Source organism: Pseudophryne corroboree, chromosome 6 (assembly GCF_028390025.1).
Source record: "Pseudophryne corroboree isolate aPseCor3 chromosome 6, aPseCor3.hap2, whole genome shotgun sequence".
NCBI lineage: Eukaryota > Metazoa > Chordata > Amphibia > Anura > Myobatrachidae > Pseudophryne > Pseudophryne corroboree.
The window spans coordinates 822,419,827-822,689,826 of record NC_086449.1 but is presented as its reverse complement, the minus strand read 5'-3'; the positions used below and the strand labels follow the sequence as shown (position 1 = coordinate 822,689,826).

Below are 270,000 nucleotides of genomic sequence, written 5' to 3'. Positions count from 1 at the left end.
GCGTCTCCATACCCTTAATTAGTTTGGTTGCCCGCCTTTGAACCTTTTCTAGCTCCAGGATATCCTTTTTGTAGTAAGGTGCCCAGAATTGTACACAGTATTCAAGGTGTGGCCTCACAAGTGATTTATATAACGGGAGTATAATACTCTCGTCCCTAGCATCAATTCCCCGTTTTATGCATGCTAATATCTTATTAGCCTTCTTTGCTGTAGTCCTACTTTGGGTACTACTGCTTAGTTTGCTATCTATGAGGACACCTAAGTCCTTTTCCAGTACAGAATCCCCTAATTTTACCCCATTTAGTAGGTAGGTGTTATTTTTGTTCTTGTTACCACAGTGCATTACCTTACACTTGTCTGTATTGAAGCGCATTCTCCATTTCGCTATCCAAGCTTCTAATTTAACTAAGTCATTCTGAAGCGACTCAGCATCCCCCTCCACATTTATAACTTTACACAATTTGGTATCATCTGCAAAAATTGACACCATGCTCTCTAGACCTTCTGTTAGGTCGTTAATGAAAATATTGAACAACAGCGGTCCTAATACTGAGCCTTACGGCACACTACTTAGCACTTCAGTCCAACTTGAAAAAGATTCATTAACCACAACGCGCTGCTCCCTATTATCTAACCAGTTTTTGACCCAAGTGCATATTGTGCTTCCTAGCCCTGATTCTAGTAGCTTGTAGATAAGTCTCATGTGTGGTACAGTATCGAACGCTTTGGCAAAATCTAAAAAGATTACATCCACCTCTTTACACTGATCTAGGTTTGCGCTTACTGTTTCATAAAAGCCAAGTAAGTTGGTTTGACAAGATCTGTCCTTCATAAACCCATGTTGATTCCTTTTAATGACCTTATTGACTTCAAGGAACTTCTGAATACTATCTCTTAGAATACCTTCCAATACTTTCCCCACTATAGATGTAAGACTAACTGGTCTATAATTACCTGGTTCAGCTTTACTTCCCTTTTTGAATATAGGCACTACTTCCGCTATACGCCAGTCTTTGGGAACCATACCTGATATTACTGAATCCTTAAAGATCAAAAATAGTGGCTTTGCAAGTTCAGAATGAAGCTCCATTAGAACCCTTGGGTGAATACCATCGGGACCTGGTGACTTATTAATCTTTAAATGTTTTAATCGGTCACAGACTACTTCCTCGCTTAAATAAGTACCTATCAGTGGGATATTCTCATTATTGAGATTATATGTTAGTCCCTGAATTGGGTCCTCTCTAGTAAATACTGTTGAAAAAAACTAATTTAGTGTGTCCGCTATGTCATTATCATTTTTGCTTAAGACTCCCAACTTGTCTTTTAAAGGGCCTATACTCTCCTTCTTTAATCTCTTGCTATTAATGTATTTAAAGATTTTTTGGGGATTCGCTTTGCTTTCCTTTGCTACTAGTTTTTCAGTTTCTACTTTAGGCGCTCTTATTTCCTTTTTGCATATTTTGTTACATTCCTTATAGTGCTGAAATGACTCTGCTTCCCCGTCAGATTTGTATTTTTGAAATGCTCGCCTTTTCTTGCCCATAAGACAATTAATAATAATGTAATAATAGAGAAGAGAGGGATCACCAGGGCACAGTGTACATGGAAGTAGGGGGTGGGGCACAATGTACATTAAGGTAGTGGCCAGTATATGGAGGTAGTGGGCAGTGTCCATTGAAGTAGTGGATGGGTGGCACAGAGTACATGGAGGTAGGCAGCGGGGCACAGTGTACATGGAGGTAGGGTGCGGTGTACATGGTGGTAAGGAACAGTGTATATAGAGGTAGGAGGCACAGTGTACATGGAGGAAGGGTGCAGTGTACATGGAGGTAGGGGGCACAGTGTACATGGAGGCAGGGGGCACAGTGTACATGGAGGTAGGCAGCACAATGTACATTGAGGTAGGAGGCACAGTGTACATGGTGGTAGGATGCAGTATACATGGAGGTAGGGCACTCAGTGTACATGGAGGAAGGAGGCATAGTGTATATGGTGGTAGGGCACAGGGACCAGGTTCCAGACTGCGCACTTGAATTATACATTATATATGTTACCTTATATTGCACAGGTCTGTGTGTATATTCTACAGGACATTGCTGGTATTACTCTGGTATATTATAATGCATGCACTAGTAGTATTTACTATATATATTTATAGGGGCCCTGACTATGCACTCTAACGGTCAGCCAAGCCTGTATGCACTCTAACTGTCAGCCAAGCCTGTATGCACTCTGTCAGCCAAGCCTGTATGCACTCTAATTGTCAGCCAAGCCTGTGTGCACTCTAATTGTCAGCCAAGCCTGTATGCACTCTGTCAGCCAAGCCTGTATGCACTCTGTCAGCCAAGCCTGTATGCACTCTGTCAGCCAAACCTGTATGCACTCTAACGGTCAGCCAAGCCTGTATGCACTCTAACGGTCAGCCAAGCCTGTATGCACTCTGACTGTCAGCCAAGCCTGTATGCACTCTGTCAGCCAAGCCTGTATGCACTCTGTCAGCCAAGCCTGTATGCACTCTAACGGTCAGCCAAGCCTGTATGCACTCTAACGGTCAGCCAAGCCTGTATGCACTCTGACTGTCAGCCAAGCCTGTATGCACTCTGTCAGCCAAGCCTGTATGCACTCTGTCAGCCAAGCCTATATGCACTCTGTCAGCCAAGCCTGTATGCCAAGCCTGTATGCACTCTGTCAGCCAAGCCTGTATGCACTCTGTCAGCCAAGCCTGTATGCACTCTGTCAGCCAAGCCTATATGCACTCTGTCAGCCAAGCCTGTATGCACTCTGTCAGCCAAGCCTGTATGCACTCTGTCAGCTAAGCCTGTATACACTCTGTCAGCCAAGCCTGTATGCACTCTGTCAGCCAAGCCTGTATGCACTCTGTCAGCCAAGCTTGTATGCACTCTAACTGCCAGCCAAGCCTGTATGCACTCTGTCAGCCAAGGCTCTGTAGTGGCTGACCACACCCCCAAGCATTGGCCCATACTACTGTATTTCCCGGCGGGCCCTTTATGCCCCAGTCCGACACTGCCTAAAGGTAGGGGGCACAGTGTACATGGTGGTAAGAGGCACAGTGTACATAGAGGTAGGAGGCACAGTGTACATGGATGTTGGGGGCACAGGGTACATGGATGCACAGTGTACATGGAGGTAGGAGGCACAGTGTACATAGAGGTAAGGGGTAGTGGGATACAGAGTAGTATTGAGGTGACACTGTTAAGTTGCCTCTTCTTCAGGTTTGGATGGATGCAGCCACACAGATCTTCTTCTCCTACGGGCTGGGGCTGGGATCCCTGATTGCTCTGGGAAGTTACAATTCGTTCCACAACAATGTATACAGGTCAGACATTCCCTCTCCCACCTTCTGAGACCCCCCTACATCAATCCCCATGTAGAAAATGAGAAGTGCTCATCTGCTTGTGGGGAAAGTCACCCTCATTATACACCCTGTCCCTTCCCTCGCCCCAACCTTCTCCATTCCCACAGGGATTCCATCATCGTATGCGCCATAAACTCCACCACCAGCATGTTTGCCGGGTTAGTCATCTTCTCCATCGTTGGATTCATGTCTCACATCACCAAGAAGCCCATCCAGGAGCTGGCGGCATCAGGTAAACATGCAGCAGTTCCGTAGGGTCCTAATCCTGACCCCATGTCCTTGGTATCAGCTAAATGAGAGGGAATTTAGGCTTCACCCACCCGTGTCAGTCATGTACCACCTGGGGCTTCCAACGTTCCTGAGCACAAGGATGACATTTGCTGAACTGGAGATATGGAATGTAAGCCTGGCAGCTGTTGACTAGATTGCGGCTGCCAATGTTTAGTTAGAGAGCGGAGGCACCACTGCAACCTACTTAGTACATATTGGAGGTTTCTCCATTTTGAAAGCCTCCAATCACCGAGAAGTGTGGGCAGTTCTTTCATGACAAAGACAGGAGAACAAAGCAGTCCTGAGCCAGTATGGGATATTTGAGGCGCAACAAGGTCCAGAAAGTCCCTGGTTAATTCCTGCTCATCTACCTACACCTCTGACACGTTTCTCTCTCATGAAGTCATTTCCTGTATCCGTTACTCTGCAGGTCCAGGGCTGGCGTTCCTGGCCTATCCACAGGCGGTAACTCAGCTGCCCATGTCTCCTGTCTGGTCCATTCTCTTCTTCTCCATGCTAGTCATGTTGGGTTTGGACAGTCAGGTAAGTAATAACAGGACGGATGTGTGAGTTAGGGTGTGGATGGGGCTCTATTCTCACCACTTTCCCAAACTAGGCCCAGCAGATTCATTCTACTTAAGGATGTCTAGTAGGAGATATAGGCTACAGTCTCAGTGTCCTCTAGTTTTTGTGGATGAAAATTCATTTTCCTGGTTTTGGTGAAATAAATGTCATTGCTGAGCGTAAATTTCCCCAAATCAGTCATTATAGGCCCATGGATAGTTCTCATTACCAGATCTGTTATTCTACTAATCCACCATTTTTCTTTCTTCCTTGTGCCCTTACCTGATGCCTACAGTTTTGCACGGTGGAGGGGTTTATCACCGCGCTGGTGGACGAATACCCGCAACTTCTGAGAAGCAGAAAGAAAATCTTCATTGCTGCTGTCTGCTTCATCTCCTTCATTGTTGGATTTTCTAATATTACCCAGGTACATAGAGGGCATACTGTAGGTAGCACAGTAACATGGCGGTACAGTAGCCTAAACACATTCACATAGGCTAAGGCTATAATCCATAATTCCTCTGTGTTCCAAGGATTATGGTTTGTACAGGTGTTTGTGGGAGTTTATTTCAAGGAGGGTCCTTGAGCTTCCACAGTGGCTGCTCAATACATTGACTCAGCCGAAATAGTAAAACCCTTATTTAGAATTAGAAGACAATTCAGCTTTGAGGGTACAAAATTACACCTGGACCATCCATAGTGGTGTAAATGCAATCTTTGTGCATGCAGAGAAGATACCTCTGGCCATTGCACGTACTGCACAAATACTGGGCGTTTTTAGCAAAGCACACACATGTATCCTCCGCTTTGTGTCCTGTCTCATGGTCCTCTCATTCTGTCTCTCCTTAGGGTGGAATTTATGTCTTCAAGCTGTTTGACTATTACTCCGCCAGTGGGATGTGTCTTCTATTCCTGGTTTTCTTTGAGACTGTATCTATATCATGGTGTTATGGTGAGGGACCCACTTTAGATGTGGAGTCAATGTGTGGTCATGTGCTGGAAGGTTTGGCTCATGTTCTTTGTTGCACCTTGCCTGCAGGAGGCGATAGCGAGTAGTGTTGTCACACCCTCTCTTTCCACATTCCCCCCGTCGCAGGTGTGGACCGTTTCTATCAGGACATTGAAGAGATGATTGGGTACCAGCCCTGCTCGTGGTGGAAACTCTGCTGGGCCTATTTCACCCCATTTGTCTGTTTGGTGAGGAACAGTGTTATTGAGTTACAATGTCTTTCTGCTATAATGTATTATGATATTACTTTATGCCACTTTGATAGAAAACTCAACATAAATCTGGCAGGCTGTAGGGTTTTCAGGGTCTAATCCGGGCTGGGTCCCATGGAAATGACTTCTGCATAACATGCTGGTCATTGGAGCTGTATAGTGCACTGGTTATTGCAATGTGTTGGGTGTTGGGTCATTGAGACAGAGTACCATGCTTGCCATTTGGGTGCAAATAACATACTTTTTAATATGTCATATAAGTTATTGGTCACAACATGCCAAATTACTGGGGGACAACTGCAAACTAACCTGTTCTTCTATAACCCCGCAGGGTGTCTTCATATTCAGTGTAGTAGAGATGACTCCTCTCACACTAGGACGATATGTGTATCCTGCATGGGGGCAAGGCATCGGATGGCTCATGGCGCTGTCGTCTATGGTGCTGATTCCTGGTTACATGTTGTACCTGTTCCTCACCTCCACAGGCAGTGTAAGCCAGGTATGCACATTTCTGTGATGGTTCCCAGTGACTGGATAGGTTGCACGCTCATTGATGTCACTGGCTCCCAATGACTGGATAGGCTGCACTCTGGGTGATGTCACTGGCTCCTAGTGACTGGATAGTCTGCACTCTCAGTGATGTCACTGGCTCCTAGTGACTGGATAGGCTGCACACTCAGTGATGTCATTGGCTCCTAGTGACTGGATAGGCTGCACTCTCAGTGATGTCACTGGCTCCTAGTGACTGGATAGGCTGCACTCTGGGTGATGTCACTGGCTCCTAGTGACTGGATAGTCTGCACTCGCAGTGATGTCACTGGCTCCTAGTGACTGGATAGGCTGCACTCTCAGTGATGTCACTGGCTCCTAGTGACTGGATAGGCTGCACTCTCAGTGATGTCACTGGCTCCTAGTGACTGGATAGGCTGCACTCTCAGTGATGTCACTGGTTTCTAGTGACTGGATAGGCTGCACTCTCAGTGATGTCACTGGCTCCTAGTGACTGGATAGGCTGCACTCTCAGTGATGTCACTGGCTCCTAGTGACTGGGCAGGCTGCACCCTCAGTGATGTCACTGGCTCCTAGTGACTGGGCAGGCTGCACTCAGTGATGTCACTGGCTCCTAGTGAGTGGATAGGCTGCACTGTCAGTGATGTCACTGGCTCCTAGTGACTGTATAGGCTGCACTCTCAGTGAGGTCACTGGCTCCTAGTGACTGTATAGGCTGCACTCTCAGTGAGGTCACTGGCTCCTAGTGACTGGGCAGGCTGCACTCTCAGTGATGTCACTGGCTCCTAGTGAGTGGATAGGCTGCGCTCTCAGTGATGTCACTGGTTACTAGTGACTGGATAGGCTGCGCTCTCAGTGGTGTCACTGGTTACTGGTGACTGGATAGGCTGCACTCTCAGTGATGTCACTGGCTCCAAGTGACTGGATAGGCTACGCTCTCAGAGATGTCACTGGTTCCTAGTGACTGGATAGGCTGCACTCTCAATGATGTCACTGGCTCCTAGTGACTGGGCAGGCTGCACTCAGTGATGTCACTGGCTCCTAGTGAGTGGATAGGCTGCACTGTCAGTGATGTGACTGGCTCCTAGTGACTGTATAGGCTGCACTCTCAGTGAGGTCACTGGCTCCTAGTGACTGTATAGGCTGCACTCTCAGTGATGTCACTGCTCCTAGTGACTGGATAGGCTGCATTCTCAGTGATGTCACTGGCTCCTAGTAACTGGATAGGCTGCACTGGTTTCTAGTGACTGGATAGGCTGCATTCTCAGTGATGTCACTGCTCCTAGTGATTGGATAGGCTGCACTGGTTTCTAGTGACTGGATAGGCTGCACTCTCAGTGATGTCACTGGCTCCTAGTGACTGGATAGGCTGCGCTCTCAGTGATGTCACTGGCTGCTAGTGACTGGATAGGCTGCACTGGTTTCTAGTGACTGGATAGGCTGCACTCTCAGTGATGTCACTGGCTCCTAGGCACGTTATCTTGGACCACAGAGGTGGCAGAGAACTCAGTATGTGTTATGGGGAGATACACATTGCACAACATCCAGTAAAGCAGGGAACACCCATGTATATGTACCTTCTCCACCCCTACACCACATTTAAACAATCTTGCCCCTTAAAATGAAATCTGCTTTGCGCCAATACTTGTTGCATGATTAATGAGCCTAATTGCCACTGAGAGGAATGTTCCCCGGTCACCACAACCTCCCATCAGACACTGCAAGTTTTTACACCCCGGCAGACGCTTCCATTTTGCCTCACATATCCATGCGCTTCCCTGCACAACTGGGTTCAAACAAATCAATTTAATTGAAGTCTGATGTAATTGAACCCTCTTGCTTTGCATTGCTTAGCCTGCAGCCAATGAGAGACCAGTTAGTGATGTGCATGAAACAAACCATCTGATAGCAGAAGGAGGACAGGCCTTGGTGTAAGTCATGCGCAATACTGACGCCATATTGGGACGTCTCTTTGTTACCCAGCGCCTCCGTGACATGACGCAGCCGCAGATGGAGCGAATAATGCAGAAGAACGGACTGCGCCCCAGACTCAGCCTGGATGGGACAACACGGGAGATTCCGGGCGTGTAACCCTCTGCTTGCCTACATGCGGCCGGCCTCTCATCTCCCCCTCTGACAACGCTTCCTGGTAGCTTGCAGATCTGGGCAGGGAAGCCCCACACTTAGTAACATAAACCCGTGTAAGTAGGACGGAACCTGCCTGAGTGCCTTATGGCGTCACCTTGCAAGTAACATCATTTACAAAATAACTTGACAACTGTCTACTGTAATGACTGATAACAGTAATAATAAAAAATATACACCAACGTTGCAGGTCTTGTTTCTGCTCGCTGCATTACAGTGTTCACAGGTGCGCTTACACTGGGGCCCCTAAACATGAGGGGCCCTCCTTGTCCATTAGAGGGTCATGTGGTGGCCCCTGCCTCAGATGTCCTGGATTCTATCAGTGCAGGTTATAGAGGTCACTCTACATTTTCCAGGAGTAGTGGCAGACAGGTGGAGAGAGCTAAAGCACCAGCCAGTCAGCTCCTGACTCCCATGTTACAGGCTGTGTTTGAAAAATGACAGTTAGGAGCTGGTTGGTTGGTATTTTATCTCTCTCCAATCTTTGATATATCTCCCCCTCAGGATTTATGCCCTGGTGTTCCACTGCAACCAGGCACTGTAGGCCGCTGCTATTGGAGGCTTGAAATTCCTGGAACTACACATCCCAGCATGCCCTGACAGAGGTTTAGCATGCTCTAACAGCAAAACTGTGGCAGGGCATGCTGGGATGTATAGTTCCACAGTAGCTGGAGTGCCACAGGTTGCCTAACTCGGCGTTAGAGTAGTATATACACACTGTTGTTTAGGTGCGGGACATTCTCGGTATAGCAATCCAGAATAAATCAGAATAAGAGTCAGGTGTTAGTAATATGAATATAATGATAAAGTAATGAAGACGCACATTGTATTAGCAGAGTGACTGTGTAGTAGCTAGTGCTAGCGCTGCTGCTCGGGCTGTGGAAGACCTGGATGGATTGTGAAGGACAAGCGCAGGGACTGTGCTTAGGGTGCAGCTCTGCTGGCTGGTTGTGTGCACACAGGCAGGTGGTTCAAGCCAGGGAAACCAGCTGTAACCAATAGGCTTCCATTGGCAGCTGTGATGTAGGATCCCAATCATTATACTCCCCTCATATGTCTTCACTATCAGCCGACTTCCTTGGGGTGGGTAGAACGGTATGCGTTCGGCATCCTGGCGGTCATATGACCAATGCCGGAATGCCGACACCACTCAGAAAATTGGCCCCGGAACACAGACAGCCTGAAGGTAAGTAACGGGGTATGGGTTAGGGCCTGGGGCGGGTGTGTGTGTTACCCATATTTGCCACCCCTGAAGGGTTAGCAGAGTGGGGACGGTTAAAACACTTACTCCGTTCGGTGTCCGGCTCTTGCTGGGATGGCGCTGTTGGTCATGTGACTGTCAGCATCCCGATTGCCGGTATTACCTACCGAACCCTGTGTAATTAATATATATATATATATATATCACCACAGTTCTCTCTTATGCAAACTTATGTATGTTTCTTGATGTAATGATTTCTTGTAAATGTCATTGCATGTGTGGGGAAGTTGCTCGGTGAAACAGTTTATTATTGCATACTGACTGGTGTTTACCTCCTTTGAACATTTACCCATTGTGGTCAGGTGTACTATATCTTTATATTTAGTAAGGTGTAGACATGGTGTAAAGGACAGAGTATGATTACTGATTAGTAAAAGAAAACAAATACTGAGCAACATCCCCAAACAGGTAATTTCAACTTTAAACTTGTCATTTATTTTGTACGCTCTGGACATGGCTACTAATAACAAATGCACAGACAAAATTCTTAAAGCTATGTCTGCAAATGCTAGGAGCTTAGGAGACAAAATTCCAGAGCTAATTGCGATAATGACAAGGGATAACCTGGATTTTGTGGCAATTACAGAGTCTTGGTGCAATGAGAATCATGACTGGGACTTTGCTATACCAGGATACAATTTATTTAGGAAAGATAGAATAGGAAGAATAGGAGGAGGGGTAGCAATGTATGTGAAAAAAAGCATAAATGCCACTTTAATACAAAATATTGAAGCCAAAACTGAGGCCCTTTGGGTCACCATAGAAACTGGGAAGAAGGACATTATTTGCATTGGGGTGATCTATAGACCACCAGGCCAGGGGCAGGATTTGGACAGGAACCTATTGTTGGACATCTCTAAAATGGCTTTTAAGGGAGAAGTCATAATCATCGGAGACTTTAATTTACCTGATGTAAATTGGGAGGGGTCTTTTGCAAGTTCAGCTACAAGTGGCAAATTTCTACATTCCTTACAGGGAGCATCTCTCAAGCAATTGGTGAGGGAGCCCACTCGCAAAGACACAATATTAGATCTAATTCTTACAAATGGTGATAGGATATCTGATATATATGTGGGTGAGCACCTGGGATCCAGTGATCATCAAGCAGTATGGTTTAGTATAAAGACAGGATCCAACTCCTGTCACACAAAAACAAAGGTGTTGGATTTTTAGAAATGCTGACTTTGCAAAAATGGGGAGATGTTTAAGTGATTCATTGGCAGACTGGAGGAACTTGGAAGGAGTGCAGGAGAGGTGGAAAAAACTGAAATGTGCAATACTAAGTGCAACAGACCTTTGTATCAAAATGGTTAGGAAAAGCACTAGGAAAAGGAAGCCAGTGTGGTTCACAAAAAAAAGTATCAACTAGTGTGAAAGCAAAAAAGATGGCTTTTAGGAAATACAAACAGACTCAAAATAATAACGACAAAGAGGTGTATCTGGACAGACGGAAGGATGCTAAGAAAGTGATCAGACGTGCAAAGGCAGAAGCTGAGGAGAAAATGGCCAGTCAGTAGATAAAGGGGGCAAAACTTTTTTTAAGTATATAAATGAAAAGAGAAAATCAAATGGAGGAATAATAAGACTTAAGACAGAGAGTGGGCATTTGGTGGAGGGAGACAAGGCAATAGCAGATCACCTAAATAATTATTTTTGCTCAGTATTTACTACAGAAGAAGGGATGGGGCCACAGTTAAGTTGCAAGGACATTCATAAAAATAAGGTAGATGAAAATACATTTACAGAGGAGAAGGTCCTAACAGAACTTTCAAAACTAAAAGTGGATAAATCAATGGGACCAGATGGGATACACCCAAGGATACTCAAAGAGCTAAAAGATGTGCTGGTTACACCTTTAACAGAATTATTTAACCAGTCACTAAATACAGGTGCTATTCCAGAGGACTGGAAAAGAGCAAATGTAGTTCCACTGCACAAAAGTGGAAGCAAGGAAGAAGCAAGTAACTACAGACCAGTAAGCCTTACATCAGTAGTAGGGAAAGTAATGGAAAAACTATTAAAAGAAAGAGTAGTGGAATATCTTAAATCAAACAACTTACAGGATCCAAAACAGCATGGATTTACTGGTGGGAGATCATGCCAAACAAATCTTATTGACTTTTTGACTCTGTGATAAAAATAATAGATCAAGGGGGAGCTGTAGATGTAGCATATCTAGACTTTAGTAAGGCATTTGACACTGTCCCACATCGCAGACTGCTAAATAAACTTGAAAGCCTGGGGGTGGATTATAAATCAGTTAAATGGATAAGAACCTGGTTGCAGGATAGGAAACAGACAGTCGTAGTTAATGGAGTGCAATCTATGGAGGGAAATGTTACCAGTGGAGTACCCCAGGGATCTGTACTTGGTCCAGTTCTCTTTAATATCTTTGTTGGTGACATTGCAGATGGTATTGAAGGGAAGATATGCCTTTTTGCAGATGATACAAAGATATGCAACAGGGTAGACACACCGGGAGGGGTCAAACAAATGATTAATGACCTAGGTAGGCTTGAGAAATGGTCAAGAATGTGGCAACTACAGTTTAATGCTAAAAAATTCAAAATCATGCACTTGGGTCTCAAAAACCCAAAGGCTAAGCATAGTATCAAGGGTACTATAATGGAAACTACTGAGGAGGAAAGAGATTTAGGAGTCACTATTTCAAGTGACTTGAAGGCAGGAAAGCAATGCAACAAAGCAATGAGAAAGGCAAGTCAGATGCTTGGTTGCATAGGGAGAGGAATCAGTAGCAGGAAAAAAGAAGTGATAATGCCACTGTATAGGTCATTGGTACGGCCCCATCTGGAATACTGTGTCCAGTTCTGGAGACCCTATCTCCAGAAGGATATAAATACATTAGAGAGTGTACAAAGAAGGGCAACTAAAATGGTGCATGGCCTACATCACAAAACTTACCCGGAAAGGCTAAAAGATCTTAACATGTATAGTTTGGAGGAGAGAAGGGAAAGGTGGGACATGATAGAAACTTTCAAATATATCAAGGGTCTTAACAAAGTTCAGGAGGGAAACATTCTTCAAAGGAAAAGAAGTATTAGAACTCGAGGGCATACATTGAGACTGGAGGGGGGAAGGTTCAGGGGAAATTTAAGGAAAAATTACTTCACAGAAAGGGTAGTGGATAAGTGGGATAGCCTCCCATCAGAGGTGGTAGAGGCTAAGACTGTAGGGTAATTTAAACATGCTTGGGACAGGCATATGAATATCCTTACAAAGAATTAAGGTTAAAAAAAGGGTTGAGATTGCCTAAAGGATAAAATAAAAAAGGGACAGACTAGATGGGCCAAGTGGTTCTTATCTGCCGTCAAATTCTATGTTTCTATGTTTCTATATATATATGTATCCGTTCAGATGGTCAACAATGTTGGTCGTCACTCATTAGGTCGACACTGACATGGTCGACATGAACAAATGGTCAACACATGAAAATGGTCGACGCATGAAAGGTCGACACATGAATAAGGTCGACATGAGTTTTTCACATTTTCTTTATTTTTTGGAACTTTTTCATACTTTCCGATCCACGTGGACTACGATTGGGTATGGTAACCTGTGCCGAGCGCAACGGTAGCAGAGAGAGGCACCTTGCCTGAAGCATGGCGAGCGAAGCGAGGGGACACGGTGCACTAATTGGGGTTCCCCGTCACTTTACGCAGAAAACGACACAAAAAAAAGTAACCCCCCCTCGTCGACCTTTTCATGTGCCGACAATGTCGACCTAATGAGTGTCGACTTTAACATTATCGACCATTCATACCGGAACCATATATATATATATATATATATATATATATATATATATATACAAAACGAGTTCCGGCACTCTCACAATAATGTAGTCAACTGCTGGGGTGCCCATCAAAGTCCAGTCACAAAAGAGACTGGGCCCATAGTACAATACAGGAAATCCCACCTGTGTGGGAAAAGATAGCACTCTCCAGACTAAGTATTCAATAAAGCCAAAAGTAAATTTAATGCAAAAGGTAGTCTCACAGTTCATATGAGGTCTCAAACGATCTCCAGCAGTGTCCAACGTTTCGGTCCCTGGCGGGGCCTTTTTCAAGGAACAAACAGAGTCAACAGTGACAGCAGTGCAACATCAATTCAGCCTTGCAGGAAAACTGGAGACTACCTTTTGCATTAAATTTACTTTTGGCTTTATTGAATACTTAGTCTGGAGAGTGCTATCTTTTCCCACACAGGTGGGATTTCCTGTATTTTATATATATATATATATATATATATATATATATATAGACTTAACATCCTATCCCTTTAAACTGGGACACTCATGGATCACACAGGTTCTGTGGCTGATTAGAACCAGGTGAAATGTAGGATTAATATCAGCCAACCACAGAACCTGTGTAATCCATGAGCATCCCGGTATAAAGGGATAGTATGGTAAGTCTATCTATAAATGAAACCCCAATCAGTAGGTTTGTGAAACAGGTAAGATAACGTTATCTTTAGTCAGTAATGACACAGTAATTCTGTAAATGAAGGTATTATATGTCCTATCACTCTTCTCCCAGAAATCAGACATTTTTGAGAGCATAAATTAGAGATAGACTTCGTTATTTGCATTTAGTGGAATTACGGCGGTTCTGCTCGGGGGAGAAGACGGTGTGACTGGGTTGATTGCATGTCATCAAGGTGGTGAATCAGCACTAATGCTGCGTGCGTTGGAAGGCAGATAAGCGATGGTATTTATTAGGGGGAACGTTGTGCGCAGCAGATGCAGGCGGCAGATTAATACATTGGTGCAACACGTATTAATGAGAGGCAGTAAATTTGTGGCCGATAAATAATTCATAACGGATTAGGGAATGGGATAAAATGTAATTGTGTGATAATATTGTAAAATTATACCAGTAAATGACACTTCTAGAAAAACAAAAGTTTTACCTACTGTATAGTTAGTTTGGAAGTTGGTCTGTGTACAGGACCAGGATTCCTGGTATTACAGGTCAGTCTGGGGTGGATTGGGCTCTTTCGTTACCCCTTTTTGTTTGTTATATAAAAGAAAAATCCACGCGAAAGAAAAAAATAAGATTTGATATACCTATGGGTAAATCCTTTTCTCTTACGTCCTAGAGGATGCTGGGGTTCCATTTAGTACCATGGGGATGTACCAAAGCTCCCAGTACGGGAGGGAGAGTGCCGATGTCCCTGCAGAACTGCTTGACCAAATTTAAGGTCCTCAGCGGCCAAAGTATCGAACTTGTAGAACTTAGCAAACGTGTTCGACCCTGACCAAGTAGCTGCTCGGCAGAGCTGTAAAGCCGAGACACCCCGGGCAGCCGCCAAGGAAGAACACACCTTACGAGTAGAGTGGGCCTGAACAGATTTTGGAAGCGGCAAGCCTGCCGTAGAATAAGCTTGCTGGATAGTAAGCCTGATCCAGCGAGAAATCCTCTTAGAAGCAGGACACCCAATCTTGTTGGGATCATAAAGGACAAATAGTGCGTCCGACTTCCTATGACGAGAAGTTCTCTTCACATATATCTTCAAAGCCCTCACAACATCCAAGGACTTTGAGGTAATTGAGGTGTCAGTAGCCACTGGCACCACAATAGGTTGGTTGATATGAAAAGCCGACACAACCTTTCTAAGAAATTGCTGACGCATTCTGAGCTCAGGTCTATTCTCATGGAAAATCAAGTAGGGACTCTTGTGCGACAATGCCCCCAATTCTGACACACGTCTTGCAGATGCAAATGCCAATAGTGTGACCGCCTTCCAAGTAAGAAACTTTACGTCCACCTCCTGTAAAGCTTCGAACCAATCCGATTGCAGGAACTGTAGCACCACATTAAGATCCCAAGGTGCCGTAGGAGGCACAAAGGGTGGTTGGATGTGCAGAACTCCTTTCAAGAATGTCGGAACCTCAGGGAGAGCAGCCAATTGTTTCTGGAAAAAAATGGACAAGGCCGAAATCTGGACCTTTATGGAGCCCGAGCGTAAACCCACATCCACACCTGCTTGTAGAAAGAGGAGAAACATCCTAGCTGAAACTCCACCGTAGGAAACTTCTTGGATTCACACCAAGACACATAATTTTTCCAGATTCGATGGTAATGCTTAGACATTACACCCTTCCTAGCTTGAATCAGAGTAGGAATGACTTTGTTCTGAATGCCTTTCCCAGCTAAGATCTGGCGTTCAACCTCCATGCCGTCAAACATAGCCGTGGTAAGTCTTGATAGGTGAATGGCCCCTGTTGTAGAAGGTCCTCATGAAGAGGAAGAGGCCTCGGATCCTCCAGCAGTAATTCCAGAAGATCCGCGTACCAAGCCCTTCTTGGCCAGTCCGGAGCAATGCGGATCGCCTGAATTCTTGTTCTTTTTATTAGTTTGAGAATCCTTGGGATGAGTGGAAGTGGAGGGAACACATACACTGACTGGAACACCCACAGAGTTACCAGGGCGTCCACTGCCACTGCTCGTGGATCCCTTGACCTGGAACAGTACCTCCGAAGCTTCTTGTTCAGGCGAGCGGCCATCATGTCTATCTGAGGTACACCCCATCGGCTTGTTACCTCTGCGAATACCTCCGGGTGGAGGCCTCACTCTCCTGGATGAAGATCGTGTCTGCTGAGGAAGTCCGCTTTCCAGTTGTCTACTCCCGGAATGAAGATTGCCGACAGCGCCACCGTGTGTCTTTCTGCCCAGAGGAGGATTCTTGTTACCTCTGACATTGCAGCTCTGCTCTTCGTTCCACCCTGCCTGTTTATGTAGGACACTGCCATGACATTGTCCAACTGAACCTGAATGGCTTGATCCCGTAGAAGATGTGCCGCTTGTAGAAGGGCGTTGTATATGGCCCTTAGTTCCAGAACGTTTATTGGAAGGATGGATTCCAGACTTGATCACTTTCCTTGGAAGTTTTCCCCTTGGGTGACTGCTCCCCAACCTCTGAGACTTGTATCCGTGGGTTAGAAGGATCCAATTCTGAATCACGAACCTGCGGCCTTCGAGTAGGTGAGAAGTCTGCAGCCACCAAAGGAGTGAAATTCTGGCTTTCGGCGACAGGCGTATCTGCTGGTGCATGTGAAGATGTGATCCGGACCACTTGTCCAGGAGATCCAGCTGGAAGAACCTTGCATGGAATCTTCCATACTGCAGAGCCTCGTAGGAGGCTACCATCTTTCCCAGAAGGCGAATGCACTGATGAACCGATACCCGGGCTAGCTTCATGACATCCCAGACCATTGATTGGATCACCAACGCTTTCTCCATCGGTAGAAACACCCTTTTCTTGGATTCTGCATCCACAGTCCATTGGTGTAGCCAGAGTACTCTGTGTGCTGAGACTGCCATGGAAGTAGCCCTTGCATTAAGCAGGCCAATGTCCTTCATGGCCTCCACCATGAAACCTGCAGAATCCTGTATGTGACGTAAAAACAATTCAATGTCTCACCTATCCATAGTGTCTAATTCCTCCAGTAATGTGCCTGACCACTTTACTATGGCTTTAGAAATCCACGCACAAGCAATAGTGGGCCTTAAAGCCACGCCTGTAGCAGTGTATAGTGATTTGAGCGTAGTCTCAATCTTGCGGTCAGCTGGCTCCTTTAAGCCGGTTGAACCAGGGACCGGTAAAACCACCTTTTTTGACAACCTAGATACAGAAGCGTCTACTATAGGTGGGTTTTCCCACTTCTTCCTGTCCTCTTCAGGGAAAGGGAAAGCAATGAGAATTCTTTTAGGGATCTGGAATTTTTTTCTCTGGGTTTTCCCAGGATTTTTCAAACAAGGAGTTTAACTCCTTAGAAGAAGTGAAGGTAAGGGAGGATTTATTTACGGTAAAATAAGTTTCCTCTTCCTGCTCAGGTACCTTCTCAGAAATATGCAAAACATCCCTAATGGCTTCAATCATTAGTTGCATCCCCTTAGAAAGGGATGCATCCCCCCCTGCATATCCCCATCACCGTCCCCTGTATCAGAGTCGGTATCGGTGTCAGCTTGCATTATCTGGGCAAGTGTACGTTTTTGTGGGTATGTAGGTGGGATTTTAGACGAAGTAGTGGGGGCTGAGTATGCCAAACCCTCCACAGATTTTCTCAAAAACTGCGTCTCTTTTTCAGTATGTGATATCCTAGTGGAAATCTGGGATATCATTCCCTTATAGAATCCATCCATGCCGGTTCTGATTCAGAAGTCTGGGAAAGCACATTGCAGTCCTGAGTACATGGAATAGACTCCTCAGGAAAAGACAAACACTCTGCAGCACAGGACACAGAGTCCTTAGACATGGTACAGTAATGTGGGATTTGCACACTTATACACACACCCAGGAAAATGTCAGACACAGTTTCCCCCAGAGTACCTTCAGAGAGTCACAGAGTATAAGGAGCCAGCCACACTGCGCCTCTGTAGGCTGTTATTATGATAAAAGCCCGGCGCTAACTAGCTAACCTTAATAGGCTAGTTAGTACTATTATCACACTCCCCCCTGTCTTTAACACCCTGGTACCGCAGAGGTATGCTGGAGTTATGTGGAGGGCAGCGCTCCCTGTCAGCGTCTCTTTCTATGTATCTGCAGGGAGAAAATGGCGCTGGTGAGTGCTGGATCCGCTCTGAGAGGAAGCCCCGCCCCCTGTAATGGCGCACGGCTTCCGGCCCTTATTCTTTATACTGGCCTGAGGATTTTGTGTGTTAACAGCGGGATTAGCCCCTGTTAACGATGTGACCAGTGTAGGGTTAACGCGCTGGCTCAGGACACCCCTCCAGCGTCTACATGTGCTACGTTGCTGAGCCTTCCAGGAGTGCAGCCTGTCAGAGCTGCGCTCCAACCCTTGTGCCGCCATTCCCGCCGGCGACCCACTAACCGGGATGCCGGCGCTGTACTCACCACTCTTCTATCTTCTGGCTCTGTTAGGGGGTGGCGGCCATGCTGCTGGAGTGAGCAGTCGCCTCGCGGGCTTGCGATCAGTACACACAGGAGCTCAGTGTCCTGTCAGCGGAGTAGAGAAAAATTAACTCTTCACTAAGTTGGTTCCTACCCCCCCCCCCCTATGTCTCACGAAGCAGGGAGGCTTTTGCCAGCTGCCTTCCTGTAATCTAACTCAGAAAACAATAAAACTAAGAAAACTCCTATGGAGCTCCCCTAGCTGTGACCGGCTCCTCTGGGCACATTTTCTAGAAGAGTTTAATTCAGACCTGGTCGTAGCCGTGCAAAACTACGATCAGGCACCCTGACATGGGGGGGGGGGGGGGTGACGCCCAGCACAGGGCTAGCCCACCCCGCATATCTGGCCCTCCCCCCGCCGCAAATGCACAAAAGCATTGCACGGCGGCGATTTCTTTTGTACCTGAAGAGTAGCTCCCTACCAGCGCAGCGCTACCTGTTGCTCTCCGGGTCGCAGCGGCTGCGTGTGAGGTCACACAGCTGCCGCCACCCGCCCCCTGCACAGTCCAGGCATGCCTGTGTTGCCCGGACTGCGCCCCCAAAACAGCGGCCCAACGCAGGAGTGCCCGGACCGCACCAACAAAACGCCGGCCCCTCCCATCCAGCGAACCTCTTCCTGTCAATCACGCAGAGGCGATCGCTGGGCAGAGATGCCGATTGCATCTCTGGCATGCGCCGGTGCACCGCGGCGCCTGTGCAGTTCAGACCTGATAGCACGCTCGGTGATCAGGTCTGAATTAGCCCCTTAGATTGTAGACGGTTTCTCTTATATAATCTGCAGCACTGATTAATATGACGCCTCCAACCTTTATCAGTAGGTTCAATAATAAAGTTAAGCTTTTGCTTAATATTACAAACGTCCCTGCTTATACCTGCACAGGATTCCTACTGGTTTAGATTGTTGTTTCGGTAAATTCTAGGCCTTTAGTAAATAAAGATATAAGTGAGTTGCATGTCACTAACATTGACTAGATGATGTGTTTGTGGATTCATCTCGTTTATACATCTCATGTGTTACTGCTAAGTCATAGAAAGATTTTTATGGGTGCAGGTTTTGGGTTTTATTTCATGTAATTCGGCAACGTCTTTTGCGGCAGTGCCGACACCAGCAGGAGGAGCCTGTTTCTTCTCCTCGTCTTCCTCAGCCCGGGCTGCGGCAGTAGCACTGCCAAGTAGTTATGTCGGTCTATATTGCTTACCCTATTATCGGAATAAAACCTTTTACCGAAAACCTGCATCATCGATATTCAGCTACCCCGAGAACCGGCTACACCTAAACATCACTGATCCCCACCATTCATCTGGCTTGCTGGGACCAGTGGTGCCTCCCCCATTCAGACTAGAGATTACCAGCATCCGTTATGGAGATTACTACCGTGATAATTAGTGAAAATATGTTATTATCTTCTTTGTGTTATTACTACTGATTTCTGGTCAGACACTTACACTATTCTTCATACTATTTATTATTCGTGTTTCTTACGTTTAAGGACTGTAAGTATTCTCTACTGTACAAGTAACCATCGAACCCCGATGCATCCGATGTTCTTCATTCCTGATTTCAGTGATTGGTGACCTCTGACACGACGGGGGAGGTGTATTAAGCCCCAGAGAGAGATAAAGTGAAGCAGCTGCTCAACCAATCACGTTCTCACTGTCATTTCAGAGTCTGCTAGATAAATTATAGTAGGAAGCGGATTGGTTACTTTGTGCAACTTCTCACCTTTCTCTCTCTGCAAGGTTTGATAAATCTCCCCTACAGTCGTCTTCTACGTCGGATGCTTCCCACAGACACCGGAGACAGAGAAGGTGGTAGAGTCTGTACCCCACATTCTCCAGACTGTAGCTTCTGCAGTGCATACCCGCTTTATCTGCATTAATATGTATGAAAGTAAGAACAATAGTGGGTTCATATAGCTGAAATAACTGAAGTGTTTATACAATAAATACGTTTGGTCAGCATGCAGTTTATGGGGGGGAATTCAATTAGGTGCGAGCTTGGTCCCACACAAGGCAAATTTACTGCACATTACATTACATTCGCAATTCACTTCCAAACTCGCTTTCCTATTGCACAGTAAATTTGCCTGTTTTTGTCCTCGCCCCCCTGAGCAGGTGAAAAGTTGGGGAAAATCTTTATTTTGGACAAACCATAACCCCCCTTCCCCTCAAAAAAAAACCCTCCCCCCATCCCCATGACTTATTAGGCATTTGGAAGTTTTCAATTAGCATAATTGGGCCAATAATGTGTAAAATAAAAAAATGTCCCCAAAATCAACTTTTTTGGTAGTTTATGCACCCAAATTAAATGAAAGTATTTCAATGAGAAGTAATTGCTTTTTAGAAAAGAAAATTTAAATGGAAAGTGGCCTCAAATTATCCCCAAATCACCTTTTTTTTTTTTTAAACTTTTGTTAAATTCCTTTATGATGAAATGCAAATTTTTTCCGTTTACCTTTTTTTTTTTTTTAATGCACAAATCAACCACGTGACACCTTTTAAAAGGTCCAGCACTTTCTTTATGCCCTCTGTCTTCTATATGATTCTGCTAACGAAGTTGTCACTTTTTTGGGTTCTAGGGGGATCATTCCGAGTTGATCGCTCGCTAGCTACTTTTAGCAGCCGTGCAAACACATAGTCGCCGCCCACCGGGGAGTGTGTTTTCACTTTGCAAGTGTGCGAACGCCTGTGCAGCCAAGAGGGACGAAAAAGTTTTTTGCAGTTTCTGAGTAGGTCTGGACTTACTCAGCCCTTGCGATCACTTCAGCCGTTTTGGTCCCGGAATTGACGTCAGACACCCGCCCTGCAAACGCTTGGACATGCCTGCGTTTTTCCAACCACTCCCAGAAAACGGTCAGTTGACACCCATAAACCCTGTCAATCTCCTTGCGATCGGCTGTGCGAATGGATTCTTCATTAAATCCATCGCCCAGCAACGATCCGCTTTGTACCCGTACGATGCACGTGCGCATTGCGGTGCATGCGCAGTAGTGACCTGTTCACTGCGCTGCGAAAAAAAGTCAGCGAGCGATCAACTAAGAATGACCCCCTAGAAAAATTTTCCTGCTTTTTTCCCAGTTTGCTTTTTGGACAAAATTTGCAAGAGTAGTGTGAGCTGTCATCTCAAATTGAATTGTGCGAATATCGGGTTCACGCATGAAGGCGAAGTGTGCGAGTTTAACAACTTTTGCAAAGTCACACCTAATTGAATCCCCCCCAATTGAATCCCCCCCCCAAGCTGTCAAATTAAGCTCATGGTCTTGCAGTCTTCTAGTGAACAGAAATAACATGTGTGAACCGGAGGATACATACACTTAGCTGTGCTTGAAACTAAAAAATGGCTGCCTCATGACCACTGGTCCGGCTTTGCCTTGTGTCTGGCTGAGGTGCTGGACAGTGAACAAGCCCCCCCACAAAAAAACAAAAAGTTGTGTAAATTGTATACATGAAGGAGGCCGCCATTCTGTGGACTGAACCAAATGCAGAGTCCACTGGATGTAGGAGACGGCAGGCAGATGGAACGCCCCCGCTTCGCCAACACAGAGAAACAGACTCAATAAACAGAGGAGACATCATCTCATGTAATTTCTAGATTTCTATAGAACAGATAAAATATTCACTCTCAGTTACAAAATATTACAAGTGTCTGGGTGCCGAGTCACATGTCCACACAGGCCCTGGCCCCACCCACTCTCCAACCCGGCGCTGTTGGTGCAGTCTGGATTTGCAATGGTTAAAGATCCTGTTTTGTACAATGCATGCTCATAGACAGGCAGTGCTCTTACTCACTAGAAAAGGTGCAATCCCTGCTCTTACTCACTAGTGCAATCCCTGCTCTTACTCACTAGAAAAGGTGCAAGTCCTGCTCTTACTCACTAGTGCAATCCCTGCTCTTACTCACTAGAAAAGGTGCAATTCCTGCTCTTACTCACTAGTGCAATCCCTGCTCTTACTCACTAGTGCAATCCCTGCTCTTACTCACTAGAAAAGGTGCAATTCCTGCTCTTACTCACTAGTGCAATCCCTGCTCTTACTCACTAGAAAAGGTGCAAGTCCTGCTCTTACTCACTAGTGCAATCCCTGCTCTTACTCACTAGAAAAGGTGCAATTCCTGCTCTTACTCACTAGTGCAATCCCTGCTCTTACTCACTAGTGCAATCCCTGCTCTTACTCACTAGAAAAGGTGCAATTCCTGCTCTTACTCACTAGTGCAATCCCTGCTCTTACTCACTAGAAAAGGTGCAATTCCTGCTCTTACTCACTAGTGCAATCCCTGCTCTTACTCACTAGTGCAATCCCTGCTCTTACTCACTAGAAAAGGTGCAATTCCTGCTCTTACTCACTAGTGCAATCCCTGCTCTTACTCACTAGTGCAATCCCTGCTCTTACTCACTAGAAAAGGTGCAATTCCTGCTGTTACTCACTAGAAAAGGTGCACTTCCTGCTCTTATTCACTATTGCAATCCCTGCTCTTACTCACTATTGCAATCCCTAAGCAGAGAACTTTCATTGCAAATATTCAGAGCAAATCCTGTTTTTCTTTTTGGAACAAATGAAAAGGTAAAACACTACAGCCCAGATTTTTCATGCCTTGGAGAGTGATAAAGTACCAGCAAATCAGCTCCCAACTGCCATGTTACAGTCTGGGTTTGAAAAACGACAGGAGCTGATTGGCTGATACTTTATCACCATTCAATGTATCACTCTCCAAAGCTTGATAAATCTGGGCCTAAAATACTGTCAGCAGGATTAAGCCCATCTGTAGCTTCGTGCAACTTGTTACTAGGAAACTGATTTGTGCAAGGCAACCTGATGCTCCACAGGCATTGCGGCTCTAGCTGGCAGAATGCTGGGATTTGTAGTGCCACAACAACTGGAGGGTCACAGGTTGGTTCAGTCTAGTGTAGAGGATTACACAGCATGTGCTGGATCCTAGCAACATTTATCACCAACTTGCCGTAGCGGAAAATGTAGTAAGAAGAGGCCTTAAGTGCGGTAAATAATCATGTAAGGCTGATCCGTCAGGTGGAGTCTGGAACAAGCCCGGCTAGAGTAATTACTTCAATAAATAAAAGTAATATATATTATCTCATTGAAATTTTTGTTATGAAATAAATACTTAGCCACAGAATTGCTCCAGTTTTGCATTAACACATTCACCACATTATTGTCTAGTAACATAGGGGGTAATTCAGACCTGATCGCAGCAGCAAATTTGTTAGCAGTTGGGCAAAACCATGTGCACTGCAGGTGGGGCAGATGTAACATGTGCAGAGAGAGTTAGATTTGGGTGGGTAATATTGTTTCTGTGCAGGGTAAAATAAGAATTTACTCACCGGTAATTCTATTTCTCATAGTCCGTAGTGGATGCTGGGGACTCCGTAAGGACCATGGGGATTAGCGGCTCCGCAGGAGACTGGGCACAACTATAAGGAAAGCTTTTAGACTACTGGTGTGCACTGGCTTCTCCCACTAAGACCCTCCTCCAGACCTCAGTTAGGATACTGTGCCCGGAAGAGCTGACACAATAAGGAAGGGATTTGGAATCCCGGGTAAGACTCATACCAGCCACACCAATCACACCGTATAACTCGTGATACTATATCCAGTTAACAGTATGAAACATAACTGAGCCTCTCAACAGATGGCTCATAACAATAACCCTTTAGTTAGGCAATAACTATATACAAGTATTGCAGACAATCCGCACTTGGGATGGGCGCCCAGCATCCACTACGGACTATGAGAAATAGAATTACCGGTGAGTAAATTCTTATTTTCTCTAACGTCCTAAGTGGATGCTGGGGACTCCGTAAGGACCATGGGGATTATACCAAAGCTCCCAAACGGGCGGGAGAGTGCGGATGACTCTGCAGCACCGAATGAGAGAACTCAAGGTCCTCCTCAGCCAGGGTATCAAATTTGTAGAATTTTGCAAACGTGTTTGCCCCTGACCAAGTAGCAGCTCGGCAAAGTTGTAAAGCTGAGACCCCTCGGGCAGCCGCCCAAGATGAGCCCACTTTCCTCGTGGAATGGGCTTTTACGGATTTAGGACGCGGCAGTCCAGCCGCAGAATGTGCAAGCTGAATCGTACTACAGATCCAGCGAGCAATAGTCTGCTTTGAAGCAGGTGCACCCAACTTGTTGGGCGCATACAGGATAAAGAGCGAGTCAGTCTTTCTGACTCCAGCTGTCCTGGAAACATAAATTTTTAGGGCCCTGACCACATCTAACAACTTGGAAGCCTCCAAGTCATTTGTAGCCGCAGGCACCACGATAGGTTGGTTCAGATGAAAAGCTGATACCACTTTGGGGAGAAACTGGGGACGAGTCCTCAATTCAGCCCTATCCATATGGAAAATCAGATAAGGGCTTTTACATGACAAAGCCGCCAATTCTGAAACACGCCTGGCCGAAGCCAAGGCCAACAACATGACCACTTTCCACATGTGATATTTAAAATCCACGGTTTTCAGTGGCTCAAACCAATGTGACTTTAGGAAATCCAACACCACGTTGAGATCCCAAGGTGCCACTTGAGGCACAAAAGGGGGCTGAATATGCAGCACTCCCTTAACAAAAGTCTGAACTTCAGGTAGTGAAGCCAATTCTCTCTGGAAGAAAATTGATAGAGCCGAAATCTGGACCTTAATGGAACCCAATTTAAGGCCCATAGTCACCCCTGACTGTAGGAAGTGCAGGAACCGGCCCAGCTGAAATTCTTCCGTTGGGGCCTTCCTGGCCTCACACCACGCAACATATTTTCGCCATATGCGGTGATAATGGTTTGCGGTTACTTCTTTCCTAGCTTTAATCAGCGTAGGAATGACTTCCTCCGGAATGCCCTTTTCCTTCAGGATCCGGTGTTCAACCGCCATGCCATCAAACGCAGCCGCAGTAAGTCTTGGAACAGACAGGGCCCCTGCTGCAGCAGGTCTTGTCTGAGCGGTAGAGGCCATGGGTCCTCTGACATCATTTCTTGATGTTCAGGGTACCACGCTCTTCTTGGCCAATCCGGAACAATGAGTATAGTTCTTACTCCTCTTCTCCTTATTATCCTCAGTACCTTTGGTATGAGAGGAAGAGGAGGGAACACATAAACCGATCGGTACACCCACGGTGTTACCAGAGCGTCCACAGCTATCGCCTGCGGGTCTCTCGACCTGGCGCAATATTTTTCTAGCTTTTTGTTTAGGCGGGACGTCATCATGTCCACCTGTGGCTTTTCCCACTGGTTTACAATCATTTGAAAGACTTCTGGATGAAGTCCCCACTCTCCCGGGTGGAGGTCGTGCCTGCTGAGGAAGTCTGCTTCCCAGTTGTCCACTCCCGGAATGAACACTGCTGACAGTGCTAACACGTGATTTTCCGCCCATCGGAGAATCCTTGTGGCTTCTGCCATCGCCGTCCTGCTTCTCGTGCCGCCCTGTCGATTTACATGGGCGACCGCCGTGATGTTGTCTGACTGGATCAGTACCGGCTGGTTTTGAAGCAGGGGTTTTGCCTGACTTAGGGCATTGTAAATGGCCCTTAGTTCCAGAATATTTATGTGCAGGGAAGTCTCCTGACTTGACCATAGTCCTTGGAAGTTTCTTCCCTGTGTGACTGCTCCCCAGCCTCGAAGGCTGGCATCCGTGGTCACCAGGACCCAGTCCTGTATGCCGAATCTGCGGCCCTCTAGAAGATGAGCACTCTGCAGCCACCACAGCAGAGACACCCTTGTCCTCGGAGACAGGGTTATCAGACGATGCATCTGAAGATGCGATCCGGACCACTTGTCCAACAGGTCCCACTGAAAGGTTCTTGCATGAAACCTGCCGAATGGAATCGCTTCGTAGGAAGCTACCATTTTTCCCAGGATCCACGTGCAGTGATGCACCGACACCTGTTTTGGTTTTAGGAGGCCTCTGACTAGAGATGACAGCTCCTTGGCCTTTTCCTCCGGGAGAAACACTTTTCTCTGTTCTGTGTCCAGAACCATCCCTAGGAACAGCAGGCGTGTCGTAGGGACCAGCTGTGACTTTGGAATGTTTAGAATCTAGCCGTGCTGTTGTAGCACTTCCCGAGATAGTGCTACTCCGACCAACAACTGCTCTCTGGACCTCGCCTTTATCAGGAGATCGTCCAAGTACGGGATGATTAAAACTCCCTTCTTTCGAAGGAGTATCATCATTTCCGCCATTACCTTGGTAAAGACCCTCGGAGCCGTGGAGAGACCGAACGGCAACGTCTGGAATTGGTAATGACAATCTTGTACCACAAACCTGAGGTACTCCTGGTGAGGATGGTAAATGGGGACATGTAGGTAAGCATCCTTGATGTCCAGCGATACCATGTAATCCCCCTCGTCCAGGCTTGCAATAACCGCCCTGAGCGATTCCATCTTGAACTTGAATTTTTTTATATATGTGTTCAAGGATTTCAAATTTAAAATGGGTCTCACCGAACCGTCCGGTTTCGGTACCACAAACATTGTGGAATAGTAACCCCTTCCTCAGGCATGTCCAAACTGCGGCCCTCCAGCTGTTGTGAAACTACATATCCCAGCATGCCCTGACACAGTTTTGCTGTCAGAGAATGCTAAAGCTGTGTCAGGGCATGCTGGGATGTGTAGTTTCACACCAGCTGGAGGGCCACAGTTTGGACATGCCTGCCCTTCCTTGTTGAAGTAGGGGCACCTTTACTATCACTTGTTGTGAATACAGCTTTTGAATTGCCTGTAACACTGCCTCCCTGCCTGAGGGAGTGGTTGGCAAGGCAGATTTGAGGAAATGGCGGGGGGGGAGACGTCTCGAATTCCAGCTTGTACCCCTGAGATACTACTTGAAGGATCCAGGGATCCACCCGTGAGCGAGCCCACTGATTGCTGAAATTTTTGAGAAGGGCCCCCACCGTACCTGGCTCCGCCTGTGAAGCCCCAGCGTCATGCTGTGGACTTAGAGGAAGCGGGGGAGGACTTTTGCTCTTGGGAACTGGCTGTATGCTGCAGCTTCTTTCCCCTACCTCTGGGCAGAAAGGACGCGCCTTTAACCCGCTTGCCCCTATTGGGCCGAAAGGACTGTACCTGATAATACGGTGCTTTCTTTGGTTGTGAGGGAACATGGGGTAAAAATGTAGACTTCCCAGCTGTTGCTGTGGAAACGAGGTCCGAGAGACCATCCCCGAACAATTCCTCACCCTTATAAGGCAGAACTTCCATGTGTCGTTTGGAATCTGCATCACCTGTCCACTGCCGAGTCCATAACCCTCTCCTGGCAGAAATGGACATTGCACTAATTTTGGATGCCAGCCGGCAAATATCCCTCTGTGCATCCCTCATGTATAAAAGTGCGTCTTTTATATGCTCTACGTTTAGCAAAATAGTGTCCCTGTCTAGGGTATCTATATTTTCTGACAGGGAATCTGACCACGCAGCAGCAGCACTGCACATCCAGGCTGAAGCTATAGCCGGTCTCAATATAACACCTGTGTGTGTATATATAGATTTCAGGATAGCCTCCTGCTTTCTATCAGCAGATTCCTTCAGGGCGGCCGTATCCGGAGACGGTAGTGCCACCTTCTTTGACAAGCGTGTGAGCGCTTTATCCACCCTAGGGGATGTTTCCCAGCGTGACCTATCCTCTGGCGGGAAAGGGTACGCCATTAGTAACCTCTTAGAAATTACCAGCTTTTTATCAGGGGAAGCCCACGCTTCTTCACACACTTCATTTAACTCTTCAGATGGAGGAAAAGCTACTGGTAGTTTTTTCTCTCCAAACATTATACCCTTTTTTGTGGTACCGGGGGTAACATCAGAAATGTGCAACACATTTTTCATTGCCTCAATCATGTAACGTGTGGCCCTACTGGAAGTTACATTAGTCTCCTCGTCGTCGACACTGGAGTCAGTATCCGTGTCGACATCTGTGTCAACCATCTGAGGTAGCGGGCGTTTTAGAGCCCCTGATGGCTTTTGAGACGCCTGGGCAGACACAGGCTGAGAAGCCGGCTGTCCCACATTTGGTATGTCGTCAAACCTTTTATGTAAGGAGTCGACACTATCACGTAATTCCTTCCACAGCACCATCCACTCAGGTGTCGACCCCGCAGGGGGTGACATCACATGTACAGGCATCTGCTCCGCCTCCACATAAGCCTCCTCATCAAACATGTCGACACAGCCGTACCGACACACCGCAAACACACAGGGAATGCTCTGACAGAGGACAGGACCCCACAAAGCCCTTTGGGGAGACAGAGAGAGAGTATGCCAGCACACACCAGAGCGCTATATAACACTGGGATCCCACTATCAATGAGTGTTTTCCCTTATAGCTGCTTTTTTATATATCTTATATATATATATTATCTATACTGCGCCTAAATTTAGTGCCCCCCCCCCCCCTCTCTTTTTTACCCTTCTGTAGCATTCAGACTGCAGGGGAGAGCCAGGGAGCGTCCTTCCAGCGGAGCTGTGAGGGAAAAATGGCGCCAGTGTGCTGAGGGAGAAGCCCCGCCCCCTTTTCGGCGGACTTTCTCCCGCTTTTTCTGGAATACTGGCAGGGGTAATTTTACATCTATATAGCCTCTAGGACTATATATGATGTATATTTTGCCAGCCAAGGTGTCTTATATTGCCCTCAGGGCGCCCCCCCCAGCGCCCTGCACCCATCAGTGACCGAAGTGTGAGGTGTACATGAGGAGCAATGGCGCACAGCTGCAGTGCTGTGCGCTACCTTGGTGAAGACCGAAGTCTTCTGCCGCCGATTTTCCGGACCTCTTCGTTGCTTCTGGCTCTGTAAGGGGGACGGCGGCGCGGCTCCGGGAACGAACACCAAGGTCGGGTCCTGCGGTCGATCCCTCTGGAGCTAATGGTGTCCAGTAGCCTAAGAAGCCCAAACTACCACCAGTTAGGTAGGTTCGCTTCTTCACCCCTTAGTCCCTCGGTGCAGTGAGTCTGTTGCCAGCAGATCTCACTGTAAAATAAAAAACCTAAATATACTTTCTTTCTAGGAGCTCAGGAGAGCCCCTAGTGTGCAACCAGCTCAGCCGGGCACAAGAATCTAACTGAAGTCTGGAGGAGGGTCTTAGTGGGAGGAGCCAGTGCACACCAGTAGTCTAAAAGCTTTCTTTATAGTTGTGCCCAGTCTCCTGCGGAGCCGCTAATCCCCATGGTCCTTACGGAGTCCCCAGCATCCACTTAGGACGTTAGAGAAATACTGGATGCTTCATTTTTACACTGCAATTTCTATTTCAGTTTGAACTCACCCCACCCAAATCTAACTCTCTCTGCACGTTACATCTGCCCCACCTGCAGTACACATGGTTTTGCCCAACTGCTAACAAAGTTGCTGCTGCGATCAAATCTGAATTAGGCCCTTATTTAGGCCTCATTAACAAGAATAATTTTTCTTTTGCACCCAATACCTAATCTAACTCGAGAAAAATGTCAGTGGGAAGAGTGCGGTATAGAGTGGAGTTGATATTCACATGGAGTCGCTCGTAAATCCGAATGGCGAATTTTAGCGCCCACATGTGGCGACTTTTAGCACAGTGCGCATGTGTCGCAGGCTGCATACAAATTGCAGTAAGACTTGCAGGCTATTCCAGATTGTACAAATCTCAGCCGCTTCTCTGCCGCCGATAAACGGGCGTTACAAAATGCGAACGCACGAGAGAGCAGCTTTGTGGGCGCATAGCCAGAGGTGGGTTCTGTTCCCGGCTGCGCATATGCCAAATTAAGATGGATCGCTCGCATCCTAGCATGGGGCCGGCGTTAGTGACTATAGTGTTTACCGCTGCACTCACAGGCGGGGCAATCGGAGAGAATGACTCGGAATATAAAAAACTTACAGTAGCATTATAATTATGCGTGCAGCAGGGTGTTCGGAATTGCGTTCGCATTATGTACAACGCAGAATCAGGCTCCACAGAGATAAGTGCTGGGCTTACAGCGAGAAGATGGATCATTTTCTGACGCGCGTGTCATTACCGTCTATGCAGACATCACACAATGCACGGAATGCGGGCCAGTAACCTCGATGCTGCACGGCTTCCCCTGACATCTCCTTGTGATGCGCTGCTGCAGCCCTGATATAATACGCTATATACGCACTGAGGGGTCTATTCATGAAGCAGTGAAAAGTGTGAAGAAGTGAGCCAGTGGAGAAGTTGCCCATGGCAACCAATCAGCATTGAAGTAACATTTATAATTTGCATACTATACTATTGTAGGGAGCAGCTGATTGGTTGCCATGGGCAACTTCTCCACAGGCTCACTTCTCCACTCTATTCACTGCTTCATGAATAGACCACTTTGTAAAAGGACACTATACCAGTAGGATAAGGACTGAAAACGAGCGTATTACAAACACCTTTCTGTTTCATATCAAACAGATTTGATGATTGCAATTTATGTCATTTGAACGAACTTGTAGCTGTGATATTTGTCACATTTGCAGTGCCAGAGATGAGCGGGTTCCGTTTTACACCGATTTACTTGGGTATTTCGGGTTTTGCTTATTGGCTATCCAAAACGCGTGACATCCGTGATCCAATAAGATGCCGTTTCGAGCCCCAAGTAAAACCGAACCTGCATATCTCATATTAGCAGTATGTGATTATACTGCCCCGATGTGCAACACCGTCTTCAGATGATGGTAGCCAGGCGCCGGGATGTAGGTATCAGAGACATCTGCCGTGGTACCTCCTTCTTACTTAACATTTGCAGATGTCCCCCCAAAGCGGGTGTTTTCAGGGAATATGCTAGCTCCTACATGTACTATTAGCTCCGCAGTATCGTATCGTTATGAAGTGCAGAAGTCTCACTAATGGCTGGGGCGTGGTAATGTGGAATGATCCCCCCCCCCATCCTATATAATAAAAGGCTGGCGCTGCGCCTCACCTCTGTGGTGGGAATTCAAGTGTTGTGTGTGCCGCCAGCCACTAGATAGCACTCGACAGAGCAATTCAAGTGTTGCTCCGCTCGGATGCGCACAGCCGTCGGCGCTGACAATACTGTTATGTTCCGTCATTTTGACGGGCTGGTAACTAGTAGATTAATGTGTGCGCAGGCCTGGATATGTGTATTGGTAAGTCTCGTTCTCATAGTACACAATGAAAGGCTAGAACTGAAGTGCGCACATTCCCCCAGATACAGCCCGGACCCCGAGCTTCCAGCTGCAGGGTCACTGATGGGCGTAGTGCTACGGATTAGGGTCAGCGTACGTGAGGTCCCAGTTCTAGCCCCGTATACAGGGAACGGGACTCTGGCTGCTACACACAGACCTACAATTGTTACTCTGGGTCTGGGATATCCCCAGCACCGAGTAATGCTGATGGCAAATGATTAACCGGAGCAAAATGACTGAACAAACGAATATAGGGAACGGAGTATAGTGTCCTGTATAGGGAACTGAGTATAGTGTCCTATATAGGGAACTGAGTATAGTGTCCTATATAGGGAACTGAGTATAGTGTCCTATATAGGGGACTGTGTATAGTGTCCTATATAGGGGACTGAGTATAGTGTCCTATATAGGGAACTGAGTATAGTGTCCTATATAGGGGACTGTGTATAGTGTCCTATATAGGGAACTGAGTATAGTGTCCTATATAGGGAACTGAGTATAGTGTCCTATATAGGGAACTGTGTATAGTGTCCTATATAGGGGACTGTGTATAGTGTCCTATATAGGGAACTGTGTAGTGTCCTATATAGGGAACTGTGTATAGTGTCCTATATAGGGAACTGTGTATAGTGTCCTATATAGGGGACTGAGTATAGTGTCCTATATAGGGAACTGAGTATAGTGTCCTATATAGGGAACTGTGTATAGTGTCCTATATAGGGAACTGTGTATAGTGTCCTATATAGGGGACAGTGTATAGTGTCCTATATAGGGGACCGTGTATAGTGTCCTATATAGGGGACCGTGTATAGTGTCCTATATAGGGGACCGTGTATAGTGTCCTATACAGGGAACGGTGTATAGTGTCCTATATAGGGGACTGTGTATAGTGTCCTATATAGGGGACTGTGTATAGTGTCCTATATAGGGGACTGTGTATAGTGTCCTATATAGGGAACTGAGTATAGTGTCCTATATAGGGAACTGTGTATAGTGTCCTATATAGGGAACTGTGTATAGTGTCCTATATAGGGAATTGAGTATAGTGTCCTATATAGGGAACTGTGTATAGTGTCCTATATAGGGGACTGTGTATAGTGTCCTATATAGGGAACTGAGTATAGTGTCCTATATAGGGGACTGTGTATAGTGTCCTATATAGGGGACTGTGTATAGTGTCCTATATAGGGGACTGTGTATAGTGTCCTATATAGGGGACTGTGTATAGTGTCCTATATAGGGGACTGTGTATAGTGTCCTATATAGGGAACTGAGTATAGTGTCCTATATAGGGAACTGTGTATAGTGTCCTATATAGGGAACTGTGTATAGTGTCCTATATAGGGAACTGTGTATAGTGTCCTATATAGGGGACTGTGTATAGTGTCCTATATAGGGAACTGAGTATAGTGTCCTATATAGGGAACTGTGTATAGTGTCCTATATAGGGAACTGTGTATAGTGGCCTATATAGGGAACTGTGTATAGTGGCCTATATAGGGAACTGTGTATAGTGTCCTATATAGGGAACTGTGTATAGGGCCCTCATTCCGAGTTGTTCGCTCGCTAGCTGCTTTCAGCAGCTTTGCTCACGCTAAGCCGCCGCCTACTGGGAGTGAATCTTAGCTTAGCAAAATTGCGAGCGAAAGATTAGCAGAATTGTGAATAGAAATTTCTTAGCAGTTTCTGAGTAGCTCCAGACTTACTCGGCATCTGCGATCAGTTCAGTCAGTTTCGTTCCTGGTTTGACGTCACAAACACACCCAGCGTTCGGCCAGACACTCCTCCGTTTCTCCAGCCACTCCCGCGTTTTCCCCAGAAACGGCAGCGTTTTTTCACACACACCCATAAAACGGCCAGTTTCCGCCCAGAAACACCCACTTCCTGTCAATCACATTACGATCACCAGAACGAAGACAAAACCTTGTAATGCCGTGAGTAAAAAACCTAACTGCATAGCAAATTTACTTGGCGCAGTCGCACTGCGGACATTGCGCATGCGCATTAGCCACTAATCGCTCCGTTGCGAAAAAAATAAATAACGAGCGAACAACTCGGAATGACCCCCAGTGTCCTATATAGGGAACTGTGTAGTTTCCTATATAGGGAACTGAGTATAGTGTCCTATATAGGGAACTGAGTATAGTGTCCTATATAGGGAACTGAGTATAGTGTCCTATATAGGGAACTGTGTATAGTGTCCTATATAGGGAACTGTGTATAGTGTCCTATATAGGGAACTGAGTATAGTGTCCTATATAGGGAACTGAGTATAGTGTCCTATATAGGGAACTGAGTATAGTGTCCTATATAGGGAACTGAGTATAGTGTCCTATATAGGGAACTGAGTATAGTGTCCTTTTACACCTGAAATTGATCATTTCAAAGCCAGTGACTATTTGCAAACAAGCCAGCCCTATGTGGAATACTTCTGCCAAGCGTCATATGGTGGCAGTGGTCTTCTGACGAAACGCTTTAACCACTGTTTATATCCCAATCGTCCTGGCTGCCTGGTAAATCCAAGATCCACTAAGAACGTGCAGTGCTCAGGGCTGTGAGTGCGTTATTACATAGCTCTGCAGTGCAGCACTTAGTGTATCACTTACCCATCCTGCAGAGCACCCTACTACTGACAGCTTAAGTTACCCTACAAAGGGTCACAAGAACCCCGATAAAAACTGCATTTGCTGGGACACCTTCCCAATGCAGCCGTGCAATATGTATGTTCCAGGTAACTCACCTTTCCATAGCGCACAGCACGGGGGGAAGGAATACTGCTGGCAGCTCTTGCATGGAAATCCGATCGCTTCTGCTTTGCAGAGAAGGGATATCCATGCAACCCTACTGCAGAGCATCGGTTCATAATAAAGCAGGCATTTCTTGTGCAGAGCATTACCAATCTACATACTCAAGAATGTTAAACCCCAGTTACAAGCACAACCTCCTCTGCAGAACACTGAGAAATGTATGTGATTACAGGCAGTGCTCTCATTTGCTCCAATGTTCCACCTTTTTGTTGAGGGTTGTGTTCCATTGCTCCACTGCCAGGAGAAAGACATACAGTGGGTCAAGAAGTCCCGTCTTCATAGCTCTGAAGTGTTGTGGTCTTCTGTACAAAGTCCAGACCCCTCCCTTACCCAATGCAATTCTGTCCATCGGCAGCAAGGAACGGAGAGTGGAGACCAGTTCTGCAAAGTCCAGGCGTGCATCAGAAGGCAGGAACCGCAGGTAGTGTGGTTGGGAGTAACAGTGTACAGAACTGCTGGTGGGGGGATAGCCCGGGACGTGCTGACCATACAAAGGTTCTCCACAATAAAAATATTGGTTAGAGAGATCAAATCTACTAAAAATTCACAAACTGGACTCTTTGAAGGCATAAAAAGGAGAAGGTAGGTGTGGGAGGAGCCTGTGCAAGGGCGGTGGGAGACTAACTGAGATAAATATGGTTGAGGATGCATCACGTTTATTTAGCATGTGCGGGGAGGGTGAGTGTGCGAGGATGAGTGTGAATGGGCTCGGGACAGGCTCTAGTGTGCAAGGTCAATGTGCAGGGACTGGGAAGTGTGCAAGGTGTGCCAAAGTGTGCAGGCGGATTAGTCCTGGAAGGCAGGAAACAGTCCCAGCGCCTACACCAGACTGCGGGAGCCGCTGGAATACCTGCGTTCTCTAAGTAGTACCCCTGGTGGGCAGTACTGATGGGGGTGGTTATAAGGAGGCGGCGGTGGGGGTAGCGGGGGCTGGTGGACCGTTCCTCCCACGCTGCGCAGGGGAGTAGAGGAGCAGGACCCAGACAAGTAGCGGGTGACAGTCTGGTCGAAGGCGGGCAGTGCCCGGCCGGGTGTGTCCAGCACAATCACCTTGACAATCTGCTGACACTGCAGGAGCCGGTCGGAGCGGGCAGCCTGCAGAGCCTCCCGTTGCCCGTTAGGAGCCGTGCTGCCCGGAGCTCCATTCTCTGGCCCCTGGGGGGCGCTGTGCTGCGACGTCTGAAGCCTGTTGTGAATTGACACCTAGTTTAGAAACAGCCAAAGAAGCATTAAATGTTACAAGACTATCGCCCACATGCTGAACCTGGCTAACCCTGAACCCCCCCCTGGCATCTAAGACCCAACATTCGGGGGAGGGAAAACTACCGGGCAGTACAGTACTGTATAGACATTGGGGAATAATGGATTGTTTAAATGTCCACTTATCAAATATAAATTAACGACCACCTTCACACCCCACAGCCAGTATAGAGAACATAAGAGTGACTATAATGTCATATTCTGCTATTATATCAAGGGATATAAGACCCCAAGACTAGCTATAATAATGGTGGTCTTTAATTATCTGCCATTTTTAATATCATTATTAAACATGAAACGTCTGCATTTCGGGAGCTGATTCCTACCATAAAAATGATTACGTAATGTTTATCTGGATAGGACAGATAAACTTTTCTAGGGTCTTAACAAATATATGATAATAACAGTACATGTCTACCCCGTCATCTGCACAGAGTGGAGGAAGCCAGGAGCATGAAGCCTATCAGTTCACTAGGGGTCTGTAACCTCACTGAGGCACTGAGGCACAGCACTACCTCATAGTGAAACACAGTATGGCATCGTCCGCTGTGTGACGACGACGGCTACAGGTCACTAGGAGTTTGGTACATTGTGGGGGTGATGGGGTGACTGTGTCATCGTGAATCTATGGGAAAAATAACAGACAATTAGCATGATTGCAGTTTGCACTGAGCTGAAGGATGGGCAAGATGGAGCGTTGTGATTGGTCAGCGTCACGGCCCAGGTACGGTCCAGCCCTACTCACCTCCACCACGCTGTCGGTGTCCTTCGCTGGTGACTCGCGCTTACCTTCAAAATATGAGGTGAACTTAGGTGCAGGAGAGAGAAAGAAAGAAAGAAAGAAAGAAAGAAAGAAAGAAAGAAAGAAAGAAAGAAAGAAAGAAAGAAGCGAGAGGTACAGAGAGATAGAGAGAGATGAAGAGAGAGAGAGAGAGAGAGAGAGAGAGAGAGAAGAGAATGGAAGGAGGTGGAGTAAGAAGAAAACGGAGAGAAAAGGGAAAGGTTGAGAATGAGGGACATAAAAAAAGAAAGGAATGTAAAAGAATGAAAGAAGAGAAAGAAGCTGAGAAGCGATAGCAGACAGTGGAGGAGTAATGACCGGGTGACAGATAATCTGCAGGGAGAGACGGGCGGGAGACAAATATCTCCTATTCTTATATTACTCCATGGAGGCGGAGGTGTGTACAGCAGGGAAGGGCGCCATGCTTTCACGCTGACCACAAATCCTGAGATATCAGGCATCGGGCCCAATGTTGATCAGCGATATAGGTCACTTGGTCCAATATCACCCCAAAAGAGTAATTGGGTCCAATAATGTCCCAAAGTATATCTCGTGGGTTATTACCGGGTGAGATTAGTGATCCATTGGTGACCAAACTGGACAATGCTCCTGACGCTTGGGTTGAGTAACGGGATTGTCTAGCTCGTGGCCATTTTAGCAGAGGGTTGCCCATTCCTGGTGTACAAGCCTTCACAGAATGAATACAAGGATCCATATCGTAATATAGAAACAGGAGGAGCAGACGCCCCCTAGCGTAAATTACAAGGATATTACAGGCCACAGAGGGGAGGCTGCAAATTATGAGCTCGGATGTGGAATTATAATGTACTTGTAATTTACGGGATTAAAAATCTGATATTCCTCATAATACACAAGTGCTCCTAATGTATGCTAAAGTCATGACGTAAATTTATATATTAGTGCAAATACATACATTCATATACATATTTGCACTTATGTGTGTGGGAGTATATATATATATATATATATATATATATATTAGAAAAGACAGCGCTCTTTGAAAGATATAACCAACAAAACAAATAGTGGTGCAAGGTCAAAAAAGGGTTAATATTGATTTCCCAGGTAATCAGAAATAATATACCAGCACTCACTTTTAGAGATGAAAAAACTATTATTTATTCTTCATAAAGATTCCATTGCATATAGACCTGACAGCTGGAGCCCGACAGCTGTTTCAACCAACACAGCCCCTGAAGAAAACCACTCTGTGCTGGTTAAAACAGCTGTTGGGCTGCAGCTATCGGTCTATATGTAATGGAATCTTTATGAAGAGTACATAATCGTTTTTTCATCTCTAAAAGTGAGTGCTGGTATTTAATTATCTGGAAAAAGTTAGTGTGTGTGTATATATATATATATATATATATATATATGTATGTGTGTATATATATATATATATATATATATATATATATCAGATTCCAGGGGTGGATGAAACCCGTTTTCAGGTATAACAAAATATTACAGATCACGAATGTGACACACCATAAACATTTTAAAGAAGCTTTTTCATTCTCATGATTGCACTAGGATATAAATGAGACTGGAACTTGTAGCATTTAAACTAAATAAGTACAAAGCTCAATTTAATGAAGATGGATCACTTCCTAATACAAGATACGTTACTTGTATAGTAGATTGCGTTGTAACTGAGTGATCCTAGAATGTCACTTGTGCGTATTATATGAAGAATAATGTAGCACCTGCTGTAAATTATAAGGCTAATAAAGGTCGCAGATGAGTTAAACTGGGAGCAGACTGAGTGCTCGTGCAGTTTTCATGTACAATAATATACGCTAGGGATGACATCACAACTCAGTGTGTATACACAATGACATCAGAAGTCACCACTTATACACGCGTTATGTACAGGAGTATATACAAAGACACTTGTGTATTATAAAGAGACACTTGACTGAAACTATTCCTGAGGGCGTCTACCACCAAGAGGTACAATATTGAGGGCCAGAAGGTGAAGGAGAGAAGGGGTGATCAGGAAGGGTCACGGAGAACTTAGTTCCCAGGTGAGATGGGGGGTTGGAGTGTGAGACAGACCGGGTGTAAGAGAAATCAGGTGAGGGACAGGCAGACAGACACGGGCAGGGATCAGGACAGACGGGGATCCACGCAGGCTGGAGAGTAACCGGATCGGGGAGACTCGGGGATCATGAGGATCGAGGCTGTGACACTGTAGGAATGTGCCACTCACCGATGGGGGACTCCTGCTTGGACTGAGCATCCACCTGAGACCCGTTCGTCTTCACCGGGAAGTTCTTCACTCCATGCTGCTTCTCCAGCTCCCCTGGGAAGAGCGAGAGACATCACCATGAGCGCGCTGGGAAACATGTATCTCTACACAACAATGTGTTCAATAAATATCAAAAAATGCCCTTATTTATCAATGAGTGATCAATTGCACCAGCCAATCAGCTCCTAACTTCCAGGTCACAGGCTGGGCTTGAACAATGACAGGAGCGGATTGGCTGGTGCAATTTATCACTCACAGTGAAATGTATCACTCATTAATAAATAAGGACAACAGTATTTTGTAAGAACTATTTCTATGTCCCCTACAGCTGCAGTCTGAGGAGTGATTTTGCACCACGGCAGCGAGCTGGATCTGTTCCCCCTCTCATCTCATTTGCATACTGCAGCCGCTGGCACTAGTCAGAATTACTATCGTCACAAGGATACAGTAACCGCACCTTCTCCAATCCTTCCCGTTCATGTAAAAATGTAATTTGTGTATATAACAAGACGCGTGAGAGCACTGAACCACCCCACTGAACTCCCCAAACCAGCTGTGATCAGATGGGGTGTGTGCGTGGGCCAGGGTTTTAGCCAGAACTTTGTGGGCCCCATAGCAACATTTTGTAGGACCCCTGCTTCTAGAGAGACACCTCTCTGAGCTGGTCCAGGGGCATAATTAACTATATATTGTAGGCACCAAAACAAAAGTTTGTAATGGCCCCTATGTACTACCCATTGGTGAAAAATGAATAAAACACATGTATTGTAACTGTGACAGGGAAGGTGGGCCCCTCTCAACTCTGGGCCCCATAGCACCTGCACTTCCTGCACCTATGGTAGCTACACCCTGTATATAACACATGTAACAGACAGGGAAGGTGGCCCTCTCAGCTCTGGGCCCCATAGCAGCTGCACTGCCTGCACCTATGGTAGCTACACCCCTGTATATAACATATGTAACTGTGACAGGGAAGGTGGACCCTCTCAGCTCTGGGCCCCATAGCAGCTGCACTGCCTGCACCTATGGTAGCTACACCCCTGTATATAACATATGTAACTGTGACAGGGAAGGTGGCCCCTCTCAGCTCTGGGCCCCATAGCACCTGCACTTCCTGCACCTATGGTAGCTACACCCTGTATATAACACATGTAACTGTGACAGGGAAGGTGGCTCCTCTCAGCTCTGGGCCCCATAGCAGCTGCACTCCCTGCACCTATGGTAGCTACACCCTGTATATAACACATGTAACTGTGGCAGGGAAGGTGGCCCCTCTCAGCTCTGGGCCCCATAGCACCTGCACTTCCTGCACCTATGGTAGCTACACCCTGTATATAACACATGTAACTGTGACAGGGAAGGTGGCTGCACTCCCTGCACCTATGGTAGCTACACCCTGTATATAACACATGTAACTGTGACAGGGAAGGTGGCCCCTCTCAGCTCTGGGCCCCATAGCAGCTGCACTGCCTGCACCTATGGTAGCTACACCCTGTATATAACACATGTAACTGTGACAGGGAAGGTGGCCCCTCTCAGCTCTGGGCCCCATAGCACCTGCACTCCCTGCACCTATGATAGGTACACCCTGTATATAACACATGTAACTGTGACAGGGAAGGTGGCCCCTCTCAGCTCTGGGCCCCATAGCACCTGCACTTCCTGCACCTATGGTAGCTACACCCTGTATATAACACATGTAACTGTGACAGGGAAGGTGGCCCTCTCAGCTCTGGGCCCCATAGCAGCTGCACTGCCTGCACCTATGGTAGCTACACCCCTGTATATAACATATGTAACTGTGACAGGGAAGGTGGCCCCTCTCAGCTCTGGGCCCCATAGCACCTGCACTTCCTGCACCTATGGTAGCTACACCCCGTATATAACACATGTAACTGTGACAGGGAAGGTGGCTCCTCTCAGCTCTGGGCCCCATAGCAGCTGCACTCCCTGCACCTATGGTAGCTACACCCTGTATATAACACATGTAACTGTGACAGGGAAGGTGGCCCCTCTCAGCTCTGGGCCCCATAGCACCTGCACTTCCTGCTCCTATGGTAGCTACACCCTGTATATAACACATGTAACTGTGACAGGGAAGGTGGACCCTCTCAGCTCTGGGCCCCATAGCAGCTGCACTGCCTGCACCTATGGTAGCTACACCCTGTATATAACACATGTAACTGTGACAGGGAAGGTGGCTCCTCTCAGCTCTAGGCCCCATAGCAGCTGCACTTCCTGCACCTATGGTATCTACACCTATGGTGGGGGGTATGGTCTGGATTTTGAACATCGGGTTTAGCCTGCTGGACAACCCTTCTCACCCAAACAGGCTTGTAGTGTAGGGTGCTAACCATGTATGCATTTTGGGGCCGATGAACTCAAGGCAGTCGTAATTACACCCCATATTCACATACATGCAGAATTGCATGCATTTAAGTGATCCAGCGCCCCCAGCTATATCCTTGGTTTCACAGCCGTCCGCTGCGCCAGCCCTATACTAGGTGCAAAAGATCTCTATCAAAATAACAGGCTACGCAGTGTCTGTATTTGCAAACGAAATGCGTTCACCTTACAATCATCCCCTAAATATGTACAGTACAATTCTTAAATGTTGCACATTGGGGCGGCAATACTATTGCGTGAACGTGCTTTTTGTTCGTGTACTGTAATGCGCATATCCGCTCAGCTACTTACATCAGAAGATAAAACAGTTTACGGTTGGCGCCATTTGACCTGCAAATCCAAACGCATCTCATCTTGCCCTTGGTTGAATTTCCCTTAGATATCGTTAACGCGCTTCAAAGTTAAGCTAGTTCCCTGCAAATATCCTTTTATAAATAGTGACATGATAGGTCAGAGCAGTCACATCGCTCTATACCGACCGATAAATAGATTATATCACGGAACATTTCATACGGCAGCTATAGCTAGAAAACAATTTAACAAGAAGCGACGAAACCTATAGCTCCGGCCTTTCTCCAAGCAAAACGCGTCTCTGACAGAGCAGTTTTTTGGGGGGAAGTAAATGTAGCGGACAGATTATTTACAATACAAGGTTGATGAAGCCAGCAGGGGTATTGCTTGAAGAGGCGATGACAAAAAGGTCTATATACTTAGATGCAACAGCGGAGGAGATGGACTGAAGGTGAAATGAGTGGGAGAAGGTGAAATGCGTGGGTGATAGTTCACATGATCTATACACGCTGACTTGTTACACTCTAGAATGTGCCTAAACCAAGACTTGCTCACATTCAATCCGAATCTGTTCCATCTCTGTTACTTCATAGATGGACTCTTTCAGGTCCTCCAGGAATTTCTGCAGTTCCTCAGAGCCCAGGGCACAGAAATGCAAAACTAATTTCTTCTCCGATCCTGAGAGCGGACTGACCAGGGTGATCCCGTGAGGATAATCTGGAGACAGAAGTCAGGAAAGACATCGGATGACAACAGTGTGAAATCATAAAGCAACATCATCTAGAATGAGATGGGTGTGGTTCACCTAACTAGGTCGACCACTATTGGCCGACAGTGACTAGGTCAACACAGTCATTAGGTCGACACAGAAAAGGACGATATGGAAAAAGGTCTACATGAGTTTTTTTTTTTTTTTTGGTATCGCTTTCTTCGTGAAGCGACCGGGAACCCCAATTAGTGCACCATATCCCCTCGCTGCGCTACCGCTGCGCTCGGCACAGGTTACTATTCCCAATCGTAGTCCATGTGGATCGTAAAGTATGCAAGAGTTAAAAAAAATTAAAAAAATTGTGAAAAACCCACGTCGACCTTTTCATGTGTCGACCTTTGCCATGTTGAGCTACTGACCATATCGACCTAAAGCTTGTTGACCAATAGTGGTCGACCTAAAGACTGGATACCAACTTGGATATGGTGGTTACAACACAACGCGTTTCACATCATCACACTGTAATGGGTGGAGCAAAACAGGCCAACATTGTATAAGCCCCAGCAACCAATCACATTTCAGATTTCATTACACACACTTGCCCGATACTGTTAGCCCTCGTTGGAGCCTGCTGCTACTATGGTCATTGGTCAAACTACTCACATTCGTTCTCAAACAGATGGAACTGCATCCCCAGCAGTGCCACCGCCCGGCAGAAGGTGTACGTAGACGATGTTTTCTTTTTCGGGCAAAGCTTTAGTATCTGCACATCCAGAAGGATATAGAAATCGGATGACAGGAGGTCAAAGGTTAAACGCGACAAGGACCCTTGCAGGCTGTATATCTTGCCCACACATGGCGAAAACAGCTTTGTTTTTGAACCAATATTGATAGAAATACTATAATGTAGCACGCATATGATATGGTTATACGTATCAATAAAACTATATATTTTATCAGTTACTTGTATAGTGCAACAATATCCTGCAGCGCTTTACGGAGAGTCAATCACATCAGTCGCTGTCCTGGTGGAGCTTACAATCTATTCTCCCTACTACATGTATGCAAACAGACACACAAGGGTTAATCTTCTTTTCTGTGAGAAGCCAGTTGATCTACTGTAGGCTTTTGGGTTGTGGGGGAGAAACCCAGGCAAACGAAGGGAGAACGTACAGACTACACACATATAGATCCCTGGTTGGGAATCAAACCCAAGAACTCAGTGCTGTGAGCAAGCTAACCACTGCGCCACTGTGCTGCCCAAAATGTAATGAGATGCAGCAGTCACTGGGACTCACCAGTAGAAGGTCGTTGAACAGGAAGACCTCTCGCTGGTGAGCCGCTTGCTTCTGCACCTTATTCACGTCCGTCACCTCAAAGAGACGGCTGCAGCAAACCAGACGTCGGTGAGGAACCGACAGCACCTGCGGGGGCGACAAAGACCCAATTAGCCAAACACAAGATCTGTTCCGTAATGGTTCCGAGTATCATTATACTTGTAATGAGCTAAACGTACACTTTTCATGCCCACGATGGACTTTTCCACCTTTGTGACGTAAGTCACGTGATCTTCGTTCGATTTAAGTTCCTTCTGCTGGATCCGCTCATAGATCCCAACCACCATGTCCCGGGGAATGTCCGCTCCGTCGTCCACCCCTGAGAAGACAAGTAGAGTGGTGAAGTCACGTATGGAGGCCACGCATGGCTGACAAACCCACGTGTGGATCACAAACTCTCCTGCGCTCCCGGGGCTCTGACCTCGCAGGTTGCGGATGAAGTCCTCCAGCATCATCTTGCGGTCGGGCTTGATGCTGGGACTGTACATGTCGGTGTTGAGCAGGATGACGGCGAAGGCCAGGATAAAGATGGTGTCCGGGTTGTGGAACTGCTGCACGATCTCCGGGTTACACATGCAGTAGCGCTGGCTACGGAACCGTGGCGCGGGTCATGCAGGAAAAGAAGCGGGCAGATAATGTCAGCATTCACAGGACGCACTCACAGACAGGGTCACCTGTAACAATGGCCTCACCTGAAGGCCTCAATCAAACGCTCCACCTTCTGCGCCTCTCCCTGCACGCGGATGTGCGCCTGGAACTTGCGCAGAGCCTCGTCCAGCTCCATGTTGGAGAAATCCATTTCGTCCACTACACAGCTACGAGAGACACGGAGAGATGAACACACGCGGAATGCAACACGTTTCATGGGGGGGGGGGGGGATATAGACACACGGGACAGGAGGGGGCGGGAAGGGAAGTTATCAGGACCAAGTTGTGTTTCGTTAGTCATTTTATATTATACAGAGAATCACTTATACCCTACTGATCCATCGGGTTCCATGCCAGGTGTGATGGAGTCTCATACAAGTGGAGACTTTTAGCAAACTGCATTTTGTTGGCGTGTGGCTGGAGTGATTGCCTATCCTGATCCGGGTGTATGCCGATGGGATTGCCGCTTTAAAAATATGGGCATTCTCGCCCCGTATCCCACACCTCTAGCAACTTGGACCCTATTACATTTGCCCCATAGAGTTTAGCTGCTGCAGATGCCTCCTTGTACAACGAGGAGCAGCCCTTCCCTTATTTCATATAAAGGACTAACCTAACACCGCTCCTTTCCATTCCGCATCCTCCGACTGCAGGTATATACTGTACCTGCGGAGGTGACATACCGTATACTTTTCCTGGATTCACTAGCAGTGCTGCAAATGATCAGCTAATAACTGAACTGTCATTTATATATATAATACTTTAGGGGTAGTGTTGTGATCTGTTGTATATTTTATTTACATTTGGGGGATCATTCCGAGTTGATCGCTCGCTAGCAGTTTTTAGCAGCCGTGCAAACGCTATGCCGCTGCCCACTGTATTTTAGCTTAGCAGAAGTGCGAACGGTTGAATCGCAGAGCGCCTTCAAAATATGTTTGTGTAGTTTCAGAGTAGCTCGAAATCTACTCAGCGCTTGCGATCACTTCAGACTATTCAGTTCCGGATTTGACGTCACACACCTGCCCAGCATTCGCCCAGCCACGCCTGCGTTTTCCCTGGCACGCCTGCGTTTTTCCGCACACTCCCTGAAAACGGTCAGTTGCCACCCAGAAACGCCCACTTCATGTCAATCACTCTGCGGCCAGCAGTGCGACTGAAAAGCTTCACTAGACCCTGTGCTAAACTACATTGTTCGTTGTGCCCGTACGTCGCGCCTGTACATCGCGCGTGCGCATTGCGCCGCATACGCATGCGCAGAACTGCCGGTTTTTAGCCTGATCGCTGCGCTGCGAACAAATGCAGCTAGCGATCAACTCGGAATGACCACCTTAGGGAGGCATCCAATTAGTCGCAATAACGCAATCCGTGATTGTGGCTATCCCGAAAAACCAGCTTATCACAGACTTTTTCAGCAAAATAAGGGGTCTTATTACATCTGGGATACATTAAAGTGGGTATAAGTATATATTTGGGTCATTAAGGGGACTTTAAAAAAAAAGTGGAAGCAGACCGATTACTCCCACCTGCAAGCCTAAAAATACCTGTCCCACTTGTAAAGCCCCCCAACATACAGTACCTGTTCCATACCGTGTACTCTAATTTCCAGCACTTTGCATTTTTGACCCCAAAAATGACATCATCATTGGCAAATTAAAAATAATTAAAAACGTCTAAGGGCCTAATTAGTCATTCCGGGGCGGTGTCCCAAGGGTTCCGAACCAAATCCCGACATTTTTAGCTTAAAATAGGGATTTTGCACTACTTATCCCCTGCTCAGAGATGGTAAAGAGAAATCCACGATAAACCCTATGGAGACTTACCGCTGATAACTTATAGTAGGATACCGAATGATCGCATTTGCTACGATATTGCGGTTCATTGGATATCCCCCTAAGTGCAGTAGTATAAAGGACAATTCCATCCTTTAGATAAATCGCCACGTGGTAAAGGTACATCAAGACACTGCTATTGGATTGTGTAGACGTTATATAAAGGGAGTAATATAGGGGGTCATTCCGAGTTGATCGCTCGCTAGCTACTTTTTGCAGCTGTGCAAACGCATAGTCGCCGCCCACGGGGGAGTGTATTTTTGCTTTGCAAGTGTGCGAACGCCTGTGCAGCCGAGCGGGACGAAAAAGTTATTTGCAGTTTCTGAGTAGCTCTGGACTTACTCAGCCCTTGCAATCACTTCAGTCTCTTTGTTCCCGGAATTGACGTCAGACACCCGCCCTGCAAACGCCTGGACACGTCTGCGCTTTTCCAACCACTCCCTGAAAACGGTCAGTTGACACCCACAAACGCCCTCTTTCTGTCAATCACCTTGCGATCGGCTGTGCGAAAGGATTCTTCGTTAAATCCATCGCCCAGCAACGGTGCATACACATGCGCAGTAGTGACCTGATCGCTGCGCAAAACAGCAGCAAGCGATCAACTCGGAATGACCCCCATTATGTGCTGCACAGCTTCCGCGACCTCTACAGGTGCTATAAACGTTCTGCAGTTATATTTATTGAGAACGCCTGTGTCTGTATTAATGAGCCCCAATACAGGTGCGCACACACTGATAAAGCGACGACTGCCTGGCCAGTCGGCGCCTGGAAAAGGATCCGGGAGATGGATTTAATACTAGTCTATATATTGTGCATTTCAAAACATCTTCCTTGGTGTCTGCCATCCGGTCCTCCCTCGTGGTTCGCTGCCCTGGAACGTGTAATGATCAGTGAGACCCGGGCATAAGAGAACTTCATTTCCATCTGTAACAGAGGCCGTTTCCCTCCTTGCTCTATAATGAGATGTGAGCGCGGTGTGTGGCGAGGGGGCACTCCGCATTCTATTGCATTACAATCTCCCGTGTTTTGTAATAATGTCCTCAATTTGTGAAGTGATCTCGGTAAAGCAGCGAGCCAGGGCTGCCAGGGTATAATGTGTGTTGACTAGCAGAATGACCTAGATACAGGGCTCAGGTGAGGATCTGAGAGCCTATTGTACGAGACAGACGAGGGGAACAATACGCTTCAGCTCTACCCACTGTAGGCCATGGTAAGATTACTTATTGCTGGTTTGGCGGCTGTAGGTCTTCAGGTGTTGGGAAGGGGGGGGGGGGGGGGAGGAAGGGGTTCTCACGTGCAATGTATTGCGGATTACTCACTCGAGAACATCCCGGTTGAATTGCTTCTTGCTGTTCCCAAGAAACTCTCCGATCATTTGCCGACTCAGTCCTTTCCTCTGCAGCAGGAAATGAGCCACCCCGATGGGGGTATCTGGGATAAAGCCTCGGGAGATCAGGAATTGGGTGCCCTTGTCAGGATTACTGTGGGGGAGAGAGAGAGAAAGAGGGGGAGATTTATCAAAGCTTGGAGAGAGATAAGGGGAGAGAGATAAAGTGCCAGCCAATCGGCTCCTGTCATTTTTCAAACACAGCCTGTAACAGTTAGAAGCTGATTGGTCGGTACTTTATCTCACTCCACTTTACCTCTCCCCAAGGTTTGCATGGACGTGCAGGAAACAACATTCTCTGGGACTTCCTAATTTAGCACAATGGCTGATTCTGACCTGGGAATAAATCAAAAACGGCAAGTACTGTAACTGGAACCAACCAAGGTGCACTGCAAAAACAAGGGTGGCAAAAACAATTATTATGTTTGTATGCAGGGCAAACGCTGGCTGCTTCTGCATGCAGCACCCAAATGCTGGGCAGCTTTAATCTCACACTGCAATGTAGATCTGAGCTAGGACACGCCCCCTCCCACACCTAACTCTCTGCACGTGTTACATCTGCCCCCCTGCAGTGCAGCATGGTGTTACCCAGGTGCTCAGTTACTGGCTGCTTCTGCATGTAGCCCACACATGCTAGGTAGCTTTATTCTCACACTGCAATGTAGCTCTGAGCTAGGACACACCTCGCCCACACCTAACTCTCTGCACATGTTACATCTGCCCCCCTGCAGTGCAGCATGGTGTTACCCAGGTGCTCAGTTACTGGCTGCTTCTGTATGTAGCCCACACATGCTGGGCAGCTTTATTCTCACACTGCAATGTAGATCTGAGCTAGGACACACCTCTCCCACACCTAACTCTCTGCACATGTTACATCTACCCCCCTGCAGTGCAGCATGGTGTTACCCAGGTGCTCAGTTACTGGCTGCTTCTACATGTAGCCCACACATGCTGGGCAGCTTTATACTCACACTGCAATGAAGATCTGAGCTAGGACATGTCCCTCCCACACCTAACTCTCTGCACATGTTACATCTGCCCCTCTGAGCAACCAAAGTGCACAGTTACTTGCTCTTTTTTTTATTTGCTCCCAACACAGAATCAGGCCCAATGTCACATGGATATGATTCACACCAATGCTTGTAAACATTCATTCGAGATGACCCAACAACCCCTCGGCCCCCTTCTCACACGTTGAACAGGTTGAGTCCGATACGATAGAGTCTCTTCCTCATGGTATCAGTGGAGAGGGTAGGCGAGCGGCAGCTAGCCGGGTTCTCGCAGTAGTACCGTGGAAGGCTGAGGATCATGGCTTGCAACGCCTCCTTAGAAGACACCTCAGACACGGACTTGGCAGAGGTAGATGTGCTACTGCTGCTCATCTGTTCCGAGAGGTCTGCAGGTTCTGTTTCGGTTGCAACGGGCCCCACTAACTCCTTCCCTAGCCCATCACCATTCAGCTCTGGGAAAGAGTTCTGTGCAAGGTGAGCATCAAGAGCCGATCCCTCCTGAGAAGGAAGCTCGGAAGTAATTTCTCCAACAGCCCTATCTTCAACGGGTTTAGGGTTTGGAGTCCCAGCCAGACAGTTGGACATAGAGAGAGAGGTGGACGAGGAGACTGAGATATTGTTATTGTCTATCTGAACAGTGACATCTCGGAAAGCCATCATCAATGTGCTGCTGCTCTTAGGCAGGGTCCCGAGTTGCCCGTCCTCATGTACTCCCTCTTCTAGTTTAGGTGGCTCCAGCTCTGGGTTCTGCTGCAGAAAAGCCTCCCGGATCTGATAAGAGCCGGCTTCCGGGAAGGCACACATGGTCTTCAGGCTCCAAGTGCTGAGAGCGTCGTCAATAGATTTGGCAAGAGACTGTACCTGCTCAGTGAAGGAGTCTTCAAGCTCAGTTAGCGCTCCACTGATGGTGGCTGGGAGAGAAGGAGACCTGACCAAGGGGATTCCCACCAAATTGTAGCTCTCCAGCAGAGCCTTTTCAGCGGAAGGGAAGCTGTCTGGGTTATGTACCCGCACGTTGCGCAGAGAGATGCGCCGGGGGAGGCGGCTTTGCAGCAGCGAGTCTCTGATCTTTTCAAAGTTCTTGCTGAGCTGGTACTGGCGGAACGCTGTTTGGATGGTGCAGGCTGCTCTCCGGGAAACTAGGTGACCTCCGTACTTGTGCTCCAGCATCTCAATCTGTAAAACAAAGAATCAGAGTCACCCTGGTGTGTCCTGATATCCCTCTATAACAAACACAGAAGATACACAAGAAGAGAGAAGTAAAATCTACTTTATGATGTTGTTAACGTCTAATAATTTCAATAGGTGGACAATGAGGGAGCGCATACATTAGTAATGATGGAAACAATGTATTAATATGGTCATGATCAATTCAAAATCTGAATATTGCTTCTTTATGGCACTAGTCAGATTAAACCACTTATACTGACCCAGTTTGGAGGTTGTAGGAGTAATTTATCTCCCCTTATATAACGTAATCATGTTTATATGCACATGTGCAGAAAGTCATACCATGTTTAGTGGTTTTCCCAGTCTGCAGATTACACAGGGTTGGGTACAAAATCCCGACAGTCGGGATCCCAACAGTCAGAAGTATTTTTACCCTACCCCTACTCCTAACCCACACCTAACCTCCTCCTCCCACAGTCTAACCTTAACAGTCCCCTCCTGCAGCCTAAACCTAACCCCCCCCCCCCCCACCCCTCCCACTAGTGTCTAACACTAACTTTAAACCACTATAATTACCTTTGAGATCCATCTGGATTCTGACCTTTGGGATCCCGTTGTCAGTCTTCTGACTGTTGGTATATTGACCGCATCCCCACAAAAGGTTATGTGAGTTTCGTCTTATTAAATAACAATGAATAACATTCTGTCTTCGTGTTCTCAAATAATTAACATGTCAGACTAGTTTATTTTCATAGCACTATATTTTCTGTGGGGAATTGATTGGTTTACAGTAGCTATGAATAAGTTGGGTTGCGATTCCACTGTGTGACCAATCAGGAAGTAACTGAAGACTTCCTAAGAGCGTCAGCGCTTGAGCTAAATCTCTGTGGTGGTGGTGGTGCATTTTGATAGCAAGTGTGGGATATCTTTTGGTGGGATTTCTTAGACAGGACAGGTTGTTTCGATTTACCCTTTCACATAAACTGTGTTTTGCTACTTCAAAACCAATATTTTATGATGTATCATGGTCTAATGTTTTTTTTTCCATTAGGAAATCTTAATATGCACCAATGGTCTACAATAGTGACATGCAACAGACTGCCATCCAAGCCTTCACTTTCAGTCTCCATCTCCTCCCTTCCTTATTGTTTGCTATAGCCTGTGTATTACTTATTGGACATTTAAAGGCCTGCTGTGTTATTATAACTATGTTTGATTAAAAATATTGTCTTCATTTATTACTGAGATGAAGGATAATGAGTGTCCATTTCCAAGGTTAGTGGTCTGCCCAGGCGTCCCCTGAGGTGTATTAGGTTAGTCATCACTGACCCACTTATTGTAGACTGACCTATTTTGAGGCTGAAGCTATAGTGACAACAATGCAGCCTATATAGCCATTGGGGACCTCAGACACCATGTGCCAGGGTGACAACCCTGGCTCCTAGTGAATTGATTGCGGGCATTCTCCGACATTGGCTGTCTGGCTGTAGGGCCGAGGCCTATGGTGGTCATCTCAAAGGGTACTTGAATGAGGCTCTTTTTACCTGGGTGGTCCGTCATTGGCTGAATTTCCGGCATTGTGCTGGAACAATCAGCTTTTAGCGCTGCATACGGTAACAGTCACTTAGCCTATACCAATTTATATGTTGCACAATACATTTTTATTCTGATATACAAAAAAATAGAAAACTATCTCTCAGTCGTCCTCAGATTCTTTGGCACAAATGTGGAATAGAACAGACGCCTCTGAAAACACAGATTGTCACATTTTAGGATTCCAGCGACTGTTTGGAAACGGCTTTAGCGATGATTGAGCTGGCGGAAAGTTCAGGAGGAAAATAAATCTCATTACTGAGGGCAGGAACCGTAACGTTGCAAAAGATTCAGAGAGGCACAAATCCCTTCCCCCCCCCCCCCCTCAAACAAGGCGCAGTGTATCCTGCAGCCCTGGGGCTTTCTGTGTTTATTCAGTTCTTTTTCCAGTAGAAAAAGCAAAACAAGGTCAGAGGAAGGGGCTGGAGCATGGCGCGGCTCTGAAACTCCTGTCAGCTTCTTCGTGATCCTGGTTTAACCCAACTAATGGAGCGGTGACCTTGATTATTCCTTCTTCCGTAGTTGAATTGATCTTATTATGGCCTTGCTTTTTAACTTGGATCATCTTTGAAGAGATCTGATCTTCCCCTGTCCTCTCGCTGATCACCTCCCAGTCCTCGTGTCTCTGGAATCCACCTGTCTTCTCAGTACAACGGCCACTCTATAACCGTGTGTCGTTTCGCAGACCTCAGCAGTGCCCTGATTAGGGTAACGATCATGCAATGAGAACAAACGCACCCTCAGCCATCTCCTTCTAGACCTGTCTATGCCACCACTTTACCCCCCACCCCAAAAGATAGGCTCAAAAGTCTATAGGGTTTCTATGTATCGCTTCCATAGGAAACCGGAAAACCTCATAAAAGCAAACTGGAATTTTGACACAAATTCACAAAAACAAGATTCACCACGTATCAGTATTTCCATAACTAATTTAAAAAAACAAACAGTATCATTTATTTAGCTAAAAAGTCATTCTGTTATAATTGCCCAGTTCTGTTATACTATTATAATTTGATTTTACTCAGCTCAAGCTATTGTACTAAGCATTACTATTATATTCAGCCAAGCTACTGAGTGTGAGCTGTTATACTCAGCCTGAGCTGTCGAGTGTGAGCTGTTATACTCAGCCTGAGCTGTCGAGTGTGAGCTGTTATACTCAGCCTGAGCTGTCGAGTGTGAGCTGTTATACTCAGCCTGAGCTGCAGAGTGTGAGCTGTTATACTCAGCCTGAGCTGCCGAGTGTGAGATGTTATACTCAGCCTGAGCTGTCGAGTGTGAGCTGTTATACTCAGCCTGAGCTGTCGAGTGTGAGCTGTTATACTCAGCCTGAGCTGCCGAGTGTGAGATGTTATACTCAGCCTGAGCTGTCGAGTGTGAGCTGTTATACTCAGCCTGAGCTGCAGAGTGTGAGCTGTTATACTCAGCCTGAGCTGCCGAGTGTGAGCTGTTATACTCAGCCTGTGCTGCCGAGTGTGAGCTGTTATACTCAGCCTAAGCTGCTGAGTGTGAGCTGCTATACTCAGCCTGAGCTGTCGAGTGTGAGCTGTTACACTCAGCCTGAGCTGCCGAATGTGAGCTGTTATACTCAGCCTGAGCTGCCGAGTGTGAGCTGCTATACTCAGCCTGAGCTGCCGAGTGTGAGCTGCTATACTCAGCCTGAGCTGCCAAGTGTGAGCTGTTATACCCACTGTGCGCTGCCGAGTGTGAGCTGTTATACTCAGCCTGAGCTGCAGAGTGTGAGCTGTTATACTCAGCCTGAGCTGCAGAGTGTGAGCTGTTATACTCAGCCTGAGCTGCAGAGTGTGAGCTGTTATACTCAGCCTGAGCTGCCGAGTGTGAGCTGTTATACTCAGCCTGAGCTGTCGAGTGTGAGCTGTTATACTCAGCCTGAGCTGTCGAGTGTGAGCTGTTATACTCAGCCTAAGCTGCTGAGTGTGAGCTGCTATACTCAGCCTGAGCTGCCGAGTGTGAGCTGCTATACTCAGCCTGAGCTGCCAAGTGTGAGCTGTTATACCCACTGTGCGCTGCCGAGTGTGAGCTGTTATACTCAGCCTGAGCTGCCGAGTGTGAGCTGTTATACTCAGCCTGAGCTGCTGAGTGTGAGCTGCTATACTCAGCCTGAGCTGCCAAGTGTGAGCTGTTATACCCACTGTGCGCTGCCGAGTGTGAGCTGTTATACTCAGCCTGAGCTGCCGAGTGTGAGCTGTTATACTTAGCCTGAGCTGCTGAGTGTGAGCTGCTATACTCAGCCTGAGCTGCCAAGTGTGAGCTGTTATACCCACTGTGCGCTGCCGAGTGTGAGCTGTTATACTCAGCCTGAGCTGCCGAGTGTGAGCTGTTATACTCAGCCTGAGCTGCTGAGTGTGAGCTGCTATACTCAGCCTGAGCTGCCGAGTGTGAGCTGCTATACTCAGCTTGAGCTGCCGCTGCTATACTTAGCCTGAGCTGCCGAGTGTGAGCTGTTATACGCAGCCTGAGCTGCCGAGTGTGAGCTGCTATACTCAGCCTGAGCTGCCAAGTGTGAGCTGTTATACCCACTGTGCGCTGCCGAGTGTGAGCTGTTATACTCAGCCTGAGCTGCCGAGTGTGAGCTGTTATACTCAGCCTGAGCTGCTGAGTGTGAGCTGCTATACTCAGCCTGAGCTGCCGAGTGTGAGCTGCTATACTCAGCTTGAGCTGCCGCTGCTATACTCAGCCTGAGCTGCCGAGTGTGAGCTGTTATACGCAGCCTGAGCTGCCGAGTGTGAGCTGTTACACTCAGCCTGAGCTGCCGAATGTGAGCTGTTATACTCAGCCCGAGCTGCCGAGTGTGAGCTGTTATACTCAGCCTGAGCTGCCGAGTGTGAGCTGCTATACTCAGCCTGAGTTGCCGAGTGTGAGCTGTTATACTCAGCCTGAGTTACCGAGTGTGAGCTGTTATACTCAGCCTGAGCTGCTGAGTGTGAGCTGTTATACTCAGCCTGAGCTGCCGAGTGTGAGCTGTTAAACTCAGCCTGAGCTGCCGAGTGTGAGTTGTTATACCCAGTGTGAGCTGACGAGTGTAAGCTGTTATACCCAGTGTGAGCTGCCGAGTGTGAGCTGCTATACCCAGTGTGAGCTGACGAGTGTAAGCTGTTATACCCAGTTTGAGCTGCCGAGTGTGAGCTGCTATACCCAGTGTAAGCTGTTATACCCAGTGTGAGCTGCTATACCCAGTGTGAGCTGACGAGTGTAAGCTGTTATACCCAGTGTGAGCTGCCGAGTGTGAGCTGTTATACCCAGTGTGAGCTGCCGAGTGTGAGCTGTTATACCCAGTGTGAGCTGTTATACCCAGTGTGAGCTGCTATACCCAGTGTGAGCTGACGAGTGTGAGCTGCTATACCCAGTGTAAGCTGTTATACCCAGTGTGAGCTGCTATACCCAGTGTGAGCTGACGAGTGTGAGCTGTTATACCCAGTGTGAGCTGCCGAGTGTGAGCTGCTATACCCAGTGTGAGCTGCCGAGTGTGAGCTGCTATACCCAGTGTGAGCTGACGAGTGTAAGCTGTTATACCCAGTTTGAGCTGCCGAGTGTGAGCTGCTATACCCAGTGTAAGCTGTTATACCCAGTGTGAGCTGCTATACCCAGTGTGAGCTGACGAGTGTGAGCTGTTATACCCAGTGTGAGCTGCCGAGTGTGAGCTGTTATACCCAGTGTGAGCTGTTATACCCAGTGTGAGCTGCCGAGTGTGAGCTGTTATACCCAGTGTGAGCTGCCGAGTGTGAGCTGTTATACCCAGTGTGAGCTGTTATACCCAGTGTGAGCTGCTATACCCAGTGTGAGCTGTTATACCCAGTGTGAGCTGTTATACCCAGTGTGAGCTGACGAGTGTGAGCTGCTATACCCAGTGTAAGCTGTTATACCCAGTGTGAGCTGCTATACCCAGTGTGAGCTGACGAGTGTGAGCTGTTATACCCAGTGTGAGCTGCCGAGTGTGAGCTGCTATACCCAGTGTGAGCTGACGAGTGTGAGCTGTTATACCCAGTGTGAGCTGCCGAGTGTGAGCTGCTATACCCAGTGTGAGCTGACGAGTGTGAGCTGTTATACCCAGTGTGAGCTGCCGAGTGTGAGCTGCTATACCCAGTGTGAGCTGACGAGTGTGAGCTGTTATACCCAGTGTGAGCTGCCGAGTGTGAGCTGCTATACCCAGTGTGAGCTGTTATACACAGTGCAGACTGTTATGATCAGTGTGAGTCGCTGTACTCGGTGCAGGACTTTCTACTCAGTGCAGACACTTACACTTGGGGCCACCCCCATATACTCAGTGTAGGCTCTATTTGGTCAGTGCCGCCCCTTTACGTTAAGTGCGGGTCCTTACACCCAGTTCAGGCCCTTATACTCAGTGCTGTGCCTCATGCTGAGTGCCGCCCCTTATAATCAGTGCGGGCACTTATACTCAGTGCTGTGCCTCATGCTGAGTGCCGCCCCTTATAATCAGTGCCGCCCCTTATACTCAGTGCTGTGCCTCATGCTGAGTGCCGCCCCTTATAGTCAGTGCCGCTCCTTATACACAGCTGATAGTGGCGCTCGTATTTATAGGATACAAAGGGAGGAGATCTGACCTGTCTGTTCTTGAGGTCCAGGGAGATCTCATATTCTGAGCTAGTGCCGTGAGAGCAGGTGGCTGCAGTCTTCCCTCGCTGGACCCGCACCGGAGAGGTGGTATGGTGCAGGCTGGCCTTGGTCAGTGACTCCTCCTCTCCCGGCTGTTTGGCGTTATTACTCCTCTGACTATCGCTGTCCCGGACGTCCCATGCCGTACACAGCAACTTCTTACTGGCGGAGTCGTCGCTGTGAAATAAACGGGATCAGATATCAGCTGAAGCTTCCTGCACAAAGTGCAACATGAACATCATAAGCCCTTGTATAAGAGGGGATTATGCCCCAGTTATATTATAAGCCGGCTTCGTCTGTTCTGACGTCTCCTATAAAAAATAAATTCAGTTAAAAAAAAAATTTAAATAATACCTGTAAGAGAAATCCAATGTCAAAAAAATGGTTCCCCAGTCCACCCGGATTTGGGTGATGAGCATAACAAACATTTCCTAAACACAATGGATACGTTGCACAGTTAGGGGGCGCCCTCTCGTCAGTGATGTATCTGAAGCAGCGGCTGCTACCCCAGGGCGCCGCAACACCCCAAACACCAATAAAGGTGAGAAACAAGAAAGAGATGGCAGCGCCTACTCCTAACCGGGCAAATAACAGACGCTCCAATCCGCAATAAAATATCATTTATTATACTCAATAAGAATCCTAGATCTGATTGTAAAGGCTCATAGCATATATGTAACAATCACAGAAAAACATAATTAAACTAAAAAAAATAACCTGGAAGCCAGGAGAGTAAGGTTCTACTTAATTAAAACTGACTATGCGCTTAGTGCAGGACCCATAACATAACAGAGGGCTATTAATAAGTGGCCTATGTTCTAAGTCCATATTTATATACTCACTTTGCTCAGCAACAACGACACAGTGTGTTTATTTTACGCACATCGGGCCTAATTCTGAGTTGATCGCAGCAGCAAATTTGTTAGCAGTTGGGCAAAACCATGGCCCTCATTCCGAGTTGATCGCTCGCAAGGCGAATTTAGCAGAGTTGCTCACGCTAAGCCTACGCCTACTGGGAGTGTATCTTAGCTTCTTAAAATTGCGACCGATGTATTCGCAATATTGCGATTACAAACTACTTAGCAGTTTCACAGTAGCTTCAGACTTACTCGGCATCTGCGATCAGTTCAGTGCTTGTCGTTCCTGGTTTGACGTCATAAACACACCCAGCGTTCGCCCAGACACTCCCCCGTTTCTCCGGCCACTCCTGCGTTTTTTCCGGAAACGGTAGCGTTTTTATCCACACGCCCCTAAAACGCCGTGTTTCCGCCTAGTAACACCCATTTCCTGTCAATCACACTACGATCGCCGGAGCGAAGAAAAAGCCGTGAGTAAAAATACTATCTTCATTGTAAAATTACTTGGCGCAGTCGCAGTGCGAGTATTGCGCATGCGTACTAAGCGGAAGTTCACTGCGATGCGATGAAAATTACCGAGCGAACGACTCGGAATGAGGGCCCATGTGCACTGCAGGGGGGGCATATATAACATGTGCAGAGAGAGTTAGATTTGGGTGGGGTGTATTCAAACTGAAATCTAAATTGCAGTGTAAAAATAAAGCAGCCAGTATTTACCCTGCACAGAAACAAAATAAACCACCCAAATCTAACTCTCTCTGCAAATGTTATATATGCCCCCCCCCTTAGTGCACATGGTTTTGCCCAATTGCTAACAAACTTGATGCTGCGATAAACTCAGAATTACCCCCATCAATGGAATCAATCAGGAATAACAATAACTCTGATGTCACAATCTTCAAACGCCAGTGTGACAGAGGCCTAACCTGAGGCGCTGGAGACCCTGCTCCTCCCTCTATATAACTCTCAGTCTGTGTCTTCCTGCTGCCTCCATTCCCCTCCTCACATCATGTCACTGCCCCTGTCACATGCAGCCCTGTCCTCACTGACACATCCCTCATCTCCTGATATAGTCTGTGCTGCTGGGGACCCTGCTCCTCCCACTATATAACTCCCAGTCTGTGGCTTCCTGCTGCCTCCATTCCCCTCCTCACATCATGTCACTGCCCCTGTCACATGCAGCCCTGTCCTCACTGACACATCCCTCATCTCCTGATATACTCTGCGCTGCTGGGGACCCTGCTCCTCCCACTATATAACTCTCAGTCTGTGGCTTCCTGCTACCTCCATTTCCCCTCCTCACATCATGTCACATGCAGCCCTGTCCTCACTGACACATCACTCATCTCCTGATATACTCTGTGCTGCTGGGGACCCTGCTCCTTCCACTATATAACTCTCAGTCTGTGGCTTCCTGCTGCCTCCATTCCCCTCCTCACATCATGTCACTGCCCCTGTCACATGCAGCCAGTGGTGCAAGTAGAAAAAATGTCTTACGGGTACTGTGTGCGCGCAAAAAAATGGGTGTGGCCAAATACCACATGGGGCGTGGCCAATGAAAATGGGGGCGTGATACACATATGGGGGAGGGGCAGATACACGTATGACCCCAATAGTGTCAGATACACGTTGCCCCACAGTGCCAGATATACATTGCCCCACAGTGCCAGATACACATTGCCCCACAGTGCCAGATACACAAATGTCCCCAGAGTGCCAGATACACATTGCCCCACAGTGCCAGATACACAAATGTCCCCAGAGTGTCAGATACACATTGCCTCACAGTGCCAGATACACAAATGTCCCCAGAGTGTCAGAAACACATTGCCTCACAGTGCCAGATACACATTGCCCCACAGTGCCAGATACACATTGCCCCACAGTGCCAGATACACATTGCCCCACAGTGCCAGATACACAAATGTCCCCAGAGTGTCAGATACACATTGCCTCACAGTGCCAGATACACAAATGTCCCCAGAGTGTCAGATACACATTGCCTCACAGTGCCAGATACACAAATGTCCCCAGAGTGTCAGATACACATTGCCTCACAGTGCCAGATACACATTGCCCCACAGTGCCAGATACACATTGCCCCACAGTGCCAGATACACATTGCCTCACAGTGCCAGATACACAAATGTCCCCAGAGTGTCAGATACACATTGCCCCACAGTGACAGATATGCCCCCAGTGCCAGATATCCCCCAGTGCCAGGTATATATGCCACCCTGTGCCAGATATGCCCCCAGTGCCAGATATCCCCCAGTGCCAGGTATACATGCCCCCCCAGTGCCAGATATCCCCCAGTGCCAGGTATAACATGCCCCCCCAGTGCCAGATATCCCCCAGTGCCTGGTATACATGCCCTCCTGTGCCAGATATCCCCCAGTGCCAGGTATATATACCCCCCCTGTGCCAGATATGCCCCCAGTGCCAGATATCCCCCAGTGCCAGGTATAACATGCCCCCCCAGTGCCAGGTATAACATGCCCCCCCCCCAGTGCCAGGTAAACATGCCCCCCTCCCCTACTCACCGCTGCCGTCGCCGTCCTGTCTGTCATGTGAGGGAAGGAGAGCGCAGCCTGCGCCTCTCGTTCCCCTCAGTCTCCGGCGGGTGTCTCAGTTTAATTAAGCGCCGATCCGTGAGCCAATCAGAGCTCGCGGGTGCGAGCTCTAATTGGCTCACGGATCGGCGCTGAAGTAAACTGAGACACCCACCGGAGACTGAGGGGAAGGAGAGGCGCAGGCTGCGCTCTCCTTCCCTCACATCAGCGGCGGTGCGGCGGGGACGGCGGGTGTGGCGTGGAGCAGGGGAGGGAGGGAAGGAAGAGGAGCGGCGGCCCGTCGGTGTGGGTACGGCGTACTCACGGCTAAATTCTTACGGGTACGCCGTACCCGCCCACTTGCACCACTGCATGCAGCCCTGTCCTCACTGACACATCCCTCATCTCCTGATATACTCTGTTCTGCTGGGGCCCCTGCTCCTCCCACTATATAACTCTCAGTCTGTGGCTTCCTGCTGCCCCCATTCCCCTCCTCACATCATGTCACTGCCCCTGTCACATGCAGCCCTGTCCTCACTGACACATCACTCATCTCCTGATATACTCTGTGCTGCTGGGGACCCTGCTCCTCCCACTATATAACTCTCAGTCTGTGGCTTCCTGCTGCCTCCATTCCCCTCCTCACATCATGTCACTGCCCCTATCACATGCAGCCCTGTCCTCACTGACACATCACTCCTCTCCTGGTATACTCTGTGCTGCTGGGGACCCTGCTCCTCCCACTATATAACTCCCAGTCTGACTTCCTGCTGCCTCCATTCCCCTCCTCACATCATGTCACTGCCCCTGTCACATGCAGCTCTGTCCTCACTGACACATCCCTCATCTCCTGATATACTCTGTGCTGCTGGGGACCCTGCTCCTCCCACTATATAACTCTCAGTCTGTGGCTTCCTGCTACCTCCATTTCCCCCCTCACATCATGTCACTGCCCCTGTCACATGCAGCCCTGTCCTCACTGACACATCACTCATCTCCTGGTATACTCTGTGCTGCTGGGACACTGCTCCTCCCACTATATAACTCTCAGTCTGTGGCTTCCTGCTGCCTCCATTCCCCTCCTCACATCATGTCACTGCCCCTGTCACATGCAGCTCTGTCCTCACTGACACATCACTCATCTCCTGGTATACTCTGTGCTGCTGGGGACCCTGCTCCTCCCACTATATAACTCTCAGTCTGTGGCTCCCTGCTGCCTCCATTCCTCTCCTCACATCATGTCACTGCCCCTGTCACATGCAGCCCTGTCCTCACTGACACATCACTCATCTCCTGGTATACTCTGTGCTGCTGGGGACCCTGCTCCTCCCACTATATAACTCTCAGTCTGTGGTTTCCTGCTGCCTCCATTCCCCTCCTCACACCATGTCACTGCCCCTGTCACATGCAGCCCTGTCCTCACTGACACATCACTCATCTCCTGGTATACTCTGTGCTGCTGGGGACCCTGCTCCTTCCACTATATAACTCTCAGTCTGTGGCTTCCTGCTGCCTCCATTCCCCTCCTCACTGTCCATGTCACTTTGTGCAGCGCCTGGAAAGGAACCACACTACATACAGAGGGGAGGATTGTGCTCTTAGGACGCAGCTGGCACCCTCTTCCTGCTCCCAGTGCTCCCCCAGGGCACGTTGTGCGACGTGATGTGTGTCGGGGGCAGGGGGTAAAGGGCGTGCTGGGTACAAGGTTCAGAAGTACCCTGCTACCTAAGCAGATGTGTACATATTCCCCCCGGGGATGAACTGCTTACAATTGGGACCTGTAATGTGTTCTGCTACAATGTACCTGTTCCTATATTATAATGGAGGACGGACCAGTACATAATACATAAAAAAGCCCCTATGAGAACGTAATCAGTGCGGTGAATGGCAGCCAGACAACACTTTGCACTGTGATTAGGCTTCCTCCTGAGGGCGCCAGAGAGCACTGGTGGCATTTACAGAGAGGACTTGGACCTGGACCTGGGTCAGCTATGGATGTGTGGGCACTGTCTGAGTTACAGACAGACGTATGGCTATACCGGGGCATTTGGTGGCATGTGAGGCTATATACTGAGGCCTACGGTACAACTGAGGACTTTATGGTGGCATGGAAGACATATGGTGGCATGTGGGATACTAGGAGGTCATACTGAGACATATGGTGGAATTTGAGATACTAGGAGGTCATACTGAGACATATGGTGGAATTTGAGATACTAGGAGGTCATACTGAGACATATGGTGGCATGTAAGATACTAGGAGGTCATACTGAGGAATATGGTGGCATGTAAGATACTAGGAGGTCATACTGAGGCATATGGTGGCATGTAAGATACTAGGAGGTCATACTGAGGCATATGGTGGCATGGGAGATACTAGGAGGTCATACTGAGGCATATAGTGGCATATGAGATACTAGGAGGTCATACTGAGACATATGGTGGCATGTGAGATACTAGGAGGTCATACTGAGGCATTTGTTGACATGTGAGATACTAGGAGGTCATACTGAGGCATATGATGGCATATGAGATACTAGGAGGTCGTACTGAGGCATAAGGTGGCATGTGAGATACTAGGAGGTCATACTGAGGCATATGGTGATGTGAGATACTAGGAGGTCATACTGAGGCATTTGGTGACATGTGAGATACTAGGAGGTCATACTGAGACATATGGTGGCATATGAGATACTCGGAGGTCATACTGAGGCATATGGTGGCATGTGAGATACTAGGAGGTCATACTGAGGCATATGGTGGCATGTAAGATACTAGGAGGTCATACTGAGGCATATGGTGGCATGGGAGATACTAGGAGGTAATACTGAGGCATATGGTGGCATGGGAGATACTAGGAGGTCATACTGAAACATATGGTGACATGTGAGTTACCAGGAGGTCATACTGAGGCATATGGTGGCATGTGAGCTACTAGGAGGTCATACTGAGACATATGACATGTGAGATACCAGGTCATACTGAGGCATATGGTGCCATGGGAGATACTAGGAGGTCATACCGAGGCATATGGTGGCATGGGAGATACCAGGAGGTCATACCGAGGCATATGGTGGCATGGGATATACTAGGAGGTCATACTGAGGCATATGGTGGCATGTGAGATACTAGAAGGTCATGCTGAGGCATATGGTGGCATGTGAGCTACTAGGAGGTCATACTGAGACATGTGACATACTTGGAAGTCATACTGAGGCATATGGTGGCATGGGAGATACTAGGAGGTCATACTGAGGCATATGGTGGCATGGGAGATACTAGGAGGTCATACTGAGGCATATGGTGGCATGGGAGATACTAGGAGGTCATACTGAGGCATATGGTGGCATGTGAGCTACTAGGAGGTCATACTGAGAGATGTGACATGTGAGATACCAGGAGGTCATACTGAGGCATATGGTGGCATGGGAGATACTAGGAGGTCACACTGAGACATGTGACATACTTGGAAGTCATACTGAGGCATATGGTGGCATGGGAGATACTAGGAGGTCATACTGAGGCATATGGTGGCATGTGAGCTACTAGGAGGTCATACTGAGACATGTGAGATACCAGAAGGTCATACTGAGACATGTGAGATACCAGGAGGTCATACTGAGGCATATGGTGGCATGTGAGCTACTAGGAGGTCATACTGAGACATGTGAGATACCAGGAGGTCATACTGAGACATGTGAGATACCAGGAGGTCATACTGAGGCATATGGTGGCATGTGAGCTACTAGGAGGTCATACTGAGGCATATGGTGGCATGGGAGATACTAGGATAGGGGTGGGCAAAATACGGTCCGCGTGCCGGATGCGGCCCGCGAGCTGATCCTGCCCGGCCCGCTACCTCCCATCAGTGTGCAATGACAAGCGGCCCGACTGGCTGAGCTGCTTGTCATTGCACTGCATTACCTCCCAGCCGTGGGCGCCGCTGATGAAGCTTGGTCACGTCGGTACCGCTGGCCGGATTTCCTGTGACATTAGACTCTGTTGGGGATGGAGCCAAAGGTACTCAGCGTGGATGCGTGCGGCGGCGGACAATTTGAATACATACAGCAGCACAGGCATGTCCGCTATTGCTTCCGGCTGCCAGCGCCTGTCACTTTGACAGGTAGCAGTGGCGCCGGCAGCATGAAAAGCATCTCCCCCCTTCCTGCCGGAGCCGCACTCTCCTGCCTGTTACTGCAGGCTGCCGCTGTCAGCACCAGTAACATTTATCACAGGCAGCAGCAGCAGCAGCATGAATAGCGGCTCCCCACTCTCTGCCTCAGCACTGTCCTGCTTGTTGCTGCCGGTGCTTGTCACACTTACAGGCAGCAGCAGCGCCGGAACCATGAAGAGATCTGCAGCCGAAATTTAATTAATATGCGCAGCCCGCCCAGGAAGGGGAGTCCCAAGCTCCGCCTGCCTCTGGGCTGCAACGCGTAGAATTCCAGGTGTGACATGCAGCTGCCTCTACCTGAAGATGAGAGGAGGCACTACTAGTACTTCAAATATCTGGTAAGGGACAGTCTGGGCGGGGAAAGCTCTCCATAGCTTATAGTCTTTATATGAATGTTTAATCCACACTTGGCTTTAGGGTACTTTATTTATTCTAATAAAGCTATTTTTTTAGGCTCCTGCCCTCACTCTTTCACTGTAACTGCCCCCTAAGTGTGCCATCACCCTCCCCGTAGCTCGCCCCTAAACGTCCCTACCCTCACCCTCCCTGTAACTCTCCCCTCAGCATCCCTACCCCCTGTGCGGCCCTCGAGTATTCGCTGAAAAGTGTTAAGTGGCCCCCCAGCTGAAATAATTGCCCACCCCTGTACTAGGAGGTCATACTGAGGGGAATGGTGGCATGTGAGACACTAGGAAATTATACTTTGGCATATGGTGGCACGTGAAAGCATGAGCAGGCAGTTGGGGCCAATATACTGTAACAAGTACTGCTGCTTTTGCCATGTTGCTCTTTATCCTTATAGTAAGTATTCAGTTTTATCCTGCAATAAGTACACATGTATCTGCCATCCTACTTCTATCAGTTATAACGAGTTTTATGGTAAGAACTTACCCTTGTTAAAACTCTTTCTGCGAGGTACACTGGGCTCTACAAGTCTGGACAATGGGGTGTAGAGTAGGATCTTGATCCGAGGCACCAACAAGCTCAAAGCTTTGACTGTTCCCAGAATGCACAGCGCCACCTCCTCTATAACCCCGCCTCCCAGCACAGGAGCTCAGTTTAGTTAACCAGCCCAATGCAGTAGCAGGAAAAGAGACGACAACGGTTAGTAGCCACATACACCACACTCTCACGACAAGAGAAGTGTCAGCGGCTAATGCCATATCAACCCAAAGAAGCTAAGTGCGTCAGGGTGGGCGCCTTGTGGAGCCCAGTGTACCTCGCAGAAAGAGTTTTAACAAGGGTAAGTTCTTACCATAAAACTCGTTTTCTGCTGTGGGGTACACTGGGCTCCACAAGTCTGGACAATGGGGATGTCCTAAAGCAGTTCCTTATGGGAGGGGACGCACTGTAACGGGCACAAGAACCCGGCGTCCAAATGAAGCATCCTGGGAAGCGGCAGTATCTACGGCATAGAACCTTATGAACGTGTTCCCGGAGGACCACGTAGCCGCCTTGCACAATTGGTCAAGGGTCGCACCACGTTGGGCCGCCCAAGAAGGTCCAACAGACCGAGTAGAATGGGCCGTAATGTGAACAGGAGCTGACAGACCAGCCTTCACATAAGCATGCGCAATCACCATTCTAATCCACCTGGCCAGGGTCTGCTTGTGAGCACGCCAGCTACGTTTGTGAAATCCAAACAAAACAAAGAGAGAATCAGACTTTCGAATAGAAGTAGTTCTCTTCACATAGATATGGAGAGCCCATACCACATCCAAAGACCGCTCTTTGGGAGACAAATCAGGAGAAACAAAAGATGGAACCACAATCTCCTGATTAAGGTGGAACGAAGAAACCACCTTAGGTAAATATCCGGGACGAGTCCTAAGAACCGCCCGGTCACGGTGAAAAATCAGATATGGGGAACTACAAGACAAGGCACCCAAATCCTACACTCTTCTAGCAGAGGCAATAGCCAGCAAGAACACCACCTTAAGGGAAAGCCACTTAAGGTCAGCTTGAACCAAGAGGTTCAAATGGAGGCTCCTGCAAAACCACAGGCGGGACATAGGGAGGTTGGATACGCAACACACCCTGAGTGAAAGTATGAACATCAGGTAAAGTCGCAATTTTTCTCTGAAACCACACCGACAAGGCAGAAATATGAACCTTGAGGGAGGCCAGATGCAGGCCTAAATCTAGGCCCTGCTGTAGAAAAGCCAAAAGTTTGGCTGTACTAAACTTGGAAGCGTCATAATGGTTAGATGCGCACCAAACAAAAGTAGGAATGCCAGACCCGATGGTAAATCCGAGCAGAGGCCGGTTTCCGGGCCCGCAACATAGTTTTAATGACCTCTTCAGAAAAACCCTTAGCTCTTGAGACAGAAGCTTCAAGCCACGCCGTCAAAGGCAGCCGGGCTAGGTCCTGGTAGACACAGGGGCCCTGAACGAGGAGGTCTGGGCGTTGTGGAAGTAGAAGTGGACGCTCTGACGATAGGCCTTGCAGGTCTGAGAACCAGTGCCGTCTGGGCCACGCCGGAGCTATGAGAAGCAGATTTCCTTCTTCTTGCTTGAACTTCCGAATTACCCTAGGCAGGAGTGACACCGGAGGGAACACGTACGTCAGCCGAAACCTCCACGGCACTGCCAGCGCATCCACGAATGCTGCTTGAGGATCCCTTGTTCTTGCTCCGAAGACCGGAACCTTGTGATTGTGTCGAGACGCCGTGGAAGACCCCACCTTTCCACGAGGAGTTGAAACACTTCTGGATGGAGGCCCCACTCGCCGGCATGCACGTCCTGACGACTGAGAAAGTCCGCTTCCCAATTCAGGACTCCCGGAATTAATATTGCCGATATTGCCAGTAGATGGCGTTCTGCCCAACGTAGAATCCGTGAGGCTTCCTTCATTGCCAAACGGCTGCGAGTGCCGCCTTGATAATTTATGTAAGCCACTGTGGTGGCGTTGTCCGACTGTACTTGAACAGGACGGTTCTGAATCAAATGCTGGGCTAGGTTCAACGCATTGAAGACCGCCCGCAATTCCAGAATGTTGATCGAGAGGAGAGATTCCTCCTTGGTCCACCGACCCTGCAAGGAGTGCTGCTCCAGCACCGTGCCCCAACCTCTTACACTGGCATCTGTCGTCAACAGGACCCAGTTGGATATCCAGAAGGGACGGCCTCTGCACAATTGTCGGTCCAGGAGCCACCAGAGCAGCGACAGACGGACCTCCGGAATCAAAGAGATCATGTGAGACCTGATCCGGTGAGGCAGGCCGTCCCACTTGGCTAGAATCAGCTTCTGGAGGGGGCGAGAATGGAATTGAGCATACTCCACCATGTCGAATGCTGACACCATGAGGCCCAGCACCTGCAGTGCCGAATGTATCGACACTTGCGGACGAGAAAGGAAGCAACAAATCCTGTCCTGAAGTTTCAGGACTTTCTCCTGAGACAAGAACAACCTCAGGTTGTGAGTGTCCAACAGCTCTCCCAGATGCACCATGCTCTGAGCAGGGACCAGGGTGGATTTCTTCCAGTTGATGAGCCACCCATGGTCTTGTAGAAACCGGACCGTCATATCCAGATGACGCAGGAGAAGATCTGGGGAATTTGCCAGGATTAACAAGTCGTCCAGATACGGCAGTATCCTGACCCCTTGACGGCGGAGTACCACCGTCATCACCGCCATAACTTTGGTGAAGACTCGCGGAGCCGTTGTTAAACCAAAAGGTAACGCCCAAAACTGGTAATGGAGGTTGCCAATAGTGAACCTCAGGTATTGTTGATGTGACACTGCTATAGGAATATGCAGGTAAGCATCCTGTATGTCCAGGGAGACCATGTAGTCCCCAGGTTCCAAGGCCAGAACTATAGAGTGAAGGGTTTCCATACGGAACTTGGAAACCTTCACAAATTTGTTCAGTGCCTTGAGGTTGAGAATGGGCCGGGAGGACCCATTCGGTTTCGGGACTAGAAACAGTGGAGAATAGTACCCCCGGCCCCTCTGAGCAAGAGGCACCTGTACTACGACTCCTGTATCCAGGAGGGTCTGTACCACCGAATGCAGAGTGTTTGCCTTTGTCTAGTCCGAAAGGGATGTCTGTCTGGCAAAATCGATGAGGGGGGCGGTTTTTGAAGGCTATGGCGTAACCTCGAGTGACGACTTCCCGTACCCAGGCATCTGAAGTGGTCTTCAACCATTCCTGGGTATACCCTAGAAGCCGGCCCCCCACCCTGGGAACCCCCAGGGGGAGGCCCACCCCGTCATGCGGCAGGCTTATAGGTCTTGGCTGCTGGCTGACGGGCAGCCCAGGCTCTTTTGGGCTTCGGCTTACTAGGTTTGGAAGTGCGGGCCTGCTTATGGTACGCCTGACCTTTTGCTTTACCTGAAGGACGAAAGGGACAAAAGGACGTGCCTTTGGCCTTCGACACAGAAGGAGCTGTATTAGGCAGACAGGCAGTTTTGGCAGTAGCCAAGTCAGCCACTATCTTATTTAAGTCCTCCCCAAACAGAATATCCCCCTTGAAAGGGAGTACCTCCAGGGTTTTTCTAGAGTCCAGATCCACAGACCAGGATTCTCAGCCACAATATCCTGCGAGCCAAGACTGACGTAGTAGAGGCCTTGGCTGCTAGGATACCGGCATCAGAAGCCGCCTCTTTAATATAGCGAGAAGCTGTGACAATATATGACAAGCATTGTCTAGCATGGTCAGAGGAGATTTCAGCCTCTAACTCCAAGGCCCATGCTTCAATAGCCTCTGCTTCGCCCATGTAGCTGCAATAGTGGGCCTTTGTGCAGCACCCGTGAGGGTGTAAATCGCTTTTAGACAACCCTCGACACGTTTATCCGTAGGCTCTTTTAGAGACGTGACGGTAGTGACAGGTAGAGCTGAGGAAACCACCATCCTAGTCACATGTGAGTCTACTGGAGGAGACGTTTCCCAATTCTTAGACAGCTCTGGCGTGAGGGGATAGCGAGCCAGCATCTTCTTTTGAGGCACAAACTTCGTACCCGGGCTTTGTCAGGGTTCCTGACGTATATCCACTAGGTGGTCAGAGTGAGGTAAAACTTGTTTAACCACCTTCTGACGCTTGAACCTATCTGGCTTCTTAGGAGGAACAGATGGCTCGGGATCATCCGTAATCTGCAGAATTAATTTAATAGTCTCCAAAACATCAGGAACATCCACATGTGAACTACCCTCCCCATCAGCCGTATCTGAGTCAGAACCTGTGGGGTCAGTGTAAGTGCTGTCTTCATCAGATGAGGTGTCAGTGACAGCAGTGGATTGTGAGGAGACGAGCACTCGCTTAGAGGACCTCTTGGACTTATGCGAGCGTTGGTCAGACTTTTTAGTAGTCAGGGACTGGTTCAACTTCTTTAATTGAGCAGATAAATCGTCCGCCCACGGCGGGTTAGCTGCAGGGACCACATACGGTTGTACCGGCATTGGGGGTCCCATAGGGGGTGTTAGTTTATGAACTAGCGTATGCAGAAGCGTGGAAAAAGCGCCCCACAGAGGGTCAGTATGTGCCTCCGTTTGTCACGATCCGGGTATCTGGACGCCATTTCTTACCCATCAGATGCCTCCTAAGGCTGGCTCAGCGCTCCAGGACCGGATCCCATCTGTTATCCTGATGTGTACATTCCTGTATCCTCTCCTGTCACTCTGGGACGCTGTCACAGTAAACGCCATATTACACCTGGCATGGCGTCTCCCGCGGCCTCCGCCGCCGTCCCTGAACTTCTGCATGCAGAGTGTCTGAGTGGCGATTACGTCAGCCGCGGCCTCCGCTGTGTCCGCGTGGTTGGATGTGCATCTGTCAGCCTGGCGCCTCCTGTCTCCGGTGGCCGGCGCCGCCATTACTGTTTTCATTACCACATGGATTACAAACCAAACTTCCCTCCAAGTGTCTGCATGGGCGCAGCCATCTTGGATTCTGTCAGCTGATCATTTCCACCAATCTGTTCTCAGTATTGATAATCTGCATAATTGCCTAGCCAATCCCTTCCTTGCTGCAGGTATAAATACACTGTGCCTGAGCAAGGAAGGCGTCAGTGCTTTGGTTGTCAAACCTAGTTCCTGTTTGTCTCTCTCCTGTGATTGTCTTCCAGGTTCCAGCTCCTGTCTCAAGACTTCCACCATAGAGACCCGCACCAGCATTCCACCTGTGGTGTAGCCTGACTCTCCAATCCATTGTGGATTCATCTGTTTCCAGCTACAACGTTACCTGCTTCCAGCTCAGCTTCCAGCAGAGTACAGCTTCCCTTAAAGGGCCGGTGTCCTTTCTACACTTTACCACTCTCCACCGGTATTATTATTTCTCCGCTCTCAAGTTCTACATTTCAGTTCATATTTCATCGCTCCCAAGTTCATTTATTATTTAACTGGTTCCAGCCAGTATCCACTCCGTGCTAACAACAGTCTGGTTCCAGCCAGTATCCACAGCAGCTGTTTTATCTTCAGCAACCCAGCTTTTCCTGGAACACCAGCTGGCACAATCCTGGGTTATCTCCATTGCTACAGTCGGGCCTGGTAAGGACTTTCCATCTAGAAGATCATAAGAACTATCTCACACTACCAGTGCCCTGTGGCTCCTGCCATCCTGTAGTACCCAGGAACTGTATTTATTCTTTGCTGACTTTTACGTTTTCTTTTACTGCTGCTGTGTTGCGGAGTTGTCATAATAAACATCATTGACTTTTATCCAAGTTGTCGTGGTCACGCCTTCGGGCAGTTATTATTTATGTTACTTACATGTCCAGGGGTCTGATACAACCTCCCAGGTTCCGGTACATCTCAGCCCCTACAACTGAGGCTGCCTCCCGTCAGCTCAGGCCCTCAGTTGTGACACCGTTGCCACAGTCCCACTGGGGGGCAAGGAGCCCCCAGAACCAGAGCCCACAGCTGCTATATTCTCCCCATATGTGCCTGTGGCTTCAGCAACACCAGCAGTGTGTTCCGCCCCAGAACCGTTACCGTCAGAAGCAGACACGATATAACTTGCAGTATGAGGTAACACAGTACAATTATCAGCAGCACTATATCCTTAAACCCAAACCCCTGCGCAGTGTAGTCAGCACCAGCAGAGATAAAGGAGAGATATGGTGACTAAATCACAGAGAAAAATACGTAATAATAAGATTTTACTTACCGATAAATCTATTTCTCGTAGTCCGTAGTGGATGCTGGGGACTCCGTCAGGACCATGGGGATTAGCGGCTCCGCAGGAGACAGGGCACAAAAATAAAGCTTTAGGATCAGGTGGTGTGCACTGGCTCCTCCCCCTATGACCCCCCTCCAAGCCTCAGTTAGGATACTGTGCCCGGACGAGCGTACACAATAAGGAAGGATTTTGAATCCCGGGTAAGACTCATACCAGCCACACCAATCACACCGTACAACTTGTGATCTGAACCCAGTTAACAGTATGACAACGTAGGAGCCTCTGAACAGACGGCTCACAACAATAACAACCCGATTTTTTTGTAACAATAACTATGTACAAGTATTGCAGACAATCCGCACTTGGGATGGGCGCCCAGCATCCACTACGGACTACGAGAAATAGATTTATCGGTAAGTAAAATCTTATTTTCTCTAACGTCCTAGTGGATGCTGGGGACTCCGTCAGGACCATGGGGATTATACCAAAGCTCCCAAACGGGCGGGAGAGTGCGGATGACTCTGCAGCACCGAATGAGAGAACTCCAGGTCCTCTTTAGCCAGGGTATCAAATTTGTAGAATTTTACAAACGTGTTCTCCCCCCGACCACGTAGTTGCTCGGTAGAGTTGTAATGCCGAGACCCCTCGGGCAGCCGCCCAGGATGAGCCCACCTTCCTTGTGGAATGGGCATTTACATATTTTGGCTGTGGCAGGCCTGCCACATAATGTGCAAGCTGAATTGTACTACACATCCAACTAGCAATCGTCTGCTTAGAAGCAAGAGCACCCAGTTTGTTGGGTGCATACAGGATAACAGCAAGTCAGTTTTCCTGACTCCAGCCGTCCTGGAAACCGATATTTTCAGGGCCCTGACAACATCTAGCAACTTGGAGTCCTCCAAGTCCCTAGTAGCCGCAGGTACCACAATAAGCTGGTTCAGGTGAAACGCTGACACCACCTTAGGGAGAAACTGGGGACGAGTCCGCAGCTCTGCCCTGTCCGAATGGACAATCAGATATGGGCTTTTGTGAGACAAAGCCGCCAATTCTGACACTCGCCTGGCCGAGGCCAGGGCCAACATCATGGTCACTTTCCATGTGAGATATTTCAAATCCACAGATTTGAGCGGTTTAAACCAATGTGATTTGAGGAATCCCAGCACTACGTTGAGATCCCACAGTGCCACTGGAGGCACAAAAGGGGGTTGTATATGCAGTACTCCCTTGACAAACTTCTGGACTTCAGGAACTGAAGCCAATTTTTTTTTCTGGAAGAAAATCGACAGGGCCGAAATTTGAACCTTAATGGACCCCAATCTGAGGCCCATAGACACTCCTGTTTTCAGGAAATGCAGGAATCGACCGAGTTGAAATTTCTTCGTGGAGCCTTCCTGGCCTCACACCACGCAACATATTTTCGCCACATGTGGTGATAATGTTGTGCGGTCACGTCCTTCCTGGCTTTGACCATGGTAGGAAAGACCTCTTCCGGAATGCCTTTTTCCCTTAGGATCCGGCATTCAACCGCCATGCCGTCAAACGCAGCCGCGGTAAGTCTTGGAACAGACATGGTACGTGCTGAAGCAAGTCCCTTCTTAGCGGCAGAGGTCATGAGTCCTCTGTGAGTATTTCTTGAAGTTCCGGGTACCAAGTCCTTCTTGGCCAATCCGGAGCCACGAGTACAGTTTTTACTCCTCTACGTCTTATAATTCTCAATACCTTGGGTATGAGAAGCAGAGGAGGAAACACATACACCGACTGGTACGCCCACGGTGTTACCAGAACGTCCACAGCTATTGCCTGAAAGTCTCTTGACCTGGCGCAATACCTGTCCAGTTTTTTGTTCAGGCTGGACGCCATCATGTACACCTTTGGTCTTTCCCAACGGTTCACAATCATGTGGAAAACTTCCCGATGAAGTCCCCACTCTCCCGGGTGGAGGTCGTGCCTGCTGAGGAAGTCTACTTCCCAGTTGTCCACTCCCGGAATGAACACTGCTGACAGTGCTATCACATGATTTTCTGCCCAGCGAAAAATCCTTGCAGTTTTTGCCATTGCCCTCCTGCTTCTTGTGCCGCCCTGTCTGTTTACGTGGGCGACTGCCGTGATGTTGTCCCACTGGATCAATACCGGCTGACCTTGAAGCAGAGGTCTTGCTAAGCTTAGAGCATCATAAATTGCCCTTAGCTCCAGTATATTTATGTGGAGAAAAGTCTCCAGACTTGATCACACTCCCTGGAAATTTTTTCCCTGTGTGACTGCTCCCCAGCCTCTCAGGCTGGCCTCCGTGGTCACCAGCATCCAATCCTGAATGCCGAATCTGCGGCCCTCTAGAAGATGAGCACTCTGTAACCACCACAGGAGAGACACCCTTGTCCTTGGAGATAGGGTTATCCGCCGATGCATCTGAAGATGCGATCCGGACCATTTGTCCAGCAGATACCACTGAAAAGTTCTTGCGTGGAATCTGCCAAATGGAATCGCTTCGTAATAAGCCACCATTTTTCCCAGGACTCTTGTGCAATGATGCACTGACACTTTTCCTGGTTTTAGGAGGTTCCTGACTAGCTCGGATAACTCCCTGGCTTTCTCCTCCGGGAGAAACACCTTTTTCTGGACTGTGTCCAGAATCATCCCTAGGAACAGCAGACGTGTCGTCGGAAACAACTGCGGTTTTGGAATATTTAGAATCCACCCGTGCTGTCGTAGAACTACTTGAGATAGTGCTACTCCGACCTCCAACTGTTCTCTGGACCTTGCTCTTATCAGGAGGTCGTCCATTTTCTTCGAAGAAGAATCATTTCGGGCATTACCTTGGTAAAGACCCGAAGTGCCGTGGACAATCCAAACGGCAGCGTCTGAAACTGATAGTGACAGTTCTGTACCACGAACCTGAGATACCCTTGGTGAGAAGGGCAAATTTGGACATGGAGGTAAGCATCCCTGATGTCCCGGGACACCATATAGTCCCCTTCTTCCTGGTTCGCTATCACTGCTCTGAGTGACTCCATCTTGATTTGAACCTTTGTAAGTGTTCAAATATTTCAGATTTAGAATAGGTCTCACCGAGCCTTCTGGTTTCAGTACCACAATATAGTGTGGAATAATACCCCTTTCCTTGTTGTAGGAGGGGTACTTTGATTATCACCTGCTGGGAATACAGCTTGTGAATTGTTTCCAATACTGGCTCCCTGTCGGAGGGAGACGTTGGTAAAGCAGACTTCAGGAACCTGCGAGGGGAAACGTCTCGACTTTCCAATCTGTACCCCTGGGATACTACTTGTAGGATCCAGGGGTCCTGTACGGCTCCAGCGTCATGCTGAGAACTTGGCAGAAGCGGTGGAAGGCTTCTGTTCCTGGGAATGGGCTGCCTGCTGCAGTCTTCTTCCCTTTCCTCTATCCCTGGGCAGATATGCTTATGGGGACGAAAGGACTGAGGCTGAAAAGACGGTGTCTTTTTCTGCATAGATGTGACTTAGGGTAAAAACGGTGGATTTCCCAGCAGTTGCCGTGGCCACCAGGTCCGATGGACCGACCCCAAATAACTCCTCCCCTTTATACGGCAATACATCTTTGTGCCGTTTGGAATCTGCATCACCTGACCACTGTCGTGTCCATAAACATCTTATTGGCAGATATGGACATCGCACTTACTCTTGATGCCAGAGTGCAAATATCCCTCTGTGCATCTCGCATATATAGAAATGCATTTTTTAAATGCTCTATAGTAAATAAATACTGTCCCTGTCAAGGGTATCAATATTTTCAGTCAGGGAATCCGACCAAGCCACCCCCGCGCTGCACATCCAGGCTGAGGCGATCGCTTGTCGCAGTATAACACCAGTATGTGTGTATATACTTTTTAGGATATTTTCCAGCCTCCTATCAGCTGGCTCCTTGAGGGTGGCCGTATCTGGAGACGGTACCGCCACTTGTTTTGATAAGCGTGTGAGCGCCTTATCCACCCTAAGGGGTGTTTCCCAACGCGCCCTAACTTCTGGCGGGAAAGGGTATACCGCCAATAATTTTCTATCGGGGGAACCCCGCGCCTCATCACACACTTCATTTAATTTATCTGATTCAGGAAAAACTATAGGTAGTTTTTCCACACCCCACATAATACCCTTTTTTGTGGTACTTGTAGTATCAGAAATATGTAACACCTCCTTCATTGCCCTTAACAAGTAACGTGTGGCCCTAAAGGAAAATACGTTTGTTTCTTCACCGTCGACACTGGAGTCAGTGTCCGTGTCTGTGTCTGTGTCGACCGACTGAGGTAAAATGGGCATTATAACGTCCCTGACGGTGTTCTAGACGCCTGGACAGATACTAATATGTTTGCCGGCCGTCTCATGTCGTCAATCGACTTGCAGCGTGTTGACATTATCACGTAATTCCTTAAATAAGCCATCTATTCCGGTGTCGACTCCCTAGAGAGTGACATCACCATTACAGGCAATTTGCTCCGCCTCCCAACATCGTCCTCATACATGTCGACACACACGTACCGACACACAGCACACACACAGGGAATGCTCTGATAGAGGACAGGACCCACTAGCCCTTTGGGGAGACAGAGGGAGAGTTTGCCAGCACACACCAAAAACGCTATAATTATACAGGGACAACCTTTATATAAGTGCTTTTCCCTTATAGCATTTTAATATATGTAGTCATATCGCCAAATCAGTGCCCCCCCTCTCTGTTTTAACCCTGTTTCTGTAGTGCAGTGCAGGGGAGAGCCTGGGAGCCTTCCCACCAGCATTTCTGTGAGGGAAAATGGCGCTGTGTGCTGAGGAGAATAGGCCCCGCCCCTTTTTCGGCGGGCTTCTTCTCCCGTTTTTCTGAGACCTGGCAGGGGTTAAATACATCCATATAGCCCCCAGGGGCTATATGTGATGTATTTTTAGCCATAAAAAAGGTATTATACATTGCTGCCCAGGGCGCCCCCCCAGCGCCCTGCACCCTCCGTGACCGCTGTGTGAAGTGTGCTGACAACAATGGCGCACAGCTGCAGTGCTGTGCGCTACCTCAGGAAGACTGAAAAGTCTTCTGCCGCCTGCTTCTGGACCTCTTCCATCTTCGGCATCTGCAAGGGGGGTCGGCGGCGCGGCTCCGGGACGAACCCCAGGGTGAGACCTGTGTTCCGACTCCCTCTGGAGCTAATGGTGTCCAGTAGCCTAAGAAGCCAATCCATCCTGCACGCAGGTGAGTTCACTTCTCTCCCCTAAGTCCCTCGATGCAGTGAGCCTGTTGCCAGCAGGACTCACTGAAAATAAAAAACCTAAAAACTTTTTCTAAGCAGCTCTTTAGGAGAGCCACCTAGATTGCACCCTGCTCGGACGGGCACAAAAACCTAACTGAGGCTTGGAGGGGGGTCATAGGGGGAGGAGCCAGTGCACACCACCTGATCCTAAAGCTTTATTTTTGTGCCCTGTCTCCTGCGGAGCCGCTAATCCCCATGGTCCTGACGGAGTCCCCAGCATCCACTAGGACGTTAGAGAAACAGTATATCTTTGTGACAATCCTATATTAAATAACACCTGACGCACCAAGCCCCCTCAGGTTATAGAATATAGGGATAGCAGGTTGAGTAAAAGACACGAGATGGACACCACTCAGCTATCAATGCACACACAGATAGTCACAGTTTGTACAATGCAGAGGTTATTACAGTAATACTGCACTGGACTAGCTTACACAGCTATATAACAATAGATATAACAGTACACAGTAAGAACTGGATGTATATCACAGGGTAATTGTACTATAAACCCTGACTAAATGCACTCTTTCTTACTAACACTGACTAAAAAGGCAGGTAGAATACTTAAGTGTCATGTAAAGTCACAGCGCTGACAACCAGGCGGCTTTACAAAGGAGGATTTGCACAAGCAGTCCCAGGAACAGTGAGCTGAGGGATAATGGCGCCGCAGACACTGACAGGGAGTGAGGGAGAGACAGAGATGCAGCTCCAGGGTGGGAACACTTGCTGGAAATGGCGCCCTGGGGCTGGGGGAGGGGCTTCAGGTCTAAGCCTTATCCCCCTTGCTGGCAAAACCACCGGGTACTGTGGGCGATATTAAAATCGGTTTTAAGAGAAAACCTGACCTGCGCCCATGCCCTGGTGATCTAGTGGGATCGCCTGTATCCACAGTGTCCACCGCCAGCGCGCGTGGCCTGCCTCCCACTGACCACGCCGGATCGCGATAAAGACCGGGTCCCGCGAGCGGGACCCACTTACCACCTCCCGAAGCGCGGCCACACGATCCTGGAGAGCCCCAACCGTATGTGTCTAACATGAAGAAAACCGGAGCCTCCGCTGTAGGAACCCGGCAACCAGGGCTCGGGAGTGTACAGCGCCGCTGGGGAGAGCTGGAGCTGCAGCAGTGAATGTCACAAGACATTTACCACCGCTGCTGCCCTTGAAGTCTTCACTTTTTACCTCATAAAAAGCTTTTCTCAGGGCTGCCTGGAGCAGCCCCTCTGTTCTGTGCCTGCTTACTGCAGCACCAACTGACAAACTGAGCGCCTGTGCTGGGAGGCGGGGTTATATAGGAGGCGGCGCTGTGCATTCTGGGAACAGTCAAAGCTTTGAGCTTGTTGGTGCCTCGGATCAAGATCCTACTCTGCACCCCATTGTCCAGACTTGTGGAGCCCAGTGTACCCCGCAGCAGAAATATTATTATGCAGCTGGCAGAGCAGTGAGGGGCCTGTGTAATCACTCCCTATATCATGCGGCAGCTGCTATTGCAGCACGGGGTGTGATATGTTATACTGGCGTACGGGATATGCCTTCAGCGGGGAGAACGCATGTGCCCTCGCCACGCTGCGGGCTCGGTGGCTTGCTGCGCTCGCCACAGGATGTATTCCCACTCTACGGGTGTAGTGGACACCCACGAGTGGGAATAGCCCCGGTGCGCTGGGATTCCCTGAACTGATGGGGACAGCATCGCTGCGGAGGGATCTTACGATCTCTTTAGGATTTATACATCTCCCCCCAGGTCAGAACCAGAAGGTCCCCCTCCCACAGCTCCGATAAGCACAAGGTGAAAGAACCGTGATTAGGTACCGTCAATAATCAGATGCACCGTCCCCGATAACTTAGGGGGTCATTCCGAGTTGATCGCTCGCTGCCGTTTTTTCGCAGTGCAGCGAACAGGTCACTACTGCGCATGCATATGCACCGCAATGCGCAGGCGTGTCGCTGCACCAGCGATCGCAGCCCTGCTATGTTAAAATACACTCCCCCATAGGCGGCGGCTAGTTGATCAACTCGGAATGACCCCCTATGTCTGTTAATTTCTTATCAATGAGAATAGCGGTAATAATTAATGGGCCATTTTTTTTATGAAGATGCTGTAAGTACGAGGGTGGTATAATAAGTAAGGTAAGTAGACCTCTCAGGTGCCCTGATCACACTACGCCCCTCAGGGTACGACCATACTGATTTATCAATGGGTTCCATCATACGCAACGAGTTGTAAAACTGGTTGATAAATCAGCCCCTTATTGAACCACCCTGGTATATCATTTAGCTGTAATGGGTGACATGCTAACTTATTAAAGACCAATCAGACTGTACAATAATATATAAATCCCACCAGATATTTGTTTGTTGAGGTCTGTGAAGACATAATTGGAAGATGGGATTGTATCTGACCGGACTTTGTTGCACAATTAGTCTAACGATCCCGGCCTATGCTGCAAATGCTGTTTCTGTTACGTCACCTTAATACCTGCAACGTGCGCCAAGCAACCAGTAACTGCGTTTTATTACAATATGACTGAAAATGACCAGATTTCTAGGAATGAGATTGTGACTTGTGTGCTTCAGTTGTATATCGATGTGATTGTATAGAAAGGCAAATGTTACATTGGAAACAAAATGAATTGAGGTTTTTGTGGAAGGGGAGGGGGCTGCAGACCAACATCTCTGCAGCTATACAATAAGGGGGGTCATTCCGAGTTGTTCGTTCGTTATATTTTTCTCGCAACGGAGCGATTAGTCGCTAATGCGCATGCGCAATGTCTGCAGTGCGACTGCGCCAAGTAAATTTGCTATGCAGTTAGGTATTTTACTCACGGCATTACGAGGTTTTTTCTTCGTTCTGGTGATCGTAATACGATTGACAGGAAGTGGGTGTTTCTGGGCGGAAACTGGCCATTTTATGGGTGTGTGTGAAAAAACGCTGCCGTTTCTGGGAAAAACGCGGGAGTGGCTGGAGAAACGGGGGAGTGTTTGGGCGAACGCTGGGTGTGTTTGTGACGTCAAACCAGGAACGACAAGCACTGAACTGATCGCACTGGCAGAGTAAATGGGTCTATTCATGAAGCAGTGAAAAGAGTGGAGAAGTGAGCCCGTGGAGAAGTTGCCCATGGCAACCAATCAGCTGCTCCGTACAACTGTATAGTATGCAAATTATAAATGTTACACCAATGCTGATTGGTTGCCATGGGCAACTTCTCCACTGGCTCATTTCTTCACACTTTTCACTGCTTCATGAATAGACCCCTAAGTCTGGAGCTACTCAGAAACTGCTAAGAAGTGTCTATTCGCAATTCTGCTAATCTTTCGTTCGCAATTTTGATAAGCTAAGATTCACTCCCAGTAGGCGGCGGCTTAGCGTGTGCAAAGCTGCTAAAAGCAGCTAACGAGCGAACAACTCGGAATGAGGGCCTAGGTGCGATCGTGTGAAGGAATTAGCGAGGGGATGAGTCAGCCAATCGGTGCTCGCGCAGTAACATCCTCTGCTAACGTCTTATGGGAATGTCCGCGGTGTGACGTCTACTGGGAGAGGATCATGAAATCCACTAAATCTCCATTTACAGAGGCAATAGGAGGCACTCACTTACCCTGGCTGGATCTCATTTTAATTTCTAAAAAACGCATTTATTCAGAAATTCTTCACAATAATCAGCACAAAATTCTCTGCAATGTCAAGTGGAAAACAAACAAACAAACAAACACAAAAACCTCAAGTACAGACTAAAATGAAACAATTACATAAGAATGAACCTCTTCAGCAAGGTGTGACGTCTCTCTGTAAAGAGCGGTGTAATATGTTGACACTATGGGGGTCATTCCGAGTTGATCGCTAGCTGGGGGAGGGAACTACGTTACAGCTCAGACAATGGCGAAACAAACTCAGCCTAGGGGGCAAGAACATTTTTCTTTTTCCAAGTATTAAAATGGACTGAATGCTTAAGTAGCCAAATAAATGACGCTCCGGGGGTATTGCATTTTATAAATAATTCGGAAACAGTTTTGCACGCTATACTTTCATTAGGCAGCAGTGCGCTATTGCATCGGCCCGCCGTAAGAATTCCCTGATAAATCCATTTTGATACCGTGACGATAAGAAAAAAAAGCTAAAACCACAGAAGGCAGCGAATAGTTTTTGTGCAGATGATTATGCAGAGACTGCGAGACGCTAATGAAGGTAATGGCAGTAATAGAAGAAACCATTCTCTCTTCTCAGTGGCAGCTGGAAAACAAGAGGAGGCTGATGGGCTCTTGCCCCCCTGACCCTGTTGTCAACCCCCCCCTCTCTCCTCTCCTCTCCCGAAGCCATTGTTCATCTGTGTGATAGTTATATAATTAAGATGGACACTAGCGTTGTGTCTCACACCCAGACCAGGGTAGTGAGAGATTCCAAGGGCACAGAGAAATGGGACGGGCGATGTGGGCTCCGGGCCCTGAGTGGCAATAATCGCCCTGTAACCCTTTGGCTGCTGAAGAGTTAAGGTGATTGGGTATTTTTAGGCGAGCCAGTGACTTGGATAAGCTGATTAAATATGTTCTGTGCCCTCCGCGCAGGGCGACGAGCCTGAATATTTTATATCTATTAATATAACTGCCATCTGGAATCTCATAATGTGCGCGGCACAGGCCGCTGCTTCTCCGGCCGACGCAGCAAGCGGGCTCGGACCATAAAGCCGATGTTTGATCTGGCAGCCGAACAGCCGCCCTCTGCCGCCGGCGGAGGTCGAACAGGTCAGACGTGCCTCAGTCACAACAATCAGACACGCGGAGGGTAATATGGCGCAAGGAGACTCAGTGCGGCCCCTGGTCCAACAGAGGAGGAACGTCACAGTCCTGGCTGACAGTATTCACTTCCAGCTCTGAGCACACTGTCAGCGGGGTCACTGGCGGTATCAGTACGCTTCCTTCAGTATATACAGCACTGTACACTATTACAGACCGGTTACAGCCCTCAGTATACACAGCACAGTACACTACTACAGTACAGACCGGTTACCATCCTCAGTATATACAGCACAGTACACTATTACAGACTGGTTACCGTCCTCAGTATATCCAGCACAGTACACTATTACAGACCGGTTACCGCCCTCAGTGTATACAGCACTGTACACTACTACAGACCAGTTACCATCCTCAGTATATACAGCACAGTACACTACTAGAGACCGGTTACCATCCTCAGTATATACAGCACAGTACACTATTACAGACCGATTACCATCCTCAGTATATACAGCACAGTACACTATTACAGACCGATTACCATCCTCAGTATATACAGCACTGTACACTACTACAGACCAGATACCATCCTCAGTATATACAGCACAGTACACTACTAGAGACCGGTTACCATCCTCAGTATATACAGCACTGTACACTATTACAGACCGGTTACAGCCCTCAGTATACACAGCACAGTACAATACTACAGTACAGACCGGTTACCATCCTCAGTATATACAGCACAGTACACTATTACAGACTGGTTACCGTCCTCAGTATATCCAGCACAGTACACTATTACAGACCGATTACCATCCTCAGTATATACAGCACAGTACACTATTACAGACCGATTACCATCCTCAGTATATACAGCACTGTACACTACTACAGACCAGTTACCATCCTCAGTATATACAGCACAGTACACTACTAGAGACCGGTTACCATCCTCAGTATATACAGCACTGTACACTATTACAGACCGGTTACAGCCCTCAGTATACACAGCACAGTACACTACTACAGTACAGACCGGTTACCATCCTCAGTATATACAGCACAGTACACTATTACAGACTGGTTACCGTCCTCAGTATATCCAGCACAGTACACTATTACAGACCGATTACCATCCTCAGTATATACAGCACTGTACACTACTACAGACCTGTTACCATCCTCAGTATATACAGCACTGTACACTATTACAGACCGGTTACAGCCCTCAGTATACACAGCACAGTACAGACCGGTTACCATCCTCAGTATATACAGCACAGTACACTATTACAGACTGGTTACCGTCCTCAGTATATCCAGCACAGTACACTATTACAGACCGATTACCATCCTCAGTATATACAGCACTGTACACTACTACAGACCAGTTACCATCCTCAGTATATACAGCACAGTACACTACTAGAGACCGGTTACCATCCTCAGTATATACAGCACTGTACACTATTACAGATTGGTTACCATCCTCAGTATATACAGCACAGTACACTACTACAGAATAGTTACCATCCTCAGTATATACAGCACTGTACACTATTACAGACCGGTTACCGTCCTCAGTGTATACAGCACTGTACACTATTACAGACCGATTCCTCCCTCAGTATATACAGCACAGTACACTATTACAGACCGGTTACTGTCCTCAATATATACAGCACAGTACACTATTACAGACCGGTTACCATCCTCAGTATATACAGCACAGTACACTATTACAGACCGGTTACCGTCCTCAGTATATACAGCACTGTACACTATTACAGACCGGTTACCATCCTCAGTATATACAGCACTGTACACTATTACAGACCTGTTACCGTCCTCAGTATATACAGCACAGTACACTACTACAGACCGGTTACCATTCTCAGTATATACAGCACAGTACACCATTACAGACCGGTTACCGTCCTCAGTGTGTATACAGCACTGTACACTATTACAGACCGGTTCCTCCCTCAGTATATACAGCACAGTACACTACTACAGACCGGTTACCATCCTCAGTATATACAGCACAGTACACTATTACAGACCGGTTACCGTCCTCAGTATATACAGTACACTATACTACTATAGACTAGTAATGGCAGACACAGTATACACAGCACAGTACACTATTACAGACTGGTTTCCGCCTCCAGTATATACAGCACAGCATAGTGCACTATTACAGACCGGTTACCGTCCTCAGTATATACAGCACGGGATCCGGATTGAAAGTCGACAGTAACTAGGTCGACAATGTCTAGGTCGACCACTATTGGTCGACAGTAACTAGGTCGACAGGGTGTCTAGGTCGACAGGGTCTTTAGGTCGACATGTTCTAGGTCGACGGGTCAAAAGGTCGACATGAGTTTTTCACAATTTTTTTCTTTTTTTTAACCTTTTCATACTTAACGATCCACGTGGACTACGATTGGAACGGTAATCTGTGCCGAGCGAAGCGGTAGCGGAGCGAAGGCACCATGCCCGAAGCCATGCGAGGGGACGAGGTGCACTAATTGGGGTTCCCGGTCACTCTACGAAGAAAACGACACCAAAATAACATTAAAAACTCATGTCGACCTTTTGACCTGTCGACCTAGAACATGTCGACCTAAAGACCCTGTCGACCTAGACACCCTGTCGAGCTAGTTACTGTCGACCAATAGTGGTCGACCTAGACATTGTCGACCTAGTTACTGTCGACTTTCAATACCACACCCCCGTCCTCAGTATACACAGCACAGTACACTATTACAGACTGGTTTCCGCCTCCAGTATATACAGCACAGTACACTATTACAGACCGGTTAACGTCCTCAGTATATACAGCACAGTATACTATTACAGACTGGTTTCCGCCTCCAGTATATACAACACTGTACACTATTACAGACCGGTTACCGTCCTCAGTGTATACAGCACTGTACACTATTACAGAACGATTCCTCCCTCAGTATATACAGCACAGTACATTATTACAGACCGGTTACTGTCCTCAATATATACAGCACAGTACACTATTACAGACCGGTTACCGTCCTCAGTATACACAGCACAGTACGCTATTACAGACCGGTTACCATCCTCAGTATATACAGCACAGTACACTTTTACAGACCGGTTACCGTCCTCAGTATATACAGCACTGTACACTATTACAGACCGGTTACCGTCCTCAGTATATACAGCACAGTACACTATTACAAACCGGTTACCATCCTAAGTATATACAGCACAGTACACTATTACAGACTGGTTTCTGCCCTCAGTATATACAGCACAGTACACTATTACAGACTGGTTTCCGCCCTCAGTATATACAGCACTGTACACTATTACAGACTGGTTTCCGCCCTCAGTATATACAGCACAGTACACTATTACAGACTGGTTTCCGCCCTCAGTATATACAGCACAGTACACTATTACAGACTGGTTTCCGCCCTCAGTATATACAGCACAGTACACTATTACAGACTGGTTTCTGCCCTCAGTATATACAGTACTGTACACTATTACAGACTGGTTTCTGCCCTCAGTATATACAGCACAGTACACTATTACAGACTGGTTTCCGCCCTCAGTATATACAGCACAGTGCACTATTACAGACCGGCTTCCATCCTCAGTATATACAGCACAGTACACTATTACAGACCGGTTACCGTCCTCAGTGTATATAGCACTGTACACTATTACAGACCAGTTACCGTCCTCAGTATACACAGCACAGTACACTATTACAGACTGGTTTCCGCCTCCAGTATATACAGCACAGCACAGTGCACTATTACAGACCGGTTACCGTCCTCAGTATATACAGCACAGTACACTATTACAGACCGGTTACCGCCCTCAGTATACACAGCACAGTGCACCATTATGGACTGGTTTCCGCCTCCAGTATACACAACACAGTACACTATTACGGACTAGTCTCCGCCTCCAGTATACACAGCACAGTGCACCATTACGGACCGGTCTCCGCCTTCAGTATACACAGCACACTACATGGAGACAGATGGAGATGGGCACAATTGTGACGTCACTCCCTGTGAGTGTTCTCTTTGTACATGTTTAGCAGTAACGAGGCGTTTGTTGCTACATATAGTAATTAGGGTTTAGACGTTAATGTGACGGAGAATGCCGCAGCTGAAAAGGTTAATTCCAAGTGTGTCCTATGTGCGCACAGAGCTCAGCCTGGCATTCTATGCCTGGCACAGCAGCTGGCAGCCTGCATTAGTGTTACATTGCGGTGCCTCAGGACACCGGGTAGGGGGAAGCTGGGTGGGCACAGGGGAGGGATATATAAACGACAGCTCTGAAGTCCTTGCTTTCCTGCGCCGGGGGGCAGATCAGGATGAGAAGGATTCACTGACAGGGCAATGAGGCGGAAGGTAGAAATACAAAGCTGAGGATTAGAGAGGGGAATTCAGGGCTGATTTACACACTGTCAGCAACAATGTATCACAGACTCACCAGCAACAATGTATCACACACTGTCACCAGCAACAATGTACCACACACTGTCACCAGCAACAATGTATCACACACTGTCAGCAGCTACACTCAGCAACAATGTATCACACACTGACAGCAGCTACACTCAGCAACAATGTATCACACACTGTCATCAGCAACACTGTATCACACACTGTCATCAGCAACAACAATGTATCACACACTGTCATCAGCAACAATGTATCACACACTGTCAGCAGCTACACCCAGCAACAATGTATCACAGACTGTCAGCAGCTACACTCAGCAACAATGTATCCCACACTGTCAGCAGCAACAATGTATCACACACTGTCAGCGGCTACACTCAGCAACAATGTATGACACACTATCAGTAGCTACACTCAGCAACAATGTAACACACTGTCATCAGCAACAATGTATCACACACTGTCATCAGCAACAATGTATCACACACTGTCAGCCGCTACACCCAGCAACAATGTATCACACATTGTCAGCAGCTACACTCAGCAACAATGTATCCCACACTGTCAGCAGCAACAATGTATCACACACTGTCAGCGGCTACACTCAGCAACAATGTATGACACACTGTCAGTAGCTACACTCAGCAACAATGTAACACACTGTCAGCCACTACACTCAGCAACAATGTATTACACACTGTCAGCGGCTACACTCAGCAACAATGTATTACACACTGTCGTCGGCAGCAACAATGTATCACACACGGTCAGCGGCTACACTCAGCAACAATGTATCTCACACTGTCGTCGGCAGCAACAATGTATCACACACAGTCAGCGGCTACACTCAGCAACAATGTATCACACACTGCCACCCACAACAATGTATCACACACTGTCAGCGGCTACACTCAGCAACAATGTATCACACTGCCACCCACAACAATGTATCACACACTGTCAGCAGCTACACTCAAGCAACAATGTATCACACACTGTCAGCGGCTACACTCAGCAACAATGTATCACACACTGTCAGCAGTTACACTCAGCAACAATGTATCACACACTGTCAGCAGCAACAATGTATCACACACTGTCAGCGGCTACACTCAGGAACAATGTATCACACACTGTCAGCAGCAACACTCAGCAACAATGTATCACACACTGTCAGCCGCTACACTCATCAACACTGTATCGCACACTGCACCCTCAACAATGTATCACACACTGTCAGCATCTACACTCAGCAACAATGTATCACACACTGTCACCCACAACAATGTATCATACACTGTCAACAGCTACACTCAGCAACACTGTATCACAGTCAGCAGCTACGCTCAGCAACAATGTATCACACACTGCCACCAGCGACAATGTATCATACACTGTAGGCAGCTACACTCAGCAACAATGTATCACACACTGTCACCCACAAAAATGTGTCACACACTGCCACCAGCAACAATGTATGACACAGTCAGTGGCTACACTCAGCAACAATGTATCACACACACACACACACACACACACACACACACACACACACACACGCACACACTGTCACCCGCAACAATGTATCACACTGTTAGCAGCTACACTCAGCTGCAATTTATCACACAGTCAGCAGCTACACTCAGCAACAATGTAACACACACACACACACACACACACACACACACACACACACACACTCACACGCAACAATGTATCACACTGTTAGCAGCTACACTCAGCTACAATTTATCACACAGTCAGCAGCAACAATGTATCACACAGTGTCAGCAGCAACAATGTATCACACAGTCACCAGCTACTCTCAGCAACAATGTATCACACACTGTCACCTGCAACAATGTATCACACACTGTTGGCAGCTACACTCAGCAACAATGTACCACAAAGTCAGCAGCTACACTCAGCAAACTGTCAGCGGCTACACTCAGCAACACTGTCAGCAACGACACTTAGCAACAATGTATCACACACTGTCAGCAGCGACACTCAGCAACAATGTATCCCCCGCAGGGCAACATGCCACAACTGGACGGCAGAGCGTAATCCCACCAGACAATGTACAGCTGTGAGCTCAGCAGACTGCACAGGCCGGCCGGGTACTGCTGGTCAGACCGGTCATCCGGCACTAGGTTGTCAAATGTGTGGCACCAACCTATAGAATTCCACAGAACTAAACACTACGTCTTTCCCTTCCTGGCGGGAGGAGAATAATCCCTTATCCACAGGGAAGAGGTTCTCCATATGTCACAGCCTTATTAGGTGTCAGAGCTGATCCCTACGGAGAGCTCCAACAATCCACCATGATGGATCTCCAGGAATGAATGGAACAGCCGACACAGTCCCTGGGTTTGAAGACCTTTAGACTTTGCTGGGAACCTGACACATGCAAGAGTCTTACTCTCCCAGAATGGCCAGGAGGCTCCCGAATTACGTGTAGTCTTCCTGGGCTTCCAGAAGCTGTGTCTATAGATGTATTTGATCAATCTCATGCCACGACTATCCCATGTCAGTCTTTATTTAGCAGAGAAATGAGCCGTGTGTGAGACACTGCACCCTAATCGCTCCCGTATCAGGTAACGTGAGCCGGGTGCACTGACTTATCCGATCTCCAGGAGTGTCGCGTTCATATTGCGGACAGTGGTTGCGCTCACAGACCTCTCACCTAGAAGGCCATATTCAAACGGGTAATTTGCACCTGCCGTAGGGGGTGGAGCAAGTTTCCATGGTGTGACCAAAGAGCCGGGATGTGGTTACTATCTCGGCTGTCAGAACACTGTCCACGATATCCCAATCGCCGAGAAAGCAGACGGCTGCACCAGGGCTATTCCCACTGGTGGGTGTCCGCGACGCCTATAGAGTGAGAACAGAACCTGTGGCGAGCGCAGCGAGGGCTTTCTAGCACTCAGCCTGCTGCCGGTATTCTGGCAACTGGGATCCCGGCATCAAGATTCCATACCCAACCAAAAGAGACGGGTATTTTAGTGTCCACGGACGCTGGCAGTGGGTGTCCCAGTCCTTGCACATTCAGACGCATGGATGTACATTTGTCGCAGACGCTATTGCGGCAAAACTAACTCAGAATCAGGCTCATAATATATATAGGGGGGTAGTATTAGAGGTTCTCACTAAGCTTTTCCTAGGCCTGACTTGGCCATATGCCCCACACCTCTGTTATTGCAGCTACTCCCCCATACGCCGCACACCTCTGCCACCTCACACCTCTGTTCCTGCAGCTCCTCCCCCATATGCCTCACACCTCTGTTCCTGCAGCTCCTCCCCCATAAGCCTCACACATCTGCCACCTCACACCTCTGTTCCTGCATCTCCTCCCCCATATGCCTCACATATCTGTCACCTCACACCTCTGTTCCTGCAGCTCCTCCCCCATATGCCCCACACCTCTAGCACCTAACACCTCTGTTCCTGCAGCTCCTCCCCATATGCCTCCCACCTCTGTCCCTGCAGCTCCTCCCCCATACGCCGCACACCTCTTTTCCTGCAGCTCCTCCCCCATATGCCTCACACATCTGTCACCTCACACCTCTGTTACTGCAGCTCCTCCCCCATATGCCTCACACCTCTGTTACTGCAGCTCCTCCCACATATGCCCCACACCTCTAGCATCTCACACCTCTGTTCCTGCAGCTCCTCTCCCACCTCCTCCCCCCTATGCCTCACACCTCTATTCCTGCAGCTCCTCTCCCACCTCCTCCCCTATGCTTCACACCTCTGTTCCTGCAGCTCCTCTCCCACCTCCTCCCCCCTATGCCTCACTCCTCTGTTCCCGCAGCTCTTCTCCCCCTGCCTCACACCTCTGTTCCTGCAGCTCTTCTCCCGCCTATGCCTCACACCTCTGTTCCTGCAGCTCCTCTCCCACCTCCTCCCCCTATGCCTCACACCTCTGTTCCCGCAGCTTTTCTCCCCCCTATGCCTCACACCTCTGTTCCTGCAGCTCTTCTCCCCCCTATGCCTCACACCTCTGTTCCTGCAGCTCCTCTCCCACACCCTCTGCCTCCACTGAGGCAGCGCATTGCCCCGAGAAGTGGACTGTGCACACATGTGGTAGCCTCGGACCGATATGTACATGTCACACAATGAATCACAGACACATATACCACACCACACTGAAGTACATTTACTGATGAACATGAGGCTCTTATTACAGTCATTTATAAATGCACAATATACTGATGTACATAGAGAGAACACAGACAGGACACAGGCATGTAATGCACTAATACACAGCTACAGATACAGGTATAGACAAATACCATGTATACATATATGCACGTATGGATGCGGGTGTACAGATACACATATAAAGCTACGGTACATACATGGGTAAATACTTTATCAGATATTAGGGCAGATATAGGCATGCACACATTACTGACGGAGCCCCCAATCCTCCCATATCTTTCCTCCTTTTCCGGTACACCTGAAGAATGAGCGCATGCTAACATAAGCAGCACTTGCTATATAGGAGGAAGCCTCCCCCCCCCCCCCCCCTCCCACAACACAAATACCCACCCACCCCATTAATCGGTCTCCAGATTCAGCATTGGGGATTTGCATATACATATGAAGACCACCTTATGCATTCTGACAGACGTAGGGAGCATATAATGGTCAGAAATTATAGGTTCTGTTATAGGGTCACATGCGCTTTTAGTATCTATGCAGGGTTTCATCAGCTGTGTCCCTATGAGAATACAGGAGATCCTACATACCTTTTAATTGACAGAAACATGAAGGTTTGTTAACGCCAAGTGGGTTCCCTGCGATTATTTCATGATAATTTGGTGAGCAGCAGCCTATATTTACCATAAAGCCAAACTAGACGCGGAAAGGAGTAGTAATAATAATAATAATAATAATAAAGACTATAAAAATAATAATAACTATAAAAAAATTATAATAATAATAATAATAATAAAAACTATAAAAATAATAATAAAAACTATAAAAATAATAACAATAATAATAAAAAATATAATAAAAATAATACAAAAATAATAAAAAGAAAAAATACAAATAAATAACAATGAAAATACAAAAATAATTATAAAAAATTATAAAAAATATATATATATTTTTAAATAAAAAAATAAAATAAAAATAAAAATGATATTGAGCGATCAGACTGCCACATGTACAAGAAATTTTATTTTCATTACATCAGACCCTCATTCTTCCAAAGGATGGTTCGCAGGCGAACGGGTTGGTAATCAATCAAATTGTATGATCAGATTGGTCATTGATCTGATTGGACGTGGTAATATCATAGTTACAATAACAAATCACTACGTGTGAGGCCAGTTCACGGATTAATTCCGTCTATACTGCAGGACCGCCGTCTATACGAGTTATTCCTGGACGGAGGTTGTCACACAAAGAATTGCACAGTAATACACAGAGTACCACAAACAGAACTCCAGAAGAATCTCACAAAGATACACATGTAAGAATATAAAATAGAAGCACCCTGAACTTTATTACATACATAAATGTGTGCGTGTTGATTTATACACATATACTGAAATGTGTGTGTATATATGGATAATTATATAGGTTATATATAATTATTATATTACATTGATACGTTAAAGACGCAAGTAGTTACACAATACTGTTGCATGCATATACAGAAGTGGATTTATTCATGATTATTAGTATTATATGAGAATCTGCCAGTCATATGGTCAAATGCAGAAGACTAACGTCATCACAGAGGGACAAAGACCCTTTTCTTAATATAGAAATCACCCACAAACGTAACAATCTCAAAAATAGGGTGATAATATTTCATAAGTAATTGGCAAGTTTGATCATTGTTATTTCAAGGCCTAATGATCGCTGGGGTGCCTGAGGGAGAGTGGAAGATTGTAATTAAGCGACATCCTTTCTGCGCTCGCATAAAGGCTCAGATATATCACATTTATAGAGCTCAGTGCGTGTAACATTTGTATTTAACATTTTGATTCAAATGCATAAAATTGTTACACGCGTGGGCACCGTGCGGGGAGAGAAGTGCGTGAGAAATGTTACTCCACGCTGGGTCTGACAGATACCGCCGTGCTTTCAAGACAGCGATTGGTATTACATTAAAACAAAAAGGTCTTAAAATATACATTATGCTGAACTGTATGGGTTGATCATGCGTGGTGAGTGCAGCAGCTTCAGTACCCCTTCTGACCTGCAGGTGGAGCTGTAGAAGCGTTTTGTTGGCTTCTCTCTGTAGTGCAGAGTATTTGTAGGTTTATTCTATAGCAGGGTGCATTTATATATAGCATTTATACTGTATGCACTGCATGGTTTTCTTTTATCTATCTATCTATCATACACTGGAGAAGGGCAAATATTTGGGCTATTCTGCATTTAGCACCGATAGCTCCCACGGTAACACCTGGCACATTACTGCCTTGCTAAGGTCCATGTGTGCTATCTGAATGGATATGGAAACCTTTGGTAAGTTTCAGCTGTATACTGCATGAGTAGTCTTACCCTACTGTCCCTTTAAATGGGGACACTCATGTATTACACAGGTTCTGCGGCTGGCTGACTTCCAGCCTGCATCTCACCTGACTCTAATCAGCCACAGAACCTTTATAAAGGGATAGTATGGTAAGTATGAGCCCGTTGAATACACCAGATCATCGCAACACACTAAGCAGAATCAGAGGGTTAAGATTTTAATACAACCTGAGTCTACACATCCCTGAGGTTATTCTGTCACTGACCTGCGTTCCCCCGTTACCTACACACAGCGGAGGCAGCCACCCTGCGGGCCGAACCAACACCCCCAACGATTCTGAAGGGCGGAATTCTCAAGATCGCCGGTTCGGCCCACAAGGCAGCCCCTTCCGCAATTCTTTTGGTAAAATCTATACTTAAAAAAAAAAAAGTTTTAGCCAGTGTTACAGTGTCCATTCCAGCAGACTATTGCGACCGCTCCAAGTGACAATAGGATAGCTCTGCGCCGTGTGGCAATGTAGTGTTTGTCGCTGTTATTATGTGGTGGTGGTGTTGGCGTGGCAAGCTCTGCAAGGGTTCCTGATCCGGGGATGGGGGTCGGTGTGAGCAGACGCCTTGACACGATGCTCCGCTCACACCCCTGGGAAATCTGCGGGAATGGCGCCTCCCTGGGAGTGGGGTTCCGGAGTGGGTTACGTCAGTGTCTGGGCCTGTGTAATGACAAACAGCAGCATGTTAGGGGGATTTACAGGAGAAAGCAGGAACAAAAATGAAATAAGAAACAGGCATCTGTCCCGATAATGCAGCAACCTCTAACATGCTGTTGTTTGTCAGTCCAAGCACTGGGCTCGTCACCGCCATGGTACATAGACCAGGTATTGCTCTACAGATTACTCAGCAGGTGTAGGAGCTGGTATAAAGGCATGGGACTGTTGAATAAGGATAGATATTCACGAATGCGAGTAGAAAATAAAAGAAATCCGTCTCACTGCAGAAAGCAAGCGTTAATACCAACAGACAATCTCATATCAAACCCCGGCAGCAACAAAACAGCGCCCTCTAGTGTCCAATCATCAAAATGCATGAAATAGTTCCTCACTTACCGTTTAACTGAGTGACAAAGGATATATTTATATATATTTTTAAATAAAGCCATAGTATCTATGATGAGTATAGAGATCAGAGGTTAGCGGGTAAAAGTAAATGGGTGTTGGGTATTAATGGGTTAAGTATAACAATATACACACATACAGACACAGATTTGTAAGGGGGATAGCAGATGGGCCGCAGGGTACTAGACAGAAACCTGCACTGTGCTGCAGAAATATTCCCTGCATTGGGGAAACAAAATATAAAAAGGAATCGGAGATGTGGGGAGTGCGAAGCGGAGAGACAGCTGCATGTCTTTTATAAAAATAGACTGTTTAATGCGAACATGGCAGACATCACTGTCATATGCTTAAATGATTCATTAGAGGTGTCTGCGTTTTGCATTACAAATATTTTGATGTTGCGTTGTGCAAGAAACAAGTCCCCATTCTGTGAGTGACAGTCCCCGCTGTAGCGGGAGCGGCAGACTGGATGGGCGATCCACAGCGGCTGCCATTTCTATCCTATAGACACACGCAGGTAGAAGCGTACACAGCTCCCTAGGAGCACCTTTACCAGGAGTCAATATAGAGAGGTGGAGAGGGGGAGGGAGAGAGGAAGGCAAAGGGAGAAGGGGGGGACTGGGAGAGGGATGGGGTAGAGAGTGGGATATTATGGAGGAGGGAGAGAGCGGGAGAGGGTGTGACGGATGGGGGAGAGAGGGAGAAGGGGGGGGAAAGGAGGAGATGGAGGGGGAGAGAGCAAGGGAGAGGAAGGGGGAGAAGGAGAGGTGGGGAGAGGGAGTAGGGGGAGACTGGGAGAGGGATGGGAAGAGAGGGAGGGGGGAGAGCGTTGGAGAGAGAGGGAGAGGGGGTGAGTGTGGGTGAGGGATAGGACAGAGAGGAGAAGTAGGGGGGGTGAGGGAAAAGGAGGAGGAGATGGAGGGGGAAGAGAGCAATGGAGAAGGAGAGGAAGGGGAGAGAGAGGGAGATGGAGGTGGGGGAGAAGGAGAGGTGGGGAGAGGGATAGGAATGGGGAGAGAGAGAAGGGTGAGAGCGTGGGATATTATGGAGGAGGGAGAGAGAGGGATGGGGGAGAGAGGGAGAAGTAGGAGAGGAGAGAGAGGGAAAAGGAGGAGGAGAGAGGGGGAGATGGAGGGGGAGAGGGAGAGGAAGGGGAGAGAGAGGGAGATGGAGGGGGGGGGAGAAGGAGAGGTGGGGAGAGAGAGTAGGGGGAGAGCGTGGGATATTATGGAGGAGGGAGAGAGAGGGAGGGATGGGGGAGAGGGAGAAGTGGGGGGGGGAGAGCAAGGGAGAGGGAGAGGAAGGGGGGAGAGAGGGAGATGGAGGGGAGAGGAGAGGGAGAAGAATGGAGGCAAAAAAGTAATTGTATATTACTGCTTTGCCTGTACATTCAAATGCAACATAGGGGCAACTTATGGCTATTCAGCTGCAAGTAACTACAAGTCCCAGCCCTGCCAAATTAAGATGCCAGGGAAGTTCCAGTATTTTCCCTGCATGCCAAATTTTTCTCTCCTTTTTTGTTATTTGCAGTTGCGATGCATCCATGTGAAATCTGCACGTTTTGGCTTGGAGGTGTGCGGTCTGGGGGCTTAAGGTTGCAATTTGTGGTGAATGACGTCACTGTGCCCCCACCCCTTGTGCGCGGCTCGGCAGCGAGCTGGACAGAGATGATGCAAGTTACTGAGACACTCCCCCCCCCCGTACCTCCCTGTAGCTGGAGAATAAAGGAAAGTACGCCTAATAACGTTATCACATCCCGATTGTATTCCAGTCACATCCGCCACGTCTTCTCTCCCACAGTTCCCTACCCATATACTTACAGATCACTGTAACCCCGTTTTCCCATCTTATGCATAATGCTGTTACTGTCTGTGGAACAATATCACAAAATCCCGAATATATTGCACACGCGTCTCCTACATTATCATTTAGCGGCGCCATATTACCGCTTTCCTGTTTTCTCGCTGTTTATACACTTGTGGAACATGCTGAGATTAGACACATGGCGCCAGCCGTATTCTAACCCGATTCCATTTTTACATATTTTCTACATTCCTGGAATTTGCATAATGAGTTTTCAGTACCTTCCAGTCTTAACAAATTAAATGTACTCATCTTTCTCTCATTACCGCCAATACTTTCCTGTTTAACGGAGCTCAGAGGGATTGTGCGTGACGGGACTCAGACGGCGATAAAGTGCGCCGCTCAGTCATAAACCTCGGCCGCTCAGGTGTAGCACGCAAAGGGATTTATGGCGCAAAGGCCTAACACGAGAAAACGAGAAGGGGGGTGGTGGGGGAGGAGACCCTAACAAAACAAATTGTATTTATAGACTCAGTATTGTCAATGTGACCTAACAGACCACATCCAATGGAACTTAGGACAATGATCTCTGTGGGGCTTTTTTTTCATGTGTGTACTTAAGGCCGCAATTTATTCTCTTCCCCCTGCGATCAGATAGTCGCCGCCTACAGGGGGAGTGTATTTTAGCTGTGCAAGTGTGCGATCGCATGTGTAGCAGAGCTGTATGCAGGACTTACTCAGCCGCTGCGATCACTTCAGCCTGTCCGGGACCGGAATTGACGTCAGACACCCGCCCTGCAAACGCTTGGACACGCCTGCGTTTTTCCAACCACTCCCTGAAAACGGTCAGTTGCCACCCACAAACGCCCTCTTCCTGTCAATCTCCTTGTGATCGCCCGTGCGATTGCATTCTTCGCACAAAGCCATCGCTGAGCAGAGATCGGCTTTGTAACCCCATTGACGTGCCTGCGCATTGCGGTGCATGCGTAGTTTAGACTTGATCGCAGGCTGCACGAAAACGCCCCTGAATGAATGAATGAATGAATGAATGAATGAATGAATTAGCCCCTAAGTTCCCCCAAAATAAGGTCTTAAGCATAAAGACTTAGGGGCCTAGGTATTGATACCTGCGCCAGTTTCTCAATAATAACTGCGCCAGTTTCTCAATACTTATTATTATCTGTATCATGACGAACTTTTTCGTTTTAAACTACAGTTCCTGGCTATGTAATAACGGTGACTTGCCCAGGAGGTGGCAGCGAGAACCGCTGGGAGACACATCCCAGGAACATGAGAGGAGTCTTAACATCCTCCTAAAATGCAGATTCCTTTACGAAGCCCATTGAAAGCGCACCATGACAGTCTCTGGTATAGCACCTCGCGCCTCAATGGTCTGATGTGCACAGGGTCATGGCTCCTCTGTAGGAGGTTTATTGACAATGGCAAATCCAGTCCACCCTTTGTAAGTGAATAGAGTATGTATTGCTCGCCCCCAAATCGGGAGCTTGAGGGGGTAAATAGGTGATGTTTCTATGGCCAGGATAAGCACAGAAAACCTTTATCTTATACTACTTTAGCGCCACAGAGTGAAATCTCAGTGCGCCAAGAGCCGCTTCAGGCCGCCCGACTCCCACAAGCACCTTCCCCGCTGCCAATGTGCCCATTTTGTTCCACCCGCCGGAAACAGGAGTTCTGACAGAAATCTCCTCGGGTCACCGCTGGGTTTCTGCCATTTGTAATGACCTCTGCGGAGTTCTCATTCTCTGAACACGCCATTTGTAATGACCTCTGCGGAGTTCTCATTCTCTGAACACGCCGATCGCTCCCTGTCTCTCTCCCACGGATTGCTCCCTCTTTCCCGGGAGACGCTCTATTTATTTCACAAGCGCTCTCTTTTGCTCACATATCACGTTGGGCTGTCTCGTGCAGAATCATGCGGGGATCTCTCTCATTCCGCCAGGTGTTTTCCCTAAAAGCCTCAGGAGGATTCTTAACGCTTCGCTACGGAAGCTTTTTCCAGGTTAATTACATGATACAGATGGAAAATCAGGTTTAATTTCATGCAGAGGAGATCTGAGGAAACAGCAACTCATTAACCCCCGCATTCCCACACTGCGCGCTGACGGTAACGCTGGTAGGAGAAAGGGCGGCTTGTGTTCTTCATAAATTAACTTGGTGGGGACGAAAAAAGTGATTCTGTGATCAGTCTGACATCTTTATTTTCACATCCCCTGCACTCTCTCCCCCTCTGCACCCTGTATGTGTGTTCCTCTCTCCCCTGCACTCTCTCCCCCTCTGCACCCCGTATGTGTGTTCCCTTATCCCCTGCACTTTCTCCCCCTCTGCACCCTGTATGTGTGTTCCTCTATCCCCTGCACTCTCTCCCCCTCTGCACCCTGTATGTGTGTTCCTCTATCCCCTGCACTCTCTCCCCCTCTGCACCCTGTATGTGTGTTCCTCTATCCCCTGCACTCTATCCCCCTCTGCACCCTGTATGTGTGTTCCCTTATCCCCTGCACTCTCTCCCCCTCTGCACCCTGTATGTGTGTTCCTCTATCCCCTGCACTCTCTCCCCCTCTGCACCCTGTATGTGTGTTCCTCTCTCCCCTGCACTCTCTCCCCCTCTGCACCCTGTATCTGTGTTCCTCTATCCCCTGCACTCTCTCCCCCTCTGCACCCTGTATCTGTGTTCCTCTATCCCCTGCACTCTCTCCCCCTCTGCACCCTGTATGTGTGTTCCTCTATCCCCTGCACTCTCTCCCCCTCTGCACCCTGTATGTGTGTTCCTCTATCCCCTGCACTCTCTCCCCCTCTGCACCCTGTGTATTTGTTCCTCTATCCCCTGCACTCTCTCCCCCTCTGCCCTCTGTATGTGTGTTCCTCTATCCCCTGCACTCTCTCCCCCCTCTGCCCTCTGTATGTGTGTTCCTCGATCCCCTGCACTCTTCCCCCCTCTGCACCCTGTATGTGTGTTCCTCTATCCCCTGCACTCTTCCCCCCTCTGCCCTCTGTATGTGTGTTCCTCTATCCCCTGCACTCTCTCCCCCTCTGCACCCTGTATGTGTGTTCCCTTATCACCTGCACTCTCTCCCCCTCTGCACCCTGTATGTGTGTTCCTCTATCCCCTGCACTCTCTCCCCCTCTGCACCCTGTATGTGTGTTCCTCTATCCCCTGCACTCTCTCCCCCTCTGCACCCTATATATGTGTTCCTCTATCCTCTGCACTCTCTCCCCCTCTGCACCTTGTATGTGTGTTCCCTTATCCCCTGCACTCTTCCCCCCTCGGCCCTCTGTATGTGTGTTCCCTTATCCCCTGCACTCTCTCCCCCTCTGCACCCTGTATGTGTGTTCCTCTATCCCCTGCACTCTCTCCCCCTCTGCACCCTGTATGTGTGTTCCTCTATCCCCTGCACTCTCTCCCCCTCTGCACCCTGTATGTGTGTTCCTCTATCCCCTGCACTCTCTCCCCCTCTGCACCCTGTATGTGTGTTCCTCTATCCCCTGCACTCTCCCCCCCTTTGCACCCTGTATGTGTGTTCCCTTATCCCCTGCACTCTCTCCCCCTCTGCACCCTGTATGTGTGTGTGTTCCTCTATCCCCTGCACTCTCTCCCCCTCTGCACCCTGTATGTGTGTTCCTCTATCCCCTGCACTCTCTCCCCCTCTGCACCCTGTATGTGTGTTCCTCTATCCCCTTCACTCTCTCCCCCTCTGCACCCTGTATGTGTGTTCCCTTATCCCCTGCACTCTCTCCCCCTCTGCACCCTGTATGTGTGTTCCCTTATCCCCTGCACTCTCTCCCCCTCTGCACCCTGTATGTGTGTTCCTCTATCCCCTGCACTCTCTCCCCCTCTGCACCCTGTATGTGTGTTCCCTTATCCCCTGCACTCTCTCCCCCTCTGCACCCTGTATGTGTGTTCCTCTATCCCCTGCACTCTCTCCCCCTCTGCACCCTGTATGTGTGTTCCTCTATCCCCTGCACTCTCTCCCCCTCTGCACCCTGTATCTGTGTTCCTCTATCCCCTGCACTCTCTCCCCTTCTGCCCTCTGTATGTGTGTTCCCTTATCCCCTGCACTCTCTCCCCCTCTGCACCTTGTATGTGTGTTCCTCTATCCCCTGCACTCTCTCCCCCTCTGCACCCTGTATGTGTGTTCCTCTATCCCCTGCACTCTCTCCCCCTCTGCACCCTGTATCTGTGTTCCTCTATCCCCTGCACTCTCTCCCCCTCTGCCCTCTGTATGTGTGTTCCTCTATCCCCTGCACTCTCTCCCCCTCTGCACCCTGTATGTGTGTTCCTCTATCCCCTGCACTCTCTCCCCCTCTGCACCCTGTATGTGTGTTCCCTTATCCCCTGCACTCTCTCCCCCTCTGCACCCTGTATGTGTGTTCCTCTATCCCCTGCACTCTCTCCTCCTCTGCACCCTGTATGTGTGTTCCTCTATCCCCTGCACTCTCTCCTCCTCTGCACCCTGTATGTGTGTTCCTCTATCCCCTGCACTCTCTCCCCCTCTGCACCCTGTGTGTGTGTTCCTCTATCCCCTGCACTCTATCCCCCTCTGCACCCTGTATGTGTGTTCCTCTATCCCCTGCACTCTCTCCCCCTCTGCACCCTGTATGTGTGTTCCTCTATTCCCTGCACTCTCTCCCCCTCTGCACCCTGTATGTGTGTTCCTCTATCCCCTGCACTCTCTCCCCCTCTGCACCCTGTATGTGTGTTCCTCTATCCCCTGCACTCTCTCCCCCTCTGCACCCTGTATGTGTGTTCCTCTATCCCCTGCACTCTCTCCCCCTCTGCACCCTGTGTGTGTTCCTCTATCCCCTGCACTCTCTCCCCCTCTGCACCCTGTGTGTGTGTTCCTCTATCCCCTGCACTCTATCCCCCTCTACACCCTGTATGTGTGTTCCTCTATCCCCTGCACTCTCTCCCCCTCTGCACCCTGTATGTGTGTTCCTCTATCCCCTGCACTCTCTCCCCCTCTGCACCCTGTATGTGTGTTCCTCTATCCCCTGCACTCTCCCCCCCTCTGCACCCTGTATGTGTGTTCCCTTATCCCCTGCACTCTCTCCCCCTCTGCACCCTGTATGTGTGTTCCTCTATCCCCTGCACTCTTCCCACCTCTGCCCTCTGTATGTGTGTTCCTCTATCCCCTGCACTCTCTCCCCCTCTGCACACTGTATGTGTGTTCCTCTATCCCCTGCACTCTCTCCCCCTCTGCACCCTGTATGTGTGTTCCCTTATCCCCTGCACTCTCTCCCCCTCTGCACCCTGTATGTGTGTTCCTCTATCCCCTGCACTCTCTCCCCCTCTACACCCTGTATGTGTGTTCCTCTATCCCCTGCACTCTCTCCCCCTCTGCACCCTGTATGTGTGTTCCTCTATCCCCTGCACTCTCTCCCCCTCTGCACCCTGTATGTGTGTTCCTCTATCCCCTGCACTCTCTCCCCCTCTGCACCCTGTATGTGTGTTCCCTTATCCCCTGCACTCTCTCCCCCTCTGCACCCTGTATGTGTGTTCCTCTATCCCCTGCACTCTCTCCCCCTCTGCACCCTGTATGTGTGTTCCTCTATCCCCTGCACTCTCTCCCCCTTTGCACCCTGTATGTGTGTTCCCTTATCCCCTGCACTCTCTCCCCCTCTGCACCCTGTATGTGTGTTCCTCTATCCCCTGCACTCTCTCCCCCTCTGCACCCCGTATGTGTGTTCCTCTATCCCCTGCACTCTCCCCCCCTCTGCACCCTGTATGTGTGTTCCCTTATCCCCTGCACTCTCTCCCCCTCTGCACCCTGTATGTGTGTTCCTCTATCCCCTGCACTCTTCCCACCTCTGCCCTCTGTATGTGTGTTCCTCTATCCCCTGCACTCTCTCCCCCTCTGCACACTGTATGTGTGTTCCCCTATCCCCTGCACTCTCTCCCCCTCTGCACCCTGTATGTGTGTTCCCTTATCCCCTGCACTCTCTCCCCCTCTGCACCCTGTATGTGTGTTCCTCTATCCCCTGCACTCTCTCCCCCTCTACACCCTGTATGTGTGTTCCTCTATCCCCTGCACTCTCTCCCCCTCTGCACCCTGTGTGTGTGTTCCTCTATCCCCTGCACTCTCTCCCCCTCTGCACCCTGTGTGTGTGTTCCTCTATCCCCTGCACTCTCTCCCCCTCTGCACCCTGTGTGTGTTCCTCTATCCCCTGCACTCTATCCCCCTCTGCACCCTGTATGTGTGTTCCTCTATCCCCTGCACTCTCTCCCCCTCTGCACCCTGTATGTGTGTTCCTCTATTCCCTGCACTCTCTCCCCCTCTGCACCCTGTATGTGTGTTCCTCTATCCCCTGCACTCTCTCCTCCTCTGCACCCTGCATGTGTGTTCCTCTATCCCCTGCACTCTCTCCCCCTCTGCACCCTGTATGTGTGTTCCTCTATCCCCTGCACTCTCTCCCCCTCTGCACCCTGTGTGTGTTCCTCTATCCCCTGCACTCTCTCCCCCTCTGCACCCTGTGTGTGTGTGTTCCTCTATCCCCTGCACTCTATCCCCCTCTACACCCTGTATGTGTGTTCCTCTATCCCCTGCACTCTCTCCCCCTCTGCACCCTGTATGTGTGTTCCTCTATCCCCTGCACTCTCTCCCCCTCTGCACCCTGTATGTGTGTTCCTCTATCCCCTGCACTCTCCCCCCTCTGCACCCTGTATGTGTGTTCCCTTATCCCCTGCACTCTCTCCCCCTCTGCACCCTGTATGTGTGTTCCTCTATCCCCTGCACTCTTCCCACCTCTGCCCTCTGTATGTGTGTTCATCTATCCCCTGCACTCTCTCCCCCTCTGCACACTGTATGTGTGTTCTTCTATCCCCTGCACTCTCTCCCCCTCTGCACCCTGTATGTGTGTTCCCTTATCCCCTGCACTCTCTCCCCCTCTGCACCCTGTATGTGTGTTCCTCTATCCCCTGCACTCTCTCCCCCTCTACACCCTGTATGTGTGTTCCTCTATCCCCTGCACTCTCTCCCCCTCTGCACCCTGTATGTGTGTTCCTCTATCCCCTGCACTCTCTCCCCCTCTGCACCCTGTATGTGTGTTCCTCTATCCCCTGCACTCTCTCCCCCTCTGCACCCTGTATGTGTGTTCCCTTATCCCCTGCACTCTCTCCCCCTCTGCACCCTGTATGTGTGTTCCTCTATCCCCTGCACTCTCTCCCCCTCTGCACCCTGTATGTGTGTTCCTCTATCCCCTGCACTCTCTCCCCCTTTGCACCCTGTATGTGTGTTCCCTTATCCCCTGCACTCTCTCCCCCTCTGCACCCTGTATGTGTGTTCCTCTATCCCCTGCACTCTCTCCCCCTCTGCACCCTGTATGTGTGTTCCTCTATCCCCTTCACTCTCTCCCCCTCTGCACCCTGTATGTGTGTTCCCTTATCCCCTGCACTCTCTCCCCCTCTGCACCCTGTATGTGTGTTCCTCTATCCCCTGCACTCTCTCCCCCTCTGCACCCTGTATGTGTGTTCCCTTATCCCCTGCACTCTCTCCCCCTCTGCACCCTGTATGTGTGTTCCTCTATCCCCTGCACTCTCTCCCCCTCTGCACCCTGTATGTGTGTTCCTCTATCCCCTGCACTCTCTCCCCCTCTGCACCCTGTATCTGTGTTCCTCTATCCCCTGCACTCTCTCCCCCTCTGCCCTCTGTATGTGTGTTCCCTTATCCCCTGCACTCTCTCCCCCTCTGCACCTTGTATGTGTGTTCCTCTATCCCCTGCACTCTCTCCCCCTCTGCACCCTGTATGTGTGTTCCTCTATCCCCTGCACTCTCTCCCCCTCTGCACCCTGTATGTGTGTTCCTCTATCCCCTGCACTCTCTCCCACTCTGCACCCTGTATCTGTGTTCTTCTATCCCCTGCACTCTCTCCCCCTCTACACCCTGTATGTGTGTTCCTCTATCCCCTGCACTCTCTCCCCCTCTGCACCCTGTATGTGTGTTCCTCTATCCCCTGCACTCTCTCCTCCTCTGCACCCAGTATGTGTGTTCCTCTATCCCCTGCACTCTCTCCCCCCTCTGCACCCTGTATGTGTGTTCCCTTATCCCCTGCACACTCTCCCCCTCTGCACCCTGTATCTGTGTTCCTCTATCCCCTGCACCCTCTCCCCCTCTGCACCCTGTATGTGTGTTCCTCTATCCCCTGCACTCTCCTCCCCTCTGCACCCTGTATGTGTGTTCCTTTATCCCCTGCACTCTTCCCCCCTCTGCCCTCTGTATGTGTGTTCCTCTATCCCCTGCACTCTCTCCCCCTCTGCACCCTGTATGTGTGTTCCTCTATCCCCTGCACTCTCTCCCCCTCTGCACCCTGTATGTGTGTTCCTCTATTCCATGCACGCTCTCCCCCTCTGCACCCTGTATGTGTGTTCCTCTATTCCCTGCACTCTCTCCCCCTCTGCACCCTGTATCTTTGTTCCTCTATCCCCTGCACTCTCTCCCCCTCTGCACCCTGTGTGTGTTCCTCTATCCCCTGCACTCTCTCCCCCTCTGCACCCTGTGTGTGTGTTCCTCTATCCCCTGCACTCTATCCCCCTCTACACCATGTATGTGTGTTCCTCTATCCCCTGCACTCTCTCCCCCTCTGCACCCTGTATGTGTGTTCCTCTATCCCCTGCACTCTCTCCCCCTCTGCACCCTGTATGTGTGTTCCTCTATCCCCTGCACTCTCTCCCCCTCTGCACCCTGTATGTGTGTTCCCTTATCCCCTGCACTCTCTCCCCCTCTGCACCCTGTATGTGTGTTCCTCTATCCCCTGCACTCTTCCCACCTCTGCCCTCTGTATGTGTGTTCCTCTATCCCCTGCACTCTCTCCCCCTCTGCACACTGTATGTGTGTTCCTCTATCCCCTGCACTCTCTCCCCCTCTGCACCCTGTATGTGTGTTCCCTTATCCCCTGCACTCTCTCCCCCTCTGCACCCTGTGTGTGTGTTCCTCTATCCCCTGCACTCTCTCCCCCTCTACACCCTGTATGTGTGTTCCTCTATCCCCTGTACTCTCTCCCCCTCTGCACCCTGTATGTGTGTTCCTCTATCCCCTGCACTCTCTCCCCCTCTGCACCCTGTATGTGTGTTCCCTTATCCCCTGCACTCTCTCCCCCTCTGCACCCTGTATGTGTGTTCCTCTATCCCCTGCACTCTCTCCCCCTCTGCACCCTGTATGTGTGTTCCTCTATCCCCTGCACTCTCTCCCCCTTTGCACCCTGTATGTGTGTTCCCTTATCCCCTGCACTCTCTCCCCCTCTGCACCTTGTATGTGTGTTCCTCTATCCCCTGCACTCTCCCCCCTCTGCACCCTGTATGTGTGTTCCCTTATCCCCTGCACTCTCTCCCCCTCTGCACCCTGTATGTGTGTTCCTCTATCCCCTGCACTCTCTCCCCCTCTGCACCCTGTATCTGTGTTCCTCTATCCCCTGCACTCTCTCCCCCTCTGCCCTCTGTATGTGTGTTCCCTTATCCCCTGCACTCTCTCCCCCTCTGCACCTTGTATGTGTGTTCCTCTATCCCCTGCACTCTCTCCCCCTCTGCACCCTGTATGTGTGTTCCTCTATCCCCTGCACTCTCTCCCCCTCTGCACCCTGTATGTGTGTTCCTCTATCCCCTGCACTCTCTCCCCCTCTGCACCCTGTATCTGTGTTCCTCTATCCCCTGCACTCTCTCCCACTCTGCACCCTGTATCTGTGTTCTTCTATCCCCTGCACTCTCTCCCCCTCTACACCCTGTATGTGTGTTCCTCTATCCCCTGCACTCTCTCCCCCTCTGCACCCTGTATGTGTGTTCCCTTATCCCCTGCACTCTCTCCCCCTCTGCACCCTGTATCTGTGTTCCTCTATCCCCTGCACTCTCTCCCCCTCTACACCCTGTATGTGTGTTCCTCTATCCCCTGCACTCTCTCCTCCTCTGCACCCAGTATGTGTGTTTCTCTATCCCCTGCACTCTCTCCCCCCTCTGCACCCTGTATGTGTGTTCCCTTATCCCCTGCACTCTCTCCCCCTCTGCACCCTGTATCTGTGTTCCTCTATCCCCTGCACCCTCTCCCCCTCTGCACCCTGTATGTGTGTTCCTCTATCCCCTGCACTCTCCTCCCCTCTGCACCCTGTATGTGTGTTCCTTTATCCCCTGCACTCTTCCCCCCTCTGCCCTCTGTATGTATGTTCCTCTATCCCCTGCACTCTCTCCCCCTCTGCACCCTGTATGTGTGTTCCTCTATCCCCTGCACTCTCTCCCCCTCTGCACCCTGTATGTGTGTTCCTCTATCCCCTGCACTCTCTCCTCCTCTGCACCCTGTGTGTGTGTTCCTCTATCCCCTGCACTCTATCCCCCTCTGCACCCTGTATGTGTGTTCCTCTATCCTCTGCACTCTCTCCCCCTCTGCACCCTGTATGTGTGTTCCTCTATCCCCTGCACTCTCTCCCCCTCTGCACCCTGTATGTGTGTTCCTCTATCCCCTGCACTCTCTCCTCCTCTGCACCCTGTATGTGTGTTCCTCTATCCCCTGCACTCTCTCCCCCTCTGCACCCTGTATGTGTGTTCCTCTATCCCCTGCACTCTCTCCCCCTCTGCACCCTGTATGTGTGTTCCTCTATCCCCTGCACTCTCTCCCCCTCTGCACCCTGTGTGTGTGTTCCTCTATCCCCTGCACTCTCTCCCCCTCTGCACCCTGTGTGTTCCTCTATCCCCTGCACTCTCTCCCCCTCTGCACCCTGTATGTGTGTTCCCTTATCCCCTGCACTCTCTCCCCCTCTGCACCCTGTATGTGTGTTCCTCTATCCCCTGCACTCTTCCCACCTCTGCCCTCTGTATGTGTGTTCCTCTATCCCCTGCACTCTCTCCCCCTCTGCACACTGTATGTGTGTTCCTCTATCCCCTGCACTCTCTCCCCCTCTGCACCCTGTATGTGTGTTCCCTTATCCCCTGCACTCTCTCCCCCTCTGCACCCTTTATGTGTGTTCCTCTATCCCCTGCACTCTCTCCCCCTCTACACCCTGTATGTGTGTTCCTCTATCCCCTGCACTCTCTCCCCCTCTGCACCCTGTATGTGTGTTCCTCTATCCCCTGCACTCTCTCCCCCTCTGCACCCTGTATGTGTGTTCCTCTATCCCCTGCACTCTCTCCCCCTCTGCACCCTGTATGTGTGTTCCCTTATCCCCTGCACTCTCTCCCCCTCTGCACCCTGTATGTGTGTTCCTCTATCCCCTGCACTCTCTCCCCCTCTGCACCCTGTATGTGTGTTCCTCTATCCCCTGCACTCTCTCCCCCTTTGCACCCTGTATGTGTGTTCCCTTATCCCCTGCACTCTCTCCCCCTCTGCACCCTGTATGTGTGTTCCTCTATCCCCTGCACTCTCTCCCCCTCTGCACCCTGTATGTGTGTTCCTCTATCCCCTTCACTCTCTCCCCCTCTGCACCCTGTATGTGTGTTCCCTTATCCCCTGCACTCTCTCCCCCTCTGCACCCTGTATGTGTGTTCCTCTATCCCCTGCACTCTCTCCCCCTCTGCACCCTGTATGTGTGTTCCCTTATCCCCTGCACTCTCTCCCCCTCTGCACCCTGTATGTGTGTTCCTCTATCCCCTGCACTCTCTCCCCCTCTGCACCCTGTATGTGTGTTCCTCTATCCCCTGCACTCTCTCCCCCTCTGCACCCTGTATCTGTGTTCCTCTATCCCCTGCACTCTCTCCCCCTCTGCCCTCTGTATGTGTGTTCCCTTATCCCCTGCACTCTCTCCCCCTCTGCACCTTGTATGTGTGTTCCTCTATCCCCTGCACTCTCTCCCCCTCTGCACCCTGTATGTGTGTTCCTCTATCCCCTGCACTCTCTCCCCCTCTGCACCCTGTATGTGTGTTCCTCTATCCCCTGCACTCTCTCCCCCTCTGCACCCTGTATCTGTGTTCCTCTATCCCCTGCACTCTCTCCCCCTCTGCACCCTGTATCTGTGTTCCTCTATCCCCTGCACTCTCTCCCCCTCTACACCCTGTATGTGTGTTCCTCTATCCCCTGCACTCTCTCCCCCTCTGCACCCTGTATGTGTTCCCTTATCCCCTGCACTCTTCCCCCCTCTGCACCTTGTATGTGTGTTCCTCTATCCCCTGCACTCTCTCCCCCTCTGCACCCTGTATGTGTGTTCCTCTATACCCTGCACTCTCTCATCCTCTGCACCCTGTATCTGTGTTCCCTTATCCCCTGCACTCTATCCCCCTCTGCACCCTGTATGTGTGTTCCCTTATCCCCTGCACTCTCTCCCCCTCTGCACCCTGTATGTGTGTTCCTCTATACCCTGCACTCTCTCATCCTCTGCACCCTGTATCTGTGTTCCCTTATCCCCTGCACTCTATCCCCCTCTGCACCCTGTATGTGTGTTCCCTTATCCCCTGCACTCTCTCCCCCTCTGCACCCTGTATGTGTGTTCCTCTATCCCCTGCACTCTCTCCCCCTCTGCACCCTGTATGTGTGTTCCCTTATCCCCTGCACTCTCTCCCCCTCTGCACCCTGTGTGTGTGTTCCTCTATACCCTGCACTCTCTCATCCTCTGCACCCTGTATGTGTGTTCCCTTATCCCCTGCACTCTATCCCCCTCTGCACCCTGTATGTGTGTTCCTCTATCCCCTGCACTCTCTCCCCCACTGCACCCTGTATGTGTGTTCCCTTATCCCCTGCACTCTATCCCCCTCTGCACCCTGTATGTGTGTTCCCTTATCCCCTGCACTCTCTCCCCCTCTGCACCCTGTATGTGTGTTCCTCTATCCCCTGCACGCTCTCCCCCTCTGCACCCTGTATGTGTGTTCCTCTATTCCCTGCACTCTCTCCCCCTCTGCACCCTGTATGTGTGTTCCTCTCTCCCCTGCACTCTCCTCCCCTCTGCACCCTGTATGTGTGTTCCTCTATCCCCTGCACTCTCTCCCCCTCTGCACCCTGTATGTGTGTTCCTCTATCCCCTTCACTCTCTCCCCCTCTGCACCCTGTATGTGTGTTCCTCTATCCCCTGCACTCTCTCCCCCTTTGCACCCTGTATGTGTGTTCCTCTATCCCCTGCACTCTCTCCCCCTCTGCACCCTGTATGTGTGTGTTCCCTTATCCCCTGCACTCTCTCCCCCTCTGCACCCTGTATGTGTGTTCCTCTATCCCCTGCACTCTTCCCCCCTCTGCACCCATTTTATGTGTTCCTTCACCCTCTGCACTAACCACCAATGAGACACATGCTGCAGACAGGACTGGTATCTGCACTATGTCTGTTACCTAGGAGACTGCAAGCCATCACGTTGATTAACTCTTCTGCTTTGTCTAGACTAGAGCAATGTAAGATAACCAACAGCTTCAGCCACCACAGACAACAGCACATACTGTATAGCATGTTTGATTCATCAATCTGAAGGTCAATTATATAAATAATGTGTATTAAAGTATAACTTTGATCTATACATCGCTGGAGACCACTATAAGACATCTGCTAAACACCATACAAAGGGGGGAATATACTAAAGTGGCAGTTTTTGTAGAACTGGTGACAATCTATTCTCTTCTAGAAGCAGCTATATACAGGTTAAGTAGAATCTGATTGGATGCTATAGGCAACATCACCAGTTCTAAAAAATTGCCATCTTGGTAAATGTGCCTCATAATGTCAAAGCATTAATGCTAGCAATAACAGAACCACAAACCCACATGACGAATGTATCTTCCACCTGTATTAAATAATATTATGACCATTTAGACCAGAATGCCAGGGATAACGACGTGTGGCTGTATTAGATAAACGCTTTCACTCTTCATACAAGTAGCAGCATCATGTACAATCGTTGGTGAAACAATCTACCGCTGTATAAACTGTAAGGGGGGAGTTCAATTGTTTGAAAAGTGGGTTGGGTGTCTGTTTTTTCCTGTCTATTAGGTAGGAAAAAACAGACACCCAACTGACTTTGTAAACAATTAAATATCCCCCTAAGATTGTAAACGTATCAACAAGAGAACCTGCAGGATACAGCTGGTGAGGACAAGAACCGTGACATAAAAAGGACATTTTCGGTGCTATATATTATCAATATCTAAAAATATAAATATAAAAGTAAATCACAATAATATCCTTTGTTGGGCTGCATGCAGTTTATAATCTCTGGACAGCTGGTAAAGGGAACCTGATATACAATAAACAGCTCAAACAGCAAAAGCATAGCATGTCAGTTACACTTGCTATAACATCACTGGCCAGGATAGGAATACCCAATTTGTTAATTAGGAGACAGCAAGCCTGCAATAGATTTAGGCAACTGCCCTATCCCATAATAATGAGAGATAAGCTGTTCCCTCCTAAGGTTTTAACAAAGGAATGGGACAAATGGAGGTAGATAGGGGGAGTTAAATATAAACCCTCTAGCCATGTACATTGCTAACGGACAGGGTTTGCTGGGCAGCGTGCCACCTACTCCATATACTATGAATCCCTGCTCAGATCTAGGGAGTAATACATCCTACAGTCCTGTGATAAAGTGACGTCATACGTCCTCCCAGTCCGTGCCGTGTCTACCCAACTTTGTCGCCCTTACCTGGGTGGGGACGGCTTCTGCTCTGCATCAGCAACAGGGCAGCAGAACTGGTGCAAAACGGTCTCATTCCTAAAGAGAGAGAGAAAACATAAGTTATAGAACATCAGCCATCATCCCCTATTGTACCCAACAAGAACTACCCAACAAGATATAGGGGTCTATGTACTAAGCCTTGGAGAGAAATAACGTGGCCACAGATAAAGTACCAACCAACCAACCAACCAACCAGCAACTAACACACAAACTGTAACATGGCAGCTAGGAGCTGATTGGCTGGCACTTTATCTCTCTCCAAAGCTTAGTACATAACCTCAAAGAACCATACTATAACACAGAGACAGTGGCCACTTTTATCGGATACATTTATTTTATTACTGATATACGTTTAACTACTTGGCTGTATAAACTTCCTTTCACATATTTCATCCAAGCGTTCCATTGTCAAAAGGACAAGAGTCAGATCTCACTGCTATGTGCTGCTGTGGACCCTGCTCCTTTCACTATACAACTCTCAGCCTGTGTCTTCCTGCTGCCTCCATTCCCCTCCTCACATCATGTCACTGCCCCTGTCACATGCAGCCCTGTCCTCACTGACACATCACTCATCTCCTGATATACTCTGTGCTGCTGGAGACCCTGCTCCTTTCACTATACAACTCTCAGCCTGTGTCTTCCTGCTGCCTCCATTCCCCTCCTCACATCATGTCACTACCCCTGTCACATGCAGCCCTGTCCTCACCGACACATCACTCATCTCCTGATATACTCTGTGCTGCTGTGGACCCTGCTCCTTTCACTATACAACTCTCAGCATGTGTCTTCCTGCTGCCTCCATTCCCCTCCTCACATCATGTCACTACCCCTGTCACATGCAGCCCTGTCCTCACTGACACATCACTCATCTCCTGATATACTCTGTGCTGCTGGGGACCCTGCTCCTTTCACTATATAACTCTCAGCCTGTGTCTTCCTGCTGCCTCCATTCCCCTCCTCACATCATGTCACTACCCCTGTCACATGCAGCCCTGTCCTCACTGACACATCACTCATCTCCTGATATACTCTGTGCTGCTGGGGACCCTGCTCCTTTCACTATATAACTCTCAGCCTGTGTCTTCCTGCTGCCTCCATTCCCCTCCTCACATCATGTCACTGACCCTGTCACATGCAGCCCTGTCCTCACTGATACATCACTCATCTCCTGATATACTCTGTGCTGCTGGGGACCCTGCTCCTCCCACTATATAACTCTCAGCCTGTGTCTTCCTGCTGCCTCCATTCCCCTCCTCCCATCATGTCACATGCAGCCCTGTCCTCACTGACACATCACTCATCTCCTGATATACTCTGTGCTGCTGGAGACCCTGCTCCTCCCACTATATAACTCCCAGTCTGTGGTTTCCTGCTGCCTCCATTCCCCTCCTCACATCATGTCACTGCCTCTGTCACATGCAGCCCTGTCCTCACTGACACATCACTCATCTCCTGATATACTCTGTGCTGCTGGAGACCCTGCTCCTCCCACTATATAACTCCCAGTCTGTGGCTTCCTGCTGCCTCCATTCCCCTCCTCACATCATGTCACTGCCCCTGTCACATGCAGCCGTGTCCTCACTGACACATCACTCATCTCCTGATATACTCTGTGCTGCTGAGGACCCTGCTCCTCCCACTATATAACTCTCAGCCTGTGGCTTCCTGCTGCCTCCATTCTCCTCCTCACATCATGTCACTGCCCCTGTCACATGCAGTCCTGTCCTCACTGACACACCACTCATCTCCTGATATACTCTGTGCTGCTGGGGACCCTGCTCCTCCCACTATATAACTCCCAGTCTGTGGCTTCCTGCTGCCTCCATTCCCCTCCTCACATCATGTCACTGCCCCTGTCACATGCAGCCCTGTCCTCACTGACACATCACTCATCTCCTGATATACTCTGTGCTGCTGTGGACCCTGCTCCTCCCACTATATAACTCTCAGTCTGTGACTTCCTGCTGCCTCCATTCTCCTCACATGTCACTGCCCCTGTCACATGCAGCCCTGTCCTCACTGACACATCACTCATCTCCTGATATACTCTGTGCTGCTGGAGACCCTGCTCCTCCCACTATATAACTCCCAGCCTGTGGCTTCCTGCTGCCTCCATTACCCTCCTCACATCATATCACTGCCCCTGTCACATGCAGCCCTGTCCTCACTGACACATCACTCATCTCCTGATATACTCTGTGCTGCTGGAGACCCTGCTCCTCCCACTATATAACTCCCAGCCTGTGGCTTCCTGCTGCCTCAATTCCCCTCCTCACATCATGTCACTGCCCCTGTCACATGCAGCCCTGTCCTCACTGACACATCACTCATCTCCTGATATACTCTGTGCTGCTGGGGACCCTGCTCCTCCCACTATATAACTCTCAGTCTGTGGCTACCTGCTGCCTCCATTCCCCTGCTCACATCATGTCACTGCCCCTGTCACATGCAGCTCTGTCCTCACTGACACATCACTCATCTCCTGATATACTCTGTGCTGCTGGGGACCCTGCTCCTCCCACTATATAACTCTCAGTCTGTGACTTCCTGCTGCCTCCATTCCTCTCCTCACATCATGTCACTGCCCCTGTCACATGCTGTCCTGTCCTCACTATCACTCATCTCCTGATATACTCTGTGCTGCTGGGGACCCTGCTCCTCCCACTATATAACTCTCAGTCTGTGGCTTCCTGCTGCCTCCATTCCCCTCCTCACATCATGTCACTGCCCCTGTCACATGCAGCCCTGTCCTCACTGACACATCACTCATCTCCTGATATACTCTGTGCAGCTGGGGGGGGGCCTGCTCCTCCCACTATATAACTCTCAGTCTGTGGCTTCCTGCTGCCTCCATTCCCCTCCTCACATCATGTCACTGCCCCTGTCACATGCAGCCCTGTCCTCACTAACACATCACTCATCTCCTGATATACTCTGTGCTGCTGGGGACCCTGCTCCTCCCACTATATAACTCTCAGCCTGTGGCTTCCTGCTGCCTCCATTCCCCTCCTCACATCATATCACTGCCCCTGTCACATGCAGCCCTGTCCTCACTGACACATCCCTCATCTCCTGATATACTCTGTGCTGCTGGTGACCCTGCTCCTCCCACTATATAACTCTCAGTCTGTGGCTTCCTGCTGCCTCCATTCCCCTCCTCACATCATATCACTGCCCCTGTCACATGCAGCCCTGTCCTCACTGACACATCCCTCATCTCCTGATATACTCTGTGCTGCTGGGGACCCTGCTCCTCCCACTATATAACTCTCAGCCTGTGGCTTCCTGCTGCCTCCATTCCCCTCCTCACATCATGTCACTGCCCCTGTCACATGCAGCCGGGGCGGTCACCCAGGTGCCCCCACACACGGCAGCATTACCAGAATGTGGGGCAGTGTGGCATAATGTGTACTGGGGGCACTACACTGTAACACGTGTGGTGCTCTGAGTATTTCCGTGTGAAACTTTGCAATGACATCACCAGCATACAGAATCTTACTGACAATTTTATTAGTAGGGGCCCCCACAAGTTAGATGCCCTGGGCCCCACACAATGCTTAATCCGGCCCCATCTCTGCCCCTAGTCAAGTGTGACTGTCTCCGCAGTTTAGTTCTGCATGTGTGTGGGTTGTGTACACACGTCGGGCCTGATACTGACAAGTCGGTCGCGGTTGCAACGGTTGTAAATAAATGTGGATTGCTGCCTGGATTCAGGATTGGTCGCATCGATGCGACCGCACACCCCAGCCCCCACCCCCACCCATCCCCTGGCTGTAGGAGGTATGTATTCAGCTTATGCCAAAGCACGAGGGTGTGCCAAGAAATATGGCGGCATTCGGAGAGAGGAGGGAAGGTGCGTATCTGCCAATGGTAGGAGTGCTGACGGAGCAATGACATTCCCCGAGAGTCGTCGCAGATCTGATATGTGGATACATATCACAAACCGGGGCGGCTGTCACATGGTCACCTTCGCTCTGGGGAACCGTTCTTGTACCCGCTCTGTGTTGGCGGAGGATTGGGCCTCATCCTTTATCCCTCCCCTCCCCCGCTACCACCTGCAGCACTCCTCACCCTGACCGACATCACAGTCACCACCCTACAGAGGTGTGCTCTCTTACGGTTGCTTTAGTTGCGCCACTTAGCCCCCTCGGTGCGCCAGGTCTTGGGCAATCTCCGGCTCGCCGAGAGTTTTCTTTTTTTGCTGTTATTCACATAATTAAAAACACAAAAGCGACATAACGACATTGCTGGCTCACGCTGACCATTGTGATGCGCAACATCTGTAGATGTGTGTGCGCATGAGTCTGAAACTCTATATACGTCGGCTTACGATGCAGCGTTCGCGGCTTTTCCTCGCGCCAAGTTCCGTTGCGCTTCATCTGCGACTTTGTACGTGCGTAAAACCAATTCCTGCGCAGTTAACGTCGCAGCCCGGCGTCTCTGACTTTTGGCGAGTGGTGTTTCGCTGCGTCCGTACAGTACGCTGCTCCTCTCGCAGTGTCTCAGTCACGCCAGACGCCTCCCACCGTATGGCGCACGGACACCGACCCAACTGTATCGCCCATCACATCACACCATAACCACTGGCAATCTTCCATCTACAGCTCCTTCTGAGCCACCCTCGTTACCAGCTGTCTCCTGCATCGGTATCACCAGCACTACCCCTCTATCAGCAATGCCTCAATCCCATACCTCAACTAGTGCCTCCCACCTCTTACACCACCAACCAGACAAAGACACAATAAAGCTGCCACAACTCCTAATGCAGCCTAAGCATGATCAAACCACACGTAAGTACCACCAATGAGTGTGATCGACCGGGAGACCGATCCGCCACGTCGCATGAATGGTGATCATGATGTGTAAGGAGAGAAGGTGACACCTAGGCTAGGAGGAGGTGTGACAGCGCAGCGCAGAGCACAAGCCACGCTACCGAGATGAACAACCCGGAGTGACACCACGTGCTGCTTCTCTGCTTGTCTTCCCAGCTGAGCGTTGCTCTGTAATTAAATCCACTTTCTGTAACGCTGATTGTAATGAATAAATTACACCTCTCAACGTCTTTCTGGACTCACAATAGATCTCTTCATTTAGGCACTCCACAGTGTGAGCTCTCGGCTGGCACAGCAGCCGGTCTGGACTACACTACACAGCGGCCTACAGCAGCCGGCCTGGACTACACTACACAGCGGCCTACAGCAGCCGGCATGGACTACACTACACAGCGGCCTACAGCAGACGGCCTGGCTACACTACACAGCGGCCTACAGCAGACGGCCTGGCTACACTACACAGCGGCCTACAGCAGACGGCCTGGCTACACTACACAGCGGCCTACAGCAGCCGGCCTGAACTACACTACACAGCGGCCTACAGCAGACGGCCTGGCTACACTACACAGCGGCCTACAGCAGCCGGCCTGAACTACACTACACAGCGGCCTACAGCAGCCGGCCTGGACTATACTACACAGCGGCCTACAGCAGCCGGCCTGGCTACACTACACAGCGGCCTACAGCAGCCGGCCTGGACTACACTACACAGCGGCCAACAGCAGCCGGCCTGGACTACACTACACTGCGGCCTACAGCAGCCGGCCTGGACTACACTACACAGCGGCCTACAGCAGCCGGCCTGGCTACACTACACAGCGGCCTACAGCAGCCGGCCTGGACTACACTACACAGCGGCCAACAGCAGCCGGCCTGGACTACACTACACTGCGGCCTACAGCAGCCGGCCTGGCTACACTACACAGCGGCCTACAGCAGCAGTCCTGGACTACACGGCGGCCTACAGCGGCCGGCCTGGACTACACTACACAGCGGCCTACAGCGGCCGGCCTGGACTACACTACACAGCGGCCAACAGCAGCCGGCCTGGACTACACTACACTGCGGCCTACAGCAGCCGGCCTGGACTACACTACACAGCGGCCAACAGCAGCCGGCCTGGACTACACTACACTGCGGCCTACAGCAGCCGGCCTGGCTACACTACACAGCGGCCTACAGCAGCAGTCCTGGACTACACGGCGGCCTACAGCGGCCGGCCTGGACTACACTACATGGCGGACTACAGCGGCCGGCCTGGACTACACTACACGGCGGCCTACAGCAGCCGGTCTGGACTACACTACACGGCGGACTACAGCGGCCGTCCTGGACTACACTACACGGCGGACTACAACGGCCGTCCTGGACTACACTACACGGCGGCCTACAGCGGCCGGCCTGGACTACACTACACGGCGGCCTACAGCAGCCGTCCTTGACTACACGGCGGCCTACAGCGGCCGGCCTGGACTACACTGCATGGCGGACTACAGCAGCCGGCATGGACTACACTACACGGCGGCCTACAGCGGCCGGCCTGGCCTATGCTTCACAGCGGCCTACAGCAGCCGGCCTGGACTACACTACACGGCGGACTACAGCAGCCGGCCTGAACTACACTACACAGCGGCCTACAGCAGCCGGCCTGGACTATACTACACAGCGGCCTACAGCAGCCGGCCTGGCTACACTACACAGCGGCCTACAGCAGCCGGCCTGGACTACACTACACAGCGGCCAACAGCAGCCGGCCTGGACTACACTACACTGCGGCCTACAGCAGCCGGCCTGGACTACACTACACAGCGGCCTACAGCAGCCCGCCTGGCTACACTACACAGCGGCCTACAGCAGCCGGCCTGGACTACACTACACAGCGGCCAACAGCAGCCGGCCTGGACTACACTACACTGCGGCCTACAGCAGCCGGCCTGGACTACACTACACAGCGGCCAACAGCAGCCGGCCTGGACTACACTACACTGCGGCCTACAGCAGCCGGCCTGGCTACACTACACAGCGGCCTACAGCAGCAGTCCTGGACTACACGGCGGCCTACAGCGGCCGGCCTGGACTACACTACACAGCGGCCTACAGCAGCCGGCCTGGACTACACTACACAGCGGCCAACAGCAGCCGGCCTGGACTACACTACACTGCGGCCTACAGCAGCCGGCCTGGACTACACTACACTGCGGCCTACAGCAGCCGGCCTGGCTACACTACACAGCGGCCTACAGCAGCAGTCCTGGACTACACGGCGGCCTACAGCGGCCGGCCTGGACTACACTACATGGCGGACTACAGCGGCCGGCCTGGACTACACTACACGGCGGCCTACAGCAGCCGGCCTGGACTACACTACACGGCGGACTACAGCGGCCGTCCTGGACTACACTACACGGCGGACTACAACGGCCGTCCTGGACTACACTACACGGCGGCCTACAGCGGCCGGCCTGGACTACACTACACGGCGGCCTACAGCAGCCGTCCTGGACTACACGGCGGCCTACAGCGGCCGGCCTGGACTACACTGCATGGCGGACTACAGCAGCCGGCCTGGACTACACTACACGGCGGCCTACAGCGGCCGGCCTGGCCTATGCTTCACAGCGGCCTACAGCAGCCGGCCTGGACTACACTACACGGCGGACTACAGCAGCCGGCCTGGACTACACTACACGGCGGACTACAGCAGCCGGCCTGGACTACACTACACGGTGGACTACAGCGGCCGGCCTGGACTACACTACACGGCGGCCTACAGCAGCCGGCCTGGACTACACTACACGGCGGACTACAGCGGCCGTCCTGGACTACACTACACGGCGGACTACAACGGCCGTCCTGGACTACACTACACGGCGGCCTACAGCGGCCGGCCTGGACTACACTACACGGCGGCCTACAGCAGCCGTCCTGGACTACACGGCGGCCTACAGCGGCCGGCCTGGACTACACTGCATGGCGGACTACAGCAGCCGGCCTGGACTACACTACACGGCGGCCTACAGCGGCCGGCCTGGCCTATGCTTCACAGCGGCCTACAGCAGCCGGCCTGGACTACACTACACGGCGGACTACAGCAGCCGGCCTGGACTACACTACACGGCGGACTACAGCAGCCGGCCTGGACTACACTACACGGTGGACTACAGCGGCCGGCCTGGACTACACTACACGGTGGACTACAGCGGCCGGCCTGGACTACACTACACGGCGGACTACAGCGGCCGGCCTGGACTACACTGCACGGCGGCCTACAGCGGCCGGCCTGGACTACACGGCGGCCTACAGCGGCCGGCCTGGACTACACTACACGGCGGCCTACAGCGGCCGGCCTGGACTACACTACACGGCGGCCTACAGCGGCCGGCCTGGACTACACTACACGGCGGACTACAGCGGCCTGACCGCACAACTGAGCCGCCTTGCAGTGCACCCGCCCAATTTACAGCAGTAAATTAAATAATTGATTACAATTTTTTTATTTTTTTAAATACCCACCACCGCGTGCGCACAAGATGGACGCTTTCCAGGATTATTCCTCCCCAGCTGCTTAATGCGGCTGAGGTCTGGGAGGCACAGGCCGGGTTCATATATAGAATAGGAGATGTTGGGGCAGCTGCGTCTTTTGGCAGTCGCTCGTCTGCAACATCCGCGAGTATGAAAGTGCAAGGAATGAGACGCACAGTTTTGGCATCCGTGAATGCTATAATACCGCCTGGTGCGTCTTTAGACGACGTCATAAATTCTACACAGATGTATCTCCGTACATCTGTGCAGCCACCTCCTAGTCACCGGCCAGCAGACATCTCTGCTACCGTGCGTCTCAGTCGCAACAGTGCCCATGTGCGTGCACAGCGCGGAACGCAAGCGTTGTTATGGAGATTTTAGGGATTTCCGCGCACGGCTGTAGTCCCTCTCTTTCTCTTCCCCTCCTTTCTCTACATTTATTTTTATCTCTTGTACTCCGTGGACTAACAGGCCATTAGGGGCGGGATGTATTAAGATACATCGCCGCCCCCCGCCGCTTACCGCAGCGATGTCACTCGCATATGTACTAACATATGCGATCAATATCGCAATGTGGTGACGGAGGCCCCCCGCAATACCTGTGAGGTGGTCTGCGGGGGGGGGGGGGGTCTCCACACTGCCTACACGCCGGGAAGCAGCAGCAGGCTGCCCCCGGCGCTTCCTCCTCCCCCCTGCACCCGGAAGGACGTACGGCTGCATTGCTAGGGGGAGGAGGAGATTACCTTCCGGGACCAGGGCTGCCTGGAGGAAGGTAAGCCGGGGAGGGGGAGGCGGGGGCTGCGGTGTAGGCGGGTTGTGGCGGTCGGCGATAAGAAGCCCATAGGCTTCTATAGGGTATCGCCATCCAGAGATGGCGATACCCTGGACGGCGAAAACGCGGCGGTACGGTCTTAGTAAATTTGAAAATGCGGTAAAACCCCCGTTTTCAGGGGTTTTACCACATTTTTCCTTTAGTACATCCCGCCCTCGGTCACCTACCCTTGTGTTCCTCCACTGACCTCGTTTATTACCCGTACTGTCCCTTCTTTGTCGGGGATCTCTTTTGTACTTGCCTGTGTCTCATTTTACTCTCCTGACCGCTATGACTTATTTCACAGCCTCTTTGGTTATTTATAACACTTACAAACGTCTTATTATGCGTTTCTTTCTTGTTCTCTTTTGTCAGCTTCTGTTTTACTTGTTACTTTATGAAAACCCCTAATAAAGCAAAATGATTAGAAAATAAAATAAAATCGCATGAAGGAAAAAAAGAAGAGAAAACCTCCGACCTAGAAACGACAATGACCTGTCCCAGCGCTCTAATCTCTGACGTACAGCGATTTCCTTACAAAGCCGTGCAATCTGCAGCACTTCACAGATTTAAAATAATACGTGACTTTGCGCCACGTCGCGTCACAAATCTCGCCAGCCTTTCCCGTCCATTTCCAGATGACATTCGTATCACCGGCGCATACGGGACGCAGGCTACATCATGAAAGCACCTTAAAATGAAAAGCTCTGATAACTCGAAAGCGCCGACCACTTTGCAACAGGCCCCGCCACTCTCCTGTGACACTACAAGTCCCAGCAAGTCCAAACAAGACACCATCCTCCTGACATGACATGGGATGTAGGGGTCTATTCACTAAGCCTTGGATGTAGATAAAGTAACAGACAATCAGCTCCTGTCATTTTTCAAACACAGCATGTAACCTGACAGGTAGGAGCTGATTGGCTGGCACTTTATCTCCATCCACTTTATCTCTCATCAAGGTTTAGTAAATAGACCCCATAGTTACTATAACGGCGCTAGGGATACTGCTGTTGACATTTTGACCATCGATATTGAGATCCTGTGTGCCGGGATATTGATACTAACCCCATGCCATGACATTATAGTAAATTAGGGGACAGCCATGAGGGGACAGAAGTATCAATCATCCCATCTGCGGCCACAGAGAATGGCTTCAAATTCCAACACATTCTCTACTTCCATATAGGGTGTGTTGTACTTTTACCTGCAGCAGCAACAGCGACACCCTCTGTCAGAGACGGTACTACACCCAATCCAGTGACAACGCTTAAGAACTGCGCATCAGTTCTAAATGCCGCTCATTCCAAGATCCGCTTTACTGCCAGCGTCCGCACAATGAAACTAAATTTCTCTATCGTCCTAGTGGATGCTGGGGTTCCTGAAAGGACCATGGGGAATAGCGGCTCCGCAGGAGACAGGGCACAAAAAGTAAAGCTTTTCCGATCAGGTGGTGTGCACTGGCTCCTCCCCCTATGACCCTCCTCCAGACTCTAGTTAGATTTTTGTGCCCGGCCGAGAAGGGTGCAATCTAGGTGGCTCTCCTAAAGAGCTGCTTAGAGAAAGTTTAGCTAGGTTTTTTATGTTACAGTGATTCCTGCTGGCAACAGGATCACTGCAGCGAGGGACTGAGGGGAGAAGGAGTCAACTCACCTGCGTGCAGGATGGATTGGCTTCTTGGCTACTGGACATCAAGCTCCAGAGGGACGATCACAGGTACAGCCTGGATGGTCACCGGAGCCGCGCCGCCGGCCCCCTTGCAGATGCTGAAGACAGAAGAGGTCCAGAATCGGCGGCTGAAGACTCCTGCAGTCTTCTAAAGGTAGCGCACAGCACTGCAGCTGTGCGCCATTTTCCTCTCAGCACACTTCACACGGCAGTCACTGAGGGTGCAGGGCGCTGGGAGGGGGGCGCCCTGGGAGGCAAAATGAGTACCTATAAAGGCTAAAAATACCTCACATATAGCCCTAGAGGCTATATGGAGATATTTAACCCCTGCCTGATTTCTCAAAATAGCGGGAGACGAGCCCGCCGGAAAAGGGGCGGGGCCTATCTCCTCAGCACACGGCGCCATTTCCTCTCACAGCTCCGCTGGTCAGGACGGCTCCCAGGTCTCTCCCCTGCACTGCACTACAGAAACAGGGTAAAACAGAGAGGGGGGGCAAATTTATGGCGATATTTTTATATAACAAAGCAGCTATAGGGGAGCACTTATTATAAGGCTATCCCTGATATATATATAGCGCTTTTGGTGTGTGCTGGCAAACTCTCCCTCTGTCTCCCCAAAGGGCTAGTGGGTCCTGTCTTCATTAGGAGCATTCCCTGTGTGTCTGCTGTGTGTCGGTACGTGTGTGTCGACATGTATGAGGACGATATTGGTGTGGAGGCGGAGCAATTGCCAAATATGGGGATGTCACCTCCTAGGGGGTCGACACCAGAATGGATGCCTTTATTTATGGAACTACGGGATAGTGTCAACACGCTAAAGCAGTCGTTTGACGACATGAGACGGCCGGACAATCAATTAGTGCCTGTCCAGGCGACTCAAACACCGTCAGGGGCTGTGAAACGCCCTTTGCCTCAGTCGGTCGACACAGACCCAGACACAGGCGATGACTCCAGTGGTGACGGTGACGAATCAACCGTATTTTCCAGTAGGGCCACACGTTATATGATTTTGGCAATGAAGGAGGCGTTACATTTAGCTGATACTACAGGTACCACTAAACAGGGTATTATGTGGGGTATGAAAAAACTACCTATAGTTTTTCCTGAATCAGAAGAACTAAATGACGTGTGTAATGAAGCGTGGGTTGCCCCTGATAAAAAGCTGATAATTTCAAAGAAATTATTGGCATTATACCCTTTCCCGCCAGAGGTTAGGGAGCGCTGGGAAACACCTCCTAGGGTGGACAAGGCGCTAACACGCTTATCTAAACAAGTGGCGTTACCCTCTCCTGAGACGGCCGCACTTAAAGATCCATCAGATAGGAGGATGGAAAATATCCAAAAAAGTATATACACACATGCAGGTGTTATACTACGACCAGCTGTAGCAACTGCCTGGATGGGCAGTGCGGGGGTAGTTTGGTCAGAATCCCTGATTGAAAATATTGATACCCTGGACAGGGACAATATTCTACTGTCGTTAGAACAAATAAAGGATGCATTTCTTTATATGCGTGATGCACAGAGGGATATATGCACACTGGCATCACGGGTAAGTGCTATGTCCATTTCGGCCAGAAGAGCTTTATGGACGCGACAGTGGACAGGCGATGCGGATTCAAAACGGCATATGGAAGTTTTGCCGTATAAGGGGGAGGAGTTATTTGGAGTCGGTCTATCAGATTTGGTGGCCACGGCTACAGCCGGGAAATCCACCTTTCTACCTCAAGTCACTCCCCAACAGAAAAAGGCACCGACTTTTCAACCGCAGCCCTTTCGTTCCTTTAAAAATAAGAGAGCAAAGGGCTATTCATATTTGCCACGAGGCAAAGGTCGAGGGAAGAGACAGCAACACGCAGCTCCTTCCCAGGATCAGAAGCCCTCCCCGGCTTCTACAAAAGCCTCAGCATGACGCTGGGGCTTCTCAAGCGGACTCGGGGACGGTGGGCGGTCGTCTCAAAAATTACAGCGCGCAGTGGGCTCACTCGCAAGTAGATCCCTGGATCCTGCAGATAATATCTCAGGGATACAGGTTGGAATTAGAGACAGATCCACCTTCGCCGTTTCCTGAGGTCTGCTTTACCAACGTCCCCCTCCGAAAGGGAGACGGTGTTGGAAGCCATTCACAAGCTGTACTCTCAGCAGGTGATAGTCAAGGTACCTCTTCTGCAACAAGGGAAGGGGTATTATTCCACTCTTTTTGTGGTACCGAAGCCGGATGGCTCGGTAAGGCCTATTCTAAATCTGAAGTCCTTGAACCTGTACATAAAGAAGTTCAAGTTCAAAATGGAGTCACTCAGAGCAGTGATAGCGAACCTGGAAGAGGGGAACTTTATGGTATCCTTGGACATCAAGGATGCGTATCTCCACGTTCCAATTTACCCCTCACACCAGGGGTACCTCAGGTTCGTTGTACAAAACTGTCACTATCAGTTTCAGACGCTGCCGTTCGGATTGTCCACGGCACCTCGGATCTTTACAAAGGTAATGGCCGAGATGATGATTCTTCTTCGAAGAAAAGGCGTATTAATTATCCCATACTTGGACGATCTCCTAATAAGGGCGAGGTCCAGAGAACAGCTAGAGATGGGATTAGCACTGTCTCAAGAAGTGCTAAAACAGCACGGGTGGATTCTGAATATTCCAAAATCCCAGTTAATGCCGACAACTCGTCTGCTGTTCCTAGGGATGATTCTGGACACGGTTCAGAAAAAGGTTTTTCTCCCGGAGGAAAAAGCCAAGGAGTTATCCGAGCTTGTCAGGAACCTCCTAAAACCAGGAAAGGTGTCTGTACATCAATGCACAAGAGTCCTGGGAAAAATGGTGGCTTCTTACGAAGCGATTCCATTCGGCAGATTCCACGCAAGAATTTTCCAAAGGGATCTGTTGGACAAATGGTCAGGGTCGCATCTTCAGATGCACCTACGGATAACCCTGTCTCCAAGGACAAGGGTGTCTCTTCTGTGGTGGTTGCAGAGTGCTCATCTATTGGAGGGCCGCAGATTCGGCATACAGGATTGGATCCTGGTGACCACGGACGCCAGCCTGGGAGGCTGGGGAGCAGTCACACAAGGAAGAAACTTCCAGGGAGTATGGACGAGCCTGGAAACGTCTCTTCACATAAACATTCTGGAACTAAGAGCAATATACAATGCTCTAAACCAGGCAGAACCTCTGCTTCAGGGAAAACCGGTATTGATCCAGTCGGACAACATCACGGCAGTCGCCCATGTGAACAGACAGGGCGGCACAAGAAGCAGGAGGGCAATGGCAGAAGCTGCAAGGATTCTTCGCTGGGCAGAGAATCATGTGATAGCACTGTCAGCAGTGTTCATCCCGGGAGTGGACAACTGGGAAGCAGACTTCCTCAGCAGACACGATCTTCACCCGGGAGAGTGGGGACTTCATCCAGAAGTCTTCCACATGCTGGTAACCCGTTGGGAAAGACCAATGGTGGACATGATGGCGTCTCGCCTCAACAAAAAACTGGACAGGTATTGCGCCAGGTCAAGAGATCCGCAGGCAATAGCTGTGGACGCGCTGGTAACGCCTTGGGTGTACCAGTCGGTGTATGTGTTTCCTCCTCTGCCTCTCATACCAAAAGTATTGAGAATTATACGGCAAAGAGGCGTAAGAACGATACTAGTGGTTCCGGATTGGCCAAGGAGGACTTGGTACCCGGAACTTCAAGAGATGATCACGGAAGATCCGTGGCCTCTACCTCTAAGGAGGGACTTGCTTCAGCAGGGTCCCTGTCTGTTTCAAGACTTACCGCGGCTGCGTTTGACGGCATGGCGGTTGAACGCCGGATCCTAAAGGAAAGAGGCATGCCGGAAGAAGTCATTCCTACTTTGATTAAAGCAAGGAAGGAAGTAACCGTGCAACATTATCACCGAATTTGGCGAAAATATGTTGCGTGGTGCGAAGATCGGAGTGCTCCGACGGAGGAATTTCAACTGGGTCGATTCCTACATTTCCTGCAATCAGGATTGTCAATGGGTCTCAAATTGGGATCTATTAAGGTTCAAATTTCGGCCCTGTCGATTTTCTTTCAAAAAAAATTGGCTTCAGTCCCTGAAGTCCAGACCTTTGTTAAGGGAGTGCTGCATATACAGCCTCCTGTGGTGCCTCCAGTGGCACCGTGGGATCTAAATGTGGTTTTGGACTTCCTAAAATCTCATTGGTTTGAACCACTAAAAAAGGTGGATTTGAAATATCTCACATGGAAAGTGACCATGCTTCTAGCCCTGGCTTCTGCCAGGAGAGTGTCAGAATTGGCAGCTTTATCTTACAAAAGCCCATATCTGATTTTCCATTCGGACAGGGCAGAACTGCGAACTCGTCCGCATTTTCTCCCTAAGGTGGTGTCAGCATTTCATCTGAACCAGCCTATTGTAGTGCCTGCGGCTACAAGTGACTTGGAGGACTCCAAGTTACTGGACGTTGTCAGAGCATTAAAAATATATATTGCAAGGACAGCTGGAGTCAGAAAATCTGACTCGTTGTTTATATTGTATGCACCCAACAAGATGGGTGCTCCTGCGTCTAAGCAGACGATTGCTCGTTGGATCTGTAGCACAATCCAACTTGCACATTCTGTGGCAGGCTTGCCACAGCCTAAATCTGTAAAGGCCCACTCCACAAGGAAGGTGGGCTCATCTTGGGCGGCTGCCCGAGGGGTCTCGGCATTACAACTTTGCCGAGCAGCTACGTGGTCAGGGGAGAACACGTTTGTAAAATTTTACAAATTTGATACTCTGGCTAAGGAGGACCTGGAGTTCTCTCATTCGGTGCTGCAGAGTCATCCGCACTCTCCCGCCCGTTTGGGAGCTTTGGTATAATCCCCATGGTCCTTTCAGGAACCCCAGCATCCACTAGGACGATAGAGAAAATAAGATTTTACTTACCGATAAATCTATTTCTCGGAGTCCGTAGTGGATGCTGGGCGCCCATCCCAAGTGCGGATTATCTGCATAAGTTGTACATAGTTATTGTTAACTAATTCGGGTTATTGTTAAAGGAAGCCATCTTTCAGAGGCTCCGCTGTTATCATACTGTTAACTGGGTTTAGATCACAAGTTGTACGGTGTGATTGGTGTGGCTGGTATGAGTCTTACCCGGGATTCAAAATCCTCCCTTATTGTGTACGCTCGTCCGGGCACAGTACCTAACTGGAGTCTGGAGGAGGGTCATAGGGGGAGGAGCCAGTGCACACCACCTGATCGGAAAAGCTTTACTTTTTGTGCCCTGTCTCCTGCGGAGCCGCTATTCCCCATGGTCCTTTCAGGAACCCCAGCATCCACTACGGACTCCGAGAAATAGATTTATCGGTAAGTAAAATCTTATTATTACTTAAATTTCATGCTCCATATAACGTGCTGTACAATTAAAAACTTACTTTGCTATTTATATGCAAGCTCGGGATGCGGAGGGTTTTAGCATAAGATCTGACTGGTCCAGCTGTTTGGGATTTGCAGCCTCAAATCCTAATTTCCCTGAGATCGTGTGTCCGGGCCGCAGATCTATCCCCGGCAGATGCTCAGAATACAGATAAGATGTTATTACAGATGCCCCTAATTCATTGTAAATTTGCAAATTAGTTTTGTCTCTGCGCTTTCCAAAATCGTTTCTGAGAAAACGTTCGGTCAAATCGCCCCAAAAATAGATCAACGCAAGGCGGTAAAATGTGCAGCGTTTTCCTCGGGGTTTATAGGGAAATGCTTTACGGACCATGCTTATAAATGGCATTTATCTGGTAACCAGCCTGGCCAAAAATAAAAGCATGCATTGCGTCCAATTTCCTCTCTCAGCACAAAATAACGTATTGACGGGATGATTTCATTTTTCGCCTAACGGTCTGTAAATAATGATTACTATTAGGACAAATCATCCCATCCCATCTCATCTTGCAATGGCTGATAATGTCCGCTTGTAGTAAATAGGAGATAACTGCTGATCTGTTCATCACAATCCTCTCCAGCATTCGTTACGCGTCATCTTAGATCTGTGGCGGGGAAGCCTGTGACACCCGCAGGATACAGGCACCTGTACCTGCAGCAGATACATCGCATTACTGCCTCTGGTACTGCAGCTTGCACCCGCATGGTCCATTCGGCCCCCAACCAGGTAATCACCCACTGAAACACGGGGTATTGCACAAGTCGGACGCCTGCAATCTCCGCCATCAGAGGGTAATCCTTATCATTGGGTTACTGGGGGTTAAACGCCGGCTGCTTGCCTCCTCCAGGAACCAGCTCGCTGTTTTGGCCGCACACCGGCAGACACAGATCACTGTCATCAATAACGAGTCCCTCGCTCACAGATGGGCTCGGAGATATCCGCTCGGCTTCTTGAGATGAGGAAGAAAATCCCCCCACTGGGTGCTAATAAACCGTCCATTTATCAAGAGAGCGTGAGGCGGACATCAATAACCCGTTGTGGGTAGCAGTGCGTGCGGGGGAAGGGGGTGAGTGCTCTCCAAGTATCTTGTACATGAATAACACTCTGATAACACGTATACAGGAGACATGTGCCATATACTCAGAGACAGTTATATCATTCACAGTCAGCATCCCACTAGTATATAAGAGGTGCGTATATCCCCGGAACCAACTATATAGATCACAGTAGATGTAAAAAGATGTACTTTCCAATTGGAAAATTGCTTCGGCGCTATCCCAGGGGCTCGTCTCTAGTAGCTGCTGCTATACAAGAATAGCCAATTCAAAGATACCACAAACAATAACAATAAAGTAGCAGCGCCATTATAGACACATACAAGCTAGTATCATAGAAAATGTTGTTGCGTGTTTAATAACTTCAACAATAAACAATAATTTAAAAGTGTGTGAATTAGAATAAAATCTCAATCGTAATACCTAGTTTCTCATGTAGGAACCTAATAATGTCCCGTACAAATTTGCAGACCTCAGTTTAAACATCCATGGGTGATGTGGCTTTTTGGGACCCTTTGAGCAATAGTAGTGGACACTGTTCATGTAGGTAACGTTACCAAAGGGAGTACCGCTGGAGGAAGATCTGTAGCTTGATCTAATAAAGCCTGTTTGGAAATAAAGCTGTCCTCTCTAGTGTGCGGTGTCCAATCCAAGCAAATCTTTCAAAAGGTCTGACGCGTTTCGCTGATATCCTGCAGCTTTATCAAAGGATAAAGCTGCAGGATAGCAGTGAAGCGCGTCAGACTCTGGAACTTTTATTATCCCGTCAGTAGACACCTCTAATTGCATCCTGCTTCAATAACGGACCCTGCAGGACATCCTTATTTAGGGACACTACCCATGATTTGGTTCATCAGCACCTTTGAAAGTACCCTGCAATATGCAGAACGGATCAGATTTACTCCAGACTACTGTGCAGCTCTCTGACATATATATATATATATATACATACACTATACTATACATCAGAACATAAGTAAATAATGGGGTTTTAGTTTATGAATTGTACAATGCATTTAAGCTTGCAGCCCACATCACGGGACCCCATCTCACTGCAACTCCTACTCTATCACCTTGACTTTTATAGACACACACACACACACACACACACACACACACACACACACACACACACATATACTTGGATCAGTCTGAATAATGTAATCCTGAGACATGTGCCCACATACAGTAAACGCACCATTTATACCAGAGTTACATACTGTACTCAGGAAAATCTATATATTCATATCTGCACATGAGTCACAGAGTATATAAATGCACACAGGAGATGGTCTCATTCAGTCTGTGTGTATATACCTATGTGATTCAGTCTGTCTGTATATACCTGTGTGATTCAGTCTGATAAACCTCACCCACGCCAGAGAGAGACAAAGAAAAAAATCCACATTGGTTGGTACTGTACAACGGGCCAAAATTCATATATGTCCGCAATGGCTGATTATCATGCAACGGAGCAGCCAGAACACACAGATGAAGAAGGTATGTGTCTGTGGGCTGGAGCAGGAGGGGTGCGAGGCAGGAGCTGGAGAGGCACTGGGGGACTGCAGCTGGAGAGACAGAAGGGATATGGAGAGACACGGCAGGGCTGGAGAGACACTGGAGGTTGGAGAGAAAGAAGGGAGCTGGAGAGACACTGCAGGGCTTGAGATGGAGAGACCCTGGGGACTGGAGAGAAGGAAGGGAGCTGGAGAGAAAGAAGAGAGCTGGAGAGACACTGCAGGGATGGAGATGGAGAGAAAGAAGGGAGATGGAGAGACCCTGGGGGCTGGGGAGAAAGAAGGAAGCTGGACAGACCCTGCAGGGCTGGAGCTGGAGAGACCCTGGGGGCTGGAGAGAAAGACCCGGCACTACTGTCTGATAAGTCCACGACACAGCGTCTATAACATAGCGCCACATTGTCACAGACAATGGCAGCCCACCAATCAGAATACTGCTTAGATCACAGATGGACAAATCCAAGGTGACATGGAAGCACAAATTACATATCTCATTATACGAAAATGTGTAACCATATAAAAGGCGCAAATCCAATATAGACCAAGTATATCAACTCAAATGATCTCATTTAATACGCAGTTCCTACTAAGTATCTCTGAAATAGATATCTTTATGAGAACTTTCTTCATGATATCACCTTATACGATCCTGTCGGCTCTCGGATTTGGTTGGCGTCTCCTGAATTAGACAAAGGGGGTTATTCTGAGTTGATCGCTCGCTGCAGTTTTTTGCAGCGCAGAGGTTACTACTGCGCATGCACCGCAATGCGCAGGCGCGTCGTACGGCTACAAAGCGGATCGGTGCTGAACGATGGATTTAACGAAGAATCCATTCGCACAGCCGATTGCAAGGTGACTGACAGGAAGAGGGCGTTTGAGGGTGTCAACTGACCGTTTTCTGGGAGTGTTGCGGCGAATGCAGGTGTGTCCAAGCGTTTGGAGGGCGGATGTCTGACGTCAATTCCGGGACCTGCAACACTGGATTCATCACACAGGGTTAGTAACTCTTACCCTGGTATTTTTCTACACAATTTTTTTTTTGCAAAGCAGGGCTGCACAAGCGATCGCAACCCTGCTTATGCAAAAATACACTCCCCCATAGGCGGCGTCTAGTTGATCGCACGGGCTGCAAAAAGTTGCAGCGTGCGATCAACTCGGAATGACCCCCATTGCTTTGTCTACCTCTGGTTTATGATGGATCCTAATACAGAGCACCACGGGGCAGACTGTCAGTTTCTACGTCCGTAACCGGCCCCGTCACTCCTTCACTGGCAGATTGTTTCAAGATAGTCTTTTGTTTCTCGATTGTAGCACGGTTTATTGTTCACATCTCAGCAACGCTGTCTGTGTCTATTCTCAGTATGTATACTTATATTTAGTCCTCTGTACAGTAATTGGGCGCATTTGGCAACATTCCTAGTAGATTTTTGATTTGAATATATAGATTTTTTTCTTTGCTTCAGAGTGTTTTAACATAAATCATTCATCCATTTGATGCAAAAAAAAAAAAAAGTTGAGGATGAGTTGATGGAAAAGGACGGTCGGCCAGTGTCAAAAATAGCCCAGCAAGCTCTAAACTGTGGGGCGCTTGCTCGTCCGTGATAACCAGCGGGAGAATCCAGCAGGGAATACGCTGTACTGGAAATGTTCACTTTCCCTTATATGAAATATATATGAATAAAAAAAAAAATATCATGTAAGAGCATTTCACCCCCCCTGCGAGCCTGCGAATCCCACTCCCCTCCCGCTCTCACATTCCCTATGAACAGAGGTCTGCAGTGTAGAAACAGATTTCAGCACCAAGGACAGAGCCCGACCAGCTGCAGCATCCATTCAAGGGAGTAATTCAGACCTGATGGCAAAAGCAAAATCTTTCTCTTACGGGCAAAACCACGGGGGTCATTCCGAGTTGATCTCTCGCTAGCAACTTTTTGCAGCGCTGCATCAGGGTAAATCTCGGCAAAACTGCGTATGCACCGCAAAGGGCAGGCGCGTCGTATGGATATTAAGAGGATCGGTGCTGGGCGATGGATTTAACGAAGAATCCATTCGCACAGCCGATTGCAAGGTGATTGACAGGAAGAAGGCGTTTGTGGGTGTAAACTAAGCGTTTTCTGGGAGTGGTTGGAAAAACGCAGGCGTGTCCAAGCGTTTGCGGGGCGAGTGTCTGACGTCAATTCCGGGACTGGACAGGCTGAAGTAGAGCTACTCAGAAACTGCAAAAAACATTTTTGTGCCGTCGGCTGCAAAAACGTTCGCACACTTATAAAGCGAAAATACACTCCCCCATAGGCGGCGACCATCTGATCTCAGCACAGCAAAAAGTTGCTAGTGAGCGATCAACTCGGAATGACCCCCCCATGTGCACTGCAGGTGTGGCAAATGAAACATGTGCAGAGAGAGTTAATTTGGGTGGGTTATATTGGCCCTCATTCCGAGTCGTTCGCTCTGTAAATTTCTTCGCATCGCAGTGAATTTCCGCTTAGTGCGCATGCGCAATATCCGCACTGCGACTGCGCCAAGTAAATTTGCTATGAAGAAAGTATTTTTACTCACGGCTTTTTCTTTGCTCCGGCGATCGTAGTGCGATTGACAGGAAATGGGTGTTACTGGGCGGAAACAGGCCGTTTTATGGGCGTGTGGGAAAAAACGCTACCGTTTCCGGAAAAAACGCGGGAGTGGCTGGAGAAACGGGGGAGTGTCTGGGCGAACGCTGGGTGTGTTTGTGACGTCAAACCAGGAACGACAAGCACTGGACTGATCGCAGATGCCGAGTAAGTCTGAAGCTACTCTGAAACTGCTAAGAAGTTTGTAATCGCAATATTGCGAATACATCGTTCGCAATTTTACTATGCTAAGATTCACTCCCAGTAGGCGGCGGCTTAGCGTGTGCAATACTGCTAAAATCGCCTTGCGAGCGAACAACTCGGAATGACCACCATTGTTTCTGTGCAGAGTGAATACCGGCTGCTTTATTTTTACACTGCAATTTAGATTTCAGTTTGAACACACCCCACTCAAATCTAACTCTCTCTGCACATGTTACATCTGCCCCACCTGCACTGCACATGATTTTGCCCATTAGAGAAACATTTTGCTGTTGCGGTCAAGTCTGAATTAGGCCCCAAGTCTTTACATCCACTTTAGGGAAGCCAGGACTGTACATGTTTTCCTGGGCGCAGCCCTATCCTGTGCACTGCCCTAACTACTACAATACTCTCAAGCAAATAGCCAGCGGGTAAATCAAAAGATTCGGTGGTGTAAATTGTGTATAACAAGGGCACACAAACTCTGTACAATGCAAGCCAGAGAGAGGGCCGTTTACATAACTTTGTGGGGTCATGTACTTCATCCTCTAGGAACCGTTCCGGGTCATATCAGCAAGAACATGAACCAAGGTCAATATCATGGTGACTGCAGGGAAGGGGGCGCACACTGGCTTCACCCAATGTGAGGTCCTCTTATTAAAAGAAGCCAAGATGCCCCCCCCCCCTCCCTTGCCAAAATTTGAGTCTGTATTATAGGAGGGGGTCATCGAAATCTTCTTCAAGTTGCTGCATATTTAGGGGACGGGGCATTCCCCGTTACAACCTGATTAGCACACGTTTGTGCATGGGGGATGTGGGGCATCAGTCTGGTCTGTCCTTTGCACCAATCAGGCACACACATGAGAAAGCGTGTTTGATATGACGCATCGGTGACATGTAACAGAGGCAGCTCCGGTGTCCGCGTCAGACCGCAACGAGGCTCCAATGAGCTGACTATTTGGAGGAAATTTTTTTAAATGAAAATGAATAAATGAGGCATCACCAGAATGGATAGGACAGGGTTTGTAGTGATGTTTTTACACTTTACAGCAGGAATGTTGTCAATACATGAACGTTTCCCAAGCCAGGCAGCAGGCAAGCACCTGAACACCAGGCGGACCGGACAGGCCCATAATTACATTAGCTGCTCATCCACATGGGCTATATTTTGTAAATGGCAATTAGGTGTCTATGTACTAAGCCTCGTACAGATATAAAGTGGACAGAGAAAGTACCAACCAATCAGCTCCTAGCAGCCATGTCACAGGCTCTGTTTGAAATATGACAGTTAGGAGCTGATTGACTGGTACTCTATCACCGTGCAATTTACCACTCTCCAATTCTTGATAAATCTGGGCCTTAGTATAGGGGGTCATTCAGAGTTGATCGCTAGCTGCTTTCGTTCGATGCGCAGCGATCAGCCAAAAATAGGCACTTCTGCGCATGCGGTGCAATGCGCACGCGCGTCATACTATTACAACGAACAATGTCGTTTCACACAAGGTCTAGCGTAGCTTTTCAGCCGCACTGGTTGCCGCAGAGTAATTGACAGGAAATGGGCGTTTCTGGGTGTCAACTGACCATTTTCAGGGAGTGTTCGAAAAAACTCCGGCGTGCCAGGAAAAACGCAGGCGTGGCTGGGCGAACGCAGGGCGTGTTTGTGACGTCAAAACAGGAACTGAACAGTCTGAAGTGATCGCAAGCGCTGAGTAGGTCTGGAGCTACTCTGAAACTGCACAAAATTATTTTGTAGCCGCTCTGCGATCCTTTCGTTCCCACTTCTGCTAAGCTAAAATACACTCCCAGTGGGCGGCGGCATAGCGTTTGCACGGCTGCTAAAAACAGCTAGCGAGCGATCAACTCGGAATGACCATCATAGTTGGATGAATTCCGTCCAGATCTCCCACGCAAGGGGAGAGTAGCCGCAGTGCATCATGATTTCCAGGTTTGGAAAGGTTCTGCACAGTGTGACACGTATGACACGTTCATGTCACGTGTGGGCAGATCATGCATTTTCTGCATCTCCAGAGCGGTGGGAAGGAGCAGAGAGAGATTCCCCCGGAGAGGAGAGGAGGGGGCGGACAGGTTATAACACTTCTCCCTGTTGCCCACATGCTCCAGAAATAGACAGCGAGCAGAAGGAGTTTAATACAGGGAGGTATTGATTCCCGCACGCAGCAGCAGCAGGAGGAAAGTTTTCCTAATATGAGAATATTACCTAGAGGTCTCCCCTAGGTGCAACGCTCTTTCTCCCGCTCCAGTTATCTTCCCCCCGCCTCCCCCTTCTCATCCTTTTGTCCACTCCGTCTCACTTACGTTCATTACCTGCCTCCCTCAGCCGCCCTGTACGGGCACTTCATCTCCCCAGGATTTGGCTCAGCATCTTGCAGATGTTCTCCCAGCGCAGCAGAAAATGTCATACTGCTATACTGCACCAGCTGCGCACTGTACAACACCTGCAATATACAGTATAACATCCACGTGTTCTAGAACAGGGTTGTAGGATACCTCTGAACATATTCCACCTATTTACTCATATCGTGCACATTACGCACAACGACTGAAAATTTCCTGTCTTCAAAACCACTGCGTGTATGGTCCTGTCAGCTGCAAAAGGGACACTGCACCTCCTGTTACATATATGTCGCTAGCAGACTTTGTGGCTTTCTACTGACCTCGAATAGAATCAACGGGCAGCAAAATAAACAAATATGGCAGGAAGATGCAGTCGCCTGAGGGTGGAACCATCCTGACCGGCAGAATACCGGCGGAAGGATGCCGACAGGTAAAAATGTAGACACTTGGAAATGGTAAGTATGAGGGTTAGGGTCATTGTTCGGCTGCGGGGGAGGGGAGGTCAGGGTTAAGGCTGCCGAAGAGGGTGGTTAGGCTTAGGCTGTGGAAAGGGAGGGGGGGGCGGGGTGTAATTGGAGGATAGGGTGAGGCTGCGGAAGAGGACGGTCAGGGTTAGGCTGCGGAAGAGGACGGTCAGGGTTAGGCTGCGGAAGGGGACGGTCAGGGTTAGGCTGCGGAAGGGGACGGTCAGGGTTAGGCTGCGGAAGGGGACGGTCAGGGTTAGGCTGCGGAAGGGGACGGTCAGGGCTAGGCTGCGGAAGGAGACGGTCAGGGTTAGGCTGCGGAAGAGGACGGTCAGGGCTAGGCTGCGGTAGGGGACGGTCAGGGTTAGGCTGCGGAAGGGGACGGTCAGGGTTAGGTTGCGGAAGGGGACGGTCAGGGTTAGGCTGCGGAAAGAGGACAGTCAGGTTTAGGCTGCGGAAAGAGGACGGTCAGGATTAGGCTGCGGAAAGAGGACGGTCAGGGTTAGGCTGCGGAAAGAGGACGGTCAGGGTTAGGCTGCGGAAAGAGGACGGTCAGGCTAGGCTGCAGAATAGGACGGTCAGGGCTAGGCTGCGGAAGAGGACGGTCAGGACTAGGCTGCAGAGGAGGACAGTCAGGGCTAGGCTGCGGAGGAGGACGGTCAGGATTAGGTTGCGGAAGAGGGCGGTCAGGGTTAGGCTGCGGAAGAGGATGGTCAGGGTTAGGCTGCGGAGGAGGACGGTCAGGGCTAGGCTGCGGAAGAGGACGGTCAGGACTAGGCTACAGAGGAGGACAGTCAGGGTTAGGCTGCGGAAGGGGACGGTCAGGGTTAGGTTGCGGAGGAGGACGGTCAGGGTTAGGCTGCGGAAGAGGATGGTCAGGGTTAGGCTGCGGAGGAGGACGGTCAGGGCTAGGCTGCAGAAGGGGTGTGTTAGGGTTAGAGTTGGGGTTAGCCGTAGAATACTTACCAACAATTACCAGCATTTTCACCATGTGGATCCGTGGGCAGTTACTATTACACTATGGGGGTAATTCAGATCTGATCGTAGATGTGCTAAATTTAGCACATCTACGATCAGTCTCTCAGACATGTGGGGGGACGCCCAGCACAGGGCTAGTCCTCCCGCATTTCTGGCCTTACCCCCCCCTGCAAGGGTGCAAAAGCATCACATAGCGGCGATGCTTTTGCACCTGCTAAGTAGCTACCGTGTCCTGGGTCGCAGCGGCTGCGTGTGACGTTATTCAGCAACTCAACGCTCCAGACGCGCCGCTGGTACACTCCCTCCCGCCCAGTGACCACCTCTGCCCGTCAATCAAGCAAAGGCGATCGCAGGCCTGAGATGCTGATAGCATCTCACTGAGCTCCCGGGATGCGCATGTGCGCAATTCAGCAAGGGGTTCAGACTGCGATCGCTGCAGCGACCTAGTCTGAATTAGGCCCTTTACTGTTCCTTATATTTGTAATGTCGCCCTAATCATTTCTAATTTACCAACAATTATTCCACATGGGAGTATCGGATGGAGCAGGCAGAACACAGTGTAAGAAGCCATTCAGGAGAAAGTATCCCAACAGTTCTCAAATCAAAGACACATATAAACCCCATCTGCCAATCACAGTCTAGTATGACCCCAGCTAATGAGTCACAATTACTGGGGACACGGCAGCGGGCTCCTGGGCGCAACGCCAAACTGTCCCAACTTCTCGGCCAACATTGGTTATTCCTTTCTGTTCCAATTGCCACTGCCGTTCCTGCCCGTAATGTTTCAAAAGACATACTAGGACAAGGACTGGCTGATTATATAGTCTCTATACAGCGCTGCATAATATGAAGACACTATATAATCAGCTGTAAAATAAAATGCTGCTATACGTAGGTAAAGACGTGTCTCTGTGTGTCGTGCGCTGTCCTCGCATTGTCTGTTTCCTCCTTTCACACATAATCTCCCGATTACAATGGCTATCACTCTGTATTATCACATCTCGGAACACGGTAAATAAGCTGTCAGTGGACCAGAAGACACCACCAGGGCTCTGCAAACCCCCCCATCCCCCAGAATAGCACTGATAGTCCTGACAGAGCTGGCCGCACAGCAAAACCTCTGAAGGACAGTGCATTGTATGTAAATATGACAGCGTGCAGAGCATGCTAAATGCTATGCGCTGAGCTCCCACACAGCCTACGGAACAGCATATTGTGCTGAGGCACATGGGGAGGAAACCCTTTCTGTAATTAAACATACAGAGTGATGCACTGTACTGCAGAACAGCAGCATGCAAAGTGTGGTGCAATGAAAGACAGGACTGAAAAGTACTGTGCTCTAACACGTGACAAATCGCAGAGCATTGGCCTTGAATATGCTCTCTGCCCTGCACCGTGCAACCTGCACAACCCCTATCCAGTATCCTCTCTGTCCTGCACCGTGCAACCTGCACAACCCCTATCCTGTATCCTCTCTGTCCTGCACGTGTAACCAGCACAGTCTCTATCCTATATCCTCTCTGCTCTGCACCGTGTAACCAGCACAGCCCCTATCCTGTATCCTCTCTGTCCTGCACCGTGTAACCAGCACAGCCCCTATCCTGTATCCTCTCTGCCCTGCACAGTGTAACCAGCACAGCCCCTATCCTGTATCCTCTCTGCTCTGCACCGTGTAACCAGCACAGCCCCTATCCTGTATCCTCTCTGCTCTGCACCATGTAACCAGCACAGCCCCTATCCTGTATCCTCTCTGTCCTGCACCGTGTAACCAGCACAGCCCCTATCCTGTATCCTCTCTGTCCTGCACCGTGTAACCAGCACAGCCCCTATCCTGTATCCTCTCTGTCCTGCACCGTGTAACCAGCACAGCCCCTATTCTGTATCCTCTCTGCCCTGCACCGTGTAACCAGCACAGCCCCTATCCTGTATCCTCTCTGCCCTGCACCGTGTAACCAGCACAGCCCCTATCCTGTATCCTCTCTGTCCTGCACCGTGTAACCAGCACAGCCCCTATCCTGTATCCTCTCTGTCCTGCACCGTGTAACCAGCACAGCCCCTATCCTGTATCCTCTCTGTCCTGCACCGTGTAACCAGCACAGCCCCCTATCCTGTATCCTCTCTGCCCTGCACCGTGTAACCAGCACAGCCCCTATCCTGTATCCTCTCTGTCCTGCACCGTGTAACCAGCACAGCCCCTATCCTGTATCCTCTCTGTCCTGCACCGTGTAAGCAACACAGGCCCTGTGTACTGTGACCTCTCCATCCTGCATCGTGTGTACAGTGACCTCTCCATCCTGCATCGTGTAAGCAGCACAGGCCCTGTGTACAGTGACCTCTCCATCCTGCATCGTGTAAGCAGCACAGGCCCTGTGTACTGTGACCTCTCCTTCCTGCATCGTGTAACCAGCACAGGCCCTGTGTACTGTGACCTCTCCTTCCTGCATCGTGTAACCAGCACAGGCCCTGTGTACTGTGACCTCTCCATCCTGCATCGTGTAACCAGCACAGGCCCTGTGTACTGTGACCTCTCCTTCCTGCATCGTGTAACCAGCACAGGCCCTGTGTACAGTGACCTCTCCGTCCTGCATCGTGTAACCAGCACAGGCCCTGTGTACAGTGACCTCTCCATCCTGCATCGTGTAAGCAGCACAGGCCCTGTGTACAGTGACCTCTCCATCCTGCATCGTGTATCCAGCACAGGCCCTGTGTACTGTGACCTCTCCATCCTGCATCGTGTAAGCAGCACAGGCCCTGTGTACAGTGACCTCTGCATCCTGCATCGTGTAAGCAGCACAGGCCCTGTGTACAGTGACCTCTCCATCCTGCATCGTGTATCCAGCACATGCCCTGTGTACAGTGACCTCTCCATCCTGCATCGTGTAAGCAGCACAGGCCCTGTGTACTGTGACCTCTCCATCCTGCATCGTGTAAGCAGCACAGGTCCTGTGTACAGTGACCTCTCCGTCCTGCATCGTGTAAGCAGCACAGGCCCTGTGTACAGTGACCTCTCCGTCCTGCCTCGTGTAAGCACACAGGCCCTGTGTACAGTGACCTCTCCATCCTGCATCGTGTAAGCAGCACAGGCCCTGTGTACAGTGACCTCTCCATCCTGCATCGTGTAACCAGCACAGGCCCTGTGTACAGTGACCTCTCCATCCTGCATCGTGTATCCAGCACAGGCCCTGTGTACAGTGACCTCTCCATCCTGCATCGTGTAACCAGCACAGGCCCTGTGTACAGTGACCTCTCCATCCTGCATCGTGTAACCAGCACAGGCCCTGTGTACAGTGACCTCTCCATCCTGCATCGTGTATCCAGCACAGCTCCTGTGTACAGTGACCTCTCCATCCTGCATCGTGTAACCAGCACAGGCCCTGTGTACTCTGACCTCTCCATCCTGCATCGTGTAACCAGCACAGGCCCTGTGTACAGTGACCTCTCCGTCCTGCATCGTGTATCCAGCACAGGCCCTGTGTACTGTGACCTCTCCATCCTGCATCGTGTAACCAGCACATGCCCTGTGTACTGTGACCTCTCCGTCCTGCATCGTGTATCCAGCACAGGCCCTGTGTACTGTGACCTCTCCATCCTGCATCGTGTAACCAGCACATGCCCTGTGTACAGTGACCTCTCCATCCTGCATCGTGTAACCAGCACAGGTCCTGTGTACAGTGACCTCTCCATCCTGCACCGTGTAACCAGCACAGCCCCTATCCTGTATCCTCTCTGTCCTGCAACATGTAACCAGCACAGCCCCTATCCTGTATCCTCTCTGCCCTGCACCATGTAACCAGCACAGCCCCCTATCCTGTATCCTCTCTGTCCTGCACCGTGTTACCAGCACAGCCCCTATCCTGTATCCTCTCTGCCCTGCACCATGTAACCAGCACAGCCCCTATCCTGTATCCTCTCTGCCCTGCACAGTGTAACCAGCACAGCCCCTATCCTGTATCCTCTCTGTCCTGCACCATGTAACCAGCACAGCCCCTATCCTGTATCCTCTCTGCCCTGCACCGTGCAACCTGCACAACCCCTATCCTGTATCCTCTCTGCCCTGCACCATGTAACCAGCACAGTCTCTATCCTATATCCTCTCTGCTCTGCACCGTGTAACCAGCACAGCCCCTATCCTGTATCCTCTCTGCTCTGCACCGTGTAACCAGCACAGCCTCTATCCTGTATCCTCTCTGTCCTGCACCGTGTAACCAGTACAGCCCCTATCCTGTATCCTCTCTGTCCTGCACAGTGTAACCAGCACAGCCCCTATCCTGTATCCTCTCTGTCCTGCACCGTGTAACCAGCACAGCCCCTATCCTGTATCCTCTCTGTCCTGCACCGTGTAACCAGCACAGCCCCTATCCTGTATCCTCTCTGTCCTGCACTGTGTAACCAGCACAGCCACTATCCTGTATCCTCTCTGCCCTGCACCATGTAACCAGCACAGCCCCTATCCTGTATCCTCTCTGTCCTGCACCGTGTAACCAGCACAGTCTCTATCCTGTATCCTCTCTGTCCTGCACAGTGTAACCAGCACAGCCCCTATCCTGTATCCTCTCTGCCCTGCACCGTGTAACCAGCACAGCCCCTATCCTGTATCCTCTCTGTCCTGCACCATGTGACCAGCACAGCCCCTATCCTGTATCCTCCCTGTCCTGCACCGTGTAACCAGCACAGCCCCTATCCTGTATCCTCTCTGCCCTGCACCATGTAACCAGCACAGTGTCACGATCCGGGTATCTGGACGCCATTTCTTACCCATCAGGTGCCTCCTAAGGCTGGCTCAGCGCTCCAGGACCGGATCCCATCGGTTATCCTGATGTTTACATTCCTGTATCCTCTCCTGTCACTCTGAGACGCTGTCACAGTAAACGCCACATTACACCTGGCATGGCGTCTCCCGCGGCCTCCGCCGCCGTCCCTGAGCTTCTGCATGCAGAGTGTCTGAGTGGCGATTACGTCAGCCGCGGCCTCCGCTGTGTCCGCGTGGTTGGATGTGCACCTGTCAGCCTGGCGTCTCCTGTCTCCAGTGGCCGGCGCCGCCATTACTGTTTTCATTACCACATGGATTACAAACCAAACTTCCCTCCAAGTGTCTGCATGGGCGCAGCCATCTTGGATTCTGTCAGCTGATCATTTCCTCCAATCTGTTGTCAGTATTGTTAATCTGCATAATTGCCTAGCCAATCCCTTCCTTGCTGCAGGTATAAATACACTGTGCCTGAGCAAGGAAGGCGTCAGTGCTTTGGTTGTCAAACCTAGTTCCCGTTTGTCTCTCTCCTGTGATTGTCTTCCGGGTTCCAGCTCCTGTCTCAAGACTTCCACCATAGAGACCCGCACCAGCATTCCACCTGCGGTGTAGCCTGACTCTCCGATCCATTGTGGATTCATCTGTTTCCAGCTACAACATTACCTGCTTCCAGCCCAGCTTCCAGCAGAGTACAGCTTCTCTTAAAGGGCCGGTGTCCTTTCTACACTTTACCACTCTCCACCGGTATTATTATTTCTCCGCTCTCAAGTTCTACATTTCATTCATATTGCATCGCTCTCAAGCTTCATTTATTATTTAACTGGTTCCAGCCAGTATCCACTCCGTGCTAACAACAGTCTGGTTCCAGCCAGTATCCACAGCAGCCGTTTTATCTTCAGCAACCCAGCTTTTCCTGGAACACCAGCTGGTACAATCCTGGGTTATCTCCATTGCTACAGTCGGGCCTGGTAAGGACTTTCCATCTAGAAGATTATAAGAACTATCTCACACCACCAGTGCCCTGTGGCTCCTGCCACCCTGTAGTACCCAGGAACTGTATTTATTCTTTGCTGACTTTTATGTTTTCTTTTACTGCTGCTGTGTTGTGGAGTTGTCATAATAAACATCATTGACTTTTATCCAAGTTGTCGTGGTCACGCCTTCGGGCAGTTATTATTCATGTTACTTACATGTCCAGGGGTCTGATACAACCTCCCAGGTTCCGGTACATCTCAGCCCCTACAACTGAGGCTGCCTCCCGTCAGCTCAGGCCCTCAGTTGTGACAGTAAGCACTGACCTAATGAATCCAGCCGGAGACCAGGATCAAGCGGCCAGGCCGATGCAAGAACTGGCAGCCCGACTAGAACATCAGGAGGCTGCACAGGGCCACATCATCCGCTGTCTCCAGGATTTCTCTACTCGGCTGGATGGGATTCAGACAACTCTCCGTGGATCAGGCGCGTCTGGTGCGTCAACCACAGTGACTCCAGCTATAACCCCACCCACCTTACCCATTTCTGCTCCACGTCTTCATCTTCCAACGCCAGCAAAATTTGACGGATCTCCAAGATTCTGCAGGGGATTTCTCAACCAGTGTGAGATTCAGTTTGAGCTACAGCCTGGCAATTTTCCCAGTGACCGTACAAAAATTGCCTATATTATTTCTCTTCTCAGTGGCTCAGCCCTTGATTGGGCATCACCGTTATGGGAGAGGTCCGACACCCTGCTATCTTCCTACACTGCCTTCGTGTCAACATTCAGGCGCATCTTCGACGAGCCAGGCCGGGTAACCTCAGCTTCATCCGAGATTCTCCGTTTACGCCAGGGGTCACGTACTGTAGGACAATATCAGATACAGTTCCAGATCCTGGCATCCGAACTGGCATGGAACGACGAGGCTCTGTATGCTGCATTCTGGCATGGCTTATCTGAGCGTATTAAAGATGAGTTAGCTACCAGAGACTTACCCTCTAAGTTAGCTGAGCTAATCTCACTCTGCACGAAAGTTGATTTACGTTTCAGAGAGAGAGCAACTGAGCGTGGAAGATCATCTGCTCCAAAATCTTCTGCTCCTCCTCCTCGCCAACTGTCACCATCTAAAGATAAGCCCATGCAAATTGGCCGTTCCCGTTTAACTCCTGCTGAGCGCCGAAGACGTCTCTCCGAGTCTCTCTGTCTTTATTGTGCAGCTCCGTCTCACACCATTAATGCCTGTCCCAAACGTCCGGGAAACTCCAAATCCTAGCTCGCCAAGGAGAGGGCCGGCTAGGAGTAATGATCTCCTCTCCATCTCCTCAAGATTGTAATCTCCCAGTCTCGCTTCAAGTTGCTCAACGTTATCGGAACGTCATTGCCCTCCTTGATTCCGGAGCAGCTGGGAACTTTATTACCGAAGCCTATGTTAAACGGTGGTCCCTACCCACCGAGAGACTTCCTTCGTCCATTTCTTTAACTGCCGTGGATGGCAGCAAAATTTTTGATGCAGTTATTTCTTTAAGGACTCTACCAGTTCGTCTGAGAGTGGGAGTTCTTCATTCCGAACTTATTTCTTTTTTAGTGATTCCAAGAGCCACACATCCTGTGGTCCTGGGCCTTCCATGGCTCCGTCTTCACAATCCTACAATTGATTGGACGACTACGCAAATCCTGGCATGGGGTTCCTCCTGTGCTGAGACATGTTTGTTTAAAGTATTGCCTGTCTGTTCTTCCTCCCCCAGGTCGTCTGATGTTCCACCTCCTCCATATCAAGATTTCACGGATGTGTTCAGTAAAGCTTCTGCTGATATCCTTCCTCCTCATAGAGAATGGGACTGCCCGATTGATCTCGTTCCAGGGAAGGTTCCACCTCGAGGCCGAACTTATCCGTTGTCTCTGCCTGAGACGCATTCTATGGAGGAATACATTAAAGAGAACCTAGCAAAGGGGTTCATTCGACCTTCTTCTTCCCCAGCCGGCGCAGGCTTCTTTTTTGTAAAAAAGAAAGATGGTGGTCTGCGGCCGTGCATCGACTACAGAGGTTTGAACGACATTACCATCAAGAACCGTTATCCTTTACCCCTGATTACTGAGCTCTTTGACAGAGTTAGCGGAGCTACCATCTTTACAAAGCTGGACTTGAGAGGTGCATACAATCTCATCCGGATCCGTGAGGGTGACGAGTGGAAGACCGCCTTTAACACCCGTGACGGACATTATGAGTACCTCGTCATGCCCTTCGGATTGAGCAATGCTCCAGCAGTCTTCCAGCATTTTGTCAATGAGATCTTCAGAGACATTCTATACCGTCATGTCGTGGTCTATCTAGACGATATCCTCATTTTTGCCAACGATTTAGAGGAACATCGTTTTTGGGTTAAAGAGGTTCTGTCCCGTCTCCGTGTCAATCATCTCTATTGCAAATTAGAGAAATGCGTCTTTGAAGTCAAGTCCATTCCGTTTCTAGGGTACATTGTGTCCGGTTCCGGACTAGAGATGGATCCTGAGAAACTACAAGCAATCCAAAATTGGCCGATACCCTTAACCCTCAAAGGGGTCCAGAGGTTCTTGGGGTTCGCCAACTATTACCGAAAGTTTATACGAGACTTTTCCACCATTGTGGCGCCTATTACTGCTTTCACTAAGAAGGGTGCTAACCCGTCCAAGTGGTCTGAAGAAGCCATGCAAGCATTTCATCTTTTAAAACAAAAGGTTCATCTCTGCGCCTGTTCTGAAACAGCCTGACATCGACTCTCCTTTCATCTTAGAGGTGGATGCCTCCTCCGTTGGAGTAGGAGCGGTGTTATCTCAGAGGGCTAAAGATAGCCATTTACACCCTTGCAGTTTCTTCTCCCGGAAGTTCTCCCCAGCTGAACGCAACTATGCCATTGGCGACCAGGAGTTGCTAGCCATCAAGCTTGCTCTAGAAGAGTGGAGGTATCTGTTGGAGGGAGCGTCTCATTCAATCACCATACTTACAGACCACAAGAACCTTTTATATCTGAAAGGCGCACAATGTCTCAACCCTCGTCAGGCCAGATGGGCACTTTTCTTTTCCAGGTTCGACTTTAAACTCCAGTTCTGTCCGGGCTCTCAGAATCGCAAGGCCGATGCCCTTTCCCGCTCATGGGAGCAAGAAAATGAGTCAGAGTCTTCAGACAAGCATCCTATTATAAATCCGTTGGCATTCTCCACGGTAGGGATGGACTCTACGCCCCCATCAGGGAAAAGTTTTGTGAAACCGATGTTAAGGAAGAAGCTCATGCATTGGGCCCATGCTTCCCGTTTTGCCGGACATACAGGTATCCAAAAAACCCTGGAGTTTATCTCTAGGTCCTATTGGTGGCCGACTCTGAAAAAGGACGTCTTGGAGTTTATTGCATCTTGTCCAAAGTGTGCTCAACATAAGGTATCCCGCCAGTCGCCTGCGGGGCAACTGGTCCACTATCTGTTCCCCGTCGACCTTGGACCCATTTGTCGATGGATTTTATTACAGATTTACCCATGTGCAACAAGTTCAATACCATCTGGGTGGTAGTTGACCGGTTCACCAAGATGGCACACTTCATTCCTCTCACTGGTCTTCCGTCAGCTTCCAAGTTGGCTCAAGTATTCATACAAGAGATCTTCCGACTCCACGGTCTTCCTGAAGAAATGATCTCAGATCGAGGAGTTCAATTCACAGCCAAATTCTGGCGAAGTTTATGTCAAGTCCTTCAAGTCAAGCTAAAGTTTTCCACGGCTTACCATCCTCAGACCAATGGTCAAACCGAGAGGGTGAATCAGGACTTGGAGGCCTTCCTCCGCATCTATGTGTCCTCCTCTCAAGATGACTGGGTTCAATTACTTCCCTGGGCCGAGTTCTGTCATAACAACCAGTATCATTCTTCATCTGCTTCAACACCATTCTTCACTAACTTTGGATTCCACCCTAAAGTCCCTGAGTTCCAACCGCTTCCAGCAACTTCTGTTCCCGCAGTGGATATCACCTTGCATCAGTTTGCCAATATCTGGAAGAGCGTACGATCAGCTCTGCTCAAGGCATCGTTCAGGTACAAGAAGTTTGCGGATAAGAAGCGTCGAGCAGTTCCTGCTCTCAAGGTGGGTGATCGGGTATGGTTATCCACGAAGAATTTGAGGTTAAGAGTTCCCAGTATGAAGTTTGCACCTCGCTATATCGGTCCTTTCAAGATTGAACAAGTCATCAATCCTGTTGCTTACAGACTTCAGTTGCCTCCCTTCTTAAAAATACCCAGGACATTCCATGTTTCCCTGTTGAAACCACTGATCTTGAATCGGTTTCATTCCTCACTTCCTCCAACTCCGAAAGTCCAAACTCAACGAGGCGTTGAGTATGAAGTAGCCAAGATCCTGGACTCACGTCACCGTTACGGTCAACTACAATATCTTATTGACTAGAAGGGTTATGGCCCTGAGGAACGTTCATGGACCAATGCTTCTGATGTCCATGCTCCTGCCTTGGTCCGGAGATTCCATTCCAAGTTTCCTCAAAAGCCAAAGAAGTGTCCTGGGGCCACTCCTAAAGGGGGGGGTGCTGTCACGATCCGGGTATCTGGACGCCATTTCTTACCCATCAGGTGCCTCCTAAGGCTGGCTCAGCGCTCCAGGACCGGATCCCATCGGTTATCCTGATGTTTACATTCCTGTATCCTCTCCTGTCACTCTGAGACGCTGTCACAGTAAACGCCATATTACACCTGGCATGGCGTCTCCCGCGGCCTCCGCCGCCGTCCCTGAGCTTCTGCATGCAGAGTGTCTGAGTGGCGATTACGTCAGCCGCGGCCTCCGCTGTGTCCGCGTGGTTGGATGTGCACCTGTCAGCCTGGCGTCTCCTGTCTCCAGTGGCCGGCGCCGCCATTACTGTTTTCATTACCACATGGATTACAAACCAAACTTCCCTCCAAGTGTCTGCATGGGCGCAGCCATCTTGGATTCTGTCAGCTGATCATTTCCTCCAATCTGTTGTCAGTATTGTTAATCTGCATAATTGCCTAGCCAATCCCTTCCTTGCTGCAGGTATAAATACACTGTGCCTGAGCAAGGAAGGCGTCAGTGCTTTGGTTGTCAGACCTAGTTCCTGTTTGTCTCTCTCCTGTGATTGTCTTCCGGGTTCCAGCTCCTGTCTCAAGACTTCCACCATAGAGACCCGCACCAGCATTCCACCTGCGGTGTAGCCTGACTCTCCGATCCATTGTGGATTCATCTGTTTCCAGCTACAACATTACCTGCTTCCAGCCCAGCTTCCAGCAGAGTACAGCTTCTCTTAAAGGGCCGGTGTCCTTTCTACACTTTACCACTCTCCACCGGTATTATTATTTCTCCGCTCTCAAGTTCTACATTTCATTCATATTGCATCGCTCTCAAGCTTCATTTATTATTTAACTGGTTCCAGCCAGTATCCACTCCGTGCTAACAACAGTCTGGTTCCAGCCAGTATCCACAGCAGCCGTTTTATCTTCAGCAACCCAGCTTTTCCTGGAACACCAGCTGGCACAATCCTGGGTTATCTCCATTGCTACAGTCGGGCCTGGTAAGGACTTTCCATCTAGAAGATTATAAGAACTATCTCACACTACCAGTGCCCTGTGGCTCCTGCCACCCTGTAGTACCCAGGAACTGTATTTATTCTTTGCTGACTTTTATGTTTTCTTTTACTGCTGCTGTGTTGCGGAGTTGTCATAATAAACATCATTGACTTTTATCCAAGTTGTCGTGGTCACGCCTTCGGGCAGTTATTATTCATGTTACTTACATGTCCAGGGGTCTGATACAACCTCCCAGGTTCCGGTACATCTCAGCCCCTACAACTGAGGCTGCCTCCCGTCAGCTCAGGCCCTCAGTTGTGACACACAGCCCCTATCCTGTATCCTCTCTGCCCTGCACCGTGTAACCAGCACAGCCCCTATCCTGTATCCTCTGTCCTGCACCATGTAATCAGCACAGCCCCTATCCTGTATCCTCTCTGTCCTGCACCGTGCAACCAGCACAGCCCCTATCCTGTATCCTCTCTGCCCTGCACCGTGTAACCAGCACAGCCCCTATCCTGTATCCTCTCTGCCCTGCACCATGTAACCAGCACAGCCTCTATCCTGTATCCTCTCTGCTCTGCACCGTGTAACCAGCACAGCCCCTATCCTGTATCCTCTCTGCCCTGCACAGTGTAACCAGCCCAGACCTTATCCTGTATCCTCCCTGTCCTGCACCGTGTAACCTGCACAACCCCTATCCTGTATCCTCTCTGTCCTGCACCGTGTAACCAGCACAGCCCCTATCCTGTATCCTCTCTGCCCTGCACCATGTAACCAGCACAGCCCCTATCCTGTATCCTCTCTGCCCCGCACTGTGTAACCAGCACAGCCCCTATACTGTATCCTCTCTGTCCTGCACCGTGTAACCAGCACAGCCCCTATCCTGTATCCTCTCTGCCCTGCACCATGTAACCAGCACAGCCCCTATCCTGTATCCTCTCTGCCCTGCACCATGTAACCAGCACAGCCCCTATCCTGTATCCTCTCTGTCCTGCACCGTGTAACCAGCACAGCCCCTATCCTGTATCCTCTCTGCCCTGCACCATGTAACCAGCACAGCCCCTATCCTGTATCCTCTCTGCCATGCACCGTGTAACCAGCACAGCCCCTATCCTGTATCCTCTCTGCCCTGCACCGTGTAACCAGCACAGCTCCTATCCTGTATCCTCTCTGTCCTGCACCGTGTAACCAGCACAGCCCCTATCCTGTATCCTCTCTGCCCTGCACCATGTAACCAGCACAGCCCCTATCCTGTATCCTCTCTGCCCTGCACCATGTAACCAGCACAGCCCCTATCCTGTATCCTCTCTGTCCTGCACCGTGTAACCAGCACAGCCCCTATCCTGTATCCTCTCTGCCCTGCACCATGTAACCAGCACAGCCCCTATCCTGTATCCTCTCTGCCCTGCACCATGTAACCAGCACAGCCCCTATCCTGTATCCTCTCTGCCCTGCACCATGTAACCAGCACAGCCCCTATCCTGTATCCTCTCTGCCCCGCACCATGTAACCAGCACAGCCCCTATCCTGTATCCTCTCTGTCCTGCACCATGTAACCAGCACAGCCCCTATCCTGTATCCTCTCTGCCCCGCACCATGTAACCAGCACAGCCCCTATCCTGTATCCTCTCTGTCCCGCACCGTGTAACCAGCACAGCCCCTATCCTGTATCCTCTCTGTCCTGCACCGTGTAACCAGCACAGCCCCTATCCTGTATCCTCTCTGCCACGCACCGTGTAACCAGCACAGCCCCTATCCTGTATCCTCTCTGCCCTGCACCGTGTAACCAGCACAGCCCCTATCCTGTATCCTCTCTGTCCTGCACCATGTAACCAGCACAGCCCCTATCCTGTATCCTCTCTGTCCTGCACCATGTAACCAGCACAGTCCCTATCCTGTATCCTCTCTGTCCTGCACCATGTAACCAGCACAGTCCCTATCCTGTATCCTCTCTGTCCTGCACCGTGTTACCAGCACAGCCCCTATCCTGTATCCTCTCTGCCCAGCACCGTGTAACCAGCACAGCCCCTATCCTGTATCCTCTCCGTCCTGCCTCGTGTAACCAGCACAGGCCCTGTGTACAGTGACCTCTCCATCCTGCACCGTGTGACCAGCACAGGCCCTGTGTACAGTGACCTCTCCATCCTGCATCGTGTAACCAGCACAGGCCCTGTGTACTGTGACCTCTCCATCCTGCATCGTGTAACCAGCACAGGCCCTGTGTACAGTGACCTCTCCGTCCTGCACCGTATAAGCAGCACAGGCCCTGTGTACAGTGACCTCTCCATCCTGCTTCGTGTGACCAGCACAGGACCTGTGTACAGTGACCTCTCCGTCCTGCACCGTGTAAGCAGCACAGGCCCTGTGTACAGTGACCTCTCCATCCTGCATCGTGTGACCAGCACAGGCCCTGTGTACAGTGACCTCTCCGTCCTGCACCGTGTAAGCAGCACAGGCCCTGTGTACTGTGACCTCTCCATCCTGCCTTGTGTAACCAGCACAGGCCATGTGTACTGTGACCTCTCCGTCCTGCCTCGTGTAACCAGCACAGGCCCTGTGTACAGTGACCTCTCCATCCTGCACCGTGTATCCAGCACAGGCCCTGTGTACTGTGACCTCTCCATCCTGCATCGTGTGTACAGTGACCTCTCCATCCTGCATCGTGTATCCAGCACAGCCCCTGTGTACTGTGACCTCTCCGTCCTGCATCGTGTAAAAAGCACAGGCCCAGTGTACAGTGACCTCTCCATCCTGCATCGTGTAACCAGCACACGCCCTGTGTACAGTGACCTCTCGGTCCTGCATCATGTAAGCAGCACAGGCCCTGTGTACAGTGACCTCTCCATCCTGCATCGTGTAACCAGCACAGCCCCTGTGTACTGTGACCTCTCCATCCTGCATCGTGTAACCAGCACAGGACCTGTGTACTGTGACCTCTCCATCCTGCATCGTGTATCCAGCACAGGCCCTGTGTACAGTGACCCCTCCATCCTGCATCGTGTAACCAGCACAGGCCCTGTGTACAGTGACCTCTCCGTCCTGCATCGTGTAACCAGCACAGGCCCTGTGTACAGTGACCTCTCCGTCCTGCATCGTGTATCCAGCACAGGCCCTGTGTACAGTGACCTCTCCATCCTGCATCGTGTAACCAGCACAGGCCCTGTGTACAGTGACCTCTCCATCCTGCTTCGTGTCAGCAGCACAGACCCTGTATACAGTGACCTCTCCATCCTGCATCGTGTATCCAGCACAGGCCCTGTGTACAGTGACCTCTCCATCCTGCATCGTGTATCCAGCACAGGCCCTGTGTACAGTGACCTCTCCATCCTGCATCGTGTAACCAGCACAGGCCCTGTGTACTGTGACCTCTCCATCCTGCATCGTGTTACCAGCACAGGCCCTGTGTACTGTGACCTCTCCATCCTGCATTGTGTATCCAGCACAGGCCCTGTGTACAGTGACCTCTCCGTCCTGCATCGTGTAAGCAGCACAGACCCTGTGTACAGTGACCTCTCCATCCTGCATCATGTAAGCAGCACAGGCCCTGTGTACAGTGACCTCTCCATCCTGCATCGTGTATCCAGCACAGCCCCTGTATACAGTGACCTCTCCATCCTGCATCGTGTAAGCAGCATAGGCCCTGTGTACAGTGACCTATCCATCCTGCATCGTGTATCCAGCACAGACCCTGTGTACAGTGACCTCTCCATCCTGCATCGTGTAAGCACACAGGACCTGTGTACAGTGACCTCTCCGTCCTGCACCGTGTAAGCAGCACAGGCCCTGTGTACTGTGACCTCTCCATCCTGCCTTGTGTAACCAGCACAGGCCATGTGTACTGTGACCTCTCCGTCCTGCCTCGTGTAACCAGCACAGGCCCTGTGTACAGTGACCTCTCCATCCTGCACCGTGTATCCAGCACAGGCCCTGTGTACTGTGACCTCTCCATCCTGCATCGTGTGTACAGTGACCTCTCCATCCTGCATCGTGTATCCAGCACAGCCCCTGTGTACTGTGACCTCTCCGTCCTGCATCGTGTAAAAAGCACAGGCCCAGTGTACAGTGACCTCTCCATCCTGCATCGTGTAACCAGCACACGCCCTGTGTACAGTGACCTCTCGGTCCTGCATCATGTAAGCAGCACAGGCCCTGTGTACAGTGACCTCTCCATCCTGCATCGTGTAACCAGCACAGCCCCTGTGTACTGTGACCTCTCCATCCTGCATCGTGTAACCAGCACAGGACCTGTGTACTGTGACCTCTCCATCCTGCATCGTGTATCCAGCACAGGCCCTGTGTACAGTGACCCCTCCATCCTGCATCGTGTAACCAGCACAGGCCCTGTGTACAGTGACCTCTCCGTCCTGCATCGTGTAACCAGCACAGGCCCTGTGTACAGTGACCTCTCCGTCCTGCATCGTGTATCCAGCACAGGCCCTGTGTACAGTGACCTCTCCATCCTGCATCGTGTAACCAGCACAGGCCCTGTGTACAGTGACCTCTCCATCCTGCTTCGTGTCAGCAGCACAGACCCTGTATACAGTGACCTCTCCATCCTGCATCGTGTATCCAGCACAGGCCCTGTGTACAGTGACCTCTCCATCCTGCATCGTGTATCCAGCACAGGCCCTGTGTACAGTGACCTCTCCATCCTGCATCGTGTAACCAGCACAGGCCCTGTGTACTGTGACCTCTCCATCCTGCATCGTGTAACCAGCACAGGCCCTGTGTACTGTGACCTCTCCATCCTGCATTGTGTATCCAGCACAGGCCCTGTGTACAGTGACCTCTCCGTCCTGCATCGTGTAAGCAGCACAGACCCTGTGTACAGTGACCTCTCCATCCTGCATCATGTAAGCAGCACAGGCCCTGTGTACAGTGACCTCTCCATCCTGCATCGTGTATCCAGCACAGCCCCTGTGTACAGTGACCTCTCCATCCTGCATCGTGTAAGCAGCATAGGCCCTGTGTACAGTGACCTATCCATCCTGCATCGTGTATCCAGCACAGACCCTGTGTACAGTGACCTCTCCATCCTGCATCGTGTAAGCACACAGGACCTGTGTACAGTGACCTCTCCATCCTGCATCGTGTAAGCAGCACAGGCCCTGTGTACAGTGACCTCTCCATCCTGCCTTGTGTAACCAGCACAGGCCCTGTGTACTGTGACCTCTCCGTCCTGCCTCGTGTAACCAGCACAGGCCCTGTGTACAGTGACCTCTCCATCCTGCACCGTGTAAGCAGCACAGGCCCTGTGTACTGTGACCTCTCCATCCTGCATCGTGTGTAGAGTGACCTCTCCATCCTGCATCGTGTATCCAGCACAGCCCCTGTGTACTGTGACCTCTCCGTCCTGCATCGTGTAACCAGCACAGGCCCAGTGTACAGTGACCTCTCCATCCTGCATTGTGTATCCAGCACAGGCCCTGTGTACAGTGACCTCTCCATCCTGCATCGTGTAACCAGCACACGCCCTGTGTACAGTGACCTCTCCGTCCTGCATCATGTAAGCAGCACAGGCCCTGTGTACAGTGACCTCTCCATCCTGCATCGTGTAAGCAGCACAGCCCCTGTGTACTGTGACCTCTCCATCCTGCATCGTGTAACCAGCACAGGACCTGTGTACTGTGACCTCTCCATCCTGCATCGTGTATCCAGCACAGGCCCTGTGTACTGTGACCTCTCCATCCTGCATCGTGTAACCAGCACAGCCCCTGTGTACAGTGACCTCTCCGTCCTGCATCGTGTATACAGCACAGGCCCTGTGTACAGTGACCTCTCCATCCTGCATCGTGTATCCAGCACAGGCCCTGTGTACAGTGACCTCTCCATCCTGCATCGTGTAAGCAGCACAGGCCGTGTGTACAGTGACCTCTCCATCCTGCATCGTGTATCCAGCACAGGCCCTGTGTACAGTGACCTCTCCATCCTGCATCGTGTAACCAGCACAGGCCCTGTGTACAGTGACCTCTCCATCCTGCTTCGTGTCAGCAGCACAGGCCCTGTGTACAGTGACCTCTCCATCCTGCATCGTGTAACCAGCACAGGCCCTGTGTACAGTGACCTCTCCATCCTGCATCGTGTAACCAGCACAGGCCCTATATACAGTGACCTCTCCATCCTGCATCGTGTAACCAGCACAGGCCCTGTGTACAGTGACCTCTCCATCCTGCATCGTGTAACCAGCACAGGCCCTGTGTACTGTGACCTCTCCATCCTGCATCGTGTATCCAGCACAGGCCCTGTGTACAGTGACCTCTCCATCCTGCATCGTGTAAGCACACAGGACCTGTGTACAGTGACCTCTCCGTCCTGCATCGTGTAAGCAGCACAGACCCTGTGTACAGTGACCTCTCCATCCTGCATCATGTAAGCAGCACAGGCCCTGTGTACAGTGACCTCTCCATCCTGCATCGTGTATCCAGCACAGCCCCTGTGTACAGTGACCTCTCCATCCTGCATCGTGTAAGCAGCACAGGCCCTGTGTGACCTATCCATCCTGCATCGTGTATCCAGCACAGACCCTGTGTACAGTGACCTCTCCATCCTGCATCGTGTAAGCACACAGGACCTGTGTACAGTGACCTCTCTATCCTGCATCGTGTATCCAGCACAGCCCCTGTGTACTGTGACCTCTCCATCCTGCACCGTGTAAGCAGCACAGGCTCTGTGTACAGTGACCTCTCCATCCTGCATCGTGTAAGCAGCACAGGCCCTGTGTACAGTGACCTCTCCATCCTGCATCGTGTAAGCACACAGGACCTGTGTACAGTGACCTCTCCATCCTGCATCGTGTAACCAGCACAGGCTCTGTGTACAGTGACCTCTCCATCCTGCATCATGTAAGCAGCACATGCCCTGTGTACTGTGACCTCTCCATCCTGCACCGTGTAAGCAGCACAGGCTCTGTGTACAGTGACCTCTCCATCCTGCATCATGTAAGCAGCACAGGCCCTGTGTACAGTGACCTCTCCATCCTGCATCGTGTATCCAGCACAGCCCCTGTGTACAGTGACCTCTCCATCCTGCAAAGCAGCACAGGCCCTGTGTACAGTGACCTATCCATCCTGCATCGTGTATCCAGCACAGACCCTGTGTACTGTGACCTCTCCATCCTGCATCGTGTAAGCACACAGGACCTGTGTACAGTGACCTCTCTATCCTGCATCGTGTATCCAGCACAGCCCCTGTGTACTGTGAGCTCTCCATCCTGCACCGTGTAAGCAGCACAGGCTCTGTGTACAGTGACCTCTCCATCCTGCATCGTGTAAGCAGCACAGGCCCTGTGTACAGTGACCTCTCCATCCTGCATCGTGTAAGCACACAGGACCTGTGTACAGTGACCTCTCCATCCTGCATCATGTAAGCAGCACAGGCCCTGTGTACTGTGACCTCTCCATCCTGCACCGTGTAAGCAGCACAGGCCCTGTGTACAGTGACCTCTCCTTCCTGCATCGTGTAAGCAGCACATGCCCTGTGTACAGTGACCTCTCCATCCTGCATCGTGTAAGCACACAGGACCTGTGTACAGTGACCTCTCCATCCTGCATCGTGTATCCAGCACAGGCCCTGTGTACAGTGACCTCTCCATACTGCATCGTGTATCCAGTACAGGCCCTGTGTACAGTGACCTCTCCATCCTGCATTGTGTAAGCAGCACAGGCCCTGTGTACAGTGACCTCTCCGTCCTGCATCATGTAAGCAGCACAGGCCCTGTGTACAGTGACCTCTCCATCCTGCATTGTGTAACCAGCACAGCCCCTGTGTACAGTGACCTCTCCATCCTGCATCGTGTAAGCAGCACAGGCCCTGTGTACAGTGACCTCTCCATCCTGCATTGTGTAACCAGCACAGGTCCTGTGTACTGTGACCTCTCCATCCTGCATCGTGTATCCAGCACAGGCCCTGTGTACAGTGACCTCTCCATCCTGCATCGTGTATCCAGCACAGGCCCTGTGTACAGTGACCTCTCCATCCTGCATCGTGTTAGCAGCACAGGCCCTGTGTACTGTGACCTCTCCATCCTGCATCGTGTTAGCAGCACAGGCCCTGTGTACTGTGACCTCTCCATCCTGCATCGTGTTAGCAGCACAGGCCCTGTGTACAGTGACCTCTCCATCCTGCCTCGTTTAACCAGCACAGGCCCTGTGTACAGTGACCTCTCCATCCTGCCTCGTTTAACCAGCACAGGCCCTGTGTACAGTGACCTCTCCATCCTGCACCGTGTAACCAGCACAGGCCCTGTGTACAGTGACCTCTCCATCCTGCATCGTGTAACCAGCACAGGCCCTGTGTACTGTGACCTCTTCATCCTGCATTGTGTATCCAGCACAGGCCCTGTGTACAGTGACCTCTCCATCCTGCACCGTGTAACCAGCACAGGCCCTGTGTACTTTGACCTCTCCATCCTGCCTCGTGTATCCAGCACAGGCCCTGTGTACAGTGACCTCTCCATCCTGCATCGTGTAAGCAGCACAGGCCCTGTGTACAGTGACCTCTCCATCCTGCATCGTGTAAGCAGCACAGGCCCTGTGTACAGTGACCTCTCCATCCTGCATCGTGTATCCAGCACAGGCCCTGTGTACAGTGACCTCTCCATCCTGCATCGTGTATCCAGCACAGGCCCTGTGTACAGTGACCTCTCCATCCTGCATCGTGAGAGCAGCACAGGCCCTGTGTACAGTGACCTCTCCATCCTGCATCGTGAGAGCAGCACAGGCCCTGTGTACAGTGACCTCTCCATCCTGCCTCGTGTAACCAGCACAGGCCCTGTGTACGGTGACCTCTCCATCCTGCATCGTGTATCCAGCACAGGTCCTGTGTACTGTGACCTCTCCATCCTGCCTCGTGTAACCAGCACAGGCCCTGTGTACAGTGACCTCTCCATCCTGCATCGTGTAACCAGCACAGGCCCTGTGTACAGTGACCTCTCCATCCTGCACCGTGTAAGCAGCACAGGCCCTGTGTACTGTGACCTCTCCATCCTGCATCGTGTGTACAGTGACCTCTCCATCCTGCATCGTGTATCCAGCACAGCCCCTGTGTACTGTGACCTCTCCATCCTGCATTGTGTATCCAGCACAGGCCCTGTGTACAGTGACCTCTCCATCCTGCATCGTGTAACCAGCACAGGCCCAGTGTACAGTGACCTCTCCATCCTGCATTGTGTATCCAGCACAGGCCCTGTGTACAGTGACCTCTCCATCCTGCCTCGTGTAAGCAGCACAGGCCCTGTGTACAGTGACCTCTCCGTCCTGCCTCGTGTAAGCAGCACAGGCCCTGTGTACTGTGACCTCTCCATACTGCATCGTGTAACCAGCACAGGCCCTGTGTACAGTGACCTCTCCATCCTGCATCGTGTATCCAGCACAGGCCCTGTGTACGGTGACCTCTCCATCCTGCATCGTGTATCCAGCACAGGCCCTGTGTACGGTGACCTCTCCATCCTGCATCGTGTAACCAGCACAGGCCCTGTGTACTGTGACCTCTCCATCCTGCATCGTGTATCCAGCACAGGCCCTGTGTACAGTGACCTCTCCATCCTGCATCGTGTATCCAGCACAGGCCCTGTGTACAGTGACCTCTCCATCCTGCATCGTGTATCCAGCACAGGCCCTGTGTACAGTGACCTTTCCATCCTGCATCGTGTAACCAGCACAGGCCCTGTGTACAGTGACTTCTCCATCCTGCATCGTGTATCCAGCACAGGCCCTGTGTACAGTGACCTCTCCATCCTGCATCGTGTATCCAGCACAGGCCCTGTGTACTGTGACCTCTCCATCCTGCATTGTGTAACCAGCACAGCCCCTGTGTACAGTGACCTCTCCATCCTGCATCCAGCACAGCCCCTGTGTACTGTGACCTCTCCATACTGCATTGTGTAACCAGCACAGGCCCTGTGTACTGTGATCTCTCCGTCCTGCATCGTGTATCCAGCACAGGCCCTGTGTACAGTGACCTCTCCATCCTGCATCGTGTATCCAGCACAGCCCCTGTGTACTGTGACCTCTCCGTCCTGCATCGTGTAAGCACACAGGCCCTGTGTACAGTGACCTCTCCATCCTGCATCGTGTATCCAGCACAGGCCCTGTGTACTGTGACCTCTCCATCCTGCATCGTGTTAGCAGCACAGGCCCTGTGTACAGTGACCTCTCCATCCTGCATCGTGTATCCAGCACAGGCCCTGTGTACAGTGACCTCTCCATCCTGCATAGTGTAACCAGCACAGGCCCTGTGTACTGTGACCTCTCCGTCCTGCATCGTGTATCCAGCACAGGCCCTGTGTACAGTGACCTCTCCATCCTGCCTCGTGTAACCAGCACAGGCCCTGTGTACAGTGACCTCTCCATCCTGCATCGTGTAACCAGCACAGGCCCTGTGTACAGTGACCTCTCCATCCTGCATCGTGTAACCAGCACCGGCCCTGTGTACTGTGACCTCTCCATCCTGCATCGTGTATCCAGCACAGGCCCTGTGTACTGTGACCTCTCCATACTGAATCGTGTAACCAGCACAGGCCCTGTGTACAGTGACCTCTCCGTCCTGCATCGTGTATCCAGCACAGGCCCTGTGTACAGTGACCTCTCCGTCCTGCACACTTCCCACAATCCAGATTCTTTGCATGTAGAGCTGCACCAGTCGGAGCCCCTCGTCCCTCTCCATGCACTTCTACGGTGATGCAGACAGAGCGCTGTGCCGCACAACGCAGCCATACACGCAGCACACAGAAGAGATTAGACTGAGTAATAAACACGTTATTACACCGCGCAGACCAATTCACAAAGCAATAAGCAAGCAGGGCTGCACTCCCAGCTCAGCAGATTAATATAGACTGGGGGTCTCCGGCAATATAGGATCATTTATATGAGAGGATTGAGCGGGGGCGGTGGGGGGTGTAACTGTGCGAGTTTTCCTCAGCAGTCTCAAGGTGAGATTAAATCTGGAATGATGGCTGTGAATCCCAATCTATCCGAGGGGCCCGGCACAGGCTGATCCAGAGATATTGACATATAGGGCCTGTCGAGGCACCACGATGTGACCTCTGACCTGCTGGGTAATTGCTATTCTCCTGAGGTGTAGATGACAGGGAACGTGTTCATTGCACCGTGCAGTGACAGGGGGGCCCCTAGGGACCAGCGCCCTCCCACACGCCTCCTATCTAATCAGCCAACACTAATCTGCACGCATTGGTGGAAGGGTTGATGACTCTGTGCACACATTAGCACCGCATGACTTCCTTGCGGTGCTGTCCCAATTATTGCAAGGTCACGGAGAAAAGGCAGCTACGGCTATTGTGGAACTACAAGTCTCAGCACTGTCATTTTACTACACCAACCAAATTAGACATGTTGTAGGCAGATGCTAGCTCTGCAGCTGATGTGGGACTACAAGTCTCAGCAGGGGTCAGTTTAGCAACACACAGCTTCTTAAAGCACGTTTCTATCCAGTCATCTCAGGCAGCCTTTAACTGTTGTAGAACTACAGGTCCCAGAGACGGGGGACTGGCAGGTCCCCAGCAGCTGAAGCACCAAAGGTGGCCCACTATGGAAGAACATTGCGGAGGCTCTGGTTAACGCTGGGAGATTGCGTGAGGCTGATATCAGGATGAGTGACAGCTGTCTAGGAACTGGACTGGAATGCAGATAAGATTGGGGGGGGGGGGGGGGGCAGTGTAGGTTTAACAGAGCCTTAATCAGAAGGTTTTTGTTTTATTTTTAAATAAACCACTGTCCTACGCTGTGCCGCAGTACCACTGGCAATACACTGGCATTCAGTTATACACGGCAGCCAGCATGGAGGCTGTACCCAGCACATATTTGGTAAATGGAGCAATGGTAACTTACAAGACCCTGCAAGTGACTGCGGTACAAGAAGACCCCATGACTGTACCAAAGTACAACGCAATGCTGAAAATCCACCTCTCTCTCAGCACCTATCCTGCGCCCTACGCACCACAGCACCCATCCTGCGCCCTCCGCACCACAGCACCCATCCTGTGCCCTCCGTACAACACCACAGCACCCATCCTGTGCCCTCCTTACCGCACCACAGCACCCATCCTGTGCCCTCCGTACCACACCACAGCACCCATCCTGTGCCCTCCTTACCGCACCACAGCACCCATCCTGTGCCCTACGCACCACAGCACCCATCCTGCGCCCTCCATACCACAGCACCCATCCTGCACCCCACGCACCACAGCACCCATCCTGCGCCCTACGCACCACAGCACCCATCCTGCACCCTCTGCACCACAGTACCCATCCTTTGCCCTCCGCACCACAGCACAGCACCAATCCTGTGCCCTCCGCACCACAGCACCCATCCTGTGTCCTCCGTACCACAGCACCCATCCTGTGCCCTCCGTACCACAGCACCCATCCTGTGCCTTCCGCACAACACCACAGCACCCATTCTGTGCCCTACGCACCACAGCACCCATTCTGTGCCCTACGCACCACAGCACCCATACTGTGCCCTACGCACCACAGCACCCATCCTGTGCCCTCCGTACCACACCACCCATCCTGTGCCTTCCGCACCACACCACCCATCCTGTGCCTTCCGCACAACACCACAGCACCCATCCTGTGCCCTCCGTACCACACCACCCATCCTGTGCCTTCCGCACCACACCACCCATCCTGTGCCCTACGCACCACACCACCCATCCTGTGCCCTACGCACCACACCACCCATCCTGTGCCCTCCGTACCACAGCACCCATCCTGCGCCCTCCGCACCACAGCACCCATCCTGCGCCCTACGCACCACAGCACCTATCCTGCGCCCTCCGCACCCATCCTGCGCCCTCCGCACCCATCCTGCGCCCTCCGCACCACAGCACCCATCCTGCATCCACTTCCCCCATCCTATGCTCTCCACACCACAGCACCCATCCTGTGCCCTCCACACCACAGCACCCATCCTGTGCCCTCCACATCACAGCACCCATCCTGCTCCCCTTGGACCACAGCACCCATCCTGCACTCTCTGGACCCCCGACACCCACCCTGTGCCCTCGGCACCACAGCATACATTCTGTGCCCTCGGCACCACAGCACTCATCCTCTTCACCCATCCTGCGCCCTCCGGACCACATCACCAATCCAATGCCCTCCAGACCACAGCACCCATCCTCTTCTTCACCCATCCTGTGCCCTCCACACCACAGCACCCATCCTCTTCTTCACCCATCCTGTGCCCTCAGCATAACAGCACCCATCCTGCACCCTACACCGGGCAATGACACCCACTCTCCAGCGGAGCATGTGCCCCGGGTACTCACTCTGTCTTCCTCCCCAGGATGGCTTTGCAGAGGGTGGCCGGCTTGTGCTGCTGGATCTGCGGGGAGCTCCGGGGCGCAGGGCTCTGGCCGGACTCCGGCTCCTCGCTGTGCTGGACGGCCGGTGGGTGCTGGTGCCCCTGTGGCTGGCTCTGGGTACGGGCAGGGCTCTCCGGCTCTCCCTGGCCCTGCACGGGGGTCTGCGGCTGGAGCTGCGGCTGCTCGGGCGGAGGCTGGGGAAGGGGCTGCACGGGCACCGGCTGGGGAAGGGGCTGCACGGGCACCGGCTGGGGAAGGAGCTGCGGCTGGCCGGGCACAGGCTGGGGAAGGAGCTGCGGCTGGCCGAGCACAGGCTGGGGGTGGCCCCGCAGGCTCCGGTTCTCGCTGCCCAGCTGGTCCAGCCTCCGCTCCAGCTCGTCGATGCGCTGGCGCTGGGTGTGGATGAGGCTCTGCTGGTTCTGCACGATGCTGGTCAGCTCCCGCAGGTACAGCACGGCCCGCACCGGGTTCTCCAGGAGATTCTCCATCCCCGGTCCCGGCCAGCGACACACTGATCCGGGGGAGAGCTGCGTGACAGCACCGGGGGGAGGAGGCGGAGGACGGGGAGGGTCCGGCGGTGGCAGCATCATCATCAGGGAGGTTATATAATGGGGGAGGATCCTGCCCAGCCTCCCTGTCCTCATACAGGAGACTAGAGTGTCAGGTCTGCAGGTGCAGGGAGAGGGATGTTCCCCTTATTGCTGGGCGCTCCTCCCCGTTACACCTCATGTAGAGTGTCAGCTCTGCGGGTGCAGGGAGAGGGCAGGTCCCCTTATTGCTGGGTGCTCCTCCCTGTTACACCTCATGTAGAGTGTCAGCTCTGCGGGTGCGGGGAGAGGGCTGTTCTCCTTATTGCTGGGCTCTCCTCCCCGTTACACCTCATGTAGAGCGTCAGCTCTGCGGGTGCGGGCTGTTCTCCTTATTGCTGGGCTCTCCTCCCCGTTACACCTCATGTAGAGTGTCAGCTCTGCGGGTGCAGGGAGAGGAGAGGGCAGGCCTCATTGCTGGGCTCTCCTCCCCGTTACACCTCATGTAGAGTGTCAGCTCTGCGGGTGCAGGGAGAGGGCTGTTCTCCTTATTGCTGGGCACTCCTCCCCGTTACACCTCATGTAGAGTGTCAGCTCTGCAGGTGTGGGGAGAGGGCAGGCCCCCTTATTGCTGGGCTCTCCTCCCCGTTACACCTCATGTAGAGTGTCAGCTCTGCGGGTGCAGGGAGAGGGCTGTTCTCATTATTGCTGGGCTCTCCTCCTCGTTACATCTCATGTAGAGTGTCAGCTCTGCGGGTGCAGGGAGAGGGCAGGCCCCCTTATTGCTGGGCTCTCCTCCCCGTTACACCTCATGTAGAGTGTCAGCTCTGCGGGTGCAGGGAGAGGGCTGTTCTCATTATTGCTGGGCTCTCCTCCTCGTTACATCTCATGTAGAGTGTCAGCTCTGCGGGTGCAGGGAGAAGGCCGTTCTCCTTATTGCCAGGCTCTCCTCCCCGTTACACCTCATGTAGCGTGTCAGCTCTGCGGGTGCAGGGAGAAGGCTGTTCTCCTTATTGCTGGGCTCTCCTCCCCGTTACACCTCATGTAGAGCGTCAGCTCTGCGGGTGCAGATATAAGCCTCACTGGGTATAAGTGAGTATAAGCCTCACTGGGTATAAGCGAGTATAAGCCTCACTGGGTATATGCGAGTATAAGCCTCACTGGGTATATGCGAGTATAAGCCTCACTGGATATAAGCGAGTATAAGCCTCACTGGATATAAGCGAGTATAAGCCTCACTGGGTATAAGCGAGTATAAGCCTCACTGGGTATAAGCGAGTATAAGCCTCACTGGGTATAAGCGAGTATGAGCCTCACTGGGTATAAGCGAGTATGAGCCTCACTGGGTATAAGCGAGTATGAGCCTCACTGGGTATAAGCGAGTATAAGCCTCACTGGGTATAAGCGAGTATAAGCCTCACTGGGTATAAGCGAGTATAAGCCTCACTGGGTATAAGCGAGTATAAGCCTCACTGGGTATAAGCGAGTATAAGCCTCACTGGGTATAAGCCTCACTGGGTATAAGCGAGTATAAGCCTCACTGGTTATAAGTGAGTATAAGCCTCACTGGGTATAAGATAGTATAAGCCTCACTGGGTATAAACTGGTATAAGCCTCACTGGGTATAAGCTAGTATAAGCCTCACTGGGTATAAGCAAGTATAAGCCTCACTGGGTATAAGCAAGTATAAGCCTCACTGGGTATAAGCAAGTATAAGCCTCACTGGGTATAAGCAAGTATAAGCCTCACTGGGTATAAGCAAGTATAAGCCTCACTGGGTATAAGCAAGTATAAGCCTCACTGGGTATAAGCTAGTATAAGCCTCACTGGGTATAAGCTAGTATAAGCCTCACTGGGTATAAGCTAGTATAAGCCTCACTGGGTATAAGCTAGTATAAGCCTCACTGGGTATAAGCTAGTATAAGCCTCACTGGGTATAAGCGAGTATAAGCCTCACTGGGTATAAGCGAGTATAAGCCTCACTGGGTATAAGCGAGTATAAGCCTCACTGGGTATAAGCGAGTATAAGCCTCACTGGGTATAAGCGAGTATAATCCTCACTGGTTATAAGTGAGTATAAGCCTCACTGGGTATAAGATAGTATAAGCCTCACTGGGTATAAGTGAGTATAAGCCTCACTGGGTATAAGATAGTATAAGCCTCGCTGGGTATACGATAATATAAGCCTCACTGGGTATACGATAATATAAGCCTCACTGGGTATACGATAATATAAGCCTCACTGGGTATAAGCGAGTATAAGCCTCACTGGGTATAAGATAGTATAAGCCTCACTGGGTATAAGCGAGTATAAGCCTCACTGGGTATAAGCGAGTATAAGCCTCACTGGGTATAAGCGAGTATGAGCCTCACTGGATATAAGCGAGTATAAGCCTCACTGGATATAAGCGAGTATAAGCCTCACTGGGTATAAGATAGTATAAGCCTCACTGGGTATAAGATAGTATAAGCCTCACTGGGTATAAGATAGTATAAGCCTCACTGGGTATAAGATAGTATAAGCCTCACTGGGTATAAGCGAGTATAAGCCTCACTGGGTATAAGCGAGTATAAGCCTCACTGGGTATAAGCGAGTATAAGCCTCACTGGGTATAAGCGAGTATAAGCCTCACTGGGTATAAGCGAGTATAAGCCTCACTGGGTATAAGCGAGTATAAGCCTCACTGGTTATAAGTGAGTATAAGCCTCACTGGGTATAAGATAGTATAAGCCTCACTGGGTATAAGCGAGTATAAGCCTCGCTGGGTATAAGCGAGTATAAGCCTCGCTGGGTATAAGCAAGTATAAGCCTCGCTGGGTATAAGCAAGTATAAGCCTCGCTGGGTATAAGCAAGTATAAGCCTCGCTGGGTATAAGCGAGTATAAGCCTCGCTGGGTATAAGCGAGTATAAGCGAGTATAAGCCTCGCTGGGTATAAGCGAGTATAAGCCTCGCTGGGTATAAGCGAGTATAAGCCTCGCTGGGTATAAGCGAGTATAAGCCTCGCTGGGTATAAGCGAGTATAAGCCTCGCTGGGTATAAGCGAGTATAAGCCTCGCTGGGTATAAGCGAGTATAAGCCTCGCTGGGTATAAGCGAGTATAAGCCTCGCTGGGTATAAGCAAGTATAAGCCTCGCTGGGTATAAGCGAGTATAAGCCTCGCTGGGTATAAGCGAGTATAAGCCTCACTGGGTATAAGCGAGTATAAGCCTCGCTGGGTATAAGCGAGTATAAGCCTCGCTGGGTATAAGCAAGTATAAGCCTCGCTGGGTATAAGCAAGTATAAGCCTCGCTGGGTATAAGCAAGTATAAGCCTCGCTGGGTATAAGCGAGTATAAGCCTCGCTGGGTATAAGCGAGTATAAGCGAGTATAAGCCTCGCTGGGTATAAGCGAGTATAAGCCTCGCTGGGTATAAGCGAGTATAAGCCTCGCTGGGTATAAGCGAGTATAAGCCTCGCTGGGTATAAGCGAGTATAAGCCTCGCTGGGTATAAGCGAGTATAAGCCTCGCTGGGTATAAGCGAGTATAAGCCTCGCTGGGTATAAGCGAGTATAAGCCTCGCTGGGTATAAGCGAGTATAAGCCTCACTGGGTATAAGCGAGTATAAGCCTCACTGGGTATAAGCGAGTATAAGCCTCACTGGGTATAAGCGAGTATAAGCCTCACTGGGTATAAGCGAGTATAAGCCTCAATGGGTATAAGCGAGTATAAGCCTCACTGGTTATAAGCGAGTATAAGCCTCACTGGGTATAAGCGAGTATAAGCCTCACTGGTTATAAGTGAGTATAAGCCTCACTGGGTATAAGATAGTATAAGCCTCACTGGGTATAAGCGAGTATAAGCCTCACTGGGTATTAGCGAGTATGAGCCTCACTGGGTATAAGCGAGTATGAGCCTCACTGGATATAAGCGAGTATAAGCCTCACTGGATATAAGCGAGTATAAGTCTCACTGGATATAAGCGAGTATAAGCCTCACTGGATATAAGCGAGTATAAGCCTCACTGGGTATAAGCGAGTATGAGCCTCACTGGATATAAGCGAGTATAAGCCTCACTGGGTATAAGATAGTATAAGCCTCACTGGGTATAAGCGAGTATAAGCCTCACTGGGTATAAGCGAGTATAAGCCTCACTGGGTATAAGCGAGTATGAGCCTCACTGGGTATAAGCGAGTATAAGCCTCACTGGGTATAAGCGAGTATAAGCCTCACTGGTTATAAGTGAGTATAAGCCTCACTGGGTATAAGATAGTATAAGCCTCACTGGGTATAAGCTAGTATAAGCCTCACTGGGTATAAGCTAGTATAAGCCTCACTGGGTATAAGCGAGTATAATCCTCACTGGTTATAAGTGAGTATAAGCCTCACTGGGTATAAGCGAGTATAAGCCTCACTGGGTATAAGCGAGTATAATCCTCACTGGTTATAAGTGAGTATAAGCCTCACTGGGTATAAGATAGTATAAGCCTCACTGGGTATAAGATAGTATAAGCCTCACTGAGTATAAGATAGTATAAGCCTCACTGGGTATAAGCCTCACTGGGTATAAGATAATAAGAATTTACTTACCGATAATTCTATTTCTCATAGTCCGTAGTGGATGCTGGGGACTCCGTAAGGACCATGGGGAATAGCGGCTCCGCAGGAGACTGGGCACATCTAAAGAAAGCTTTAGGACTATCTGGTGTGCACTGGCTCCTCCCCCTATGACCCTCCTCCAAGCCTCAGTTAGGATACTGTGCCCGGACGAGCGTACACAATAAGGAAGGATTTTGAATCCCGGGTAAGACTCATACCAGCCACACCAATCACACCGTATAACTTGTGATCTGAACCCAGTTAACAGCATGATAACAGAGGAGCCTCTGAAAGATGGCTCACAACAATAATAACCCGATTTTTGTAACAATAACTATGTACAAGTATTGCAGACAATCCGCACTTGGGATGGGCGCCCAGCATCCACTACGGACTATGAGAAATAGAATTATCGGTAAGTAAATTCTTATTTTCTCTAACGTCCTAAGTGGATGCTGGGGACTCCGTAAGGACCATGGGGATTATACCAAAGCTCCCAAACGGGCGGGAGAGTGCGGATGACTCTGCAGCACCAAATGAGAGAACTCCAGGTCCTCCTCAGCCAGGATATCAATTTTGTAGAATTTTACAAACGTATTTGCTCCTGACCAAGTAGCTGCTCGGCAAAGTTGTAATGCCGAGACCCCTCGGGCAGCCGCCCAAGATGAGCCCACCTTCCTTGTGGAGTGGGCATTTACAGATTTTTGGCTGTGGCAGGCCTGCCACAGAATGTGCAAGCTGAATTGTACTACAAATCCAACGAGCAATAGTCTGCATAGAAGCAGGAGCACCCAGCTTGTTGGGTGCATACAGGATAAACAGCGAGTCAGATTTCCTGACTCCAGCCCTCCTGGAAACATATATTTTCAGGGCCCTGACAACGTCTAGCAACTTGGAGTCCTCCAAGTCCCTAGTAGCCGCAGGCACCACAAATAGGTTGGTTCAGGTGAAACGCTGAAACCACCTTAGGGAGAAACAGAGGACGAGTCCTCAATTCCGCCCTGTCCGAATGGAACATCAGATAAGGGCTTTTTCAGGATAAAGCTGCCAATTCTGACACGCGCCTGGCCCAGGCCAGGGCCAACAGCATGACCACTTTCCATGTGAGATATTTTAACTCCACAGATTTAAGTGGTTCAAACCAATGTGACTTTTGGAACCCAAAACTACATTGAGATCCCAAAGTGCCACTGGAGGCACAAAAGGAGGCTGTATATGCAGTACCCCTTTTTACAAACGTCTGAACTTCAGGGACTGAAGCTAGCTCTTTTTGGAAGAAAATTGACAGGGCCGAAATTTGAACCTTAATGGACCCCAATTTCAGGCCCATAGACACTCCTGTTTGCAGGAAATGTAGGAATCGACCCAGTTGAATTTCCACCGTCGGGCCTTACTGGCCTCGCACCACGCAACATATTTTCGCCAATTGCGGTGATAATGTTTTTGCGGTAACATCCTTCCTGGCTTTGATCAGGATAGGGATGACTTCATCCGGAATGCCTTTTTTCCTTCAGGATCCGGCGTTCAACCGCCATGCCGTCAAACGCAGCCGCGGTAAATCTTGGAACAGACAGGGTCCTTGCTGGAGCAGGTCCCTTCTTAGAGGTAGAGGCCACGGATCCTCCGTGAGCATCTCTTGAAGTTCCGGTTACCAAATCCTTCTTGGCCAATCCGGAGCCACGAATATAGTGCTTACTCCTCTCCATCTTATCAATCTCAGTACCTTGGGTATGAGAGGCAGAGGAGGGAACACATACCCTGACTGGTACACCCACGGTGTTACCAGAGCGTCTACAGCTATTGCCTGAGGGTCCCTGGACCTGGCGCAATATCTGTCGAGTTTTTCCCAACGGTTTATAATCATGTGGAAGACTTCTGGGTGAAGTCCCCACTCTCCCGGGTGGAGGTCGTGCTGAGGAAGTCTGCTTCCCAGTTGTCCACTCCCGGAATGAATACTGCTGACAGTGCTATCACATGATTTTCCGCCCAGCGAAGAATCCTTGCAGCTTTTGCCATTGCCCTCCTGCTTCTTGTGCCACCCTGTTTATGTGGGTGACTGCCGTGATGTTGTCCGACTGGATCAACACCGGCTGACCTTGAAGCAGAGGTCTTGCTAAGCTTAGAGCATTGTAAATGTCCCTTAGCTTCAGGATATTTATGAAGTGATGTCTCCAGGCTTGACCATAAGTCCTGGATATTCCTTCCCTGTGTGACTGCTCCCCAGCCTCGCAGGCTGGCATCCGTGGTTACCAGGACCCAGTCCTGAATGCCGAATCTGCGGCCCTCTAGAAGATGAGCACTCTGCAACCACCACAGGAGGGACACCCTTGTCCTTGGTGACAGGGTTATCCGCTGATGCATCTGAAGATGCGACCCGGACCATTTGTCCAGCAGGTACCACTGGAAAGTTCTTGCGTGGAATCTGCCGAATGGGATTGCTTCGTAGGAAGCCACCATTTTACCCAGAACCCTTGTGCATTGATGCACTGAGACTTGGCTCGGTTTTAGGAGGTTCCTGACTAGCTCGGATAACTCCCTGGCTTTCTCCTCCGGGAGAAACACCTTTTTCTGGACTGTGTCCAGGATCATCCCTAGGAACAGAAGACAAGTCGTCGGAACCAGCTGCGATTTTGGAATATTGAGAATCCAACCATGCTGCAGCAACACTACCTGAGATAGTGCTACACCGACCTCCAACTGTTCCCTGGATCTTACCCTTATCAGGGAATTGTCCAAGTAAGGGATAACTAAAATTCCCTTCCTTTGAAGGAATATCATCATTTCGGCCATTACCTTGGTAAAGACCCGGGGTGCCGTGGACAATCCATACGGCAGCGTCTGAACTGATAGTGACAGTTCTGTACCATAAACCTGAGGTACCCTTGGTGAGAAGGGTAAATTTTAACATGAAGGTAAGCATCCTTGATGTCCCGAGACATCATGTAGTCCCCTTCTTCCAGGTTCGCAATCACTGCTCTGAGTGACTCAATCTTGAATTTGAACCTCTGTATGTAAGTGTTCAAAGATTTTAGATTTAGAATCGGTCTCACCGAGCAGTCCGGCTTCGGTACCACAACAGTGTGGAATAATACCCCGTTCCCTGTTGCAGGAGGGGTATCTTGATTATCACCTGCTGGGAATACAGCTTGTGAATGGCTTCCAAAACTGTCTCCCTGTCAGAAGGAGACATCGGTAAAGCCGACTTTAGGAAACGGCGAGGGGGAGACGTCTCAAATTCTAATTTGTACCCCTGAGATATCACCTGAAGGATCCAGGGGTCTACTTGCGAGTGAGCCCACTGCGCGCTGAAATTCATTGAGACGGGCCCCTCACCGTGCCTGATTCTGCTTGTAAAGCCCCAGCGTATACTGAGGGCTTGGCAGAGGCGGGAGAGGGTTTCTGTTCCTGGGAACTGGCTGATTTCTGCAGCCTTTTTCCTCTCCCTCTGTCACGGGGCAGAAATGAGGAACCTTTTGGCCGCTTATCCACGAAAAGACTGCGCCTGATAATACGGCGTCTTCTCATGTTGAGAGGCGACCTGGGGTACAAACGTGGATTTTCCTCCCCTTAATAAGGCAATACTTCCAAATGCCGTTTGGAATACGCATCACCTGACCACTGACGTGTCCATAACCCTCTACTGGTAGAAATGGACAACGCACTTAGACTTGATGCCAGTCGGCAAATATTCCGCTGTGCATCACGCATATATAGAAATGCATCTTTCAAATGCTCTATAGGCAAAAATATACTGTCCCTATCTAGGGTATCAATATTTTCAGTCAGGGAATCCGACCACGCCAACCCAGCACTGCACATCCAGGCTGAGGCGATTGCTGGTCGCAATATAACACCAGTATGTGTGTAAATACATTTTAGGATACCCTCCTGCTTTCTATCAGCAGGATCCTTAAGGGCGGCCATCTCAGGAGAGGATAGAGCCCTTACAAGCGTGTGAGCGCTTTATCCCCCCTAGGGGGTGTTTCCCAACGCACCCTAACCTCTGGCAGGAAAGGATATAATGCCAATAACATTTTAGAAATTATCAGTTGTTATCGGGGGAAACCCACGCATCATCACACACCTCATTTAATTTCTCAGATTCAGGAAAACTACAGGTAGTTTTTCCTCACCGAACATAATACCCCTTTTTGGTGGTACTCGTATTATCAGAAATGTGTAAAACATTTTTCATTGCCTCAATCATGTAACGTGTGGCCCTACTGGAAGTCACATTTGTCTCTTCACCGTCGACACTGGAGTCAGTATCCGTGTCGGCGTCTATATCTGCCATCTGAGGTAACGGGCGCTTTATAGCCCCTGACGGCCTATGAGACGTCTGGACAGGCACAAGCTGAGTAGCCGGCTGTCTCATGTCAACCACTGTCTTTTATACAGAGCTGACACTGTCACGTAATTTCTTCCAACAGTTCATCCACTCAGGTGTCGACCCCCTAGGGCAGGCATTCCCAACCACGGTCCTCAAGGCACACCAACAGTGCAGGTTTTAGTGATATCCAGGCTGCAGCACAGATGGTTAAATCAAAATAACTGAGGTACTAATTAAGTCACCTGTGTTCAAGCCTGGATATCACTAAAACCAGGACTGTTAGTGTGCCTTGAGGACCGTGGTTGGGAAACACTGCCCTAGGGGGTGACATCGCTATTACAGGCAATCTGCTCCGTCTCCACATCATTTTTCTCCTCATACATGTCGACACAAAAGTACCGACATACAGCACACACACAGGGAATGCTCTGATAGAGGACAGGACCCCACTAGCCCTTTGGGGAGACAGAGGGAGAGTTTGCCAGCACACACCAGAGCGCTATATATATACAGGGATAACCTTATATAAGTGTTTTTCCCCTTATAGCTGCTGTATAGTTAATACTGCGCCTAATTTGTGCCCCCCTCTCTTTTTTAACCCTTTCTGTAGTGTAGTGACTGCAGGGGAGAGCCAGGGAGCTTCCCTCCAACGGAGCTGTGAGGGAAAATGGCGCCAGTGTGCTGAGGAGATAGGCTCCGCCCCTTTATCGGCTGCCTTATCTCCCGTTTTTTTATGTATTTTGACAGGGGTTAAATGCATCCATATAGCCCAGGAGCTATATGTGATGCATTTTTTGCCAGCCAAGGTGTTTATTATTGCGTCTCAGGGCGCCCCCCCCAGCGCCCTGCACCCTCAGTGACCGGAGTGTGAAGTGTGCTGAGAGCAATGGCGCACAGCTGCAGTGCTGTGCGCTACCTTGTTGAAGACAGGACGTCTTCTGCCGCCGATTTTCCGGACCTCTTCTGCCTTCTGGCTCTGTAAGGGGGCCGGCGGCGCGGCTCTGGGACCCATCCAAGCTGGGCCTGTGATCGTCCCTCTGGAGCTAATGTCCAGTAGCCTAAGAAGCCCAATCCACTCTGCACGCAGGTGAGTTCGCTTCTTCTCCCCTTAGTCCCTCGATGCAGTGAGCCTGTTGCCAGCAGGTCTCACTGAAAATAAAAAACCTAAACTAAAACTTTCACTAAGAAGCTCAGGAGAGCCCCTAGTGTGCACCCTTCTCGTTCGGGCACAGAGATCTAACTGAGGCTTGGAGGAGGGTCATAGGGGGAGGAGCCAGTGCACACCAGATAGTCCTAAAGCTTTCTTTAGATGTGCCCAGTCTCCTGCGGAGCCGCTATTCCCCATGGTCCTTACGGAGTCCCCAGCATCCACTTAGGACGTTAGAGAAAATAAGATTTTAAACCTACCGGTAAATCTTTTTCTCCTAGTCCGTAGAGGATGCTGGGGACTCCGTAAGGACCATGGGGTATAGATGGCTCCGCAGGAGACATGGGCACTCTAAGACTTTAGAATGGGTGTGCACTGGCTCCTCCCTCTATGCCCCTCCTCCAGACCTCAGTTAAGACTGTGCCCAGAGGAGACGGACAGTACGAGGAAAGGATTTATGTTAATCTAAGGGCGAGATACATACCAGCCCACACCATACACACCGTACAACATGGTATATACTAAACCAGTTACCAGTATGAACAAAACAGCATCAGCCAGAGACTGATCTCAACTGTAACATAACCCTTATGTAAGCAACAACTATATACAAGTCTTGCAGAATTTGTCCGCACTGGGTCGGGCGCCCAGCATCCTCTACGGACTAGGAGAAAAAGATTTACCGGTAGGTTTAAAATCTTATTTTCTCTTACGTCCTAGAAGATGCTGGGGACTCCGTAAGGACCATGGGGTTTATACCAAAGCTCCAGACTGGGCGGGAGAGTGCAAATGACTCTGCAGCCCCGATTGAGCAAACATGAGGTCCTCATCAGCCAGGGTATCAAACTTGTAGCAATCTGCCCAAGTGTTTGAACCCGACCAAGTAGCTGCTCGGCAAAGCTGTAAAGCCAAGACGCCTCAGGCAGCCGCCCAAGAAGAACCCACCTTCCTATTGGAATGGGTATTAACCGAACTTTGAACCGGCAATCCAGCCGTAGAATGAGTCCGCTGAATCGTGTTACAGATCCAGCGAGCAATAGTCTGCTTAGACGCAGGAGCGCCAACCTTGTTGGCTGCATACAGGACAAACAGTGCTTCTGTTTTCCTAACCCTAGCTGTTCTGGCTATATAAATCAGTAAGGCCCTGACTACACCAAGGGACTTGGAATCCTCCAAGTCACCCGTAGCCACAGGCACCACAATAGGTTGGTTCATATGAAATGACGAAACCACCTTAGGCAGAAAATGATGACGAGTCCTCAACTCTGCTCGATCCGTATGGAAAATCAGATAGGGGCTCTTGTGCGACAAAGCCACCAATTCGGACACCAGCCTTGCAGATGCCAAGGCCAATAACTTGACCACTTTCCAAGTGAGAAACTTCAATTCAATTGTTTGAAGAGGTTCAACCTCGTGTGATTTAAGGAACTGCAACACCACGTTAAGTTCCCACGGTGCCACTGGGGGCACAAAAATAAGATTTTACTTACCGGTAAATCTATTTCTCGTAGTCCGTAGTGGATGCTGGGGACTCCGTAAGGACCATGGGGAATAGACGGGCTCCGCAGGAGACAGGGCACTTTAAGAAAGAATTAGGAATACTGGTGTGCACTGGCTCCTCCCTCTATGTCCCTCCTCCAGACCTCAGTTAAGGAAACTGTGCCCGGAAGAGCTGACAGTACAAGGGCCCTCATTCCGAGTTGTTCGCTCGTTATTTTCCTTCGCATCGGTGCGATTTTCCGCTAACTGCGCATGCGCAATGTTCGCACTGCGGCTGCGCCAAGTAAATTTGCTAAGAAGTTTGGTATTTTACTCACGGCATTACAAGGTTTTTTCTTCGTTCTGCTGATCGTAGTGTGATTGACAGGAAGTGGGTGTTTCTGGGCGGAAACTGGCCGTTTTATGGGAGTGTGTGAAAAAACGCGGCCGTTTCTGGGAAAAACGCGGGAGTGGCTGGAGAAACGGGGGAGTGTCTGGGCGAACGCTGGGTGTGTTTGTGACGTCAAACCAGGAACGAAACTGACTGAACTGATCGCACTGGAAGAGTAAGTCTCGAGCTACTCAGAAACTGCAAAGAAAAATCTTTTCGCAATATTGCGAATACTTCGTTCGCAATTCTGCTAAGCTAAGATTCACTCCCAGAGGGCGGCGGCTTAGCGTGTGCACTGCTGCGAAAAGCGGCTAGCGAGCGAACAACTCGGAATGAGGGCCAAGGAAAGGATTTTGGAATCCAGGGTAAGACTCATACCAGCCACACCAATCACACCGTATAACTCGTGATAAACTTACCCAGTTAACAGTATGAACAACAACAGAGCATCAGACAAACCTGATGCAACCATAACATAACCCTTATTTAAGCAATAACTATATACAAGCATTGCAGAAGAAGTCCGCACTTGGGACGGGCGCCCAGCATCCACTACGGACTACGAGAAATAGATTTACCGGTAAGTAAAATCTTATTTTCTCTAACGTCCTAGTGGATGCTGGGGACTCCGTAAGGACCATGGGGATTATACCAAAGCTCCCAAACGGGCGGGAGAGTGCGGATGACTCTGCAGCACCGAATAAGCAAACACAAGGTCCTCCTCAGCCAGGGTATCAAACTTGTAGAACTTTGCAAAAGTGTTTGAACCCGACCAAGTAGCTGCTCGGCAAAGCTGTAATGCCGAGACCCCTCGGGCAGCCGCCCAAGAAGAGCCCACCTTCCTTGTGGAATGGGCTTTTACTGATTTTGGATGCGGCAAACCAGCCGCAGAATGAGCCTGCTGAATCGTGTTACAGATCCAGCGAGCAATAGTTTGCTTTGAAGCAGGAGCACCCAGCTTGTTGGATGCATACAGGATAAACAGCGACTCAGTTTTCCTGACTCCAGCCGTTCTGGCTACATAAACCTTCAAAGCCCTGACTACATCTAGTAACTTGGAATCCTCCAAGTCACGAGTAGCCGCAGGCACCACAATAGGTTGGTTCAAATGAAAAGATGACACCACTTTTGGCAGAAATTGCGGACGAGTCCGTAATTCTGCCCTGTCCATATGGAAAACCAGATAGGAGCTTTTATGTGACAAAGCCGCCAATTCTGACACGCGCCTAGCCGAAGCTAAGGCCTACAGCATGACCACCTTCCACGTGAGGTATTTTAACTCCACGGTTTTAAGTGGCTCAAACCAGTGAGATTTCAGGAAACTCAACACCACGTTAAGATCCCAAGGTGCCACTGGTGGCACAAAAGGGGGCTGAATATGCAGCACTCCCTTTACAAACGTCTGAACTTCAGGTAGAGAAGCTAGTTTTTTTATGAAAGAAAATGGATAGGGCCGAAATCTGGACCTTAATGGACCCTAATTTTAAGCCCATAGTCACTCCCGACTGTAGGAAGTGAAGGAAACGGCCCAGCTGGAATTCCTCTGTAGGGGCATTCCTGGCCTCACACAAAGCAACATATTTTCGCCATATACGGTGATAATGTTTTGCTGTCACGTCCTTCCTAGCCTTTATCAGCGTAGGAATAACCTCATCCGGAATGCCTTTCTCCGTTAGGATCCGGCGTTCAACCACCATGCCGTAAAACGCAGCCGCGGTAAGTCTTGGAACAGACAGGGCCCCTGTTGCAACAGATCCTGTCTGAGAGGCAGAGGCCATGGGTCCTCTGTGAGCATTTCTTGCAGTTCCGGATACCAAGTCCTTCTTGGCCAATCCGGAACAATGAGTATTGTTCTCACTCCTCTTTTTCTTACGATTCTCAGCACCTTGGGTATGAGAGGAAGAGGAGGAAACACATAAACCGACTGGAACACCCACGGTATCACTAGTGCATCCACAGCTATCGCCTAAGGGTCTCTTGACCTGCCGCAATACATTTGTAGCTTTTTGTTGAGGCGGGATGCCATCATGTCCACCTGTGGCAGTTCCCACCGACTTGTAATCTGTGTGAAGACTTCTTGATGAAGTCCCCACTCCCCCGGGTGGAGGTCGTGCCTGCTTAGGAAGTCTGCTTCCCAGTTGTCCACTCCCGGAATGAACACTGCTGACAGTGCTTTCACGTGATTCTCCGCCCAGCGAAGAATTCTGGTGGCTTCTGCCATCGCCACCCTGCTCCTTGTGCTGCCTTGGCGGTTTACATGAGCCACTGCGGTGATGTTGTCTGACTGAATCAGCACCGGTTGGTTGCGAAGCAGAGGCTCCGCTTGACTCAGGGCGTTGTATATGGCCCTTAGTTCCAGGATATTGATGTGCAGACAAGTCTACTGACTTGACCACAGACCCTGGAAATTTCTTCCCTGAGTCACTGCCCCCCACCCTCGGAGGCTTGCATCCGTGGTCACCAGGACCCAGTCCTGTATGCCGAACCTGCAGCCCTCGAGAAGGTGAGCACTCTGCAGCCACCACAGAAGAGACACCCTGGCCCTGGGGGATAGGGTGATCAGCCGCTGCATCTGAAGATGCGATCCGGACCACTTGTCCAACAGATCCCGCTGAAAGGTCCTCGCATGGAACCTGCCGAAGGGAATGGCTTCGTAAGACGCCACCATCTTTCCCAGGACTCGCGTGCATTGATGCACCGACACCTGTTTTGGTTTAAAGAGGTCTCTGACCAGAGTCACGAGCTCCTGAGCCTTCTCCGCCGGGAGAAACACCTTCTTCTGGTCTGTGTCCAGAATCATGCCCAGGAAGGGCAGACGCGTCGTAGGAATCAGCTGCGACTTTGGAATATTCAGAATCCAGCCGTGCTGTTGCAACACTTCCCGAGAGTGTGCCACGCTGATCAGCAACTGCTCTCTGGACCTCGCCTTTATGAGGAGATCGTCCAAGTATGGGATAATTGTGACTCCTTGCTTTCGCAGAAGCACCATCATTTCTGCCATTACCTTGGTAAATACCCTCGGTGCCGTGGACAGACCAAACGGCAACGTCTGGAATTGGTAATGACAGTCCTGTACCACAAATCTCAGGTACTCCTGATGAGGTGGATAAATGGGGACATGCAGGTAAGCATCCTTTATGTCCAGAGACACCATAAAATCCCCCCCTTCCAGGCTTGCAATGACCGCCCTGAGCGATTCCATCTTGAACTTGAACCTTTTCAGGTAAATGTTCAGGGATTTTAAATTCAATATGGGTCTGACCGAACCGTCCGGTTTCGGTACCACAAACATTGTGGAATAGTAACCCCTTCCCTGTTGAGGGAGGGGAACCTTTACCACCACCTGCTGGAGATATAATTTGTGAATTGCCGCTAACACTACTTCCCTTTCTATGGGGGAAGCTGGCAGGGCCGATTTGAGGTAGCGGTGAGGTGGCGTCACCTCGAATTCCAGCTTGTATCCCTGAGACACAATCTGTATAGCCCAGGGATCCACCCGTGAGCGAACTCACTGGTGGCTGAAATTTCGGAGACGCGCCCCCACCGCTCCTGGCTCCACCTGTGGAGCCCCAGCGTCATGCGGTGGATTTAGTGGAAGCCGGGGAGGACTTCTGTTCCTGGGAACTAGCTGTATTGTGCAGCTTCTTTCCTCTACCCCTGCCTCTGGCAAGAAAGGACGCACCTCGGACTTTCTTGCCTCTTTGTGATCGAAAGGACTGCATTTTTTAATACGGTGCTTTCTTAGGCTGTGATGGGATATATGGCAAAAAAATTGACTTCCCAGCCGTAGCTGTGGAAACTAGGTCCGAGAGACCGTCCCCAAACAATTCCTCACCCTTATAAGGTAAAACCTCCATGTGCTTTTTTTGAATCGGCATCACCTGTCCATTGCCGAGTCCACAGGACCCTTCTGGCAGAAATCGACATTGCATTTATTCTGGAGCCCAGTAGGCAAATGTCTCTATGGGCATCCTCATATATAGGACAGCGTCTTTTATATGCCCCAGGGTCAGTAATATAGTATCCTTGTCCAAGGTATCAAGTTCCTCAGATAAAGTATCTGTCCATGCTGCTACAGCACTACACATCCAGGCCGACGCAATTGCCGGCCTTAGTAGGGTACCTGAATGTGTATAAACGGACTACAGGATACCTTCCTGCTTTCTGTCCGCAGGATCCTTTAGGGTGGCCGTATCCTGTGACGGCAGGGCTACCTTCTTAGATAAGCGTGTCAAAGCTTTGTCCACCCTAGGGGAGGATTCCCAGCGTAACCTGTCCGTTGGCGGGAAAGGATACGCCATAAGCAACCGTTTTGAAATCTGCATTTTTCTATCTGGAGATTCCCAAGCTTTTTCACATAACTCATTTAACTCATGTGAAGGGGGAAAGGTCACCTCATGCCTTTTTTCCCCAAACATATAAACCCTCTTGTCAGGGACTGGGTTTTCCTCTGAGATGTGCAATACATCCTTCATTGCTATAATCATGTAGCGGATGGCTTTAGCCATTTTAGGCTGCAACTTTGCATCATCGCCATCGACACTGGAGTCAGAATCCGTGTCGATATCTGTGTCAACAATTTGGGATAGTGGGCGCTTCTGAGACCCTGATGGCCTCTGCGCTGTAGGAGCAGGCATGGGTTGAGACCCTGACTGTCCCAAGGCTTCAGCTTTATCCAACCTTTTATGCAAGGAGTTTACATTATCATTTAAAACCTTCCACATATCCATCCAATCAGGTGTCGGCGCCGTCGGCGGAGACACCACATTCATTTGCACCTGCTCTGCTTCCACATAGCCTTCCTCGTCAAATATGTCGACACAAGCGTACCGACACACCACACACACATGGGATGCTTTTTTTGAGGACAGAATCCCCACAAGGCCCTTTGGAGAGACAGAGAGAGAGTATGCAAGCACACACCCCAGCGCTATATGACCCAGGAATTACACAGTAACTTAGTGTTTACCCAGTAGCTGCTGTTTTGCGCTAAATTTATGTGCCCCCCCTCTCGTTTTACCCTCTTCTACCGTGATTCTGCAGGGGAGAGTCTGGGGAGCTTCCTCTCAGCGGAGCTGTGGAGAGAAAATGGCGCTGGTGAATGCTGAGGAAGAAGCCCCGCCCCCTCAGCGGCGGGCTTCTGTCCCGCGATTTTGTGTAAAATAATGGCGGGGGCTCATGCATATATACAGTGCCCAACTGTATACATGCTCTTTTATGCCAAGAGGTACTTAATTGCTGCCCAGGGCGCCCCCCCCCCCCCCCCCCTGCGCCCTGCACCCTACAGTGACCGGAGTGTGCGGGTTTAATGTGGGAGCAATGGCGCACAGCTGCAGTGCTGTGCGCTACCTCATACGAAGACAGGAGTCTTCTGCTGCCGCTTTCGAAGTCTTCTTGCTTCTCATGCCGGCTTCTGGCTCTGCGAGGGGGACGGCGGCGCGGCTCCAGGATCGGACGACCAAGGGTGCGTTCCTGTGTTCGATCCCTCTGGAGCTAATGGTGTCCAGTAGCCTAAGAAGCAAGACCTATCCACAGTGAGTAGGGCTGCTTCTCTCCCCTCAGTCCCACATAGCAGAGAGTCTGTTGCCAGCAGATCTCTCTGAAAATAAAAAATCCTAACAAAATACTTTCTAATCAGCAAGCTCACCACTATTGGTTGACATGCATTAGGCCGACATGGAAGGTCGACATACGTTTTTCACATTTTTTTTTACTTTTTCATACTTTACGGTCCACGTGGACTACAACTGAGTATAAGCCTCACTGGTTATAAGTGAGTATAAGCCTCACTGGGTATAAGCGAGTATAAGCCTCACTGGGTATAAGCGAGTATGAGCCTCACTGGGTATAAGCGAGTACAAGCCTCACTGGGTATAAGATATGTAATCCCACAGTCCGCGGGTGTGCTAGTGGCCTCTACTTCCATCTGACGGTTCTCCGGTACCTTGCTGCTACCAGCACCCCGTGACAGAGAGGCAAGCGTGAAGTTCCCTTTGTGAAGCAGACACAGACTGGCACGTAATGTATACAACACAATTTTATTATCCTGACAAAAGGAACAGGAATCACAGAAATAAGATAACAGTTACCGGAATAGCTCAATGAATTACCTCACTAGGTTAATGAGCAGGTGAGACAAGCTGGCGTCGTCTTCCTATCTCCGGTGGGGTCCTCTGGTCTCAGCCGCAGGCTCCGGTCTTTTCTCCAGGGGTCCACTGCTTGGGGTCGTCCTGCGCGGTGCCTGTCCTTCCGATGCCTGGCCACCAGGGGTCCTTGGGGTCTTTTCTTCATCCGCTGAGCTCTGGCTGGCAGGTGGACTCCACACTCCTTCACGGTCGGCGATCTCCCTCATTTTCTCTGGGTCCGGCAGTGACACGGGCAGCTGGCTTCAACCTGGAGGCCTCATGAGTTTCGTCCTGGCGGGTCTCCCAGTGTTCTCTATCTCTCTACGATTAGGGGTTCTCCAGCAACGCGTCCCGGCTCCAACTCCCGACGTCGACCGCTCCAGTCCAAGCTCCGGTCCCCGCAGGTAGCTCTTCATTTCTTCCCCACAGGCTTCTCTCCAGGGCAGCGCTCTCGTTCTTCACCCCGCAGGGCCAGCATCAGAGTCCGGCCGGACTCTCCCTCTTCTTCTCCAGGCGGCAGACTTCTCCTTCCCGCGCTGTGTGGCCCCAGATAAAAGACTTCAGGTACCATTGAAACCCCAGTCCTTCAGGATGACTGGCTCCCGGACCCCAGCAACAGCCCGCCTCAGGGATTTTCTACCCTGCAACCCCAGGGGGCCAATCAATGCGGGGACAGTTTTCCTGGGGAATCCAGTTGCTGAGTGAGGAGGCTAAAAATAGCATGCAGTGGCGCCAAACTTCTCCCTGACCAAAGTTGCCAGGGATATAAAAAACAGCCCATGTTATTCTATGGGCTATGTCAGTGGTTCCCAAACTGTGTGCCGTGGCTCCCTGGGGTGCCTCGGGACACTTGCAGGGGTGCCCTGGATTGGTGGTCCAGGACCAATTAAAAATATTTAATGTCAATATAATAGGCAAAACTAGTGCTAGTAGCTGTCAGTCATAAAATATTGGGACAAGCAGAAGCAAATCTTGTCCCTCACCACACAATTGACCCTAAGGATGACATATAAACACAATCTACTTAATTTAAGATTTCTTTCTAAATTTCTCAATAAGAAATTTTTGGCCTAGGGGTGCCGTGAAAAAAATTCTGATACTCTAGGGCGCCGTGATTCAAAAAAGTTTGGAAACCACTGGGCTATGTGCTTTTAACCATTAATAAGGGGCCATTCTAGCCATATGTTTAAGTGAATAAGAAAAGGGGAATAAAGGGAAAGAGAAAAAAACAACAACTGTACCTCCCTATATGGGGTATTACAGATAATATAAGCCTACCTTTCTGACCTATGCCGAGTGTCAGCTCTTGGAGGGACAGTTCTAGCTGCATCACAGCTGATGAAAATGTTTAATTTTCCCAGGTTGGCACATTCTGTTACAGGAAAGAAAAGATACGATTAAAAATAGGTGCGTTCAGTAACAGCGTGCAGCCAGATGGTCCTATGGGGGTCATTCCGAGTTGATCGCTCGCTGGCTAGTTTTAGCAGCCGTGCAAACGCTATGCCGCCGCCCACGGGGGAGTGTATTTTAGCTTAGCAGAAGTGCGAACGCTTGTGCAGCCGAGCTCTGCAAAAACAGTTTGTGCAGTTTCTGAGTAGCTTTGAACCTACTCAGCGCTTGCGATCACTTCAGCCTATTCCTGTCCAGATTTGACATCATACACCCGCCCAGCGAACGCCCAGCCATGCCTGCGTTTTTTCAGACACGCCTGCGTTTTTGCAAGCACTCCCTGAAAACGGTCAGTTGACACCCAGTAACGCCCCCTTCCTGTCAATCTGCTTGCGGCCACCAGTGCGAAGAAAAACTTCGCTCGAACCTGAGCACAACCACAAAGAGCTTTGTACCTGTACGAAAACGTGCGCATTACGGGGCATACGCATGCGCAGAAATGCAGTTTTTCACCTTATCGCTGCGCTGCGAAAATCGACAGCTAGCGATCAACTCGGAATGACCCCCTATACCCAAGAGGATTCCTCAAACTTCCACCACCAAATACAGACAAGAATAAGTCATACCTATTTTTTCTTGTCTGTATATGGCACATTCTGTTGTCTGAGACTTGCGATCTACGTCTTGCTTATGTCTTGGGGTGCCCCCAGGTATGTTGTCTCTTAATTTAGAAACGCACGAACATATGACCCAGAGTGGGGCTTATTACGTAGTGTAGGACCTCCTGAGCAGAGACGCCCTGACGTGGCTGGTGGCTTATCCTATGTTGGCAAAGATGTGTACCGGGAGTCCTCTGCAATTTATCATTATGTAGGATGCACGTCTCTTTTCCAGACCCACTGCAGAGTGCGGGGGGCATTTGTGTAACGTAAGGAATACCTTCCGGTTTTCCAGTCCTCTGCCCCACATCATATCTCAATTAAACGTCATGGATGTAGAAAGAATCCTGTTTTCTTGCTCTTGTATAGTGCTGGATTCACAACTGTAACTAGATCATCCCGAATACGGAACGCCATACTCTGCTCATCCTGTGACGCAGCAAAAGTCGTCATCTCGCAAAGCTCAGCGCGTAAGAGCATGATGTCGCTAAAGAATAAACCGTTAGACACACATACACGTGTCCACTCCCTATTATCTGTGGCCTGCAAGACCGACTCATACAGGGGCAATATAGCACAGCGATTCTTTTCACTTCATCTTAATATAAGACGCGTCACTTTTCTTGACAAATAAGGAGATTTGAGAGGTGGAAGCAGCGAGTGATAATGAGAGAAAGAGATTAGAAGAGAGAACGAGGGAGGGGAGGAGACAGAGAGAGAGAGGGGGGGGGGATACAGGGATAAGAGAGGGGAGGCAAATGCACCAGGCAAAAAAAGGATGAAAACAATAAAATATCTCCGGCTAATTGGTAACATTTACATTTCCAGCATCAGTACAAAGAGGTGAGATTTAATGTTCGGGTTTATTGATTCAAACTGCAGTGAATGCTTCCAAGAATTCAAGGACAGATGTATAATAAAGCTACTAGACTGGTGCATCCAGATGCTGACAACAAGGTCCCCTGATACATTACAGCCACGTCCACGCTACAGGAAGCTATTTGTTACTATCCTACAGAAATAGTCACGTTAGTGGGAAGGTTACCGATCTTAAGGGGCTACGGACGGGCTTACAGCCATGTGCACCACATATACAGTCATGTCTGACATCACAAGACACAGGGGTATATCCAATAACAGTTTTAGGTCGGAAGGGGTTCCAACCTATTCATTACGGCCCCATTTATTCCGACAAGTCGGGAAACCCGACTTGTCAGAATGCACGCTGATCAGCGTACATTGTCGGAAGCGGGGCCAAACCCGACAGGTTTTAGCCCCGTTTCCGACAATCTCAATCCGACTTTAAAAAAAGTCGGATTGAGATGAGTGAGCTGAGAGCAGGAGACGGGGGAGCAGCGGGGAGAGCAGGAACCCAGCGGCAGCGGCCACCCGGGTCCAGCAAGTGACGTCCCGCTTGGTGGAGCCGGGTGGACACTGCTATGAGCCTCTGCTGCTGCAGCCACTGCTCCCCCGTCTCCTCCGCTGCTCTCCCCCCCCCCCCCCCCCCGGCACCGCAGACGTCACCTCCTCCTGGCGCCGCTGTCATCACCTCCTCCCAGCGCCGCAGTCATTTCCCTTCCCCATCCGCTCCGTCTCCTCCGCTGCCCCCCCCCCCCCCCGGCGCCACAGACATCTCCTCACCTCTGGTGCCGCTAACCGCTTCCCCCTCACCCCCGGCACCGCTGACCGCTCCCCCCTCACCCCCGGCGCCGCTGACCGCTCCCACCTTACCCCCAGCGCCGTTGACAGCTCCCTCTCCCGCTGCTGTTAGCGCACCCACAGCAGCAGCAGGTCAGGAAACGGGGAACGGTCAAATCCGACAGTCGGATTTGGCCGCTCTTTTGAATAGGGGTTGTCGGGTCCATTCTGACAACTGCATGTTGGAATGGACCCGACTCTTATTAAATATACCCCACAGCGTCTAATCCATGCTCTCATCATCTCCCGCATTGATTATTGTAATAGTCTCCTGACCGGTCTTCCCAAACATAGGCTCTCACCACTACAATCCATTCTGAATGCAGCTGCGAGGCTAATCTTCCTCACTAGACGTTTTGGTTACCGATATTCTACCGTATTCAATGTAAAATACTTATACTTACATACAAGGCTATTAACCAAACTGCACCAACGTACATCTCCTCACTCATCTCAAAATATCTCCCAACCCGACCTCTCCGCTCTGCACAAGATCTGCGTCTCTCATCCACATGTATTACTTGTTCCCACTCAAAAAGACAGGACTTTGGGCATAATTCAGACCTGATCACTGTTGTGTGAAATCGCAAGACAGCCGATTATCGAACGACTGCGCATATGTACGGATCGTTATGCGTAGGCGCAGGGCTAAACTGCAAAAAAAAATCCTGTTTGCTAGGCGAACGCAGGCTGATTGACAAGAAGACGGCATTTGGGGGTGGTAACTGGCTGTTTACTGGGAGTGTCAGGAAAAGCGCAGGTGTTCCCAAGCATTGTCAGGGCAGGTGTGTGACGTCAGCTCCGGCCCAGATCAGCCTGGTTCTATCGCACTGTAGGAGTAAGTATTGAGCTACGCACACACTGGAAACATTGGGGGTCATTCCGAGTTGTTCGCTCGTTATTTTTTTGTCGCAACGGAGCAATTAGTCGCTAATGTGCATGCGCAAGTAAATTTGCTATGCAGTTAGGTATTTTACTCACGGCATTACGAGGTTTTTTCTTCGTTCTGGTGATTGTAATGTGATTGACAGGAAGTGGGTGTTTCTGGGCGGAAACTGGCCGTTTTATGGGAGTGTGTGAAAAAACGCTACCGTTTCTGGGAAAAACGCGGGAGTGGCTGGAGAAACGGGGGAGTGTCTGGGCGAACGTGGGTGTGTTTGTGACGTCAAACCAGGAACGAAACTGACTGAACTGATCGCAGTTGCCGAGTAAGTGTGGAGCTACTCAGAAACTGCTAAGAAATGTCTATTCGCAATTTTGCTAATCTTTCGTTCGCAATTTTGATAAGCTAAGATTCACTCCCAGTAGGCGGCGGCTTAGCGTGTGCAATGCTGCTAAAAAGCAGCTTGCGAGCGAACAACTCGGAATGAGGGCCATTATTAGATGGTGAGTGAGTTGTGAACGGATTTGCAGCTGGCCGGCGTTTGCAAAGCTGTTCGCACGGCGTACGCAGACTTGCATGGGGTGTTTTTTTTCACTCTGTCTGGGCGGCGACTATCCGATCATAAACCTCTGTAAATTCACAGAGGAGCGATCAGATCTGAATTACGCCTTTTATCCGGGCCTCACCCACTCTGTGGAATACCCTTCCACGCACAATAAGGGGTACATTTACTAAGATGGGAGTTCTATTGAAGATGGGATGTTGCCCATAGCAACCAATCAGAGTCTACTTCTCATTTATCTAGCACCTTCTAGAAGCATACCTCCCAACTGTCCCGATTTTCGCGGGACAGTCCCGTTTTTGGGGGACTGTCCCGCTGTCCCACCCGCGGGCCACAGTGTCCCGCGGTGGGGGGGGGGGGGGGGGGGCAGTTGGGAGGCTCATGCATGCGCTGCCCTGCTTAGCAGAGCAGCAGTGAATAGACGCTGTGCGCATGGGATCCGGTCTGAAGATCGACAGTGTCTAGGTCGACAATGTTTAGGTCGACCACTATAGGTCGACAGTCACTAGGTCGACATGGATGGAAGGTCGACAGGGTTTCTAGGTCGACATGTGCTAGGTCGACAGGTCTAAAGGTCGACATGAGGAATTTATTTTTTTTACACGTGGACTACGATTGGAACGGTAAAGTGTGCCGAGCAAAGCGAGCCATGCGAGGGGACGCGGTGCACTAATTTGGGATCCCGGTCACTCTACGAAGAACACGACACCAAAAAAAAATAAAAAAATCCTCATGTCGACCTTTAGACCTGTCGACCTAGCACATGTCGACCTAGAAACCCTGTCGACCTTCCATCCATGTCGACCTAGTGACTGTCGACCTATAGTGGTCGACCTAAACATTGTCGACCTAGATACTGTCGATAAAACGAACCACACCCGTGCGCATGACTGGAGTCAGAGGGACAGGGGGCATGCCAGCGGCTCACAGAGCGCTGGGCATGCCCCCTCAGTGACAAAAACAGGGTGTGGCTCGCGATCGTGGTTCCTCCGCGAAGCCACGCCCCTTGTATTAGGACACACCCTTTTTTGGGGGAGCGTGTGTCCCTCTTTACAATACTGAAATGTTGGGAGGTATGTAGAAGCCCATGCTTAAGGGTGTGGCCAGGCTCTGGTGTGGGTGTGGCCAGGCTCTGGTGTGGGTGTGGCCAGGCTCTGGTGTGGGTGTGGCCAGGCACCGCAGAGGTTTGGCTAATCATTACAGAGTACATGTTCTGTGCCACTTGGTAAATATATAATAAAACATATTCTTGTGAAGTATAATGTAACATAAGTATAATGCATAATTCAAGTGCACCTGGATATCGTCTGGAACCTGATCCCTAAAGAGGAGGAGGGCCCACAGGAAGTGGGGCCCCACCGGGGATTTCCCCTGCTCCCATGTGGGCCAGTCAGACCCTGAAACCTTTGCAATCTCATGGACCATTATGCAATAGTTATCATCTATCCTTGTGTATCCGGGATACGGTCATTAGGTCGACAGTCATTAGGTCGACCACTATTGGTTGACATGCATTAGGTCGACATGGAAGTTCGACATACGTTTTTCACATTTTTTTTTTTTACTTTTTCATACTTTACGATCCACGTGGACTACAACTGGGAGCGATAACCTGGCCCGAGGCACGGTGCACTAATTGGGGTTCCCCATCACTTTACGAAGGAAACAGCACCAAAAACAGTCAAAAAACTTGTGTCGACCTTTTCCATGTCGACCTAGTACATGTCAACCTAATGACTGTCGACCTAATGACCCATACCTGTGTATCAATGCCTATTTCCCTATAGAGTGTAAGCTTGCGAGCAGGGCCTTCCTACCTCTGTCTGTCTTTTGTTCTATTACTGTTCTAATTGTAAAGTGCACCGGAACATGTTGCGCTATATAAGAAACTGCTAATAAATCAATCACTGAATGTATGTGAATGATGTGCTGTGTAAGACTGGCGGGGACTGTGCGGTAACTATCAATATGTATCACTATATATTACTGTGATACAGAATGCGGTACCGGCGCCATGTACTGCGCCGGGGCTGCTGGCGGGAGGAGGAAGTGGTATTAATCTCTTTGTTACACTATGCGCACACACATAACCCAGGTAATATCTGATGTGCGCGGCACTAACCCATTAATATATTGCTGTGATAGCCAATCTCCCGACTAAACCACCATCATCTCTGGATCGTAGTGTAATAAATAGACCCCACAGCGATTGTAATCTGAGACAATCACACCTGTGCGCCCGGTGCCCCCATCCAAGCCCACCACTCAGGGGAGTAGCTGTCACTATTATCTGCACTTTTCAGGTCACCTCTGCTGCTGTGAGCCCTCTGCTGTCCAGCCCCGCCAACTCTCGTCCCGCTTCTCCGTCCCGTCCCACCCCCCATTGTAGTACCGCTCCCTTTCCACTGCTCTATCCCGCCCCCCACTCTCCTACCTTGCACTTCCTCCTCTTTCCCACAGCTGCATATTATTACTTGCCCAGTTCTCATCCTCTCCGGCTAGGGTCTGCCAGGCTGCTCTAGATGTGGGAGCTGTTTCTCGGGGCGGCACGTGCCCTGGCCCCCACTGTGCATGGATGTTGGAGATGGGACGGACCATAGCAGATCATTATATAGGGTTACACCAGCCCTATCCTTGGCATAGTAGTTCCCTCTGAAATCAGATGGTTCTCTGCATACGCTCACCTCTACAGTCCCACAGGATGTTCTCCTAAGTGCAAATGCCAGGTTGCCACCCATTCAGCCTTAGCTGAAAGATTTACAGATGGAGCCCTTCTCATCTATCCCTTAATTAATTGAGCCAGGGCAGTAGGACTTAATCCCCTGCTGTAATGACTTAGGGAGTCATTCCGAGTTGATCATAGCTGTGCTATATTTAGCAGAGCTACGATCATCTTCCCTGACATGCGGGGGGACGTCCAGCACAGGGCTAGTCCGCCCCGCATGTCAATGCCGCCCCCCCCCCCCCCAACACAAATACAAAAGCATGGCACAGCGGCGATGCCTTTGTATTTGAGGAGTAACTCCCGGCCAGCGCAGCTTCTGCGGCTGGCCGGGAGTGAATTGTCGCTGCCGCTGGCCGCAACGGCTGCGTGAGACCTCACGCAGCCGCCGCGGCCCCCCCCCCCCCCAATGGTCTGGCCACGCCTGCGATGGCCGGACCGCTCCCCCTAAACGGCGGCTTAACGCTGCCGTTCAGCCCCCTCCCACCCAGCGATCGCTAGGCAATGAAAGCTGCCATGCGCCGGCGCACTGTGGCGCTGGCGCATCCGCAGTTCCGACCCGATCGCTGCGCTGCGATAAACTGCAGCGAGCGATCCGGTCTGAATGACCCCCCTAATCCCCTGCTGTATTGTTCTCTCTGTACTGTATTGCAGCTGAGAACAATAGATGAAAGGATTATGCTAATAAGCCTTGGTGCACCTAGGTGCAGCAGAGAAGCCTATATGAGCGAGGTTCCATCTGTAGAACATCTCGTAACTGGCCTAAATTGTGTACGCAGGCCGCGACACACGAACAGTTTGACAGAAATTGCACCATCTGTCTGAATTAGGAATCAGGCCCGTAGAAGGTAATCAGCAGTATGGACACGTTCTGCCACTCCCAGAGATACTGAGATAGACAGACACGATATGAGGACACTATTTAATATAGTGTAGGGACTGGACTTGCACAGTGACCAAGTGCGAACAGTGAGCGTCATCGGGAGTCGGCAACACATTCAGACACTTAGAGGCGGAGCTACAATGTGCAGGACCCAGTGAGCCGCCGCGGCTGACTGGCTGCTCACATGGGGTGTAATGTATCAAAACTTCCAAAGAGTGAAGAAGTTGCCCATAGCAACGAATCACCTTCCAACTAACATTTATTAAGCAAATTCTATAAAATGATAGATAGCAGCTATGGGAAACCTCTCCACTTATCCACTTCCCTGCTCTGTAGAGGAATTAACACATTTCCCCCTAAGAGGGTTGGATCTCAGGTTTAAAGAGCAGCATGGCGCATCCAGATCCACCAATGAAGCGTGACATCTCAGTTGTGGGCAGAAAGTGACGCGCCGCATATTCCTATGCACTGTGGGGGCAATTCAGAGTTAATCGCAGCAGCAAATTTGTTAGCAGTTGGGTAAAACCATGCTGCAGTGCAGGTGGGGCAGATGTAACATGTGCAGAGAGAGTTAGATTTGGGTGGGTTATTTTGTTTCTGTGCAGGGTAAAATAAGAATTTACTTACCGATAATTCTATTTCTCGTAGTCCGTAGTGGATGCTGGGAACTCCGTAAGGACCATGGGGAATAGCGGCTCCGCAGGAGACTGGGCACAAAAGTAAAAGCTTTAGGACTACCTGGTGTGCACTGGCTCGTCCCCCTATGACCCTCCTCCAAGCCTCAGTTAGGATACTGTGCCCGGACGAGCGTACATAATAAGGAAGGATTTTGAATCCCGGGTAAGACTCATACCAGCCACACCAATCACACCGTACAACCTGTGATCTGAACCCAGTTAACAGCATGATAACAGAGGAGCCTCTGAAAAGATGGCTCACAACAATAATAACCCGATTTTTGTAACAATAACTATGTACAAGTATTGCAGACAATCCGCACTTGGGATGGGCGCCCAGCATCCACTACGGACTACGAGAAATAGAATTATCGGTAAGTAAATTCTTATTTTCTCCGACGTCCTAGTGGATGCTGGGAACTCCATAAGGACCATGGGGATTATACCAAAGCTCCCAAATGGGCGGGAGAGTGCGGATGACTCTGCAGCACCGAATGAGAGAACTCAAGGTCCTCCTCAGCCAGGGTATCAAATTTGTAGAATTTAGCAAACGTGTTTGCCCCTGACCAAGTAGCTGCTCGGCAAAGTTGTAAAGCCGAGACCCCTCGGGCAGCTGCCCAAGATGAGCCCACCTTCCTTGTGGAATGGGCTTTTACAGATTTTGGCTGTGGCAGGCCTGCCACAGAATGTGCAAGCTGAATTGTACTACAAATCCAACGAGCAATAGTCTGCTTAGAAGCAGGAGCACCCAGCTTGTTGGGTGCATACAGGATAAACAGCGAGTCAGATTTTCTGACTCCAGCCGTCCTGGAAACATATATTTTCAGGGCCCTGACAACGTCTAGCAACTTGGAGTCCTCCAAGTCCCTAGTAGCCGCAGGCACCACAATAGGTTGGTTCAGGTGAAACGCTGAAACCACCTTAGGGAGAAACTGAGGACGAGTCCTCAATTCCGCCCTGTCCGAATGGAAAATCAGATAAGGGCTTTTACAGGATAAAGCCGCCAATTCTGACACGCGCCTGGCCCAGGCCAGGGCCAACAGCATGACCACTTTCCATGTGAGATTTTTAACTCCACAGATTTAAGTGGTTCAAACCAATGTGACTTTTGGAACCCAAAAAACTACATTGAGATTCCAAAGTGCCACTGGAGGCACAAAAGGAGGCTGTATATGCAGTACCCCTTTTACAAACGTCTGAACTTCAGGGACTGAAGCTAGTTCTTTTTGGAAGAAAATTGACAGGGCCGAAATTTGAACCTTAATGGACCCCAATTTCAGGCCCATAGACACTCCTGTTTGCAGGAAATGTAGGAATCGACCCAGTTGAATTTCCTCCGTCGGGCCTTACTGGCCTCGCACCACGCAACATATTTTCGCCAAATGCGGTGATAATGTTTTGCGGTTACATCCTTCCTGGCTTTGATCAGGATAGGGATGACTTCATCCGGAATGCCTTTTTTCCTTCAGGATCCGGCGTTCAACCGCCATGCCGTCAAACGCAGCCGCGGTAAGTCTTGGAACAGACAGGGTCCTTGTTGGAGCAGGTCCCTTCTTAGAGGTAGAGGCCACGGATCCTCCGTGAGCATCTCTTGAAGTTCCGGTTACCAAGTCCTTCTTGGCCAATCCGGAGCCACGAATATAGTGCTTACTCCTCTCCATCTTATCAATCTCAGTACCTTGGGTATGAGAGGCAGAGGAGGGAACACATACATGCTGAGGAAGTCTGCTTCCCAGTTGTCCACTCCCGGAATGAATACTGCTGACAGTGCTATCACATGATTTTCCGGCCAGCGAAGAATCCTTGCAGCTTCTACCATTGCCCTCCTGCTTCTTGTGCCACCCTGTCTGTTTACGTGGGTGACTGCCGTGATGTTGTCCGACTGGATCAACACCGGCTGACCTTGAAGCAGAGGTCTTGCTAAGCTTAGAGCATTGTAAATGGCTCTTAGCTTCAGGATATTTATGTGAAGTGATGTCTCCAGGCTTGACCATAAGCCCTGGATATTCCTTCCCTGTGTGACTGCTCCCCAGCCTCGCAGGCTGGCATCCGTGGTCACCAGGACCCAGTCCTGAATGCCGAATCTGCGGCCCTCTAGAAGATGAGCACTCTGCAACCACCACAGGAGGGACACCCTTGTCCTTGGTGACAGGGTTATCCGCTGATGCATCTGAAGATGCGACCCGGACCATTTGTCCAGCAGGTCCCACTGGAAAGTTCTTGCGTGGAATCTGCCGAATGGGATTGCTTCGTAGGAAGCCACCATTTTACCCAGAACCCTTGTGCATTGATGCACTGAGACTTGGCTCGGTTTTAGGAGGTTCCTGACTAGCTCGGATAACTCCCTGTCTTTCCCCTCCGGGAGAAACACCTTTTTCTGGACTGTGTCCAGGATCATCCCTAGGAACAGAAGACAAGTCGTCGGAACCAGCTGCGATTTTGGAATATTGAGAATCCAATCGTGCTGCCGCAACACTACCTGAGATAGTGCTACACCGACCTCCAACTGTTCCCTGGATCTTACCCTTATCAGGGAATCGTCCAAGTAAGGGATAACTAAAATTCCCTTCCTTCGAAGGAATATCATCATTTCGGCCATTACCTTGGTAAAGACCCGGGGTGCCGTGGACCATCCATACAGCAGCGTCTGAACTGATAGTGACAGTTCTGTACCATAAACCTGAGGTACCCTTGGTGAGAAGGGTAAATTTTGACATGAAGGTAAGCATCCTTGATGTCCCGAGACATCATGTAGTCCCCTTCTTCCAGGTTCGCAATCACTGCTCTGAGTGACTCAATCTTGAATTTGAACCTCTGTATGTAAGTGTTCAAAGATTTTAGATTTAGAATCGGTCTCACCGAGCCATCCGGCTTCGGTACCACAACAGTGTGGAATAATACCCCGTTCCCTGTTGCAGGAGGGGTACCTTGATTATCACCTGCTGGGAATACAGCTTGTGAATGGCTTCCAAAACTGTCTCCCTGTCAGAAGGAGACATCGGTAAAGCCGACTTTAGGAAAACGGCGAGGGGGAGACGTCTCGAATTCTAATTTGTACCCCTGAGATATCACCTGAAGGATCCAGGGGTCTACTTGCGAGTGAGCCCACTGCGCGCTGAAATTCATTGAGACGGGCCCCCCACCGTGCCTGATTCTGCTTGTAAAGCCCCAGCGTCATACTGAGGGCTTGGCAGAGGCGGGAGAGGGTTGCTGTTCCTGGGAACTGGCTGATTTCTGCAGCCTTTTTCCTCTCCCTCTGTCACGGGGCAGAAATGAGGAACATTTTGCCCGCTTGTCCACGAAAAGACTGTGCCTGATAATACGGCGTCTTCTCATGTTGAGAGGCGACCTGGGGTACAAACGTGGATTTCCCAGCTGTTGCCGTGGCCACCAGGTCTGAAAGACCGACCCCAAATAACTCCTCCCCTTATTAAGGCAATACTTCCAAATGCCGTTTGGAATACGCATCACCTGACCACTGACGTGTCCATAACCCTCTACTGGTAGAAATGGACAACGCACTTAGACTTGATGCCAGTCGGCAAATATTCCGCTGTGCATCACGCATATATAGAAATGCATCTTTTAAATGCTCTATAGGCAAAAATATACTGTCCCTATCTAGGGTATCAATATTTTCAGTCAGGGAATCCGACCACGCCAACCCAGCACTGCACATCCAGGCTGAGGCGATTGCTGGTCGCAGTATAACACCAGTATGTGTGTAAATACATTTTAGGATACCCTCCTGCTTTCTATCAGCAGGATCCTTAAGGGCGGCCATCTCAGGAGAGGGTAGAGCCCTTACAAGCGTGTGAGCGCTTTATCCACCCTAGGGGGTGTTTCCCAACGCACCCTAACCTCTGGCGGGAAAGGATATAATGCCAATAACATTTTAGAAATTATCAGTTGTTATCGGGGGAAAACCACGCATCATCACACACCTCATTTAATTTCTCAGATTCAGGAAAACTACAGGTAGTTTTTCCTCACCGAACATAATACCCCTTTTTGGTGGTACTCGTATTATCAGAAATGTGTAAAACATTTTTCATTGCCTCAATCATGTAACGTGTGGCCCTACTGGAAGTCACATTTGTCTCTTCACCGTCGACACTGGAGTCAGTATCCGTGTCGGCGTCTATATCTGCCATCTGAGGTAACGGGCGCTTTAGAGCCCCTGACGGCCTATGAGACGTCTGGACAGGCACAAGCTGAGTAGCCGGCTGTCTCATGTCAACCACTGTCTTTTATACAGAGCTGACACTGTCACGTAATTCCTTCCAACAGTTCATCCACTCAGGTGTCGACCCCCTAGGGGGTGACATCACTATTACAGGCAATCTGCTCCGTCTCCACATCATTTTTCTCCTCATACATGTCGACACAAACGTACCGACATACAGCACACACACAGGGAATGCTCTGATAGAGGACAGGACCCCACTAGCCCTTTGGGGAGACTGAGGGAGAGTTTGCCAGCACACACCAAAGCGCTATATATATACAGGGATAACCTTATATAAGTGTTTTTCCCCTTATAGCTGCTGTATTGTTAATACTGCGCCTAATTAGTGCCCCCCTCTCTTTTTTAACCCTTTCTGTAGTGTAGTGACTGCAGGGGAGAGACAGGGAGCTTCCCTCCAACGGAGCTGTGAGAGAAAATGGCGCCAGTGTGCTGAGGAGATAGGCTCCGCCCCTTTTTCGCGGACTTTTCTCCTGCTTTTTTATGGATTCTGGCAGGGGTTAAAATTCATCCATATAGCCCTGGGGGCTATATGTGATGTATTTTCGCCAGCCAAGGTGTTTTTATTGCTGCTCAGGGCGCCCCCCCCCTAGCGCCCTGCACCCTCAGTGACCGAAGTGTGAAGTGTGCTGAGGAGCAATGGCGCACAGCTGCAGTGCAGTGCGCTACCTTGGTGAAGACAGGATGTCTTCTGCCGCCGATTTTCCGGACCTCTTCTGTCTTCTTGCTCTGTAAGGGGGCCGGCGGCGCGGCTCTGGGACCCATCCATGGCTGGGCCTGTGATCGTCCCTCTGGAGCTAATGTCCAGTAGCCTAAGAAGCCCAATCCACTCTGCACGCAGGTGAGTTCGCTTCTTCTACCCTTAGTCCCTCGATGCAGTGAGCCTGTTGCCAGCAGGTCTCACTGAAAATAAAAAACCTAAACTAAAACTTTCACTAAGAAGCTCAGGAGAGCCCCTAGTGTGCACCCTTCTCGTTCGGGCACAGAGATCTAACTGAGGCTTGGAGGAGGGTCATAGGGGGAGGAGCCAGTGCACACCAGGTAGTCCTAAAGCTTTTACTTTTGTGCCCAGTCTCCTGCGGAGCCGCTATTCCCCATGGTCCTTACGGAGTTCCCAGCATCCACTAGGACGTCGGAGAAATACTGGATACTTTATTTTTACACTGCAATTTAGATTTCAGTTTGAACACACCCCACCCAAATCTAACACTCTCTGCACATGTTACATCTGCCCCCCCTGCACTGCACATGGGTGGTGAATCCGAGTTGATCGCACGTAGAAACTTTTTGCTGCTCGTGCGGTCAACCTGACGCTGCCTATGGGGGAGTGTATTTTAGCATAGCAGGGCTGCGATCGCTTGTGCAGCCCGGCTATGCTAAAAAAGTTTCACGTAAAACAAGACCAGGGCTGCAGTTACACACCCAGTGCGACGACCCAGCGATGAAGGTCCCGGTCCTGACGTCAGACATCCGCCCTCCAAACGCCTCGACACGCCTGCGTTGGACTCACCACGCCTGGAAAACGGTGAGTATCCACCCCGGAACGCCTCCCGCCTGTCCGGCTTCTTGCGATCGCCGCTGCGATCACATTTGTCGCTGGCGGAGGAGTTGCCCGGCGACGATCGTCGCCAGGCAACAACCGCTGCGTGCGAACGGGTCGGAATGACCCCCATGGTTTTGCCCAACTGCTAACAAATTTGCTGCTGCAATCAACTTCTGTGAGAGAAGTGGATAGTCAAAGAGGGTGATAAGAGGCCCCTATGGGTGCCTGCTAACTAGGCCGATTCTTATATATGACCTGCAGCGCAATTCCTATAAGGACATCGGAAGGCCATCTCCCATACATAGGAGAAACTTAAAACGACGACTGTGCATTACCCTGAATCCCTGACATATACTCGTATGCACAACTCACAATGATAGTAAGATTCACCTCCTACCAGAAAACCAATCCCTACGGTTACCTACAGCAACACATACATATAACATCGCTCAGGTGTGAACTACAGCAGTGCATCAAGCAGAAGACACAGCAGACGTATAACAATGCGGATACATGCAGGTAATACATAGTATACAAATGACTTCCTACAACAGTCAGAGGTGAGCAGGCGCATCATATAGAAGTAGCAGCAGACGTATACGCAGGTGGGCCAGCGACTACGATACGGGTCTGTAGGGAAACAGGGGAACTCATGCAATTTAATCCCCTCCCCTGACGCCTATTGACTGGTATCCGTTTTCTCGTGGCAGATAATGGATTGCCGAGCGCTCACACCTACAGTAATTAACGGGAAATGATTCATGTTTTTTAGTAAAGCAAAAAAAAACTTTTTGTCTGGAACAAACCACGCTGCCATGCAAGAGGAGCAAATACATTTATATATTCTTTCTGTGCAGGGTAAATACCGGCTGCTTCTGCATGTAGCCCACAAGTCAGAAAGCTTTATTCTTACACTGCAATTTAGATTTCAGTACACACCCCACCCAAATCTCTCTGCCCCACCTGCTTTACTTATAAACGTGAAGCAGGAAGAACAAAACGACACCCTAGAAACGAGAAGTTTTATCGGGGCGTTTGTGTCTTAACCACTTGCCAGGCATGGGGGTATCAGATGCGACCATGCCTGCAAGTGCTCTATCTGACCTGGTCGCACAGGATAGAGAGTGTTAGCAGCGCCAGGGAAGGGAAACTTCCCTCCGCTGCTGCTGTCAGAGAGACTCTCTGCCTCCCCTACTGATTGCCGTGCTGCTGATCACTGCTGATCGGTCAGCACGGCAGGATCCCCCCCCTCCAGCGGCTGCAGACAATGACAGCCGCTGGGGAGTGTAAATGAACCCTCCCAAGCCAACCCCAGAACCCCCCTGGACACCTGGTGGCTGTCTCAGCTTTCAAACTGAAAGCCGCGATGTTCCGATGGTCGTGATGTTCCAAAAAATTATTTTTGCAAAAAAAGAAAAAGAAAAAAATATATTATTTTTTAAAAACATTTTTTTAACTAAAATCATTTGGGATAGGGTTAAATTCATGTTCTTCACCTAATTCACTCAAACACCCCCCCCCCCCCCCCCCCCCCCCCCCCTCCTCCAATTTCAGAGTGGTTTTTGGCTAAATAAATCGTCAGTTAAGTCAACTGGTTAAAGGAAAAAATCCTGAAAACCTGGTACTGTCCCTGGATGTAGGAGGGGGCTGCGACTTTGTGAATTGCACATAATGCAATATACTCGGGGGGTAATTCAGATCTGATCCTAGATGTGCTAAATTTAGCACATCAACGATCAGTTTCTCAGACATGCGGGGGGGGGGGGGGGGGGGTCCGCCCCACATCTCTGGCTCTGCCCCTCCCCCGCACGGGTGCAAAAGCACTGCACAGTGGCGATGCTTTTGTACTCGGTGAGTGCTCCCTCCCAGCGCAGCACCATGCAGCCCACGCAACGGTCCGGACACGCCTGCGTTGTCCGGACCGCAACCCACCAACGGCGGGTGATTGCAGCCCTGAGATGCTTTTAGCATCTCACTGGGCTCCCAGGGTGCGCGTGCGCACTCCGCAAAGGGCTTCAGACTGCGATCACTGCCGCAATCCAGTCTGAATTCGGCCCACAGTCCAGATGCATGCTGCATGATTCTGCATGACACTAGTAACAATTGCATTATGCACCCAGAGCAATCCTCCCAATGCTCAGCTGTACAGTCCAGCACCTCAGCTGCAGAGCCAGCACTGTATATGTGGTATATACTGTCTGTAATACCCTGTAGCAGGGCGCAGTGCTACTTCCACACAGAGCCGAGTAATACACTGCACCACTGTCATTCACTAATCTCCCTGCACAGTGTGACAGGCCCAGCTCTCTGTAACAGGAGGGTGATCACATGACCGCTGTCACATGACCAGAAGGGAACCGAGCCCTTCAGGCGGCTGCAGCTAGGAGGGAGTGGTCATGTGACTGTCACATGACAGGAGCAGCCAGCAGCTGGGGAGGTGAGTGCTGTGTATGTGTGTGTAAGTTGTATTTCTGTGTATTTATGGCACAGTGAGGGTAACAGTGCTGCCTCAGTGCATGGGAATGGGGCCTGGGAGAGTCAGGGGGGGCTCTGGCTGCTGCATGCAGCTGGGGATACTGTGCACAGCTGGAGCCATGCATTTGGGGGGTCCTGGGCACTTAGGATAGGGGTCTCCTATGTGATCATGTCCTTATTGTCAGTACATACAAGTCAGAGCACTGTAACGTCATTCATGTGTAACTAGGAGCTGTGAAATGAGTTGTATGGAGCCCCTCACGTGATACTACCCTCTGTAACTGCTGCCAGTACCATATGGAAGGTCAGATAACACAGGCCAAGGCGATGACCTGCCCCCAGCACGCCCTCATATGGGACCGATGGGCAAGTGTGACAAATTGTGAATATAAAGTTGTTAATATCACGTCAGTCACCTACGGCTAGCTGTATATATGTATTATTATGTAGATGCCATTATATTATATGTTACAGTTTTATGCTGTTTTGTTGCCAAATGCAGACAAGATGCAACTGCTGTGATAGAATTAGACTTAAAGAGCCTCTTGGGAGTTGTAGTTCACCATCAGACAATCCTGGAATGGAGTTCAGTGTGGTATAAGCTACAGTGCGTTGGCTATGGGATGACGGCGGTCACCATACCGTTGCCGGGATCCTGGCCGCTAGAATGCCGGCAGAGGGCAAGCGCAACGAAGCCCCTTGCGGGCTTGGTGGTTCTCCGCGCTCACCACAGGTTCTGTTTTCACTCTATGGCTGTCGTGGTCACCTAGCGTTAGCTGGGATTCCGGCAAGCGGCGTTGTCAGTGGTCCGGATCCCGGCTGCCGGTAATGTAACTACATCCCACTACAATGTTGCCCCTTCCTATTATTATACCTACCATCGAGGGACCACTCCTAAAATACAAATGAGCTGATTGTTTTCCATCTATATAGAAGTTATAATACTGAGCCTCTTACCTTACTTGCTGTATTGTCTATACCACCCTATTGCTGAAGCTATCCGGTGCTGTGTGACTGGCTGGGCCCTGCGGGTGGAAGGGACTGGCACCTTTGCAGTGGCCAGCACAGGTGGCAGAATGGCTAAGGGTAGGTTCGTGGGTGCATGTATGTGTGGCCTCCTGTGGAGATACAGATATCTTTATTATCTAGCTCAGGGGTTCTCAAACTCGGTCCTCAGGACCCCACACAGTGCATGTTTTGCAGGTAACCCAGCAAGTGCACAGGTGTATTAATTACTCACAGACACATTTTAAAAGGTCCACAGGTGGAGTTAATTATGTCACTTGTGATTCTGTGAGGAGACCTGCAAAACATGCACTGTGTGGGGTCCTGAGGACCGAGTTTGAGAACCTGTGATCTAGCTCATATTACTACTTGGATCATTTAAACCTGTATCACAAATGGTTAATGGATGTAGGTGAATACTTTACGTCTGTTGTGGCCCTGCTAGTTACACACCCAGGTTAACACACATCCCCCCCCGCCCCCCCCACACTTCCTAATCACGAGTCCTCCTCGCTGAGTGATGCTCTGGCTCCGGTGCTGATTACCTGCTCATAATTGCAGATAATTTTCTCCTATCAGTGATTGCTGCTATTTATAGGGCAGGTGGGGGCTCCGAGCCTTCAGATCGTGCTGCATTTTACTACACACTATTTTACTCTTTGTACTGTTTACCCCCCCCCCCCTCCCCATTTGCTCTTTCAGAAGGGGGCGCTGTCAAAATGCCCCAGAGACTGTCCGTGGAGAAGCAGGCCTACTCCGTACCACTGATCCAGCCGGACCTTCGCCGGGAAGAGACTATACAACAGATCACAGATACTCTGCAGCACCTGCAGAGCGTTTCCAATGACATTTTCAGCAGGTACTTTGCTGTGTGACAGCGGGCTTATCCTGCCCCTCCTCTAGTGTGTGTGTGTGTGTGTGTGTGTGAGTGAGTGAGAGAGAGAGCTGGGGGTCAGTTAGCCCCCCCCTTAACGTGTGTGAATATATATGTATGTTTAAGGTGGGGGTCGGTTAGGCCCCCCATGTGTGTCAGAGCTGGCGGTCGGTTATCCCCTCCCCCCACACATGTAAGATTGTGTATGCACCACCGTTTTATTACAATTAATAATAAGATTTTACTCACCGGTAAATCTATTTCTCGTAGTCCTTAGTGGATGCTGGGAACTCCGTAAGGACCATGGGGAATAGCGGCTCCGGAGGAGACTGGGCACAACTAAAGAAAGCTTTATGACTACCTGGTGTGCACTGGCTCCTCCCTCTATGACCCTCCTCCAGACCTCAGTTAGGATACTGTGCCCGGAAGCTGACACAATAAGGAAAGGATTTTGAATCCCGGGTAAGACTCATACCAGCCACACCAATCACACCGTATAACTCGTGATACAATACCCAGTTAACAGTATGAAATATAACTGAGCCTCTCAACAGATGGCTCAACAATAACCCTTTAGTTAAACAATAACTATATACAAGTATTGCAGACAATCCGCACTTGGGACGGCCGCCCAGCATCCACTACGGACTACGAGAAATAGATTTACCGGTGAGTAAAATCTTATTTTCTCTGACGTCCTAGTGGATGCTGGGAACTCCGTAAGGACCATAGGAATTATACCAAAGCTCCCAAACGGGCGGGAGAGTGCGGATGACTCTGCAGCATCGAATGAGCGAACTCTAGGTCCTCCTCAGCCAGGGTATCAAACTTGTAGAATTTAGCAAATGTGTGTTGACCCCGACCAAGTAGCTGCTCGGCAAAGTTGTAAAGCCGAGACCCCTCGGGCAGCCGCCCAAGAAGAGCCCACCTTCCTCGTGGAATGGGCTTTTACAGATGTAGGATGCGGCAGTCCAGCCGCAGAATGTGCAAGTTGAATCGTGCTACAGATCCAGCGAGCAATAGTCTGCTTTGAAGCAGGCGCACCCAACTTGTTGGGCGCATGCAGGATAAATAGCGAGTCAGTCTTTCTGACTCCAGCTGTCCTGGAAACATAGATTTTTAGGACCCGGACTACGTCCAGCAACTTGGAGTCCTCCAAGTCACGAGTAGCCGCAGGCACCACAATAGGCTGGTTCAAATGAAACGCTGAAACCACCTTTGGGAGAAATTGGGGACGAGTCCTCAATTCCGCCCTATCCATATGGAAAATCAGATAAGGGCTTTTACAAGACAAAGCCGCCAATTCTGACACACGCCTGGCCGAAGCCAAGGCCAACAGCATGACCACTTTCCACGTGAGATATTTTAGTTCCACGGTTTTAAGTGGTTCAAACCAATGCGACTTTAGGAAATCCAACACCACGTTGAGATCCCAAGGTGCCACTGGGGGCACAAAAGGGGGCTGAATATGCAGCACTCCCTTAACAAATGTCTGAACTTCAGGTAGTGAAGCCAGTTCTTTTTGGAAGAAAATCGATAGAGCCGAAATCTGGACCTTAATGGAACCCAATTTTAGGCCCATAGTCACCCCTGACTGTAGGAAGTGCAGAAATCGACCTAGCTGAAATCCTCCGTTGGGGCCTTCCTGGCCTCACACCACGCAACATATTTCCGCCATATGCGGTGATAATGGTTTGCGGTCACTTCTTTCCTAGCTTTAATTAGCGTAGGGATAACTTCCTCCGGAATGCCCTTTTCCTTCAGGATCCGGTGTTCAACCGCCATGCCGTCAAACGCAGCCGCGGTAAGTCTTGGAACAGACAGGGCCCCTGCTGCAGCAGGTCCTGTCTGAGCGGCAGAGGCCATGGGTCCTCTGAGATCATTTCTTGAAGTTCTGGGTACCAAGATCTTCTTGGCCAATCCGGAACCATGAGTATAGTTCTTACTCCTCTCCTTCTTATTATTCTCAGTACCTTGGGTATGAGAGGCAGAGGAAGGAACACATACACCGACTGGTACACCCACGGTGTTACCAGAGCGTCCACAGCTATCGCCTGAGGGTCCCTTGACTTGGCGCAATAACATTTTAGCTTTTTGTTGAGGCGGGACGCCATCATGTCATCCTGTGGCCCTTCCCAATGGTGTACAATCATTTGGAAGACTTCTGGATGAAGTCCCCACTCTCCCGGGTGGAGGTCGTGTCTGCTGAGAAAGTCTGCTTCCCAGTTGTCCACTCCGGGAATGAACACTGCCGACAGTGCTAACACATGATTTTCCGCCCATCGGAGAATCCTTGTGCCATTGCCATCCTGCTTCTTGTGCCGCCCTGTCGGTTTACATGGGCGACCGCCATGATGTTGTCTGACTAGATCAGCACCGGCTGGTTTTGAAGCAGGGGTCTTGCCTGACTTAGGGCATTGCAAATGGCCCTTAGTTCCAGAATATTTATGTGTAGGGAAGTCTCCTGACTTGACCATTGTCCTTGGAAGTTTCTTCCCTGTGTGACTGCCCCCCAACCTCGAAGGCTGGCATCCGAGGTCACCAGGACCCAGTCCTGTATGCCGAATCTGCGGCCCTCTGGAAGATGAGCACTCTGCAGCCATCACAACAGCGACACCCTGGCCCTTGGAGACAGGGTTATCAGCCGATGCATCTGAAGATGCGATCCGGACCACCTGTCCAACAGATCCCACTGAAAGATCCTTGCATGGAACCCTCCGAATGGAATTGCTTCGTAAGAAGCCACCATCTTTCCCAGGACTCGCGTGCAATGGTGCACCGACACCAGTTTTGGTTTTAGGAGGTCTCTGACTAGAGATGACAACTCCTTGGCCTTCTTCTCCGGGAGAAACACTTTTTTTCTGTTCTGTGTCGAGAACCATCCCCAGGAACAGTAGACGCGTTGTAGGAACCAGCTGCGACTTCGGAATGTTCAGGATCCAGCCGTGCTGTTGTAGCACTGCCCCAGCTAGTGCTACTCCGATCAACAACTGTTCCCTGGACCTAGCCTTTATAAGGAGATCGTCCAAGTACGGGATAATTATAACTCCCTTCCTTCGAAGGAGTATCATCATCTCTGCCATTACCTTGGTAAATACCCTCGGTGCCGTGGACAGACCAAACGGCAACGTCTGGAATTGGTAATGACAGTCCTGTACCACAAATCTGAGGTACTCCTGGTGAGGGGGGTAAATGGGGACATGCAGGTAAGCATCCTTGATGTCCAGTGATACCATGTAATCCCCTTCGTCCAGGCTTGCAATAACCGCCATGAGCGATTCCATTTTGAACTTGAACCTTCTTATATAAGTGTTCAAGGATTTTAAATTTAAAATGGGTCTCACCGAACCGTCCGGTTTCGGTACCACAAACATTGTGGAATAGTAACCCCGTCCCTGTTGAAGAAGGGGTACCTTGACTATCACCTGCTGCGAATACAGCTTGTGAATTGCCTCCAGCACTGCCTCCCTGTCTGAGGGAGCCGTCAGCAAGGCAGATTTGAGGAAACGGCGAGGGGGAGACGTCTCAAATTCCAGCTTGTACCCCTGAGATACTACCTGTAGAATCCAGGGATCCACCCGTGAGCGAGCCCACTGGTCGCTGAAATTCTTGAGACGGGCCCCCACCGTACCTGGCTCCGCCTGTGGAGCCCCAGCGTCATGCGGTGGACTTAGAGGAAGCGGGGGAGGACTTTTGTTCCTGGGAACTGGCTGTATGCTGCAGCTTTTTCCCTCTACCTCTGGGCAGAAAGGACGCGCCTTTAACCCGCTTGCCTTTCTGGGGCCGAAAGGACTACCTGATAATACGGTGCTTTCTTTGGCTGTGAGGGAACATGGGGCAAACTGTTGATTTCCCAGCTGTAGCTGTGGAAACGAGGTCCGAGAGACCGTCCCCAAACAACTCCTCACCCTTGTAAGGCAAAACTTCCATGTGCCTTTTAGAATCAGCATCACCTGTCCACTGCCGAGTTCCTGGCAGAAATGGACATTGCGTTTATTTTAGATGCCAGTCGGCAATTATCCCTCTGTGCATCTCTCATGTATAAGACTGCGTCTTTAATATGCTCTATGGTTAGCAATATAGTGTCCCTGTCTTAAGGTACAGAGAATCTGACCACGCAGCTGCAGCACTGCACATTCATGCTGAAGCAATAGCTGGTCTCAGTATAATACCTGAGTGTGTATATACAGACTTCAGGATCGCCTCCTGCTTTCTATCTGCAGGCTCCTCTAGGGCGGCCGTGTCCTGAGACGGTAGTGCCACCTTCTTTGACAGACGTGTGAGCGCTTTATCCACCCTAGGGGATGTCTCCCAACGTGACCTATCCTCTGCCGGGAAAGGGTACGCCATTAGTAACCTTTTAGAAGTTACCAGTTTCTTATCGGGGGAAACTCGCGCTTCTTCACACATTTAGTTCATCAGATGGGGGAAAAACCACACTGGAAGCTTTTTTCTCCCCAAACATAATACCCTTTCTCTGACGTCCTAGTGGATGCTGGGGACTCCGTCAGGACCATGGGGATTAGCGGCTCCGCAGGAGACAGGGCACAAAAATAAAGCTTTAGGATCAGGTGGTGTGCACTGGCTCCTCCCCCTATGACCCTCCTCCAAGCCTCAGTTAGGTTTTTGTGCCCGTCCGAGCAGGGTGCAATCTAGGTGGCTCTCCTAAAGAGCTGCTTAGAAAAAGTTTTTAGGTTTTTTATTTTACAGTGAGTCCTGCTGGCAACAGGCTCACTGCTACGAGGGACTTAGGGGAGAAGAAGTGAACTCACCTGCGTGCAGGATGGATTGGCTTCTTAGGCTACTGGACACCATTAGCTCCAGAGGGATCGAACACAGGCCCAGCCATGGAGTCCGGTCCCGGAGCCGCGCCGCCGACCCCCTTGCAGATGCCGAAAAGTGAAGAGGTCCAGAAACCGGCGGCAGAAGACTTTTCAGTCTTCATGAGGTAGCGCACAGCACTGCAGCTGTGCGCCATTGTTGTCACACACTTCACACCAGCGGTCACTGAGGGTGCAGGGCGCTGTGGGGGGCGCCCTGGGCAGCAATGAAATACCTATACTGGCTAAAAGATACATCACATATAGCCCCTGGGGCTATATGGATGTATTTAACCCCTGCCAGGTCTCAGAAAAACGGGAGAAGAAGCCCGCCGAAAAGGGGGCGGGGCCTATTCTCCACAGCACCATTTTCCCTCACAGAAATGCTGGTGGGAAGGCTCCCAGGCTCTCCCCTGCACTGCACTACAGAAACAGGGTTAAAACAGAGAGGGGGGGCACTTATTTGGCGATATGATTATATATATATATTAAGATGCTATAAGGGAAAAACACATATAAAGGTTGTCCCTGTATAATTATAGCGTTTTGGTGTGTGCTGGCAAACTCTCCCTCTGTCTCCCCAAAGGGCTAGTGGGGTCCTGTCCTCTATCAGAGCATTCCCTGTGTGTGTGCTGTGTGTCGGTACGTGTGTGTCGACATGTATGAGGACGATGTTGGTGAGGAGGCGGAGCAATTGCCTGTAATGGTGATGTCACTCTCTAGGGAGTCGACACCGGAATGGATGGCTTATTTAAGGAATTACGTGATAATGTCAACACGCTGCAAGGTCGGTTGACGACATGAGACGGCCGGCAAACCAATTAGTACCTGTCCAGGCGTCTCAAACACCGTCAGGGGCGTTAAAACGTCTTTTTACCTCAGTCGGTCGACACAGACACAGACACGGACACTGACTCCAGTGTCGACGGTGAAGAAACAAACGTATTTTTCTTTTAGGGCCACACGTTACTTGTTAAGGGCAATGAAGGAGGTGTTACATATTTCTGATACTACAAGTACCACAAAAAAGGGTATTTTGTGGAGTGTGAAAAAACTACCTGTAGTTTTTCCTGAATCAGATAAATTAAATGAAGTGTGTGATGATGCGTGGGTTTCCCCCGATAGAAAATTATTGGCGGTATACCCTTTCCCGCCAGAAGTTAGGGCGCGTTGGGAAACACCCCTTAGGGTGGATAAGGCGCTCACACACTTATCAAAACAAGTGGCGGTACCGTCTCCAGATAGGGCCGCCCTCAAGGAGCCAGCTGATAGGAGGCTGGAAAATATCCTAAAAAGTATATACACACATACTGGTGTTATACTGCGACCAGCGATCGCCTCAGCCTGGATGTGCAGCGCTGGGGTGGCTTGGTCGGATTCCCTGACTGAAAATATTGATACCCTTGACAGGGACAGTATTTTACTGACTATAGAGCATTTAAAGGATGCATTTCTATATATGCGAGATGCACAGAGGGATATTTGCACTCTGGCATCAAGAGTAAGTGCGATGTCCATATCTGCCAGAAGTTGTTTATGGACACGACAGTGGTCAGGTGATGCAGATTCCAAACGGCACATGGAAGTATTGCCGTATAAAGGAGAAAAAGAAAACGTCTTTTCAACCTCAGTCCTTTCGTCCCCATAAGGGCAAGCGGTCAAAAGGCCAGTCATATCTGCCATGGGATAGAGGAAAGGGAAGAAGACTGCAGCAGGCAGCCCATTCCCAGGAACAGAAGCCCTCCACCGCTTCTGCCAAGTCCTCAGCATGACGCTGGGGCCGTACAAGCGGACTCAGGTGCGGTGGGGGGTCGTCTCAAGAGTTTCAGCACGCAGTGGGCTCACTCGCAAGTGGACCCCTGGATCCTACAAGTAGTATCCCAGGGGTACAGATTGGAAGTTCGAGACGTCTCCCCCTCGCAGGTTCCTGAAGTCTGCTTTACCAACGTCTCCCTCCGACAGGGAGGCAGTAGTGGAAACAATTCACAAGCTGTATTCCCAGCAGGTGATAATCAAAGTACCCCTCCTACAACAAGGAAAGGGGTATTATTCCACACTATATTGTGGTACTGAAGCCAGACGGCTCGGTGAGATCTATTCTAAATCTGAAATATTTGAACACTTACATAAAAAGGTTCAAATCAAGATGGAGTCACTCAGAGCAGTGATAGCGAACCAGGAAAAAGGGGACTATATGGTGTCCCGGGACAGATGCTTACCTCCATGTCCCAATTTGCCCTTCTCACCAAGGGTACCTCAGGTTCGTGGTACAGAACTGTCACTATCAGTTTCAGACGCTGCCGGTTGGATTGTCCACGGCACCCCGGGTCCTTACCAAGGTAATGGCCGAAATGATGATTCTTCTTCAAAGAAAATGGACGATCTCCTGATAGGGGCAAGGTCCAGAGAACAGTTGGAGGTCGGAGTAGCACTATCTCAAGTAGTTCTACGACAGCACGGGTGGATTCTAAATATTCCAAAACCGCAGCTGTTTCCGACGACACGTCTGCTGTTCCTAGGGATGATTCTGGACACAGTCCAGAAAAAGGTGTTTCTCCCGGAGAAGAAAGCCAGGGAGTTATCCGAGCTAGTCAGGAACCTCCTAAAACCAGGAAAAGTGTCAGTGCATCATTGCACAAGGGTCCTGGGAAAAATGGTGGCTTCTTACGAAGCGATTCCGTTCGGCAGATTTCACGCAAGAACTTTTCAGTGGGATCTGCTGGACAAATGGTCCGGATCGCATCTGCAGATGCATCAGCGGATAAACTTATCGCCACGGACAAGGGTGTCTCTTCTGTGGTGGTTGCAGAGTGCTCATCTGTTAGAGGGCCGCAAATTCGGCATACAGGACTGGGTCCTGGTGACCACGGATGCCAGTCTGAGAGGCTGGGGAGCGGTCACACAGGGAAGAAACTTCCAGGGAGTATGGTCAAGCCTGGAGATGTCTCTTCACATAAATATACTGGAGCTAAGAGCGATTTACAATGCTCTAAGCCTGGCAAAACCCCTGCTTCAGGGTCAGCCGGTGTTGATCCAGTCGGACAACATCACGGCAGTCGCCCACGTAAACAGACAGGGCGGCACAAGAAGCAGGAGAGCAATGGCAGAAGCTGCAAGGATTCTTCGCTGGGCGGAAGATCATGTGATAGCACTGTCAGCAGTGTTCATTCCGGGAGTGGACAACTGGGAAGCAGACTTCCTCAGCAGACACGATCTACACCCGGGAGAGTGGGGACTTCATCCAGAAGTCTTCCACATGATTGTGAACCGTTGGGAAAAACCAAAGGTGGATATGATGGCGTCTCGCCTCAACAAAAAACTGGACAGGTATTGCGCCAGGTCAAGAGACCCTCAGGCAATAGCTGTGGACGCTCTGGTAACACCGTGGGTGTACCAGTCAGTGTATGTGTTTCCTCCTCTGCCTCTCATACCAAAAGTACTGAGAATTATACGGCAAAGGGGAGTAAGAACGATACTCGTGGCTCCGGATTGGCCAAGAAGAACTTGGTACCCGGAACTTCAGGAGATGCTCACGGAAGATCCGTGGCCTCTACCTCTAAGACGGGACCTGCTTCAGCAGGGACCGTGTCTATTCCAAGACTTACCGCGGCTGCGTTTGACGGCATGGCGGTTGAACGCCGAATTCTAAGGGAAAAAGGCATTCCGGAAGAGGTCATTCCTACACTGGTAAAAGCCAGGAAGGAGGTGACTGCACAACATTATCACCGCATTTGGAGAAAATATGTTGCGTGGTGTGAGGCCAGGAAGGCCCCCACGGAGGAATTTCAATTGGGTCGATTCCTACATTTCCTGCAAACAGGATTGTCTATGGGCCTCAAATTGGGGTCCATTAAGGTTCAAATTTCGGCCCTGTCGATTTTCTTCCAGAAAGAATTGGCTTCAGTTCCTGAAGTCCAGACTTTTGTAAAAGGAGTACTACATATACAGCCCCGGTTGTGCCCCCAGTGGCTCCGTGGGACCTTAATGTAGTTTTGGATTTTCTCAAATCCCATTGGTTTGAGCCACTCAAATCGGTGGATTTGAAATATCTTACATGGAAAGTAACCATGCTACTGGCCCTGGCTTCAGCCAGGAGAGTGTCAGAATTGGCGGCTTTATCGTATAAAAGCCCATATCTGATTTTCCATTCGGACAGGGCAGAACTGCGGAAGCGTCCTCAGTTTCTGCCTAAGGTGGTGTCAGCGTTTCACCTGAACCAGACTATTGTGGTGCCTGCGGCTACTAGCGATTTGGAGGATTCCAAGTTGCTGGACGTTGTCAGGGCATTGAAAATATATATATTTCAAGGACGGCTGGAGTCAGAAAATCTGACTCGCTGTTTATACTGTATGCACCCAACAAGCTGGGTGCTCCTGCTTCTAAGCAGACGATTGCTCGTTGGATTTGTAGCACAATTCAACTTGCACATTCTGTGGCAGGCCTGCCACAGCCTAAATCTGTCAAGGCCCATTCCACAAGGAAGTTGGGCTCATCCTGGGCGGCTGCCCGAGGGGTCTCGGCATTACAACTCTGCCGAGCAGCTACGTGGTCGGGGGAGAACACGTTTGTAAAATTCTACAAATTTGATACCCTGGCTAAAGAGGACCTGGAGTTCTCTCATTCGGTGCTGCAGAGTCATCCGCACTCTCCCGCCCATTTGGGAGCTTTGGTATAATCCCCATGGTCCTGACGGAGTCCCCAGCATCCACTAGGACGTCAGAGAAAATAAGATTTTACTTACCGATAAATCTATTTCTCGTAGTCCGTAGTGGATGCTGGGCGCCCATCCCAAGTGCGGATTGTCTGCAATACTTGTACATAGTTATTGTTACAAAAAAATCGGGTTGTTATTGTTGTGAGCCGTCTGTTCAGAGGCTCCTACGTTTGTCATACTGTTAACTGGGTTCAGATCACAAGTTGTACGGTGTGATTGGTGTGGCTGGTATGAGTCTTACCCGGGATTCAAAATCCTTCCTTATTGTGTACGCTCGTCCGGGCACAGTATCCTAACTGAGGCTTGGAGGAGGGTCATAGGGGGAGGAGCCAGTGCACACCACCTGATCCTAAAGCTTTATTTTTGTGCCCTGTCTCCTGCGGAGCCGCTAATCCCCATGGTCCTGACGGAGTCCCCAGCATCCACTACGGACTACGAGAAATAGATTTATCGGTAAGTAAAATCTTATTTTTTTGTGGTACCTGGGGTAATATCAGAAATGTGCAACACATTTTTTATTGCCGTAATCATGTAACGGGTGGCTCTATTGGAATGTACAGTAGTCTCATCGTCGTCGACACTGGAGTCAGTATCCGTGTCGACATCTGTGTCTGCCATCTGAGGTAGTGGGCGTTTTACGGCCCCTGATGGCTTTTGAGACGCCTGGGCAGGCACGGGCTGAGAAGCCGGCTGTCCCACATCTGCTATGTCGTCAAACCTTTTATGTAAGGAGTTGACACTGTCACGTAATTCCTTCCACATGTCCATCCACTCAGGTGTCGACCCCGCAGGGGGTGACATCACATTTATTGGCATCTGCTCCGCCTCCACATAAGCCTCCTCATCAAACATGTCGACACAGCCGTACCGACACACCGCACACACACAGGGAATGCTCTGACTGAGGACAGGACCCCACAAAGTCCTTTGGGGAGACAGAGAGAGAGTATGCCAGCACACACCAGAGCGCTATATAATGCAGGGATTCACACTACCCACGGTGATTTTTCCCTTATAGCTGCTATAATACACATATTTGCGCCTAAATTTAGTGCCCCCCCTCTCTTTTTAACCCTTTGAGCCTGAAAACTACAGGGGAGAGCCTGGGGAGCTGTCTTCCAGCTGCACTGTGAAGAGAAAATGGCGCCAGTGTGCTGAGGGAGATAGCCCCGCCCCTTTTTCGGCGGACTTCTCCCGCTCTTATTATCATAATGTGGCAGGGGTATTTTACACATATATAGCTTATTAGGCTATATTATGTGTGATTAACCACTCTTAAGGTACTCTAATTGCTGCCCAGGGCGCCGCCCTACCCCCCCCCCCAGCGCCCTGCACCCATCAGTGACCGGAGTATGTGGTGTGCACAGGGAGCAATGGCGCACAGCTGCAGTGCTGTGCGCTACCTTAATGAAGACCGGAGTCTTCTGCCGCCGATTTTCCTGGACGTTCTTCTTTGCTTCTGGCTCTGCAAGGGGGACGGCGGCGCGGCTCCGGGACCGGACGACCGAGGCTGGGCCTGTGTTCGATCCCTCTGGAGCTAATGGTGTCCAGTAGCCTAAGAAGCCCAAGCTAGCTGCAAGCAGGTAGGTCCGCTTCTCTCCCCTAAGTCCCTCGTAGCAGTGAGTCTGTTGCCAGCAGATCTCACTGAAAATAAAAAACCTAAATTATACTTTCTTTTCTAGGAGCTCAGGAGAGCCCCTAGTGTGCATTCAGCTCGGCCGGGCACAAAATTCTAACCGAGGTCTGGAGGAGGGTCATAGAGGGAGGAGCCAGTGCACACCAGGTAGTCCTAAAGCTTTCTTTAGTTGTGCCCAGTCTCCTGCGGAGCCGCTATTCCCCATGGTCCTTACGGAGTTCCCAGCATCCACTAGGACGTCAGAGAAAAGTGAACTGTATTACTTGACCTCCTAAGATACATCACCAGGCTATAACCAATAGCTGGGGACATTGTAAGGCAGTGTATCACGGAACTTTATATGTGCGAGAGAACAACAGATTCTGCCAATCCTATTTGATTGGCAGAGCAGGACATAAAGGTGCAGGAAGAACTGGCAGAACAGGTCACCGTGGCTCAGGGAAGATTGGCACAGTCCGGGATATACTGCATGGCCGTGCGCTGTAGCTCGGGGGTAAGGAGGCAGCCTGTGGCAGTGTAGCATGTGGGAAACCTCGCTGTGTGCTGCTTCAGTCCTGATAAGGTTACGGATGTTATTCCTGCACTTGTATCTCCTCCAAATACTCTCTTCCTGGATTGTAATTAGACCTAATTAGCAAAGTAAGCCCTCTGCGGCTCGCAGGCTGCAGGGTGTATTAGCGGGGAGCCAGGGGTGGGTGCTGGGACGGAAACTGTTTATTACCATTTCATTACCGTTTTGGTACCTTTCACACTGAACCCGTTTCACCCACAGAAAACAGTGGTTGTCATTATAAATGGACTTTTCTGGCCCACACATTATTAATAATGATTAATTAATTATTAATAATTTGGATAGTCGTACGATGGAACTCAGCAGCTTGAAGCATTTTAACCATGTTTTTATATATGAGTGCATCCTTGACTGTCCCAGTTATTTGTCTGCAGATTTCCTCATCCCCTCTGATTCTTAGCAGCTCCCTCACCTCTTCATCACTCCAAGTTGCCATTGTATAATATATTTGCAGTAAGAAAACGCTTCTAAACCCACTCTCATGTGTCTGATGTGTTTTTCCTCCAGCTTCCTGCTTCTGCCTGGTGACATCACACATGGAGACAGCCTATCACCTTCTGTGGCTTGGAAATACCGTTTCTGAGCCTTTCACACTGCACAGTGAAACGGTTCCGAACCGGGTAGGACCCTGCATTTTAACCGTTTCAAAATACCAGTATTTTGAAAACGGTAAATTCAAGGTGGCCCTTTCACACCGCAGCTAGAACCGTTTAGGAAGGCTGAAAAATCGGCAATTTACCGGGTTAAAGCTGCAGTGTGAAAGGGGTATTAGTATATCATGTGACTAGTCCCATATAGCCTTTTAATAATCATACAGTAGTAGTAGATCCCAATGTTTCCCAAATACTGTTAGGATTTGGTCTGATTTTGCCCTCACCTGGTACTCGGACCACTTCCTAATCCTAGAGGACTGTCCTTGCTTTTAGAGCAGGGCTGGCCAAACCAGTCCTCAAGATCTACCAACAGTTCACATTTTCCAGACCACCTAGCTGGTGCACAGGTGTAGTCATTACTAATTAAGATGTGCTGCATTCATTCCTAACTGACAATTCTACAGCTCTCCAGGAGGCCTGGAAAACATGAACTGTTGGTAGATCTCGAGGACCGGTTTGCAAGCCCTGTTTTAGAGGAATGTCGGGCAGAATGCACCTGAATCTTTCTGTTGTGTTCAGGATCTTGCAGCGAGTGGAGACCAACAGGTCACAGCTGAAGAACATCAATGACCGGGTCAGTCTGGCCCAAGCCAAGATAGAAAAACTAAAAGGCAGCAAAAAAGCTATAAAGGTGAGAGCCTGAGGCAGTGGCCTGTATCTCGCAGCCTGCTGTGGGAACATGTGACTGTTCTCCCTCCATCTTTTCTATCTGCATCTATTCCTGCTGCTTGTGTCACTGCTCTCATCTGAAATCCTGTCCAGGTCTTCTCCAGTGCCAAGTACCCAGCCCCAGACCGGCTTCAGGAGTACAGCTCCATCTTCTCCGGCGCTGCCGATCTGTGGCCAGGGAAAAGACCACGGCATAAAATCCAGAGCAAGCACCGGCCGCTGGACGAGCAAGCTGTACAAGTGAGTGCCATGTCACTGTCCCGTTCTGCAGATTACCATACAGCAATGGCCGCTTCCGCCGTGCGCGGTCCATTCGTGCTTACCGGGTAGTAATATACGCAGTACACTGCGCTGTCACAGCAGGCGAGGAATACTTCTCTCCCACCTACAGTAACTTGTACGTGAGTCCTCTCCTAGCTTTGTTTCAGAGTTGGTGCGTGGTCACAGACATTGATATAGTAACCGCTAAGTGTCACTGGTCTAATGGTGTATCGGGGTTGTCTTTGATCTCTGTAGGAGAAGCTGAAGTATTTCCCAGTGTATGTGAGCTCAAAGGGGCAGGACGACGAAGGAGATGAAGAAGGCCTGGGCAGACTACCCCGGAACATCAATTCTGTCAGCTCTCTGCTTCTCTTCAACACGGCAGAGAATCTGTGAGTGTGGGACGGAGAGGTGCAAATATAGTGAAGGGTGGAAGTAATATGGGACATTGGGGCAGGGATGAGACAAACTACAGAGCTGCTATGAGGCAGGAAGTAGCTGTGGGGAAGAGATCTCCTGCATGGATACTAAGCCATGGTTCTCCGGTACCAAAGGTGACCATAAGTAGTTCTGCATTCCATAAACGTTTCTCTGCCCACTGTCACCTTGTATCAGGATGTCCTCCTTTGCCATTAGTGCTGTCTGCAGATACTGAGCAGTTGGCATAGCAGTGAATGTGCCGCACCTAGAGTAACCCAATGAGTAAGACCCCCTCAAAACGGTCGAGATGATAGTGGACTTCAGGAAGAAGTCAGCTATTGCACCTCCGCCAACGATTGCTGACGGTGTGGTATTGCTAGTGGACTCATTCAAGTTCCTGTGGACCACAATCTCCCAGGACCTTAAATGGGGGTCCATCGCTGACGCCACTGTCGGGAAAGCGCAGCAGAGGTTGTTCTTCCTCAGGCAACTGAGGAAGTTCAACATCCCACAGAAGCTTCTGCTCCTCTTTTACTCCGCGATTGTGGAGTCGGTACTGTGCTCCTCGATACTGGTATGGTACAGCTCCGCCAGCGTGAAGGACAGATGCAGGCTCCAAAAGGTGGTCAGAACCACAGAGAAGATCATCGGGGCTGACCTTCCCTCAGTCCAGGACCTGTACCTGTCCAGAGCTAAAAAGCGGGCAACAAAGATAGTAAAGGACCAGCTACATCCTGGCCACGGCATGTTTAACTTGCTTCCTCCAGGCAGGCGTTACAGGGCCGTCCCCGCTGGATCAACCAGAAGCCTCAAAAGTTTCTTTCCCCAAGCGGTCCGCCTGCTGAACTCCTGAACATTGACTGACTAGACGTACATGTAACTCACTTGTGTCCCTACGGTATAGCCATCTGTATGACTTTACTTGCCCCCCCTTTCCTACTTGGCTGTTGTATAGCAAACCTAGTATACGCAAGTATACCTGGCCAATAAATCTGATTCTGAAGTCTTATTGTGTAGCGGGCACATGGCTGGGCCTTCTAGGATACTTGAGCCTTGTTTCTCCCCCTCACAGCTATAAGAAGTATGTGTTTCTGGACCCTCTGGCCGGTGTAATTACACGGACTAACCAGGCTCTGGAGGGAGAGGAGGAGGACAGGCCGTTTGATGCCCCTTTCTCTATCACGAAGAGGGAGCAGCTGGAGCGGCAGGTGAGCGGAGAAGCTTCGTGTTTTCTGCCATGTGTCCATCCATCTACTACTTTATAACTTTGATAATGATTTGTGATATCTCTGTCGTGCTGGTTTCTTCTCTCCCCCTAAATCACAGACGGCGGAGAATTACTTCTATGTCCCAGACCTCGGGCCAGTCCCTGAGATTGATGTCCCCTACTCCCTGCCAGACCTGCCCGGGGTGGCCGATGACCTCATGTACATTGCTGACCTTGGTCCTGGCATTGCCCCATCTGCTCCAGGAGGACCTATTCCTGAGCTCCCTACCTTCAGCACCGAGGATATGGTGGAACCTTCTAGGCCAGGTACTATTAATAACTCAATATGCCAGTTTAGGACATAATAGTAGCATGAATGAAATCTGCCACCCATTCAGCCAGGCAGTGTCATCTCTGATAAACACTCAGTGTTAAAGGATGGAGGAGCAAAAACTTGTGAGTTAATTACAAAATATATTTGTGTTTCAGATGCTCAAGATGGGACCTTTCTTCCACCTCCCCCTCCTCCGCCACCCCCACCTCCTCCTGCACCTTCCTCCATCTCTCCCCCTGCACCTCCGCAGCCTCCACCACTTACTATCCCACCTGTGCCAGGCGGAGCAGACCACCCGACTGGGGATCCAGGTAATAAGGAATTTTTTATTCTAGCTTGGAAACGGTTCGGTCCGATACAAGCAGCGGACGCAGTCGTTTTGTGAACTGGACCTGTGTTCCTGAGACTCGGGCCTATCATTCTGCTTTGGCGAGGTTGCTGGCTCCTATTAAAATGATCTCGGGTCACAAATGACTTGTCCACTGGGTGTAAGGGACAGATGGAGTAAAAGTCTGTTCTCATTGACATTAGTCTTTTCTCTTTCCACCGGCAGCCGTCCAAGGAGCCCGGAAAGACGTGGTTAGTCCGTCTCATGGCCGAGCCTCTCTGCTGGAGTCCATCCGACAAGCGGGAGGAATCGGAAAAGCCAAGCTGCGCAATGTGAAAGAGAAAAAGCTGGAAAAGAAGAAGATGAAGGAGCAGGAACAAGGTTGCGATTAAGGCCTGGGAGCTTGCGCGTGTACATAGGGGCACGGGCAGTAACTTACTTCCAGATGGGGGATAGAGGCCGAGTGTGGCTGCCAGTAATGGAGCTCAGCCGTTGAGTATGCTGTGACATAAATTGCTACGTGCCATTATCTGTGTCTTCAGCAGTAGGCGCTCTCCACCTGGTTTCATTCACCTCTTCATGGCAGCCTGGTGTGCAGTGTCCGTGATAGGACCCCCGTCGCTGCTGTTCAGAACTGATACTTGTCTAGGCGTGCTCCACTGGCACTGCGTAGCTTTCCTTATTCTATTGCAGACGTCTCCTTACTTACTGCGGCCATCCGGTTCCGCGATGTAGCAGTAGTCCTTCCTTCCTTCTCACAGGTGAAGACGTTGGGACTGTCATGGCTTTCTCCTTTGCGCAGTGTCACGTGAACACGTGCATTGTCCATATAAACGCCCGAGCAACAGAGGATGCCAGATCTTCCCCATCTGTTTGTAGATGATAGGAGTTGTAGTTACATCTCTCTAGGCCCTGAACGGCTGCCCTGTGTATACGTTTGCTTGTGCCAGTAACCTATTCTCTGTATTACAGTGATCTCCACAGGAGGAGGTGGCGACCTGATGTCTGATCTCTTCAACAAGCTGGCACTGAGGCGGAAAGGTAAAATCTCCACAGGTCCTTGGCCTAGTCACCGTGTATATACACCTGCATCTGTATGGAAGTATACCAGTGGTTATTACAACGGCTCCTGTTTTCCCGGTTACCCAGCTCATTACTCACTGACACATTCTAAAAGTCCGCAGGCGTAGATCATTATTTCACTTGTGATTCTATGAGGAGAACTGGAAAACATGAGCTGTTTGGAGTCCTGAGGACCGAGCTTGAGGGGATCCGTTCGGGATCCCAGCAGTCGGAAAACTGACACCAGGATCCCAACATGGATTACAATGCCGGCGCCAGAATCCCAAATTAACTTATGTTGGGACTGGAGAGAGGCAGGTCATGGAGCTGGGGGTTAGGCTGCAGGTAAAGACAATTAGAGTTAGGGGTTCCATACTTTGCTAGCCGGGATCCCGATACTATCCCAGTTTGAATCTATGAAATATGGAAAACCTGCTGCTGAAAGTCCTTCTAGTGACCCAAGATACTCTCCACAAATGGACTTGCATTATCTCTGCCTCTGCTCCAATAGCTTGTACGCACATGGGCATTCTGAGGAGGGTTACGTATGGTAGAAACATGGTCAGCTCAGGAGGAATTCTACCGCTTTCTAGTTGTTATACCCAAGTCACCATCCCTTGTGCTTCTTCCTAGGAATCTCCGGAAAGGGACCAGCTGCTGGCAGCGGAGACACCCCTGCAGGAGCTTTTGCCCGAATCTCTGACACCATCCCACCCTTACCCCCACCCCAAGCAACGCCAGGAGAGGGGGACGAGGACGACTGGGAGTCTTAGGTTTACCTACTATACAGCCAAGTCTATGGACATTTACCACCATACATTTCAGATGGAACAGCGCCCTCATGGTATCAGGCCTAGTACTGCACCTACAGGAGCATGGCTTGGATCTCCTCCATGGTATACGGACTATAATGTAATGAAGGAAAGATTATTCAGTTTCATGGTTTCTATAACCCCCAACGCCGGTCTGATATGACATCGTATCACATGTCTCTATGTACTGTATCTCGCTATATGATATATACACACGTCAGAGCAATACAATAAAACTCTGGAACGATCGTCATCTACAGTGAGTCTTTGGGCAGGGTGTGATAATTAATCTCTGCCGTTATAGGGAACAGTGCATCAAATCCTGGTGTGCGCCCTCATCATTGGGGCGAGGTATGATCTTGGCGATGTGATAGGCTAATGCCCTGAGGGGGGTGTAGCTATGTAGGAGTCGGGCATTTATCTATTACGGAGATGTCTCCTCTGCTCCTGGGAGGTTTATCTCTGTCCTAGTGAATGTAGTCTATGACCATCATTTCCCACACTGTACCTCCAGCCTCAGAACCCCCTAGCTCTGAGATAAGAGTACTGTACTTATGTTACGCGTCACCTGCAAGTGATAGTAAAGGGTCTGCTATACGAAGCAGCACGGGCTATAGGGAAGATTTATTGTAATAAATAATGTATACAAATGTTTTCAGGGGATGGAGCAGAATCTTCTAAGGTGCAGATGACGAGATCAGGTTGGTGACATAGAAATTGTCTTCTTCAGCTGAAAGAACTGCAGAGAGAGAGAGAGAGCAGGGGTCAGAGAAAGCCACTCTGCAAAGACATCACGTAATCCTAGTACAACGGCTGCTCTGTCTGCTCAGGGAAAGGGTCATCAATACAGTAGCAGCAGGAACCGTTTACTAAAGAGAATGTACTAATATTTCATGCTGTAATAGCTAAACTGCACATTATAGTTTCATAATAATACTGCTGGCCTGTTACTGGTGTGACGCCTGCAGGTAGGGAGAGGGACTGCGCCCTGAGAATGTTGCTGGTGTGACGCCTGCAGGTAGGGAGAGGGACTGCGCCCTGAGGAAGTTACTGGTGTGACGCCTGCAGGCGGGGAGAAGGACTGCGCCCTGAGGATGTTGCTGGTGTGACGCCTGCAGGCGGGGAGAGGGACTGCGCCCTGAGGATGTTGCTGGTGTGACGCCTGCAGGCGGGGAGAGGGACTGCGCCCTGAGGATGTTGCTGGTGTGACGCCTGCAGGCGGGGAGAGGGACTGCGCCCTGAGAATGTTGCTGGTGTGACGCCTGCAGGCAGGGAGAGGGACTGTGCCCTGAGGATGTTGCTGGTGTGACGCCTGCAGGCGGGAAGAGGGACTGCGCCCTGAGGATGTTACTGGTGTGACGCCTGCAGGCGGGGAGGGACTGCGCCCTGAGGATGTTACTGGTGTGACGCCTGCAGGCGGGAAGAGGGACTGCGCCCTTAGTATGTTGCTGGTGTGACGCCTGCAGGCGGGGAGAGGGACTGCGCCCTGAGAATGTTGCTGGTGTGACGCCTGCAGGCGGGGAGAGGGACTGTGCCCTGAGAATGTTACTGGTGTGACGCCTGCAGGCGGGGAGGGACTGCGCCCTGAGGATGTTACTGGTGTGACGCCTGCAGGCGGGGAGGGACTGCGCCCTGAGGATGTTGCTGGTGTGACGCCTGCAGGCGGGGAGAGGGACTGCGCCCTGAGAATGTTACTGGTGTGACGCCTGCAGGCGGGGAGGGACTGCGCCCTGAGGATGTTGCTGGTGTGATGCCTGCAGGCTGGGAGAGGGACTGCACGCTGAGAATGTTACTGGTGTGACACCTGCAGGCGGGGAGAGGGACTGCGCCCTGAGGATGTTACTGGTGTGACGCCTGCAGGCGGGGAGAGGGACTGCGCCCTGAGGATGTTGTTGGTGTGACACCTGCAGGCGGGTAAAGGGACTGCGCCCTGAGGATGTTACTGGTGTGACGCCTGCAGGCGGGGAGAGGGACTGCGCCCTGAGGATGTTGTTGGTGTGACACCTGCAGGCGGGTAAAGGGACTGCACCATGAGAATCAGTTGTTGGCGTCACACCTGCACGCAGGGAGTAGGACTGCACCATGAGAATCCGTTGTTGGCGTCACACCTGCACGCAGGGAGTAGGACTGCGCACTGAGAACTCTCATTACAATTTCCATTTTTGAAGACTGAAGAACATGGATCATTCTTCATTAACCTTTTAATGTAAAACTTTTGCACACGCTTAGCTGTTATTACACTATGGGGGTAGATGTACTGAGCTTTGGAGAGAGAGAAACTACCAATCAGCCACTGTCATTTTTCAAGAACAGTCTGTAACATGTGGCAGATAGAAGAGAACTGGCTGGTACTTTATCTCTCTCCAATGCTTAGTGCATCTGCTCCTATATTACTCAGGATGGGACTTGTAGCAGTGCATAAAATAGAGGAGCCTTACCTTCCGTACTGACGCATAAGCAGGCCCGAAGGCTGGTTTAACTTCTGTGCTGCTTCGGATCCACTGGGGTAGTTTGCCAAGTATATTGGGCCGGGAGTACCTGTGGTCTAACAGTACAATGGTGGCGTAGTCATCCCGATGTCTGATCGCTCGCCCTAACCAGAAAACACAGGTAAATCATACTACAATAATATAAACCACCCTTCCATTAGAATGCTTCCTAAAATAAGATTGTACTTACCGGTAAATCTATTTCTCGTAGTCCGTAGTGGATGCTGGGGCCTCCGTAAGGACCATGGGGAATAGACGGGCTCCGCAGGAGACAGGGCACTTTAAGAAAGAATTTGGATACTGGTGTGCTCTGGCTCCTCCCTCTATGCCCCTCCTCCAGACCTCAGTTAAAGAAACTGTGCCCGGAAGAGCTGACAGTACAAGGAAAGGATTTTGGAATGCAGGGCAAGACTCATACCAGTCACACCAATCACACCGTATAACTCGTGATAAACTTACCCAGTTAACAGTATGAACAACAACGGAGCATCAGATCAACCCTGATGCAACAATAACATAACCCTTATTTAAGCAATAACTATATACAAGTATTGCAGACAATCTGCACTTGGGACGGGCGCCCAGCATCCACTACGGACTACGAGAAATAGATTTACCGGTAAGTAAAATCTTATTTTCTCTAACGTCCTAGTGGATGCTGTGGACTCCGTAAGGACCATGGGGATTATACCAAAGCTCCCAAACGGGCGGGAGAGTGCAGATGACTCTGCAGCACCGAATGAGCAAACACAAGGTCCTCCTCAGCCAGGGTATCAAACTTGTAAAACTTTGCAAAAGTGTTCGAACCTGACCAAGTAGCTGCTCGGCAAAGTTGTTGCCGAGACCCCTCGGGCCGCCGCCCAAGAAGAGCCCACCTTCCTTGTGGAGTGGGCTTTTGCTGATTTTGGAAGCGGCAATCCAGCCGCAGAATGAACCTGCTGAATCGTGTTACAGATCCAGCGAGCAATAGTTTGCTTTGAAGCAGGAGCACCCAGCTTGTTGGATGCATACAGGATAAACAGCGACTCAGTTTTCCTGACTCTAGCCGTTCTGGCTACATAAACCTTCAAAGCCCTGACCACATCTAGTAACTCGGAATCCTCCAAGTCACGAGTAGCCGCAGGCACTACAATAGGTTGGTTCATATGAAAGGATAACACCACTTTTGGCAGAAATTGTGGACGGGTCCGCAATTCTGCCCTGTCCATATGGAAAACCAGATAGGGGCTTTTATGTGACAAAGCCGCAAATTCTGACACACGCCTAGCTGAAGCCAAGGCTAATAGCATGACCACATTCCACGTGAGAAATTTTAACTCCACGGTTTTGAGTGGCTCAAACCAGTGTGACTTCAGGAAACTCAACACCATGTTAAGATCCCAAGGTGCCACTGGAGGCACAAAAGGGGGCTGAATATGCAGCACTCCCTTTACAAACGTCTGGACTTCAGGAAGAGAAGCCAGTTCTTTTTGAAAGAAAATGGATAGAGCCGAAATCTGGACCTTAATGGAACCCAATTTCAGGCCCAAAGTCACTCCCGACTGTAGGAAGTGAAGGAAACGGCCCAGCTGGAATTCCTCCGTAGGGGCATTCCTGGCCTCACACCAAGCAACATATTTTCGCCATATACGGTGATAATGTTTAGCCGTCACGTCCGTCCTAGCCTTTATCAGCGTAGGAATAACCTCATCCGGAATGCCTTTTTCTGCTAGGATCCGGCGTTCAACCGCCATGCCGTCAAATGCAGCCGCGGTAAGTCTTGGAACAGACAGGGCCCCTGTTGCAACAAGTCCTGTCTTAGAGGCAGAGAGGCCATGGGTCCTCTGTGAGCATTTCTTGCAGATCCGGATACCAAGTCCTTCTTGGCCAATCCGGAACAATGAGTATTGTTCTCACTCCTCTTTTTCTTATGATTCTCAGCACCTTTGGTATGAGAGGAAGAGGAGGAAATACATAAACCGACTGGAACACCCACGGTGTCACTAGTGCGTCTACAGCTATCGCCTTAGGGACTCTTGACCTGGCGCAATATCTCTGTAGCTTTTTGTTGAGGTGGGATGCCATCATGTCCACCTGTGGCAGTTCCCACTGCCTTGCAATCTGCGTGAAGACTTCTTGATGAAGTCCCCACTCTCCCGGGTGGAGGTCGTGCCTGCTGAGGAAGTCTGCTTCCCAGTTGTCCACTCCCGGAATGAACACTGCTGACAGTGCTCTCACGTGATTCTCCGCCCAGCGAAGAATTCTGGTGGCTTCTACCATCGCCACCCTGCTCCTTGTGCCGCCTTGGCGGTTTACATGAGCCACTGCGGTGATATTGTCTGACTGAATCAGAACCGGTTGGTCGCGAAGCAGGGACTCCACTTGACGTAGAGTGTTGTATATGGCCCTTAGTTCCAGGATGTTGATGTGAAGGCAAGTCTCCTGACTTGACCACAGCCCTTGGATATTTCTTCCCTGTGTGACTGCCCCCCACCCTCGGAGGCTTGCATCCGTGGTCACCAGGACCCAGTCCTGAATGCCGAATCTGCGACCTTCGAGAAGGTGAGCACTCTGCAGCCACCACAGGAGAGACACCCTGGCCCTGGGGGATAGGGAGATTAACCGATGCATCTGAAGATGTGATCCGGACCACTTGTCCAGTAAGTCCCATTGGAAGGCCCTCGCATGGAACCTGCCGAAGGGAATGGCCTCGTATGATGCCACCATTCTTCCCAGGACTCGAGTGCAGTGATGCACTGACACCTGTTTTGGTTTTAATAGATTCCTGACCAGTGTCACGAGCTCCTGAGCTCTCTCTACCGGGACATAAACCCTTTTCTGGTCTGTGTCTAGGATCATGCCTAGAAGAGGCAGATGAGCTGTAAGAACCAACTGCGACTTTGGAATATATAGAATCCAGCCGTGTTGCCGTTACACTTCCAGAGAAAGTGATACGCTGTTCAGCCACTGCTCTCTTGATCTCGCTTTTATGAGGAGATCGTCCAAGTACGTGATAATAGTGACACCTTGCTTCCGCAGGAGCACCATCATTTCCGCCATTATCTTGGTGAACATTCTCGGGGCCGTGGAGAGACAAAACGGCAACGTCTGAAATTGGTAATGACAATCCCGTACCGCAATTCTGAGGTACGCCTGATGAGGTGGATAAATGGGGATATGAAGGTATGCATCCTTTATGTCCCGAGTCACCATAAAATCTCCCCCTTTCAGGCTTGCAATGACCGCTCTTAGCGATTCCATCTTGAACTTGAACCTTTTCAGGTATATGTTCAGGGATTTTAAATTCAATATGGGTCTGACCGAACCGTCCGGTTTCGGGACTACCACATGGTCGAATAATAACCCCCTCCTTGTTGAAGGAGGGGAACCTTGACCACCACCTGTTGAAGATACAATTTGTGAATTGCAGTTAACACTGTCTCCCTCTCGTGGGGGGAAGCCGGCAGGGCCATCGGTGAGGAGGCATCTCCTCAAAGTCCAGCTTGTATCCCTGAGACACAATATCTATTGCCCAGGGATCTAACAGGGAGTGAACCCACTTGTGGCTGAACTTACGAAGGCGTGCCCCCACCGGGCCTAGCTCCGCCTGTGGAGCCCCAGCGACATGCGGTGGATTTTTGTAGAGGCCGGGAAGGACTTCTGTTCCTGGGAACTAGCTGTGTTGTGCAGCTTCTTTCCTCTGCCCCCGCCTCTGGCAAGAAAGGACGCACCTCAGACTTTCTTGTTTCTTTGTTCGAAAGGCTGCATTTGATAATGTCGTGCTTTCCTAGGCTGTGCAGGAATATAAGGCAAAATATCAGAATTACCAGCTATAGCTGTGGACACCAGGTCCGAGAACTCTTCTCCACACAATCCTCAGCCTTCCATATGCCTCTTAAGTCAGCATCATCTGTCCATTGCATATTCTACAGGACACGTCAAGCAGAAATCGACATAGCTTTGACTCTAGGACCCAGTATACTCATGTCTCTTTGGGCATGTTATATATATATATATATATATATATATATATATATATATATTGCTGGAGAAAAAAGTACAGGTGCGCTGGTGATCCTATAATGAGAGTTTGTCTGTCCACAGTGAATGAATCCCTGGGCTGTAGCACTGGTGTAACCAACACCGCTGCAAATCTCCAAATGAAGCTCAGAACTCCTTGAGCAAATTGTGTCTGGAAAAAAATCAGGAGAATGCGCCCATAGTGCAGATAAATTTATTTCACACATAAATTAAAAACAGGACATTCCATGGATTATAAAAAACTCGTACCATAAAAGACCCACTCTTTGGGCCAGTTAAAACACATGAAACAATCCACCAGGCTATCCACCAAACCTGCTGCAGTCAAAGACCGGACCATGTACCGCGCCGGTAGAAGCCGAACTCGTCAGGTCACTCACAGTGAAGCAGCCGGGATGTGTGAGCCGGGTGGGAGAAGACGCACGTCTGGCAAGCCCCGCCTCTACGCATTTCGTAGTTACTTCGTCAGTGACAGAGTGGGTCTTTTATGGTACGAGTTTTTTATAATCCATGGAATGTCCTGTTTTTAATTTGTGTGGAATAAATTTATCTGCACTATGGGCGCATTCTCCTGATTTTTTCCATATATATCTCTCTTAAGACAGCATCTTTAATATATATATATATATATATATATATCTCTATATATATATATATATATATAAAAAAAGGGGGGATGAGGGTTTCAGCGACCAACGGTGTCTAGTAAACTATAATAAATATGAAGAGACTAGCTGGATACTTAAAAAATAGTAGTATATTTATTAATACAAAAAATAAAACCAAGGTATAAAACCAATTATAATAAATGTCGCAGTGGGTTTAAAAGCCGGAGGGTATATGCTAAAAATTAATACCAACTAAAAGGATAGCTAAAACAATAATACAAATAATATAAAGGCAATGATGATAAAATATCCAAAAAAAAAAAGAGAGAATGCTGCTTATCTTTTTAAGGTGGAGAGTCAATGGAGGTACACCCAACGCGTTTCGTCACTCTGACTTCATCAACCCCTTGATGAAGTCAGAGTGACGAAACGCGTTGGGTGTACCTCCATTGACTCTCCACCTTAAAAAGATAAGCAGCATTCTCTCTTTTTTTTTTTGGATATTTTATCATCATTGCCTTTATATTATTTGTATTATTGTTTTAGCTATCCTTTTAGTTGGTATTAATTTTTAGCATATACCCTCCGGCTTTTAAACCCACTGCGACATTTATTATAATTGGTTTTATACCTTGGTTTTATTTTTTGTATTAATAAATATACTACTATTTTTTAAGTATCCAGCTAGTCTCTTCATATTTATTATAGTTTACTAGACACCGTTGGTCGCTGAAACCCTCATCCCCCCTTTTTTTATACAATTTAACCTAGGCAGTTTATCCCTGCCTAATACTTGAGGGTTAGCTGACGCCTTGAATTATGTAAGGAGTGTCTGATTCTGTCATATTTATCTATCTCACACACACCTGTGGCGCCATACTTCCACTGCCCAATATATATATATATATATATATATATATATATCTACATACTAGGGTCTCAATCTCTGCTGATAAGGTACCTGTCCACGCTGCCACAGCGCTATAAACCCATGCCGACACAATCGCCGGTCTAAGTAGTGTACCAGAATGTGCATGCTATCTGCAGGATCCCTGAGAATAGCTGTTACGTCAGGGCTACCTTTTGGGCAAACGTGACACCCTAGGGGAAGATTCCCATCCTATCCTGGCCCTAGTGGGGAAAGGATACTGCCTGAGAATTCTTTGTGGGAAACTGCAGTCTCTTGTCTGGAGATTCCCGCTCTTTTTCATCATGAGAGGAGGGAAATTTACCTCAGCTTTCTTCCCCTTAAACATGTGTACCCTTGTGTCAGGGACAGATGAGTCATCAGTGATATACAAAATATCTTTTATTACAATAATCATATAATGAATACTTTTCTACCATTTTGGCTGTAACTTTGCATTATCGTAGTCGACACTGGAGTCAACCTCCGTGTCGATATCAGTGTCTATTATTTTGGATAGTGAGCATTGAGAGACTCTGAAGGTCTCTGCGACATAGGGACAGACATGGGTAGATTTCCTGTCTGTTCTCTAATCTTTTGTGCAATAAATTCACCTTAGCACTTAATTACACATATCCAAACAGGTGTCGGCGTTGTCGACGGAGACACCCTCACACACATATTTGCTTCATCTCCTCCTTAGGGGAGCCTTTTACCTCAGACATGTCGACACACACGTACCGACACACCACACACTCAGGGAATGCTCATCTGAAGACAATTCCCCCACAAGGCCCTTTGGAGAGACAGAGAGAGAGTATGCCAGCACACACCCAAGCGCTATTAACCCAGGAATAACACAGTAACTTAATGTTAACCCAGTAGCTGCTGTTTATATTGATTTTTGCGCCTGATTATGTGCCCCCCCCCCTCTCTCTCTTTTTACCCTCTTCTACCGTGTAACTGCAGGGGAGAGGCTGGGGAGCTTCCTCTCAGCGGTGCTGTGGAGAAAAAACATGGCGCTGGTGAGTGCTGAGGAAGAAGCCCCGCCCCCTCGACGGCGGGCTTCTGTCCCGCTTTCATGTACAATTTTGGCGGGTGCTCATACATATATACAGTGCCCAACTGTATATTATTCAAACTTTCGCCAAAGAGGTCTGCACCCTTACAGTGACCGGAGTATGTGGGTGTAGTGTGGGAGCACAGTGAAGACTGGAGTCTTCTGCCGCCGATTTCGAAGTCTTCTTGCTTCTGTCACCGGCTTCTGTCTTCCGGCTCTGCGAGGGGGACGGCAGTGCGGCTCCGGGATCGGACGACCAAGGGTGCGATCCTGTGTACGATCCCTCTGGAGCTAATGGTGTCCAGTAGCCTAAGAAGCAGGACCTATCTTCAGTGAGTAGGGCTGCTTCTCTCCCCTCAGTCCCACGTAGCAGAGAGTCTGTTGCCAGCAGATCTCTCTGAAAATAAAAAACCTAACAAAATACTTTCTTTTTAGCAAGCTCAGGAGAGCTCACTAAGTAGCACCCAGCTCGTCCGGGCACAGATTCAAACTGAGGTCTGGAGAAGGGACATAGAGGGAGGAGCCAGAGCACACCAGTATCCAAATTCTTTCTTAAAGTGCCCTGTCTCCTGCGGAGCCCGTCTATTCCCCATGGTCCTTACGGAGTCCCCAGCATCCACTAGGACGTTAGAGAAATTCCAATTAACCTATTAGACTACTGCCATATACTAACATCACCCATACAATAACACGTGTGATAACTGATAATACATAGATGTAATAAATAGAGATGAGCGGATTCGGTTTTACTCGGTTCTCAAAACCGAATCTTATTGGCTATCCAAAACACGTGACATCCGTGAGCCAATTAGATGCCGTTTTGAGAACCGAGTAAAACCGAACCCGCTCATCTCTAGTAATAAATACTGCAGCGGGTCACTGCTCGGAGACAATGAATACAGACGATGACTTGTATCTGACTTTGAGAACATATACTGTATAGTGGTGAATACAGTTTCATTTCACGCAGGAATGTAGCTTTGTGTCGCAGCTATAAGCCACACGTGGTGCGCGTGTCGCGTTCTTACCGATAGACTGATTGACCGCTTTCATGCACAGGTTCTCGATAAGCACTCTCCCTGCAGCAACGCCATTGGTCTTGGGCTGGTAAATAAATAAAGACGATGAGATATGGGAGTACCGCTTTGGTGTCGGCGTACTACAACCCACAGCGCTGACACAATCCACACAAATAACACAGCGACACAAGGTCAGCGGCAGAGAAAGGGTTAAGAACCAGTGTCTCATTACCAGTGTATGATCGAGGTAGGACATCTTCTCCTGGAGCTCCGGGGATCGGATATTGGGGTACGGCATTCCCACCATCACAATACACCTACATAGAGGTAGCGTATAGTACAATGAAACACCAACAAAAGACTAGTTACAGAAAAGTAAAAGCGCACTCAGGACACATAATGAATTTGTGTTACTGTATCAATGAATTCCATTTAAACACACTGGGATATACAGCTAAATACAGCGATCACAGTTCCTCTCATTGCTACACACCGGCCCAGGTCGTCGGAGAAGTTAATGCCTTCACTCATCTTCCCTCCAACAACGGAGAACAGCAGAGCGCCGCGCAGGGGACCTGTAGACTGGCTGCAGAGCTATAGGAAGGAAGGATACAGCCGTCAGAATACGAGCACCGTGAGTAATGGCTAAACAAGAGCATTTTATGCAAGTTATTTTAATTCCACTTCTGCCACAATTATTAATATTCTCCTCCCTCCATCCCCCATTGCGTGTCACGGTCTCACCTTGATGCACCTGGAATATTCAGACAGGACCTGTTCCACCTGACTGGCTTTCTTTGGTTCCTGGAATATCTGTAAGACATCAGTGACACAAAGCAACTGGTCAGTCACCCACAGCCAGCGTGATATGACCATATATATAGAATGGCTGTATCCTTCTTCAACGGGTTTGCTTTCACAAGGCAATCTGCTCCAGTGTTACTGTGTGATACATGTCATACTGTAATTATAACGCAATAGCTCATTACGGAGTACTTTATACACCTGTGTCCTCATACATCTAGCCTCAGTACGCCACGCAGTGTGAGATGCCCGGTGCGAGAGAGACGCCCCTGGTCCTATGAGACTCTGCTACCGTCAGGAGTCTTTTCTTGCCGAAAATGCGTTCAGCCAAATGTTGTCAAGACAGGTTATTATTTAATATATACACCTACCCCCGCCTATCTCCACACATCTATCAAGCTAATATATAGGGGCAGATGTATTAAGCCTGGAGAAGTGATAAAGCAGTGATAAGTGCAAGGTGATTATGCACCAGCCAATCGGCTCCAATATGTAAATTGACAATTAGGAGCTGATGGGCTGGTGCATTATCACCCTCCACTTATCACTTCTTTTTCCAGGCTTAATACATCTGCCCACTGTTCTTTCTTTGCATCACAGCTCTTAGGGTAATTCATAGTATTATTATTTTCCTGCGCGTTTCACAAACCTTTTTCTTTATTGCCAAACGTTTTGTCAGCCCGGTCTTCTCCCAGTGATCCATGATTAGCTTCTGGTAATCGTAGGAGGGAAAGAAGACCACTAGTCCCCCCGGGACCACGTTACATAGGTTTGTAAGGATCCGACCAGTCTCATCCATCTGTCAGAAACAAACAGTTTTGTCACCAAACAACGGAGGAAATAGTAACAGCAGCATGCCACAAGCTCGTGGGTGGCCCAATACATTCCCAAGTAACGAGTCTCGCTCATTTGCAGAGGCACAACCGGTAATTTACTGGTGTGAGAATTGCACAATACGTAGACACTACAACAGGCAGCAGATACTGCGGCGCAGTTCATTGCGGCCGTACTTTCTGTGACGCTATGAATGTCAGAAGCAGGGACGTTCTCATACTGCGCTCTGCCCACATCAACGGTACAAAAGGAAAACAGATTTATGGTTACCAAAGCCGGCAAGTCCCTCTTCTGGTAAGTGAATTCCAGCTGCTGACCGGTTGGCCCACTGCAGATCACTATCGGGAGTATATTCTCTGGAGGAATCACATGACCTATTTATGAAACAAATTTATATCTACATCTAACAAGGGTGCGGGGGAGGGAGGGACAGGGAGGGGGAGGAGCAAGAGAGATGGGAGGTGAGAAAAAGACACAAAACAAAATGAGAGAGAGAGACAAAGAGGGGAAGAAAGATGAGAGAGAGATAGGAGATAGATGGGAGAGAGAGAGACACACACACACTGGGAAGGGAAAAAGACAGACACAGAAGGGGGAGAGACACACATAGGGGGGAGAAAAGACAAAGAGGAGGGAGAGAGCCAAAGGGGAAAGCGATGACAGTGGAGAGAGATAGAGGGGAGAGAGACTGTTGAAAGAGACAGACATAGAGGGAGGAAAAGACACGGATAAAGAGGAAGGAAGAGAGGCATGGTGTGGGGCTGGATGAGAAAAAGACACATAGAAGGGGGGGGGGGAAGGGAGAGATGGGGTAGAAAGAGAGACTGTCTGGGGACAGAGAGAAGGGGGGGGGGGGGGGCGGAAGAGACGCATAAGGGGGAGCAGACCGAAGAGAAAGAGGAGGAGAAGAAAGAGACACACACACACACACACACACACACACACATGATGGATGAAAAGACACAGAGATGGAGACGGGGGAATAAACAGTCGGGGAGACTTTGTCTGGGGGGGCATGTAGGGTTAAGAAGACAGAGAGACAAAGGAGGGGAAGAGAAAGGGAGTGAGACATGGGGAGAGAAAAAAAACAGGCAGCAATGGGAAAGAGACAGAGGGAGAAAAAGAGAGAGACGGGAGAAGATGAGGCTTCACTCACCACATGAGAATTCCACAATTCTGTCCGGGCTGAGCCCAGCCGATATCAGCAGCTGCTGCTTAAAATCAGAAACCTGTGAGGGAGCAGAGGTGTGAGCTGTGCACTGGGCATCACTACTCAGCTCTCTGGAGTTTTGCTTTGATTTACTATAAAGCAACGCTCCACTGTGATAATATCAATGAGCAGTGATGACTATGATCCTACACATGATGCCAAACTCTTAGGAAAAACAAGCAAATAAAGAAGTAGCAGATTTGGGGCAAGTGTGACTGTCAGGAGACCAGAGAGACAACATGGCTACATCTTATGCTGCAGCCACAGTGACATTATATAGTCAGACTGGGCGTCCTATCATTGCAGCATGTTCGCACGTAGGCCCCAGCGTGCCAGTATAAAGCAGGACAACAGGATAGAAAACACATCTTGTCTGTATTTCATGTTAATAACAGAATAATCACAGGTAAAACATACATAGGATTTTATCCCTAGTTTACCAAATCCCTGTTGGAGGGCAAGTGGTTTCACTAGTGGTTCAGTGACCAGCAGTTCCATGCTACGCTCATACAGGGGATCCTGAAAGTCTCTTCTATTACCTTTCACCCAGTGCGCTCCAATTCACCCAGTGCAGTGCAAAACTGGGCTTGGGGGTTGTGTTTTCTCCCCAACCCTTTGGAAAGGACCGAAGGAGGGGGAGAATTGAATATTTAGTTCCCACTTTGCCGAAGTTATGGAGGACCCCTTGAATCCAATACCCCAAAAGCCAAAAGGCCCCTTAGGGTGCAAGTGTCTTCGGGGCTTATCTCCACCGCAAGGCTCAGGGTTACCCCTTTCTCCGCATGGTTGGCAGAAACTTCCCCCTGGGGACCGGATTCTTCAGCTCTCCCCAGAAGGAGAGAGCCTCAGGAGACAAGGTGTCCCGTAAAGGTCTACATGCAAACCCCAGGAAAACACATGACACACACAAAACCACAAAAAGGTGTAGTGAAAGTAAAATAGGTGCAAAAAAGAACAAAAAGGTGCAATAAATAAACTAACAGGCCCAACCTTTCGACCTGGGACATAAAAAAATACCCTTGCCCTGGCCAGAATGCCAGGGCAAAGGAAATATACGAAGGGCAACCTGAAAAAAAGTGCCATACTAGTGCAGATGTGCAGCCCTTCACAAATTAATTTTCAGGCACCTCGGCCTCTTGGCCAGAGGACCAGGTGACGACCCATCACCTACTGGGGGCACCATTAAGCCCACCGGCGTACACAGGCATCTACACCTGTTACTGATGCCAAAGACATAGAGCTGCCCTGTCCCCAGGCTCTCTGGTGGTATTTCCTTGCTGTATTACATAATGCCTAGTTCCCCCGTACCCCGCTCATCACATGCAGAGCACTTTATGCTGCATCTATTTCTGAGCTATGCTCTCCACGCAGCAACAGAGTAATAAATGTAACTGGTGACAGAGATCCGTGTTCTATAGGTTACGTGTACTCCCCTACTGTGCACAACATTATAATTCAATTTTGTTATGTTACAGCCTTATTGCAAAATAGAATAGATTGTTTTTTCCCCTCAAAACTCTACACACAATACCCCATAATGACAACGTGAAAAAAGTTTTTGTGAGATTTTTGCTAATTTATTAAAAATAAAAAACTAAGAAATGACATGTACATAAGTATTCACAGCCTTTGCTCAATAATTTGTTGATGCACTTTTGGCAGCAATTACAGCCTCTAGTCTTTTTGAATATGATGCCACAAGCTTGGCACACCTATCTTTGGGCAGTTTCACCCATTCCTCTTTGCAGCACCTCTCAAGCTCCATCAGGTTGGATGTGTAGCGCTGGTGCACAGCCATTTTCAGATCTCTCCAGAGATGTTCAATCGGATTAAAGTCTGGGCTCTGGCTGAGCCACTCAAGGACATTCACAGAGTTGTCCTGAAGCCACTCCTTTGATATCTTGGCTGTGTGCTTAGGGTCATGTTCCTGCTGAAAGATGAACTGTCGTCCCAGTCTGAGGTCAAGAGCGCTCTGGAGCAGGTTTTCATCCAGGATGTCTCTGTACATTGCTGCATTCATCTTTCCCTCTATCCTGACTAGTACCCCAGTTCCTGCTACTAAAAAAACATCCCCACAGCATGATGCTGCCACCACCATGCTTCACTGTAGGGATGGAATTGGCCTGGTGATGAGTGGTGCCTGGTTTCCTCCAAACATGACGCCTGGCATTCATGCCAAAGAGTTCCATATTTGTCTCATCAGACCAGAGAATTTTGTTTCTCATGGTCTGAGAGTCCTTCAGGTGCATTTTGGCAAACTCCAGATGGGCTATCATGTGCTTTTTACTAAGGTGTGGCTTCCGTCTGGCCACTCTACCATACAGGCCTGATTGGTGGATTGCTGCAGAGATGGTTGTCCTTCTGGAAGGTTCTCCTCTCTCCACAGAGGACTGCTGTAGTTCTGACCGAATGACCATCGGGTTCTTGGTCACCTCCCTGACTAGGGCCCTTCTCCTCCAATCGCTCAGTTTAGATGGCCGGCCAGCTCTAGGAAGAGTCCTGGTGCTTCCAAATTTCTTCCATTTACGGATGATGGAGGCCACTGTGCTCATTGGGACCTTCAAAGCAGCAGATATTTTTCTGTACCCTTCCCCAGATTTGTGCCTCGAGACAATCCTGTCTCGGAGGTCTACAGACAATTCCTTTGACTTCATGCTTGGTTTGTGCTCAGACATGCACTGTCAAGTGTGGGACCTTATATAGACGGGTGTGTGCCTTTCCAAATCATGTCCAATCAACAGAATTTACCTCAGGTGGACTCCAATTAAGCTGTAGGAACATCTCAAGGATGACCAGTGGAAACAGGATGCACCTGAGCTCAAATTTTGAGCTTCATGGCAAAGGCTGTGAACATTTATGTACATGTGATTTCTTAGGTTTTGATTTTTAAAAAATGTGCAAAAATGTAAAAAAAACTTTTTTCACGTTGTCATTATGGGGTATTGTGTGTAAAATTTTGAGGGGAAAAAAATGAATTTATTCCATTCTGGAATAAGGCTGTAACATAACAAAATGTGGAAAAAGTGAAGCGCTGTGAATACTTTCCGGATGCACTGTAAGTGTCAGCTCTGAACATATTTTAAGAAACTGTAAATGTACGGATGATACAGACATTCTACCCTTTTCTGGAATGCAAGGGGGTATTCTATGCAAATGAGAGGCAGAGTAGAACGCAGCAGCATGCTGACCAAACCAGATTACAGCAACGCAACCTGAAGGCCTGAACCTCGGCTGAACGGCTGTTTACAGTGCACAGGAATATGGAGGCACTACATAAATAATTGATAATGAGAATATTGATTTGCCTCTGTGTGGCATTACCGGGAATGAAAATGCAACGAGGAACTTTGCTGAGAACAGCTATGCCACCATAATGTTCTCCTACTGCCATTCATACAAGTCTACATGGCCTCTACTCCAGCTGTCGGGTAATTCTTATCTTGCCTATTCAGTGTAATAAAACATACCGGAATATAGAGATTACTTTGACATCCGTTCCCTGGAGAGAGGCCACTTCCTGCTGATCCTATTAATGCCTAATCCCCCTGGAAGCAGACTGACATTTTAGGCAATTTAAATGTGGCATTTGCAGTCCGTTCAGTGGAAGCACGACTGATTGGATGAGACAGTAACAGAACCGGGATCCATCACAGGGGGTGGCAGGTTTGGACGGAATGAGGCCTGTTTCTTGGCATGTTGTGGTCGTGCTCAGAGTTTATTTCAGAACGGATACACTGTAGCTCATAAATTTTCTTTTATATTTTATAGAGGTGACTATAGAGTTTCGGAAGAACGTCGCCAGATGTTTGATCACTGAATACTACCATATTTCCTAGAGAGATCCATACCGTCCCATCAATGACTATGAAAAGAACAAGAACTGCCCATCCGATGGTAAACGCTTTTATTCTGATTTCCTTTATTTTACTTTCCTTGAACAAAATAAGTGAAACCAAAGTAAAATATATCTGGCATAGTAGAATAAGCACAGTGGGGGTCCTTCCGAGTTGATCGCTTGCTAGCAACTTTTTTCAGTGTTGCGATCAGGTTAAAACCTTGGCAAAACTGCGCATGTGTATGCACCGCAATGCGCAGGCGCGTCGTACGGGTAGAAAGAGGATCGGTGCTGAGTGATAGATTTAACGAAGAATCCATTCGTGCAGCCGATCGCAAGGTGATTGACAGGAAGAGGGCGTTTATGGGTGTCAACTGACCGTTTTCTGGGAGTATTTGGAAAAACGCAAGCGTTTGCAGGGCGGGTGTCTGACGTCAATTCCGGGACCGGACAGGCTGAAGTGATCGCAGCGGCTGAGTAAGTCCAGAGCTATTCAGAAACTGCAACAAACTTTTTTGTGCCGTCAGCTGCTAAAGCGTTCGCACACTTGCAAAGCGAAAATACACTCCCCAGTTGTCGGCGACTATCTGATTGCAGCGCTGCAAAAAGTTGCTAGCAAGCGATCAACTCGGAATGACCCCCAATATGGGCTTCCTCCAGTGATAAAAGACTGAGATGAGAGAGCCGAGTTTCTATTCCTGCCATATAATTCTTTTGTTTTAATGCCAGAGGGCCTCGCTTTTTGGCGTTCCGCTAACAGCAATTTTTGATCCGCACGATGGGCCTTATTCAGAACGAGATCGCTGCATACACAGCCAGATCTGCCCAGCACAGGACAAGGGCACCCAGCATGTGTTTGGCTGCCTCCCAATGCATCAGAATTAGTGTGACCCCTGGCTTCGCTGTCAGGCGTTCCGCCGCCATTTTTTAAATCGGAGCTGCTCTGTGTGACGTCACGCAGCCACACAGAAAACAGTACCAGCACGCCCCCATTCGGGCGCCACCCCCCCGCCGCATCCCCTCCGCCCCTGAGCTGCGAGTGCACAGTTTGCCAATTTCTGCAAACTGCACTGCGGTCCGCATTAGCGGGCGAGTCTGACTTAGGCCGTATGTGCAGTAATTACGGTGCATGTTCCGTTCATTCAGCGTTTGTTTTTTGGCCTGACAGGACGTCGGAGAAGGGTGCATTGCAGTATTAACCTTTAAAGCAGTGGTTCCCAAACTGTGTGCCGTGGCTCCCTTGGGTGCCTCAGGACACTTGCAGGGGTGCCTTGGGTTGGTGGTCCAGGACCAATTCAAATTATTTATGGTCAATGTAATAGGCAAAACCAGTGCTAGTGGCTTCTAATCATAAACTATGTGGCCAAACAGAAGCAAATCTTGTCCCTCACAACTTAACTGAACCTAAGGATGACGCATAAGCACATTTTACTTAATGTAATAGTTTTTCTAAATTTCTCAATAAGAAACTTTTGACCTAGGGGCGCCGTTAACAAAATTCTGATGCTCAAGGGCGCTGTGATTAAAAAAAGTTTGGGAACTACTGCTTTAAAGTATAAAGTGTGAGCATATTACATGCATTTACAATGATAAAGTTCCATTTTCCAGAGGTTATAGCTTTTAGGCAGCGGTGCGTAACCTAACCCGCTGTATGTACGGAGTCCTCCTTTAGCTACGGTACTTTATAGGTATGCTGTAACGTCTTTCCTTGGCCGAGGTCCACAACGCCTCTAAGGACTGAACGCGTTACTTGTCGATTCCTTGCATTTGCAAATCCCTGGATCTCAGGAAGGATGTTGGGATCTTGGGCTTGCTGCTAAGTTGCATAGAATAAGGGAGCGACACACTTAGGGGTATATTCAATTGAAGTCGAAAGCTGCCGTCTGTCGAAAAGAAGGCAGTTTTTGACTTTTTAAGGTCGAATCGTGATTCGACCTATTCAATATATCCCAACATTTTTCGACAAGTCGATGAATTCGACTTGTTGAAAGCACGTGGACCGGCGGAATAGCTGCCGATCCACGTGCTTGTGTCGAAAATGGGGCCAATCTCAGTCCGACATAACCATCTCAGTCCGACATAAAAAAATGTCGGACTGAGATGAGGGATTAGAGCAGGAGAGGGGGGGGGGGGAGCTGCGGGGAGACAGGGGAGAGCAGCGCTACAGCAGGATGTCACACAGCCATGCCGCTCACGGCAGCTTCCACCCGGCTCCAGCAAATGAGGTCACGCTTGCTGGAGCCGGGTGGACACTGCCGTGAGGTCGGGCGGCTGTGAGACATCCTTCTGCAGCGCTGATCTCCTCCGTCTGCCGGCGGCTGTCCCCCGCTGGTCTCCCCGCGGCTCCCCCCCATCTCTGGGTACCTCATCTCAATTCGACTTGAAAAAGTCGAATTGTGATGAGATTTGAATAGGGGTTGTCGGATCCATTCCAACAAATACATGTCGGAATGGATCAGACGCTAATTGAATATACCCCTTAGCGTCAATGTGCCACTGAACATGTGTATATCACATTACATCAGGTCTGAAGCTGGCATCATAAAGACAGAGCATTGTACTTTAAACCTAGCACTTGTGTATAAAGCATTACTGACTGTCCCAGCACTAGTCCCCTGCCCCAAGTAAGAGAATGGTGGGGGCACACAGAGGTGTCACACTGAGGTATGGAACCCATTGCCACCCCCTTTATACTGAGGAGTAGAGAAGCGAGAGGCTCTGGTGGAAACTAGGTCACAGTTCCGCTCTCTCACCGGCTGCATGGTGCCTCCAGCGATGATCACAGAGCGACACTCCTTCAGGACTTCTGCAAAATGCACAGCTGGATTCAGCATAAGAAACTTCAGGCTGCTCTGCGCCACGCTACCTGTGGGGACAGACACAGCTCATAGTAGTGATCTATAGGCAGACATCACACACTGAATTCATCAGGCTCTTCCTTACTTCCTGTACAAGCCTTAGGCAGAGAGACAACTTCTGCAGAACTTCCCTGAGTTCTTCAGTACGAGTCCTGATATATAGGACACAGGGATTAGGTATTGCAGACACAGTTACAGAGGTTTTGTAATACAGTGAATCACAGAGGGATGCGCTACGTTTACAGTCTCTGCTTTCCGTATATTTGGCTGCCCTCTCACACTCCCGACAGATTAGTACTAATACTTTCACAAAATTCTATAATTTATTTACACACAATTGTCGGTATTCAATTCCTCCCCCCCCCCCACCAGCAGCTATTCAATTGTTTCAGCCGAAGGGCGTGTTAACATAATTTCAGCTTGTTACCCCTTGGGGCTGCTAGCTGAAATTAGGATAAAGTGTCCCCAAACAGGACTTTTTGCGTCAGCCCATAGAGGTTGACTTTTACTAATGAGCGCAATGCAAAAAGTCCGGTAAAAGAAGATCAATTGAATATCGCCCCGGCAATCTCCCGTCACTTTAGGCAGGAGTTCGGGCGTGATATAACAATTGAATACCGCCCAAAGCCTTCCTATCTTTGAAAATACTTTAGTAACATCGCCTAGATTCCAGTAATCTTTTAGGCTAACTGTAACCACGAATAAACAGTTTTGCAACATTTGTACCTCATCGTGTTCACACCCTATTCTCCTATTTCAGCCAAATACATTATTTGTTGAGTACGGAGCTCTGGATATGCCGCAAAATACTAGTTAGCTAGGCTAATGAAGCTGCCATCCTAACTGCATAGTGGCAGAAAATGACTCCTCAGTCCAACATGCAGACAGTTCAGTTACACCAATGAAAAACCAGCAACAGGACAGGGAGCCAGGACTGACCTTGCAATTGTACTATGACACGGCCATCTTGGTTGGCGTTGGTCAATGCGGTGAGGAAGCCTTCGATCTGCATGAGCGGAGACGCGGTACGAGTTTGCCCGTTCTCACCAGCCTCCTGGACCCCTGCAACTGGCATGAACGCACCAGATAAAGTAAGATTACCACAAGGTCACATAATGGCAAAGCAGGAAAGGCACAGCGTCGCCCCCTATCACAGCAGGAAGGAACGTGCGTGTGGCCGGTGTGTAAACGTCAGTCTCTGGCTCACCCTCACTGCAGTCCTTCTGGTGAAGGTTCTGTAGGAACTGCTGTAATCCCCCCGGTTTTGTGCTCTCTTTCACGGCCAGGCCAACGTCTGCTGCTCTGAATTTCTCCATGAAGCCAAACAACTGAAATATAAAATACAACAACGTATCCGGTGACGTGAAAGAGCATCAGAAACCATTATAGGAAAGTGTGAAAAAACCCTCCCAAAATATATATACTGCAAGTAGCTACATAGTATCATTGCATGCCATTAACCATGAAAAATGCAACTTTTGACAAGATACAACTGGTGCAGTGCAGCTCATTAATACATTTATAGCATCGGAGAATATTAATGACTGTGCTTCAGGCCTGTATCTCTCACCTTGCGGCTGATCATACTCCTCGTACAGTAACGCTGGACCTATGCGGGGACACAGATTACAGCAATTCATACTCAGCCTTCTGGTTAAGATAAATATACAGGAGAAAGTGATACTGCTAGTCAGCAATACCATAATATATAACATCAGATCCATCATGAACACGTTTAGGCTCTGAGTCAAATATCAGTAGTTGCAAGTCTGAATTATACTGGGATTCTCTTACCCTGCAAGTAACAATGCCAGGGGGCACACTGTGTGGGTATACGCTATTAAAGTGGTGTTACACAATCCCTTGTGGGGAATTCCCAAACAATTAGGAAAACTTCTGGTTCATTACAAAGAAAATATATTTATATATGCCTGGATTACCTAATTAGTCTATTAACTCCTTAACTGGTGCAGTCACATAGGATGCGACTGGAGCTAGCTGGGCTCTCCCTGACATGATTAAAGTGACACGCGACCGCGCTGTCCTGATCCGTCCCCCCACACTTAAAGAGGCCTCTGACAACATCACTGACAACTTTGGGTCCCGGATTCTCATGCAAATGGCACTCTGGGACGTGTTTATAACAAAAGTGCAAAAATAAGATTTTAAACCTACCAGTAAATCTTTTTCTCGTAGTCCGTAGAGGATGCTGGGGACTCCGTAAGGACCATGGGGATAGACGGGCTCCGCAGTAGACATGGGCACTTTAAGAAAGAACTTTAGGTATGGGTGTGCACTGGCTCCTCCCTCTATGCCCCTCCTCCAGACCTCAGTTAGAGAAACTGTGCCCAGAGGAGACGGACGGTACGAGGAAAGGATTTTTGTTAATCCAAGGGCAAGATTCATACCAGCCCACACCATTCACACCGTATAACTTGTGATATACTAACCAGTTAACAGTATGAAAACAACAAAACATCAGTCCGAGACCGATGAACTATAACATAACCCTTATGTAAGCAAAACTATATACAAGTCTTGCAGAAGTAGTCACTTGGGACGGGCGCCCAGCATCCTCTACGGACTACGAGAAAAAGATTTACCGGTAGGTTTAAAATCTTATTTTCTCTTACGTCCTAGAGGATGCTGGGGACTCCGTAAGGACCATGGGGATTATACCAAAGCTCCTAAACGGGTGGGAGAGTGCGGATGACTCTGCAGCACCGAATGAGCAAACGCGAGGTCCTCATCAGCCAGGGTATCAATCTTATAGAACTTAGCAAAGGTGTTTGAACCCGACCAAGTAGCAGCTCGGCACAGCTGTAGTGCCGAGACCCCTCGGGCAGCCGCCCAAGAAGAGCCCACCTACCTAGTGGAATGGGCCTTAACCGTTTTTGGTAACTGCAATCCAGCCATAGAATAAGCCTGCTGAAACGTGTTACAGATCCAGCGAGCAATAGTCTGCTTCGAAGCAGGAGCGCCAACCTTGTTGGCTGCATACAGGATAAACAGTGCTTCTGTTTTTCTGATCCTGGCCGTTCTGGCCACATAAATTTTCAAAGCCCTGACTACATCAAGGGACTCGGAATCCTCCAAGTCTCGCGTAGCCACAGGCACCACAATAGGTTGGTTCATATGAAAAGATGACACCACCTTAGGCAAGAATTGAGGACGGGTCCGCAACTCTGCTCTATCCATATGGAAAACCAGATAGGAGACAAAGCCGCCAATTCCGACACTCGCCTAGCCGAAGCCAAGGCTAACAACATGACCACCTTCCAAGTGAGATATTTTAACTCCACCGTTTTAAGTGGTTCAAACCAGTGCGACTTAAGGAAACTCAACACCACGTTAAGGTCCCAAGGCGCCACCAGAGGTACAAAAGGAGGCTGAATATGCAGCACTCCCTTCACAAAAGTCTGTACTTTTGGGAGAGAAGCTAATTCCTTCTGAAAAAAAATGGATAAGGCCGAAATCTGAACCTTAATGGAGCCTAATTTTAGGCCCAAATTCACTCCAGTTTGTAGAAAGTGAAGTAAACGGCCCAGATGGAATTCTTCCGTAGGAGCATTCCTGGCCTCACACCAAGAAACATACTTTCGCCATATACGGTGATAATGTTTAGCTGTCACGTCCTTCCTAGCCTTTATTAGAGTAGGAATTACCTCATCCGGAATGTCCTTTTCCGCTAGGATCCGGCGTTCAACCGCCATGCCGTCAAAACGCAGCCGCGGTAAGTCTTGGAACAGACAGGGCCCCTGTTGCAACAAGTCCTGTCTTAGAGGAAGAGGCCACGGATCTTCTGTGAGCATTTGCTGCAGATCCGGATACCAGGCCCTTCGTGGCCAATCTGGAACAATGAGAATTGTCTGTACTCCTCTCATTCTTATTACTCTCAACACCTTGGGGATGAGAGGAAGAGGAGGAAACACATAGACCGACTGGAACACCCACGGTGTCACTAGGACGTCCACTGCCACCGCCTGAGGGTCTCTTGACCTGGCGCAATACCTCTGTAGTTTTTTGTTTAGGCGGGACGCCATCATGTCTATCTGGGGCAGGCCCCACTGACTTGCAATCTGTGCGAAGACTTCCTGATGAAGTCCCCACTCTCCTGGATGTAGATCTTGTCTGCTGAGGAAGTCTGCTTCCCAGTTGTCCACTCCCGGAATGAACACTGCTGACAGTGCGCTTACATGATTTTTCGCCCAGCGAAGAATCCTGGTGGCTTTCATTGCCACTCTGCTCCTTGTGCCGCCTCGGCGGTTTACATGAGCTACTGCGGTGATGTTGTCTGACTGGATCAGAACCGGTAGGTCGCGAAGCAAAATCTCCGCTTGACGAAGGGCGTTGTATATGGCCCTCAGTTCCAGGACGTTGATGTAGAGACAAGACTCTTGACTTGACCAAATACCTTGGAAGTTTCTTCCCTGTGTTACTGCTTACCCACCTCGGAGGTTCGCATCCGTGGTCACCAGAACCCAGTCCTGGATGCCGAATCTGCGATCCTCCAGAAGGTGAGCACTCTGCAGCCACCACAGGAGAGACACCCTGGCCCTGGGGGACAGGGTGATCAACTGATGAATCTGTAGATGTGACACGGACCACTAGTCCAGTAGGTCCCATTGAAAGGTCCTCGTATGGAACCTGCCGAAGGAATAGTCTCGTACGATGCCACCATCTTAATCAGGACTCGAGTGCCGTGATGCACCGACACCTGTCAATAGGTCCCTAACCAGAGTCATGCGTTCCTGGGCCTCTTCTATCGGAAGATAAACCCTATTCTGGACCGTATCCAGAATTATGCCTAAGAAGGTCAAACGAGTCGCAGGAATCAACTGTGACTTCGGGATACTGAGAATCCAGCCGTGTTGCTGTAACACCTTCAGTGAAGGTGACACGCCGTTCAACAACTGCTCTCATGATCTCGCTTTTATGAGGAGATCGTCCAAGTACGGGATAGTTCTGAAATTGGGAATGACAATCCTGTACTGCAACCCTCAGGTACGCCTAATGAGGTGGATATATGGGAACATGAAGGTATGCATGCTTTATGTCCAGGGATACCATAAAAACCCCCCCTTTCTAGGCTGGCGATGACCGCTCTGAGCGATTGCATCTCGAACTTGAACCTTTTCAAGTATACGTTCAAGGATTTTAAATGTAAAATGGGTCTTACCGAACCGTCCGGTTTTGGGACTACCAACAGGGTTGATTAATACCCCTTCCCATGTTGAAGTAGGGGAACTTTGACCACTACCTGTTGAAGATACAATTTGTGAATTGCATTTAACACTATCTCCCTTTCTGGGGGAGAAGCTGTTAGGGACGATTTGAAAAACCGGTGAGGAGACACCCCTTCGACTTCCTGTAACCCTGGGAAAAAAATTCTATTGCCCCGGGATCCACCTGTGAGTGAACCCAGATGTGGTTGACAATTCGAAGACGTGCCCCCCCTGGGGCGGGCTCCCTCAGCTGAGCTCCCGCATCATGCTGTGGATGTTGTAGAGGCCGGGGAGGACTTCTGCTCCCGGGAACCAGCTGTGGTTGGCAGCTTGTTTCCCCTGCCCTTACCTCTGGCAAGAAAAGCCGATCCTCGTACTCTCTTGTTTCTATTTAACCGAAAGGACCGCATTAGATAATGTGGCGCTTTCTTAGGCTGTGAGGGAATATATGGCAAAAATTTTTTATTCAGTTGCAGTGGTTGTGGAGACCAGGTCCGAGAGACCTTCCCCAAACAATTCCTCACCCTTGTAAGGTAAAATCTCCATATGCCTTTTTGAGTCGGCATCACCTGTCCATTGCCGGGTCCATAGGACTCGTCTAGCCAAAATCGACATAGCGTTGATTCTAGAACCCAGTAGGCTAATGTCTCTTTGAGTATTTCTCATATATAAGACAGCATCTTTAATATGACCCAGGGTCAATAAAATGGTATCCTTATCCAGGGTATCAATCTCCGTCGATAAGGTACCTATCCACGCTGCTACAGCGCTACAAACCCAAGCCGACACTATCGCCGGTCTGAGTAAGGTACTAGAATTGTGTAAATGGACTTCAAGGTAGCCTGCTGTTTGCGATTAGCAGGATCCCTGAGGATAGCCATATCTTGGGATGGCAGCGCTACCTTTTTGGATAAGCGTGCGCTTTTTTCCCTCTTGGGGAAGATTCTCACCGTCTCCTGTCCTTAGTCGGGAAAGGATACGCTCTAAGAATCCATTTTGGGAATCTGCAGTATGTATCTTGTCTGGAGATTCCCAAGTCTTTTCAATAACTCGTTCATGAGATGGGGGAAAGGTTACCTCAGGTTTCTTTACCCTATACATGTGTACCCTCGTGTCAGGGACAGGGGGTTTGATATGCAAATCATCTTTTATTACAATAATCATATATTGAATACTTTTAGCCAATTCTGGCTGTAACTTTGCATCATCGTCCGCGACACTGGAGTCAGAATCCGTGTCGGAATCAGTGTCTACTATTTGGGATAGTGGGCGCTTTTGAGACCCCGAAGGTCCCTGTGACATAGGGGAAAGGCAGGGTTTGACTCCCTGTACAATCCCTAGATTCAGTGCAATAAATTCACATTAGCACTTAAACATTCCACATATCCAACCAGTCAGGTGTCGGTGTTGCCGACGGAGACACCACAGTCATTTACTCCACCTCCTCCCTATGAGAGCCTTTTACCTCAGACATGCCGACACACGCGTACCGACACACCACACACTCAGGGAATCCTCTTATCTGAAGACAGTTCCCCCACAAGGCCCTTTGGAGAGACAGAGAGTATGCCAGCACACACCCAGCGCTAATGACCCAGGAAAAAAACACACAATATGTTTACCCAGATAGCGCTGTAATCTTTATTTTGCGCCAAATTATGTGGCCCCCCCCCCCCCCCCCCCCCTTCTTTAAAACCCTCTTTCACTGTGGATAAGCAGGGGAGAGTCCGGGGAGCTTCCTGTCAGCGCTGTGCTGTGGAGAAAATGGCGCTGGTGAGTGCTGAGGAAGAAGCCCCGCCCCCTCAGCGGCGGGCTTCTGTCCCGCTCAAATAATGAAAAAAAAACTGGCGGGGGCTCTTTATATATACAGTGCCTAGCTGTATATATGTCTTTTTGCCAGTAAAAGAGGTTAATATGCTGCCCAGGGCGACCCCCTGCGCCCTTACAGTGACTGCCGTGTGTGAGGTGTGTGGGAGCAATGGCGCACAGCTTTACTGCTGTGCGTTACCTCAGTGAAGATCTGAAGTCTTCTGCTGCCTCTGAAGTCTTCTTTCTTCTCATACTCACCCGGCTTCTATCTTCCGGCTCTGCGAGGAGGACGGCGGCGCGGCTCCGGGACGAACTCCAGGGTGAGACCTGTGTTCCGACTCCCTCTGGAGCTAATGGTGTCCAGTAGCCTAAGAAACAGAGCCTAACATTAAAGTAGGTCTGTTTCTCTCCCCTCAGTCCCTCGCTGCAGGGAGTCTGTTGCCAGCAGGCTCCCTGAAAATAAAAAACCTAACAAATATACTTTCTTTTCAGGAAACTCAGGAGAGCTCCCTGTAATGCACCCAGTCTCCTCTGGGCACAGTGGTAAACTGAGGTCTGGAGGAGGGGGCATAGAGGGAGGAGCCAGTGCACACCCATACCTAAAGTTCTTTCTTAAAGTGCCCATGTCTCCTGCGGAGCCCGTCTATCCCCATGGTCCTTACGGAGTCCCCAGCATCCTCTAGGACGCAAGAGAAATGGGGGAACGTCAGTTCCCCTCTGATCACTATTACACTGATCTCAACGGCAGCTGGGGTGGCAGGGACACTAAAAATCAGTCTTCCTTGAGATGTTAGGGGTAGGGGATATTGCCACTGTTGGGGAATATATTGACACTGGGGTGATGAAGGGAGACTGGGTGTAATGCCCTAAAAAATAAGAATTTACTTACCGATAATTCTATTTCTCTGACGTCCTAGTGGATGCTGGAACTCCGTAAGGACCATGGGGAATAGCGGCTCCGCAGGAGACAGGGCACAAAATAAAAGCTTAAGGATCAGGTGGTGTGCACTGGCTCCTCCCCCTATGACCCTCCTCCAAGCCTCAGTTAGATTTTTGTGCCCGGCCGAGAAGGGTGCAATCTAGGTGGCTCTCCTGAGCTGCTTAGAATAAAAGAGGTCCGGTGAAATCGGCGGCAGAAGACATCCTGTCTTCAGTCTAAGGTAGCGCACAGCACCGCAGCTGTGCGCCATTGCTCTCAGCACACTTCACACTCCGGTCACTGAGGGTGCAGGGCGCTGGGGGGGAGCGCCCTGAGACGCAATATAACAATATACCTTAGGTGGCAAAAAGAATACATCACATATAGCTCCTGGGCTATATGGATGTATTTTAATCCCCTGCCATTTTTACACAAAAAAGCGGGAGATAAGGACGTCGTGAAGGGGCGGAGCCCATCTCCTCAGCACACAAGCGCCATTTTCCCTCACAGCTCCGCTGGAAGGACGGCTCCCTGACTCTCCCCTGCAGTCCTGCTTCAGAATCAGGGTAAAAAAGAGAAGGGGGGGCATTTTTGGCAGCAAATAACGATAATAACAGCAGCTATAAGGGAATAACACTTATATAAGGTTATCCATGTATATATATATATAGCGCTGGGTGTGTGCTGGCAGACTCTCCCTCTGTCTCTCCAAAGGGCTAAGTGGGGTCCTGTCCTCTATCAGAGCATTCCCGGTGTGTGTGCTGTGTGTCGGTACGCGTGTGTCGACATGTATGAGGAGGAAAATGATGTGGAGGCGGAGCAGTTGCCTGTGTTGGTGATGTCACCCCCTAGGGAGTCGACACCTGACTGGATGATTGTATTTAAACAATTAAGTGATAATGTCAGCAATTTGCAAAAAACTGTTGACGACATGAGACAGCCGGCAAATCAATTAGTGCCTGTCCAGGCGTCTCAGACACCGTCAGGGGCGCTAAAACGCCCGTTACCTCAGTGGGTCGACACAGATACTGAGTCTAGTGTCGACGGTGACGAGACAAACGTAATGTCCAGTAGGGCCACACGTTACATGATCACGGCAATGAAAGAGGCATTGAACCTTTCTGACACTACAAGTACCACAAAGAAGGGTATTATGTGGGGTGAGAAAAAACTACCAATAGTTTTTCCTGAGTCAGAGGAAATAAATGAGGTGTGTGAAAAAGCGTGGGTTTCCCCCGATAAAAAACAGCTAATTTCTAAAAAATTATTAGCATTATATCCCTTCCCGCCAGAGGTTAGGGCGCGTTGGGAAACACCCCCTAGGGTAGATAAGGCGCTCACACGTTTATCTAAACAAGTAGCGTTACCGTCTCCTGATACGGCCACCCTCAAAGAACCAGCTGATAGAAGGCTGGAAAATATCCTAAAAAGTATATACACACATACTGGTGTTATACTGCGACCAGCAATCGCCTCAGCCTGGATGTGCAGTGCTGGAGTCGCATGGTCGGATTCCCTGACTGAGAATATTGATACCCTGGATAGGGACAATATTTTGTTAACTATAGAACATTTAAAGGATGCATTACTATATATGCGTGATGCACAGAGGGATATTTGCACCCTGGCATCAAGAGTAAGTGCTATGTCCATCTCTGCCAGAAGAGCGTTATGGACGCGACAGTGGTCAGGGGATGCGGATTCCAAACGGCACATGGAAGTATTGCCGTATAAAGGGGAGGAGTTATTTGGGGCTGGTCTATCGGACCTGGTGGCCACGGCAACGGCTGGAAAATCCACCTTTTTACCCCAGGTCACTCCACATCAGCAGAAAAAGACACCGTCTTTTCAAACTCAGTCCTTTCGTTCCCATAAGTACAAGCGAGCAAAAGGCCACTCTTTTCTGCCCCGGGGCAGAGGAAGAGGAAAAAGACTGCACCATGCAGCCGCTTCACAGGAGCAGAAGCCCTCCCCTGCTTCTGCCAAGTCTTCAGCATGACGCTGGGGCTTTACAAGCAGACTCAGATATGGTGAGGGCCCGTCTCAAGAATTTCAACGCGCAGTGGGCTCACTCGCAAGTGGATCCCTGGATTCTACAGGTAGTATCGCAAGGGTACAAACTGGAATTCGAGGCGTTTCCCCCTCGTCGGTTCCTGAAGTCTGCTTTACCAAAGTCTCCCTCCGACAGGGAGGCAGTTTTGGAAGCCATTCACAAGCTGTATTCCCAGCAGGTGATAATCAAGGTACCCCTCCTGCAACAAGGAAAGGGGTATTATTCCACGCTGTTTGTGGTACCGAAGCCGGACGGCTCGGTGAGACCAATTTTAAATCTGAAATCCTTGAACACTTACATAAAAAGGTTCAAATTCAAGATGGAGTCACTCAGAGCAGTGATAGCGAACCTGGAAGAAGGGGACTATATGGTGTCTCTGGACATCAAAGATGCTTATCTCCACGTCCCAATATACCTTTCTCACCAAGGGTACCTCAGGTTTGTAGTACAAAACTGTCATTATCAGTTTCAGACGCTGCCGTTTGGATTGTCCACGGCACCTCGGGTCTTTACCAAGGTAATGGCCGAAATGATGATTCTTCTACGAAGAAAAGGCATTTTAATTATCCCTTACTTGGACGATCTCCTGATAAGGGCAAGATCCAGGGAACAGTTAAGGGGGGTACTCACGGAGCGATATTCTAAGCAATCTGACTAGATTGCTTAGAATATCGGCAGGATCGCTCCGTGTGTAGCCCCCTCGGCGATAGCGATGCGCGGCCCCGCACATCGCTATCGCCGCTGCTAGATTGGCCTGCATGCAGGCCAATCTAGCGGGTCGCTCACTTCACCCGCTGGGTGAAGTGAGCGGCCCCCCCGTCTCCCCCCGCACGCTCAGCACAGATCGCGCTGTGCTGAGCGGCAGGAGAGATGTGTGCTGAGCGGTTCGCTCAGCACGCATCTCTCCTTGATCGGCCCGTGAGTACTGGGCTTTAGAAGTCGGAGTAGCACTATCTCAGGTAGTGTTACGTCAGCACGGGTGGATTCTAAATATTCCAAAATCGCAGCTGATTCCAACGACACGTCTACTGTTCCTAGGAATGATTCTGGACACAGTCCAGAAGAAGGTGTTTCTCCCGGAGGAGAAGGCCAGGGAGTTATCCGAGCTAGTCAGGAACCTCCTAAAACCAGGTCAGGTCTCAGTGCATCAGTGCACGAGGGTCCTGGGAAAAATGGTGGCTTCTTACGAAGCGATTCCATTCGGAAGATTCCATGCAAGAACATTTCAGTGGGATCTACTGGACAAATGGTCCGGATCGCATCTGCAGATGCATCAGCGGATAACCCTGTCGCCAAGGACAAGGGTGTCTCTCCTGTGGTGGCTGCAGAGTGCTCATCTACTAGAGGGCCGCAGATTTGGCATTCAGGATTGGATCCTGGTAACCACGGATGCCAGCCTGAGAGGCTGGGGAGCAGTCACACAGGGAAGGAATTTCCAGGGCTTGTGGTCAAGCATGGAAACATCTCTTCATATAAACATTCTGGAACTAAGGGCCATTTACAATGCCCTAAGTCAAGCAAAACCTCTGCTTCAGGGTCAGGCGGTGTTGATCCAATCGGACAACATCACGTCAGTCGCCCACGTAAACAGACAGGGCGGCACGAGAAGCAGGAGGGCAATGGCAGAAGCTGCAAGGATTCTTCGCTGGGCGGAAAATCATGTGATAGCACTGTCAGCAGTGTTCATTCCGGGAGTGGACAACTGGGAAGCAGACTTCCTCAGCAGACACGACCTTCACCCGGGAGAGTGGGGACTTCACCCAGAAGTCTTCCACCTGATTGTAAACCGTTGGGAAAAACCAAAGGTGGACATGATGGCGTCACGTCTAAACAAAAAACTGGACAGATATTGCGCCAGGTCAAGGGACCCTCAGGCAATAGCAGTGGACGCTCTGGTAACGCCGTGGGTGTACCAGTCAGTGTATGTGTTCCCTCCTCTGCCTCTCATACCAAAAGTACTGAGAATCATAAGAAGGAGAGGAGTAAGAACTATACTCGTGGTCCCGGATTGGCCAAGAAGGACTTGGTACCCGGAACTTCAAGAGATGCTCACGGACGAACCGCGGCCTCTACCTCTAAGACAGGACCTGCTACTGCAGGGGCCTTGTCTGTTTCAAGACTTACCGCGGCTGCGTTTGACGGCATGGCGGTTGAACGCCGGATCCTGAGGGAAAAAGGCATTCCAGAAGAAGTCATTCCTACTCTGGTCAAAGCCAGGAAGGACGTAACCGCAAAACATTATCACCGCATTTGGCGTAAATATGTTGCGTGGTGTGAGGCCAAGAGGGCCCCTACAGAGGAATTTCAACTGGGTCGTTTCCTTCATTTCCTGCAAACAGGACTGTCTATGGGCCTAAAATTAGGGTCCATTAAGGTTCAAATTTCGGCCCTGTCGATTTTCTTCCAAAAAGAACTGGCTTCAGTACCTGAAGTTCAGACATTTGTAAAAGGGGTGCTGCACATACAGCCTCCTTTTGTGCCTCCAGTGGCACCTTGGGATCTCAATGTGGTGTTGAGTTTTCTAAAGTCACATTGGTTTGAACCACTTTCCACTGTGGACTTAAAATATCTCACATGGAAGGTGTCGATGCTGTTAGCCTTGGCTTCAGCCAGGCGTGTGTCAGAATTGGCGGCTTTATCATATAAAAGCCCTTACTTAATTTTTCATTCTGACAGGGCGGAATTGAGGACTCGTCCTCAATTTCTGCCTAAGGTGGTTTCTGCATTTCACATGAACCAACCTATTGTGGTACCTGCGGCTACCAGGGACTTAGAGGACTCTAAGTTGCTTGACGTTGTCAGGGCCTTGAAAAATAGGATTTTGGTACTTACCAGGTAAATCCTTTTCTTTGAATCCATAGGGGGCACTGGAGTACTCTTGGGATATGGACGGGCTTCTGTAGGAACAGCACTGAATATTTAAATTTAGTAACACTCCACCCCTCCATATCCCCGAGCACATCTCAGTGTTTTTTACTGAGCCGAACAGGAATTAAGAGAGGTTGATAATGGAGTATTACATATAACATAACTGACACTAACGTTGTTAACACATAACGTTACTGACAACTAAACAGTTGACACCCTAACCAGCACTTGTAACTTGAACCAGTCGGTGAAAGTGTGTTACCATAAGATCCTCAGAACTAACCACAAGTAGGTAAAACTGCTCTGGGTGGGCGTCCAGTGCCCCCTATGGATTCAAAGAAAAGGATTTACCTGGTAAGTACCAAAATCCTATTTTCTTTTTCATCCACTAGGGGTCACTGGAGTACTCTTGGGACGTACCAAAGCTTCCCCCGTGGGCGGGAGAGCTGTTTGGCACTTGTAACACTAGGCGGCCAAAGCTAGATGCTGATGCCGCAAAAGTATCAAACTTGTAAAAGCGCACAAACGTGTGCACTGAAGACCATGTAGCCGCCCGGCAAAGCTGCGTCGCAGAAGCCCCACGACCAGCTGCCCATGAAGTTCCCACAGAACGTGTGGAATGAGCGGTTACTGACGTAGGCGGTTGTAACCTAGCATGAAGGTAAGCCTGACGTATGGTCAGTTTTATCCATCTGGATAAAGTTTGTTTAGATGCTGGCCAACCAATCTTGGCAGCATCATAAAGAACAAATAACGTATCCGTCTTACGAACTGAAGACGTTCGGGATACATAAACGCGTAATGCGCGAACCACATCCAGAGTTCCAGAATGTGCTGTCAACACAGGAACTACTATTGGTTGATTGATGTGAAAAGATGACACTACCTTTGGTAAGAAGGCGGGATTCGTCCGAAGTTCCGCTCTGTCATCATGAAACACCAAATACGGTGGCTTGCATGACAAGGCACCCAAATCCGAAACACGCCTTGCCGAAGCTAAGGCTAAGAGAAAAATTGTTTTCCAAGTGAGAAACTTTATATCCACTTGTTGTAAGGGTTCAAAATATGAAGACTGTAAGAACTCCAAAACCAGATTCAAGTCCCATGGCGCTGTAGGTGGAATGAATGGAGGCTGTACCCTGAGTACACCTTGGAGAAAAGTGCGAATAGACGGCAATAGAGCCAATCGTCTTTGAAAGTAAATTGACAAAGCAGATACCTGCACCTTTAGTGTAGATAAACGCAATCCTCCATCTAACCCTGTTTGTAGAAACAACAACAGGCGGCATACTTTGAAAGCTGATGTCGGAAATTGCCGAGCTTCACACCAACCTATATATGCACGCCATATTCTGTAATAATGAGCTGCCGTAACCGGCTTCCTAGCTCGTAACATGGTTGGTATAACTGAATCTGGAATGCCCTCTCTTCTTAAGAGGGCGGTCTCAACAGCCACCCCGTCAAACGCAGCCGCGCTAAATCGGGGTAAAGAAACGGACCCTGTTGTAACAGGTCTGGACGTATTGGGAGCGGCCACGGATCGTCTGCGAGTAATCCTCGAAGATCCGAGAACCAAGCTCTCCGAGGCCAATGAGGCGCCACTAGTATGACTGTGAGCGACTCTCTTTTGATCCGTTTTAGCACCAGAGGGAGCAGCGGAAACGGTGGAAACAGATACACAAGACTGTACGGCCACGCGACAGTGAGAGCATCCACCGCGACTGCCTTTGGATCTCTTGTTCTGGACACATACTGGGGCGCTTGATGATTGTGTCGAGATGCCATCAGGTCCACCTGAGGATAACCCCATCGCTGAACCAACATGTGAAACACTTCTGGATTTAATGACCATTCGCCTGGGTGAAAATCCCGACGACTGAGATAATCCGCTTCCCAGTTGTCCACTCCCGGAATGAACACGGCCGACAATATCACCTGGTGGCATTCCGCCCAATTGAGGATTCGAGCTACTTCCCGCATTGCCATGCGGCTTCTCGTTCCTCCTTGTTTGTTGATGTATGCGACCGCTGTCGCATTGTCCGACTGCACTTGGACAGGCTGAGAGCGAATCATGTGCACTGCTTGTCGTAGCGCATTGAAAATTGCGCGGAGTTCTAGAACATTTATAGACAGCAATTTCTCGTGATCCGCCCAGAGACCCTGGAGCTGACAATTTTGAATTACCGCTCCCCAACCTCTGAGACTGGCGTCCGTAGTTAGAATTATCCAATTGCAAACTCCGAACCGTCTTCCTGCGGTTAAATTGTGTTCCTTGAGCCACCATAGCAGAGATACTCTTGCTATTGGTGACAACCTCACCCTGTGGTAAATCTGCAGATGCGAGCCCGACCACTGGGCAAGCACGTTCAGCTGAAATGGACGAGAGTGAAATCTTCCGAACTGAAGCGCCTCGAACGCTGCCACCATTGTGCCTAACAGGCGAATGCACAAGTGTACCGACACTGTGCGTGGCTTGAGCACTAATTGTACTAGATGGCGTAGCATTTGTACTTTCTGTTGTGGTAGGTAAATCCTTTGATTGACCGTATCGAGAATCATACCTAGGAACTGAAGGCGTTGAGACGGAATTAGATGTGATTTCTTGAAATTTACAATCCAACCGTGGTGAACCAGTACATTGTATGTTAGCAGCGCATGTTGGGTAAGTATCTGTTGAGACGGAGCTTTGATGAGCAGATCGTCTAAATACGGAACTATTGTCACTCCCAGGGATCTGAGGTGAGCTATCATCACAGACATTACTTTGGTGAATACCCGAGGCGCTGATGACAGGCCAAACGGCAGAGCCTGAAACTGGTAATGGTTCTGGCGTATTGCAAACCGTAAGAATTTCTGATGAGGCTGCCAAATTGGAATGTGTAAGTACGCATCCTTGAGGTCTAAGGCAATCATAAACTCCTTGGTCTCTAACCCCGCAATCACCGAACGTAGAGACTCCATTTTGAATCTGTAGTAAGTTACGTACTGATTGAGGCCCTTTAAGTTCAATATTGGTCTGACTGAGCCATCCGGCTTCGGGACCACAAACAGGCTTGAATAATAACCCTGACCCTGTTGGTGTACAGGGACCGGAATCAACACTGCCGAATCCAGTAAGGACTGAATGGCAATTTGCAAAACTCTCCTCTTGTCGTCCGACAGAGGCAATCCTGTCTTGAAAAACCGCAGAGGCGGCAGACAGTCGAACTCTATTTTGTAACCTTTTAACACTAAATTGCGAATCCAGCCCTCCGCGGATGTGTGGAACCACGCCCCATGGAACGTCTGAAGGCGTGCTCCCACAATTGGAGAACCGAGATGGGCTGGTAACCCGTCATGCCACTGGCTTGTCGGTAACCTTAGCGTCTTGGCGAGTTGTGTTGGTTTGATGGAAACCACGTCCTCGACCACGTCTAGCAGGCGTGGCTGATCCTCTGCCACGTCCTCGAAAGGGCTGAGGTCTAAAGGATTTGAACGAAGGTCCAGCGTACCTTCTTCTTGGCGCAGGTGGAGGCAATGGTAAGAAAACAGACTTACCTCCCGTAGCCTCCTTAATCCATGCGTCCAATTCTGGACCAAACAACTTCTTGCCATCGTAAGGCAACGCCTCTATACTTCGTTTGACCTCTGCCTCCGCTTGATAAGTACGCAGGTAGAGTGCTCTTCGTGCCGTAACTAGCGAAGATGAAATACGAGAAGTGAGCTGACAGACGTCAGTAGACGCTGTACAGAGATACTCTACAGCCTCAATCATTTGATTTACCAGAACTATCAGGTTTTCGTCCTGTAAAGCAGATTTGAGTTCTGTAAGCCATATTATGAGCGCCTTAGTTACCCAAATGCCAACCAATCCAGGTCTTAGCATCACACCTGCTGCTACATACATGGTTTTTAGCATAGTTTCTATCTTGCGATCTGAAGGATCTTTAAGCGTAGTAGCTGCTGGCACTGGTATGGTTAATTTCTTGGTAAGCTTTGACACTGAAGAATCAACTATTGGTGGATTCTCCCATGTACACGTTACCGAGTCTGGAAACGGATAACTAGACTTAAATCTGCGAGGTATAGAAAACCGTTTATCTGGATTCTGTCGTGTTTCTACTAACATCTGATTTAGAGAATCCGACACAGGAAAACTTACTGGCGTCTTCCGTCGTTTAGTAAATACGACCTGATCATTGGTGAGAGGCTGCTCAGCTTCAGGAAACCTTAGAGACTGCCGTACCGCTCTGATGAGATCATCAATGCCGGAACGGTTAACATCCTCGTTATCTGACTCCACTTCGCCTTCCTCACCCTCATCGTGTTCCGTGAGGTCTGGCATGGAATCGTCAGAATGCAACATAGCAGACACTGGAAAATCATAAGACATATGAAAATTATCCCGTTTGCCCAAAATGGATTTGGACCTTACGCAAGGCTGAGACGCCTCCGGTAGATCTGGCGGTCTCACCCTAGACTCAGATCTTAACGTTTCTCGCTCCAGACGAGCCGCGGTCATTTCTGTCTGAAATCTCTCCAGTACATTTACTAACATACCCCACGGAGGGTCCGGTGAGGAAATTGGTTGTAAAACCGGAGCAGATATGGTATTCTGAACGGAATCCACAAAACATACTTTACATGTGGTAGATGCATCCGGTAACACACTGCCACATACTTTGCAAATATGCTTTTTAGTTTTTGCTGGTGCCTTACTCATTATGGCGACAGACAATACAATACACAAAAAACAGACACCTGCACGACTCAGTAAAATAGCAATAAGGTGTCTCTGTATATATATCTGGCCCAGTGCAGTACACGTGGCCAGTACTATGAAATGTGATCCCAAATTCCCACTAACACCCCTGCGCCTCCGGTGGAGTAGAGATGTAGTACTGGAACGTTCTGGAATCACAGCAGGAAGACACAGGAAGCATGGTTAAAAATGGCTGCCCTGCTAACTTATACATATAATCCTAGTGCTGGTTACATTCACTGATTATACTGTAACAATCCCTGCAGCCTCTTATCTGCTGCTGCAGTATTTCTCTGCTTCATTATTATTTGTCCCCCCTGCAATGGCTGCCTGCTCTTTTAACTTAGTACAGCGGCAGCGCAGCGTGTGGGCCCCCAGCGGGTATCGTAGAGCGCTATGTGCCTCGTGTTTCCCAGCGGTGGGCTCCTGTATAATAGCGTCAGCTAATCAAGCTAGCGCTGCGGCGGCCGGCGGCCTGTGAGAGTCGATCAGAGGTGCCTGCACGGAGGTCTGTGGCCGAACGTGCGGGCGCCTGAGCGGGGAGAGCCGCGGTGCCTGCACGGAGGTCTGTGGCCGAACGTGCGGGCGCCTGAGAGGGGAGAGCCGCGGTGCCTGCACGGAGGTCTGTGGCCGAACGTGCGGCGCCTGAGAGGGGAGATCAGCGGCGTCACCAAGCACTATGTACCCCCACGTCGGGGAGGCAGCGGGAGCTGACCGCCCCGTTTCACATACCTTACTCCTGCAGACGTGCGGAGGCTCCGACGGGGCTTCTTAAACAAGCGCCGGCCAGCCTGTGCAGGAGGATGTGTGGGCTGTGAGGGAGCTCTTTCAGAGAGGCCCGACACGCCCGTGCTGCTATCAGCAGCTGCACTATCCCTGACCCTGCCTTTTGGAAGGGGGAAAGGGATGTGTCCAAATAGTAGAAAAAATAAAAAGAAAAAGAAAAAATAAAAGTTTCTTCAAAAAACCGTGACTTCAGTTATTCAGGTGTTGCCACGTTCAGCACAGAAAAAACACTGAGATGTGCTCGGGGATATGGAGGGGTGGAGTGTTACTAAATTTAAATATTCAGTGCTGTTCCTACGGAAGCCCGTCCATATCCCAAGAGTACTCCAGTGACCCCTAGTGGATGAAAAAGAAATATATGTTTCCAGGACGGCTGGAGTCAGAAAGTCTGACTCGCTGTTTATCCTGTATGCACCTAACAAACTGGGTGCTCCTGCTTCTAAGCAGACGATTGCTCGTTGGATTTGTAGTACAATTCAGCTTGCACATTCTGTGGCAGGATTGCCACAGCCAAAATCAGTAAAAGCCCATTCCACAAGGAAAGTGGGCTCATCTTGGGCGGCTGCCCGAGGGGTCTCGGCTTTACAACTTTGCCGAGCAGCTACTTGGTCAGGGGCAAACACGTTTGCTAAATTCTACAAATTTGATACCCTGGCTGAGGAGGACCTGGAGTTCTCTCATTCGGTGCTGCAGAGTCATCCGCACTCTCCCGCCCGTTTGGGAGCTTTGGTATAATCCCCATGGTCCTTACGGAGTCCCAGCATCCACTAGGACGTCAGAGAAAATAAGATTTTACTTACCGATAAATCTATTTCTCATAGTCCGTAGTGGATGCTGGGCGCCCATCCCTAGTGCGGATTGTCTGCAATACTTGTATATAGTTATTGTTACAAAAATTCGGGTTATTATTGTTGTGAGCCATCTTTTCAGAGGCTCCCTTGCGTTTATCATACTGTTAACTGGGTTCAGATCACAAGTTGTACGGTGTGATTGGTGTGGCTGGTATGAGTCTTACCCGGGATTCAATATCCTTCCTTATTATGTACGCTCGTCCGGGCACAGTATCCTAACTGAGGCTTGGAGGAGGGTCATAGGGGGAGGAGCCAGTGCACACCACCTGATCCTTAAGCTTTTATTTTGTGCCCTGTCTCCTGCGGAGCCGCTATTCCCCATGGTCCTTACGGAGTCCCAGCATCCACTACGGACTATGAGAAATAGATTTATCGGTAAGTAAAATCTTATTTTCTCGTAGTCCGTAGTGGATGCTGGGACTCCGTAAGGACCATGGGGAATAGCGGCTCCGCAGGAGACAGGGCACAAAAGTAAAGCTTTAGGATCAGGTGGTGTGCACTGGCTCCTCCCCCTATGACCCTACTCCAAGCCTCAGTTAGGATACTGTGCCCGGACGAGCGTACACAATAAGGAAGGATTTTGAATCCCGGGTAAGACTCATACCAGCCACACCAATCACACCATACAACTTGTGATCTGAACCCAGTTAACAGTATGATAAAAACGTAGGAGCCTCTGAAAGATGGCTCACAACAATAAACAACCCGATGTTATTGTAACAATAACTATATACAAGTATTGCAGACAATCCGCACTTGGGATGGGCGCCCAGCATCCACTACGGACTACGAGAAATAGAATTATCGGTAAGTAAATTCTTATTTTCTCTGACGTCCTAAGTGGATGCTGGGACTCCGTAAGGACCATGGGGATTATACCAAAGCTCCCAAACGGGCGGGAGAGTGCGGATGACTCTGCAGCACCGAATGAGAGAACTCCAGGTCCTCCTCAGCCAGGGTATCAAATTTGTAGAATTTTGCAAACGTGTTTGCCCCTGACCAAGTAGCTGCTCGGCAAAGTTGTAAAGCCGAGACCCCTCGGGCAGCCGCCCAAGATGAGCCCACTTTCCTTGTGGAATGGGCTTTAACAGATTTTGGCTGTGGCAGGCCTGCCACAGAGTGTGCAAGCTGAATTGTACTACAAATCCAACGAGCAATCGTCTGCTTAGAAGCAGGAGCACCCAGCTTGTTGGGTGCATACAGGATGAACAGCGAGTCAGATTTTCTGACTCCAGCCGTCCTGGAAACATATATTTTCCGGCCTTGACAACGTCTAGCAACTTGGAGTCCTCCAAGTCCCTAGTAGCCGCAGGCACCACAATAGGTTGGTTCAGGTGGACGCTGAAACCACCTTAGGGAGAAACTGAGGACGAGTCCTCAATTCCGCCCTGTCCGAATGGAAAATCAGATAAGGGCTTTTACAGGATAAAGCCGCCAATTCTGACACGCGCCTGGCCCAGGCCAGAGCCAACAGCATGACCACTTTTCCTGTGAGATATTTTAACTCCATAGATTTAAGTGGGTCAAACCAATGTGACTTTTGGGACCCAAAAACTACATTGAGATCCCAAGGTGCCACTGAAGGCACCAAAGGAGACTGTATATGCAGTACCCCTTTTACAAACGTCTGAACTTCAGGGACTGAAGCTAGTTCTTTTTGGAAGAAAATTGACAGAGCCGAAATTTGAACCTTAATGGACCCCAATTTCAGGTCCATAGACACTCCTGTTTGCAGGAAATGTAGGAATCGTCGAATTTCCTCCGTCGGGCCTTACTGGCCTCGCACCACGCAACATATTTTCGCCAAATGCGGTGATAATGTTTTGCGGTTGCATCCTTCCTGGCTTTGATCAGGATAGGGATGACTTCATCCTGAATGCCTTTTTCCTTCAGGATCCGGCGTTCAACCGCCATGCCGTCAAACGCAGCCGCGGTAAGTCTTGGAACAGACAGGGTCCTTGCTGGAGCAGGTCCCTTCTTAGAGGTAGAGGCTACGGATCCTCCGTGAGCATCTCTTGAAGTTCCGGTTACCAAGTCCTTCTTGGCCAATCCGGAGCCACGAATATAGTGCTTACTCCTCTCCATCTTATCAATCTCAGTACCTTGGGTATGAGAGGCAGAGGAGGGAACCCATACACTGATTGGTACACCCACGGTGTTACCAGAGCCTTTACAGCTATTGACTGAGGGTCCCTTGACCTGGCGCAATACCTGTCGAGTTTTTCCCAACAGTTTATAATCATGTGGAGGACTTCTGGGTGAAGTTCCCACTCTCCCGGGTGGAGGTCGTGCTGAGGAAATCTGCTTCCCAGTTGTCCACTCCCGGAATGAATACTGTTGACAGTGCTATCACATGGTTTTCCGCCCAGCGAAGAATCCTTGCAGCTTCTGCCATTGCCCTCCTGCTTCTTGTGGCACCCTGTCTGTTTACGCGGGTGACTGCCGTAATGTTGTCCGACTGGATCAACACCGGCTGACCTTGAAGCAGAGGTCTTGCTAAGCTTAGAGCATTGTAAATGGCCCTTAGCTTCAGATATTTATGTGAAGTGATGTCTCCAGGCTTGACCATAAGCCCTGGATATTCCTTCCCTGTGTGACTGCTCCCCAGCCTCGCAGGCTGGCATCCGTGGTCACCAGGACCCAGTCCTGAATGCCGAATCTGTGGCCCTCTAGAAGATGAGCACTCTGCAACCACCACAGGAGGGATACCCCTGTCCTTGGTGACAGGGTTATCCGCTGATGCATCTGAAGATGCGACCCGGACCATTTTTCCAGTAGGTCCCACTGGAAAGTCCTTGCGTGGAATCTGCCAAATGGGATTGCTTCGTAGGAAGCCACCATTTTTACACAGAACCCTTGTGCATTGATGCACTGAGACTTGGCTCGGTTTTAGGAGGTTCCTGACTAGCTCGGATAACTCCCTGGCTTTCTCCTCCGGGACAAACACCTTCTTTCTGGACTGTGTCCAGGATCATCCCTAGGAACAGAAGACAAGTCGTCGGAACCAGCTGCGATTTTGGAATATTGAGAATCCAATCGTGCTGCCGCAACACTACCTGAGATAGTGCTACACTGACCTCCAACTGTTCCCTGGATCTTACCCTTATCAGGGAATCGTCCAAGTAAAGAATAACTAAAATTCCCTTCCTTCGAAGGAATATCATCATTTCGGTCCTTACTTTAGTAAAGACCCGGGGTGCCGTGGACCATCCCTACGGCAGCGTCTGAACTGATAGTGACAGTTCTGTACCATAACCTGAGGTACCCTTGGTGAGAAGGGTAAAATTTTTTGACATGAAGGTAAGCATCCTTGATGTCCCGAGACATCATGTAGTCCCCTTCTTCCAGGTTCGCAATCACTGCTCTGAGTGACTCAATCTTGAATTTGAACCTCTGTATTCAAAGATTTTAGATTTAGAATCGGTCTCACCGAGCCGTCTGGCTTCGCTACCACAATAGTGTGGAATAATACCCCGTTTCCTTTTGCAGGAGGGGTACCTTGATTATCACCTGCTGGGAATACAGCTTGTGAATGGCTTCCAAAACTGCCTCCCTGTCAGAGGGAGACGTCGGTAAAACCGACTTTTGGAAACGGCGAGGGGGAGACGTCTCGAATTCCAATTTGTACCCCTGAAATATTACCTGAAGGATCCAGGGGTCTACTTGCGAGTGAGCCCACTGCGCACTGAAATTCATTGAGAACGGGCCCCCACCGTGCCTGAGCTTGTAAAGCCCTAGCATCATACTGAGGGCTTGGCAGAGGCGGGAAAGGGTTTCTGTTCCTGGGAACTGGCTCCTCTCTGTAGCCTTTTTCCTCTCCCTCTGTCACGAGCAGAAAAGAGGAACCTTTTGTCCGCTTGCCAACAAAGGACTGCGCCTGATAATACTGCGTCTTATTTTGAGAGGCGACCTGGGGTACAAACGTGGATATCCCAGCTGTTGCCGTGGCCACCAGGTCTGAAAGACCGACCCCAAATGTCCCCTTTTTTAAGACAATACTTCCAAATGCCGTTTGGAATCCGCCTCACCTGACCACTTTACTGGTAGAATTGGACAACGCACTTATACTTGATGCCAGTCGGCAATATTCCGCTGTGCATCTCGCATATATTTTAAATGCTCTATAGGCAATAATATACTGTCCTTATCTAGGATATCAATATTTCCAGTCAGGGAATCCGACCACGCCAACCCAGCACTGCACATCCTGGCTGAGGCGATTGCTGGTCGCAGTATAACACCAGTATGTGTGTAAATACATTTTAGGATACCCTCCTGCTTTCTATCAGCAGGATCCTTAAGGGCGGCCATCTCAGGAGAGGGTAGAGCCCTTGTTCTTACAAGCGTGTGAGCGCCTTATCCCCCCTAGGGGGTGTTTCCCAACGCACCCTAACCTCTGGCGGGAAAAGGTATACTGCCAATAACTTTTTAGAAATTATCAATTGTTATCGGGGGGAAACCCACGCATCATCACACACCTCATTTTATTTCTCAGATTCAGGAAAACTACAGGTAGTTTTTCCTCACCAAACATAATACCCCTTTTTGGTGGTACTCATATTATCAGAAATGTGTAAACATTTTCCCTTGCCTCAATCATGTAACGTGTGGCCCTATTGGAAATCACGGTTGTCTCTTCACCGTCGACACAGGAGTCAGTATCCGTGTCGGCGTCTGTATCTGCCATCTGAGGTAACGGGCGCTTTAGAGCCCCTGACGGCCTATGAGACGTTTGGACAGGCACAAGCTGAGTAGCCGTCTGTTTCATGTCAACCACTGTCTTTTATACAGAGCTGACACTGTCACGTAATTTTCAACAGTACATCCACTCAGGTGTCGACCCCCTAGGGGGTGACATCACTATTACAGACAATCTGCTCCGTCTCCACATCATTTTTCTCCTCATACATGTCGACACAAACGTACCGACACACAGCACACACACAGGGAATGCTCTGATAGAGGACAGGACCCCACTAGCCCTTTGGGGAGACAGAGGGAGAGTTTGCCAGCACACACCAAAGCGCTATAAACTGTATAGGGACAACCTTATAATAAGTGTCTATCCCTTATAGCTGCTTATATATATTTTTAGCCAAATAAGTGCCCCCCCTCTCTGTTGTACCCTGTTTCTGTAGTGCAGTGCAGGGGAGAGTCTGGGAGCCTTCCTACCAGCGGAGCTGTGTGGGAAAATGGCGCCGTGTGCTGAGGAGATAGGCCCCGCCTCCTTCTCGGCGGGCTCTTCTCCCGCTTTTATCTGGAAAACTGGCAGGGGTTAAATACATCCATATAGCCCAGGGGCTATATGTGATGTATTTTTTGCCATAGGAGGTATTTACATTGCTGCCCAGGGCGCCCCCCCCCCAGCGCCCTGCACCCTCAGTGACCGCAGTGTGAAGTGTGCTGGGAGCAATGGCGCACAGCTGCAGTGCTGTGCGCTACCTTAATGAAGACAGGAACGTCTTCTGCCGCCGATTTCTGGACCTCTTCACTCTTCAGCATCTGTAAGGGGGCCGGCGGCGCGGCTCCGGGACCCATCCAGGCTGTACCTGTGATCGTCCCTCTGGAGCTAATGTCCAGTAGCCAAGAAGCCCAATCCACTCTGCACGCAGGTGAGTTCGCTTCTTCTCCCCTTAGTCCCTCGATGCAGTGAGCCTGTTGCCAGCAGGTCTCACTGAAAATAAAAAACCTATTTAAACTTTACTTCTAAGCAGCTCAGGAGAGCCACCTAGCCTGCACCCTTCTCGTTCGGGCACAAAAATCTAACTGAGGCTTGGAGGAGGGTCATAGGGGGAGGAGCCAGTGCACACCACCTGATCCTAAAGCTTTACTTTTGTGCCCTGTCTCCTGCGGAGCCGCTATTCCCCATGGTCCTTACGGAGTCCCAGCATCCACTTAGGACGTCAGAGAAAAGGTTATTACCACTGGGGAGGCAACAAAAGTGCCACAATAAGGACCTATAGACACTGGTGGATAAGGTGGGGGGCTCTCTGACACTAGGGATCTTGGCCCTCATTCTGAGTGATCGCTCGCTAGCTATTTTTTGCAGAGCAGCGATCATATAGTCGCCGCCTATAGGGGAGTGTATTTTCACTTTGCAAGTGTGCGATCGCATGTGCAGTCGAGCGGGACGAAAAATGTTTTGTGCAGTTTCTGAGCAGCTCAGAACTTACTCAGCCGCTGCGATCACTTCAGCCTGTCCGGTCCCGGAATTGACTTCAGACACCCGCCCTGCAAACGCCTGGACACGCCTGCGTTTTCCCTACCACTCCCAGAAAACGGTCAGTTGACACCCATAAACGCCCTCTTCCTGCCAATCTCCTTGCGATCGGTTGTGCGAATGGATTCGTCGCTAGAAGCATTGCACCGCAACGATGCCGATTGTACCCGTACAATGTGTGTGCATACGCATGCGCAGTAGTAACCTGATCGCTGCGCTGCAAAAAAACGGCAGTGAGCGATCAACTCAGAATAAGGGCCCTAGCACCACTAGTGTTGCCACTGGGAGAATGGAGGGCAATTTTTCACCAACCTAACCTGGCTATTACACGTTGGCCATTGACAGAATGATTGAACAGAGAGCAGATTCTGTACCAGACCAAAGGATGAAGATCTCATTACTGTAACTGCTCGGTTTCTGCAGATGCGCAACACTCAGCGTAATGCACAAGAAATTCATATGGGGAACAGAGTTGGGGGGGAGGGAGGGTTCTAGAGAAGAAGGTTATCTATTATATATGTGCATTTCTTTTAATCAATTAAGAATTTTAACACAGACGTAGCAAATGTATCTATAGCCGGTTCCAGAGACCTGTATTTAGATGGTAGTGATACGTAATAATAAGAATTTACTTACCGATAATTCTATTTCTCGGAGTCCGTAGTGGATGCTGGGGTTCCTGAAAGGACCATGGGGAATAGCGGCTCCGCAGGAGACAGGGCACAAAAAGTAAAGCTTTAGGATCAGGTGGTGTGCACTGGCTCCTCCCCCTATGACCCTCCTCCAAGCCTCAGTTAGGTACTGTGCCCGGACGAGCGTACACAATAAGGAAGGATTTATGAATCCCGGGTAAGACTCATACCAGCCACACCAATCACACTGTACAACCTGTGATCTGAACCCAGTTAACAGTATGATAACAGCGGAGCCTCTGAAAAGATGGCTCACAACAATAATAACCCGATTTTTGTAACTATGTACAAGTAATGCAGATAATCCGCACTTGGGATGGGCGCCCAGCATCCACTACGGACTCCGAGAAATAGAATTATCGGTAAGTAAATTCTTATTTTCTCTATCGTCCTAGTGGATGCTGGGGTTCCTGAAAGGACCATGGGGATTATACCAAAGCTCCCAAACGGGCGGGAGAGTGCGGATGACTCTGCAGCACCGAATGAGAGAACTCCAGGTCCTCCTTAGCCAGGGTATCAAATTTGTAGGATTTTACAAACGTGTTTGCCCCTGATTAAATAGCCGCTCGGCAAAGTTGTAAAGCCGAGACCCCTCGGGCAGCCGCCCAAGATGAGCCCACCTTCCTTGTGGAATGGGCATTTACATATTTTGGCTGTGGCAGGCCTGCCACAGAATGTGCAAGCTGAATTGTATTACACATCCAACTAGCAAAAGTCTGCTTAAAAGCAAGAGCACCCAGTTTGTTGGGTGCATACAGGATAACAGCAAGTCAGTTCTCCTGACTTCAGCCGTCCTGGAACCTATATTTTCAGGGCCCTGACCACATCTAGCGACTTGGAGTCCTCCAAGTCCCTAGTAGGCGCAAGACACCACAATAAGCTGGTTCAGGTTAAACACTGACACCACCTTAGGGAGAGAACTGGGGACGAGTCCGCAGCTCTGCCCTGTCCGAATGGACAAACAGATATGGGCTTTTTTGAGAAAAAAAACCCACCAATTTGACACTCGCCTGGTCCAGGCCAGGTCCAAGAGCATGTTCACTTTTCATGTGAGATGCTTCAAATCCACAGATTTGACTGGTTTTAAACCAATGTGTTTTGAGGAATCCCAGAACTACGTTGAGATCCCACAGTGCCACTGGAGGCACAAAAGGGGGTTGTATATGCAATACTCCCTTGACAAACTTCTGGACTTCAGGAACTGAAGCCAATTCTTTCTGGAAGAAAAATCGACAGGGCCGAAATTTGAACCTTAATGGACCCCAATTTGAGGCCCATAGACACTCCTGTTTGCAAGAAATGCAGGAATCGACCGAGTTGAGATTTCTTCGTGGAGCCTTCCTGGCCTCACACCACGCAACATATTTTCGCCACATGTGGTGATAATGTTGTGCGGTCACCTCCTTTCTGGCTTTGACCAGGGTAGGAATGACCTCTTCCTGAATGCCTTTTCCCTTAGGATCCGGCGTTCCACCGCCATGCCGTCAAACGCAGCTGCGGTAAGTCTTGGAACAGACAAGGTACTTGCTGAAACAAGTCCCTTCTTAGCGGCAGAGGCCATAAGTCCTCTGTGAGCATCTCTTGAAGTTCCGGGTACCAAGTCCTTCTTGGCCAATCCGGAGCCATGAGTATAGTTCTTACTCCTCTACGTCTTATAATTCTCAGTACCTTAGGTATGAAAAGCAGAGGATGGAACACATACACCGACTGGTACACCCACGGTGTTACCAGAAAAGTCCACAGCTATTGCCTGAGGGTCTCTTAACCTGGCGCAATACCTGTCCCGTTTTTTGTTCAGACGGGACGCCATCATGTCCACCTTTGGTAATTACCAACGGTTTACAATTATGTGGAAAACTTCCCCATGAAGTTCCCACTCTGCCGGGTGGAGGACGTGCCTACTGAGGAAGTCTGCTTCCCAGTTTCCATTCCCGGAATGAAAAACTGCTGACAGTGCTATCACATGATTTTCCGCCCAGCGAAAAGTCCTTGCAGTTTTTGCCACTGCCCTCCTGCTTCTTGTGCCGCCCTGTCTATTTACGTGGGCGACTGCCGTGATGTTCTATCCCACTGGATCAATACCGGCTGACCTTGAAGTAGAGGTCTTGCTAAGCTTAGAGCATTATAAATTTACCCTTAGCTATATTTATGTGGAGAAAAATCTCCAGACTTGATCACACTCCCTGGAAATTTTTTCCTTGTGTGACTGCTCCCCAGCCTCTCGGGCTGGCCTCCGTGGTCACCAACATCCAAAACTGAATGCCGAATCTGCGGCCCTCTAGAAGATGAGCACTCTGTAACCACCACAGGAGAGACACCCTTGTCCTTGGATATAGGGTTATCCGCTGATGCATCTGAAGATGCGATCCGGACCATTTGTCCAGCAGATCCCACTGAAAAGTTCTTGCATGAAATCTGCCGACTGGAATTTTTTTTTCACCATTTTTTTTACCATGGCCCTTGTGCAATGATGCACTGATTTTAGGAGGTTCCTGACTAGCTCGGATAACTCCCTGGCTTTCTCTTCCGGGAGAAACACCTTTTTCTGGACTGTGTCCAGAATCATCCCTAAGCACAGGAGACTTGTTGTCGGGATCAGCTGCGATTTTGGAATCTTTAGAATCCACCCCTGCTGTTGTAACAGTATCCGAGATAGTGCTACTCCGACCTCCAACTGCTCCCTGGACTTTGCCCTTATCAGGAGATCGTCCAAGTAAGGGATAATTAAGACGCCTTTTCTTCGAAGAAGAACCATCATTTCGGCCATTACCTTGGTAAAGACCCGGGGTGCCGTAGACAATCCAAACGGCAGCGTCTGAAACTGATAGTGACAGTTTTATACCACGAACCTGAGGTACCCTTAGTGATAAGGGCAAATTTGGGACATGGAGGTAAGCATCCCTGATGTCTCGGGACACCAGATAGTCCCCTTCTTCCCGGTTCGTTATCACTGCTCTGAGTGACTCCATCTTGATTTGAACCTTTGTAAGTGTTCAAATTTTTTTAGATTTAGAATAGGTCTCACCTAGCCTTCTGGCTTCAGTACCACAATATAGTGTGGAATAATACCCCTTTTCTTGTTGTAGGAGGGGTAATTTTAATTATCACCTGCTGGGAATACAGCTCGTGAATTTTTTCCCATACTGCCTCCTTGTCGGAGGGAGACCTTGGTAAAGCAGCCTTCAGGAGCCTGCGCAGGGGAAATGTCACGACATTCCAAACTGTACCCCTGGAATACTACTTGTAGGATCCAGGGGTCCTATACGGTCTCAGCGTCATGCTGAGAGCTTGTCAGAAGCGGTGGAACGCTTCTGTTCCTGGGAATGGGCTGCCTGCTGCAGTCTTCTTCCCTTTCCTCTATCCCTGGGCAGATATGACTCTTATAGGGACGAAAGGACTGAAGCTGAAAAGACGGTGTCTTTTTCTGCAGAGATGTGACTTAGGGTAAAAACGGTGGATTTTCCAGCAGTTGCCGTGGCCACCAGGTCCGATGGACCGACCCCAAATAACTCCTCTTCCTTTATACGGCAATACACCTTTGTGCCGTTTGGAATCTGCATCACCTGACCACTGTCGTGTCCATAAACATCTTCTGGCAGATATGGACATCGCACTTACTCTTGATGCCAGAATGCAAATATCCCTCTGTGCATCTCGCATATATAGAAATACATCCTTTAAATGCTCTATAGTCAATAAAATACTGTCCCTGTCAAGGGTATCAATATTTTTAGTCAGGGAATCTGACCAAGCCACCCCAGCTCTGCACATCCAGGCTGAGGCGATCGCTGGTCGCAGTATAACACCAGTATGTGTGTATATACTTTTTATGATATTTTTCCAGCCTCCTGTCAGCTGGCTCCTTGAGGACGGCCCTATCTATAGACGGTACCGCCACTTGTTCTGATAAGCGTGTGAGCGCCTTATCCACCCTAAGGGGTGTTTCCCAACGCGCCCTAACTTCTGGCGGGAAAGGGTATACCGCCCATATTTTCTATTGGGGTGAACCCACGCATCATCACACACTTCATTTAATTTTTCTGATTCAGGAAAAACTACGGTAGTTTTTTCACATCCCACATAATACCCTCTTTTGTGGTACTTGTAGTATCAGAAATATGTAACACCTCCTTCATTGCCCTTAACGTGTGGCCCTAATAAGGAATACGTTTGTTTATTCACCGTCGACACTGGATTCAGTGTCCCTGTCTGTGTCTGTGTCGACCGACTAAAGTAAACGGGCGTTTTAAAACCCCTGACGGTGTTTTTGAGACGTCTGGACCGGTACTAATTGTTTGTCGGCCGTCTCATGTCGTCAACCGACCTTGGCTCGTGTTGACATTATCACGTAATTCCCTAAATAAGCCATCCATTCTGGTGTCGACTCCCTAGAGAGTGACATCACCATTACAGGCAATTGCTCCGCCTCCTCACCAACATCGTCCTCATACATGTCGACACACACGTACCGACACACAGCACACACACAGGGAATGCTCTGATAGAGGACAGGACCCACTAGCCCTTTGGAGAGACAGAGGGAGAGTTTGCCAGCACACACCAAAAACGCTATAATTATATAGGGACAACCTTATATAAGTGTTTTCCCTTATAGCATCTTTTTTATAGATTTCTAACGCCAAATTAGTGCCCCCCCTCTCTGTTTTAACCCTGTTTCTGTAGTGCAGTGCAGGGGAGAGCCTGGGAGCCTTCCCTCCAGCCTTTCTGTGAGGGAAAATGGCGCTGTGTGCTGAGGAGATAGGCCCCGCCCCTTTTTCGGCGGCCTCGTCTCCCGCTCTTAACGGATTCTGGCAGGGGTTAAATATCTCCATATAGCCCCCGGAGGCTATATGTGAGGTATTTTTAGCCAAAAAAGGTTTTCATTTGCCTCCCAGGGCGCCCCCCTCCCAGCGCCCTGCACCCTCAGTGACTGCCGTGTGAAGTGTGCTGAGAGGAAAATGGCGCACAGCTGCAGTGCTGTGCGCTACCTTAAGAAGACTGAGGAGTCTTCTGCCGCCGATTCTGGACCTCTTCTCGTTTCAGCATCTGCAAGGGGGCCGGCGGCGAGGCTCCGGTGACCATCCAGGCTGTACCTGTGATCGTCCCTCTGGAGCTAATGTCCAGTAGCCAAGAAGCCAATCCATCCTGCACGCAGGTGAGTTCACTTCTTCTCCCCTAAGTCCCTCGTTGCAGTGATCCTGTTGCCAGCAGGACTCACTGTAAAATAAAAAACCTAAGCTAAACTTTTCTAAGCAGCTCTTTAGGAGAGCCACCTAGATTGCACCCTTCTCGGCCGGGCACAAAAATCTAACTGAGGCTTGGAGGAGGGTCATAGGGGGAGGAGCCAGTGCACACCACCTGATCCTAAAGCTTTACTTTTTGTGCCCTGTCTCCTGCGGAGCCGCTATTCCCCATGGTCCTTTCAGGAACCCCAGCATCCACTAGGACGATAGAGAAATAATACTAAATATTAATGTTACAGAGCAAGTTACAGAAACTAGTGGCAAGTATAAAATGTATTCACTGTAGACAGAAAATGAAGCAGCTGGGAGGCAGAACAATACCACGTGTCAGTTTAAATAGGAAGGGTCCTCCTGAAAAACCCCGTTCACGCATCTACCCTCGCAGTGATATTACCTTGAACAGATTGATATTGTCCACCTGACTGTAAAACAGGAAATCATTGATGGATCTCAGAGTGGTACCTGATGGGCAAACACATAATATCATCAGATAACAATGTCCCTCTCACCTAGAAAGCCATTTCTCTCTCCATATGTGGAACACAAGTTGTACTTATGTTATAGGATAATGTGGCACATGTGACATCGCAACCTCCCAGAAGTCTCACGTCACTCCTCTGAGCTGCTTTTCACACTACATGCCAGGTATAAAGTCAAATTTCATACACACATACACAAACATATATATATATATATATACAATCAAGGATGCGGCACTCACGAACCCTTTGTAAGAATCACAGACACCGGTTGAGGTATATTCAACGTTTCAATCCTTTAAGGATTGAAACGTTGAATATACCTCAACCGGTGTCTGTGATTCTTACAAAGGGTTCGTGAGTGCCGCATCCTTGATTGTACATGTCTTATTTATGAGGGCACCAGAACCAGCTTTTTTCAAGGTGGAGTGCCGGGTACATTGCTTAGTGTATATATATATATATATATAATAAGAATTTACTTACCGATAATTCTATTTCTCGGAGTCCGTAGTGGATGCTGGGGTTCCTGAAAGGACCATGGGGAATAGCGGCTCCGCAGGAGACAGGGCACAAAAAAGTAAAGCTTTACTAGGTCAGGTGGTGTGCACTGGCTCCTCCCCCTATGACCCTCCTCCAGACTCCAGTTAGGTACTGTGCCCGGACGAGCATACACAATAAGGGAGGCATTTTGAATCCCGGGTAAGACTCATACCAGCCACACCAATCACACCGTACAACTTGTGATCTAAACCCAGTTAACAGTATGACAACAGAAAGGGCCTCTTAAAGATGGCTCCTTAACAATAACCCGAATTAGTTAACAATAACTATGTACAAGTATTGCAGATAATCCGCACTTGGGATGGGCGCCCAGCATCCACTACGGACTCCGAGAAATAGAATTATCGGTAAGTAAATTCTTATTTTCTCTATCGTCCTAAGTGGATGCTGGGGTTCCTGAAAGGACCATGGGGATTATACCAAAGCTCCCAAACGGGCGGGAGAGTGCGGATGACTCTGCAGCACCGAATGAGAGAACTCCAGGTCCTCCTTTGCCAGGGTATCAAATTTGTAAAATTTTACAAACGTGTTCTCCCCCGACCACGTAGCTGCTCGGCAGAGTTGTAATGCCGAGACCCCTCGGGCAGCCGCCCAAGATGAGCCCACCGTCCTTGTGGAGTGGGCTTTTACAGTTTTAGGCTGTGGCAGGCCTGCCACAGAATGTGCAAGTTGAATTGTGTTACAAATCCAACGAGCAATCGACTGCTTAGAAGCAGGTGCGCCCAACTTGTTGGGTGCATACAATATAAACAGCGAGTCAGATTTTCTGACTCCAGCCGTCCTTGCAATGTATATTTTTAAGGCTCTGACAACGTCCAACAACTTGGAGTCCTCCAAGTCGCTAGTGGCCGCAGGCACCACAATAGGTTGGTTCAGATGAAATGCTGATACCACTTTAGGGAGAAAATGCGGACGAGTCCGCAGTTCTGCCCTATCCGAATGGAAGATTAGATAAGGACTTTTATAAGATAAAGCCGCCAATTCAGATACTCTCCTGGCAGAGGCCAGGGCTAGTAACATAGTCACTTTCAATGTGAGATATTTCAAATCCACCTTTTTCAATGGTTCAAACCAATGGGATTTGAGGAAATCTAAAACTACATTTAGATCCCACGGTGCCACCGGAGGCACCACAGGAGGCTGTATATGCAGTACTCCCTTGACAAAAGTCTGGACCTCAGGGACAGAGGCCAATTCTTTTTGGAAGAATATTGACAGGGCCGAAATTTGAACCTTAATGGATCCCAATTTGAGACCCATAGATAATCCTGATTGCAGGAAATGTAGGAAACGACCCAGTTGGAATTCCTCCGTCGGAACCCTCCGATCCTCGCACCACGCTACATATTTTCGCCAAATGCGGTGATAATGTTTCACGGTGACTTCCTTCCGTGCCTTAATCAAGGTAGGAATGACTTCTTCTGGAATGCCTTTCCCTTTTAGGATCTGGCGTTCAACCGCCATGCCGTCAAACGCAGCCGCGGTAAGTCTTGAAAAAGACAGGGACCCTGCTGTAGCAGGTCCCTTCTCAGAGGTAGAGGCCACGGTTCGTCCGTGAGCATCTCTTGAAGTTCCGGATACCAAGTCCTTCTCGGCCAATCCGGAACCACTAGTATTGTTCTTACTCTTCTTTGCCGTATGATCTTCAATACCTTTGGTATGAGCGGCAGAGGAGGAAACACATACACTGACTGGTACACCCAAGGAGTTACCAGTGCGTCCACAGCTATTGCCTGTGGATCTCTTGACCTGGCGCAATATTTGTCCAGTTTCTTGTTGAGGCGAGACGCCATCATGTCTACAATTGGTCTTTCCCAACGGTCTATTAACATGTTGAAGACTTCTGGATGTAGACCCCACTCTCCCGGATGAAGATCGTGTCTGCTGAGGAAGTCTGCTTCCCAGTTGTCCACGCCCGGGATGAACACTGCTGACAGTGCTATCACGTGATTCTCCGCCCAGCGAAGAATCTTGGCAGCTTCTGCCATTGCACTCCTGCTTCTTGTGCCGCCCTGCCTGTTTACATGGGCGACCGCCGTGATGTTGTCCGACTGAATCAACACCGGCTTTCCTTGCAGGAGAAGTTCCGCCTGGCTTAGAGCATTGTAGATTGCTCTTAGTTCCAGAATGTTTATGTGAAGAGACTTTTCCAGACTCGTCCATACTCCCTGGAAGTTTCTTCCTTGTGTGACTGCTCCCCAGCCTCTCAGGCTGGCGTCCGTGGTCACCAGGATCCAATCCTGAATGCCGAATCTGCGGCCTTCTAATAGGTGAGCCTTCTGCAACCACCACAGAAGTGACACCCTTGTCTTTGGTGACAGGGTTATTCGCAGGTGCATCTGCAGATGCGACCCTGACCATTTGTCCAACAGATCCCTTTGGAATATTCTTGCATGGAATCTGCCGAATGGAATTGCTTCGTAAGAAGCCACCATTTTTCCCAGGACTCTTGTGCATTGATGTACTGACACTTTTCCTGGTTTTAGGAGGTTCCTGACCAGATCGGATAACTCCTTGGCTTTTTCCTCTGGAAGGAAAACCTTTTTCTGAACCGTGTCCAGAATCATTCCTAGGAACAGCAGACGAGTTGTCGGGATTAAATGGGATTTTGGAATATTCAGAATCCACCCGTGTTGTCTTAGCACCTCTTGAGATAGTGCTAAAGCTGTCTCCAGCTGTTCTCTGGACCTTGCCCTTATTAGGAGATCGTCCAAGTATGGGATAACTAATACGCCTTTTCTTCGAAGAAGAATCATCATCTCGGCCATTACCTTGGTAAAGACCCGAGGCGCCGTGGACAATCCGAACGGCAGCGTCTGAAACTGATAGTGACAGTTTTGAACAATGAACCTGAGGTACCCCTGGTGTGCGGGGTGAATCGGAACGTGTAGATACGCATCCTTGATGTCCAAGGATACCATAAAGTCCCCTTCTTCCAGGTTCGCTATCACTGCTCTGAGTGACTCCATCTTGAACTTGAACTTTTTTATGTAGAGGTTCAAGGACTTCAGATTTAGAATAGGCCTTACCGAGCCATCCGGCTTCGGTACCACAAATAGAGTGGAATAATACCCCTTTCCTTGTTGTAATAGGGGTACTTTGACTATCACCTGCTGAGCGTACAGCTTGTGAATGGCTTCCAACACCCTCTCCCTTTCGGAAGAGACGGTTGGTAAGGCAGACTTCAGGAAACGATGAGGAGGATCCGTCTCTAATTCCAACCTGTACCCCTGAGATATTATCTGCAGGATCCAGGGGTCTACCTGCGAGTGAGCCCACTGCGCGCTGTAATTTTTGAGACGGCCCCCCACTGTCCCCGAGTCCGCTTGAGAGGCCCCAGCGTCATGCTGAGGTTTTTGCAGGAGCCGGGGAGGGCTTCTGTTCCTGGGAAGGAGCTGCCTGTTGGTGTCTCTTCCCTCTTCCTCTGCCTCGTGGCAGGTACGACAAGCCCTTTGCTCTCTTATTTTTGTAGGAGCGAAAAGGCTGCGGTTGAAAGGTCGGTGCCTTTCTCTGTTGGGGAGTGACTTGAGGTAAAAAAGTGG

The 270,000-nt window shown here is 49.7% G+C and overlaps 4 protein-coding genes across 13 annotated transcripts in view; 2 read left to right on the top strand and 2 right to left on the bottom strand.

Moving 5' to 3' along the window:
* Positions 1-8,256, top strand: part of LOC134933769 (sodium- and chloride-dependent GABA transporter 1-like) — a 20,462-nt gene extending 12,206 nt beyond the window's left edge. The window contains exons 7-14 of the mRNA XM_063929209.1: positions 3,237-3,340; positions 3,487-3,611; positions 4,080-4,192; positions 4,509-4,640; positions 5,063-5,165; positions 5,310-5,410; positions 5,766-5,933; positions 7,928-8,256. Coding sequence (XP_063785279.1) covers positions 3,237-3,340; positions 3,487-3,611; positions 4,080-4,192; positions 4,509-4,640; positions 5,063-5,165; positions 5,310-5,410; positions 5,766-5,933; positions 7,928-8,035 — 954 coding nt within the window. The 3' untranslated portion in view covers positions 8,036-8,256. The remainder of the gene's footprint in view (positions 1-3,236; positions 3,341-3,486; positions 3,612-4,079; positions 4,193-4,508; positions 4,641-5,062; positions 5,166-5,309; positions 5,411-5,765; positions 5,934-7,927) is intronic.
* A 26,586-nt stretch (positions 8,257-34,842) lies between these two features.
* On the bottom strand, positions 34,843-159,320 carry IQSEC3 (IQ motif and Sec7 domain ArfGEF 3). Of its 5 annotated transcripts, none has more exons than XM_063929202.1 (14): positions 158,648-159,320; positions 108,646-108,714; positions 55,477-55,705; positions 48,315-49,309; positions 47,056-47,217; positions 43,952-44,074; positions 43,681-43,847; positions 43,439-43,578; positions 43,221-43,346; positions 42,586-42,685; positions 41,769-41,930; positions 38,478-38,570; positions 36,209-36,252; positions 34,843-35,406 (listed from the first exon to the last, which is right to left on the bottom strand). In XM_063929202.1, exons 1-14 carry the CDS (start codon positions 159,274-159,276, stop codon positions 35,023-35,025), a joined length of 3,423 nt encoding a protein of 1,140 aa, XP_063785272.1. In that variant the 5' UTR covers positions 159,277-159,320; the 3' UTR covers positions 34,843-35,022. The 5 variants fall into 5 exon arrangements, with proteins under 5 accessions (XP_063785272.1, XP_063785273.1, XP_063785274.1 ...); XM_063929204.1 differs by having other exon boundaries at positions 35,219-35,389; XM_063929203.1 differs by lacking the exon at positions 36,209-36,252 and having other exon boundaries at positions 35,154-35,389; positions 158,648-159,319.
* A 35,532-nt stretch (positions 159,321-194,852) lies between these two features.
* WASHC1 (WASH complex subunit 1) lies at positions 194,853-214,612 on the top strand. Of its 2 annotated transcripts, none has more exons than XM_063929200.1 (11): positions 194,853-194,960; positions 196,706-196,862; positions 209,791-209,902; positions 210,034-210,180; positions 210,457-210,593; positions 211,694-211,829; positions 211,948-212,155; positions 212,318-212,473; positions 212,716-212,871; positions 213,463-213,531; positions 214,186-214,612. In XM_063929200.1, the coding sequence occupies exons 1-11, from the start codon at positions 194,933-194,935 to the stop codon at positions 214,323-214,325; spliced, it is 1,446 nt and encodes a 481-aa protein (XP_063785270.1). In that variant the 5' UTR covers positions 194,853-194,932; the 3' UTR covers positions 214,326-214,612. The 2 variants fall into 2 exon arrangements, with proteins under 2 accessions (XP_063785270.1, XP_063785271.1); XM_063929201.1 differs by lacking the exon at positions 194,853-194,960 and adding an exon at positions 196,060-196,084.
* Positions 214,613-214,969: 357 nt separating this feature from the next.
* The window catches only part of DDX11 (DEAD/H-box helicase 11), a 198,899-nt gene continuing 143,868 nt past the window's right edge, over positions 214,970-270,000 (bottom strand). For 3 of the 5 annotated variants that reach the window (XM_063929195.1, XM_063929199.1, XM_063929196.1), the window contains 14 exons: positions 265,810-265,877; positions 235,579-235,617; positions 235,216-235,336; positions 234,948-235,076; positions 233,904-234,016; positions 227,262-227,334; positions 226,376-226,479; positions 225,921-226,070; positions 225,212-225,280; positions 224,961-225,061; positions 224,700-224,784; positions 224,477-224,552; positions 216,803-216,957; positions 214,970-215,103 (listed from right to left, as the gene is read on the bottom strand). In XM_063929195.1, the coding sequence (XP_063785265.1) occupies positions 215,062-215,103; positions 216,803-216,957; positions 224,477-224,552; positions 224,700-224,784; positions 224,961-225,061; positions 225,212-225,280; positions 225,921-226,070; positions 226,376-226,479; positions 227,262-227,334; positions 233,904-234,016; positions 234,948-235,076; positions 235,216-235,336; positions 235,579-235,617; positions 265,810-265,877 (1,325 nt within the window). In that variant the 3' untranslated portion in view covers positions 214,970-215,061. The remainder of the gene's footprint in view (positions 215,104-216,802; positions 216,958-224,476; positions 224,553-224,699; positions 224,785-224,960; positions 225,062-225,211; positions 225,281-225,920; positions 226,071-226,375; positions 226,480-227,261; positions 227,335-233,903; positions 234,017-234,947; positions 235,077-235,215; positions 235,337-235,578; positions 235,618-265,809; positions 265,878-270,000) is intronic. The other 2 variants (XM_063929198.1, XM_063929197.1) reach the window with 2 other exon arrangements.

Bases quoted from the DNA above. Each gene is read 5' to 3' on its own strand.
- IQSEC3 (XM_063929202.1), bottom strand. From the start codon at position 159,276: ATGATGATGCTGCCACCGCCGGACCCTCCCCGTCCTCCGCCTCCTCCC. The intron at 47,218-48,314 runs GTGAGAAGGGGG...TCTCCCCCACAG, and splicing joins GGACTCAACCTGTTCAACGT to TAATCCTGACAAGGGCACCC. The intron at 38,571-41,768 runs GTGAGCAAGTCT...CGCTCTTCCCAG, and splicing joins GGAACAGATTCGGATTGAAT to GGGAGCTGGAGAAGCAGCAT.
- WASHC1 (XM_063929200.1), top strand. From the start codon at position 194,933: ATGACAGGAGCAGCCAGCAGCTGGGGAG. The intron at 194,961-196,705 runs GTGAGTGCTGTG...TTGCTCTTTCAG, and splicing joins AGCAGCCAGCAGCTGGGGAG to AAGGGGGCGCTGTCAAAATG. The intron at 196,863-209,790 runs GTACTTTGCTGT...TGTTGTGTTCAG, and splicing joins TCCAATGACATTTTCAGCAG to GATCTTGCAGCGAGTGGAGA.